The 234120-nt window shown below is 44.3% G+C and overlaps 4 protein-coding genes across 11 annotated transcripts; 1 reads left to right on the top strand and 3 right to left on the bottom strand.

Annotated features, from left to right (window-relative positions):
* The first annotated feature begins 3398 nt into the window (after positions 1–3398).
* Positions 3399–25830, top strand: Il17d (interleukin 17D). The gene is made up of 3 exons (XM_057786574.1): positions 3399–3604; positions 3986–4281; positions 23754–25830. The coding sequence occupies exons 1-3, from the start codon at positions 3590–3592 to the stop codon at positions 24070–24072; spliced, it is 630 nt and encodes a 209-aa protein (XP_057642557.1). The 5' UTR covers positions 3399–3589; the 3' UTR covers positions 24073–25830.
* Positions 25831–31242: 5412 nt separating this feature from the next.
* Positions 31243–44720, bottom strand: Eef1akmt1 (EEF1A lysine methyltransferase 1). 6 transcript variants are annotated; one of them, XM_057786631.1, is made up of 6 exons: positions 44651–44692; positions 42882–42988; positions 40726–40886; positions 35716–35798; positions 32193–32473; positions 31243–31534 (listed from the first exon to the last, which is right to left on the bottom strand). In XM_057786631.1, exons 3-6 carry the CDS (start codon positions 40867–40869, stop codon positions 31398–31400), a joined length of 645 nt encoding a protein of 214 aa, XP_057642614.1. In that variant the 5' UTR covers positions 40870–40886; positions 42882–42988; positions 44651–44692; the 3' UTR covers positions 31243–31397. The 6 variants fall into 6 exon arrangements, with proteins under 6 accessions (XP_057642614.1, XP_057642611.1, XP_057642615.1 ...); XM_057786628.1 differs by having other exon boundaries at positions 40726–40928; positions 44651–44688; XM_057786632.1 differs by having other exon boundaries at positions 42853–42988; positions 44651–44673.
* Positions 44721–51896: 7176 nt separating this feature from the next.
* Positions 51897–146888, bottom strand: Xpo4 (exportin 4). Of its 2 annotated transcripts, none has more exons than XM_057786165.1 (23): positions 146583–146888; positions 127052–127157; positions 121576–121717; positions 117295–117433; positions 106433–106549; positions 105573–105726; positions 93073–93185; positions 88173–88330; positions 87762–87936; positions 79303–79479; positions 78574–78716; positions 77971–78116; positions 76901–77078; positions 71763–71922; positions 71039–71208; positions 68771–68945; positions 65312–65605; positions 64400–64580; positions 62224–62342; positions 60867–60997; positions 60073–60190; positions 58821–58913; positions 51897–56632 (listed from the first exon to the last, which is right to left on the bottom strand). In XM_057786165.1, exons 1-23 carry the CDS (start codon positions 146649–146651, stop codon positions 56435–56437), a joined length of 3456 nt encoding a protein of 1151 aa, XP_057642148.1. In that variant the 5' UTR covers positions 146652–146888; the 3' UTR covers positions 51897–56434. The 2 variants fall into 2 exon arrangements, with proteins under 2 accessions (XP_057642148.1, XP_057642150.1); XM_057786167.1 differs by having other exon boundaries at positions 58821–58886.
* A 24879-nt stretch (positions 146889–171767) lies between these two features.
* Positions 171768–223630, bottom strand: Lats2 (large tumor suppressor kinase 2). 2 transcript variants are annotated; one of them, XM_057786404.1, is made up of 8 exons: positions 223395–223630; positions 211389–211913; positions 183309–183441; positions 180089–181383; positions 178022–178604; positions 177369–177551; positions 175387–175493; positions 171768–172939 (listed from the first exon to the last, which is right to left on the bottom strand). In XM_057786404.1, exons 2-8 carry the CDS (start codon positions 211710–211712, stop codon positions 172457–172459), a joined length of 3108 nt encoding a protein of 1035 aa, XP_057642387.1. In that variant the 5' UTR covers positions 211713–211913; positions 223395–223630; the 3' UTR covers positions 171768–172456. The 2 variants fall into 2 exon arrangements, with proteins under 2 accessions (XP_057642387.1, XP_057642388.1); XM_057786405.1 differs by lacking the exon at positions 223395–223630 and adding an exon at positions 212309–212349.
* Between the last annotated feature and the right edge of the window lie 10490 nt (positions 223631–234120).

The following is a 234120-nucleotide window of genomic DNA, read 5'->3' as shown; positions in this document are numbered from 1 at the left end:
CTGGATAAAGATCTCTCAGCTACTTCTCTACTTCTCCAGCACCATGTCTGCCTGCATGCCACCTGAAATTGTAAACCAGCCTCAATTAAATGTTTTCCTTTATAAGAGTTGCCATGGCCATGGTGTCTCTTCACAGCAATAGAACAGTGACTAAGACAGTACTGTAAGTACATCATGGCAGAAGCATGTGGCAGAACAGCCCATTCATCTGAGGGTAACCCATAACCACAGGAAGACATAGCCCCAGTGACCTGCCTTGAATACATGGACCTTGGGGGACACTTCTCCAAGCCATAAAAAAATGCTAATCTGCCAGGTGGTGGTGGCACACACCTTTAATCCCAGCACTTGGGAGGCAGAGGCAGGCAGATCTCTATGAGCTCGAGACCAGCCTGGTCTACAAGAGCTAGTTCCAGGGCAGGCTCCAAAGCTACAGAGAAACCCTGTCTCGGAAAACCAAAAAAAAAAAAAAAAAAAAAAAGAAAAAGAAAAAGAAAGAAAAGAAAAGAAAAGAAAATGCTAATCTGAGACAAATGCTAATCCCAACTTCTTTACATGAATTCCAGGGACTGAACTCAGGTCCTCTGCCATGTATAGCAAGCACTTTACTGACTGAATCATCTCCCCAGTCCAAGTTAATTTTTTTAAAGAGCTGGATTAGTGCAGGCAAGTACTGCAGAAGAAAACCACACCAAGGGATCATAAGAATGATAATAAAGATGAGCCAGGAAATGGCTAGAAAGGAGAAATAAAGGGCTGGAGAGATGGCTCAGTGGTTAAGAGCACTGGTTGCTCTTCCAAAGGTCCTGAGTTCAATTCGCAGCAACCACATGGTGGCTCACAACCATCTATAATGAGATCTGGCAGTCTCCTCTAGCATGTGGGCATACATGGAGGCAGAATGTTGTATACATAATAAATAAACAAATAAATAAATAAATAAATCTTTAAAAAAAAAAGAAAGGAGAAATAAAGAGTGACATGTCAATGAGGAATGGCATGGTTTGAAGACGGGTAAGTCTGAGAAGTGCAGAACAGAACATACATGGGTGCTGCAATCAGATACGGGGATGTGGTCAGCGATTCCTGATGAGGAGACCTTGGATGCAGCCACACAATTTGATAGCTGACACCAGACAAAGCAGGGAAAGACAAAAATTCAAGTGGGCACTCAGAACCAGGTGGTATTGTACAAGTTGATGGTGCAGGATTAAGCAGCAAAAACATCGCAAGACCCAGGTGCTAGACTCAGCCATGAATAAAAGGAGGAGCTACATGAGGGAGCATCAAAGAATATTTTTGCATATGCAACTTACTCAGACTCCAAGGACAACATGGAAGTAACCAATCACACATCAGCTTTGGAAGTTACAGTGGCAAATAATGACTCAAGACTCTCCAGCAGTTCCTAGCGTCCATCCTTCGTGCTGAGGATCAGGGTCCAGTTCCCAGCGTCCATCCTTCGTGCAAGGATCACGGTCCAGTTCCCAGCGTCCATCCTTCGTTCTGAGGATCAGGGTCCAGTTCCCAGAACCCTTACTGAGCAATGGCTAACACCAGTTCCAGGAGACATGGCTCTCTTGTAGCCTCTGTGGGCACGTCAAGGTTGGTGCACGCTGTCTTGCATCTTTGCTGGACTTGGGACAGCTGAGTGGAGTAAGGGATGATAAAGAAAATATCAAGCTAACTCTAGACAGCTACGCTAGTGGAGACAGGAGTACAGAACATCAAACACGCCACGTTACCTGAGGGGCACGGGGAGATTAACTGTACTTTGCACCTCTTTTTCCGTCAACATAGATGAATATAGACTTCATTTTTTAAATATTTATTTTCATGTTTATGAATGTTTTGTCTGTGCATCATCGTCTGTGTACCAGGTGTCCTCAGAGGTCAGAAGAGGGTATCGATCCCATGGAACTGGAGTTGCAGATGGCTGAGCGTCACCATTGGGTGCTTAGGAACCAAACACAAATCCTCTGCAAGAGCAGACAGTGCTCTTAACTGGATTAATCTTTAGAGTATTTGTTTAGATTTCTGTGCATGTGAAATGACGTGCATGTGGTGGCTGGACAACTCTGTGGAGTGGCAGAGAACCTGGCCCACCAGTGTTGCATGGTAAGCCCTGAGCCATCTCCCCAGCCCCAAGTTTGGACCAGTTATTAACTTGCATCTTGTCACAACGCGGAGACCTGGGAAGAACTCGTTATGATGTTACTCTGCGCCTGTTCGTAAGCTTTGTGCCACTGTCTAATCACAAATGAATCTGACGATCCGATCGGTGTGTTTTTGGGAACGAAGACCTTCCACAAACTGAAAACCGTTAAAGGAAAGCTGGGAGAGGGGAGAAGTTGTCCAGCGGTCAGACCCTGGAAGGGCCTTTGACGGCTGGCCCTGTGCCACTATGGATATGAAAAGATGCTTTAACAGGACTGGTGAGTCGTTCATGGAACGCTGGTAATGACAAACTCACCCCGGAAATACTCCTACACTGTTTTTCAAACAGAAAATAGGCAGTAGGAGTGCCGACGCCTTTATTCCCATGTCCTAGAAATGAGATAATGTTAACAAATTCATGTGCTAGTTGGAAAATGTTCCATAAACCCAGATGTGTTTCCTAAGAACTGTAAATTGTTTAAGCAGTCATGTTCGAAGGACTTTAGCTGCGAAGCAGTTACAAAGCATTTCAGTTTTAAAGCATCGAAGGTAAGTGTTTTATTGCGCAGCATAACTGAAATGCAGTCTACTGGTTTACAATTTGGTTCAAACCCAAAGCTGCAAGGCATTTTAGGGAATCAAAAATTATTTTGCAAACTTTCAAAAAGCTTTCGGCTGGTTTCAACCATTTGTTTTTATTTTCAAAGCGTCAGTGCTCAAAAGTAACCGTATTTATTAGCTTTGTAGAATGGACAAGGAGGTGAGCAAGCTCTCTTGAGATCATGAGATACAATATAGTCCTTCATTTGGGCTGATTTCCCTTAGTTAATTCACAGAACTTTAGGCTCATTTTACACGTCTGCTCACACAAAATCATGGTTGAGTTCTCCAACACTGTAAAACTAGACCAAGAGATGCCCACTTACAGCCGTGTGTCAGGTGGGGGAGGGTATTTATTACTCTGCCTTTAGCTGAATAAGAGGCACGGAGTCATTTTATGAGTATTAAGGGGGAAACAGTTTCCTCTCGCCTCACAGAACATTAGCCTTATTTTTTAATCTCTAATATAATTCTTCGAACTATGAAACCGCAGAAGTCGAGGTCCCAAAGAGGAGAGTCCTAGGTTTGAGTTCATTCATTTCCAAGTGGCCTGTCCAGCTCCTGGACCGCTTTTAACGCCTAGAGAAATCCGTTTCCTCTGAGCCAAAGTCGGCCTCCCGACTGCATCCCCGCCGCCCCACTGGTCCGTGCCGAGACGTCGAGGCCAGTCACCACCTCCTCCTCCAGCCAGGCGGACCGCGCCAGTCCACTTCGGTGGGGGCGACACCCAACCCGCAGGCCACACGCCCCGCGTGTGCGGCGCCTTTATTTACTTCGCTCAAGAGCCATCAGCCCCCCTCCTAACAAGTCTGGAAAGCATTTCGGCGACGCGATGCTGGGGACACTGGTGAGCGCCCTCGGGGGGACCGGCGACGGCATGGCCGAGGCCGGCAGGGCTGGGGCTGAGGGTCGGGGGGCGACGGTCGGGAGCGGTGTCTCACGGGCACTCGCAGCCCGCCGCGCAGCAGCCCGGCAGGCACACGCACACGTGCACGCGCGCCCCCCAGCCGCCCCCCGCGCGGGCTCCGGCTCTGGGTGGCGGCGGCGGCGGGGGCCGGGGGCGCGCGGGCCGGCGGCGGGCCGGGCCCCGGGGGCCGCGAGGGCGGCGGGCGGGCGGGGACGGCGCTCGGGGGCCGGCCCGCGCGGCGCCCATGCTCGGGTAGGGCCTCACGGTGTGCGGAGCGGCGGGCGGCTCCCGCGACGCTGAGCGCGGCCTGTCCCGCCGCAGGTCTGGATGCTCGCGGTCGGCTTCCTGCTGGCCCTGGCGCCGGGCCGCGCGGCGGGCGCGCTGAGGACCGGGAGGCGCCCGGCGCGGCCGCGGGAGTGCGCGGACCGGCCGGAGGAGCTCCTGGAGCAGCTGTACGGACGGCTGGCGGCCGGCGTGCTCAGCGCCTTCCACCACACGCTGCAGCTCGGGCCGCGCGAGCAGGCACGCAACGCCAGCTGCCCCGCCGGGGGCAGGCCCGCCGACCGCCGCTTCCGGCCGCCCACCAACCTGCGCAGCGTCTCGCCCTGGGCGTACAGGTGAGCGGGCCTGAGGGGCGGGGCGGGGCCTGCAGGAAGGTGGGTGGGGCAGGGTGGAGTCGCTGGGGCGGGGCCTAGGGGGCGGGGATCGAGGGCTGGGTCCTGATGGGGATCGGGTGGAGCTAGCGGGATGGGGCGGGGCCAACTGGAGGCTGAGGGGCGGGGTCTGAGGAGGAGGTGGGCAGATGGGATCACTAAATTGGGAGCGATTGGTCTCTACAGAGGTCTGTCACGTTCTTCAAAGAAATACTGTCATCTTGCCAGCTCTTCCTGCATTTGTTATTCAACAAATACCAATCGACCGCCTATTCTTTACCTGATACATCATGAGCGACCCTTTATTAATTCTGTAAGGGGCTTTGCACAGGAGGCCTGTGGGAGTGTGATTTGGAGGTGTTTGGGAACTGAGACCTAGGAGGCACACCCTCTGAAAGGATGTTTGGGGAACTGAACATGGAGTGACAAGAGAAGCTTCTGATGTGTGGTAGCTTGAAATGGAGGGAGGGAGGGAGGGAGGGAGGGAGAGAGAGAGAGAGAGAGAGAGAGAACATCTTTTTGCGAATGAAAGCGACTGTCAAGATGCGCGGAAGATAGGCCAGATTCTGAGGATGGCCTAATCCAGGGGTTGTGTCAAAAGAAGAGCACGCCAAAGGGAAGTGTGGGCTGTGTGAGAAGTGTGGTCACACTGGTCTGCGCAGACAATGGTAACTTTTCCTTGAACTCATGTCAGAAGGCAGAGGAGGGAGCCCTCACACGCCCTGAAGATGAGAAAGATCTGCATGATAGATAGGGATGGGGAAGGGGATGGGGGTGGGCTCTAGGGGAGGACAGTGTGGCCAGGAGAGAGGAAGGCTGTGGCGCCTACAGAACGTTACTAGCAAGGCTTTGCTGTTTGTTTGCCTCGTCGTGCTGGAGATGGAGAAATATCCCGCCGCTGAGTGTTGCGTGTTTTTGCTTTGTTTTGGGACAGGGTTTCTCTGTGTAGCCCTGGCTGTCCTGAAACTCTCTCTGTAGACCAGGCTGGTCTCAAACTCGTGGAGATCCTCCTGAGTGCTGGAATTACATGTCTCTTGATTACCAAGAGCATATTGTCACCACTCTTGTGTTCCGGAGAGGATGCTATTAGTCAGTTTGCCATTACTGTAACATATACCTGGGCCGACAAGTGACTTGGCAAATAAAGGTGGTTGCTGGCAAGGCTCAGGACCCAAATTTGATCCCTAGAACCCACACAGTAGGAAGAGGGAATAGATTCCAGCACGTGTCCTCTGACCTCCATGTACAAGGTTACCACCTCAAACACAGAATAAGTAAATAAAAGCAAACACCTGAGGTAATGAACTCAAAAGAAAAAAGGGTTGGCTTGGGTTTAGAGCTCTAGGTCCATGGTCAGTCAGGCCTATTGCTTTTAGGCTCTAGTGGGGTTCCAGATGGCCGTGGGTCAGGGCACGTGGCAGAGGAAAACCTCATGATGAGGAAGCAAAAAAGAGCAATGGGAAGGGGCCTCCAGCTGGGCCCCACCTGCCAAGCCTCCACAACCATCCAGTTGCAGCCCCCTGAGGAATAAGCCTTGGCCACCTTGAGGCACAAACTGTGGCAGGTTCCAGTGGGAGGTGTGGCTTGCTGCAGCACTTCCCTTTCCGCAGGTGACAGTGACGTGACAAAGAGAGAGAGTAGAGACAGTGTGACAAGGGTGTGGCCTATGTCCTGGGTCATCTGGGACTAATTTTTTTTTTTTTTTTTTTTTGATTTTTCTTTTTTTTTTTTTTTTTTTTTTTTTTTTGGTTTTTCGAGACAGGGTTTCTCTGTGGCTTTGGAGCCTGTCCTGGAACTAGCTCTTGTAGACCAGGCTGGTCTCGAACTCACAGAGATCCGCCTACCTCTGCCTCCCGAGTGCTGGGATTAAAGGCGTGCGCCACCACCGCCCGGCTGGGACTAATTTTGTCAGTTCCCTTGAACTACACTCCCCCCTATTGCCCAGCCCCTCAGGCTGCCCTAGGAAGCTGAAGTTTACACCCTCGCTTGGATGGCTGCTCTTCAGGCTAAGATCAGCTGTGGTCCATCCCTTCTCACTATTCCACCCACGTGGAAGTGGGCTCATATGGGGGCACCCATCCTAGCTCTTCAGGGAAGCAGTCCTGGAGTTAAGGCTGGCCTAAAGGCCACTCTGAGCTTAAATACATACAGGAAACACCCAGCAAGTCTCAAGTCCTCTGTAGTCATGTCTCCTATGGCCAAGGCTGTAGAGCATAGCCTGTGATAAGTGTTTGAAGAGGAAGTGTGGCGTTAAGCCTGGTGCATATTGAATCTTACTGCCTTCGAGAGGACCAGTTGGGAGTTCTTCACTCTAGCACCTATGGAAAGTTAGGGCAAGCTGTTCCTGCTGCAGGCCGACCCTGGTGTCTTCCATGGCCACAATCGAAAGCAGGGAAGGGGCAGGGAGGGAAGTGGCTGGTGAGCCCCCATACCTGGGGTAACTGGATCTGGTGGGGCTGCTCCCATCTGCCACTGGCCAGGACAGATAGCTTGCGGCCCCTTGTTCATCCTCTTCCACAGTATTTAGCAGCATTGGTGAGCTGACCTTGTGGTCATCCCCATTCTTCAGGTCGCTTACCCTGATTGGAAGGAAGCTAGGCTTTAGGGGACCATGCCGGGCCCTTGCTGTAGGTGCTGACAGTTGAAGCTGGCCCTGTTGCCTTGCCTCTCTGTGTGCTCCCCACATTGTCCTTCACCTCCTGAGTTGAGGAGGAGGATAGAAAAAGTGCAACCCAGAAAGTACAGAGCCTCATCTGTGAGAGGACCGGGGAAGGGACTTCTGAGAACGCTGGTGGCCTGAATGGACACGCTCCCCCCAAATTCCACCAGCTCAGGTGCCGGAGTGGCGCCAGCTACAGAGGTAGCACACTCAACCTTCTTCAGATCTGCAGATTCTGCATCCACAGAGCCAACAAGTCGCAGATCAAGAATATCTGAGAGAACTTGCCTCTTTCGAATACGCAATCTTTCTCTCATCGTTACTCCCTAAGCAGCACGGTGCGGCAGTGTACAGAGCATGGCTGTGTTAGGTGTGTAGCAATGACTGAAGCCTACAGGAGGGTATGCGTAGGTGCTGTGCAAATTCAACACCATTGTATATACAGGACCTGAGTGTCTGGGAGCTTGCTTTTCTCCTGGATTCCCAGAGCTGTTCCCTATGGCGATGGAGGACTGAAATGACCATGTTCTTATAGGCAAAGCAGAGTGCTAAGGAAGAAATAAGGAAGTGCAGAGTTAGAAATACCACAGCACAGGAGAGACCGCTGTAGGTGGAATCTGGGGTTAAAACAGGCACTGAACTATCAGCAGGCTTCTGTGTTTGGGGAATGGTGATCCTGGTTTCAGGACAGCTGGGTCTCCAGCTGGAAGAAAATATGGTTGGATCTCACTTCTCTGTGACAACAAATTCCAGATGATTCAAAGATTTAAGTGTAAAAAAATAAGGCCACAAAGAGGAAGAAAAACACGAGCAATTTTATTTATAATCTTGGTGTGGAGGAGGCTTGTTTAGCAGCTCACAGCCCCAGACATCATAAAAGATAAGATTAAGAAAATCAGTTATATAATTACATGCTGTGTTGTCTTGGCAAAACAGACTAGAGTACAGGGCAAGCCAGGGGAGAAATGTTTGCTACCGAGTCACAAAGGGCTTCTCTCCCAAAGAGCCAGAACCGGCTGGGCAATGGTGGCGCACGCCTTTAATCCCAGCACTCGGGAGGCAGAGGCAGGCGGATCTCTGTGAGTTCGAGACCAGCCTGGTCTACAAGAGCTAGTTCCAGGACAGGCTCCAAAGCCACAGAGAAACCCTGTCTCGAAAAACCAAAAAAAAAAAAAAACCAAAGAGCCAAAACCATAAACCGATAAAGCCAGTGACCTCAAGGGAAGATGGGCCAAGGTCAGGCACTCAGTGGAAGGGAAACCACGCGACCTGGCTCTCCCCAAGTGAAGAGCTGAATATTGCAATCTAGGGAACAAAACACATGTAGAAACCAAAGTGAGAAACTTGGTTTTTTTGCAGCCATCATCAGGCTGCTTTGATGAAGGTGGAGGAAGAAGGAAGCCCTGGTGCAGTGGAGGCGTGTGAATTGGGATGACTTGGGAAGGAAGAAACAGGGGATTGTAATTATTCAGAAGTATGTCTTGAGAGGGGGACTTGTTACCCAGGCTGGCTGATCTCCTGCTCCACCTCCTCAGTGGTGCACACCTGTGCCTGGCTCCGTATCACACTTTAGATACACCTGACCCATGATCGGACTTCTCAGCATCTCTCCTGCACACCCGTGTGTCCATGACTGCTGAATAGGATATTAGTTGTTGCCGAGCAACCAGGGTTGGAAAGTATCGCTGTGTCCACCAATAGACTGTGAGTTGCATAAAACAGAGCTCTGAAGAGGGAGGCAGCGTTTAGATCACAGAAGCAGATCAGTTGGCATTCCTCAAGGGAAAAGGTGCAACTAGCATGCAGTCGCTTTAGTGCCAGAAGAGAAGTTGACAGCATACATACATAATGATACTTTTCTTTCATTCTTTCTTTGAGTCAGGCTCTCAGTATGACGCTCCAACTAGCCTGGAACTCAGAGTGCTGGAACCAGACCTTAACGTGACCACACCCAGCTGCATTTTTTTTTTTTAAAGATATGGGTCTCATTATTTTGTTCAGGCTGGGCTCAAACTCCTGAGCTCAAATGATCCTCCTGCCTCAGCTTTCCGAGTATCTGGGCTGACAGACCTGTGCTAGTGTGCCTACTGGAGACGTTTTCTTTGTTAAGTGGGGAGAAGGGTTGGCTTCCAACCCTCAGGAAAAGGCAGACATTGCAGAAATGCAGCTTTAGCTTCCGAGACACACAGAGCCTTGGTGGGAGGGGCTCATTTGCTGGTCAAGGCTGGGGGCTCGTGGAAGGGGCGCTGTGGACATGGAGGTGGGCTTTTCAGAGCTCCTGTCACTGCATGGCTGGGCTGAGCTCTGAAGACGCCGCAGCTTGGACATTAAGAGACAGTTGCCTGGTAACAAATCCAAAATAGTAGACCTGGGATACCGGACACCGCTGACTTCATCCATCCGGCAGGGCCCAGCGCATTATTAGGAAAGCATCGTTCATCACCCAGAGCATAAAAATATTTTCTCTTTCACCTTGTAGCAATTACGTGTTTGTTTCTCCTTTGCTTACAAAAACAAAAATGCCAAAAATAAATCAACCTGATTGCTCAGGGAGATTTTTAAACAGCAGATTAATATATTCAGAGCTCTATTGCTGGGACGCTGGAGTTTATTAAAGTTTAAAGACACACCAGCTTGTGTGATGACACCCCAAAGATAAACACCTGCCAGTACTCCAAGCAATTTTAGCTTGTTTATTCTAGTAGTAGGCTAAAAAATTTATTTTCTCTAGGATATGAATAATGCAAAATCATTTATTTTTAGGCTTTATTTGTTTTTTTTATATATATATAACTTTCCTCCAGCCCCAAGACTCTAAGAGTCTACACCCAAATTTATTTCACAACAAACAATTTTGTTGGCTCTTGGTGACCAACAGCAAGTAGATGTACCACAGGCCTGTGGGCAGATGCCAGGACAACCCTTTAAGTCCTTTCTAATGTTCTTCGGTCTGTGCACTCTTCTGGCAACCCCCTGAGGTGAGTCCATCTGTCCCTGATTTTCCCTCTTTCCAAGGTAACTTCAGGTTCAAAATTCTGCCTTCCAGAGCTCTCCACAGGAAGAAGTCCCTCTTCCTGTAGCCAGCACTTGTGATGTGAGCACTGTCTCAAAAGCCCACCCTGTCCTGAGCACCCTGGCTGCCCCACACCAGACACTGGAGTGGCCTTGCCACCTCTTCAAACATCCTGGTGGAACAGGCCTGAGGGCAAAGGCTGGGGAGGACACACAGAGCCAGGCAGTGATGGCGCACGCCTTCAATCCTAGCACTCTGGAAGCAGAGGCAGGTGGATCTCTGAGTTCAAGGCCAACCTGGTCTGCAAATCAAGTTCCAGGAGAGTCAGGGCTACACAGAGAAATCCTATCTAAGAAAAACAAAACCCAGACACACAGGCCACCAGATGTCTGAAGGTGTAACTTTAGCAAGGGAGTAAGGGGTGACCTCAGCATCTGCCCACAGAGAACCTTCCGCTCTCAGAATGTACCAGTGCTGCGTATGTGGTCTCCAGTTACTCTGTTAGCGAGGAGGCAGGATCATCCCTGCCCAGTAATGACCTGAGTACTCCGAGTGGTACTGGGCTCTGAACAACTGTGGCCTGCTCTCCGTGTGTGAGGAGAAAAGGCCAGACTGCTAGACAGGATGGCTCATCTAAGCAGCGCTTTGCCCTGTGAGATGTCCGTTAGTTATGCCTTCTTCCCCCAAGCACCCTCGGGTCTTACTTACCCACCAGATGTTAGCGGGGGCTGTATGAGCCGACAAAGGAGCCAGGGAGCCACTGGCCTGAGTGCCGCCATGTGCACAGGTGTCATTCACATCAATTTCTGCCCAGCAAATCTTTTTAAAGAAAATTTAAAGCTCGGAGGCAGCAAGGTGGCGTGCACATACCTGCCATTCCCAGCGCTCAAGGGGCTGAGGCAGGAGGATCGTGTTTGAGAGACTCTTGGACTACATAGCATTACCCTGCTTCAAACATCAAATAAATGACCATTAGGGAAAAGTACAGAAATCAAGAGCACCGTTGCTTCCACCACCCTCACACTTGACTTCTTTTTCAGCGACTTCAATTTCCCAAAGTCAACTGAAAATACTAAGTGGAAAATTCCAGAAACCCATAAGTTTTTTTTTTTAAAGATTTATTTATTATGTATACAACATTCTGCCTCCATGTATGCCCGCATGCCAGAAGAGGGCACCAGATCTCATTATAGATGATTGTGAGCCATCACGTGGTTGCCAGGAATTGAACTCAGGACCTCTGGAAGAGCAGCCAATGCTCTTAACCACTGAGCCATCTCTCCAGTCCCACCCATAAGTTTTAAAATGCCAACAATCTCAGTAGTGTCATGAAACCCTGTCCTTCCTGAGACATTTGCTCCACACTCTGCCCTCTGCCCTCTCGACAGCCGCTCGCTAACCACCTTAGTTGTCGTAGGGACATCCAGGTATTGCCATGCTGTGTGCAGGTGACCCCTGCCCAGTCACCCTGTGATATGTCAGGATACCGTGCTCACTCTCTCATGTTGGATCATCTCTGAGAAGGGAGAGTAGAGTGCAGTGAGATTATTACAGTATTGACTGCTCTGTTTTATTTTAGCTACCCTAGAGTGCCAGATTTAGAAGTTAAACTCTAATATGCTATCTGAAGTTTAGACATGGGGAGGCACATTCCTAGGAAGGTATCTACTGGATAAGGCTTGAGGGAGAGTCTGCAGTTCACTGTTGGAGGGAACTACGCTCACATCAGTTATCCTTTAAAGACATTACTATTTGCCTTTTAAAGACACTCTCTCCCGCCTTTATACACTTTCAAATTTGTGCCAAGGCTCCAGTGCAAAGAGATCTGCAAACTGACTAGAGTCCCAAGCCTTGGGATCCATCTTTCCTTGCAGTTGTAACTCTGGCCAACAGGGGGCAGCACAAGGCAAGCATCCTGCCAGATGGTGGCCCAGGGACTCTCATCCCTTTGGAATTTGGGGTGGCAGTCCTTTCCTAAGTAAGTTTTTCCCTAGTGACCTCACTCTTTCCTACATCTCTGGTTCATACCGGTGGGTTACTAAAAAAGACCTTATGACAATGTCACAAACCTGTCTTCCAGGAAACTAGGATTCTGTTTTATCTCCTGTGCTGGGTGAGCCACGGTAGCACAGGCACTATGACCTCCTAACCAGCTCATCAGGATATTGCTCTGTTAAGAAAGAAAGGGGGAGCCGGGCGGTGGTGGTGCACGCCTTTAATCCCAGCACTTGGGAGGCAGAGGCAGGCGGATCTCTGTGAGTTCGAGACCAGCCTGGTCTACAAGAGCTAGTTCCAGGACAGGCTCCAAAGCCACAGAGAAACCCTGTCTCAAAAAACCAAAAAAAAAAAAAAAAAGAGCTAGTTCCAGGACAGGCTCCAAAACCACAGAGAAACCCTGTCTCGAAAAAAAAAAAAAGAAAGAAAGAAAGAAAGAAAGGGGGTTACTTGGGGAAAAGGACAGATGCCCATGCAGAAAGAACGCTGTCGGTCTGGCTGGAGTCTCCACAATATTGTCACAATGTTGTCCCTGTTGGTCACTGTGGAAAAGAAGGTACGATTTTTTGGTTTTCTCAAGCAGCTTAACTAAGAGATGTTGGCCTCTTCCAAATATATACATATGATGGACAAGTGACCTTGACTTTGTTCAAGTGCAGAGCTGACCTCCCCCAGTGGGCTTCTCAGAATCCAGCCAGCTCTGCTGCACCTGTCACCTGTCAGGGACAAAAATAAAGGCATTGTCATGGAGCATTGTTCCCGGATTACCGTCGGCTTTGATGGCTGCTGGCTCCCCGGCCGGGGCTTTACTTCAGCATGCAGGGTGCCGCCAGGGAGGGTGACAGTATTTCACTCTCCGGACACCTCTTTCAACGCTCCTCACCTGAACAAAATGTGTGCGCCCATGCCAACAGGAGGATTTGGGCAAATGTGAGCTGTCCCATACAGGCCACGAAGTGACATTCCTTCTGCTATCTGTGGGAAGGTGAAAGAGAGGGGACTCATCTCCCCAAATTACCAAATTGTCGAGGAGAAAATACCAGGAACTTTTGGAGTTGAAGAGACCAGGCTAGTTAGCGTGTGTGAGCGGCCCCTCCATGGTGACAGCTGCCTCGCTGGGCCAGGTGGGCTCCTCCCTCACACATCCCCATTGTTCCAAGGTCGGGGACATCAAAGATGGCTCCGGACCCACATTCTGCGGCTTCCCCTGGAGAGCCAGCAGTCCTGTGGGCCCAGGGAGTTTTTCCTTTGAAGAGCTGCTCCCCAGCTGCTCCCACTGTCAAATTTTCATGACAGAGTGAGAGCCTTCGAGAGATCTGAGCTGCCATTCTCATTCCGTCTTCTTCTTGTGCAAGACCCACTGCCTCCAGCCATGGCCTTCCAAATTCTTTCCTAATACTCTGTCCTCTGGCTTGGCCACTTGGTGAATAGGTTTTGTGGAGAATAAATGGATCCCCAGGTTGGAGCATCACTGTGTGCCCAGGGTGGGACTGGATGCTAAGTATCCACAGACCCGCTGCAGTTTCCATCATTGCAGTACCTTTGTTCCCGCCCCCTCCCCGCACGTGAGAGGGAAGGTGAGCAGGTGAGCCTGCCTGCTGCTAGTAGCCCCCTGGAGCTGCCTCAGCCTCAGCCTCAGCTCTGCCAAGTTCAGATGGCCGCAGCCAGAGCAGGATGGACCTCTAACTGTCCTTGGCCAGGTGAAGCCCTTGGGGATCTACGTCCTGGTCGGGACGCCGCTGTCCCTGACAAATTTTTCCATGTCCTCTTTGATGAGAAAGGCGCCGTGTTTTCTACTAGGGCGAGAGGAGGGTTTTTCAGTGCTTCTTGGCAGCAGACCCTGCAGCTCTTTGGCTCCCTGGGGCCTTAGCAAATGGAAGGAGGGTGGAGTTGATGGGCCTGCTGGCCACAGCTTCCCCTCCGGTGACCCCAGTTACTCCCTGCTTCCCCCATGGAGTCCACTGCTCCAGGCCTGGAGCCCTGGTCAGGAGTTCATATGCAGACTCCTATAGTGTGGAGAGTCCTGCCCACCCCAGCTGCAGGGAGGGCTAGCTCAAAGGGAAAATGGGAGATTACAAGGTTACAGATTCTCCCCCCACAAACACCTTTTCTATCTCCCAGTGCTGGGAGTGGCGCCTAAAGCGTCTCTCAGATGAGGCCAACACTGTATCGTGGAGAGACACCCAACCCTCAAACCCTCATTAATTTATTATTATTATTATTATTATTATTATTATTTGTTTGTTTGATAGAAGGCAGGGTCTTGTTACATAGCCCAGGCTGGCCTCAGACTTGTGGCAATCCTCCTGCATCAGCCATCCAAATGCTGGGATTACAAGTATGCATCATCGGGTCTGGCTTCATTACTTTTCTTAAATGTGGAGACCAAACAGCCTGAACAGGGCTGTCTGTGAGAATTATCTGGGAGGCTTTTTAAAAAATAGCAACGTCATGGCCCCATTCCAGAGCAATAATTCCAAATCTCCAGGGGTGAGGGAAGAAAGAGCTTTGCTATTTTTACAAAGCTCACTTGTGTGCCTCCAGTGAAGCACAACTAAGTCCCACGGCCATTCCATGGCAGTGCCAACTCGGGTTATAACGACCTTCTGTGTGAACTACCGTTAGCATAGAGGGCAGTCTGGGGTGCTTTGCTCAGACAGAAAAGGCACCATGAAAATGTGTCATCCAGGTGTCGTCACCGTGTCCGTGGTAACAGTGGCTAGCCATCCAGTGCCAGATGTGGCCAGACACTGCTTGATGCCGCCATATTTCTTCAAGATGCCCAAGTTCAGTGAGCCCAGAGCCACACTCTGAGGGTGGGCAAGTGTATCAGGCTTCCTCAGACCACCAGCCCCCAAAGCACGACAAAGTCAGTATTGATTATGAAAGCTTGGCCTTATCTTCTGCTTGTCCCACCAGCTCTTACAACTTAAACTAACCTGTTTCTCTTCATCTACCTTTTGCCTCAGGCCTTTTTTCCTCTCTTTTATTTTATGTCCTACTCTGTGGCTGGGTGGCTGGCAGCTGCCTGACTGCCAAGCCCGGGCATCTCCCTCTCTCCCTGGTTCTTTCCTTCTTTCCTTTCCTGAGCCTAGATTCCTCCTGCTGCCTATTCTCTCTGTCTGCCAGCCCCGCCTACCCCTCTACTGTCCAGCTATTGGCTCTTCAGCCTTTCATCAGACCAATCAGTTGCCTTAGGCATATTCTCTCTGTCTGCCAGCACCGCCTACCCCTCTACTGCCCAGCTATTGGCCCTTCAGCCTTTCGTCAGACCAATCAGGTGCTCTAGGCAGGCAAGGCAACAGATCTTTATATCATTGCACAAATGCGGCATAAACAAATGCAACACACCTTTACACAGTTAAAGTACTATTCCACAGCATACAAGACTGGAAATTATAATTCTGTTCTTCTAAGATATGTAAATTTTACTAGCACACTAATTATGCATGTTTGTGAGGCACCATGTAAGGTTTCAGTACATGACTACTTATATAATGAACAAGTCGTGATGATTGGCTCATCTCTCAGGAAACAGGGTTCCATACTTGGCGTATGGGAACTTATAGTTCCTGCCTCAGCCTTCTGAGTGCTACATTGACATGTGTGTGTCACGCACCACACTCTGCCAGAACCTTCATTTTAAACAAGAGCCATGCGTGGTTCTGATACAAGGACTCAATAAGCTCCATGATGGCCGTCTTGCCTGCACAGACAGGGCCTTCTCAGAGGAGTCTAGGCTTTTAGTGAAGGAAGCTGCTTATCCCTAGAGATCCCCAGGGATTGTCTACTGTCTTGATCTTCCCATTATCTCTTAATCACTTCCAGTCTGGTGGCAAGTCCACCCCCTCATTTTCCCTGGAATCTGTTCTGATGGTTCCTGGGCCTTTTCCTTCCCTGTGAGTCTTAGAATCAGTTAGCCAGGTTCTAAGCTGGGAAAGTCGGTTATAGACTAAAAGAATACACTGGCTGGAGGGAATTTTCCAAGACCTTTCCAAAACGCAAGCCTGGTCCTAAGGCCTCAGGAAGCTGGCGAAGTGACTTTCCTGTCACACTGTCCCCTTGAGCTAGCAGCCGACTTGCTCTGGGTCACTGGTCAGTGCCTAGACGGGACCAACGTTTTCTTTCCAGGACTCCTATCTGACCGTTCCCTGCCTTTTCTAGAAAGTCTGCTGGGCTGAACGTACTGGCTCTCAGTGCTGCTGACTCAGGCTGCTGAGGCCATCTTGTCCCCACTGACTCACAGGTGCTCTGGACTTCTGGTCAGGACCCCTTAGCCTGGTTCCTGGGCTTGGGGATTTTTTGGTTCCTGCGGGGAGAATCAGTAACCCTTGGGTTCTGCTGCTTTGAAATGGAAATATATTTTGGAAAGTGGCAAACTGTGCTGGTGGCTGCCCAGCTACCCTTGGCCCTCAGACGACACATCAGGTGGCAGATTCCGACTGGGAACATGTTCATTGTTCTCGGAGCCCCGCCCCCGCCTCCGGAACCGCCGGGAATTGTTTCCTACATGTCCAGGCCCCAGGGGAGCACTCTTTTTCTGTCCCTGCTGTCACTCACATTCCTCCAGGGGCTCAGCTTCCACCACTTCTAATCATCCCTGGAGGACTTGTCCTTTGTTCTTGGATTAAGCCCCGGCAGCTGTCACTCACCCCAGCCAAACTTCACACGGAGCCAGGGCCGCTCCTGAGATTCGTCAGTGGGGAAAACTTGATGTGTTCCGGGCAGGTCCCGAGCCAAGTTTGCGCAGAGCAGCGTTTTGCGGAGACAACGGAGGACTGGCCAGGGAGGCCAGGCAGGGTTTCTGCTGGGCTACGTTTCCATGTTTGGAAGAGAAAGGGTCCTTACGGAGGCCTTGCTTTTGTTCCAAGGAGCTGGTGATTCTTCAGATTAGGCAGGAAGCTGGGCATCCACAAACTCTGTGGTGCTGGTCACTCTATGTGAGTGTCCCTCCTGTGGATGGCACATCTGGTCTCCATGTTGAGCACCTTCCTGCGCAAGGGAACAATCCAGGTCTCAAAGACACATTTTAAAAATCCCTATTGCTCATTCCTCCGTTCTATCCCAGGTGGCAGGTAGAGATGGAGGATGTTAGGGTCTTGTCACCAGCCTTAGTCTGAAGGCTTCAAGGTGAAGTGGAAAGGTTTGGCCTGGGACCAACTGGAGTGCTGGGATGGGTATTTTTAGTTGGATGAGGCTTTAGCCACCAGGCGCCCAAGCAGTAACAGTTTGACCTACAAAATTAGCAAGAGAGGCACCTGAGAGACGGTCGCTCCTGAAGGACACCCAGGATGCTGGGCAGTGCCGGAACGGGTGGACGATGGTCTCAGGTCAAACAGCTGTGCCAAAGAGAAGGTCCTCATCTCTATAAGTCTTCTGGGAGTTCCCTTGGGTCCTCCAGGAGTCTCCTTGGATCCTGGGCGACCCAGCTTCTTTCCCAATCCAGGGAGCTGTGGGATTAAAGGCCGTGTCCTCTGCTCTGGCTCCAGGGCTGTTATATGCCCTGTGCCTCCCACCAGATCCCTCGCCTGCCGCCACACACGTGAGCCCACATGCTCACACACTCAACACACGCAAACATACATTCTCAGTCTCACACGTTCACACATTCAAACACGCTCATGCCCTTATGCATGACTGTGTACCACACATGCTCACACTTGAATCTCCACACACAGGTCCTCTGGAACATTCTCACATTCACAAACACGCTCTCACATCTCACACCCAACCTCTACCCATGCTTTTCTTCACACATACGTGCTTACACACAATCATTCTCTCCTACACATGCTCATTCCCCCTCCCCCCACGCCGACATCCCTGTTAACCTGCATACCTATCATCCAAACCCAGTGGTTCCAACCTTCCTAAGGCTGCAACCCTTTAATACAGTTCCTCATGCTGTGGTGACCCCAACCATAAAATTATTTTGTTGCTTCTTCATCGCTGTAATTTTGCTACTGTTTTGAATTATAATGTAAATATCTGATATGCAGGATGTTTGATATGCGACCTCCGAAGGGGTCATGACCCATGTGTTGAGACCACTGCTTCCGCCATTGTGACCTTTGCAACAGTTACCTCTTCTCTGGTCCTGGTGTGTGCTGCGACGTTCTGCTGCGGCTTAGAGAAGCCTGTACCGTAACCACATCTTCCAGGTCCCTGAGGAATTTTCCCAGACCCTCCACAGGACTTGGCTATGGTCTCAGTGCCTGGTGCCCATGGTCCTGCCTGTCCATAGGCCTTAGATACAGGATACATGCCTTTGCCAGAATGCTGGGGTACCCAGGACTGGCACCACCTCCATTCTCTGCAAACCGCCAGCAAGGGTGCTGCCAGGCAGACCCGCAGTGTCTCTCACCGCATCTCTCTGAGGCCTCAGTTTTCAGCCAGGCTCTCCCTCGCTCTCCCTCCCATCAGGGAGATTTAAAAACTGTAAAGGTTTTTTGGGGTTTTTTTTTTTTGTATTTTTTTTTCTTGTGGTGGTTTGAAAGAAAATGGCCCCCAAAGGGAGTGGGACTATTAGGAGATGTGACCATGTTGGATTCGGGGTGGTCTTGCTGGAGGAAGTGTGTCACTGTGGAGGCGGGCCTTGAGGGCTCATACATGCTCAGGCCACACCCAATGAGACAATTCACTTCCTGTTGCCTGTGGATCCAGATGTAGAACTCTCTCAGCTCCCTCTCCAGCACAATGTCTGCCGGCACACCATGTTTTCTGCCATGAAGATAATGGTCTAAACCTCTGAAACTGTGAGCCACCCAAATTAAATGTTTTCATTTATAAAAGTTGTGTTCATGGTGTCTCCCCACCGCAATTGAAACCCTATTTCTCTTTTGGCTCTTCATTTAAAAATAATTTCAAGCCTTGACATGAGGCTACACAACTTTAATCCCAGCACTCAAGAGGCAGAGGCAGTCAAATCTCTGTGAGTTGAGGATAGCCTGATCTACGAAGGGAATTCCAATATGACCAGGGCTACACGGTGAGACCTTGTCTCACAAAACAAAACAAAACAAAAGCTCAGTTAGCAAAAACTAACATGAAATTAGGGTAAAGAATTTCCATATACCCCTGACTTGGATGTTCAACACATCTGTTGATCAAGATCAGGAGATAAGGCTGGAGAGGTGGCTCAGCAATCAGGGACACTCACTCCTGGCAGAAGACCCAGGTTTGGTTCCAAGCGCCCACATGGCAGCTCACAACTGCCATAACTCTCACCAAGGGATATGATGCCTTCCTCTAACCTCTGTGAGTACCAGGCTAATGTGGTGCGCATATACACATGTCAGTCTAAACACATACATAAAGTAAAATCAATCTGAAAAAAAATTATAGACGATCTGGATGTTATTTAATCTTCAGGGTGCATGGGATGTATACAGCCCATACACTACAAGACCCAAAGTGACTGGCTAGTCACCAGAATGTCCCTCATTTGGGGTTGGTGGTTTTCTGTTTTACTGAGCATATAATAGATCACTGGAAGGGGCTCAAAGGGTCAGGGTGCACCAGAGTAAACCAGGTCTGCAGCTCCCATCCTTCTGCTCACAACCCTTTCGTACATGGCTTCCGTGTCTCCTGTAGGGATGCCGGCCTGGTGTTGTCTCTGTGTCTCCTGTAGGGATGCCGGCCTGGTGTTGTCTCTGTGTCTCCTGTAGGGATGCCGGCCTGGTGTTGTCTCCGTGTCTCCGGTAGGGATTCTGGGCTGGTGTTGTCTCTGTGTCTCCTGTAGGGATTCTGGGCTGATGTTGTCTCCGTGTCTCCTGTAGGGATTCTGAGCTGGTGTTGTCTCCGTGTCTCCTGTAGGGATTCTGGGCTGATGTTGTCTCCGTGTCTCCTGTAGGGATTCTGAGCTGGTGTTGTCTCCGTGTCTCCTGTAGGGATTCTGGCTTCCCAATCCTGTGTGTTCTTGGTTGCGTCTTCACAGTACACTGAGCAGCTTCTACTTTGGTTTGAAGTGTCCTCCCAGGGTCACGAGTTAGAATCTCAGTCTCTATGTGCTGAGGGTGCTCGGAGGCAGGCGCTTGGGAAGTGACTAGGTCATGGCACCCCTGAATTGACATTAATGGCTTTATAATAAGGAGAGATATGAGCTGGGGTCTGTCTTGCCAGCTGATATGCCCATCATGAGAGATATTCAAGAAGGCCATCCATGTTCTTGAACTTCCCAGACTCCAGGATCAACTGAGCTAAATGCTAAATAAACCTCTTTTTTTGGAGAGTGGTTGAAACCAGGTCATTCTATGTAGTCCACTCGGGCATTGGACGCCGATCTTCCTGCCTCAACCTCCTCAGTGCTGGGATGTACCACCATACCCAAGTAAATGTCTAGTCTTCATAAATTACCCAGTCTCGAGTATTATGTTTTTTTGTTTTTGTTTTGTTTTTTGTTTTTTGTTTTTTTTGGTTTTTCAAGACAGGGTTTCTCTGTGGTTTTGGAGCCTGTCCTGGAACTAGCTCTTGTAGACCAGGCTGGTCTCGAACTCACAGAGATCCGCCTGCCACTGCCTCCCGAGTGCTGGGATTAAAGGTGTGCGCCACCACAGCCCGGCTCGAGTATTATGTTATAGTTACAGCAAGTAGACTGAAACATCTGTATCCACACGTCTGATGAACTGGCTCCGCCCCTGTAAGTGTTTGAGCAGCCCCATTTCTAGGCTCTGCCTTTCTCAGCCTGCAGACTGTACAGACTCAGGTCTGAACTCAGACCCTGTACCTTTCCTTTTCAGACACTAGAGTCCCTGCTACCATTCTCCTTCACACACCCGTGAGCTAGCACATGTAATACAAATCATACCCCAAAATGCGGCTCCCACCTTTGACCAAGATCTCCCTCTTTTTACCCAGACACACTTTTGCCATGAAGTTGGGGAGATCTTTCTAAAGCGTCACTGGGTCGCTTTGCTCTGAAACCTGTCAGGGTCCTGGCCCGGGCATCACTCGCCACTCCGGCCTCTCAGCTTGTGCTTTACCCCCGACACACACCCAGCTCTCACTTTGACCCCCCACTCCGAATGCCCTTTGGACCCCTTTGATCCGGGCCAGTCATTTCCGTCTATTTGTGCTCTTTCTACCGCATGTCTCTGGTGTGCACAGAACTCAGATAGGAGTTGGATAAATGCTGAAAATAATTGGAGACATTATGCGTCTAGCTATTTAGGCCTCCTTTCCCTTCAAATGTTCGGTGAAAGGGAGTGTCAGGAGAGAGGGAGATAGGTCTATTCTGCTCCCAAACCCAATGGCAGGACTGAGCAAACAGTAATAACAAACTTTATTATTATTATTATTATGCATTAGTATTTTGCCTGTATGTTTATCTCTGTGAGGGTATCAGATCTTGGATTTACAGACAGTTGTGAGCTGCCATATGGGTGCTGGGAATTGAACCTGGGTCCTCTGGAAGAGCAGCCAGTGTTCTTAACCGCTGAGTCATCTCTCCAACCTTGAAACAAACTTTAAAAGCAGATTTTTCACTTTGTGTTTTCACTACTTTGTGTTGGCGGGAAGCACAAACAGACACAATCCATGTGTTGGCTTTAGAAGTGTCTGCCTTTATCCCTCCACCCAGTTATGAGCTTTCGCCCCGGCCAATTCTCTGGTTCCTAGAACAGCGTGAATGAGAGGGGAGTTGAAAGGTTCCATGCCCAGGAGACCTTCCTGGCCCCCAAATCTCACCTTCTTTCTGCAGACCAGTTCCCCTCCTTGACCTGGGCGCTCTGAATGTCCTGTCAAAGGGAGATATTTGTTGCAAGTGTCCTCACTGTATTAAGGATGGAGGAGAAAGCATGGCCCAGGGTTGGCACCATTCTCTGCAGGGATGTGGCCTGTGACCTCCCCTGCCCACCCAGGAACAGAAAGATCTCCAAGCCCATCCCTCTCCCTCTCTTCTGTTTTCTTCACTAGACTCAGGCCACTCTTTGGTGCACCCCATGCTAGCACATAGTAGGTCTTCAGGTGTGTCTGCTGCTGGACAGGTTAGTAAGGTCAGGGCTCAGATTTAATGGACATGAGGGTCTCTAGAGAGAGCAGGCCCATAAGAGAAAGTCTGTGTTCTAGATGCACAGATTATGGACACGGATGTAGGCATACAGAAGTTTCATGAGCAGTATCCTGGATTCTGCCCATGACCCTCTGCAGCTGCGTAGGTGACTGCTGGCTGTCCTGGGCTTGTTTTGTCTCCAAGTGAGCCACCTGATGTAGCTGACCTGTGACCTCCCCTAGGATTTGGCCACAGGCTGTCCTTGAGCTGTTTACATTTGGCCTCTGAATTGAAACTTGGAGATAAATCAAAGTGATGGAATTTAAGATTATTTTCGCTTTTCAAATACCCCAGCCAGCCCTCCTGGCAGCACTCTCGTCCCCTGCTGCTGCTTCAGCTCAGAGAGTGCAGCGTGGCCTTCTGCACAGGTGCGGCTGTCTGCAGGACCTGGGACCGGAATCATCCGGACTGTAGAGCCTGGCAGGCCTGGAGCTGGAATCGCAGAGATGGCTCCTCAGGGCTGACAGGACAGCCCAGGAGGATACTGTGGCCACCTGCGTGTGGTACCAGGAGAAGAGTTTTGGTTTTTTTTTTTTCTTTTTAAAAAATAATTTATCTATTTATATATACTTGGTGTTTTTTACTTTTGTTTGTGGATTTGTTTGCTTTTTTGAGACAGTTTCTTTGTGTGACAGTTCTGTCTGGCCTGGAACTCACTCTGTAGACCAGGCTGGCCTCACAAGAGCGTTTCCTGTGTCTCATGGTGTGGACCACCACCCAGCTGCACTTGTGTGCTGCACTTTTACCTGCATGTGTGTCTGTGTGAGGCTGTCAGGGTGTCCAGTTCACTGGAACTGGAGCTAACAGACAGTGTGAGTCACCATGTGGGTGCTGGGAATTGAACCTAGGTCCTCTGGAAGGGCAGTCAGTGCTCTAGACCGCTGAGCCATCTCTCCAGCTCTGACACAGGGCAATTTTTTTTTTTTTTTTTTTTTTTTGGTTTTTCGAGACAGGGTTTCTCTGTGGTTTTGGAGCCTGTCCTGGAACTAGCTCTGTAGACCAGGCTGGTCTTGAACTCACAGAGATCCGCCTGCCTCTGCACTTGGGAGTTAATCCCAGCACTTGGGAGGCAGAGGCAGGCGGATCTCTGTGAGTTCGAGACCAGCCTGGTCTACAAGAGCTAGTTCCAGGACAGGCTCCAAAACCACAGAGAAACCCTGTCTCGAAAAACCAAAAAAAAAAAAAAAAAAAAAAAAAAAAAAAAAAAAAGAACAACTTCAAAAAAAAAAAAAAAGCTGGGCGGTGGTGGCACACGCCTTTAATCCCAGCACTTGGGAGGCAGAGGCAGGCGGATCTCTGTGAGTTCGAGACCAGCCTGGTCTACAAGAGCTAGTTCCAGGACAGACTCCAAAACCACAGAGAAACCCTGTCTCAAAAAAAATAAAAAATAAAAAAAAATAAAAATAAAGGCGTGCGCCACCACCGCCCGGCCACAGGGCAGTTTTATAGGCATCAAGGATGCATCGAGCATCTCGAATATAACAGAGGTCAAGTGCCATGATAGAGCCACCTTTTCCAGGTCGGGGCTCACGGCATAGTGGTGTAACTGTCTGTTCCAGGTAGGCCTTCCTAGTATGCCAACTGCTGGATGCGTTGTGGGTCCCAGCCTTGCTCAAGTTTTCGTGTGTCCTGGCTTGCTAGGTAGCCCAAGCTGGCCTTGAACCCACGGTGATGCTTCTGATGCCTCTGCCGCAGCCCTCACTCTTTCGCTCTATCGGCAGGATTTCCTACGACCCTGCTCGCTTCCCGAGGTACCTGCCTGAAGCCTACTGCCTCTGCCGAGGCTGCCTGACCGGGCTCTTTGGTGAGGAGGACTTCCGCTACCGCAGCGCACCTGTCTACTCCCCGGCCGTAGTGTTGCGCCGCACCGCGGCCTGTGCGGGAGGCCGCTCGGTGTACGCCGAACACTACGTCACCATCCCGGTGGGCTGCACCTGCGTGCCCGAGCCGGACAAGTCCTCGGACAGCGCCAACTCCAGCATGGACAAGCCAGGAGCCAAGCTGCTCCTCGGGCCCAACGACAGGCCAGCTGGGCGCTGATGCCGGGGACTGCCCGCCACCACCCAGCTTCCTGCATCTGTCCTCCACGTCGTTACCCACCTGCGCCGCTGCCCACTTTTTCCCAAAGTACAGCTACACGAGCGTTAAATATATTTGTATTTTTCAAAGTAGACACTACATACCTAAGGCTATTTTGAATAGAGGCAGAAACTATTTTCATATTAGTAATTTAGAGCAAGCCTGTTATTTTTAAAACTTCCTCAACATACAAGGAAATCATAAGCATCCATTTTTCTCCAGTATGGTTCTTGAGCGCGTAAGCTGACCCTGTGCCCTGTCTCTGAGTTCAGCCTGTAGCCAGGGCTCGCCCGGGTGAAATGGATGCTCTAAGTCTGCACCGGAAGATCTCTTAGGTCCACAGAGAGAGAGGGATTTGAGGGGCCTCCTAGTTCCAGAAACCAAACTCTCCTCTGTGTCTGAGCGAATGGATGGTCTCAACTTTCTAGCAATTTAATTCTTTGGTGTGATTCTTCCACTTTTGAAAACCACTGGTCTCGATTCATGGAAGGAGGTGGAACGTGACATCTTAGCCGGTTCTCAGGGAGCTCCAAGCACACAAGGGCTCAGTTTTATGGGCTTTTGGATCAAGCCATGCCTATGGAGGAAAAAGGAAGGCCTAGTCTCCAGAGTACTCTGAGCTTTAAACTGTGAGCTAACTCCTTACTCTCATTTGAGTGGAAAGTCTGCCCCTGAGCACGTTTGTAAAAGTTCAAAAAAAAAAAAAAAATCACTAAAACAGTGGAAGCTGAAGCATGTGTTGGCTGTGTGCGGTTCATTTCTTCCAGATTTTGCTTAGGTGAACTTGTTTGGAGTGTTGGGAGGAGCCCAGGCTCTGGGACATTCTTATTGGATCTCTACCAGTGACCACACCCTCTCCCCACTCACTTCCAGGAAAACAGGCGTCAGGAGGTCCTTAGGACTGTGGGACCCATTTCACACACTTACCCTGCACCCGTTTGCCTGTCAAATGCTCCTTGGTGCCACCCTCTGGCAAACTTACCAACGACCCAAAACAGTGAGTCCCCCGACCTTCTGAAGTTGGAACCTTCAGAACCATGAGTCCAAGGACACCTCTTCCCTAATAATTCTTTCAGGCACTGTGCTCTAGCAGTAGGAAGCTGACGCAGTATCTCTTAGTATGTGCTCAGTTCCTATCACCACGCTCCCGGGCAACAGCTGAAGACAAGACACAATCTCTTTCTCAGACTAAGACGAGAGCTGCCGTGTGCCAGCTCCTTTGGGGCGGCTTCCCTCATCTGGGAAATGCTACAGCGCCATGTTAGCCGTAGTTCTGTGCTGTGTTAAAGTGTCTCAGCAAAACCAGCGTGAAGCAGAAAGCTTATTTGTGCTCAGGGCATCAGCACCAAGGAGGCAGAGGCAGGCGGATCTCTGTGAGTTCGAGGCCAGCCTGGTTTACAGAGTGAGTTCCAGGACAGCCGGGGCTTTGCTTTAAAGAAACCCTGACTTGAAAAACCAAAACCAACAACAAGAAGTATATGTAGAATTTGTGTTAGCCAAGGTTGGGGGTTGCTGGGATGATACGGTCTCCTGACCACCAAGGCCAGCAGAGGAGGGGCACGAAAGCAGTCCAGTTCAACATGACTATCCGGTGCTGGTTCAAACTTCTGGAGTCTGACCCTACGTAGTTTATTTTAGGCATCATAATTAAGCATAGCACAATTTGTTGGAAAGTTTCCTGGTGATAATTAACTCAGTCCTGTGTGCAACAAAGCACCAAATAAAGATCGGCCATGACTACATTGAAACTGTAAAGTACATGTGACGGGGTCTGTAGGCTGACTGTGTGCGACACTTTCCATAAAGACGGGGTCTGTACACTCTCTGGGAAAAACAAGCTCACATTAAGGGTCTGGGGGAGGATCTCATGTGGTCTCAGCCACACAGAAAGCACAAAGGTCAACAGGTTATCAACCACATTTGTTCCCAGGTGTTTGAAGAACAGCCCTGTGTGTTTAACATTCCAGGTTCCCAGAGCTTATCTGTGAGCACAAGGACGCTGTGCCTTCTTTGCGCCTGATGATTTGTTTTCGTGGGTTTTTTTTGTTTTGTTTTGTTTTGCTTGTTTGTTTGTTTTGTTGTGACAGGGTCTCCTGTAGCCCAGGCTGGCCTAGAATTTACTCAGCTGAAGATGACCTTGAACTCCTGAACTTTCTGCCACTCAAATGCTGGGATTATAGACCTCTGCCACCACACCAAATCATTGTTCATCTCCAGCCCCCTTTCGTTTTTTGAGACACCATCTCTCTCTAGCCCTAACTAACCTGGAACTCAGTGTAACCCAGGCTACCTCAAACTTCCCGTGGCCCCTCCAACTGCTGAGATTACAGGTGTGAGCCCAACACATGGCATATCAGTGTATTTTTTACTGTACACTTGTTTTGTAAAAATGTAATCATTTGGAACAGCAATCAGAAACCATTCTGATGAGGTGTATGGTGCATGCCTGTAACACCAGCTCTGGGAGCCTTAGCAGTGTCAAGTATTCAGGCCAATCTGGGCCACCTGTGGCTACTCTTGGTGGTCACCTTGACTATATCTGGAATTAACTGAACACCCAAGAAGCTAGTCAGGCCTGTGAATTTTTAGTCAATTGGATCATTTGAGGTAGAAGACCCAGATCTTTTGTGGTTAGACAGCCTACCTAACTCTGGGCCACACCTTCTGCTGGCAGCCTATATAAAGGTTATATAAAGGTCACGAGAGACAAGCTTTAGTTTTTTGCCTGCTTGCCCTCAATCTCACTGGTCAGTTCGTTTCGTCTGCCCTAAAGCAGAAGCATCCCTTCACTAGTCATAGAGCCCTGCTTCTTCAGGATTCATGTGGATGCCCAAGCGTAGCCGAGACGTCCAGCCTCGAGGACTGAAGAGTGACTGCATTCTTGGACTCTCTGCCAGGAGACAGTTCTGTTCCCAGAGAGCCTGGCTTATCAGATACACCAGGTGACACATCGTCTCCAAACAACAGTGCTCCAAACCAAACAACTTGGGGCTAATACCAGCAATTGCACGTTCAGGGGTCAATTACAAACTTTTAGTTTATTTTCTCATCAATGCAAAGGTAAAAACATAACACAATATTTTTTTCTTAAGATTTATTTAATATGTATCCAGTGTTCTACCTGAATGTATGCCTGTATACCAGAAGAAGGCACCAGATCTCATTGTAGATGGTTGTGAGCCACCATGTGGTTGCTAGGAATTGAACTCAGGGCCTCTGGAAGAGCAGCAAGAACCTCTGAACCATCTCTCCAGCCCCAATATGATGCTTCTTAGTAACTGGATCAAGCTCTGACTTTAGAAGTGAAGGGGACAGACAAGGGGACAATTTGTTCCTAAGTCCCCATGTGTTTCAGTTGCTCTTGCAGTGGGCTCCCCATCACTTCAGACACCCAGTTGGCATCCCACAAGGAACATTTAGATTCTCCCTCCTCGGGGATGGTTCTTTACAACCTCTGATGTCCTTTGAAGGGTGCATTCCTTGTCTCATCCACGGGACACTTAGTGTGGCTCATATTCAGGGGGTACAGTCCCTCACAGTCAGTAGAGCTCTCAGGCAGCAGGTCACATCTCCTGACAGGATGGGGAGCACACTATGTAGCTATCACTTTCATGGCTCACACCTGGTGACTCACTGATGCTAGCTAGGATGCAGGATCCACAACCTCCCAAAGCAGCACCACCAGCTGGGGACCAAGTGTTCAAACACATGAGCCTGTGGGAGACACTTCCCGTTCAAGCCACATATAAAGTGTGAACGGCTTATTGCCCTGAGCATCTGTGCTACTGCTGTGATGTGGGCAGAGGGAGAGGACAGAGCTGCCTCCTGGGCCAGCCTGCTCAAATTTAACCCAAGCACTTCTACTTGGTTAGACAGGAACGCACCCAACGAGTGTTCCAAGAGCCGAGAAACAGCTGCAGGCCTTTATGTGGTCATGTGTGAACACAGTTATCACCACTGAAGCAACAGCAAGAGTCCCAAAGCCATCAAGTAGGTTGGCTGCTTCTTAAAGGAGCCTGTTACAGGGCTGGGGACAGCTCAGCTGGTACAGCACTTGCCTTGCATGCAGGGGGCCCTGGCTTCAATCTCCAAAATGGGGGGAAAACCCCAAACCTTTGACATGGTTCTGTAGGCCTAATGGTTCTACGAGCTAAGTTGTGTCCCGTCTCTTTCCCAGAGTAGTTGCAGCCTACGGGACAGCTTCTTTCTGATTTCCACACTGTTGGCTGTCCACAGTTCCTAAGCTGACCGTTTCATTTCTACACATACTTTGTCAATGTCTGTTTCTGGCCTAAGGAATCTGTGGCAGATTGATCCACACGGAAACAATAAGGTAGGGACTGTTGTTTAAAAAGTGCCACGTGTACGGGTGTCTCACAAAAGCACTTAGAGCAACACTGTCCGGGACTGTGACGGCCAAGGTCTAAGGAGTAAGAAGGAATTCTCTCCTGGTCTACAAGCATGGACTCTTGTCCCTGGCCCTTGCCTCTGGATCGGCCGGGACAGGCTGGATTTTGCCTGTAGTAACAAGTCCATCTTCGCTGGTACTATCTTAGGGTCATTATTGCTGGGATGAAACATCATGACCAAAAGCAACTTGGTGAGAAAGGGTTTATTTGGCTTACACTGCCCGTTGCTCTTTATCATTGAAGAAAGTCAGGACAGGATCCCAAACAGGGCAGGAACGTGGAGGAAGGAAGGAGTTATTGCAGAGGCCATGGAGGGGAGCTGCTTACTGACTTGCTCCCCATGGCTTGTTCAGCCTCCTTTCTTATAGAACCCAGGACCACCAGCCTAGGATGGCACCACCCGCAATGGGCTGGGCCCTCCCCTATTGATTACTAATTAAGGAAATGCCCTACAGATTTGCCTAGAGCCTGATCTCATGGAGGCATTTTCTCAGTCGAGGCTCCTTTTTTTTTTTTTTTGGTTTTTTGAGACAGGGTTTCTTTTTTTTTTTTTTTTTTTTGGTTTTTCGAGACAGGGTTTCTCTGTGGCTTTGGAGCCTGTCCTGGAACTAGCTCTGTAGACCAGGCTGGTCTCGAACTCACAGAGATCCGCCTGCCTCTGCCTCCCGAGTGCTGGGATTAAAGGCGTGCGCCACCATCGCCCGGCGACAGGGTTTCTCTGTAGCTTTGGTGCCCGTCCCGGAACTAGCTCTTGTAGACCAGGCTGGCCTCGAACTCCCAGAGATCTGCCTGCCTCTGCCTCCCAAGTGCTGGGATTAAAGGCGTGCGCCACCACCACTGCCCGGCGAGGCTCCTTCTTCTGATGACTATACCTTGTCTCAAATTGGCATAAAAGTAGCCAGCACAGATGTCCAACCACCGGGATCATCCCCCCCTTGAGGTGCTGTCCAAGTCAAGGGCTAGCGACTTCCACTGGAGAATTCCTGCATGGTGGTAGGGGATGGAATGAGTGACTTGGGTTGGCCAACTGACAGTCTTCTGGTCAAAGCCAGCCATCGTTTCCCGGAGAGACAGGTGGATTTTTTTTTTAAATTTTGACATGATTGCAGGTCTCAAAAGTTACCAAGCCACCGGAGGAACCTTACTCTTGTTTCCTGTGAGGGTGTGGTACAGAAACTGCCGACTTGACTGCTCCACCGGGGAAAAGGTTTTTATTATGGGAAAAAGAGAGAAAATATGCAGAGGCCCCTGGACGAGTTCAGAGCAGAGAAAGGAAACAGACTGGACCTGGAAGGAAGGCAGAGGGAAGCAGGAGAGCAGGAGAGAATCGTGGAGCTGGCAAGATGCCGAGAAAAGACAGCAGGAAAGCAGACAGCATGGCCAGGGCTAGGGAGGGGAGAGAGCAGTGCAGACAGCGAAGGAGCCCAGTGAGCGAGCACCGTGCGAGTAGGAGACAGTGAGGGAGCTGGGGTGGACGGATCATGGGGGTGATAAGGACAAGTAGCCGGGGCAAAGACTCCTTTTGGGGATGGAAAGTTTCTGAGGAACGCTGGCCTTTATCTAACCACCAGAAATCCTTCTATGGTCCAGGTGAACTCATTTCTAGATAGGGAGGACCTGCCACCTCGCACCCTGACTGGAGCATGTTGGTAACTCAGGAAAATGGCAATGATCGCCCTTGGATGCCATTTGGAGTCAGCCAGATTCACGTGCACCATGCAGCTCCATGATACTGCTGCCACAGGAAAGGACAGCACATCCCTTTGTGGCCACACTCGGCCTTCTTGCCATGTCCCATCTGATCCCTGTCATCGCTATGCTGATCTCCATTCTCAAATATCATGACTGCAAACAGGCAGTGTGGGCTTTGGAGCCGGCTGTTCTCCTCAGCACGATGCCCCTCAAGACCTCTCCAAATGCTACCTATCCATGGTTTGGAGAGAGGGACTCAGGCTGGCCCCAAACTAATATCCTCCTGCCTCAACCTCCCCAGTGCTGGGATTGCAGGCAGGTGCCACCTACCTGACAGTTGTCCCTTGATTGCCGTGTGACTTCCAGGTTATAAATGGATGTAAATAGCCCTTAAGGATCCAGCACCCTCCCCCCAGCTCTGTTGCTTGGTTATGGAGTCTGGCTTGGACCGCCATCCCCTTTCACAGTCTGGAGTGAGGTGCTGAGCTGAGCTATGTGCTGGATGGACAGCAAGTGCTGTTTCATCAGGGCTGAAGAGCTGAAGAGGAGGTTGAACCCAGGAGCTGGAACACTGGTTACTTGGATCATCAGCTTGCTTCACGGAGGCAGGTTAGGTCTCCAAGCAGCTGCCAGAGCAGCGCTCCCAGTCCATTGGGCAGGCAAAAGCTGCCCGTTTTATAGAAACTTCTAGCAGAGACCAAGGTCCTGTGCCATTCAGGAGGCCTGTTCTATTTTCACAGATGTTGAACAATTAGACAGCTTTTAACATCTCCCCCTACTCTAAGTCCACAGACCTGGGTTTGTATAAGAATCTCAACCTCGGGGTGGAGAGATGGCTCAGCGGTTAAGAGCACTGCTTACCCTTCCTAAAGGTCCTGAGTTCAATTCCCAGCAACCACATGGTGGCTCATAACCATCTGTAATGAGGTATGGTGTCCTCTTCTGGCCTGCAGGGTACACACAGACAGAATATTGTGTACATAATAAATTTTAAATTTTTTTTTAAAAAAGAATCTCAACCTCATTATAGAAACAGCAATGAGAAGTTTTATTTTGAAAATTAAGCCAGGAGAGTCCCAGTCCAGAGCAGTATGAGGGGAAGGTCACGTTTCAACAGAAAGAGAATAAATTGGGAAATGGACGTGTTCCTTGGAGTCCTTTATTGTCACATGTTGCCATGTGAATTTAGGTTTCACAGTCCAGACCAGAATCATAGTTTGCGTAACAGCGGAACTCATTGGCCAAATTTCGGGAATGTTCTGGAATAAACTTGCACATTTTAACATCTAGGAGCTGAGCTGCCTGCTCTTCCATGATGGCTCCTGCAAAGAACAAACCAAGTGAGCTAAGAGTCAAATGCACCTCTACAGCTGGGTTCTAGATGGAAACCCCTAAGGAACTGGGAGACAACCCCACCCACTGCACACAGGATATAGTATTTTATTTATTTTATGTGCATTGGTGTTTTGCTTATATGTCTTTGTGAGGGTGTCAGAAGCCCTGGAACTGGAGTTACAGACAGGTGTGAGCTGCCATGTGGGTGCTAGGAATTGAACCCGGGTCCTCTGACAGAGCAGCCAGTGCTCTTAACTGCTGAGCCATCTCTCCAGTCCCAGGATAAAGTCTTTATATTCCTTTTTACTTCTTCTAACATGTTTGCAAAGTGCCTACTTTTTCCACTTCTCTTTATTGTATGCATGTGTGTGTTGTGTGCTGCAGAAATGTCCTATGTGTGTAGTATGTGTCTGTGTCCATGGTGGTGGCTACTAAAAAGAACAGCTAACGTGTCCCATGTACATGAGTCAGACCATGTTAAACACATCATATGTGTTACCTCACTCAATTCGCAACAGCACCCTGGGGCAAGGGAGGCAACTTAACTTGGTTGCGGTCATGTAGTTAAATGGCAGATTGGGAATTCAGTTCTGAGATCTCTGCCAACCTTTAGGGGCTCTTCCAGGATGTGATGGCAGAACCCACCTGTGCACAGCAGAACCTTGCCCCGAGTCAGGTACCGGATTGTTTCAGACGTCTTTCTGAGACATTCCTCAGACAGGTAAGGAGGATCCGCAACCACGATGTCAAAACTGTGCTCGGCAATTCTTGTGGGTAAGTCCAGTGGATTGTTGTAATCATAGAAGACAAATTCTTCCCCATATATGGCGAATCTTTTGTCATACTCAAAGATGTAGACAGAGATGCCCTCCCCATGCAGCTCCCGGAGCTTCTGGTACACACTGGGTGCACTCACGCATGCGATTCTGAAAGCAAGTGCATAAGCCGAGATGATGAACCGTGCAAAGAACTACTTTTTTGAAGTCTTTGTGCTCAGATTTCATTTTGTTTTTTCTGATTCTAGAAAAAAAAAAGTATTTTGATTTGATTCCACTTAAAACTCAGACACCATACGTAAGGCTCCAGTGTGTCTCTGACGCTTCACCACTTCAAGTCATGTAGTTCCAGTGTGTGAGGTTCGTTAGGACGGCAGTGCCTGCTCTGCAGACCGTTTCTGTCGGTTCACACAATTACTAGTGCATCGAGTACAGTGATTATTTTTCATATTAGATGAAATTACACCAATGATCTCAAGTTTTCTTTCAAATCTAAGTATTTGTTTTTTTTGTTTGTTTTGGTTGAGACAGGGTTTCTCTGTGGTTTTGGAGCCTGTCCTGGAACTAGCTCTTGTAGACCAGGCTGGTCTCGAACTCACAGAGATCCACCTGCCTCTGCCTCCCAAGTGCTGGGATTAAAGGCGAAATCTAAGTATTTGTAAACAGCATTTATACAGATGCTCAAAGTTCACTTTTCTTGGTGAGATCAACAAATACAGTGGGGTTGGAAAGATGGCTCAGCACTGGCTGCTCTTCCGGGGTCCTGAGTTCAGTTCCCAGCAACCACAGGGTGGCTCACAACCATCTGTAATGAGATCTGGTGTGGTGTGCAAGCATACATGCAGGTAGAACACTGTATACATAGTAAGTAAAATGTATTTTAAAAAAATACATCGGGCACAAAATGGGAAGACTAGAAACGCAGCCTACCACTGACAGCGCTCACTTGTGCCCCAGTCCCTTAGGTGTAAAGCGCTCTGAGAACCGAGTGGAGGGTTCACACCACAGCAGCTCCAGAGTGTAGGAACTCTAAAGACGTCTTTCTTGCTAACACAGAAAGCAGGATCTTCTTGAACAACGGAAGCTAAGAAGTCAACAGTGTAAAGAATGCTAACAACACTTAAAACTTTACAGCCTTTGCTTCTGAGGAACCTGGTGTTTAAAACGTCTAACTCCAGCCGGACATGGTGGATGTGAGTCTCCTTGTTCCTGATGGACTGAAAAGAGAAAAGAAAACCTGATGCTGTGTGTGTGTGTGGGGGGGGGGTCGGGGGGCAGAGACACCCGAGAGGCTGGGGTGGCGGATATAATGAAAACATGTCACACTGAATTCCCCAATAACTAGGAAAAAACTAACAAACAAACAAAAAAAACCCAAAACTAAAATAAAAGAAAATGTAGAATATAAAAGTAACTGCTCCCCAGCTGGGAAGTTGTGGTGTACACCTTTAAATCCCAGCAGTTGGGAGGCAGAAGCAGGTGGATCTCTTTGAGTTCAAAGCCAGCCTGGGTAACAGACCCGAGTTCCAGGTCAGCCAGGACTGTTACACAGAGAAACCCTGTCTTGAAAATAACAAAACAAAGTAGCTGCTCCCAGCGAGGTGAACACCAGAGTGCAGGAGAGAAGAGGAAGGGGCAGTGGGGAGGGCGCAGGTGCTGTGCTCACTGCACACGGCCTTTACCACAGCACAGCTCCTACAAACACCGAACTCACCTTCCAGAGGAAAATAAAGACTAAAAAGAAAGAAAGAAAGAAAAGTTGCTTCCAATTAATATTTAATGGTAACAATTACTGATTAGTGGGAAAATCCAACATAACAAACACAATATTATCACCAAATGTTATAGCTTCAACCTCACAGTTTTTTGTTTGCTTGCTGTTTGTTTTTCAAGACAGCATTTCTCTGCGTAGCCCTGGCTGTCCTGGCACTTGCTCTGTAGACCATGCTGGCCTCTAACTCAGAGATCTATCCAAGTGGTGGGATTAAAGGCGTCCAGCTGAGATTCATGTTTAGAACCTTGGTCTCCGGTTATTAAAAGGAGGCTGTGAGAGGAAGCTGGGTCACTGGGAACATGCTTGGCTTCCTAGCTACCTCACCGTCTATGCTGCTTCCCACAGGCCAGCTCACCATGACCAAACCTCCAAATGAGCCAGTATCTCAAGTGTTTATCAGCAGCTGAAAGCCAACAAGCTAAGAAAAAACAAACAAACAGCAGCATAAAATCCCAAGACAGAAAACAAGACTCACAGCTGAGGAAGACACACGGGACACACTCATTCACACGATTCACATGTATCCCCCATCAGACACACTCATTCACATGGATCCCCCCATAGGACACACTCATTCGCATGCACCCCACATAGGACACACTCATTCACATGGATCCCCCCATAGGACACACTCATTCACATGGATCCCCCCATAGGACACACTCATTCGCATGCACCCCCCATAGGACACACTTATTCACATGGATCCCCCATAGGACACTCACTCATTCACATGGATCCCCACATAGGACACACTCATTCACATGGATCCCCCATAAGACACACTCTTAACAGTGAGAATGGAGCAACATTTCCAAAAGTCAGAATTAGACACTCAGCAAAATGTTCAGAGAAAGAGGAATCAAAACAGTTTTCTGTGGAAGTCGCAGGGTAGAATCCACTTCGATGAGGCTGTAAACTCAGGACTAGAGCCCAGGACACAGCAGCATGCTGGCCAGGGAGCCCTCAGGAGCCCAGGACACAGCGGCATGCTGGCCAGGGGAGTCCTCAGGAGCACAGGTCACAGCGGCATGCTAGCCAGGGGAGTCCTCAGGAGGAGCTGGAGCAAAGCTAGAGGGGGGCCCTGGGGAAATGATGCTTTCCTAAGAGCTGAGCTATAGCTTGCTATAAAATACTTGCCCAGCATGTACAACACCCTGCACTGATCTCTAGTGCTGCAAAAGAGAGAGGCAAAGTAGAACTGAGAAATGTTACTGGGAAGCTGGTGTGGCGGCGGCTCACCTGGGAAATCTCAGCACTTAGGAAGACGGAGGCAGAGGATCAGGAGTTCAAGACCAGTCGCAACACATAAATAGTCTGAGGCTAGCCTGGGCTCTATGAGGCGCTGTGTCAGAGAGAGGATACAGTGAATAGATCCCCCCATGTTCCCAGGACTTAGTACTGGAAGCAGTTCTAGTGAGCCATGAACTGCAAACCATGTAACAATATTTACAAATTATAATTCAGACTTTTAAGAACTACCTCATTTAGGAAGGAAATTTAGAATATTTATACATTCACCTGTGCCTCCTAAGTGCCACACTTGTGCTTTCATGAATCCCTCAAGCTAATTTAAACAAAAAAAGAAAAAGAAAAAGAAACAAAATTTGAAACTCACCTGCCACCTTCTCCAGCAGCAGCGATGGCTTCCTGTGCAAGTCGCAAAGCAGTGTCCTGACTGTACCAAAACTGGCTCAGCTGCTGTGACAGGGACAGGACAAGAGTCTCAGGATCCACACCCACTTCTTTCCACTTCTACCTCCTAAGCCAGTATTCACTATTTACCTTGTCACTGGTCACTTTTCTCCTGAATTATTTAAAATCGGTACCATCCCTCAGTGTGTCAACAGAATCTACACACTGACTACCCGGGGCTGCTAATGCCACAGTGCTAAGGCCAACAACCAGCCAAGGTTCTCTGGATGGCACAACTTACCCCACCTGAACCGGATTAGACTTCAGAGTCAGCCACCATCAAAGAGAACCCCGGCCAGGGGACAGGGCGCACAGAGGACCCTGTGGTAGCCGGTTCCCACACTTCCCTTGTCCTCGTCTCTTCCATGTCTCCCAGGTTACCTGCTTCGTCCCTCACAGCTGGGTTTGCCTGTCGTTTGGATGTTTTGTTTCATACTGATGGGTGACTTTCCTTACATTTCTGGTGGTTACTACTTATATATTCATACTCATAAGTGAGGGATGATGTCAGTGTGAAGAAAGCAGTTTGGTTTGCCTCTGTGGTCAGCCCATTTCTCCCCCTCTCTCCCCTGGGAAGTCCTTGCTGTCCTGCAAACAGAGTCTCTGCCTGAAAACTCTATTTTAAAGCAGGGGCTTCATCTTAAGCCATGTAATAAGTGGGGCTGATCTCAGCTCCAGACGGGATGCAGGAGAGGAATTTGAACAGATACCCTGAAAATAGCCAATTAAGGAGGTAGGGAGGGCTGGAGAGATGGCTCAGAGGTTAAGAGCACTGGCTGTTCTTCCAGAGGTCCTGAGTTCAATTCCCAGCAACCACATGGTGGCTCACAACCATCTGTACTGATATCTGGCGCCCTCCTGTGGCGTGCAGGCATACATCGAGGCAGAATGTTGTATACATAATAAATAAATAAATCTTTAAAAAAAAAAAAAAAAAAAAGGAGGTAGGGAGCAGGGTCATAAAGTTTAACGAGGTCCAGAGTTCCTAGGAGGCATCCTGTCCTTGAAGATACCTTGTCAGTAATTTATGGCTCTTTCTTAGGTTTTCGCGCCCCAAATCTGCCCAATGGGTTCAGAAACCACCATACCCTTTGTCCTCCTTACCCAATCCCCAGACGACAGGATGTGAATGCCCCTGGTTTTTCCCTTTTAAGTCTCGCTGCTCCTCCCCTCACCTGCTGCGTTGGCAAGCTGAGGTGTAGTCCAAACTCCAGTTTGAATATTAAGAACCCTCTTGTGCTTTACATGGGAATCTGGTTCCAAGGAGCTTCTTTTTTGAGGATAACTAACTTGGGTGTAGCAGCCCCATCCCTCAGAAGCTGTCATCTTCGACTCTTGGATTTTCCTATCCATTCACCCCTGCCCCTAAACACCATGTTTAAATTCTGTCTGCAGAATGCTCTACTTACTGAGCCCACATTTTGCTGTTTCACACACACCTTCTCCTTCATCGTCTCCGTGCAGCTGTAATCCTCATTTTGGATAAGAGGAGCCAACACCGTTGAGCCACATAATATACTAAGAGTACATTATTCTCCAGTGTGGAAATTTATTTCCATCTGTTATTCATTTATTTAGAGACAGGGTCACACACATCCCACACTGGCTTTGAGCTCCCTATGTAGCCAAGAATGAGCTGGAAACTCTTGATCCTCCTGTCTCAAGGGCTAGGATTATAAGTGTGAGCTATGGTGCCCATTTTGTGAGGGACTAGGAATGAATCCAGTTTCATGAATGCTAAGCGTTCCACCAAATGAGCTGTGTCCAAGGCCTTTCTATTTATCCTCCATTCTCCAAACCCCTCTATTGGCCTTTGATCACAGCCGTCTTCCTGCTGGGTATTCCACCCCACCACTCAACTGCTCTTCCCCAGAGATCCTCCTGGAAGACCAATGTTGATCCGGTTTTCAGAAGGGCCACCTCCCTGACTTGGTGTTACTGTCCTAAGAAGCCCTCTCCTGCTGTGTGTCAGTCAGAACGCCATCTCCCTATGGCTCACGCTTCTTTTCTTGGTTTACTCGCGAGAGCAGACCTTTCTGCTGCAAGCTTGAAATGTATTACTTTGTCCTCACACTTGACTGACAGCTTAGCGGAACACAATTTCTATCAAAATAATGACAGAATTTTAGTTTTCAGGTTTTTTTCCTTCCCTTCCTCCCTCCCTCCTTTCAAAACAGTCTCACTATGCAGCCCTGGCTGGGTCTGGAACTCTCTCTCTCTCTCTCTCTCTCTCTCTCTCTCTCTCTCTCTCACACACACACACACACACACACAACTCAGAGATACATCTGCCTCACACACACACACACAACTCAGAGATACATCTGCCTCACACACACACACACACAACTCAGAGATACATCTGCCTCAGACACACACACACGCACACACGCACGCACACATGCACCAGTGCTGGGATTAAAGGTAGCCACCACCATAGCTAGCAATTATGTTTCCTATTTTTGTTGTTGTTTTTTTTAATCATGTTCTTTTATGTGTGGGGTGGTAGTGATGAGGCTAACCTCAGACTTGCTATGTAGCTGAGGATAACCCCAAGCTCCTGAACCTTCGGCTTCTGCCCTCCTGTGTGTGGTAACAGATGTGTACCACCTAGAGTTCTAGTTCCTTTCTTTTCTTTTCTTTTCTCTTTTCTCCTCCTCCTCCTCTTCTTCTTCTTCTTTTTTATTTTTTTATTTTTTTTTTGGTTTTTCGAGACAGGGTTCCTCTGTAGCTTTGGTGCCTGTCCCGGAACTAGCTCTTGTAGACCAGGCTGGCCTCAAACTCCCAGAGATCCACCTGCCTCTGCCTCCCGAGTGCTGGGATTAAAGGCCTTCTTTTTTAAATATATATTTTGAGACATATTTTCTCTGGCTGTCCTGGAACCTGATCTGTAGACCAGGCTGGTCTCAAACTCACAGAGATCTGCCTGTCTCTGCCTCCCGAATGCTGGGATTAAAGGTGGCTTTAAGTTCTGGCTTCTAATCAAGTTATTGACAGGGGCGATAAAGTTCTGATCCTGAGGTCTAGGGAGACCTGCTCTTCCAGGGGAAGGGTTCGGATAGTTGTTTGTGTGTATGCCCAGTGCTGGGATCACAAGCACGCATCACTCTCGCAGCTGATTGCCTGGGTGCTGAAGTTGAACACAGGTCCTCAGGCCTGCACAGTAAGTACTTCACTAGAAACATTTCCCCAGCCTCCTCCTGGGTCTTCTTTACCACCCACATGCAGAATTCTCTTGCCCTTCTTATGTCTCTGTGTGCATGTGTGTGTGTGTATTGCTAGGAATGGAACACAGAAATACATACGTGGAATACATGCTAGGTAGTAGTCTACCAATGAGCTATATTCCCAGTCCTTGTTTTTTTATTTTAGAAATGGAGGTCTCACAGTATAACCCAGGCCAGCCTTGATCTAATGATCCTCCTGCCTCAGCCTCCTGAGTGCTGAGAATAAAAAAATTCTCTGCCCTTAAATGAAAGTTCCCAGATTAAATAAGTAATAAGTAACAATATTAAGTAGTAAGTAATACCAATAAGCAATAATAATGATATTGTTTTTGTTCATACTTTTATATATTTTGTACAACAGCTATTACTTTTAGAGTCAGAAAAAAGTATACAAATATAATATTTTGAACATTAAGGAGAAAAAGACAGACCACCTAAAGACGAATAGTTCAAATTCATGCTCCTCATCCACAGAAGAGCAAGCTGAAAGGGGAAAATACAGAGAGAAGTTAGGTGTAGCGCAGCTGGAAGCCCAGCACTTAGAGGTAGAGGCAGAAGAGCAGGAGTTCAAGGCCACCCTTGAATAAAACAAATAAAAATACATAAAGAGCCAGGTGGTGTTGGAACACTTTTAATCCTAGCACTCAGGAGGCAGAGGCAGGTAGACCTGTGAGTTCGAGACCAGCCTGGTCTACAGAGCAAGTTCTAAGACAGTCAGAGCTACATAATAGAAAGCCCATTTTGAAAAACAATGAATAAACAAATAAACAAATAAATAAAACAAAAACAACAACAACCCAAAACAACAACTACAACAAAACTCACAAGGAAGGAAAATGATGAGAAGGAGGTGTCTGCGTAGGTAGAGCGCCTGGAGGACAGGAAGGAGCATTACCGTACCATAGTTTTAAGTGGGGATGGGGGATGGTCAGAAAATTTTACATAAAGATCTTAATGCAAAAAATTGGAAACCAAAGCAAAACCGTTCTCCACTAACCAAGCGACAGGGAAAGACAGTTGTTACTCTCAAATCAACAGAGACCAATGTGAGGCCTTCAAAACACTTCCACTCGAGGCTTCTCTCGGCAGCTTTAGTGGCTAATTCCCACTTCCTTCCTACATTATGTTTTTGAGACGGGGGCTTGGTATGTACCCCAGGCTATCCGTTAACTCACTATGTAGCCTAGGTGGACCTGAGGCCGCCTGATCTTCCTGCCTCTGCCTCCTGGGTGCTAGGATACAGGATGCACCAGTGCCCTGGTGTACCTACTTTTTAAACAGCTACAAAACACAGAATGCATAAAGCTAGAAAACAGCCTTAATAGTCTCTCATCAGTTTCCGTTATTAGTTAGCTTCAGCTACCCCTTTTATTGAAATGATGCATTTTTTTTTCCATCAGAACTGTTGGGTTCTATGAAAACCAATGGGTGTGTGCCTCTACCCAATTACAAAGCACAAGTAACTTACAACATGAAACACTATCTCACTACCTGCCAAACCCCTCCTCTGATCACCAGTGCTGCCAATCAGAGCCAGGCAAACCTGCACATACTGACCTAGGATGTCCGCTGTCGTTTCCTAGCCTTGCTCCCTATGGAGCTCTCAGCTGAATGGCAGGAGGCGGGAAAGGCAGGAAAACAATGACTGGGCAACGGCTGTGCCACACCCCACACCGCTACTCCCCAACACGGACGCATTCACTTACCCAGTTCTCCTCTATCACCCCAACATTGTATTTATCACCCCCTCCTGGGTTTGTGGACTGCTTCTGCTCAGCATAAAATTCCTGGAGAGCTGCTAAGGCATGGGAAGAAAGCTGGGGTGTATCATCATCTTCCGAATCGCTCATTTCCAACTGGCTGCGACCTGCAGAGCAGGAACATGTGTTGTACGGATTTCTTTCCTTGCCTACCAAGTAACAATGAGAACAATTAAACGCAACACAACTCAAACAGAAGTGAATTTCTTCCCCATCCAGACAAGGTTTCTTTATGTAGCCCTGGCTGTCCTGGAACTAGCTCTGTAGATCAGGCTGGCCTCGAACTCAGAGATCCTCTTGCCTCTGCCTCCCAAATGCTGGATTAAAGGTGCAAAGGTGTGTGCAACCACCACCTGGTGAGAAGAGAATTTTACACAGGAAGCATAGATATTCAAAACTTTGCAGGGCTGGGGGGCTGGCTTAGCAGTTGAAATCATTGGCTATGCTACCCTGACAACCCGAGGTCAGTATTTGGAATCCCTGTAAAAACAGCCAGACGAGGGGCTAGAGAGATGGCTCAGCAGTCAAGCATTGGCTGCTCTTTCAGAGGACCTGGTTCTATCCTTACACCCACATGGCAGCTCACACGTCAATAACTCCCAGTCCCAGAGGATCTGATGCCCGCTTCTGGCCTTTACTGGCACCAGGCACACATGTGGTGCATGGACATCCGTTAAGGCAAATACTCACATACATAAAATACAAATAAATAAAATCTAAAACAAACAAAAAACCAGGTGAGGTGGCTTGCCTATGATGACCCAGCCCCAGGGAGTAGAGACAGGAGATGGATGCAGCAAAGCTGAGAGGAGCCCTGAAATAAGGTAGGGTAGATAGTCAGGCCTAGGGGTGTTCGTTCGCCTTTAGTCCCAGCACTTGGGAGGCAGAGGCAGCTCTCTGAGGTTGGCCTGCTCTAGTCAGTTCCAGGCCAGCCAGGGTTACAAGATGTTGTCTTAAAAAAAGGCAGGACTCTGACCTCCACACGTGTGATGTGCCACACCTATGTGCCTGCCCACACCTATGTACCTGCCCACAACTATGTGCCTGCCCGCACCTATGTACCTGCCAGCACCTATGTGCCTGCCCGCACCTATGTGCCTGCCTGCACAAGTTCTCCCTCATACTCTTTTGTGCCCTTCTTTCCCGTGGTCTTTAAGGCTCTTCTACTTATGTCTGCCTTGTTATTCTTTCCACACGTTTCTAGTTTACCAAGGTTCTTGTATCCGTGGGGTTTCTAGTTTTTCAGCAAATGTGATAAAACCTTGGCCATGTGGGTTATGGGGATCAAACATGGGGCAACAGGCTTGTGCACAAGAAACTCTACCTACTGAACCACCTCACCAATTTTCATCTTTGACATTGCAGTTTTCATTCTCGATAAAGAGGTCAACTTCATATCTATAGTTAGTATGTCCAATCCTTTCCTTATCATTTTCTATTGTGCACGAGTGGTTTGCCTCCATGTATGTCTGTGCACATGAATGCCTTGTGCCCACGACCTTGAAAGACTTATGTAAACATAACCTAGATGTTCTTTAACTCCTTAAACTGAAGGTTATTCCCTCCTACATGAGGATCCCAAACTAAACGTGTCTGGGGTGCTGGCGTCAGTAAGAGGCTACTAAACAGGCACAAGCAGAAGCTGACAGTGATCTGTGGTTGGAGCAGACTCACTCCACAGTTGAGGCACGGCAGCAAACGCACACGGCCTCCACCACCAACACGTTAGGAAAGAGCAGGTCACACAGCAATAGACTCTCCTTAAACTCACGAGCCTAAGAAACTTTTTGTCATCCTTCATACATGGGCCTATAAATTAATCAAATCAAACATCCACTGATAGCATAAATTTCATTTGTTTCTTGATGTGTCTGGGCATTATCTGTCTAAGGCAGTGGTGGAAGACAGAAGTTTCTGTCATTACTAACTTTTTTTTTACCCCCCTTTCTTTCTTTCTTTCTTTCTTTCTTTCTTTCTTTCTTTCTTTCTTTCTTTTCCTTCTCTTTTCTTTTTTCTTTTTTTTTTTTTTGAAGACAGGGTTTCTCTAACAGTCCTGGCTGTCCTGGAACTCACTCTGTAGACCAGGCTGGCCTCAAACTCACAGAGATCCGCCTGCCTCTGTCTCCCAAGGGCTGTGATTAAAGGTGTGCGCCGTCACCACCAGCTGGGACTCTTGTAGAAAAACTTTGTTTCCACACACCAAATCTACCTATCAAAAAAAAAAAAAAATACCAATGCTGTATGTTTCCACAGAGCATTAGAGTACCTTTTGCAAAAAATTTAGGTCAAGACAGTGTAACCCAGCAGAAAGAGAGTTCACGGAGGATTCAACACAGAGGCACTGGTAAACCGCAGGGGGAAGTGTACCTATCTATCCTAGTCTGTGAATGGAAGAAAATGGCCAGTCTGGGTGCTCAAACATGCACCCAGGATAACTGAGATTTTTTTTTCAACTCAATTGTTTGTTTCTGACTATGAACTCTGTAGATAAAAGTCATTTTGCAATGTCAAAAGGTTGAATGTGCCTGGTAGATACTGTCTAAGTAATTTTCTTTTTTTTTGTTTTTTCGAGACAGGGTTTCTCTGTGGTTTTGGAGCCTGTCCTGGAACTAGCTCTTGTAGACCAGGCTGGTCTCGAACTCCCAGAGATCCGCCTGCCTCTGCCTCCCAAGTGCTGGGATTAAAGGCGTGCGCCACCACCGCCCGGCTGTAATTTTCATTTTATACAAAACAAAAACACTATGTGGGCCTGGAGAGATGGCTTGAGTTTAAGAGTACTGGCTGTTCTACCAAAGGGCAGAGGTTCGAGTTCCAGCATCCGCATGGCAGCTCACAACCTCCTGGTGATCCCATGCTTGCTTCTGACTCCAGCACATATGTGATTTACATACTCATGGAGCTCATACATATACACATAAATCATTTTTAAGAAGAAACTTAAAAAGTAAAAATTTCTGTGTGTGGGGGATTTGTGCAAGTGAATGCAGATGCTTGTGGAAGCCACTGGTCCTCTGCAGCTAGAACCACAGATGGTTTTTACCTTATAATTCTATTTTTGTGGGTTTTTTTGTTTGTTTGTTTGTTTTGTTTTTTGAGACAGGGTCTCTCTCTATAGGCCTGGTTATCCTAGAACTCGCTTCGTAGACCAGGCTGGTCCTCAACTCAGATCTGCCTGCGTCTAGAATTAAAAGAGCGTGCCACCATCGCCTGGCTATGAAAATCTTGTGCTTTGACTTTCAGACAAGGTTCCTTGCCTGAGACAAGTCCTTCTAAATAGTATTTAACCGATATAGTATTTATTTTTTTAAAGAAAGATTACTGGGTGTGGCGACAGCAGGAAGAAGCAAGATGGATCAAAGAGTGCCACAGCAGACCGGGCTACACTGTGAGACCATCTCAAACACAAACCCCACCGCAACCTGAGATACAACTTCCACCGAGGACGCGGGCCTTACACACACCGCCTAGTAAGTTAGGGTACCGCCCAGGGTCCAGCACGTGCCTCCCAAACCCTTCCCCCCGCAGTCTTCCGGCTTCCGGTCTGAGCACCAGCCCGACCTGACCACCTGCGGAATGTTAGGGTCTGTTTCCGGGACAAGGTGCCCAAGTCCATGGACCCTGCAGAGCCGAAACCACACTAGGAAAGTCTTAAAGGGTCAGCGTGGACAGCAAGTCCCGGTTCCATGGGCAGCAAGCCCCGCCCCGTGGCCCACAAGCCCCGCCCCTTGGGCAGCGAGTCCGCCCCGTGGACCGCAAGTCCCACCGCGGTCACCAGTGCCCGCACGCCGCCGCCACGGAGCCCACCCGAAACTGCCCAAACCCGCCTAAAGCCTTTAGTCCTCTGCCGCCCGGCTCCCCGTCCGCCACTCACCACGGACTCATGCGCAGTTGCCCCGATGCGCGGACGCCGTACGAGGGCGGGGGGGTTGGGTGGGAAACGGCCTCGTTGGCGCAGGCGCAATCCGGTCGGAGGCGGCCGTGTAGGTCTAGTCCCGCCCAATCAGGGTAGTCCGGCTCTTTCGCACTAGGTTTGTTTGTCCGGTCGGCTAACAACAGTTGAAACACTGACTGAAACAGTATAAAGTTTTCATAATATTAATGGAATTCAGGAAGTCTTCCAAACCCATTAGTCTTTCAGAGATTCCCGTGTTGGGTGCACAGATAGTATATGATATTTTACCAACTACATTACCTAGCTTGGTAGCTTGCGCGCAATAGACCTTAATTAAAACTAAGCCTCCCTCCCTTCCTTCGACAGCTATCAAATCACATGTAATTTGTTTTTCTTTCGCAAAGGTAGGCGAACTACACTATGTTCCTCTTTCCTCTCTTTGTTTACCCATTTCATCATCCGCTTGAGCAGCTTCACAACATTGTCGCATGTAGGAATCGCTCGGCTGCCAATGCCATCCAGTAAGCAGCTTGATAACGGGTGGGGTCAGTTTCTATATGCAGTTTCATCTGTGGAAACCCATATTTCACTTGGATTTCGATTGCTCTGAAAATATGACTGGTCTATTAAAGCAAGTAATTCAAACCAAGTGCAACTTAACCAAGCTGGTAAGAAATGAAAAACTATTAAAATGAAAATAAGCCCGGAAACCACCCACTTTTATGACTTTTATTTCCAAAAGTTGCTGGCCACTCGTGTAATACATAAAGGTTAATATTTTCCAGGTGAAACTCGTGTATTGTCACTTAGATGTTTTTTTATAAATCATACAGAGTAATATCAAAGGCAAACTAATCCTTATTGAAGTAAAGGTTAAAATGTTCAGTCAAATTACACATGAAAGATGTGATTCCAAATCAATTTCAATTCGGGAATTATTCCTCTAACACTCAGCATACCTTGAAAGAGCTAAAATAGAAATAGCTGGTCCTGTCATTAATCCCAGGGTTCAGAGGAAGCAGGCGAATCTATGTGGGTCTGAGGTCTGGGATACACAACAAGTTCTTAGAGAACAGGGCTACATGTTAAAAACCTGTCTCAAAAAAGAAAAAGAAAGTTTTCTCTGTGTAGCCCTGGGTGTCCTAGAATTCCTGTAGAACAGGTTGGCCCTGAACTCCCAGAAATCCATCCTCCTGCCTCTGCCGCGCAAGTGCTGGGATTAAATGCATGTGTCACCACTGACCTTATGAGTATTTATTATTATTATTTTATTATTATTGGGGGTGAGTGATCCTCCAACTTTGGCCTTTGAAGTAGAAAGGACTCACAATTCCACAATGTTTGGTCCTGTAATATAATGTATTGTCAGGCAGTGGTGGTGCACGCCTTTAATCCCAGCACTTTGGAGGCAGAGACAGGCAGATATCTGGGAGTTTGAGGCCAGCCTGGTCTATAGCTCAAGTTATAGATAACTAGGGCTGTTACACAGAGAAACCCTGTCTCAAAAAACCATAAATAGGCAGATAATTTAAGATCAGATAACTAAGATTTTAACATCATATAAATTGAAAATAATTAAAATTATTAATCAAGCCAAGTAACATTTCTTTGTTAATAGACTAGGTCATAAATTAGTGTTGGCAGGAAACTGAAGTCTGGGAATCACTTGTTGGATTTTCCCCCAGTGATAGCAGTAGCCGGTGCAACAGAAATGCTTGCTTTCAACAAAACTCTAAACAATTCAGATATAGCCAATGACAGCATCTTGAGGTAGGGCATTTAAGAGTTGATGAAACCTAAAGACTCATCCCTCATTGATGACATTATGTCCCTTCTAAATGGATGGACAGTGTTGCTCTCTCTTGCTTTTCTTTCTTTTTTTTTTTTTTTTTTGGTTTTTCGAGACAGGGTTTCTCTGTAGCTTTGGAGCCTGTCCTAGAACTCCCTTTGTAGACCAGGCTGGCCTCGAACTCACAGAGATCCGCCTGCCTCTGCCTCCCGAGTGCTGGGATTAAAGGCGTGTGCCACCACCGCCCGGCTTCTCTCTTGCTTTTCAACTTGTTATGTGAACAAACAAGAAAGCCCTCACCAGACCCATGCTTTCACCTTGGACGTCCTGGTCACCAGGACCAAGAGAAACCCTGTTGTTCTTTAAACTAGTCAACTGTAGCATCTTCTTGTATAGGACAAGCGGACTAAGACAGCTGGCTGGAAACAAGGTCATTTTGAAACATTAGACACAAGAGTGGTATGGCTAACGTCTTAACCCACCTGCAGTCTGGTGAACACACACACGGTATTTAACAACTCTTAAAGGTTAAGGCTTCGTTAGGATACATTTACCAAGTAAAGCGAATGTAGCCTTAGAAGTAATAAAATGGAACTTAATGAGCATCTCGTACTCTTTTATCTGTCATTGCTTTAAAGCTTCATTTTGGGAGGTGTGGTAGTTAAAATGTAATTGGCCCTACGAGGAAGTGTGGCCTTGCTGGAAGAAGTGTGTCACTGTGGGGCGGGCTTTACCCAGTGTCAGCCGATTCGCTGTTGCCTGCTCTTTCAACACATCTGCCTGCACACTGCCAAGCTTCCCATCACAACAGTCTGACCTTCTGCAACTAAGCAATCCACCACGATTAAATGTTTCCTTATAAGAGGTGCCATCATCATGATGTCTTTCCACAGCAATAGAAACCCTAAGACAGGAGGCTAGAGAAATGGTACAATGGGAATTGCTCTTGTAGAGGACAAATTCAGTTCTCAGCACCCATGCCTGTAGCTCCAGGGGATTTCATGTCCTTTTCTGTCTTCAGGACACCAGGCACAAACATGGTGCACATATATTCATGCAAGCATTCACACATAGACATTAAAAAAAAGTACCCTTAAGAAACTCACCACTAAGCCGGGCGATGTGGTGGCGCACGCCTTTAATCCCAGCACTCGGGAGGCAGAGGCAGACGGATCTCTGTGAGTTCGAGGCCAGCCTGGTCTACAGAGCTAGTTCCAGGACAGGCTCCAAAGCCACAGAGAAACCCTGTCTCGAAAAACAAAAACAAAAACAAAAAAAAAAAAAGAAACTCACCACTATGATAATACCTCATCCCTACTAAGTTCCACTGTTTATTTTGTGTGTGGGTGTCTTGTTCCCATGTATGGCTGCACTATAGGCATTCAATGCCCAGGAAGGCCAGATGACGTGGATCTCCTGGAACTGGAGTTATGGATGATTGCAAGCCACCATATGGGTGCTGGGGATCAAACTTGGATCTTCTGCATGAAAAAAATGCTCTTAACCATCTCTCCAGCCTGATGGGAGTCATGCGGCCTAGATTCAGACCAGTACATGAGTGCTTGTTCAACAGCTCTTCAGATGAGGCAAAAGCCCACAGGGAGTCTCACTCAGGAAGGACCAGGGGGCTTGGGAACAGCGCAGAGTCCTGCTGGGACCATGTGGCCCGAGTACTATTTCTCTCTTATAACACTGATTCTCCTGGCAGGTGAGTGCCATTTGTCAATCATGTATGGACAGATGTGACCATTCCTGGAAACCCCCTTTTTTTTTCTTGAATATTTTTCCCCTAAAATTCTTTGGGAGCTGATGTTCCTCAGGTGTCTTGTCTGGGGATGCCAGCTGTCACCGGGAGCTGTTCTGACTCAGGCTGACAGGATCGGAGGCAGATCAGCCCCATTTCTGTAAATATGTTTTGAACAGGATTGCTGTTCTTGAAAATGTGTGCCTGTGTCAATTACCTTTTAGTTCTGTAAAAACAGGATGTACTTGCAAAATGGCAAGTGTTATTTTGGTTTAAAGATGTTTTGATGTAAAAGTTGGGGAAAAAAACATATTTGACATCTTTGGTTTTGCTGAAGGTTAATGTTGGAGGATCAGAAAAACTTGTTAGTATGGAAAGACATGCTTGTTTTCAATATATAATAAAGATGGCTGGAGCTATTTGGAGCTGGCCACTTGTATGAAACTCACCTGGAGGTCGAACAGTTCATTTCTTCCTGCCGACACCCCTTCCCTGTCCCAGGACCTGAATCCAGACAGGACTGCAGCACCAGCCCCAATATCAGTTTTTTTCTTCATCACTTTCTGAAAACACCAGCGACTTTACCCAGTTGGTTCTTGTGCTTTATTAAAATCCACTCAACCCAGTGGAGCTCAGTAGGTTAACTTGTAGCTCAAATTTATGCCAAATGTACTATGTGGAATTTCACCATAACTTTCCTCTTCGATTTGACCAACTATGCCCTCTGTTTCCACTTAGTTTAATAGAAATGTGATTTTAGATAAGACAGAAGGCACAAGATTCCATCAGGAATCTCCCATTTAATATCAAAACAAACGCCAAACCAAACCAAACCAGTTCCATAAAGGAGTCAGTATGTCATGGTATTGGTCAAACCCAAACCACTCAATATAAGTTCCAATATATACTAGGAAGACCTGAATTCAATCCCACACAGAAAGCCTAGTGTGGCTGTGTGCATCTGTAACCCAGGCACCATTTCGGGGGGATGATAAGAGGGTCACTTCGGCTTTCTGGCTGCCAGCCTAAATCTAGATTCAGATCCAGATCCCTGTCTCAAGGGACTAAAACAGAAAGTGGTAAAGCAGGTCACCTACATCTTCCTCCTGACTTTATGTATAGCCCAGGTGTGCTCACAAGCTCAGGAGTGCACACCTGCACATACTCAGAGGCAATTTGTGCCCTACTTTGTGTGTATATGTGTATACATATATACATATATATACATACATATATACATATACATACATACATACAGGGTTTAAAACAGGACAAAGAACAAAGGTGTGAAGAAAAAAAAATCACACCCTTGAAAAGCCAGAGAGTTCAACTCCTGAATTCTTTACTATAATTTTGTCTCTATTTAATGATTTAATCAATTATCCTAAAATTATTTCTCAAGCTATGAGCTTATGAGAATACTGGATATCCTATGGATCTGGATAGTCCCATGTGGTGATGCTATTTTGCTTCTGGTTGTATGGATTTGTTTCCTTGTGAAATCACATGGGTGAAGCTGGGGCAGGATAGCACAGAGGTTAAGAACATACATGGCTCCCACATCATCAGCCCAGTTACCTGTAACCTGAACTCTAGGGGATTTCTTCCTGTTGTTGACCTGTACTTATCCATACAAACTCTCCATACACAGACCCACTCACTAAAAATAGATTAACGATGTATAATGCACATACCCAGTGTAGTGTCTACCTACTGTCTCACAGCCAACTAACAAGCACATTTCAGTTATAGCACCTGTGCTGGCTTAACATTTAAGAATGAACCATATAGCTCACAGATTTGAATGCTCGGCCACCAGGGGGGAAGTGCTATTTGAAAGGATTAGGACGTGCAGCTTTGTTGAATTATGTTACTGTGGTGGGCTTTGAGGTTTCAAACGGTCAAGTCAGGCCCAGTCTCTCTTCCCACTGCCTGTGGATCTGGATGTAGAATCCTCGCTACTTCTCCAGCACCATGTCTGCATGTGTGCTGCCATTGTAAACTGTAAAACTGGAGTAAACTGTAAAGCAGTCCCAATTAAATGCTCTCTTTTATTAGAAAGGCTGTGGTCATGGTGTCTCTTCCAGCAACAGAACACTAAGACAGAAGTCCTTACCAGAGTGGGGTGTTGCGATGACAGCTCTGACTTTGCTGTTTGTGGATAAAATGTGGACTTTGGATTAGGAAAGCAGTTGAACACCTTCAGTGGGCCTTAATGGGCTGAAGATGACAACAATGTAGATTACGATGGTCTTGTTCAAGATGTTTCAAGAACGCTAGTAAGTGGCCAAAAGATTATTCTTTTGATATTTTCGTGAAGAATGTGGCTGCTTTCTCTCCTTGCCAAAAAAATCTGCCTGAGGCTAAACTGAAGTTCTGAATTATTGGCTATGGCAAAGGAAATTCCAAGACAGCCTAGTATGGACTCTGCTGTGAGGCTATCACTGGTCACTCTAGTATGGACTCTGTTGTGAGGCTATCACTGGTCACTCTAGTATGGACTCTGTTGTGAGGCTATCATTGGTCACTCTTACACAGATCTATAATGCAAAGGAGCAAGCTGAGCAAGGAAAAATGCAAAATGCAGTTTTAGGAGAAAAGGAGCACCAGGAAATGTATGGAGCTAAGTCCAGTGCTCAAGAAGATTAAAAAGAAAAGCCTGATGCTAACTGGAGTAAAGGGAGTGGTGACTTGATCCTACTCAGATAAGCTTTCAACTCGTGGAAGGAATTAAAGAAAAGCTTAAAGGGTGAAGGAAATCATCAACGGAGGCCAAGTTCCTGCCCCAGCGGAGCAGGAACAACAGTTGGCACAATACTTTAGAGTCAAAACACCAGAAAGGGATTTTGTAATCTCCCTTCATGGCTAAGGAAAGCTGCAGAGGCCACGAATGTCAGGGTCATCCCTGATTGGAGGCTCGAGACCACTGTGTGAAGCTATGAAGGTGACCGACAGAGCTGTGGAAGACCTGCCAAGGAAAGCTGCTAATAGGGAAGAGAAGCAACCCGAGAGAGGTGTGCTGCAGTTAACAAAGCTGGAAGGGGCTGCAGGTCAGACACAGATGCAGAATCTGGAAGTTGCTCTACTAGCTTTCTGCCTTGCTTTGGTCCAGCGTTTGCTCACTGTGCTCCCTTCCCTTGCTTTCAGAAGGGTAATGTATGTCCTGTCCCATTGGATTTTGTAAGTATGTGATCTGTTTTTGATTTTTACAGGATATCATGGTTAGGAGAGCTCCAGGAGTCTTTAGACTCTTAAACACTGTTGGGATTGTTATAGACTATAGAAACTTCTGATTTGACTGCATTTTCCCTATATGATATTGCTACAAGCCTCTAGGGGCCCGGGAGTACAATGTCGTGGTTTGATTAAGAGCCACTGTGAAGCAGTGCTATTTTAAAGGATTAGGAGGTGTGGCTTTGTTGAAAGAAGGGTGTTGGGGGTGGGAAGATTGGCCCAGTGGTGTTTTCTTCCTGCTGCCTGTGGATCCGGATTTCAGTTACTTCTTCAGCACCATGTCTGTCTGTGTGCTGCCATGCCTCATACCATAATAATGGACTCACCCTCTAAAACTATAAGCAAGTCCCCAATTAAATGATTTCTTTTATAAGAAAGACTGTGGTCATAGTATCTCTTCAAAGCAACAGAACACTAATACAACACCCATGAACAAATCACACGTGGTCAAACCAAAATATAATAAAAATATTTAGTGAAAACACATATTTTAAAGCCCATTGAAGGATTTAAAAAATACAAATCAAGTTTTATCAATTTGATATTCAGGTTATAATTGGCTTAACACATAGCCTTGGTTTATTTCCTAAAATCATACTGCAGTATCTTTTCAAAAATTAAATGCCTTCATTAGTTATATTAATAGAGGTAAATATGTAGACAGTATACTCATCCCTGGGTTTCTTAAAAAAAATAAACTAAAAGTCTTAGTGTAAGTTTAAAACTTTAATATTTATAAATTTAAAAATGTTACACGTGCTGAATGATAGCAGTGTTGACATTCTGTGGTCACTAAACCACAGCTCACTGCATAGAGCTTCTTTTTGTACAGAGAATAAGATCACAATACCAGGGTTTGCCATTTGTCATGATTTCGTGGTAGACACCACACCAGGAAACCTGGGTTTAGAGCACACTTGAGGTCAGATTCCCCACCCCCACCCCCAGTAGGTACATAGTGCAGACACGGTAAATAACCTCAGGCTGGGAAATTAGCCTTCAGAGCACACCTGACAGCTCCAAAGAGCTAAGAGGCCTAAAAATGCAGACACAACAAGAAAGCCAAACCTTCCCACAGGTGAAGAGCAGGCCACAGGGGTACAGAGAGCTGCCTACTCCAGTCACACATCTCCCACTGGCCAGGAGGCATCACCTGTACAGTCTTTACAGAGACCTCCACACATCTACAGAACAGAAACACTTCTCCATCCATCTTCAAAACTAGCAAAATCAAAGTCCATTATTAATCTTCTACTTTGACCTGAACCAAATGTACTCTTTGGCTATATAAGTCATGGTTTCCCCTTATAACCAACCAGGAACACTTCACAATTCTTATGCCTAAGGGAAAGTGAAGTTAAACTTGAGCCATGGCCCTTTAAATCAACTTGTATTTAACAAGATGTCTAATTTGGACATTTTTCTAATTCCAGAAAGTTTTAAAGAAATGCAATGTTTCCAGAAAAAACCCACTTAAATTTTTAAGTAACTTAAAAATACTATTACAGCCTCAAATTATCTGTTATTCTGTGGGAAATTTTATAGAAAATTTATAATGTTAAAAACCTCATATCAAAATGAGTTCCTTATTCTTAGAAAAAAAAAAAACAAGAGACACCTCTGCACAACACTGCGGTTCCTTCAGACTCAAATGCTGAGTGTGGTACTGAGACCCTGTAGTGATCACTCACAAGACAGGGCCCAAGACAATCACCTCTACTAACAGAGACGGCAAACAAAATATACGTAAATACGTAACAAAGAAAAACATTTTCAGGGTACAATCAACACTACCTGTCCCCTAGGAGACTCTGACCTGAAATACTTGAAACTGACAGCTAGCGTCCTGTCAGGACTTGAGGGCTTCATACAAGTCTTGACAGAGAGGAGACAGGCGGCGACACAGTCCTGACCGCAGGAAGAGCGCTGAGTGATGCTGAGTGGGGAAGATTATAGATTTGTTTGGTTTTAAAGTGAAAACTGGGACAGAGTATCTGATTATCATTAGATATTTTTTCCATACAATTAATTTAAAGTTCTTTTTTTTTTTTTGGTTTTTCGAGACAGGGTTTCTCTGTGGTTTTGGAGCCTGTCCTGGAACTAGCTCTTGTAGACAAGGCTGGTCTTGAACTCACAGAGATCCGTCTGCCTCTGCCTCCCAAGTGCTGGGATTAATTTAAAGTTTTTAAGTTTGGGGAAAATCTCGACAGAATGTACATAAATTGTCATTTGTATCAGACAAAAACAATACAGTCACATTGACATAACAGTCTTCCCCCAGAATAATATTCAACTACTGTGTTAGAAAGGACACTGTCAAATACAACAACCCAGCACAAAGACATCAGTCAAACTACCCTCTGCAGAGGCCACAAGAGCACAGCTGAGGGGGTCACATCAGCACCACTGTTAGCATACAACCTCCCTGCCTGGTGACTCTGATGACTTAGTGATTGCGCCCTGGGGGAAAAAATGGTCAAAAAGTATAAGATGAGCCAAGGTGAACAATAGTATGGGGAAATACAGGTTAGAGGACACGCTATGAACAAATGAAATTTAACACAAAAGAGGAAAAGTCAAATATCTGACAGTGAGCGTCCTCTTAACATGTATTTTAAAAAGTGCACAAATGATTTAACAGTTTAAATTGGAAAACTAGTCCGTGACCATGAAATCCACGGCCTCAATACCCACTGGGTGAAGAGCATTAGGAAGTGGAACAGCAACAAAACCCAGAGGTTCACAAAGCACTTGTAAACAACAAAGCCAGGCAAAGGAAAAGACCAAACTAAACAAATACTCAATAAAGCAAACAAATGCAAACACACACCCTGAAAAATCTTGGTGGTACAAGTGGCATTCCCATTATCTGAAATATGGTGGCGTCATTCACTGTCAGTTGGCCATTAATCAATGTTCTGGTGATCATTTAAGAATTATTTGGTCCAATCTAAAATAAATCTTCCTTCAATTAAAAGTGGTGTAACAGAACTGGAGTATCATACTAGTATCCGGGCAATTTCATATAGTTCTGTCTGTATAGAAGCTATACTCAGATGCCTTCTTACTGCATCCTTCCCTACCCATCTCCACGTGAACTTAGGCCCATAGTTATAACTCGCACGGCACACACAAACCACACCCGCTGAGGAAACACAGACATCAAGAACAACACAAAACAGTGATTGCTGATGTAGAGCACTTCAAGTCAAGAGAAAAAGAATCTAAAAGCGCTCCTTTCCAAGAACCTGAAATACAGAGATGTGGAGAATGCTGTTTTCCTTCTTTGTAGTATTTAGAGATTTTTCTTCCTCCATGCTTACTGTTACTAAATGGTGATCAATATAGAAAAAAGGATTCTCAAAGTTATGGCCCTCAGCTCTGCATCCACTCACACCTACCATCACAGGGATGCTCTGTTTATAGAGAGCCATACAACGTCTCCAGAGCGTCAGATGCTAAGATGTGTGCGGTTCAGGTTTAGCAGAGAGACGTCAACAGCAGAGGAGCCTGCCCCTCCACGGCAGTCTCAGATACACCTGGGCAGAATCATCTTGTTGCCACTATACTCTATGACTGGTCCTGCAGTTTCCAAGGACTGCTGTTTATAAATGAGCTTTTATTTTCATAATTAAAACTGGCACACAAAATTAAGTGGAGCACGGTAGCAGTATAAAAATCCTGATTAGAAAAGCCAGAGGATCTAAAGTGAATTTTTCTTCTTTCTTTCTCTCTCTCTCTCTCTTTTTTTTTTTTAAAAAAAGGACAGATCATACTTTGTAACCCAGACTAGCCTGGCATACATGACTATGCCTGGCTAAAGATAAATTTTTAGTCTCTGAAACTGAACTAACGTGGCTCCTGTGACTTGAGGATAACAACCACTTTAGCATAATTATTGCCCCTAATGCCCCAATGTGCAATAGTCTGTGTGAAGTGGTAATTCACATCCATTAAAAAATTATTGCTTAAGCAAGCCATCCAGAGTAGATACAGGCTGTGTGGTTGGACAGAAACACAGAGAGGTAACCACACAGGGTTTCTCGTTTCATTTCACTAGGAAACACACATAAACACATAATCAAAGGGGCAGGAGGGTCATAGCAGCTAATACCCTAAGCCAACTCTTACGTGTCAAGACTAATTTCTCTCTAAAACAAATCTGGTTTGTCTTTTCCTCTTAAAATTAAGGCAATGAAATGGCTACAGTTCCTAAAGTTAACTTTACGAGACAGAAATATACACGCATTTCCCTCAAGTTCAGGCATCACCGTCTGATTAGAAACCTGCAATAATTACACGAGACCTGCAACGCTGAGGACGAAAGGGAAGGAAGGTGGGGAAGGGGGAAGATGAACAACGAAACTAACAGACACTCGCTGATGATTTTTCTTCCTGCATAATTATAATCACTGAAGGGAGGAAAAGTAGGAAAGCACAAAATCTCTTACGGGTTTTCACCATCTCTTGCACTGATTCAAAATGTTAAGGATAACAAAGGGGAAGAACTTATTAAAATGGAGACCCCAGAGCTAACAACCAGGTATTCTGAAGATGCACAGCAGGGCCCAAGAATCCACTCCTACAACCAGTTCCCCAAGAGATGAGGGGAATCTATGGACATTTTGAAAAATAATTCTGAAAACATACCACCTTTGGCTAGTCACCTATGCTTTGATAAAAGGGCAAAAGGCACTGAATAGGAATTTCATGGTGCCCATATCTGTTTGCACATATATGGAATTGCATTTTGAAATTTTAAATCACCATTCAGAATCTAGAAGACAAGTATATGGCAGATCATGGCTAACACCTAATAACAGAAGCTGATTTTAAGTTGACCTCTCCTGTTTCACCAAATTCCACATCGAAGTCTCAGGCTCTCCGAAATCCAAATGGTCAAATGAACTGAGGAATAGGCCAAGACTCAAGTCAACTTTCAGCAATTCAGTGCACTTTGCAGAAAGGATCTAAGTTAAGAGTATAGCTCTGCAGTTTATTTCACACAAAGGAGACCACCAACATTTGCCATAAATTCTTCTAAACTCTTTAGGAAGGCCATCTTCTGCTTCCGGTCCAGGGTAGGAGGAGTGCTGCTTGCAGTGAGCTTGTTGAAGGCATCTGCTAATCTCTGGTAAATGATTGGGTCCTGCTGACTTGACAGTAATGTCTCAACTAGTTCAGAATACTCAGCCTGCAAAGGAAACAAGATAGTCATAAGAATGCCTTCTGGGGATCCTAGCAGGGATTATGGGGTTGGTTCTAAGGCAGGGCAGACCACTCTTTTTCCAACATCAGTGATTACTGTTCTCACTTTATTTGTAGGTTAATTCATTTAATATGTAGGCTGCAATGAGATTGACACTACCAATGTTCACACTTTACAGATGTTCTGCCAGCTGAAGTAACACATTCAAACTTACACTTATAAAGCAACAGTATAGGCAATCTGGCTCCACGTGCTCCCAGCTTTGTGGTACTGCCTTTTCTATTTAGTTTGTATTTTGTACAAAAGCCCTATGTCTATATTGTGACGGTGAACAGTTCTCGTGCAGACACCTTGTCCACCCAGCTCCAAGGACAGCAGAGGCACAGCAGCACAAGTGTAGAGGTTTGAGAGCTCTCGCAAGGGGGAGGTAGAACACTTTGAAAGTCCCAAGCCAGCACTGTAGCCAGTGGCTTTGGATAAAGGGCAGGCATAATGTAGTGGTGGTATTTTTTATCTTTGGTATTCTCTCTCATAACATTAATATACAGGTAAGTGGGCAGAGGCTGGAGGGAAAGTCACCTAGGCCAGAAGTGCCGTGGAGAAAGCTGGTCTGCCATTAATTTCCATGAGCTCCTTGGGATATCACAACAATAAAATGATGAAATCAGACATCATATAGAGCAAAAGAGAAGCAGGGTACAGCTTCCCAAATTCCCACCCTCATCGTCTACAGCACTGAGCCAGGGCTACCTTAGCTGCCCTTTCCAAAGGACAGAAGGAAGCCAGTATAACTTCAAATCATTGCCCTATTGCCAAGAAATGATAGTGCTTCTGGGGTCAGGCAGCAAGAACCACACTAGTTGTTCCAAAGTGCCCACTCTGCTTTCTGTCTTTCCAGGGGACAAAAACATTTTTTACACTCATTTATGTGTATGTGTTGTCAGGGAACAACTTGCAGGAGTTGGTCTTCTCCTTTCACCATGCTTGTCTTATTTCTTATAAATGTTCTTACATTTGTTTATTTATTTGTGTGTGTAAACAACTTGCAGAGTTAGTTCTCTCCGTCCACCACATATATAGGACTCAAGGATTGAACTCAGGTTATCAGGCTTGGTGGCAAGTACCTAAAGTGGCCTCTGAGCCATCCTCCTGGGCTCCCTTGAGTGTCTCTAAAATGTACATAGTCTAAAAGCCATCAGACAAGGAAATCAGAATGTATTGCTTGCACACACGGGAAAGAAGTCCACTGTCTTAGTAAGCAACATGATGGAAGGGAGCACACACCTGAAAGGAAAATACCTTTTATTGGGGGGAGGGGTGTTAGATATTTATTTAGTGGGTTATGGAAGGGAAGAGAAAGAAAGAGGAGAGAGGGGGGAGAAAGGGGGGAGAGGGAGAGGGAGAGGGAGAGGGAGAGAGAGAGAGAGAGAGAATGTAGTGAGGCAAGCTTTCTTTGAAGGCCCAGTGTCTCTCACAGCCTGTGCTTCACATGGCACACAGCGTCTAGAAGAAGAGGGGCTTTATATGCGCGGGTCTGAAAACCCTACTGGTTTCAGGAAGGCCAAGCTTCTCCACCCAACCACTTGGCCATACAAAAAGGTGTAAGGTAATGGAAAATTAGGCATCACCCTTCCCCAACTTGTTCCTTTATGTACTTTATATATTAGATAGGCATTTTATCAGAATTAGGAGGCAGGTGAGCCTCTGTTACATTGATCCCACAAGAATAATGGTTTTAGATCTTAAAGGTTCAACAAAACTAGTAATTCATTGTTTTCACTAAACAAAGTAATACTCCATTCTTTAATACTCTCTGAAGGCAAACTCCCACTCCCAATCTGATATACCTCTCCATTTTTATAAAACCGGAATTCCTCAAAGACAGCAGTCACTCACTGTGTACATGCACCTGGCTCCTAGCACAGGTAAATTAAAGCCAAGCTTCTAGGTGGGAACTGCGACAAAGAATGGCTCATAACAGAGAAGGGAAAATAAATTCTTTTGATCTGACACAGATTGTCAGATAAATACAAAAATACAACTCTAGAGCTCATGAAAGAGCAGAAAACACTGAACCGGGGACAAGGAACTGGGTCTCTGAGTCCCGGTCCTGGAAACACAAAGAACTGGTGGACGAGGACCATCGTCGTCCACGAGAGAGGGGTGTCAGTACCTGGTGCAAACACACCAATGTGTAGAACGCCTCTCCTGCTGCAGTCGTCATCTCTGTGTTGTGCTTCTGCAATACCAGCATATCAAAAACCAGCTGAAATTACATAATACGATATCGCTATAAAATACAGGATAACTATTTAAAACTCTAGTCCCTCCCTGCCTGAAAAAGGGACAGCAATTATAGTCAATTTATTACATTAACCGATTAATTAGTAAATCACTTTTTAATCTAAAAAAAATTCTGTGGAATCTATATTTACAACATCGTTCAAGAACACAAAATAGAAGTAGAAGAGAACATGCTCCTAAAGAATTGGTCTTCACGGAAAAACCAGTGAACATAGCTGTGGTGCGCACACCTTTAACCCAGCACTCAGGAGGCAGGGGCAGGAGGATCTATGCGTTTGAGGTCAGCCTGGTCTACACAGAGAAACCCTGTCAAAACCAAAACCAAACCAAACCAAACCTACACATATGAATCAAGAATTTTATGAGTTGAGCCCGGCGGTGGTGGCGCACGCCTTTAATCCCAGCACTCGGGAGACAGAGGCAGGCGGATCTCTGGGAGTTCGAGGCCAGCCTGGTCTACAAGAGCTAGTTCCGGGACAAGCACCAAAAAAAAAAAAAAAAAAAGAATTTTATGAGTTGGGGACTGGAGAGATGGCTCAGAGGTTAAGAGCATTGCCTGCTCTTCCAAAGGTCCTGAGTTCAATTCCCAGCAACCACATGGTGGCTCACAACCATCTGTAATGATCTGTAATGAGGTCTGGTGCCCTCTTCTGACCTGTGGGCATACACACAGACAGAATATTGTATACATAATAAATAAATAAATAAATAAATAAATAAATAAATAAATAAATAAATAAATAAATAAAAGAAATTTAGGAGTCTGGAGAATGGCTCAATGGTGAAGTGCACTGGCTGCTCTTCCAGAGGCCCTGAGTTCAATTCCCAGCAACCACATGGTAGCTCACAACCATCTATAGTGGGATCTGGCACCCTCTTCTGGTGTGGATGAAGACAGGTCGCTCACATACATCAAACTCAAAACACACACACACACACACACAAAGCTCCCCTCTTTTTACTTTGAGATGAGGTCTTGCTAACATGCTCAGGTTGGCTTTGAACTCACTCTGTAACTGAGGCAACACTCCTTTATTAGCCCCAGTAGTTGGCATGGCAGGCAAGTACCACTTAGCTTGGTTAAGAAGATAGTTCGCCAACCTACTCACCAAACATCTTACCTTAAGGAAGTGCCGAGTTGCTAGAAAAAGTGGTGAATCCGTTTCTTGTGCTTTAGCACATTGTTCAGCCAATGGTGTTAAGGCCTCAAGGCAGAGCTGGCATACTTCTGAACTCATTCTGAACATAATGGTCAAAGAACAAACTAGAAGACATACCCGACTTTATAAAAGATAAAAAAAAAAAAAAAAAACAAAACACACCAAATGACAACTACATTATATACATGACTATTGTAGAAATGAATACAGATAGTGGGGGTAGACCAGATTGCAAAGTCTTAACTGAATTAGGAAAGACTCAAAAAGCTAGCCTTTCGAGTCTAAGTCTGGTGATACCTAGCTTGTTTCTGCAGATGATGACATTATAATGTCAGCAAGCTGAGACTAGAGAACCAACTGCAATACATCACATGACCTAATGAAGGAATGACGTGAAGACCAGGGCCCAGGTGCTACATATATGAAAGGGAAAGATCATGTAAATTCACAAGAGAAATAGAATCAGAGCTGGCCATGGTGGTGCAAAACTTCGAACCCAGCACTCAGGAGGCAGAGGTAGGCAAATCTTTGAGCTTGGGGTCAGCCTGGTCTACAGAGTGATTTCCAGGACAGCCAGGTCTGAAACTCTGTCTCAAGGGAAAAAGAGAGAAAGAAAAAGAGAAAGAAAGTTAAAGCAGCTTATAGAGGGGACATGTTTTTAAAGAAATAAAACAACTATAAAAGAAAATCAATCATTTAAAAAACTTTAAATAAGACGCCCCCTCCTTGAATAACAAAGTTCATGTAAAGGATACGAGGTCATTCCTAGTTCTAGAGAATACATCAGACTCTTAAACAGATCCTCAGGAAGCTGGGGTATTTTTTCAGGAAAAATCTCACAAATAAATGTGATCAATTTGTAGTATTGATTACAAAGGGTTGGAAACTGAAAAAGAAATATTAAATATTTTGATATTTAATAAAATAAAAAAACTAACAAACTTTTAAGTAGTACAATGATTTCTCTAGGATGTATTTAACATAAAAACACTAAGCCCTAAAGAAATGTAAATAAGTTACATGAAGGAAACTTTTCAGTAGCTGTTATCAAAAAAATACATAGTAGAAAGAATTATCTTCTGGAAGGCTAATAGGAAATATAGACAAGTTCTGATAGTCTATGTTGATCCTGAACAAATAAACAAGGCAGTCAAAAAACTAAATGATCCTTTGTTAACGTGTTAATTTCCACACAGTTTAGTATGTGAGAAAACATATTAAACTGTTAAAACTTGTGCATAATTAGAGTGGTCAGTTCTCTTCATCTTTCTACTTGGACAGTTCTGACGAACCGAGGGGAAAGTAGGCAGTCTAATTTAACCACAAAGAAAATGTGCACCGAATGTTTATGATGACTGACTCAATGGAACGGACAAACACTAAAAGCAAACCAGTGGACAAAGTTGAATAAACTCATCCTAAGAGTCGTCACAAAAACCCAAGGTTCATGGGTTGATAGTAACTGCCCAACAGACATTGCTCAGGGAGCAAACAAAGTACCTGGGGAGAGTCTAAGGAGGCACCCCTAACTAACACTTCTGATCGGCACCACTCAGATACTTGCTTGTGCTCCCTACAACACTATCTCTTTCCCACCCTTTATCACATACATAGGTGTGTGTACACGTGCATTGTGATACATTCATAGACACACACCCTTTTCTTCCTTCTCCAGTGGATCCTTGTTCTTGACCTTATCCTTCTGTGATAACTTAAAACAAAAGACTTCTCTCCTAGAGTACTTCTGGAAAGAGGAAAGGGCAACCTCAGTGGTCACCCACCTTTAATACCAACTGGTAGAACCAAGGCACAATACAGTCATAATGTGCAAAAAAATTTAAAAATTAATTTTGGTTTCTACCATACCAATTCTACATGGAAGGGCTTGGAAAATACCCACCACACCTGGCTTCTTTGGTTGACAATGAAGTTTAAGAACAAAATGACAAATTCTAAGAAAATTAAAACTGCTAGCAGAACTGTTTTCCTGATAACATGAGTCACTATCTGTACACAGAGGACTAGGGCATGTGCACTGAGAGAGAAGCACAATAAACTGCAGTAGAAATACAAAGCTGTTAACACTCTTTGTGTTCATATTATTTTAATTACCTTCAAAAGATCTTGTGACATTAAGGGCAGAATCAGGTTCACTCCATATAAAACAACATCAGCTGCTGACACAGATCTGCCTGCTGCTTGTCCTGGCTCGTGTCCTCTGAACACTTCATCTGCCAAAACAAAAAGCACACTGTACAGTCGTAACTTAAATCTCCAAAGCTCATATTCCTTTATAAAAACTCAAATATAGTCACGCTCAAAGACCCAAGAAATCCATTAACGGGTAACAGAGAAATCTGATAAGCCCAAGCCACGCCATCCTTTTGTATTATTTGTTGGAGAATCTGAGTACCAGATACAATAATAGTGGATAAGTAAGGGCAACAGACGTTCTAGAAATCAAAGTTAACACAGTTAATGCTTTGGTATTTCACTCCAGCACCTCTAGCTAATGAACTGTGAAACTAACAGGGCAGACAGTAAACAAGAAAAACAAACCAACAAAAGTCAACAGAGCAAGAACAATCTCAAAGACTGGACACAGTGACTATTGGGGCCTACTACAGTAACAGCTTGGAGAACCTTCAAAAAATCAAAGGGTATCTCTCACTATGAAGCCTGCATGACCTGAGGCAATGCTATATATGATACTTTCTCTTATAAAGCTACACTCTTATTTCAGGTTTGAAGGCAAAGTTAGCAGGGAGGTAAAGCTAACTAGTGAGGGAAGAGACATTTAAAAGATATGAAGGCAAGAGTAAGCAATTGAAGGCATTGGGCGTAAACAGCCCCTCACCCTCTTGTTTCTGAAGCAGCTGCATTTCTTCCTGCCTGTTTCTCTGAGAACAAACCTAGCAATGGCTTATGAAGGAAGTGGAGGCAAACTGCACAAATGTCTGAGCTTTACTGATTGACCAAGCTCTTGTCTGTAAGAACAAGAGCTTATCTTATGTACTGATTGCCAAGCATAGTGCTAGCAAGACACAAATATTCTAAAAGGTCTTTATTATCATACCCACTGATAGCAGAAAGGTGGAGATTAGCAGTCTATCCCCGTATTATGATACTGGAGAACTATGCTAGGTAGCCTATCATGTCTGGAATTCAGTACTTCTCACCCCAGTGGGATTTCACATGTTATATCTATAAAACATTGAGTTTGATGGGCAATCATCTCCAAGGGCATGAAAGAGCCAATGAAATATCATTCTAAAGCAGTGGTTCTCAACCTTCCTAATGCTGCAACCCCCCTTTAATACAGTTCCTCATGTTATGATGACCCCCAAACATAAAATTATTTCATTGCTACTTCATAGATGCAATACTGTTACTACTACAACTATCTGATATGCAGAATATCTACTGCAGGGGTCATGACCCACTTTTGGAGGAGGCTGCTTGTTGGTTCCCAGCTGCCTAGCCCAAAATAATCATACAGAAACTGTATTAATTAAATCACTGCTTGGCCCATTAGCTCTAGCTTCTTATTGGCTAACTCTTACATATTAATTTACCCATTTTTATTAATCTGTGCATCACCACGAGGCTGTGGCTTACCAGGAAAAGTTCCGGCATCTATCTCCTGTGGGGCTAGGTAGCTTCTCTCTGACTCTGCCCTTCTTTCTCCCAGCATTCAGTCCAGTCCTCCCTGCCTAGCTCTGCTCTGGCCCACCCTGCTCTGCAATAGGCTCAAAGCAATTTTTTACTCATTAATGGTAATCACAGCATACAGAGGGAACTCCCACAACACCCCACTGGTTGACAACCACTGCTCTAGAGAATAGGGTCCATAGACACACACAAGGATTTGAATGTGAGTTCAGACTTACTAGCTACATGCATGTATGCTGTCACTTCAGCAGTAAAGAGGGAATAGGAACGGCGCCTTCTGCACGGGATTACGAGAAAAGCAGCAGCTGGCGTTTATTAAGAACTGCACAACCGGGAGAAAGAGGCAGAAGCCATTTCTCTTTTAGATAAAAAGCATGTGTGGTAGCTGTAGAATAAACTGATTTTTATACAGAAGAAAAAAAGAAGTAGATAAAAAAAAGTTTACATTCATATTTAAGTAGACACGAGAAAGGTCTTCAGTTCCCCCTTCATTTCAACCAAAGGGATTTATTTCCATTTGTTCTCTAAGCTCAACTTCCTCATGGGGTTTTACTTCAAGAAAATAACCTGTAGTTTTAACAAAGACAGCAACAACAACCACTTCAAGAGACTTTACCTGTGTCACTGAAATCTATGAACTCCTTGGAGAGCAGGTTAGTGAGAAGCTCCATAATGAGAAGCAGGTCCTGGTACTGCTCTTCTTCCGCTGTAACATCTATCCTTTGCCGCCCTAGATTGTTCTTAGAATATACTTGCAACAAAGTAAGGCAGGCTTCATATAAATGCATAGCTTTGGACTGTAAGAAAATGAGGAGTGGTATTACCTGGTGGGATCTAGCAGATAAGCCCAAGTTCATATGTACTCTAAACTGCAATAGTAGCTCTATATAGCAATAATGAAGGGTTGAGAGTTGGAGAAGTACTCGCCAAACATGACCACCTGAGTGCAGCACCATCCCCAGTGGTGTATGCTGGGGATCCTAGTACCAGGGGGAGGAGACAAGAGGGCCTTGCTGGGTGTGCTTGGCTTGGTGAGCTATACAGTCAGTGAGTCCTTATCTCATCAGAAAGTAAGGTGGAGAAAAATAAAAGAAGATACCCACCATTGACCTCTGAGACAGACAGACAGACAGACAGACAGACACACACACACACACACACACAGAGTATTAACAATGATAAAAAGAGCTTTAATCTGAGCACTTGGGAGGCAGAGGAGGATGAAACTCTGTGAGTTTGAGGCCAGCCTTGGTAGAGAGACACTATCTCAAAAGCAAAACAAACAGCAACCCACAAAACAACAACAAAACCACCAAAGGCCAATAATAAAAGGATAATTATAGTAAGAGTACAGCAATATTTAATATATTAGCACCTCTCTAACAAAATTTGGAATAAGAACTTATATTCACCCCACACAACTTTCTATTCTGGAGAATACAAATATGCATTAAATGTGAAGCAAAAATGGAGTATCATTGCTTCAGAGACTTGTAATCCTGAAGGAAGAAAACTAAAAAGAGCTTACCTCTCCAAGATAGCATATCTGTTTATGTGCAACTTCAACAAAAACTTCTATAATGAGATTGACAGTTTCTGGAGTATTTTTGTAAACTTCCATTAACCCAATGCAATTGTTAAGGAAGTCCATTAAAAAATTAAAAAGAATGGCTACATTGTCGATCTGGGTGGCCTCAGCTATGCCACACAGGGCCTCCAGTGTGGCCGTGATCTCCTGCTTGACTTCCTCCTGCTGACACACCTGCTGAAAGTTCTCTTGGTTGATCACTCTCAGGAATCGCTGCTGCAGAGGCTGAAGAACCTGTGGAAGTACATCACAGCATGACCTTCCGAACATGCAGACTGAGTCCTGTAACTTGGATGAACATGTTTCCCAAAATGTTCTCGTTTGTTTTTTTTGAGACAGGGCTTCTTTGTGTAGCTCTGGCTATCCTAGAACTTACTCTGTAGACCACACTGGCCTTGAACTCAGAGATCCACCTGCCTCTACCTCTTGAGTGCCGGGACTAACGGCATGAACCACCAAACCTGACTCCCAAAATATTCTTTATTGGAACAGGATAAGCACACAAAACAAGAACTATTTGAACCACTAATTTCCCTACCCCATAAGTTTTTGAAACAATCTTGCTAGATAGCCCAGGCTGGTCTCGATTTCTCAGTGTTCCTGCCTGACTCCTAGGTGCTGCGATTACAGGTTTGAGGTACATTGTCCATTTTGAGAATCTTCATACCTTGTGCCATACACAAAAAAATGACACCAAAGTCACAGAATAGAGTTCTATGAATCTCATTCTTTGAAAAAATTTTTATTCTCTCATAATTTTTTTCTAGTTTTTACTGCACGTAAGTGTTAACATCTGGTATCCACTCTACTGAGGCAAGGTATCTAGAGGAATCCAGCTTGTCCCAGGGATACTCTCTTACACGTGCTGGGATTTGAAGCACAGCCAGCCTTTAATGTAGTGCCGGCCCTCTGAGCTCTGGTCCTCATGTCTGGGGACAGTGCTTTCTCCACTTAGTCATTTTACCAGGCCCTATTTGTTTTGTTTTCTGATAGCACCACTGTGCGTCCCTGGTTGGCCTCAAACTGGTGTCAATCCTCTTGCCTCTGCTTCAGAAGAAATAAGATTACAGGTGTGTGTGTGTGTGAGTGTGCATGTGCACACGTGCATATGTACCACACTAGTTCATTCTTTAAATTCTGCCACTTCTCTCCACATTTTTCCAGGTGACTTGCCAAAGAATTATAAAGATGGGGGGGTATACACCTCAGAACTCCACAGTAGGGAATCAACAAACTTTTCTCTAAAGGCCAGAAAGCACGTACTGCACACTCTGCACTTCAGTGGACTCATATAAAGTCTGAGCACTAACTCAGTGACGGCTCACCCACAGACTAGCAGCCATGTTTGTTCTGTGAGTCAATTTGTCAGTTTCTAATGTAATGTAGTTAAAAGGCCTTGGACTGTCCGTTTTTTCCTTTTACTTCCCTTTCCTTAAAATTCTTGGTATATAAAACATAATTTCAGATAATCAGTTCTGCTCTGAGTGTTTTTAGGGCTTAAGAAATGGCTTAGGCCAGGCGGTGGTGGCGCACGCCTTTAATCCCAGCACTTGGGAGGCAGAGGCAGGCGGATCTCTGGGAGTTCGAGACCAGCCTGGTCTACAAGAGCTAGTTCCAGGACAGGCTCCAAAACCACAGAGAAACCCTGTCTCGAAAAAACAAAACAAAACAAAACAAAAAAAAAAAAAAAAAGGCTTAGTTGGTAAAGTACTTGTCAAATATGGTGGTTTGAGTGAGAATGGTCCCCATAGGCTCATACATTTAAATGCTTGATTCCTAGTTGGTGGAACTGTTTGGTAAGGATTAGGAGTTGTAGCCTTGCTGGAGGATGTGTGCCATCCCACACTATTCCTACTCTGTCTTTCTCTGCCTCATGGTTGCTGTCTCAACATGTAAACTATTGCTCCAGTGCCATGCTCCCCACCATGATGGTCATGGACTCATCCTCTGAAACTGTGTACAATCACCCAATTAAATGCTTTCTTTTATAAGTTGCCTTGGTTATGGTCTGTTTTTACAGCAAAAGAACACAAAAGTAACCAAGTCACCATATAAAGTACAAGGACCCGAGTTCAAACCCCAGTAATGATGTATAAAATATCTATAATTCCAGTGTGGGGAGACAGAGACAAGATGCCCAGAGTTTGCTGGCCAGATAGTCTAGCTGAAAACAGTTTCAGACACAGTGAGAGACCTACCTCAAACATATAGAGCAACTGAGAAAGATGACTGCAGTCAACCTCTGGCTACATGGGTACACTTATATGTGGAAGACATGTACACATTCATGCAAGTGCTCACAGAACCAAAGGCATTAGATCTCCTAGACCTGGAGTTACAGGAAGCTGTGAGCCACCCAAAGTGGATGCTGGGAGCCAAACTTGTGTCCTTAGGAAGTAGTGCATGTTCTTAATTACCAAAACATTGCTATGGACCCAGGGATGAAAAATAAAAAACTCAGCCTGTTTTACCTTAGCAGAGAGAGAGAGAGAGAGAGAGAGTCAGAGAGAGAGAGAGAGAGAGAGAGAGAGAGAATGAGAATACTTTAGAAAAGAGGGGAGTGGGGGTGAGAGAGAGAACACTGTAGAAAAGGACCAGAAGCCGGACCTCTCTATATACACTTGATTCAAGTTATAAATATTACAGAAAGTGCCGACGCTATGGGTTGAATTAGAACTTCAGAAAGTGACCTCAATTGGACAAATTGAGATGCAATAAATTAGGATTCAGTCATACTGAAAAGTGAGCCCCTACTCCAAAATGGTATCTTATGCTCTGAGAAAACTGGAATGCAGAGTACAGAGAACTTGCAACAAAAGAAGTGTCAAAGGTTGTCACTAACTACCAGAAGCCACATTCGTGCAGACCTTAGAAACAATGCACACCTTCCTTGGACACTTAGGCAGACTCCTAAATAAATGCAAGACAGAATCTGTTGCTTAGGTCACTGTGGTAAGAGAAGTGCCAGAAAACAAATACACTGCAATTTGCATCTCCTTTTCAAGGCGAAGAATGCCTGTGGTTTTTCATGTCAACTTCTTTCTTTCAGTTTTTTGGGGAGAGGCTGACTAACCTAAGGCCTTGACATGCTAAAGCTAGTGCTCTATATCTGAGATACCCACCATGCTTTTCATATTCTGATAAAGATACACCAATTCACGCTCTCATCTAGGTTGGGGAAAATGTACCTGAGTCCCAGAAAACATCAGTAATACTCAATGTGTCAAACAAGCATGGCTGGGTAAGCCCTGAGACAGTAGTTATCAAGTAATAAGCTTCAAACGGTTGATGAGGAGGAAGAACACAAGGTAAGTTATTGTGAGGTGTTTATGTCTCCAGACCATTTTCTAACATCTGCAGGGTGACAGAAGAATCAAAAGTGAAGAGATTTTTTTTTACCTCTGTCCAATACTGCTGCTTTGTTTCTGTGTCCATATGTGCAAAACCTCCCAAGACCAGAGCCTTCATCAGTGTCCTCTGTACTGGGCTTGACAAGAAATTAAGAGGTGGGCTTCGGCTTGCAAACTGCTTTGCTAGGTTCCACCAGTTTTCACACTGAATTACTAAGTTTGCCCTACAAATAGAAATAAAGCATTAGGTGTGTTTTGTTCACACACACACACAAAAAGAAGATAAGAACCAGACAGGGCTGGAGAGCTGGCTCAAAGGTTAAGTAAGAATGATTATTGCAAAGGACCTGTGCTCAGTTCCCAGCACACACGTGGTGGTGCATAGCCACCTGTAATTCCAGTTTCTGGGATCTAATGATCTTTCCAGGTATGTGTAGATACGTGTTGCACATGAACTCACGCAGGCAAAAAACACATTTAAAAGAGGCGAACATTTAATTTTAAAATCTGCTAAGGCAAACGCTGCTGTGTTACTCAGGTTGGCCACATTATTGCAATCTTTCTACCTCAGCCTCCTAAGCACTGAGAATATAGTATGACTGCATGAGATTCCTAAAAACGTTTTATTTGTGTGTAAGTATGTGTGTCTGTATGTGGGATGTGTACAGGTGCCGAAAGTACCAGAAGATGACACTGGGTCCTCTGGAGCTGGAGCTACAGACAGTTGTGAGTCACCCAGTGTGGGTGCTGGGAACCAAATCTTGAGTCCTTTGGAAGACACTGGGCGCTCTTAACTGCTGAACTGTTTCTCCAGCCCCTGGATGTAATTTTAAAGAACAGCATCACAAGTGCACATGGACTCTGCAGCTACACTGGTTTTTATTTCAATTCCAATAATTGCTCAAGAACATAGAATTTTTTACTTAAGTGTGTTTATCATCAGTTTTCTGACTGCAAAATGAGAATGGCTGTATAACCATTTCTTTGCGAAGAGGTTCAGAAAACTTCTAAGAGTAAGAAGCTCCCAGCTTCTATCTGTGGTGATCAACTGCTGCTGAGCAGTTGCTCTGTGCTCTGGATGCCCCCAATTGTGCAAGTGGTGAACTTTCACAAGAGTCACCCACGGGAAGAGTGTGTTTTTTGGTGATGCAGATGATCTGCAAACAACCCCTCCCCCACACTCCTATAGGTGACTCTAATAAATTCACTGCTTCAACAACCTGGACTAGTTCCTTAGTCTGTTGGTGTCCTCTCTATTTGGAAGAGGTAGAGTCAGGTTCTCTGGGGACAGCAAGGTGACAGGTACAGTCAGCTCTGAATCTCATGCTTAAATGAGATCTGATGTGGGTGTCCTACTGTATATGTGTTGCTTTAACTGGTTGATGAATAAAGCTGTTTTGGCCAATGGCTTAGCAGAGTGAAGCCAGGTGGGATATCCAGAGTTAAAGAGAAAGTGGGCAAAGTCAGGGAGATGCCACGTAGCAGGGTATGTAGCCGCCAAAGGAGAAGGACACACTGGAACCCTAGGACCCTTATCAGTAAGCCACAGCCTTCTGCTGATACACAGATTAATAGAAATGAGTCAATTTAAGATTTCAGAGTTAGTTAATAAGAAACCTGAGCTAATACACCAAGCAGTGTTGCAATTAATATAGTTTCTGTGTGATTATTTGGGTCTGGGTGGCTGGGAACAAAGAGCAGTCTCTGTCCACGGAGATCTTTTATGTGCAATGCTCACATGGGAATTACTGAGTCAGGCCGGGGCGGCACATGCCTTCAATCCCAGCATGGAAGGCAGAGGTAGGTCGATCTCTGAGTTGAGGCCAGCCTGGTTCAGGACAGCTAGGGCTACACAAAGAAACCATGTCTCAAAGAAAAAACTAAAAAAGTGTGAGTGTGTGTGTGTATGCACACACATGTGTGCATGTGGGGGACTGAAAAATATCAAATGAGAATATTAATACATGAAAGTAGGTTTTTATTTTATGTGTTTGAGCGTTTTGCCTGCACATATGTCTGAGAAAATTGTGTGTGCCTGGTATCCAAACAGGCCAGACAAAGGCATCTTTGGAACTGGAGTCATATTCAGTTGAGAGCTACCGCTTGTGTACTGGGATCGAATCAGGATCCTCTGGAAGAGCCGCCAATGCAGTTCTCCATTACATGGGTAAGCTGCCATTTGCATCTGTAACAACACTGTGATGAGGTTTTAAAAGCACTACTCTGGAAATGTAGATTCTAACCGGGCTTAGATATTGCTACAATTTGCTAGCCACTAAAGAGCAAACTGAAATCTGTGTTCCACCTAACTCCTTACCTTTCTCTTCTTTCGACCAATGTGACAAGGAGCTGTACAGTGTCATTTGCAAGGTCTTGCTCACTACTCCAGACTGATAGATTGCTGATGACCTTCTGTAAGAGGTAGCCAATAATCCACTGGGAACCCTCTGTATCTGCTCCAAAGGCTGTGCTCAATGGCAAACTTATCTTAAGAGAAGAGATACATTTTCTAAGGTCAGAATGAGTAGCTAAAAAGCAAATCTACACCAAAACTACCATCAAAGCCTGAGGGGGTGCTCACTTCATATCACTTTTATCATTTTTCATTTGAATCCAAAAGATAATCCCCAACCCATCCAAGCTTTTCAGCTAATTTTTCTGTCAGTGCAAGTCTCATAGGAATTATTAACAAGCTGACATTTAAAATAAACAAACATACAGATCTCAGACAATATATAAACATATTAATCCAATGGTGGTGCATCTTAACACATCAATGGAACCAAATCAACGCTCTAAGAAAAGTAATATAACAGCATTTCAGTCCCAAGTCTCCCCCAGCTCTTTATTTTTAAGACAGAGGTTCTCTGTGAGTCCTGAAACACTGTAGAGACCAGGCTGGCCTTGAACTCCAAGATCCACCTGCCTCTCCACCGAACCCTGATAAAAGTTCCGTTCTTATAAGTAAAACAAAAATCTTCTTACCTCTAAACTTGCCATCATCATAAACCCAAAAAGAGTTACCAGTTTTACATCCTCACCTGATCATACAGTTTTTCATCTACCAGGAGATAAGTCTTGGCCCAGCGTTTTAGAAACCAAACAATATCTTTGCCCATTTGAGGGCTTAGTAGATGAGTGAGATCTGCTCTTATTGCTCGAGATTCAACTTCTGAGACTCTTAGCACTGCAGACAACAGCCTGTGGGGGGAAAACAGAAGTTGCTAACCCTATTTTTTTTTCTCCATAAAAATCTTTTGTTTCTTTATGCCAGGCTATGTGTAAAAATTCCCAATAGAGTTAAAGATAAAATACCCACACTATTTCTGGTCTTCCAGAGTCAAAAAAGAAGAGAGATGGGAAACACTGTCTGCTCGGGCTATAACTGCAGATGTAAATCTCAGCATCACTGTCTAGAGAGTGGCTCCCAGCTCAAAATGGAGGAACACACAGAATTAAATGTTCATAGTCTAAGCCCACGTTTCAGCACTCTTCCAGTAGGCGGGTTAAATGTTTGTATCACAAAAGACAAGTCCTGTTATGCTTTAAGATATGAGAATAGATTTATTAGAATGTCATAAGTACTGAGCCTTGTCTACAAATCTCATGGCCCAGCATACTGTCTCATAATCTTTATTCCTAATGGTATCTTAAAATTAGCCTTCCCAGAACAATTACATAAGTACACATATGGGAATGGGGAAGTAACATACCAGAAATTGTATATTTCAACTTGACTTTAGCCAAAAGACAAGGAAGCACAGGTTGTAATAAATATCAAGGCCTAGACTAAGATGTTAATAACTACAGTTTGGCCTCTGCTCTCAAGAGGGCTGAAATCCTGTGTAAGCAAACTGGTGGACGTGTGCATTCTTTATTGATCCTCTGACCTCTCACCAAGAAGTACTCAGTGCTATTGTCCACCCTGCCCTTTTGAAAGAGCTCCCTTCCTTGGCTGCCTGGGCATCACTTCCCACATCCCCCTCATCTATCTGTTTACTGTTCCCAGTCTTTGTTAAAGATTCTTCTCTGGACCTTCTTAAATCAGGAAAGTTTCCACCTAAAAACCTCCTCCCCCGCTCACTATTTACATGTTTCTCATAAACCAGTACTCAAACTTTCTAAATTTTAGAACAAAATTTGTGAACAAAAATAACAGAAATCCTAAATAACCTCATGTTATCAATAATAATGTATTGATAAATTTCCCTTAAGATTAAAAAATTTTAAATATAATTTAAAGCCTAATAAAATTCGAAATCAAATGGTTATATTAGTACTTTAAAAGTATGTACTGCAGCCGGGCGATGATGGCGCACGCCTTTAATCCCAGCACTCGGGAGGCAGAGGCAGGCGGATCTCTGTGAGTTCGAGACCAGCCTGGTCTACAAGAGCTAGTTCCAGGACAGGCTCCAAAGCCACAGAGAAACCCTGTCTCGAAAAATCAAAAAAAAAAAAAAAAAAAAAAAAAAAAAAAGTATGTACTGCAACTCAATCTTTGCAGTGTTGAATGTCACTACTGTTTATTCAAAAGAAATAAAATTCCTTTATTTGAACTTTATTTCCCCAAAGAAAATTATTTACCAATTACATGCTTTTCTTTGATACAAACATTTATATATTATACGTCACATGAATTTCCAAAGATAATAAAACTATAGGTATGTTGTCTCCTACTATTGTAATACTTAGCATGCAGAAGAACAAAATGTAACACATTTAAATTATGAGACAATTTCCTCCAGTGCCAGGCTCCAATTCAGAAGTTTGTACAGGCTGGGCAAGTGGTCTACCACTGAGCTACAGTCTCAGCCTTATTTTGAGTATTTCTTGGGGATAATACAGAAGGGTTTTATGTATCCTACTTAGTTTATCTACTTGTGAATAAATATTACTTATTGCCAGAATGAGTCAAAGTTGAGCCAAAGTTGGTTCTTTTCTCATTTTAAGAGATGTAAACACTGGAGAGAAAAACAAAACAAAACAAAATGCTCCCATTAAAAAACAGAAGTTATTTTTCCAACACCAAGGTTATCCACTATTTGAATTACTTACAAGTCATATGACAAAACTCAAGATCATCCCAGCTGACCCAGTACTGGGTCCCCTTTCGGTGTTATGTGATGCAATGAACTGCATCCTGGCTACATAGCCATCACCAACAGGAATTTGGAACTGCCCTTTTCCTTGGTACTCTATGGGCACCCATACACTGCAAGTCCATAAAGAGAGTGAGCTCAAGTTTCTTTCATCTAGTGAAGAAAGGTGAAAGGGTACAAGCAGCAGAGGTCAGGCAGCCCTACGGAGTCTTCCCTTCTCTACGCCATGCCCAGAAATCAGCAGTAGCCTGGAGAGCTCTCTCAGAAACCCTTCTCAAAACTCAAGGGCCAGTTTCCATCTTCTTCCCAAGACTGAAAAGCAACTGCTTCCCACAGTGCCCCTGTCATGTTTAACTCCACCTTCCACAAGACAGCAACTCTACACTACAGTTTACTTCCTTCCTGCAAATGCACCTTGCCTCACCTATGAGAACCAAGGCCTCTCCAACCCAGTCCGTCACACAGGTACACAAGCTCTTTTCTCCAGCCTCTTTCCTCTCACTGCCTGACACTTTGTCTCTCCCACGCCACCCTGATGTACTCTTAAATCCCATCAAAAGCTGGAATTGAAGAAATGACTGAGCCAAATACTTTTTAATTGTTAATATTTCTTGATCAGTACCTGAGTCAAGCATCCTGTCACGAATACTTTATATACCAGGCAGCACTCAGTTTCCCAAATTGGTCCTGTATTACATTTGCATCCCATAAATCGGAAGTTATCATGATGAGCTAGCCCTTAACTTAGTCTTATAAGGAACACTGCCCTAATGCAGTCTGAACATTGCCATATCTCTCTTTGATAACCATGACTAGACCCGGAGGCAGTCTCCCCACTTCCAATACGCACTCTAATCATAGTAATCAGGGAATGTGCTGTGATGTGTGACTTATCCCCCATTCAGACCTTACGATAGTACCCCCATCTTCTGCAGCACAAAGGTGTCTTACAAGATGTATAGACTGTACCTCTTTCCCTCCTTACTTATTTCCGCAAGTCATCTCTTACAAAACCCACTCCACTCTAGCATCTTGGCTGCTGTGCAAGGACACCAGGATTGACTGGTCTTTGCGTTAGCTATTTTACTTTATTTTTGCTCTGCCTACAATGCTCTTATCCTGGGCACCTTCAAGACTCCCTGACCAACCTCAATCCTTGCTCAGAAATCATCTAAACAAAGGCCACGTGGATCACACTGCTTAGGATTATATCAGCCCCTGCAGGAGTCTGAGCTTCAGCTGTCGCGCCCTACTTGGCTTTTCACCCACAACGCTTTCTGTCCTCCAACACATCCCATCACTTGTTGAGTTGCTCTCCCTTACTAAGAACTCTAAAAGCGGAGGGGACTTTGCTTGTTTTGTTCAAGAATGTATCCCATTGGCCCACAAAGTGTTCAACCTATGAAGATACTTGATTCATTCTTAAATGACAGTTTCTTCAGAAATATGGACTACATTTTTAGTGAAGCAAAGGTTGTTTCTCCCATATATCAAATCAATTTTACACTAACTCTTTAGATTTAAAAAAAAAAAAAACTAGCTATTACATTTTCTTTCTTTCCTTCCCCCCCCAGCCCCACCCCTTTCTGAAACAGAGTTTCTCCATGTAACAGCCCTGGCTGTCCTGGAACTAGCTCTTGTAGCCAGGCTGGCCTCCAACTCACAGGCCTACCTTTGCCTCCTTAGACCTGAGATTAAAGGCATACACCACCACCACCCGGTTTATATATATATATTTTTAACACTCCTCAAATTTGTGCTCTCAAATATGAAAATGATTTGCTCCCACAGATACCTGGGATGTGTAGAAACTGAAAAAGCATTTTTATATTTATTTATTTATTTATTATTTATACAATATTCTGTCTGTGCGTATGTCTGCACGCCAGAAGAGGGCACCAGACCTCTTTACAGATGGTTGTGAGCCACCATGTGGTTGCCGGGAATTGAACTCAGGACCTTTGGAAGAGCAGGCAATGCTCTTAACCACTGAGCCATCTCTCCGGCCCCCTGAAAAAGCATTTTTAATACAAGGAAAATGTTTCTAACGGCACTTACTGCAAGAATTAGGACAAAGCAGCCACGGCAGAGCTCTGAAATGAACAGTCCTAGAAATAACATTCACCAGGCTATGTACCAAACAAAATAAAATCTAATCACAACCGTAACCTCAAAAGAAAGAAACCTTTGCTTAAGAATTCCGATATTTAGGGCAAACAAGAGAATGTACCAATAAAGGAAATAAGGCCCCAAACATTTCCTTGGTATCATCTTATTATTCGAACTTTAAAGAAAACAGAAAACCGTATCTTCTATTGCAGAGCTTTAAATGCCCACACATGTTTGCATTAAAAAACAAAAGTGGGACAAAACCGTGAATAACTGCAAAAACCAACTGATGCCGTTGTCATCCCTACAATCTCTACCAGCAACTAAGACTCAAAGACAATGAAAGAAAATGTAAAACCATTTCCAAATCTATTTCTAAGACTACGATTAATTCAGATTTACCCTCTTTAATTTCATCATCAATAATTGATGGAAAACATTGTCATTACTAATAGGAAGACAAAGTGAATCCTCTCAGAGGCACTCTTGCTGTCCTGTAAATGCTGGGGACCGGACGGGCTCTCAAGTTTCACATATTTAGGGTAACTTTTTCTATAATACAATAATGACAGTTTTAAGAAGCCACGAACACAGTTTCCATATGCATAATCAAAGTATACTTGCTAAGGCTCATCTAGTTTCTAGGAACTGTTTTTCCCTCCTGAAGGGTGCCTATACAAACATCATTACTGCTTATTGATAGACACTGTGCTCTTAGTAAATTAGAGTGAATGCCACTTCCAAGTGTCGTATTCAGAATCATTTTACATTTGTTCTTTTCAGTACTAGATAGCCCTGACGATTCCTGCCAGCATGCCCTTGCCTTCCTTATGTCTCGAGGCTTCTCCAAGTTCTCATTTCTTTCATGTATCCAGTTTGCAGCGTGCCTACCCCTCCAGTCATCTACCCATCAACTCAGAGTTTATGAGACAGCATAAATTACAAGAGCGCAGCTATAGAGTTCATATTACCTAATCACAGAATCTGTTCTGCTGTACCCTGGGATGGAAGAAGCCTTTTCTCCTGGAGATCCCAAAATTTGAAGTGTTGTATTAATGTCAACTTCAGATGAATGCTTAATGGAATATTCCATTATTTCTGGAGGTATTAGCGGAGTCTCTCCCTGAGTATCATCAGCTAAGAGGTAGCCTTCAGTTTAAAAAAAATTAAAAATGAACACTTAACAAATCTATTTACCAAATGCACTATAAATGCTTTCAGTTTTGATTTATATACATCACATAAGTTGATGTAAAAGTAAATTATGTTAACTTGTTAATTTCAAGATGAGGTGCAGAAACTGTCAATTTCTCAGAAAATGAAAACCCTCAAAAATACAGCAAAGGTAAAGGACAAATGTTTTAGTCATCAATCTCATAATGCATGGTGACATGTAGGCTTTGAAAACTTGAGTAATTTATTCTGTCAAATTAATGGGAATTCTGCTATTGTATCAGGAATCTATTCATACTTAACTATTTAAAAGTCAAGTCTTTTTCCCCTTGATTACAATATAGAAACACTAATTAGGTCTAGTGGTCAAGGAAAAGACCCTAAAAGTCAAACTGCCTAGATTTGCATTCTGGCTCTAAAAATTAACCGCAGTATGACCATTTCTTATACTTTCAGCTTCTCCATGTTAGTTGGGGATGATGATGATGATGATGATTAGCACCACTCAGCAATACTAATTCAGTGGGCTACAATGAGATCCAAAGGAAACATTTGTCATACAACAGGCCCTGAATATGACAGCCAGTGGTTTTTAAAATATATCTATATCCATTGCTATGTCAGCAGCAGCTGTATCTAAGTTTCATTTAACACTATGTATGAACTATATATATTTTATTATTGTTTGAGATTGGGTCTCCCTAGTAGCCCAAGCTGGTCTCAAATTCACAACCCTCCTATCTCAATCTCCCAAGTATGCTGAAATTACACATCCAGCTATAAACTATTATTCTTAATATATGAGGCTTCTTTTAGGGTTTAAATGGTTTCACTGGAAACTACATTTAAGAAGAAAGAAGTAACTAACCTGTAACTAAAATAAGCCAGTGAATATCTTCGTAGAGATCATCAAGCATTTTGTGGTCGATGGTGTTCGATCCAGGGGAAGCAAGTAACTGTTGCTGATGTCGTTGTAACTGACCATGGAGTCTTGTTACCCTTTCTTCTAATAAACTAAAAGAGGAAAGAAACAATAGCTTCATAAAGTTCAGGATAGGAAGCCTTAGGAAAATTGATGACTTCCATATAACCAAATAACATAAACTAAGATGTTTGCACAAAATATACCCATTCAAAAAATATTACGGTACACAACTGTTCAAGTGCACTAGAGGATTGTAATCTCTATTTTATGACACAGAATTAAAATAATACTTTACAAGCAAACAATGTTTATGAAAGGCATCTGAAACTGGTTATTCCAAGTCACTTCTCATGCCATATTTTCCATAATTCCTATCATCTATGTTGTAGTGCCTGAGCTGCAAATTTACTGCCAAAGAATGCAGTTATGACACGCTTTTGTCCACTGGATCCAGTGTGCTGAACACAGGGTGGGGGATGTTTAAAGCTCTCTAGGTCACTGTGAACAGAGAGCACTTCTCTATGGGGTTTCCGGGACTGTGTGTACCTTGTCAGAAGAGGCATACAGTGTTCGGCAGCAATTCTTCCTAGCATGCCTACACTGGCTAATTGATCAGAAAACTGGTCTCGATCATCTTCTTGAAGCTCACTTATTTCTTCTTCCTCACGAGAGGCCACACCATTGGCAGTCTATTTGGTGGAAGGAGGAGAAACAATGAGGAAATGCAGCACCATGTTCCACAAGGCATGTGTCTGTGGCCCTGTCACGTGGCTTTAGGAGGAGCTGGACAGAGCCAACATGCATTTCCAGCTTTCTAGGACACCTTTCTAACCACGACAGCAGCCCCGGTATCCATCAAAAGGATGAGGACAGCACTGAAGAGAAGGAAAGAAAAAAATCCTCCCCTGTGTCCACGGTAACATAGCTAGCTACAAAACCTACACTTCACCCCGTATACTGGGGATTTCCATTTTTCATTAAAACAATTTGGCATCTTAAGATTCCCTAGACCTTTGAATATAGCATGTTATTAATATAGGATGTATTTAATATAAAAGATGTTACCAGGAACCTGGCAATACAGAAGTAACTAACTGGAAACATAAAAAGGTGATTATACTAATAGCTCATATTTAAAGAACCCAGTAGATAAAACTAAGAAACTTTTCTCTCAGCAAATCTTTGAGGAAACTTATCCAAAATTTCTAGTATTTTCTATTGTCTAATATGATAGGGCCTATGGAGATTTTCCACTCCACCTGTCTTAAAACTTACCAAATTCCTTGTGCCATCTGGAGCAGCAAGGTGGCACTGAATATAGGAATTGAAAACTTGAACTGCATGCTGAGTAAAAAACCCTTTATGGAAATGCTTGTCATCTTGTACCAAAGTTAGCCAGGACTCCAGCAATTTATCATATGCTTCCATGTATACCATGTCATCCTTATCAAGCTAAAAGAAAAGAGCATTCATAAAACAAACGGGCAGTGCAAGAGTTATATAGCTATGCACAGAAACAATTTAAAAATCATGCTAGAAGAAAAGTATCTCTAAGTATCAAGCATTTATTAAGTTTTCTAAAATTTTACTAAATTACAAAAGAAATAATTATTTGGCAATATGAAATTAACATTTAATTTAAAAGACTGATCAGTGCTTTAAGAAAAATGTATTTTCTAAATAAAAGTAATATTGACTACTTGAAAAGCTAAGAAAATTGCATATACACCACACATATAAAAATAAATACTTCTTCTGCATATGTTTTTCCAGTACTGAGATAGAATCCTGAGCCTCATGTATACCAGGCAAGTACTCCACCACTGTGCTACAAACTTCAAGCCCAACATTTTCAAGTAACTTCAAAAATCAGTAAAAACAAACTGACCTAATCAGATAGCTAAGAATTATATGGGGAAACCGTCACAGAAGTTCCTTAACAAGGAAGAATTTATTTTAATAAAAAAGGACAGTTAATTCCACATACTAGGAGAGAATATAGTAAAAAAACAAACAACAACAACAAAAACAATGGCCACTGACTCAGCTCATACTATCAGAAACTGTAAAAGATATCCCAGCACTAGAGTTAGCTAAGTACTTTAAGACTATAAAGATGAAGCAGGCCTGATGGAGCACACCTTTAATCCTGGCACCAGAAGGCAGAAGCAGGTGGATCTCTGTAAGTTCTTCTTTTCATTAAAGTTGTTTACTACCAAGGAGAATATGTAATAAACTAGAAAACGGAATAAGCAGGCAAAACAAACAAACAAACAAACAAAAAAAAAAACCAAGAAGAAGCCAGACCTTTCCTCACCCATCCAGCTGAGCCTCTGCCCTCCGGGGGCACACACACAACCATCCCACAGATTCGTCCACTTGTTAAGATCACCATGCTACACAGACTGCCAAGGTCTTAACTAGTTCAGACAGTTATTAATTTTCATTTCCCGTTTTTTCTTGTTCATGAATAGCTACTATTTCTCAGTTACACTTTCAGACCAAAACTACACTACTGAGACAAAGAATTTTTCAAGAAATAGACACACAAATAACAGACTACAGAGTTATTTGTAGTATAAAATCCCTCCCTAGATTGATCTAATATTCTGCTAAAGGACACTGTACTTAAAAAGCTGCAATGACCAGGAGGCGTGGATAAGTTGGAACCATAGCAGAAGATGCCAATGCAACTGAGAAGACACTGCCCCTGCATACGGAGTGGGATGGAAGGAAGGAACGTATCGAGATGGCTCAGGCAATCAGGCTTCCCTCTTATTTTCAGCAAAAAGCCACTGTAATACATGCAACGAAAGCACATGATACCAAACCGTTTTGTTGTTGTTGTTTTAAAGAAAACCACATTGTCTGGCAGTGTCTCAGGTAAATATGATCAAAGTATGTTAAAGACGTGTAAAAACTGTTCTGTTTTGTTAGTATATACTACTTTTAAAAAGTCAGAAAAAACAAAACAAATGAACAACAACAAACCAGTACTAAAAAGTCAAAGCACAATATTGGTTATAAACAATGGGAAAGGGAGTTCTGTTCCTTCTACATTTCATCAAATGCTGAGAGCTAAGCACGGGAATCCTGAAGTGAACAGGATACGTTCTTCCCATAGAAACAACTGCGGCTTGCTTGTATACTTAACAAGGCATGTGCTCTGCAGACATCATTTGTCAGGTCTTAACAGTTTATCTTGCCAAAATAAACATGTCTAACAGGACTAAGGAGGAGCATCCCCTGAACTAGACTCACAAAGAGAAATGCAGGACATTCTTAAAAATCAACTATCATTTTTCTAAGTGCATATTTAAGGTAAGCATCAAAATGTAAAAGTAGTTTTTAAAAGTTAAAGCCTCACATGCATATTATTAAAGGAATTCTTCACAATGCCTTTATTAAGCGCTGATATTAGAATGATCTCAAACAGAATGCATAAGTCCCTTACACATTGGATGGTGATTTAAAATAAAGACAGATCTTCTTGAAAAAAGAAAAACAAAAAAGTAACTCATCAGGCAAAGTGTGAGAAATCTGGTTGATAACAATTGGCAACTGGATCTTCCAGTCTAATCCCAGAGAAGTGAAACCTAAGCTAGCGCTTTTTCATAATACCTTGGCTCTGCTCCATGGCCACTCTGGCCCAAACCCAGGAGCCCGGCCAGCAGCCTGGCTGGCAGCATGTGGACAGATGACTAAGAAGACCAATCTAGACACTATGTGCTCATGCTCTGAGCATTGTAGGCCTACTGCCAGAGGCTTTCGAGAGGGGCTTAGAGCTTATGGGACCTACTTGACCCCACTTTACTCTACTTGAATATGAAGGGGGAGTAGAAATGAAAACATGATTATCAGTACTTCTCTCTGCCTATAAGTAGCCTGAAGGTGTAGAGAAGCATGGATATGAAGTGCTTCAAACACAGAAAAATGTACATTTATGCTTTGACAATTTTGAATATATAATTCCAAAAATAATGAAATGTTCTCTCAAATGAATGTCTGGAAAGAATTCTTTTGGTACAGAAAATCTGCTCTGGCCCATGCCTGACAATGAATGTAATTTCAGAGATTGAAGCTCAGTAGTATTACATGATTCCAAGTAGAGGACATTCTGAGATGAAGATTACAGGGACAAGAATAAGAGTAGTAGGGCTGGACACAGTGGTACACATGTTTAAATCCCACTACTTGGGAGGCAGAGGCAGAGAAAATAGTTGGGGAGAGAAAAGTAGAGTGGAGAGAGGAAAGAGGGTGAGGAGGAGAGAGGAAAGAGGAGACAAGAAGAGGGGAAGAACAAAGATCGCTCAGGGGTCTCCACAGCCTGGTGTAGAAGGATAAACAGGTGAAGCACAGAGGATTTTTACAGCAGTCAAGTGACTTTTACCCACTAAGTCACCTCACTAGTCCCTTATTTCTATTTTAGATGTTGTATTAAAAAAGAGCAACTGGAGCTAGATGGTGGTGGTGCATGCCTTTAAACCCTGCATTCAGGAGGCAGAATTAGGTTGGTCTCTGTGAGTTCTAAGACAGCCTGGTCAACGTAGTGAGTTCCAGGACAGCCAGAACCTACATTTAGACCCTGTCCATAAAAAATAAACAAACAAACAAACAAACAAATAAATAAGGCATTTACGCCAGCAGAAATAAGCTCTATGGAACGCATGTCTGGGCTCACAACAACCATGTGTCAATGCAGATGCACCAATAATAATACATATACCACCATGTTCTAGGCTTGATGGGGCAGATTGATGGTAAGGAGAGAAGTGTATGAGGTCATTCTATATTTTCACTGTGAACTTAGAGGTACATTAAATACAGTCTTTATATCGCTACCTATTTATTTATCCACTAAATAAATTTATTTATTTATTTATTTATTTATTTATTTATTTATTTATTTATTATGTATGCAATATTCGGTCTGTGTGTATGTCTGCAGGCCAGAAGAGGGCACCAGACCTCATTACAGATGGTTGTGAGCCACCATGTGGTTGCCAGTAATTGAACTCAGGACCTTTGGAAGAGCAGGCAATGCTCTTAACCACTGAGCCATCTCTCCAGCCCCCACTACCTATTTATATAAATCTAGTATAAGCTATTTTGAAAGTATACAAATAGACATCATACTAAGGTAGTTACAAATTTGCTTATAATCGGCAAACAACTCCAAATCTATCCCTAATAGTAATGACACTATCCACAACCCACACCCCTGTGCTTTTCCCCACAGAGAGTAAATAACCAACACGGCAGATCCAAATTTCCCCCATGAAATCAGAAAGCACTTTCTTCTTTTTTGAGAGAGGGTCTCTCTATGAAGCGCTGTAAGCTGTCCTGGATCTTAAGTAAACCAGGCAGGCCTAGATTTCAGAGACCCTCTGCCCCTGAGTTCTGGATACTGGTGTTTGCCTGGCTAGAAAGCACTTTCTACTGAATATCAAACGTCCTTTACTTCCTTTATTCACCCCAACCCATTTTCAAAGTAATAAACTGTGAACTCAAGGCCTCAGGCATGATGGGCAAGTGCTCATACACTGAGCTACATTACCACCCTGACTAAACAGTCTATTGCTGTGAAGAGGCACCGTGACCAACTCCTTCCAGTTTCAGAGGTTTGGACCATCGTCATGGCGGGGAGCATGACAACACGCAGGCAGACATGATGCTACAGAAACAGCTCAGAGTTCTACATCTGGACCCACAGACAGCAGGAAGAGATAGCCACTGGGCCTGGCTTGTGCTTTTTAAAACCCCACCGTCCACCCCTAGTGACATGCCTCTTAATCCCTCTGAAGTAGTGGCATTTAATGACTATGCTCGTCAACACAAGAGCCTATGGGGCCATTCTTACGCAAGTAACCACACAGTCCCAGGCTATTTTCCTAAGTATGGTCACGTACATAAAAACATGCAATGAAATTGATGTGAACAATTAATTTCACATAGAATTTTATATTTAAGGATAACTTCTAAGGTGTCCTTAGACTTACTAAACCCCAGAATTTCCTATTCCAGCCTATAAGAACTTTGAGAAAGGAAAAAGTCAATTACCACAGAAGACAGTAAGATAAAGTGCCAGGTACACCAGTTGGGAAATCATTAGCAGCATCTACTTGTAGACACGATGAGAAGATCATTTGGCAGAAGCAAGTTATATAACAAAGCCAAACCACGGGAGCAGGAGGGGAACAGGGAACCATACCCGCCCACAGATAAATATAAGTGAGAAAGGGGCTCCATCCACATACTATTTCTAAGTCCTGATAATCTCACCCTCACCATCTTGCTGCCTTAACCTTCTGAGTGCTGAGATTACCAACATGAGCCATCGTGCCAAACTTGGTATACTGTGTCTTAATTTGGGTGGGTGATACAGGGTTGTTCCCTCTGTACTATCTTTATATTTAAACATGAAATGTATACTTCATATGAGTAAAATATTTCACAGTGTTTAAAACATAGGTACTAGCACACCCCCATTTACAATGACACACCAAACAGTATTTGCATCACACAGTATAACACTAACGAACACATCAATAGAAAAAAAAGACTCATAGAACCATATTTTTTATGTCATTAATCTGTTGTATTTAGATTCTTTTCTAGTCTGTATCACGTAAGTTAAATATGGCAACAATAACTGTTTTTTTAAGACAGAGGGGTTAGAGAGATGGCTCAGCAGTTAAGAGCACTGGCTGCTTTCAATACCAATACCCACATGGCAGTTCACAACTGTCTGTAACTCTAGTTCCCAGAGATCTGACACCTCACACATACATACATACATGCAGACAAAACACCAATGCACATAAAAGAAATAAAACATTTTAAAATAGAACAATACCATATTAAAAAAACATTGAGATGGTAAATAAGCTTTACTCTAAATGCCACAATACTTGCACAATAATACATTCTTGCAAGACTTAAAATGCCTATTTAAAACATTAAAATTGACTCATATCCAAGCCAAAAGTCACTGCATTGTAAGATCTGTGATCCAAGTTGAGTTAAACAAAACAAGCAATTCTTTTTTGTTATTGGTTTTTTTGTTGTTGTTGCTGCTGTTCCAAGATAGGGATTTTCTGTGTAGCACTAGTTGTCCTGGAATCATTCCTCCTGACTGTAGGATTAAAGACAGGCACCACCATACCCAGCTTTGCAAGGAATTCTTAAAATACTTTTAAATAATAATCTGTATCTAATATACAATAGCTAAGTTTTTTTCTAAATATTCTTACAGAGCCAAAATTATCATTATATTTGGGAAGAGGTATTCTTCCAACATGCAAAGCATAAAAAATATCCCTGTATTTCAAGTCCACTTTCCCTACAATTCTGTAGGCTGAAGAAATGTAAGCACGATGAGTGTTGTCAGTGTGTGCCTTCTTAGTTATCAGAGTCACAGAGTGTGGACGCTGCAGAGATTTCTCAGTCATCCACAACAGAAGGTCAAGCTACAGCACACAGCTAGATGCACCAGCCCCATCTCCTAGAGTATTGCTGCTCTCTGCTCCCTATTTTAAAGGGGACTTTTTAAAAAGTCCCTTTTTGAGACTCACTCTCATTGAGTAAAGGCTGGCCTCACACAGGCATTTTTCCCTCAGAAAGAAGACAGGTATAGTAGAATACAGTCTGTTACCTCAAGAGGTAGAGGCAGGAAACACAGAATGAGACCCTATGCTACATATCCAGACTCTCTCAAAATTCATCCCGTCCCACCACAAAACAGACAGACAAACCAGGAGAAAAAAAGCATCACAAAAAAAAAAAAAAACCCGTCACCCTGATTTTGCCAAGAAGAAAACATACTAAACGAAGTTGAAAAAGTAACCCAAAGGTCATCCTAAGCAGTCTGTGTTTATGATCACTCAGCGTGTGACCGCTGTCCCCTCCAAATGTGTCATCATTCCACACCATGTGAACTCCTAAGCTGTTTATTTAAATGCTCAATTTTTCCAAAATTTCCTTAAAATATGATTTGATTTCCAGCTCAGAACAACTATGCACTGTGTACCAGCACTACAACTCCCTGGTAGTCAGAAGAACAAAGGTGACAGAAGTCAGAGCCCTCTGGTAATCCTACATCAGCCTGTCCTGGCTGGGTTTGCTCTCGACCTTCGGTTATTAGTTGAAGAATCTCCAGGATGTACAAGATGACCAAACATGAAGATTTAACTGCCATTTTGGGAGATCTGTTTAGCAATCATGCAAGTCACATGACAGGGCCATACTCCAACCTTCCCAGGCCTCCCAAATATACCCTCCACAATTGATGCCGAGCTTCAGCTTTTCTCTTTCTGTCCTATAGAACTGGTAGTCAGCTGCCTTTAAAAATAACCATTAAATACAAACAGTTAAACTGAGAGAATTAAAAGACACAAACAGCCACTTTCTTCAATGAAACCTATTAGGTGCATCCTAACTTTAAGCACAGCATGTCTTTGCAGGAGGAAAGCTGATAAAGTGGATCTGTCATCTTAGATTCCTACTCTCCTACACCCAATTTTGACAGAAAGCCTCTTGCTCAAAATAAATAAATCTCAAAGATAAAAATTTCAAGCCAAAAATATTTCATATTTTCTAGCCAGTCTGCTAAATGTAAGAACCCTCTTCGAGAAGCTGAAGGTAGCTGTATGTCTAAACAGACGACTAACATGCTAAATCCTGACTCCATCTCACTCCACAGAGAAAAACCAGGAGAAAACAATGAAGTCTGTCGCATGAAACCACATTTCAGTCCGAGCCTGTCAAAGAGCTTTGACTAACACTGAGACACTTAACTTCAACATGGATTTTCATATTTAGAATAGAAATTACCATCCTGAAAAATGCAAAATCTCACTTCTACTCATCTAATATATAATTTTCCATCACAAACCTCTCATTAAATCTTAAAAGAGCCTAATTACATAAACACAATCATTCCCAGATTCCTTGAATACGTTGGAAGCTTTACAAACTGCCAAACATTGCCACAGTAAGATGTAAACTCAGAATTAAACATGAAATTCTAAGAGGCATCCATACAAAGTATTTTCTCTTTTAAAATTGTTTTTTTTAAAACCTCCTTTCAATTTATAACAAGAAAAATCAATTCCAACCATCAAGTCACTACCTTGTACAAATAAGTCAACTATTTACAGTGATTACTCAAGTTATTAGTAACAATTACAAAGCAGCCGTGTTGTCAAGGGGTTTTAGTGTGTATTTCCTTAAGTTAAAAATAAAAACTGGAAAGCACCTGAAAATTTGTACTTGTCCCAAAAAATCATTCACATTATTACCAGTCTTAATTTGAATGTAAATTAGGGCTTACCAAATTCAATTTTAAATAGTACACATCACATACTTTCCAAATAAGTCCTAAATAAAAATAACATAGATAAAATTTAATTTACACATAATTACATCCAACCATGAAGTTATTTAGCAATATTTGGTATACTTGTTAAACACTGTTAAACATGAGCTAATCAGTATAATTTAACAAAAACATTTCATTCTAATTATCTCAAAATTATAATTTCCAAGACTAATTTAAATCTACAGAAATTTAGGTCATGTTTCCATATACACTGCCACTAATTTACATATAAAATGTAACTTTCACAGTAGCTACTAGTACTCAATAACAATAAATGTCATGAGACAATGTTCTACAGGTAGCACAAATTTCCTATGACAAGCACACACAGACAGCTCTTAGCACAATCACTCACCACTTCTTCTAACGCAGCACTTCGCCCAAAAGAACAAGTGAGATGTGTGAGGCAGTTAACAAAGGAGGAGAAAAGTTCGCTGGGGATGGCAGTTAAGACATTCCGAGGGAACACAGTTATCAGATTGCTGATAATGCTGGAGATTCCCACAGCTTCAGAATCTTCTATTTCAATTCTACAAACCAAATCACGAGGGTTATTTAGCAGTACAAGATAAGCTCTATTTCCAAACACAAAAATATTATCATCATTCACTTGTAAAGGCATGTGCCTGTATTAATTTCAAATAGACATACAATTCTACTTCAAAACACAGAACAAAAAAAGCCTTAGTTTCTTTTTTCCTCCATATGAAATACCAGAGGAAAAGGGAAGGTTCCCTCTTCCGTTCAAAAGAATGAGCATACCTACCCATTGATAGTGTTCAGCAATCCCTCAATGAAGTGTGCTAGATAATCAACCTGGGATCCTTCATCGGGAAAGATGGGTCCGTGTAGAGAAGCTAACTGGGCAAGGCACTGCAGAGAATCCTGTGCCATATCTGAATCTTCTCTGATTTTTCGGTGTACCTGTTAGAAAGAATCACTAATCCATAAAAACAAAATCTTCTTTTGTAGGGGTCACGTGCAAACCACGTCAAATGAGATAAGAGAAAAATTCACTGTAGCAGGACATTTCTAAAAAACTAACTCCTTAGTTAAATGAAACCTGAAAATCGTCCTTCAGTCCAACCGACATTATAGGTCATGACTTTAAACATATTAATAAATTTTTACTTGAGGGCTACCTGCATTTTAAAAATTGAACTATCTCCAGCATATTATGACAAGGAGAGAAAACAGATGCTAGCCAGTCAGACATACTGCTTCTGCTAAAAACAGCAACGACGACAGTCATCTGTATTATGCTAACTATGCCTCGCCACAGCTTCTTGCTAAAGTTAGCAGACAAGTTCAACCCAGTATATAGATGCTGCCTTAGCAAAAGCAAACACTTGCACACTTTGAAAACCAACAAGTGTACCTATCACCCATCCTAAATATCACCTACATGACATGGAGCAGATGCTTAAATTCTGAGACCATTTGATCTTTTTGAATTTCATTTTATCCCACACCACTGCTATTGATACTACATGTTAAAATAAAATTTGTATTTAATACATAAGTCCACTTAAGTGGCAACTAGACCTTACTTCAATGATGTAATACTGATACCTACTACAGTGTTTTATCTAAAGTTCTCAGAATATTGCTTCTTAACTTCCGTATTATTAAATTTTCAGACATTAAAGATTTCATTTCTATGTTCTGATAGTAAAATGGAACAGAAAATGCCAGGAAGAAATTATAAAGCAGCTATTCATCTTCATGCACGATACTGACTAGCCATTTGCTATTTCTCACTAGCATTTAACAGAAGTGCTCAAGCCCTCCTCTTTCTTTTATGAAGCATTGTACTCTATATTTGTTTCAGGTTATGTTGGTTTTGATTCTATCAATCATTTATAAATTACTTGACACCAGGATGTCCTTGTTTTTTTTTTTAATGCAATCACTAGTACAGTATGGGACACAGTGAACAGAGTAAATCCTTGTTAACTGATTCCACTGATCTTAGCCTCTTAGCTTCTTAGGATCAAGTAAAGAAATTTAAACCAGTATAACAGCTCTAAAACAGTTAAAGTTTAAATTAAGCTGGGAGGTGGTGGCGCACGCCTTTAATCCCAGCACTCGGGAGGCAGAGGCAGGCGGATCTCTGTGAGTTCGAGACCAGCCTGGTCTACAGAGCTAGTTCCAGGACAGGCTCCAAAGCCACAGAGAAACCCTGTCTCGAAAAACAAAACAAAAAAAATATATAAAAAAATAAATAAATAAACAGCAGTGTAAATAAATATCAAGGAAGAATCTTTTTTGCCGGGCGGTGGTGGCGCACGCCTTTAATCCCAGCACTTGGGAGGCAGAGGCAGGTGAATCTCTGTGAGTTTGAGACCAGCCTGGTCTACAAGAGCTAGTTCCAGAACAGGCTCCAAAGCTACAGAGAAACCCTGTCTCGAAAAACCAAAAAAAAAAAAAAAAAAAAATACAGTTAAATGACTTACTTGATTGTTTATTTTTAATTTAGGGCTCCTCACTACAATGACAGAGTTGAATATGACCATATTATATACTGAACCTAAAATATTTACTGTGATCCCTGATAATATAAAGAAAGAGTTTGCCAATCCCTGGACTGAAACAAAAAACACTTCAACCTATATTCCAATGTAATTTAAGCTTTACCAAATATAACACACAAAACTGTATGCACATCTTGGTTGTATACTCTTGAATACATTCTTTTAAGCTCTTTATCTTAAAAGCACAATTCTGTGCTGTCATCCTTTGACTCTTAACCCGGTAATCAAAATTCACTGAGATGCCTAGGGCCAGATTCTACCAACAGCAGAAACACTGCAGGATGGGACAAGAGAAACTTGTTACATAATTTGCTCCACACAGGAATCAGATGACCATTCATTCCTGGACAAGAGATGACAACACAAAAGAAAAAAATGTGCTTAATGAGAGCGCTAGCGTTGGCAATCTCAAAACAAAACAAATCAAAAAGCTGTCCTGGGAACAAGGATTAATTTGTTTTCTGAAATAGGAGTCATATAAAACTCATGTTAAACAAGTAATTCTTGTGATATATAGATTCATGGTCTACTGATTTTAGCACGAGAAAGCATTCCCTTCATAATTGAACATGTATTTCAATCTAAACGGTATCATACAATTAAAAACAGATTACCACCTCTGCAGAGAAAGGAGTCGAGGGGAGGAGAGATGGACACCCATGGAGGCAAACAGAGAGACCATTCACCAAATAAGCATTAAAGGCACAAGTTAGCAAGAAAGACAGACCTCTGCTAAAGAAGATCTGTCAGATGCCAGTGTGCCTTTCACATTGAAACACCCAGGAAACATGCAGATTATGAGGTTTGGAGAGTGTGGAGTGTTCTGTGCTAAATGCAAACTGAAAAATCATAGGTGAAGTGGTGCCTGATATGCTATGTGTGGAAAAGATAGCAAAGCAGAGAGCTATGAATGGCAATATTCAGAGAGCAAACCACCAGAATCCTAATCAGAAAAGTTCTCCCAGAAGAGTAAGAAGAAAAGAAAAACTAACAATTTTGTAAACTTCTGAAGAGCAGAATGCAATCAAAATCACTTAAATTTCAGACACGGTCAATAAATTTAAGTCTCACTCCCGTATATTTATTTACAGAAATCTAGCATAATAATGATATCTAATGAAAAAAAGAGATTAAATTTGGTAATTAATCCGTAAGTGAAGCTAAATTTAGCAAAACTCAAATTAAGATTAAGTCATGTTTTATGCCACAAATTAAAATTGTTTATAAATTGCTTAAATACAAATAGCTACACTCATAAACTACTAAAATGACAGAGTAGCAAAGGGTTAACTTTTGAATTCAAAGTTATTTGTATGTGGTAGTTCACAGCTGACAGGAACAGCTGTCTGGTTTGTCTAGACAGCTGTTCAGACCAAGTCGAGTTGTTTGCAGCATTGCCAGCAAGTTTTTCACCTTTTCACAAACTGCTGGAGTGGGACCTACTTTCTGTCGAGCAAATAAAAAGAACTGAACTTGGACTCATATCAAAACAATTCCTGCCAGATGAGGCATCCCACAAAGTCCTTAAAATTTTATTGCAAGTCCTGTTTGATCTTGCTCATGTTTTTAGCTGATTTAAAAAGAAAAACAGAAGATGACTAGTGCTCAGAATAAACATTTCCATAGAAAACATCTTTTATGAAGGGTAGAAAGGAGCCTTGGTGTAACATACAAGACCCTGAGTGCAATCTCCAGAACCCCAAAACAAGCCACTATCGTAGAAAGCAATTTTTTTAGTATGCCTAAGGATGGACACTCTTTAGACATTTTAAAATATGTAACACAGTGCTAAAATATTTTAAATGGTTCAATCACAAAAGGATAATTCATACTTCAAAATGCATGAAATGATAAGAAACTATAATAATTCAGACTGAACAAAACTGCCTTATTCTTTTTTTTCTAATTGGCGTTTACCTAGACTGTACTGGTTTTTATTTTAAGTCACTGATCTAACTACATACCTGTTTTGTAACTGCAAATTAGCTCCCAACACACACATATATGTACTCCCAAACTCACTGGCACGTGTGGGAATATACTGCTTGCTTCTTGAAGCAAGTTGACACTAAGAGGCCTGTTTATAGTTATAATTGAAATATTTAAGATAAATTGCTCTTAAATATTAACTTAGTTCAGGTCTTGTAATTATGAGTATAGTCCACTAGGGGAGCAGTTTTCAAAATGTAGCCCAGGGAACCCTCACTGTCTAAGCCACTGCAGACAGTGTCCACAAGTGCACTAACACGGTTCTGCTCTTTCTTGTGCACTGCATACGTGCACACAGAGGCCTTTTCCTGAGATCACATGATTTAAGATACCAACTGAATGAAATATGAAACAGGAAAATCTGGTTGTCTTTTATTAAATCAGATGAGTAAAAATACAAAGCAAACAAAACCAAAACCCAGTTTGGTTTTCATTATATTTGCTTTTAAAGTATTTGTTCATTAAGCCGGGCGGTGGTGGCGCACGCCTTTAATCCCAGCACTCGGGAGGCAGAGGCAGGCGGATCTCTGTGAGTTCGAGACCAGCCTGGTCTACAAGAGCTAGTTCCAGGACAGGCTCCAAAACCACAGAGAAACCCTGTCTCGAAAAACCAAAAAAAAAAAAAAAAAAAGTATTTGTTCATTGAAGTTATTTTATATGATGATGTAATAGTTTCTTGTTGGTATTTTTAGTGAAATAAAATATTTTTTAAAGTTTTCAGTATGAATTTTCAGTTTATTTTTTATTACAACAACACGTTATAGTTTAGTCAAAGACCAAAATTCATGCCATTATCATCTTTTGCTTCTATCAGTTTGATTTTGTAATATGATAATAGCTATATTATATAACAATAGTTATATAACCCACACAAATAAAAGCTAGTAGGGAATTCTAAATTTTAAGAGTGTAAAGGAGTCCTGTATTTACAAAGTCTAAGAAGGGATCTAAGCCCTTCAAAATGAGATAGTATTTGTACATTAATTAGCAAGATTTGTCATATAATTTCTCCTTCACCAGGTGTGTTAATGAGAAGAAAAATCAAAAGGGAAAAAAAGAAATCTGTCGTGTTTTACTTAAGAAAATCAAAGGCATTTCCTCTTCCCGTGTCCCCTCTTACCAGAGAAAAAGACTAGGACTTACTGTGAAGAAAAGTTCCATGACTCTGCTGTCCAGAAGAGTCTCCCGCCAGGACTCCGTTGGCTTCAACAGCACATTTTGTGAGGATTCGAACATAGCTATATAATGTCGGCCCAGTTATCTTGTGTCAAGGTCAACAACAATAACATTCTTACTTTGTCTAAACTATAAGTATACCCTAAATATAACAGCAGCCAGCCAGAAAGAATGCAATGGAAACAGTTTAAGCCTCTTCACATATGCTACATAATTCATGCATGAAGCTAAGGAATAAAAGGCATTAAGTGCTAAAAAAAAGAATGCTATAGGAATGTAAGATAACCGTTTTAGTCATTATGTGTACCATGCCACGGGGATACAGAATTCTTGACAATCAGAGATCTTAATAGAGGCAACAGAAGAAAAAAACATGACTTAAAAACAGACACCAGAAACTAAACAAAAAGAATCAATGTCTTCAAATTTGCCCCATCACTTCCCCCAATATCTTAAATAGTTAAAATCATATATACAAAATGTATCTCACATAGACAATAGGGAAAATCAGGAGTTTTCCAAAAGAAGTATGTTTACTAGAAAACAGGAAAAGAACATGAAAGAGATGCTGGCCGGTGGTGGCGCACGCCTTTAATCCCAGCACTCAGGAGGCAGAGGCAGGCGGATCTCTGGGAGTTCGAGGCCAGCCTGGTCTACAATAGCTAGTTCCAGGACAGGCACCAAAGCTACAGAGAAACCCTGTCTCGAAAAACCAAAAAAAAAAAAGAACATGAAAGAGTAACCATGCCTCATACTGGGGGGAAAAAAAATAACACCACCACCCTGAGAGCACAGTAGCCCAATATCAAGTCAAAACAAAGAATTAAGTGGCTGACAGAAAATGGATGTTTATTTAAAATTCCCATAGTCTTTTTTATTTATTTATTTATTAAAGATTTCTGCCTTCTCCCATTTCCCTCTCCCTCCCCCATCAAGTCCCCCTCCCTCATCATCCCTAAGAGTAATTCCCATAGTCTTGAGGGAAGCAAAGAGGCCTGGATCCCCAGAACTCACTAGATAGCCAGCTAGCCTACTTGGTAAGCTCCACACCAGTGAGAGACCCCATCTCAAAAACAATGATAGCCCCCAAGGAATGACTTCTGAAGTTGTCCTCCGTCCTCTACACAAACATACACACATACACATGTGCACCAATATACATGACCATACACACACACACAGAATAAACAAAATTTCCCAGACTCAAATAGTATATAAGATGTTGAGGTATTCAATATCAAATATGCTTCAAATAGAATAAATTTTCTGTAAATAACTTAACCATCATATATATACATTTGTAGGTGTTGATGAACGTAATTCACTCAACGGCATGGCCATAGTAACTGAAGCTTTCAGAAATGAGAGGCCACCTGCAATGGAGAGGGTAACTTCTGCCCCTTCCATTGGAAACAAAGTCTGAACTTGGCAAAATTCTCATTCATGAGAAATCTTGACATAGGCATCTAAGATGACACTATGCATAAATTCAGGCATAAATTTAAATGCTATCATTTCCTAAAACCCAACTCATTAATTTTAGGGAGAAATTATTTGCAGAAAAAAATTGAAGGCCCTAACAAGGCTTTGGTAACCATTTTTCAAAAGACGGGTAGAACATGCCTTTAATCCCAGCAGAGGCCAGAGGATCTGAGTTCAAAGTCAGCCTGGTCTACAGAGAGTTTCAGGACTGCCAGGGCTACACAGAGAAACCCTGTCTTGAAAAATAAAACAAAACAAGAATGTTTTTTGGTTTTTGTTGTCTGTTTGGTTGGTTGGTTTTTTTGGCCTGAAGCGGGTGGAGAGGGCATTGAGTTGTCTTAAGAAAGAAAGTCACTGCTTCTTTCTGAAGTCATTCCCAAACTCCTGCAACTCTAGCAAAAGCGAAACCCTGAACAGGCTCATTTAGCCTTTCCCTCTTCCTTTATCTGCCCCCTTGTGGGCAGAAAGAATGAAACCCCAAGGAAGGTAAGCCTGAAATGTGCAAAGAAAAGGCAGCTGAGAACTAAGAGTCCTCAAGATGAAGTGAATTCATTTCCTAGCAGGCACCAGACTACATCAACACAGCACACGGGCTGAATGGCTGATTACCTTTAGAAAAACAAATTGAAAGATTTACTGATGACATTATCATGTATTCAAAGAGTCTGCCAGCTATTCTCTTTATAAGTCTTTGAAATTCACAGCAAAGCAGGTAAGGGATCTTTCGTCTTCGGTACAGATAGAACATCTGGGAAAAGAAACAAAGGCTCTATATCTCAAAACAGAAAACCAATCCATTTATCTTTTTCTAGCTTTAGTTTCATTTTATTAAAGGTAAATTTTTATTACGTGAAAGGTCAGTATGAAATACAATTATTAACCATAATATGACCTGAAATGGTGTGATGTGTATAGCATAGAGATTTACATGACACTGCGATGGGAACATGTACACGCGGATCTAGATCATATCAAAATAATGTAAAGAACTAAGAAAATTCAATTTTTATTTATAATTCTCAAATATTGTTGTAGTTGAAGATATTTCAAATGCTATTTCAACCCTCAAGTAATAATTAATGTAGAATATGGCCCTTTTTTTGTTATTTTTTTGGGTGGGGGATTCGAGACAGGGTTTGTCTGTAGCTTTGGAGCCTGTCCTGGAACTTGCTCTAGTAGACCAGGCTGGCCTTGAACTCACAGAGATCCACCTGCGTCTCCCGAGTGCTGGGATTAAAGGTGTACACCACCACCGCCTGGCTAGAATAAAAAGAAAAAAGAAAAACAGATAAATATCACCACGGTCAGAACTCAGAATCTAATCTAACTGAGCTGAGGTGCTAAAACACAATCTTCTAACCTGAGTCATCTTAGTCCCTTGGGAAACCAGCCAGCTGCATGTAAATTCTACTGTAGCCTAGAGCAGAATCAACATTCCCTGCCCCTCTCCACAAAAATCCTCTCAAATGTTTGACAGAGGGAAGCTCACAAAGTTCTGAGAAATGAAAAGCACATTCACACCACCTGCCCTATTCTGTAACTACAGGACCAAGTCAAGCACACACCAGGCCAAGAGCCAGAGGACAAGCTTAGTCACCCCTGCTAATGACTCTCACCAGCTAATCCTATTAAGTCTTCTGTGTCAACTTCTTGAACAGACTGCTCTCAGAAAATACATTTATCTCAACTACAGGGCAGGGTTGTAGTTTGGAAATACTGTGAAAATATATGGGTACTTATATCTGCAAAGAAGTTCTTAGGTATTTACTAACACCTTCAGTAAGGGTATCATATTGTGATAATGAAAGAAAGAAAGAAAGAAAGAAAGAAAGAAAGAAAGAAAGAAAGAAAGAAAGAAAGAAAGAAAGAAAGAAAGAAAAAATGCGGGGATGTGATTCAGTTGGCGATTATTCTGCATGCACACAGACTTGGTTTCAACCGCCAATACTCCATAAACTGGGAGCACATGCCTATAATCCCAGCTGTAGGCAGACACAGTACTGATGAAGACACAGGACATGGAAGAGCCAGTATATTCTTGTACATTCCAAGGGTAACACAAAATGGTCCAGCTGCTATAGGAAACAATGCAGCAGATGCTCAAAATAATGAAGCTAGAGTTCCTACAGAACCTGGATCAAGATTGCTAACAAACCAGGAGGGGCACACCTGTGACCCAGCACATAGGAGTAAGTACAGAAAGATTAGGAGTTTAAGGCCATCCTTGGCTACACAAGACCCCATATTGAAAAGAAACCAAAATAGCAAAAACATCAGAATAATCACATCAAAGACCCAATGCCTTAGACCACAGGAAATGGCAAAGCTTTCTCCCCTGGTTCAAGTGTATTGATAGTATTGATAATGTGCAGAAAATATCCAGACTAGTTTCCCCTAAATCCCCACAGCCTGAAGACTGTCCTCTACTGAGACTGTTCTTATAAGATAAGCTAAACCTACTTCCTCAATTCAGCAGTATACCATAAATCCTGCCTCCATGTTTACTCATAGGCAATATATCCCTGCCTCCTTGGTCAACTGCTGTGCTGAGCTTCCTAGGTGCTGTGGTCACTCTATCAGAAAGCCTAGTCCACCTGCTTTCAACTTGTCTGTGTATTCTTTTCTTCATTCCCTCACTGGCCCAGCCAGGCAAACTCCTGAAACCATGCAGAGACACAGCAACCCTAAGGGAACTTTAGAACCAGAGTCTAAGCAAATGTTCAAATAACTTTAACACACTGACCCAACTGAATGACATTTCCATTACTTTCATTTGGTCAAGCTCTGCACATCTGGGTACTGATGACAAGGACGCTGCTTTGGAGGCTGGCCCAGAGATTTCTTTGTCATCAAACTCTTCTTCGTTCCACTGATACACCGACTACCTTCATGCATTAGAAAGCAGGGCTAGCCATCAAAGCTGGTGGGAGATGAAAGAGCATAGTTCACTGTCTTAATTACTTTCCTATTGGGTGAAGAAACACCATGACCAAGGAAACTTATTTTAAAAAAAAAAAGTGTTTAATTAGGAGTTAGGGCAGTAGCTGAGTCTACATCTTATTCACAAGTATGAAGCAGAAAAAGCTAACTAGGAATAGTATGGATTTTTGAAACTTCAAAGCCCATCCCCCACTGACAAACCACCTTCACCAACGCCACACCTCCACCTCCTAAACCTTACCAAATTTCTATCAACTAGGGATCAAGCATTTAAGAATGTGAGGCTGGGCGGGGCGGTGGTGGCGCACGCCTTTAATCCCAGCACTCGGGAGGCAGAGGCAGGTGGATTTCTGGGAGTTCGAGGCCAGCCTGGTCTACAAGAGCTAGTTCCAGGACAGGCACCAAAGCTACTGAGAAACCCTGTCTCCAAAAACAAAAACAAAAACAAAACAAAACAAAAAAAAGAATGTGAGGCTGGGGGTGGGGGGGGCGGGAGGGAGTGGCAGTGGCTTTGCATTTTCGTTCAAACAACCACGTTTGCTCTTTCAAGGAATTAAAAAACAAATAAAAAACAGCTCAAGCTGAGATGAAGGACCACACTGTTGACCCTCATTCCAGGGCTGACCCTAATCACTGAAGCTCTCTCTCAGTGGGAACATGTGACTTTTATCTAAAACACACACACAACAATACCAAGAGCACTGCCAGAAGACCATTTAAAACTGCCTTTGTATGTTCAACCGAATGGACCAGTAATTTTTCATTGGTGACAACAGCTTTGTACAGAAAATTTCCCAGTGGTTCTCTGTGGGTTTGAGGCCAGCCTGGTCTACACAGCAAGTTCCAGACCAGCTAGGACTACACAAAGACTCTTGTTTTGAAAGAAAGAAAGAAACAAACAAACAAACAAACAAGAAAATACCAACAACAGAACCCAAAGGGTTAAACTCCCATGGTCATGATATGCTTTCTAAAAACAATGACTCTGCTGTCTGAGTTAAAATGCACAGAGGTCTCCAAGGATTCATTTTAGGAATCAATAAACCCAAACTTTGCACGTGCACACAGTCCTGATTTCATGACTCGCTTGTCACTCAAACTTAGAGCGGGGAAGACATACATAACCCAGAGGCAGCTCTAGTCCCACCACCATCACTGTCCAAATTGTTCACACCATACCCTAAGCTGCAAAGCACACTCCATGACTGCCTTGCTGTGGCATTCACAGAGAACGACTGAACCAAAATAACATAGGCTGTTCAGGGAATTAAGAACACAGCAGACAGAATTCCTTACAGGTGTTAAATAATTTTAAATAAATCATTTTCTACTGAAAAGTATTATAGTTATAGCATTTAAATCAGATTTGCCCAAACTGATGCCTCAAGTTCCCAATGACACCCAAGCTTCAGCTTCTAAGACACCTCTGGCCTAAGTTTCTAAGTAGTTAAGCTGAGACTGAAAGCAAGTTCATTAGACTTTAAAAATTACTCATTCCATCCCTCTTGCTCTTGCACAAACTACACAAAGCTCTGAGTGGGAAAGAAAGAGAACATAAACTGGCTTTGGGTCCACCTTCCTTTCTCTGCCTCTGAGCACTTTCTCTGTTCCTGTGCTGCAAACGCCCCTCTACAGCAATGACATAGAAGCACTGGGTCTAGAACCCAGGGGAGAACAGGGCACAGCATGGACAGGAGGAAAGGCGGGCAGGAACAACACGTCCAAGAGCTACAAAACTAATCAGAATCTCCTGAACAATAGTACAGGTTACAGTTAGTAAAATTAACTGTGCCCAAAGACTAAAGAGTCTGCTTGTCAATGACTCCTTCCTCCCAATGGCCCAAGGTCAGAAATTCTCTTTCTTTTCGGGTAGCTTTTTTGTTATGTGGAAACACACCTGGAAAGGATAATGCAAATATAATTCCAAATACTGATTACTCATTTTACATGCTTTCTTTCCAACGTGTCCTATCAGACAGCAACAGAAACATTAGTTGGTATAAAACTAATTACTCAGGGAGGACAGAAGAAAATACTTCACAACTCTGCGCTCCATCTGTATTTAAATATTCTATCAGATGCTGATTTTCACATGGTGTTCCTCCACTTTCGAACAGATTTAGGGCAGATCCAACCAAATTTAATAAGACCCTGATTCACGAAGGCACCCCACACCACCAAGTGGCTTCCTACTTTCCTCATTACCTCAGCTGGGCCTGGGCTGTCTCAGCATCTGTGTCGGGCCTAGCACTGCAGCGTCACACCTTTCCCAGATCTTTTTCCGTCTCTCCAATACTTCTTCCAGTCTGGCGGCAGTATAGCTGATATGTTCTGAGGATTATCTACACTCACCTTACTTCTTCACTCTCTAGACACAATCCGTCTCTAAGGTACAGCTTTGCCCTTCTCCCGCAAACAGATTCCCACAGGTTCAATTAACTGTGACAGATTTGAGGCGCATCTGAAAACAATCTCCCAGTTACCCTTGGGAACAGGTGCTGACTACCTTTACTTGACACACTCAGCTTTGCTTCTCCATGCACTCAGCTGGTCTTCTCAGTCTCCTCGGCTTCTTTCTGTTTTCCAAGACCATGGCTTTCTGTAGCTCTTTGAAATTAAGGAAGTGGGATCAGTCCTGCAATGTCCCACATAGCAGTAATGACTCCCCAAATTGCATCTTCACTCCAAACCATCCCCGACAATACAATTCTACTAATGGGCACGTGAAGGAGTGTACCTAATCAGTAAAGCAGCATGATAAACCTTGGCACGCCAGATATTTTTAAAGGCTTCACAGAGACATAATTCACATACTATACAACTTGTTCAGTGACTTAGTAGTTTTACTATCTTCACAGTTGTGTATCATGAACACATCTAATTTTAGAGCAGACTCATCACCCAGAAGAAAGTCTGGTATGCTTTGCACTCATCTCCTGTGTCTTCCCAAACACCACCGCTCTAGGTGACCACTGTGAGCTGCCTCCAATTTGCTCATTCTGAACATCACATATAAATGTGATCAGGTATTCAAGTACTCTCTAAATGGTTTCTTTCACAACAGACTCTTTCTTAGTACGTTTTCAAAGTTTTCCTGTTTTAGCATGTATAAGTACTTCATTTTTTTAAACTAACAAATAATATCCATTTTATGGATATACCACATTTTATTTATTCACTTATCAGCTGACGGACCTTGGATTTGTTTCCACGTTATGGAGCTGCTGGGAACACTCACATGCATTTATGTTTAGAGGACTACTCACACTTGGGGCCTGATAATTGCTGTTGTAGGGCTTCCTATGTACTCTTCGGAGTTTACCAGTGTCTTTGGTCTCTTCCATGAACTGCCAATAAAACTACAACTGTGGCTTGCTCACCCTACCATGTATGTATTTAGTATGTGGTAATAAATACATAGGAGGCAGGGTGAACAAGCATATTTGTTTTTATAAACCAGTGGTTCCAAGAAATAGTTTCTCCCGCACTGATCCATCAGTACTCCAAACTGAAGACTAGCTAGACTTGGCTTCAGAGTTACAGAGACACCAGCATTCACTGACTAATCAAATATCATCCTGGTCTCTTCCACTTTGTAGTCAATAATCACCTGCTGGACACCTGGATACTCACATGTATATGAATAATGGTGACTCATCACCTCAAACTACACATGAAAAGTTACTCAAGGTGAATCAAAAAGCACAGAAGTCATAGACTATAAACCCATGTTACCATGGATCAGATTGTTTCTGATTAAATGGAACATCATCAAAACTATAAATTTTTGTGCTTTGAAGAATACCACAAAAAGTAATGACTATAACCACACGTGCTGGCTTACTAGTTTGTTTCTCATGCCTTGCTAAGTTTGATTTCTTCAACAATCTAGGACCAACTACCTAGAGATGGCACTGCCTAGAGGCCAATCTGATGGGGCATTTTCTCAGTTGAGGGTCCTTCTTCTCAAATGAGCCTTGTGTCAAACTGACAAAGAACTTTTTTGCAGTGCTGGAGACTGAACCCAGGGCCTTGCACATGTTAAACAAGAACTCTACCACTGGGCTAAGTCCCTTGTACCTTCACAATAAGAAAATACACAATAATATGCAGAGGTAAATGAATATAATTTCTATCCCTAGTCCCAGATGATTTTTTTAAATGTGTGTTTATATATTACTTACATCTATATGTGAAAATTACCTACTCGAAGGAGTACTCAGAGCAGTAGTCCAGCCCACCAATATATGGAACTACACCAATCACTCACTGGTCACATAAACATTCACTCATAAGTATGAAGTAGAAAAATATTCTCAAGACCTAGGCATGGTGGTACATACAAGAACTTTCGAAACTGAGGCAGGAGAATTGAGCATTTGATGCTACTGTCTCCAGATTTGTTTTTTGTTTTTTTTTTTAAGATTTATTTATTTATTATGCTAACTACAGATGGTTGAGAACCACCATGTGGTTGCTGGGAATTGAATTCAGGACCTCTGAAAGAGCAGTCAGTTCACTTAACCTCTGAGCCAGCATTCCAGCCCCTCCAGATTTGTTTTTTAAGGACTTATTTATTAATTATGTATACAGGGTTCTTTCTGCATGTATGCCTTCAAGCCAGAAGAGGGCACCAGATCTCATTACAGATGGTTGTGAGCCACCATGTGGTTGTTGGGAATTGAACTCAGGAACTCTGGAAGAGCAGTCAGAGCTCTCAACCTCTGAGACTTCTCTCCAGCCCTCCAGATTTTTTTTTAAAAGCATCATTTATGTATACGTGTATCTGTGCATGTGTGTATGGGTATCCGTGGAAGCCAGAGGAGGGTATTAGGTCCCCTGGAGATAGACAGGCTGTTATGAACTGTCCAACATCAGTGCTGGGAAACAAACTTGAAACCTCTGGAAGAGTAACAAGCATTTTTACCAGCTTAGCCATCTTTTCAGATCCGGCCCCTCTCTTCCGGATACCGAAGGCAGGTCTCAAACTCACTACGTGGTAGAGGATAACCTTGAACTTCTGATTCCCTAGACTCTATCTCCTGAAGGCTGAGATTTCAGGATGCACACTTCACCCTCAAGACCTTTAGAGGAATTACTTTCTTTGGTAACACTGCAGTAGCTTTTGTCCAATGCTTTATCTACAGACGCCATAAAATATTTTGAGTGTGTATCTTTCAGACAAACTTTGTTTTCAAACTCTTAGAGAACTGTTTTTCTTTTCAAAACAGTAACTCTCTGCCAACTATATTTTCCTCTAAAACAGACACTTTAGAACTGGCTATGATATATGCAGTGTAATTTTTGTTGATTTCACTACATACATAATTAATGTTTTAATAGCTCCATATGGACTGGTAATTTAAAATCTGTTCCAAGTTTTTTCAACGTTTTATTATGTTAGTTCTCTTGAAACTTGGTCTTGCTATGTGACTCTAGCTGGCCTTGAACCGATAGTAATCCACCCTCTTCAGTCTCTCAAGTGAATTCTGTGACTACAGATCTGTATTACCATAAATGACCTTACCACCCCCACCCCCAAGATGGTTTCTCTGTGTAGTGCTCGCTGCACTGGAAGTAGCTCTGTAGACCAGGCTGGCCTCAAACTCAAGATTCGCCTGCCTGTGCCTCCAGAATGCTGGGATCAAAAGCATGTGCCACCACCCAGCTCGATATATATTATTTTATGTACATTGGAGTTTTGCCTGCATGTATGCCTGTACACCAAGTGAGTGCCTGGTGTTCAAGGAGGCAAGAAGAGGGCATCAGATCTCTTGAAATGTGTTAGATGGTTGTGTGCTGAGAACTAAACCCTGGTCCTCATGAAGATGCTAAGTCATCTTTTTACCCTGATTTTTTTTTAATCCTCTCTCATACAATACACCCTGACTGAAGTTACTCCTCCCTCCCACACCGCCCATATCCCCCAGATCCACTCCTCCTATTTCTCTTCAGAAAAGAGAAGACCTCCCAGGGGCATAAACTGAACATGGCATAACAAGTTACAATAAGATCACACAGCTTTAATTCTAGCACTTAGGAGGCAGAGGCAGGTGGATCTCTGTGAGTTAGAGGCCAGTCTGGTCTACAGAGCTAGTTCCAGGACTGTCAGAACTACACAAAGAAACCTTATCTTGAAAAACCAAAACAGGCCGGGCGGTGGTGGCGCACGCCTTTAATCCCAGCACTTGGGAGGCAGAGGCAGGCGGATCTCTGTGAGTTCGAGACCAGCCTGGTCTACAAGAGCTAGTTCCAGGACAGGCTCCAAAACCACAGAGAAACCCTGTCTCGAAAAACCAAAAAAAAAAAAAAAAAAAAAAAAAAAAAAAACAACAACAAATTACAATAAGAGTAGGAAGAAACCCTCATATCAGGGATGGGTGAGGCAACCCAGTAGGAGGGAAAGGATATGGAGGAAAGGCAAAAGAGTCAGAGACACCTCTACTCCCACTGTTAGGAGTCCCACAAAAACAACAACCAGAACATATTTGCAGAGTACCTAACACAAGCCCATGCAAGCTCAGTGATTGCCCCTTCAGTTGTTGCTGTTGCTTTTTTGTTTGCTTTGTTTTAATTAAAAAACAAAACAAAACCAACAACAAAATAAAACAAAAACTAGGACAGGGACTTGTCTAATCTCTCTTTACAACAAGATCGTGCTACACTGATATTTAAACTGTAATAACAGACTTTTTTAATAAAGTCTGCCAAACCATCCTTTAAAAACAAATAAGGGACTGGAGAGATGGCTCAGTGCTCTCCCAGAGGCCCCAGGTTCAATTCCCAGCACCCACATGGCAGCTCAAAACTGTCTGTATAACTCCCAATTCCAGGGAATCTGACCCCTTCATACCAAATGCACATAAAATCAAATAAATATTTTAAAAAGAAATTTATAGATTAAATATAGAAAGTTGATTAATGGGTGAAAGATAAAGGATAGGCATAAAAGGAGAATACAGTTAACTTGATAGCAAGCTTCATTCATTCCATTGTGACTGCCCTTGGCAAAGAAGCCGGGAGAATTCCTGGTTTAACGAGTCAGTGGCTCACTTTATCTCATACCACCTGCCTCTCACAGTTAGTTTTCTAGTAGGTAAATATAGTAACTTGAAACTCAAAGCTTACCAGGCACCTTAAGTCTCCCAGTTTTACAGGTCTCAAACCTATGCACACAAATGCAGCAGGTCCTGACTGTGCTGGAACAAAACGAGCCTCATCCGAAAGCTCTGACCGGACTCTCCGTCTCTGATCTTAGAAACAAACTCTCAAAGCCCCAGGAAAGGACTGATTAAAGACGTCTAGAACAGGTTATATTTAATTTTCTACAGCGGGCACAAGTGTGTCAGATCGAAAGGAGCACGACATGCGGAGTTAACTGTAGGACTACTTCACACAAAGATGCTAAGGGCCGCATAACAGCAGCTGACTGAGTGTGTTAACTACACTGTTTCATTAAATCTAGTCAATAGCCAACATCTTCTCTTTCTGCTCGGAAAAACTAATATTAAAAAAGGTTCAGTAATTTGCTGGAGATCAACTAAGGCTTGAACCCAGGTCTGCCTGAATGAACAATGCTACAAGCAGGCACTACAGTAACCTAAGGCACAACGAGACGCCCGGCAGCAGATGCTCTGGACCGAAAGCCTATCACTAACTTAATACATACACATAAACAATTCATAAAGACAAAACAAGACCCTTCCTAAGTAAAGAAAGCCAGTCACAAAATCTAATTTAATCACGTCCAAGAAGAAAATGTCTCTACTGCTGAATAAATATGCATTTTGCACATTTTGGCTTTTCCTTCCTCAGTCAACAACAGCCTTATTAGACATCAAATGTTTTCATATACTCAACCCTCTTCAAAAAAGCAACAAATACAACTTTACATGTTCTACATAGTCTACTGTACTATGGTATAATAAAATTCCATTTCTCCAAAAAGAAGAAAAAAGCTAAGAGTATAAAAAGGACTGAGGTTTATGATTAAGTCTTCTACAAAGTCACCACAAACACAGCCCTTCCCGCTACGAAAAGGATATAGTTTGGAGGGAGAAAATTCCAGCTCAGGACTTGGTTGGCTAGTGCAAGATACCGCTGAAACACTGAAGACATCTGAGCACTGAGGTTCTCCCGCCTGCTGAACTCCTGCAGAACTCCAACCGTTAACATGAAGATCTGGCGAAGGTCTTCTTCCTATGCTCAATAAATCACACAAAGTTTTGTATGACACTTAATCAAAACACAATCCTTTTTAGAATCATAAAACAAATAAGAACCTTAAGGTTTCCATTAGATTGCTCTACTTCTTTAAAAATGTTTTCCATCTTGAGGCCTCTAACCAAAATTTACATCAGTGTGCTTCCAAGAGGTACCATTGACTGTAATATAAATGCTCCTCCATGCAGGAAAGCCTGTGAAGGTGAATGTAACTGTAGAGCTGGGAGAGTCAGTTGCTATAGTGCAGAGCCTTAGGACTCAAGCCAGTGCCTTCACATAACTTTACTCCAGAGCCAAACAATACACGCGAGAGACAAAGAGCCCTCACCATCTGCAATAACATTTTAAATACACGACCCTCTTTGACATTGTGCCAGTTCTATTTTTAAGGCTGGCAGAATCCTATCAATTGAAATAGTTATAGCTAAATACGATAAAATGATAAGCTAAGGATATTTATTATAATATTTTCTTTTTGCTGTTTAAAGATGAGACCTGAACAATAAACTCACCAATTATAGTAATCAAACCCTCCTATTTACTATATCCTATATTGAAATCTCAACACAAGTCTTCAGGCATAAGCTATCAAACATTCAAAACAAATTTTCTTGCCATTAGGAAAAAACTGGGCAAAAAGTAGACCGTCTAATAATTAAAACATAAAACAAAAAACCAGTACCTGAAAGACTCGTTTGCAGTTACCATGGAATTCCATACTCAGTCCAATGTTGCTAGTTTTACTTGAACTTGAGAACTCACTCAACAGTGCAGTTAGAATAGAACAGGCGAGAGTTTGCTAAATTCAACAAGAAATAACTGTAAGGCATGATTTTTTTCAAAGCTTTGTTTCAACAGATTTTGCTCAAATATATTCTCTGTATGTTGTCTGAGCTTTAGAGCTTCCAACTGCCAAGCAGAGACCTGGGTGAGACTAAGAAGACTTGCTCTCTTTGCAAAGTGATGTGGTAAATGCTAACAGTGCACCTCAACTCAAGTCAGTACATATCAGTGCAGGACTGGAGCTCAGGACACGACTCACTCAATCCTAGAGTTCAACTGACATTTTACATAATTGTTAAATAATTAAATAATTGTTGAATGCCCTGTTTCATCTAACTTACACAACAACCCGTACATTCCTTTTATACCTGAAAGGACCATGACTTGAAGAGGGTAGGTGATTACCAGAGGCCACCAACATTCAGACTCGGGTATCCCACTCTATGTTGTGATGAATGTAAAAGCATTCTCAAACAGATGAAAAGTAACATTGACTTTAGTCTCCAAAATATCAAACAGTACCTCAAAACTTTTTAAATCAAAGAAAGAAACTTTTCTTTTTCACTGGATCCACCAGATAGAATACCTCTCATTAATCTTATTCACAGATTATTTAGAGCCAAGGTAATAAGGATGGAGATAAGAATATGGATTATTTTGGCACATTTCCAGGGGTTAAACTGAAATATGCACACTACCTCTGAACACCCGAAAGATTAAAGTCAAGATGATACTATTTCTGCAAGCTTATACAACAGCTGAACACAGTGGGACCCACCCCACCAACTGCAACATCTTTGTTCAGAAATGCTTCTGATGTTAGTACCTTGACCTTACAGATGCTTTGCTTGACAAATCTTAGCAAAGAGATATAAAGTTAAAATTCCTAAAGACTGTAAGGCTGATATTTGCTTAAGGTAAGTGACAGTTACACAGAAAAAAAAAAAATACTACTTTTTAAAAAAGCACTTAAAATTTTCCTTTAAAACTGTTTTTCAAATTTTTAAAGGAAGTAGTTACTGTTTACCTCTTAATATCAGTGAAAATAAGCACAAGTATGTAACTTCATGCAGGCTGGAGAGTTCAGAAGTTATCTATCAAAGGTGCTTTCTCAAATGATGAAAGTTCTCTGGATACTCTTAGCTCAGTCTTTGTGCACACATGTACACGGGGTTTTTGTTGTTAATAATTGGCTGTACTGAGAGTTGAACCTGGGTCATTGTGGTCATATGGCAAGTGTGTTCCTCATCAGAAATGAACTTAGTCCTGTCCCCCCACACACTCAGCTTATTTCAAAATATACACTACTTTAATACAAAAGTTCTTTCAGCTCTAAATCTTCAAGAAAAAATATGTGCCTGTTTAAATACCAATGTGGACTAAGGAAGATGACTTGAGAAATCAGATACAAGCCCCTCATAATGAGAAAATTATCTCTGTCTTACTGCTCAAAGAGATTTCAGACAGTTATCAAGTAAAATAATCTTCACTTTAAAATGACTTCCTTTTAAATGGTTCAAGTGCCAGGTGTCAGCTGAGCATAGAGGCATCATAGTCCATAGTTCTTCAAATCCTCAGTATTTGGAGGCTGTGGCAAAGGGATCACTTGAAGCCATGACACTGCCTCAGACACACTCCACAGAAAGCTACCACTGTGTCACAAATACAGTCAAATAAAATTGATCATCTGCAAATGTGATCAGATGTATAAATACACATATACACATTTGTGTGCACATGAGAGATTCGGTGGGGGGAAATATACTAAATAAAACAATAGACAAAATTAAATTAAATTAATAAAGCTTGTAGGAAAATATTAACTCACTAGACCTAATAACTTCTAAGACTCTATAATTCTAAAGACAATATTTAGTAGACTATATTTTTGTAACTTAGTATTTCATTCATCCTTTCTAAATAAGACCTTATTGTCTATAATATTATCGAGTTAAAATATTTGAAAAAAATATCTTCTTAAAATAAGAAAATTAACTTCGGAATCTCAAGTAAGCCATCAGTCACGGAACACAACTCACATATGAACTTACGTGAAAACACAGAAGCTTGCTAAATGCAAACTGCCATCATTCTTACTAAGAATGCTCTAAAATACCTTTCCTCAAGAAATTTACAACTTAATGCAAGCTGGTTTCTGGTACTTTCACAAAGTGGTATATAGTTTCAAACTATGATCATATTCAGATTATTAGTACAATGCCTAATTGATTATTAAAACATATATCACAATAAAGATTTGCTTTTATATGAAATAAATATTTCCTAAGCTCATATTCATAATCAAATGAATGGAGGAAAAAAACCAGGGCAAAGCTAATAAGAACCTTGCTGGGTGACTGAGGGTTCCCACAAGTACGCTACACAGTATAGCTCAGCAGCCGGGGAGCCAAGAGGCTGGCTACATCAATAAACACAGCCACCCCACAAGCAAGCTCACATTTAGGATGCAGACATTAACCCTTAAAGGCAAGTGAGCATATAGTCTCATTCTCCTATCCCACTTCCAGTATTCAGAGTAGATTACATTAACTAAGGAAAAATGAGACAAGAACTCCTAAGAGTGGAAGGGGATCCTACAGAGAAACACTCCTTTAGCCCTTATTCTCAATACATGAACATCAGGAACAAAATGTATTCTCATCACAGGTTCAGCTTTCAAAATTATTTTTTCAGTCTATGAAAATGATACAGTATGATATCAATCTTAGAAAAACTAGAAGGTTAAAAAAGTTCAAAGAAGATAAAATTACCTACAATCTTTTTGTCTGAATTATTATTGAAACAGTTATTTATAGCTCTTTTAATTTCTTAGTGTTTATACCCGTATTAGTTATAGAATAGCTAACAATCTATAAACTTTGTACTCCTTTTTCCATTTTAATTTTATAACAAGAAATGGTTAAGTGCAAACTTTTGTATTTCACTACATCGCTTAGAAACACAGGAAATCCATGAAAACAATTCTACAATACAGAGAAAGCAAAGCCACTGTGAGCCCTACCTAAAATCATCACTTTCCAAAGAACCGAATTCAGCAATATTTTCAAATACTACAAACACCTAAGAATTCAATCTCTCATTAATTTGAAAATCTTGTATGGATACGAGATTAACATCATGAGCTCTAATTATACTACTACTCTAACTAAAGGCTGCCAAATGAATAAACTCATTCCTTGGAGAAAGTGAACTGATTATAAAGGAACAAAGCAAAGCACTCTGCTATATATCAACAATAGTTCTTCCTATTCACAAGACAACTAAGAATACCATAAATGTGTAAGATTCTCCGTTCCTATGTTTACTCACTTTCAGTACTTAACTGACAATTTAACCCCCTTACAATGACACTTTGTCCTCACTCATTATACCATAATGCAAAGCAAAAAGCAGTGCCAATAGAGAATTTCCCGGTCAGAAGTAAGAACTAACCCTGCCTGGGAGAGAGCACCAACTTTGGGTCTCACTTACCACTGGAGAAGGTTCCTGTCTGCTTGCTGCAGGCATTCGGTGCTCAAGAGACACAGTGCAGTGCCTTTTACTCTCCCTCCAACGACCAGCACTGTCAAGTGTTATCCCTGCCCTGGCAGTCACGGCCAGATAGCATTCTATACTATAGACAATGACTCTGATACTTAAGAGGGTCAAAAACAAAAGCTGTCGTTGGAATTTCAGTGAAATCTGATGAAAACCGAGAAACAGGAGATTTTCATAACAAAGAGGGATCTGACTGAAACTACAAGCACAATTCACAGTTTTAAGAGGTTATCACAAGAATGTTTCATTTATCTAAGATCATAAAGAATAAATTCATATCTGTTACTTTCTAAATTCAATAAGTTTGTATCTTGTTAGTTTCTAAATTCAACAAAAACATTTTAAAAACTTACACTTTGTACATTTTTCTAAAAGAAGTTCTTTTATATCAGTTATATGTCAATAAGTAACTACTTGGGAAACCACTCAAGAAAAAAGGCCTTAGGTCCTTTGACAAAAGGATGTCAGCTCTCCTTGCTTGATGATTATGTCTACTTCACAGGTTCCCTCAAGTGCCCTTTGTGATAGTTTACAGTTCACTGCTGCCGGCAACATAACAACCACCAGCAGACAGTTTACTGGTCATTCTCATTTGTTAATTTAGAAAGAAAGTAACAAAATCTATTGTGCTGGTGTCCAAGATACATTATAAATAAAAATACTCTGTAGGAATCCTTAGGGATACAAGATGCCTACTGTGTAGACCAGAGAAACAGAAATATGTAAATTCAAACATTCTGTTTTTCATTTAACTGTAGGCAAGGCATTTCATTATCATGCTAATAAAGTCTCATCTCTAATCCAGTTATGGTGGGTTCAAATGCAATGATAAATTGTTAAGTGTTGGGGGCTGTGAACCCAGACTCTGAATTTCCTGTAAACAACTTGTCCAGCTGCTCTGAGCAAAACAACTTATTTTTCCTGTGTTTGTAGCTACTCTGAGCATGAGACCCTCAGGAGTTCCTAATGGCAGTGGTTTCTGGTGGGTTTGCCTAGGGTGCGGCTATCAGTTAAGGATCCATATATAAGTGGCTCTGGTATACAATAAAGGGGCATTCTATTTTTTTAAGATTTATTTATCATGTATACAGTGTTCTGCCTACATGTATGCTTGCACACCAGAAGAAGGCTCTAGATCTCATTATAGATGGTTGTGAACACACGTGGTTGCTGGGAATTGAACTCAGGACCTCTGGAAGAACAGCCAGTGCTCTTAACCTCTGAGTCATCTCTCCAGCCCCTAAAGGGGCGTTCTTGTTTCAAGGATGACCCGTGTCTCTGTGTGTTTAAATCTCCAGGCCCTTGCATGGCTCGTGGATGGTCCTGTAGTGCAGCCACAGCACTACAGGCATAATACCGTAGTATACACAGTAGTACAGAAAGTACTATGTAAATGCAGCAATTAGAATAAGGTAGAGTGAAAGTAGTATTTTTATAATTATCATTAAATTGGGCTGTTTTGGTCCTACCTCTTAACTACCATCTAGTTCTGTCAAATTAGAATGCAAGATAAATTATCACTTAGGAATAAGAAGAGGACTGTTAAATACTGCTTGAATCAATGAATCCTCGGTTACTTTAACTATTGACACAGGAAGAGGAAGAAAATAAATGAATGTTTCCTAATATTTTCATAAAAGATTAATTTTTATGCGTATGAGTGCTTGCGTTTAGGAATGTAACCAGAAGAAGGCATCACACTCTTGGAATAGGAATTACAGACAGTAATTCTGTAGGTGCTGGGAACCAAACTCAGATCCTCTACAGGAATAGTAAGGGCTATTAACTACCGAGTAATCCTTCTTAAATTCTACTCCCATTTTTGTTGTTTATAAATTTAGAACAATAAAGCAAATAAAAAACAGTGCAAGAAAGTCTCAATCTTATGACTCATGAGCTGAGAATGCAGTTCAGCTAGGAGAATGCTTGCCTAGGATGCATGAAGCTCTACTTTTGATTGCAGCCATTGCATAAAACCGAGTGTTGGTGTAATTCTGGTACTTGGGAGATGGAGAAGTCCAAGATATCCATGGCTACATCCCACTTTTTTGGCTCAAGCTGAGATACATGACACCCGCTCTCAAATTCAAAAGTTTACTTACTGGGTGACAATTTAAAAAACTCTGTCTCATATTAAAATTCTTACAATAGCACTCATACTTCTCTTCAAAGTCATTCATTTCATGCTGATGGAAAAAAAAACCCTCAGAGACAGCTTGCCTTCCTCGTTCACAAGCACAAGACCCCAGCTGACAAAATAGAATGCTCTTGTTCAGAGGGAGGATTGTCTCTTATAATAGCCTGGCTCTTGCCCCAGGATCTTTATTACCAAGAATAAACTGTATGAAAGGTACCATACTATATAGCAGACCTCCAGCTGCTCTTCTAAGAAAACATCAATGAGACTTTGCGATAAGGGAGATTAACTAGGCTATCACATCCAAGGGCAGCCCTGGGTAGACAAGTGAATTTCTCACCCACTTCTGCTCAACATGAAAAACAGGAAGAAAGGAGGCTTAAATGCTGCATTAACCATCTTTCAAAATGATTTAACATAGGCTTAGCTTATTATGTCTAAAGGAAATAAAGCAACCATGAAACAGATTAAAATTATAGTTTCTATGTCAGCCTCAAAAATAACTTAAGCAAAACAAAAGAAAAAAAAAATATATATATATATATAAACCTAAGCTACCTTTTTATTTTAGGAAAGAGAACTTCCCTAGCTCTCTCAAACTAGTTTTGACAGTAGGCCTGACAGTTCCCAACTGAGATGAAATAAACACAGTACCCATCACAATCACGGAAGACAGCCTGCTCACAAAGATAAGCATGAAATGACATAGTTCTCAATTGCACCAACAACATACCATGGCACATAGAAAGCTATACCATCTGTGAGAAAAGGTTTTATGTCCTACTCTGGTTTGTTTCTGTTTTGTCTTATTATTTTTAGATAACTTTTTTTTTTCTTTTATTTCTTTCCTTTTTTTTGAGACAGGGGTTTTCTGTGTAGCCCTGGCTGTCCTGGAACTTACTTTGTAAACCAGGCTGGCCTGAAGTGCTGGGATTTAAGGCATGAGCCACCACCACCAGTCCAGATAACTGTATTCTAATGATAAAGAAAGGGTGTAGATTTGAGTGCCTGGGAAAGATATGGGAGGAATTGACGAAAGAAATATAATCAGGATATATTGTATTTAAAAAAAAAACAAAAGAAAACAAAACTAGGCCAGCCTGGTCTACAAGAGCTACTTCCGGGACGGGCACCAAAGCTACAGAGAAACCCTGTCTCGAAAAACCAAAAAAAAAAAAAAAAAAACTATCTTCAATAAAAGAGTAGTTTTTTAAAAAGGTTTTATGAAGGTTGAAGATCTATATCTTTACAGTGATAAAGTAAGGCACTATGCTCAAATGTCCACTCCCAATGTTCTGCATGCTTATGAAGCTTCCTATAAAATGACTTGCAAGAGACCACATAATTCTTTAAAGCATTTAAAGGAAAGCTAAGCTGTGGGCTATTGTATATATACAATAATTAGCTTTCACCAGCAGATATGGTTGTCTGTTGTGGAATATTTCTTTACACTGTATAAATATGTGTTGCTATGATTTGCTTGGTTTAATAAACAAGCTGACTGGCCAATAACTGAACAGGATAAAGTTAGGTGGAAAAGGAGAATGATGGGATGAGGAAGGAGAGAGTCAGAGGAGTCACCAGCAGACACAGAGGGAAGAAGAGATGAATGTGCCATGCTAATAAAGGTACCATCACATGGCAGAATGTAAATAAAGAATATGGGCTAACTGAAAATGTAAGAGCTAGTTAGTAATTAAGCCTGAGCTATTGCCCGAGCATCTGTAATTAATATTAAGCCTCAGAGTGGCTATTTGGGACCAGGCAGGTGGGACAGGAGAATCCCAACACTTAGAATAGTTATACAGGGTGAATTATTAGAGCTTATGCTTCCAAGGTTCTGCAAAGAAAGGTTGGGAGGCTGCTAAGAACATGGTACCAACAGTTGCTGCATGAGCAGCCTCTGAGATGATATTAGGACACCTGGTTTACATACTAAGGAACTAATGCCCAGAGAATTTACAGTGTTTATTTGTTCCGGTTAAGTAGGTAGTACTTGACAGAGCTGTAACTAAGTATTAATTAAAAAGAAAAAAAAATCAGTGCTCTACAGTTGCTAATTGTCCCCAATCCCCCATGTAAATACATTCATGAGACTAGTACAGGAAGATAGATAAGCAACACCAATATTTTGAAAGAAAGCAGTCAAGCTATAGTTTCTGGCCAGTGGAGGTTCATGGAGCTTACATTCTAGAAATGACAAGAGGGAACTGAGTTATCTGACTTAATAGCTCCTCAGGTCAACTCTTTCTTAATCTATAGAAAACCATCAAATAGGACCAGCTGAATGGCTCAAGAGATAAAGGTACTTGCCACCAAACCTGGCATGAGTTCTATTCTTGAAACTCATGGTTGAAGGAGATAACTGACTCCAAAAGATGTCCTTTAACCACCCAAATGCTATGGCAAACACATGTATACACAATAGCAAATGGAAGGTTTTAAGGGAAAAAGAAAGACATCAAATGATTTCTATATTGGCACCTCTTCATATATCAGATAAAACTACCATACAAAGGTTTCTGGCTATTGATTGTTTCAGCATGCTACTTTCCTACCAAAGCTCTACTTCTTCCTCTGAAGGCTATTCATATCTCTGAGACTATAATGAAGCCTTAAATTCTTGGACCGTTCCCACAAATTCTTCATCATCCAAGAGAAAGATACATGAGAACATTTCACTAGTCTGCAATCTCATTTTCTGGACCTACCGAAGGGGCCGGTTTCACACCTCTCTGCAAGGACAAGTACAAATGGCAATGTGTGCTTTTCACTCAATACATAAACATAGAGAATTTTTTTGTTTGTTTTTCAAAACAAAGTTTCTCTGTGTAGCCTTAGCTCTCCTGAAACTCACTCTGTAGACCAGGCCGTCCAGAAATTCAAAGATCTGCCAGCCTCTGCAAAACAGAGATCCAGCTGCGGAGAAACCCTGTCTCGAAAAATCAAAAAAAAACAAAACAAACAACAACAACAACAAAAAAAAAAAACAGAGATCCACCTGCCTCTGGCTCCTAAATGTTGAGATTAAAGAGCTGTGCCACCACCACCCGGCTGCTTTTTGCTTATTTGTTTGAATATAGAGGGTTTTTTTTTTGTTGTTTTTTAAATTTAATGTTTCAATGTGGCTAGCGATCTCATTTTATCCTATCATTGAAAATGGTTCTACATACTGAAATGCTAATAATTTAGAATTCCTTGGTCCTGTTATTTAGAAATTTTACTTTAAAAAGAAAACCTTGTTGCACATGCCTTCAATTCTAGGGCACTGGAAACTAAAGAAAAAGTTCAAGGACAGTCTGTTATTGTGTTACTGACTAGTCTGGAGCTCACTGTATAAGAGACTGTCTCAAAAACTCTATGTATGAGGTACGGGGAGAGGGCAGATATGTATGTGTGAGGTATGGGACAGGGTATATATATGTGGGGGGGTGTCTATTTTGACAATTTAAAGAATATCAAGGATATTAAATTTATCCAAATGTATGTACTGTGGATATAGCAAAATGTTTTCTAACCACACTGTCTGTTCTATCGCTTGTAGAACATAGTTATTTTGGTGGCTCAAACAAGTCTAACTATCAAGCTGCCATGAACTACTTTTTGTGCTACATCAAATCTATGTAAGGAAAAAGAAGAAAACTCAGTCCCCATCAGGAACTAGGAAAGGCAGGACAAGTTACCTATGCTGTATTCTCCCAGTGCCAAGAGACAAGCAGGAGGGCAAGGGTAAGCTGCAGACCCCTGCACTAAAGCCCCAGCTGGAAGAACCAACAAACTAGCCCAGGAAGCCTTATTCACAGTCTCAGTGTCACAGTTCTGGTCTAACCCTGTCCACTGCAGCAAGCCAGACTATCAAAATGCAACAAGATATCCCAAAGCAAAAACTAAAGGGGGGGGGGGGGGGGTGCAGCAATTTAACCCAGAACATCCAGGGTAGTAAGCACCTGCACCTGGCTGCACTTAGAATCACTGCCATGAAAGGGAACACTACAAGTTCATGCAAGTTATCTGACCATCATTCTACAACTGTTCTAACACTAGCACAGATCTACATCAGAAACAGAGATAGCCTATACATGAGGGAGGCGTGTGGTTCAGTAGCACTGCACTTGCCTGTCAAGGGTCTGGGCTCAAGTCCCAACATGACAAATAAACAAGTGCCATACCTCTTACTGAAGAGTCCATATAGCCTCACACAGATAGTTCTCAAGTAATTCAAGAAAATAAATTGTGAATAGTTAAAAAAAAAAAAAAAACTACCAAGAATATTTAACGTCTGATACTTAAGAATCAGAACCCCACTTATAGAGGGATCGATCTAGAAGGATCAATCAGAGCTGGTCTGTAATACCAACTTCTGCTTCTCCAGCCACCGGCAAAATTACTACAGACATTCCTGAAATGTGGACAGGAGGGGAACTCATGCTCCCTGAAGTAATTTGGTCAAGAACAACAGCCTGACATCTGCTCACCTGTCAGAACCATCTGAAGTCATGGTGTAGTTAATGATTTTTATTATGCCAGATACCACTTATTTTTAACTCAACCAGGTCTGTAATTATTGGTACTTTCCAATGCTTATTAAAGCTGAGGGTGGGGAAATGTTCAATAGAAATGATGGAGAATAATGAAAACCCAAGTGCAGTGGCACATGCCTTCAATCCCAGTTCAGAAGGTAGATCTCTGAATCCCAGGCCAGCCAGGGTTACATGCTAAGCCCAAGTCTCCCCACCCACAGAAAAAAGAATATCATGATATATTCATTCATCATGCTTTACAATTAGTTAAAATGATTATGAGTACAGTAGCAACATATAAAAACATAGACTCAAACAAAAAGGCTAAATATATTTTATCTGTATTATACACACATATTTAAAAATCAGAAGAAATGCCTATTCGAAAGTTTATTAATTTAAAAAAAAAAAAAAGAAATGCCTAAACAAATAAAACTGCTTGGCACAGTAGTTTGTATGCTTTTGTTTTATACTACTATTGCCAAAATGCTACTGTGATAGGCAAAATGAAAAAATTTTATAGATACAAGCAGTTAGCATACTTACCACAGTGGGATTGCCACTACTTATCAATTGGCTGACTTCATGAAAAATGCTTTTGCAGTCAATTGACTTATCTAATGATCCTCGTTTTACAATTACTGCTACTGCTAATAGAATCTGTTCCCGAACATACTTTTGGAGGCTGCAAAACATAAAAAGTGTGAAAACATTTACCTATATCTACTATTAAGATAGGTGGCACCTCTGAGTGACATTACAAACATCCATTCCCAGACAAGGCATTCTGTAAAAGCCTATTGATCACAAGGGCACGGAGACTTAAATGCCTCTTCGGAACCCCTTCTTAAAGGTCAGCCTACAGAAACAGCAACCTTATAATGTAACCTCTCAAATGTCACAAAGATGTGCCCTTGCACGCTTGGGACAAGTCACATCCCTTACCATAGGCAACAAGACCAATCCCATATTTCCTGAAAGAGTCCCAATGTCCTATTGTCCTGATTAAATATTAATAATGCTTACCTTTTCCTTTCAAATGTGTTTCAGTTTGGACTTAAGTTATACATACAATTCATGCACTTTTAAAATTTGCGACAGCCAAGTGTCTTCTCTGCTCTCTGCTCTCACCCTTCCCATACACTCAGTACAGCAGGCATATGGAACTCCTCAGTTCCTGGCTCCACACTCTTATACTACCAGGCCTATGAGCGTCTATTCCCTCTGCCAAAACCATGGTGCCACTTCCTACAGAAAGTTATCACTAAAGGCTCAAGGCACCAGCATGTGGCATGACTTACCTGTTACAACTGAACTCTATCCTGAAGATCACCACCCCACTTCTAAGCACACTAGTCTATGTAAAACTCAGAATTTACCATATAAGGCATTTATTGAACATTTAATTTCAAGCATGTGTCCCTACATCAAGACTAAAGTCAAAATATTCCTACAAAATACAGATTTGGGCCCGGGGTGGTAGCATATGCCTTTAATATCGGTATTCAGAAGGCAGAGGCTATTGAACCTCTGAATGCCAGCCTAGTCTACATAGCAAGTTCCAGGCCAGGCAGGACATCATAGTAAGACCCTGCCTAAAATAGGAGGGAGGGGGAGACCTCTACTGACAAGAATTTGAAAATTAAAACATTTACTGAGCTTTATGCAGGGGTTTTATTAAATTAACATGTTCAAAAAACACTGTTAACTCCATTAATTATCAGAAAGTTAGCAAGAAATATTAGTCACATATATCAGGCAAGGTCACAAAATCAACGTAGCAGAACAGGAATGCACATTTCTTTCTTGACTGTTATGTTACCTGTCCCTTGGAAAGGAGGCACAGGTAACAAACCTGTACATGTAGTAGTGAGGACCTAAATACATAATCCCTGTGTACACTAGACTATACAACATAAGCTATCTGTATAATCCTACCTATATAGTACACCAAATTTGCTACTTGACTTTAATCCACACCAGCAAGTGGATTAGATAAATTAGATTCTATAAAATAAGAATGTCAATGTCATTAAAGACCAAAAAAAGGGAGCAGAATTACTCTGACTTTAAAGGGATGTAACAGGAGTTGGAGAGCTGGTTTAGTGGTTAAGAGTACTCGTTGATCTTGCAAAGCACTGAGGTTTGGTTCCCAGAACCTATTAGTAGCTCAAAACCACCTATAACTCCAGCCCTCTTCTGAACTTTTGGGGCACCAGGCATACACATGGTGTGCATATACACATACAGAAAAAATACCCATACAAAGCAGCTGGAGAGATGGCTCAGCAGCCAAGAGCATGTTCCCGGCACACACACGGTGGCCCACTACCATCTATAACTCCAATTCTAGGAGATCTGACACCTTCTTCTGACTTAGGGAACATGGGTTCAGTTCCCAGCACACACATGGTGGCCCACTACCATCTATAATCCCAATTCTAGGGGATCTGACACCTTCTTCTGACCTTCACAGGCACACATGTGGTACACAGACACATATGTAGGCAAAAAACTCATACATAATAAAATAAATACATCTAATAAAAATTAAACTACTCATGCACATAAAATAACTTTTTAATTAAAAAAAGGTATAATAACTGAACATAACATCTAACTTGTAATCAAACCCTGGACTAAAAGACAACATATTTTATGTTAGAAAGAAAACATTAACAGAGACAAAGAGACAGACTGCATATTAACAAGAAAAATGACCTATGATGGAAAGATATACCATGGAAAGATTAGTAAAATAATTGAGGAACTCAGAATATGCAATCAGAATGATATTAAGTAATGATATAAACAGGACAATTAGGTCTAGACTATTGACAGTGTGGTCTCAGGAAAGACACACTCAAGTATTTAAGATGAAAACATTGTAGTGTGCATGGCAGTTTGCTCAAATGTGACAAGATGTTAACTGAGTTGCCAGGCAGTGGTGGCACACGTTTTTAATCCCAGCTCAAGAGGCAGAGGCAAGGCCTGTGAGTTCCAGGCCAGCCTAGTCTACAGAGTGGGTTCCAGGACAGCAGGGGCTACAAGAGAAACCCTGTCTTGAAAAACAAAAATGAAAACAAGTTAACTGAGCTTCTACCAGGAAAGGGGTTTGTGTGTTCACTGTGCTGCTGTGTCATCTTTGCCAAAAAAAAAGTTTTAAAAAGTCCTCAAAATAGTGTAGGGAGGAGGCAGTGCTTACCTATCATACACAAGATCTTGGGTTCCACCTCCTGATACCATACACTAACACACACACAGTTGGGGGGAATCAAGTGAACTTTTTCAACACAGAACCTTTCGTAATCAACTCTAAAATAGTCTCTAAACTAATCAAAATGATTTGAGAATGGAATTAATCTGGATAGCAGAAGAAAGCCCATATATAAACATCAAGGAACATCTCTCCCACATCACATCTCCCCAGCTCCCAGAGTTCTGGGTTTCATGGAGCGGAGTGGGAAAGGCTGCCAAGGAGGTTGAACGTTCTACTGAGACCCCGACTACTTAGGACAGACACTGTGACAGCAGTTGACTTAACCACGTGGAAAGTGCCATCAAGTCACTGTTCGATGAAAGTAAAAACAGAACAAAAACCCAGAGAAATAAAGAGGCTTTATGACAGTACCTAGACCCAGGAGCAGGGTGTCACGAAGACTGCTGTCAGACACAGGGTCTAAGTACTAAAGCTACCAGTGGCATACAACTGTTTTCCCTTCAGGTTTAGTAATACTCTCATACTGTGGGCCAGTCTAGCTCTGGACCTTGCAGTGATCCTTCTGCCTTCAAAATCAGAGATGTGATGTGCCCCTCCTAGTTTAAAACAAAACAGAAAACCTGAGCTACCTACATACTCAGCCCCTAATTCTTTAAACTCTTGCTACAAACATAGACTTTATGTTTAGTTCCTTTTATTATATAAATATAAACGCAAGATTTTTCTCAACTTCTTTTTAACCATATGAATACACTATCAAATTTTATTTCAAATTATTTTGCCAGGGTAAAGATCAAAACAACCATCATTATCATTAAAATATAACAAAAATGTGTCTATTCCATACAAGAACGCACAAGCTTGTAAAAATGTTTAAACATTAACGAAAATTCATTTTACCTCTCCTAAAATCTGATCTTTTTCAAAGTAAACAAAGAATTTAGTGCTTTTTCTTCTAAAATATTTTCTATGCACACACATGTACCATTTGGCTTGTTGATGGCTTAATTTTTTCCCTCTTCCTCTTGGGGATACGCAGCTACATCTTATATTACTTAGCCCATGCTAAGCTTCATAAACATATTAAAAGAAATAAAACATCCTACCACACACCTAAGAACAAGTCAAGGTAAGTTCTGACAGAGTCAAAAGTAAAGTTGTATTTATAATCAAATTCTTCAAAATTCAACAATAAAGCTATTTTCGTTAGTATCAGAAACTTAAGAAAAGTTATGATTTCATCAAGTATGAAAGCAAACTACAATCATATGTATGAATTTTCTTTTTTTTTTCCCAAAGATTTATTTTTTATGTATTCAGTGTTCTGCCTGCATGTATCCCTGCAAGCCAGAAGAGGGCACCAAATCTCATTACAGATGGTGGTGAGCACATGTAAGGTTGCTGGGAATTGAACTCAGGACCTTTGGAAGAGCAGGCAAAGCTCTTAACCACTGAGCCATCTCTCCAGCCCCATATATGACTTTTCAAACCACAAGCCCTAGGATAGAGCCTGCCCATAAACACCATCAATAAGAAGAAGGGATCTCTAAAAGGACAGATCAGAGGCTGAACAAGGGTGTTTTAGCAGTGCCGCCCCAAGTACTTACTGAGGCCTTTGCAAGACATAGGTTAGGAGGAATGTTCTCAGCGACTCAATACTGCCTTTTTCCAAGAGAACCCATTCTCGGACAACTGCTTCCATTATGGCTGTGGCAGCTTGAAAAAGGACATAGTCCACTTTACTCGTTTCTGGGAAGAAAATTAAAATTTCTCTTTAAACAGTAATTCATATGATCTTGTGTATTTTGCATTTATTAATTTTAAGACAGAACTTTTCAGACAAGGAATAAGATGGTTACCTGTTCTGTTTTTAATCCAGTGACCTTGCTCTAGCACCACAAAGAGGTTAGTTCCTCTCAGAAGACACCTCAGGCAGGTGGCAGCTAATCACCGATCACAATTTTCACAAACTTTCCTCACCTCTCTTCAACTGTTACTTCCAAAGCATGAAGAACTAAAAAATAACACAGCTTTAAAAGGTAAAAATAAAAATATGAAGCAATCAGAAAGTGTACTAAGAGATTCTCACCCTGTGCAAAACTGGGGTGTTTTATTTGAAAAATATCTTATTAAACTGGTCTTTGAACATTACTATTTATGATGAGTCATGCTGCCAAAATACTGCAGCTTTTAAGTAAGCCTTCAGCAGGATGGCCCACCTCAATAGCAAGTTCAGAAATAAACAGCCACGTGGAAGGTCTTTGTCTCAAATGGTAAAGTACAATGAGCCACATTTACACAAGGTGAGAAGTTCTCCTTACTTTTCTGATTGCAGTACTCATCAAACTGAGTAATCCCGAGGCTACACTTAGAAAGACCCAGCTACCTGGCAAACTCGGAGAAGCTGAGCTAAAACCTGAACCAGAGAAAAAATAGAAAATTAACACACCTTGGAAATATTTTATACTAATTGTCTATTTTTTCTCTTAATGTATACTGCTACAGTTTTCAAACAGCATTATTAAAAGGGAGAAACAGTCAAAATGAAGTCAAGAAAAAGTAGAAATTCTCTGAAGGTCTACAAAATAACCATGTGAAACTCTTAAGTCTGAATAGACTTCAGATTATGTACCAAGATCACTGGGTATGAGTATCTGAAAGCCACAAGAAATAAACTCTAGGCCTAGAATGGTGCCTTCTAGAACTCAAGACAGAAGTACAGACATGCACTGTTTTCTTTCTAACTCAAACTCGGGTCATTAAAAATGTTACTAGTGTTCCTAACACATTAACTATGAAATTCCAGGAGGAAAGGTGCACCCTGACTGAGAGTATGTCACTGTACACAGGACTTCTAAATACAGCAAAAGTAGAAAGAACCAATCAGGGCCTTTTGTTTCTACATTTTGATTAGTCTGTGCTACCGTAACATAAACTGATTGAAATGGTGATTAGAAGTCACAAAAATTTAGAAACTTTAAAATACAATAAATGATTTAATTTTAAAAAAATGAATAGTTTTGAAAATGCGATCTCATTACTAAAAAAAAAAAAAGAATTTAACTTTCCAAGAATGAGGGTGGAGTGGTAGATTTTATTCTAAGAGTCAAACAATTTTAGCCAGAAACAGGTTATATCTATCTCCCTTAAGAAGAAATATGACTGTGTCTGGTGAAGGTAAGTTAAAGAATCTCACTATAGATTTCTCTGAGAGGATGATGGTTTGTCTTCATGTCCATCTACAATGAAATCCTTAACTACAGATATGAAGAAGGTAAAATATGAAGGCTTCACAGAATGTTAGGAACAGCAAAGATCATCGTCTTCAACTGCTGTTTATTACAGATACAGAAACTGATGTCCCAATGGAGAGGAAATGTGAGGTCACATTGACTCCCTAAGTAACACTAATCCATCCTAAGCACATGCCACCAAAGGCAAGACCAAATAGGCACTTTTGTCAGTCACGAGCCCTGAAACACCCTTATTTTAAACTACATATGCCTCTACCCTAGTCTTTTTTTCTGTCCTACACAAGAATGACATTGGGAAGTTTTCAAGAGACCCTTGTTAACTTTTCTTCAACATCTACCTCTACATGGCAGGAAATGAGGGTCTAATTTATTAAGAAACTGTCTCTAAAGAATGGAGAAATGGGTTGGGGGCCTGCAGGCATACAGACAGAACACTGTATACATAATAAATAAATATTTTAAAAAAAAAAGAATGGAGAAATACTGGAAGAGAAAGTAAAGTTCTAAATTGAAAAGTAGGACTTTTTCAAAGAGTATTGCAGTTTCTGATAAACACTATTATTAGCTACCCAAAGAGTATATTTACACATAGCATAAACGTGTAAGAGGAGCTAGAGCGCTCTGCACGCTAGCTAGTACTCACTAGCAGAGCTTCTTCATACACGCAAGCCTCGGTCTCACTGTTCCATGAAGATGACTGACACTGCAAGGTCTTCCCGCTGAGCTGACAACTCAGCTAGAATGTCTGTCTCCCTGGAGGAAGAGCTGCTGCTGGCTACAACAGCGCTGCAATCGCCTGCTTGGGGCTGCTTTCTAGAACGTCTTCTTTGCTACCGCAGTAACTTCAACAGTTATGGACTAGGAATCATTTGGGGGTGAGCATTCAAGACACGGTTTCTCTGTGTAGCCTTGGCTGTCCTGGAACTCAAACTCACAGAGATCCATCCGCCTGCCTCTGTCTTCCAACTGCTGGGATTAAAGGCGTGTGCCACCACCGCCCAGCTTATAATAAATTATATTTCATCTCAAACATGACAGCACCCTTTGGAGAAAAACTGAAAGTGAACTGAGTAATAAAGGGAAACTAATCAAAGAGTGTTCTCAAAACTAAAGTAAATCTACTACAGACGATCAGCGCTGCAGTCTGAAATCATACGGCTGTAACTGACATGCCAGCTCTCCGAGCATAATGACACCTACACCTACCAAAGAGTAGTGAAGTCTCAGTGGAAAGACAAAATTGGCAGTGTTACCAAAGACAATTTTCCAAATACAGAGAAGTCACGTTTCCTAGCCCTATTGGATATTCTGGTTTGTTTCACTGTGTGCGGGCTGCCTAAGATAAGCGAATGGAATCCAATTCTCCCTGAGAAGGCAAAGAAGTGCTACAGAGGTGACTTCAGGAGTAGTAAGCCATTCTTCACATTTCTTGGTTATTTATTTAGCAAGAATTAAACTCAGGCTTGTTTGTTCTTAAAAGAAATATTTAACCCTAAAAAACTAGTAGGTTCCTGAGTGCCAAAGATTTCTTAGGTGAAATAATCTAAAAGTTCACTTGTGGGGAAATACCCAAGCATGCAGTATGCACACACATGCATACACACAGAGGCAGAGGCATAGATACACACAGAGGGGCGCACACACATGTGCAAAGAAAGCAAAAACTAAAAGGGAAACAAAAGGGTAAAAGAAAGAAATGAGGAAAAATGAGAAACACATAAAACTGAAGCCAGCAGTAAAGGAAGAGTTTTAAGAGGACAGAGAAGGGAAGCATCAAAGAGAAAAATCTCCCCTTTATCAGAATATATTTCCCGACATTCTACAAAATGACATCTAATCCCTAAGTAAGAATGTGAAAATTCTGAGTTGTGATTGACTGCCACTTGTATGAGAAGTCTTCTTAGAGGAATTTGCCCTTCTGTGCTGGTGGCAACTGAGTAAGGGGTTTAAAAAAGATTTTTGGTGAAGTTTAGATGCAAACATTATGTAATCAAGGGCTTTGCAATACATTAATGATAGACACTGAAACCCAAGCTGACTTTGAAAACACGACTAGAATTAAGCACAACTAGAAATAATGATACTGTTCTTTCCAGTGTGTCCAGACACGCTGAGCCCTTATGAAAGCTACCATACATCATAAATACACATGCTCTGAAACAAGAGTGCTATAAGAAAATAAGTGCTAACAAAATGCTTATAACTTAGTCACCAATGACAGCTGCAATCAACAGAAAGTCAGATGACACACTGGGGAACCCTAGACGAGGCAGGTGAAGTATCTAACGTGAACTTCAAATTCCAATTACTTTAGGTTAATAGTTTAACACAATGGTCTCTCACACCTGTTGATTTGGAATAATTTCAAGGTAAGATGAGGTCTTAACTCCTTTAAACTCTTTAGGCTAATGTCTTAGTTATTTTTATTTAGCATTAATTAAATATACCGTACAAGTAAAAGAACACATTTCTTAGTAACAGAAACAAATCCATTCAAGTATAAAACTTGACCACTGGTAAGCCCATGTATGGCCTCACTGCATTGAAAAGACACCTGTTACAACTATTGCTCTAAAGGTAAGATTTGAATCAAACAGCTACCTTCCTACTGTTGCTAGCTTCTGTCAGACAAAACAGCCATGTATTTTAGATGGTCTTCTTCAAAAAACAAAAACCCTAGTAAATAAAGTAATGTGACTATGTTTACTTTATTGTTCACACATGTTTATTTTATATGACAACATGGGCATCTCCCAAGCCCTTAAGAAGCCATGCCCATGAAGGCAAATGGTGTCATTATTCTCACTGCACAGATGACAGAGGCCCAGAGAGGCTGACCTCTTCAAGTATGACAATGTGCAACACGCACCACTGGCAGCCAGATCTCATAATTCAACAGAACTCTTCCACTACGACCCAAGACCTCTCATTTCATAAGCCCTAATATGTAAAACAGTTTAGAAGAGATGACCATCATCATAGTTTATTTCTGTATGGAAACCAGAGTACTGGTAACAGACAAACCCTACCAAAATCACAAGAATAAACAAACAGATGCTTTAGATCCTATCAAGTCATCAATTTTGTAGCAATAAATGGACTCAAAATTTTTAAGAAGTTTAAGTATATGAGCAATATGAAAGATACTTCCCACTAAGCAAAAAGGCCAACATAAAATATAAAATAAAAACAATGTTGGGCCATGGTGGCACATGACTTTAATCCCAGCACTTGGGAGGCAGAGGCAAATGGATCTCTGTGAGTTCCAGGCCAGCCTGGTCTACAGAGTGAGTTCCAGAACAGCCAGAGCTACACAGAGAAACCCTGCCTTGAAAAACTCAAACAAGTAAATAAATAGATAACTAAGTAAATAAAAACAATGAATGAAATCTCCCTTTTTATTATTATCAAAAAATATAGAAGAGGCAAATGGCAATATCAGATACAGCTCTTACAAAGTGCCATCTTTGACAAGAGACCTACCATCCCTAGAGTTGTTTGAAAGAGACCATTTCCATATTATGTGTCAGACAGAACTCATAAAGTAAGTTGACAAAACTTATAAATCACCACTTTATTTATTATATCGATAACTTTCCCAGAAGTGACTAATATGGCTATAAGGAAGCTGAGTTTAAACCAGTTTTTAAAAAGAACAACTGGAAAACAACTAAGAGAGAACATACATAACTACCCCCAAACCTAATAGAAAACCATTAGTGAAAGGGACTAACTGCACAAAGGGACTAAAAGGGATTTATAACAACCAGCATTCAAGACAAAAAAAAACGGTCGATTATGCCAAAATATTTTTAAAGAGAAAACTTACCCAAAATATGCCTGCAAACTGCAAATGGTGATTTGGATTTCCTAAAGGATAGGAGTATGTGCTCTGCGTGCTGGCGTTGTTCATTACTGACCATGGAAGGTGGGGCCTTTAGAATAAAAACAAAGACAGAGCAACCAAATGAGAAAGCCTGTACAACACTGATCCATTCGCCCACTGTGGAGAAAAACTTTTCACTTTGAGGAGTGGGGAAGAGGGAAACTTTTTTTTTGCTTTAAGTTTTTAAGGAACTACAGTACAGAACTTCAAAACAAATATATAAAAATACAGTTCCAGGAAGAAACAAAGAAGCAAGATTTGTCTCTGAAACTATTTAAAGCTGCCTAAATCTAGAAAAGGAACTACTTTAAAAGATAGGTAATATCCTCATCCTTTGCTTCAAAATCTACCATTCAGACTAATTTAACTAACTTCAAATGCCAAAACTTTTCAGTACTGAGGAAACTGAATCAAAGTTACGAAAAATCTGCAATGTTACCTGGAATTCATGGACCACTATAAATTCTCTGAATACTAAATTCAATCAGCCAAAAAGCAAGATATCTACTTTACCAAAACAACTTCTGAAGTCTGCCTAGACTTTTAAATTCCACTTTGGTGCAATAGCCTGTTTTCCAAAGCTGTTTCCCTGCTAAAGCATACTTATCCAAAATACATATTCCACGGTTGAATTATCTTCTGATATAACTGGAGGGAAGGGGAAGATATTGGAAATAACATTTATTGTTCTACAATTTACCTGGATCATATTAAGAAAGGCTATCGTTCTGGGTGTGGTGTCACACACCTTGAAGAGAGGCAGAGGAAGGTAGATAGATCTAAGTTTGAGGCCAGACTGGGCTATAGAGAAAGCTCCAGGCCAGCCAAGGACACATGTGGGCATAGTGAGACAACATCTTTAAAAAAAAAAAAAAGGAAAGGAAGGAAGGAAGGAAAAGAGTAAATAAACAATGTAACATATTATGCATTATCGTCTCTCTGAACACTGTACACTCCTGCCCTGTGAATGCCTGGACTAGTTAAAGCCAGTGCACATTATTCCTAAGGTTACAGCACCCTCTACAGTTCTCCAGAAAAAACAAAACTTTCTATTACAAAACTGAGTTTAATTGGATTTAGTAACGAAATATTGGGAGCAACTAGCTACATTACAAGTTCTGTCCTTTCGCCTGCAAACTCTGTTCTCACCAAGAGAACAGAATGAGCTGTATTTCAAGGTTTCCATCATTAACACTGCATTTAGTCAATACCACCCACTCACAGCTGTGTGTACAAATCAACACTAGATTACCTGGGGAGTCTGGATCATTTTTCCTCTCATGATCCTTATGCTAGCTATTTTATAAATAAAAACTCCTTCTATAGCTAATGGGGCTAAACTACTCCGCTACTCACTTTTATAAAAAGTAAAGGTATGAAGATGTTAATGTATAGTATAAAATGTAACCACCTATTTGGATATTATATACACAATAAAATCACCAGGTCAACATATGTGGCAGGACAGAATATACTTTAGATTCCTAAATCCAGAGCTATAATATCTTTATTGAAAGAAAGCTGTTGTTCTGTATGCTTGTTGCCCCAGGTAGGCTGAGGCAGAAAAATCACTTGAGCACAAGAGTTCAAGAGCAACTGGTGATGTAAGAATGTAAAGTACTGAGATGGAGAGATGGCTCAGAGGTTAAGAGCACTGGCTGCTCTTCCAGAGGTCCTGAGTTCAATTCCCAGCAACCACATGTGGCTCACAACCATGTATGAGACCTGGTGCCCTCTTCTGGTGGGCAGGCATACATGCAGACAGAACATTGCATACATAAATAATAATAATAATCATAATCAAGAATGTAAAGTACTGCAGTTTTACACCCACTGTTTGAAAACTTTATTGTACACTCATGTACAGATGATTAAGTGAAGTTTTAAAATGTACTTTTTTAAAAGATTTATTTATTAATTATGTATACAGTGTTCTGTCTACATGCATCCCTGCCCGCCAGAAGAGGGCACCAGATTGCATAACAGATGGTTGTAAGCCATCATGTGGTTGCTAGAAATTGAACTCAGAACCTCTGGAAGAACAGTCAGTGCTTTTAACCTCTGAGCCATCTCTCCAGCCCTTAAGTGAAGTTTTAAAGTGTAACTGATGAATCAGTATTTGATCAACCACTGTCTTTATATTTTATTAAACTGTATATTTCTAATCACATTTTTTAAAGCTGAGAGAACGGGTTGGATGTTTATTCTCCTGAAGGTATTTTTAAAATAAAGCTTCACCATAGCCTGTAAACTTGGTACATACATGTAGTTTTTGATATTTTTTTGTTGCATTTGAAAATCTTGTATATGGTAAAATGGTTTTATACAAAATACTAAATGATAGAAATTATATAATTTACAATCATGTAAATAAAAATATTAAACAGTAAAAAAAAGAATATGTAGACTCAACAACTATAAAAGTCCTTTAATCAAATCCAAATGAATCAAAGACCTCAACATAAAGCCAGCCACACTGAACCTTATAGAAGAGCAAGAGGGAAGTACACTTGAACGCACTGTCACAGGGAACCACTTCCTAAATAGAATGCCAGCAGCACAGACACTGAGTGAAACAATTAATAAATGGGACCTCCTGAACTGAAAAGCTTCTGTAAAGCAAAGGACACGGTCAATAAGACAAAACGACAGCCTACAGAATGGGAAAAGATCTTCACTAACTCCACATCAGACAGAGGTCTGATCTCCAAAATATACAAAGAACTAAAGAAATTGGATACCAAAAGATCACATAATCCAATTAAAAAATGGAGTACAGACCTAAACAGAGAACTCTCAACAGAGGAATCTAAAATGGCTGAAAGACAAGGAAATGTTCAACATCCTTAGTCATCAGAGAAATGCAAATCAAAACAACTCTGAGATTCCATCTTACACCTGTAAGAATGGCCATGATCAAAAACATTGATGACAACTTATGCTGGAGAGGTTGTGGGGAAAAGGGAACACTTCTGCATTGCTGGTGGGAGTGCAAGCTGGTACAACCCCCTTTGGATGTCAGTCTGGCGATTTCTCAGAAAATTAGGAAACAACCTTCCTCAAGACACAGTAATACCACTTTTGGGTACATATCCAAAGGATGCTTAATTGTGCCACTAGGACATGTGCTCAACTATGTTCATAGCAGCTTTGTTTGTCATAGCCAGAACCTGGAAACAACCTAAATGCCCCTCGATCGAAGAGCGGATAAGGAAAACGTGGTACATTTATACAATGGAGTACCACACAGCAGAAAAAAATAATTTTGCAGTAAAATGGATGGAACTAGAAAACATTATTTTGAGTGAGGTAACCCAGATACAGAAAGACAATTATGACATGTACTCACTCATAGGTGGTTTTTAAACAAGGCAAACAAAGAAAGCCAGCCTACAAACCACAATCCCAGAGACCTTAGAAAACAATGAGGACACTAACAGAGACTTACATAGATCTAATCTACATGGGAAGTAGAAAGTAGAAAAAGACAAGATCTCTTGAGTAAATTGGGAGCATGGTGACCTTGGGGGAGGGTTAAAGGGAGGAGGGGAGAGACCTGGAGGGGAGCATAGAAAAATGTAGAGCTCAATAAATATCAATAAAAAAAATTTTTTAAAAAGTCCTTTAAGGGGCTGGAGAGATGGCTCAGAGGTTAAGAGCATTGCCTGCTCTTCCAAAGGTCCTGAGTTCAATTCACAGCAACCACATGGTGGATTACAACCATCTGTAATGAGGTCTGGTGCCCTCTTCTGGCCTTCAGGCATACACACAGACAGAATATTGTATACATAATAAATAAATATTTTTAAAAAGTCCTTTAAAACAACTTCCAAACAGTAAATTATTTCCACCAGTAAATTCCAAGAAGTCTGTGGAGATGGATCCCTGGTTAAGAGCACTTGTGGGACCAAACGCTCACAAACCCAATACAAAAGACTGATGTTTCTGTCCCCAGCTTCACCATCCTACCAGCACAGACAAGCAGATCTGTTCACAAAATCTGGTAAAAAGCGACAGTGACTCAAGTCAGAAGAACCCAAAACTGGATATCTGGAGATTATTTACCGATCCAGGGGTTAAATAACATGCTTAGTTTTTAGTAGGCTGAATATATATGGGGTTCAAAGACTTTGAGCAGCATCTGTTCAGAATGTATTTGACAAGGACTATATGCTTAGCACCATGCCAGAGCTAGTAATGCACCTACATGATTCTACAAGACAAGACAGGAATTAACCAATCACAGAGTTCATAAACCCTGCATCCACCAGTTTGTTCTAATTGCTTCTACTGCCGTGCTGCTAAGCCTTTCTTCGGAACAGTCACCATTCCAATCCCCATTGTAAAGACCTCCAGTTCTTTCCCTAGGAAGCCATGACTGTTCTAAACTATCAGTAATAGTCATAAAATTATAATCATTATAAAACTGTCTGGTAGAATGCTAAATTTTACATATTAGCTCATTAGTTCCAGGAATATCCTCGAAAGAGTTATCTCCCATCCCAGCACTTGGCAGGCAGAGGCAGGCGGATCTCTGTGAGTTCGAGACCAGCCTGGTCTACAGAGCTAGTTCCAGGACAGGCTCCAAAACCACAGAGAAACCCTGTCTTGAAAAACCAAAAAAAAAAAAAAAAGTTATCTCCCTCTTTTAAATGGAGAAATCAAGATTTGGAAATTGTTAAATTCCCAAGAGAGCCAAGTCAATAAGAATGTGACTTCAAGTACACATCAGTGCTTATCCTAGAGGTAAACTGAGGAGTTCTGCCTCTCTTAACTAGCAGAAAATACTAACTAACATTCTGGCTTCCTATACATATTATTATGTACAATTCATGAAAAACGGAAGACGGGACATTGAAGTCAGACTGAATAATCAGGTACTATTTGTAGACAGAAAACCATACTATGAGAGTAGAAGAGAAAACATGGTGTGAAGTTATACTATAAAGATCTAATTAACACTTTCTTAGCTTTTTTTTTTTTTTTTTTTTTGGTTTTTCGAGACAGGGTTTCTCTGTAGCTTTGGTGCCTGTCCTGGAACTAGCTCTTGTAGACCAGGCTGGTCTCGAACTCACAGAGATCCGCCTGCCTCTGCCTCCCAAGTGCTGGGATTAAAGGCGTGCGCCACCACCACCCGGCTTTCTTAGCTTTTTTAATAGATGGTTTCATGCTCTAATTACAAAATGACAGATATGTCACCCAAACACACAAATATTAGTAGCCTTTGACTCAATAAGTGAAGATTTCAATGAGAATTTGATCAACTTTCATTTTCTTGAACTGTTCCTATCTAAATTTAAAACTACTCATAAAGGATAATATGTTTTGATACTTTACATCTATTCTATTATCCTAGCATCCAGGAGTCAGAGGCAGATGACTCTTTTGAGTTCTAGGCCAGCCTGGCCTACATAGAGAGACCTCATTTCCCAGCACTAGGGAGGCAGACAGATCTTTGTGTTTGGGGCCAGCCTGATAGTGAGTCCCCTCTCAAAAATATAACAAACAAAACCAACAAAACCCAAACAATTAAATAATAATAAACTTACTTATCCGTGTTTCACAGTGCTCCATAAGAAGTTCTCCAGATGGCCCTGATTAATGCCTCAAGCGCCTCAGTCCTTACTTCAAAACTGTCCTTCCTACCAACTATGTCTTCCTCTCAGAACACCCTTCTCAGACACATTTTCTTCCAGAAGTGATCTTATTCTTACTCTCAAAGTTTAAAAAATAAATAAAGTGACTATATACCAAGAGCCAAGCTGGGCAATACATGAGACGTATCTAAACACCTCCCAGGATGCTGAACTCTCCATGTATCCACCTTTGCTAAGACTCTTCATTTTCTACCACCTTCTCCAATGCACTGCGAAATATTCCTACAACTTTGTCTTGACTTGTGTACCCCCTTTCCACACAGCCTTACACATTTTTCTCATCTTTCCTCCTCCATCTTATCTTAATCTTTTCCTGATTGCAGACAGTTCTACACTATCTCCTAACTTCTTTACACAACTTAAACCCCACTTTAATGACAAGAAAGGGACATACAATCAGAGAAGCCTGGCTTCCAATCCCCTCTCGGCAGCATAGTCCAAGGGAAATCTCAAGGATAGATACTTATCTGCCTTTCAGGGGTTCCTGATGGCAATGAGAAGTCAAGGACCTAAGCCCTACTACACAGTAAGCATGCAGTTCTCTAGAAATTAACAATAATGCAACCCTGTTAAAATCTCAGCAGTCCTCATCCATGAAAAGGGCTAAAAGCTTGCCAAACCAGACACAGACACTTAAGAAAGAATGGCTATTAATCCCAGCACTCGGGAGGCAGAGGCAGGCGGATCTCTGTGAGTTCGAGGCCAGCCTGGTCTACAAGAGCTAGTTCCAGGACAGGAACCAAAAACTACGGAGAAACCCTGTCTCGAAAAATCAAAAAAGAAGCCAGGCGGTGGTGGCGCGCACACCTTTAATCCCAGCACTCGGGAGGCAGAGGCAGGCGGATCTCTGTGAGTTCGAGACCAGCCTGGTCTACAAGAGCTAGTTCCAGGACAGGCTCCAAAACCACAGAGAAACCCTGTCTCGAAAAACCAAAAAAAAAAAAAAAAAAAAAAAAAAAAAAAAAAATCAAAAAAGAATGGCTAAAATTCAAAACCAGCATTAGAGCAAAGACTTTAACACACGCACCCCATTCTGAAGCAAAAGAAAACCATGCAGAGAGAATCCCCAGGAACAGACCATGACCTAAGTAAGACACATCGGTGAGGAAAGCAGACTGGCCAGGCTGCCAGTGCAGTTACAACTAGATAATCTACACATTTCGTACAAAGTAATAAATTCACTTTGTACATAGAAGAATTTAAGATTTAAAATTGAAACAATAAAATGTTAGGGAAGAAAACACAGGTTTGTCAGGGCAGTAAAAAAACTTCTTAATAAATAGCAAGTACAAATCCTTTTTCAAAATTAATAAATTCAACTATCACAATTACTCTTCTAAATTTTTTTTTTTTTTTTTTTTTTTTTGGTTTTTCGAGACAGGGTTTCTCTGTGGTTTTGGAGCCTGTCCTGGAACTAGCTCTTGTAGACCAGGCTGGTCTCGAATTCACAGAGATCCGCCTGCCTCTGCCTCCCAAGTGCTGGGATTAAAGGCGTGCGCCACCACCACCCGGCTTACTCTTCTAAATATTAAAGTCACCGTAAGTAAAGTAAAATATCAGTCACTCTTTAGAAGAAAGAGACTGCATTAAAATTAACACAGGACTATTTAGCAAAAACTGAAACTCTAACAAAAGAGTAAAATACACATAACAAAAACTAACACTTTGTAATTAATTCTTTTAGTTGTTTTTTAAAAGGATCAGTGAGATAGCCACCAAGTCTGACAACCTGAGTTTGATTCCCCAGGACCCACGTGATGGAAGATAATCATCTCCTGCAAGTTGTCCTCTGACCTCCACATATACTCCCTGGTAAGAGTATCACACACACACACACACACACACTAAATAATTAAGATTTGTAACAACACTTTAACAAGATGACACCTATGCCCTCCACATCTGAGCATTTTCTTCCACTGCAAGTCAATCCTGACTTTAGTTATAGAGCAATGCACCTGCTGAGTTTCTCTCTTCAGTAGGAGCAGCTATAAGATTCATTCCAGCCAATATGAGATTAACAAACTTTTGGATGGAATTTTCTAGAGGTGATTCAGGTGCAAATACATCTTTTACTTCTCCCTTGAAATGGCATGCCTTGTGTAGCTCTGCTCACTTCCTAAAGTCATAAACTAGAAGATGGAAGCCCCTCCCCCACTCTAAGAGATTAGGAAGACAGCAAGACAAAAATCTGGAGCACTTGCTGGCATCTAGAATCACTCACCACAGCAACACTGATGCTAACTCCAGACTTTACGGAAAAGAAAAATAAAGCTATCTTCAGCTCACTCCTTCCACAAAGTGAGTCCCAGAGACCGAGCTCAGCTGGTGACTTGGTGGCGAGTGCCTTTACCCACTGAGTCTCCTTGTCAGTCCAAAGCTATCCTTCTGAAGACACAGTTCTTTGAGGACCTTCTGTTCTACATTGTCAAATCCAACCCAAGTAAATCAAAGTGTAATAGAAAAATGGCTAGTAATTGTGCTAGACAACTTAGAGTAGAAAGTAAAACCAACTAATAAACACAAAAAATACTCAAAATCAGGTATAGCAGTACACACCTGTAATACCAGCACTCAGAACACTGAAGCAGGAATAGAGTGAGTTTAAGGCCAGCCTGAATGACAGTGTGATCATGTCCTATCTCAGTGTTTTGCAAACTACTCTGGGCAGGACATGGCTCTTGTCCTCTTGAAATCAGAGCACCTATAATTACCTGCACAAGACCTTCAGAAGACAAGACCCACTATTATTTCCCTTGTGGAAGGACTTGGCAGGTCTATAAGGCAACTCGCAAGTAACATACATGGAGTGTACAAGGATCCCACCCCATAGCTCACCTTGCCCCTCCTCAAGTATACAGAAACCACTAGCAGTTGCTAAACTTGTCCATGCTCCTGTAGCAGATTCTCACTCATGCTTCTATAGGTGGCTCCAATTAAACTCAATGGTTCACGAAGGTACACTTGGATGGAATAATTTTTTTCTTTTCTTTTTTTTTCTTTTGGTTTTTCGAGACAAGGTTTCTCTGTAGTTTTGGTGCCTGTCCTGGAACTAGCTCTTGTAGACCAAGCTGGCCTCAAACTCACAGAGATCCACCTGCCTCTGCCTCCCGAGTGCTGGGATTAAAGGCGTGCACCACCACCGCCCAGCTGGAATAATTTCTTTGGTCTGTCTTTCGGGACCTATCCAACATGAGCAGAAATCTACCTTCTTTGAAAAAGTTAACCCAATACTCAGCCTCCTAAATGCTGAGATTTTAGGCATTCACTTCCACACACAGTTGATAAGTAACTTTAAAGATATTGTACCTTTGTAGAAGAAACATAAGCTAGGGAATAATGTTAAAGGGAGCTTCAATTATATTTTTCAGAAGACTAAACAAAACACACTAAGATTTGCTATGTAGAAATTGGACACATTCAGGTGATAGTGGCACATGCCTTTAATCCCAGCACTTGGGAGGCAGGCAAATCTCAGTGAGTTCAGGGCTAGCCTGGTCTACAAAGCAAGTTCCAGAACAGCCAGGGCTACACAGAGAAACCCTGTCTTGAAAAACAAAAAACAAAACAAACAAATAAACAAAAAACTAAAAACAACCAGAAATTGGGCATGTGGATATGTCAGAGAATCTACACGCTTTTCAGTTAACTTGTATTTCACTCCCCATCAAACAGCTAACTGCATTTTTTTTTTTTTTTTTTTTTTGGTTTTTCAAGACAGGGTTTCTCTGTGGTTTTGGATCCTGTCCTGGAACTAGCTCTGTAGACCAGGCTGGTCTCGAACTCACAGAGATCCGCCTGCCTCTGCCTCCCAAGTGCTGGGATTAAAGGCGTGCGCCACCACCGCCCGGCAACTAACTGCATATTTTAAGCAACTCTCTGGCTAAAACCACATAAAAACAATAGAGTACCAGTAGGTCAAAAACAAATGCATCTCACATTATACAACCAATTAAAGAATGGGGACACTGAGCGGTGGTGGTGCACACTTTTAATCCCAGCACTCAGGAAACAGACGGATAGATCTCTGTTGAGTTCGATGTCAGCCTGGTCTACAGAGTAACTTCTAGGACAGGTTCCAGAGAAACCCTGTCTCAAATTACAAAAAACAAAACAGAAAGAAAGAAAGAAAGAAAGAAAGAAAGAAAGAAAGAAAGAAAGAAAGAAAGAAAGAAAGAAAGAAAGGAGGGAAGGAGGGAGGGAGGGAGGGAGGGAGGGAGGGAGGGAGGGAGGGAGGGAGGGAGGGAGGGAGGGAGGGAGGGAAGAGAAGGAAGGAAGGAAGGAAGGAAGGAAGGAAGGAAGGAAGGAAGGAAGGAAGGAAGGAAGGAAGGAAGGAAGGAAGGGGGGGCTACAGAAATGGTCTTAGGATCAGAGTTCACTTCCCAGCACCCATAACAACTGCCTGCAACTCAGAGGATCTGATGCCCTCTTCTAGACTGCACAAGCAACTGCACACATGCATGCATCCATAGGCACCTGCACACGTGCATACATTCACACAAACAATAAATAAAAGAATAAAAATATCTTTCTCACTCTCTTTTAACAAAGTAAGCACTCTTATCCAGTCTGACATAATTACTTCAGTGTCAAAAATACAGGGCAACCTGTTTTGCTAAAATGGTATCGAAGAGGCTGCAGAAAGGACCTAGTCAGTAAAGCGCTGAGTTCCATTTCCAGCACCTACACAAAAGCTGCATGTGGTGGGGCACATTTGTAAACCTCCGCTTGGGAGGCAGGGAGAGTCAGCTGTCTGGACAGTCAGCAGAGTCTAATCATCCCCTGGTCCTGACAAGAGACCCTATCTCAAATAACACGTGCATGGTCGGGCATGGTAGTGCACAACTTTAATCCCTGCACTGGGGATGCAAAGGCATGTGGATCTCTTCACACTCCACACCAGTCAAGGCTACACAGTGAGATCCTGCCTCAAAATAAATAAATATAACAAGTGGATACACAAATGTGATAACATATTTTCAGCTTTGAAACTCAAAATAAGATATGTTAAAGATAGATGTCTCAAAATGAAGCTATGCTAAAAACAGATGTATATTAAACAATGATTTTTCTTTAAAAAATCATTTTTAAAAATGATGTTAATCATTTAATCATATTAAAAAAAAATCAATGTTTGATCATTATGTGCTGTGGGATAACCTCTGTGTATGCTGTGAATATGTTTTATTACAACTGGTTAATAAAGAAGTTTCTTTGGCCTATGGCAGAGCAAAATATAGCTTGGCAGGAAATCCAGATATACAGGGAGAAAGAAGGCAGAGTTGGGGAGATGCCAGAAGCCGCCAGAGCAAAACGATGTACTAGAGAACAGGTAACACCAAAAAAATCACATGGCAATACACAGATTATTAGAAATGGGTTAATTTATATGTAGAGCTAACCAATAAGAAGCCTGAGCCATGGGCCAAGCCATTATACTTAATATTAAGCCTGAGAGTAGTTATTTATTCGGGAACTGGTGAGCTGGAGAGAAACCTCCAGTTACAACTGTTTTGTTTGTTCGTTCATTTGTTTTTTTAGATGAGGTCTTATAATGTAGCCCTGGCTGGTCTGGAGCTCACTATTTAAACCAGGCGAGGTTTAAACACACAACTCACTTGCCTCTGCCTCTCAAGTGCTGAGATTAAAAGTATACACACCATAACCAGCCTATGTGATCACTCTAATTGTTTTATAAGTCTAAAGATGAAATTTATATTCATAAAGCAACAGATTATGTCCATCTTCTCTTTAGCAATGTGTGTACTACTGATATTTTATAAAGTACTATGTTTTGAAGATGCAAGACCAAGAAAAGGAGCCAGAATAAGAATATATGGCCTGTTAAAAAATGGATATCTAGAATCCATTACTAGTGCATCTGGACGGGATGCCAACTAGAAGAAATAAATCAGCATATTTCAAATAGGGATCAGTAATTTACAAAACAGAAGATGAATGCAGAGATACACAAAGACATGTGTTGTATAACACATAGCCATTATGTAGGGTGCAAAGGAAGTCCTGAGTGAATTTTATGTGTTTTGACATGGGCACAGACTGTTGCAGACCAATTAGCCCATGGAAAACCGACAAAGCCATTTACCCATATGGGTCAGTCTAAAGAGAAATAGTAAAGCCTTTCTTGGAAGTCCAAGTATAGCTTATGAACAATGTGTGCCAAAACTAGACGCTATAGCTTCCTCCTCCCGGATATTTACAGCCTGATATTGCATATGTACAGAGACCTCCTACCCAAACTAGCCAGCCCCTCCCCCTGTGTGATACCTAATAAACACGCTGAGGTCCAGTTTGAAGTGTTAGGAGAGTGGAAACATTAGAGAACCCCACTTTACCCTAGCTTCAATGTACACGTGTCTGTGTGTCTGTCCTTAATCCCCTCACTTCCTCTAGCCAGGGTTTTAGGACCCAAGTCCTATTGGATGTGACACACTAGCACATGTGTGTACCACTGCAAATGTCAACAGCTTCTTATGGCCACACTGGAGAGCAAAGTAAGTGCTGGCAGCTCACAGTACTTGAGAGTTAAGTCGATAAGTATTTACTTAGTACTCCAAGACTGTCTTGATTTTATATGCTTTGGTGTGAGGTTATACGATACATTAAGGTACAAAAACCAGCTGTAATTTGTAAAGCACTTACTATGTGCCAGACATTATACTAAACATTTTTTTTTTTTTTTTTTTTCGAGACAGGGTTTCTCTGTGGTTTTGGAGCCTGTCCTGGAACTAGCTCTTGTAGACCAGGCTGGTCTCGAATATACTAAACATTTTTAACATAAATTACTTAAACTTTTATAACTCTCAAGGCATCCTATTTTAATTTTTCTTACCTTTATTTATTTGTATAGGTGTGTGTGTGTGCCTCAGCACACTAACTTACAGGAGTTGGTTCTTGCCTTCTACCATGTGGGTCTCAGGAATCAAACTAACATCACCAGGCTTGATGGCAAGAACATTTAGTTGCTGTGCTGACCCCTAATTCTGTTTTATTCTTTTTACGACTTCATTGTCCTAATTTATTTAATTTTGTAAGATTTATTTAATGATGTATAGGAGGGGTCTCTGTGCGTATGCATGTGAGTGCAGGTGCCCTTGGAAGCCAGAGGCAATAGGATCCCCTAGTGCTGGAGTTAAGGGAGATTGTCAGTCACCTAGCGTGGTGTTAGAACCTGAAATTATGTCCTCTTTAAGGGCAGTACCTGTTAGCCACTCAGCTGTGTCTCCAGTCCCATTCATTACTCTATTTTAGAGGACACTGACATTAACTGACTTGTTAAATATCACACACACCATCATTGTTGGAGTAAAAAAAAAAAACGGATATTCCAGACCTTTTACTATTCCATGATTTCAATAACTTCCACATGTGCCTACACACACATCACACACACAACTTTTCTATGACTCCACCTGGTAAGTAAAAGCAAATAATTTTGTTAAACATGACTATATTACAGATTACAATAGTTTTGATTAATCTGAAGATGAATGTTGAGAAAATAAAGTCTAAGCCTGTTTGGGAAAGTAGTCCTCAGCTTCCCCAAACACATATACAGTCATTTCACTCTCATCAGTTATTTTGGCATTAAAAAAATTAAGATTGGGCTGGAGAGATGCCTCAGAGGTTAAAAGAACTGACTGCTGTTCTGGAGGTCCTGACTTCAATTCCCAGCAACCACATGATGATTCACACCCATCTATAATGAGATCTGGTGCTCAGAACCCTATATACATAATAAATAAATTTTTAAAAAATTAAGATTAATATACTCCCCACCCCAATCTTGGTCAGATTCTCACTCACCACATCTGTTGACAGTCTCACAACACCCACAACTCACAAGACCCACCAATGGGCAAACTCAAGGTAATTATGGTGGTAAAAGGACTTAGTATATATAGGCCATAGGATCCCACTCCCTTCTGCATTTAGTCATTCATTTTCTTCATTCAACATAGTACTAAAGCAACTACTCTATGACAAGCCTCGTGCCAGATGCTAGTATAACTGTCAAGGGAAAGCAAGCAGGTTCCCCAAACTTAACATATATATATATATAGGTTTTTCGAGACGGGGTTTCTCTGTGGCTTTGGAGCCTGTCCTGGAACTCGCTCTTGTAGACCAGGCTGGTCTCGAACTCACAGAGATCCGCCTGCCTCTGCCTCCCGAGTGCTGGGATTAAAGGCGTGCGCCAAGCCGAGGCAGAGGCAGGCGGATCTCTGTGAGTTCGAGACCAGCCTGGTCTACAGAGCGAGTTCCAGGACAGGCTCCAAAGCCACAGAGAAACCCTGTCTCGAAAAAACCAAAAAAAAAATAAAATAAAATAAAGGCGTGCGTCACCACCGCCCGGCCAAACTTAACATATATTAAGAGTCTAACAGCATTCGTCAAGTAACACGTAGGCAGTTCTGAATGTAGGGGTATAGAGCAGATGAACCTCACCTTCCAGTTGACAAAGGAAGGCTTCCCTGAAAAGTGAAGAACACTCTTCAGGAAGAAGAAATTGTCTATGAAACGCCTTGTGTTAGGATGAAAAATAGAAGAATAAAAAAAAAACCCGCGCCGGACGGTGGTGGCGCACGCCTTTAATCCCAGCACTCGGGAGGCAGAGGCAGGTGGATCTCTGGGAGTTCGAGGCCAGCCTGGTCTACAAGAGCTAGTTCCAGGAAGGCACCAAAGCTACAGAGAAACCCTGTCTCAAAAAACCAAAAAAAAAAAAAAAAAAAACCCGCAGTGGCCAGAGAGACGTGCAGTAGGAGAAGTGCACTACGAAGCCTGGCAAGGAGGACCTTACCCAAAGCCTGCTGTTAGCCTTTGCAAGAAAAACAGTCTGCTCAAACCTGAGAAATCGGTCTCTGGACTCTACCACGGCACTGCCTGCCTTCCTCTACTGGACAGTCTGCTCAAATACAGCAGTCCCTCAGATGACTAGCAAATGCCGTGCGCGGAGGCTAGAGGCCGACTGCCTCCCTCTACTGCTTTCCACCTTGTCTTTTTGAGACAAGGTCTCTTTTTGGATCCAGAGCTTACCAAATGGCTAAGCTGGCTGACCAGCAAGCTCCAGAATCTGTTTGTCTCTCTTCCCACTTCTGCATCTGACTTCAGAGGATTTGAATAGAGGTCCTCATGCTTGCCCAGCATGCACTTCACCAACTAAGCCATCTCCCTTCCACATTTTATAATAAATATTTAACAAGAAAGTGCTTTGTATTTTACAACTTTTTTTTTTGTTTTTTGTTTTTCGAGACAGGGTTTCTCTGTGGTTTTGGAGCCTGTCCTGGAACTCGCTCTGTAGACCAGGCTGGTCTCGAACTCACAGAGATCCGCCTGCCTCTGCCTCCCGAGTGCTGGGATTAAAGGCGTGCGCCACCACCGCCCGGCTGTATTTTACAACTTTTATCAGCACTTCCAAGCTCCTTTTATTCAACATTTTCATTTGCAATGGGCCCTGCAAATTATGTAGGCAGCCCTAGTAAAAAAAAAAAAAGACAGTTAGCTCAACGACTTTGCTGAGCTTTCAGACCTAAAGGTCTCAGCCACTGAAGACCAGGGAACAGAATGAAGTAGTGCCTATTTAATCAGGACTTCTCTAGGCAAAGCAATGGAATCTGCAATTTTAACAGTCATCCAAGACTGATTATACACATTCTAAACTCTGAAAGGCTCTACTCTGAAATATTGTTATTTTAGAGCCAACTTGACTTCCCACAATTACAAGTGAATAGAGAAAAATCCCCATCTCTCTTCTATTAACTATTTCTCATTTGAAAGGCATTTTCTCTTTGTTGATAAAATTATGCTAAACTAGCACAATTACACAAATCTGTGAAAATAGAATAACCTGACCTTCAAAAGCAAAACTACAAATCCAGCCTTAGTGTGAGCTATGACACACTTACAGTTTTCTTTAAGGTAAAAGACATGATTTGGAATTACACAATATATATGTATATGTGTGTATCTGAACATTACCTGGTCCCCCCAAAATACATACAATTGCCAACTAAAAAAATTAATTCTGAGCCAGGTAGTGGTGGAACACACCTTAAATCCCAGCACTTGGGAGGCAGAGACAGGCAGATCTTTGTGAGTTCGAGCCCAGCCTGGTCTACAGAGTGAGTTCCAGGACAGGGTCCAAAGCTACAGAGAAAGCTTGACTTGAAAAAAAAAAAAAAACAAAACAAACAAACAAACAAAAATAGTTCCAGGGGGGTGGGGAGATGGCTCAGTGGTTAAGAGCATTGCCTGCTCTTCCAAAGGTCCTGAGTTCAATTCCCAGCAACCACATGGTGGCTCACAACCATCTGTAATGAGATCTGCTGCCGTCTTCTGGCCTGCAGGCATACACACAGACAGAATATCGTATACTAAATAAATAAATAAATAAATAAATAAATAAATAAATAAATAAATGTTCCAGGACAAGCTCCAAAGCTACATAGAGAAATTCTGTCTCAAAAAAAAAAAAAAAAAAAAAAAAAAGATAAAAAGGAAAAGCCACAGACTGTGTGTTGTAAAAGTCAGTGGAAAAGGTCAAAGCTTATTTAAACTGTTATGCAGAATTACATAAGAGAGAATGGGTCCTATAATTTGTGAGTCATAAAATATGTATATTCAACATCAAATTTTCACTACATTTAAGTAACCTGATTAAATTTGACATCAGGAAAACACTAAATGAAGAGAATGTTAGCATAGAGTATGGTTGGATTTACTCTCTAAAATATCTACCATCCTCTGGGGAAAAAAATGTTAAATTCCTCAAGATAAAGGCAACACCCTATACTGAGGGACTCTTACGTGAGCCAAATTAGGGTGCATGATGTGAAATTCCCAACAAATCAATAAAATTGTGCTTTAAAAAAAAAAAAGGTCAACAACCTAAAACTTTCTAAAAAAATTAATTTGGGAAGCATATTTAAATACTTCTCCAGGCATACATTTAATCCCAGCACTCAGGAGGCTGAGGCAGGGAGATAGAAAATTCAAGGTCAGTGTGGACTACACAGCAAGTTCCAGGACAGGCGCCGTCTCAAAACCAAATCGTGTTTTCCAGCGTATGTGGTGGTCCCAAGCACTTGGTGGCAAAAGCAGGCCAGCCTGATCTACACAGGGAGTTCCAGGCCAGTCAATGCTACAAAATGAGACCCTACCTCAAAACAACAAAAACCAACCTTTTTCCCATTTCCACCACGTTTTCAGAATCGATAACTTTACTTGTACACAGATGGCTAATTTACAACAACCCTTCATCATTCTAGCTCATCTACCTTCAAATTTACTTTCCAGCAGGTAACTTCTTAGTCGTGAATTAAGCAGTATTTACAGAAAACATCTATTAGCACCTTTCAGACAAAAATCATTCCTTATGCCAGATAATACCTTAACTTTTTTTTACATTTATTTTGTGCGTACTCACAAAGCTTTCACCCAGTGACCCACCTCACCAGCTCTCTTTACCTGTCACCCTGGAGGTCCAATACTTTACGTTCAGTACTTTATTCCATAACCTTAAAAGGCCTGATTACAAATGTACCACTACAGAAACTTCCCATCAAAAAAGAACATGTAACAGGATAATTAATATGCTGGTTTTCAGAAAGAACATGTTGAATAAAAAATTCAAAGGAATAAAGCTCATGCCTGTGATAACCAGCACTCTGAGGCTGATGCAGGACCACCAGAAGGTCAAGGCCAGCACGGGCTACCTACATAATGAGTTCTAACCTAACCTATGCTACAGAGTAAAGAGTTCAGAATTCTGAAATGGGGGTGTCTGGTGAACTGAGTTATGATCAGTCTCATCACTAATTTGCTTTGAATATCAGTTTCTCTCAACAGTGCAAAGCTGCTACAGGGATTCATAAGATAGGACCCAAACTCTAGCAATCGATGGAATATTAGTACCATTTTCTTACCCACATATAAACATTGTGATAAAAACCAGCCTTACCAGGACAGAAAAAGGATAAATTGCCAAGCACAAATACTACATTCCATGAGGCCAATGACGTACACCATCAAGTAACCTATCAACTTAAATACTAGAGCACTGCTGTGTTGTTTAATCTAATAAAAAAAAATACCCCTCCAGCACTTGGGAGGCAGAGGCAGGCGGATCTCTGTGAGTTCGAGACCAGCCTGGTCTACAAGAGCTAGTTCCAGGACAGGCTCCAAAACCACAGAGAAACCCTGTCTCGAAAAACAAACAAACAAACAAAAAAATACCCCTAACTCCTCAGAAATTTTCAGGTATTGTGGGGACGCTATATTTGGAGATTTTAGTAAACTTTTATTAAGCTTAAGTTTTTAATCCCAAATCTTTTAAGGATTTATTTATGAGTTTTTATCTGCATGGCCTGTAGATGTCAGAAGATGTCATTGGATCCCCTGGAAGCAGAGTCAAGGATGGTTGTAAGTCACCACGTGTGCTCAGGCCCAGGTCCTTGAGGAAGCCACAAGTGCTCTAACTCCTGAGCCATCTCTCCAGCCCCTCCTCTCACCTTCCAAAAGCTAAAGCATCTGATACTGTATATGGAGACAAAACTTGACGGATGGTACTAATAACAACGCTAGAATTGGTTCAAGCATTATTTTTAAACGTTTTAACATAATTTATTTTTTAATTATGTGTTTATTTCCATGTGTGGGTATGTGCATGTTAGTGCAAGTGCCCTGGAACTGGAGTTACAAGTGAATGGAACCACCTGACATAGGTGCGGGGAACCCACTCAGGTCCTCCGGAAGAGCATCATGTGCTCCACTGAGCCAGCTCTCCAGGCCCTAGCTAAAATTTTCCTAAACATGATGCTCAACACAACTAAGCTAAAAGAGTCCGGGTACCAAAAAAAAAAAAAAAAAAAAAAAAATCGGGCTGCATTCAATTCTTAGAAAGTCTAAATCATTTTAAGTTTTAAAAAAAGGACCTACAAATTTCAAAAATAATAATCTACAAACGCAGTTGTAATAATTTACAAAAAGAAAAATAAAAGAAATCAAGCTGAGTCAGCAAACGTAAGGCACAGTTTACTGAGTAATCGAACGAAGTTTATCCTTACTTTTGCTCCCTGTGTGGAATAGTGTTTATAATCCTGACTCGTCCTGCTCAAAACACCCTCATCAAACTATGTGAGACTTACGTTACCGAGTACCACAGAGTCAGCTTTCCAATACTCGAAACGCACACGGAGCTCGGTCCTGGACCAAGTTTGGCCCCAACGACCTTGGTCCTAAAGACTGGCCTCCCTCCTTCCTGCCGCTCCGCTCGGTCCACGTGCGGGCTGCGGTTACCCAGAGCTGCCTGCAAGTCAGGCAAAGAGCTAGGGGACCCGATGCACGAGGGAACGAGGGTTGCAAACAGCACCCAGGCTGTGCCATCCCTCCCCTAACAGGATCAACTACTCAGCGTCATGCACACAGTCCCAAGACTGTACCCTGACCCAACTCCTACGGGGCTCACCCCAAGCTCCCTCCCGTGCCTTGCTCTGCTACCCAGTCTGCTCAGCGCGGGATATACAGGGCGAAGCAGGAGGCACAGGAAACTCTCCATCCTACACCACTACACTCCAATGCCAGGCAGAAGACAGGGCGGCCAGGGAAGAGGAGAAGCTCTAGAAAGTAAGGGACCGAGACAGGAGGAAAGTAGGATGGAGAATCCTGCGCCACGCCACCACCACTTCAGGGTTCATCCCAAGGCCCTTCCCGGCCGCCAGGCCAGCGGACAGCAGGCCTGCCGCGGTCGAGCCAGCCGGAGTCCCACGGATCCTGCGGTTCTCGGGGCCCGGCGTTCTCACCATCAGAACTTTGGCCGCGTTCTCCAGCTGAGCGATCACTTCTGGGGGCCCCAGCGCAGCCGCCATCATGGTCTCTCTTCAATGACGCGCCATGCGCTGCATTATGGGAGCAGGCGCCGCGGCCGGCCAATCGCCGCCGCGACCCCGGCGCCTCTCGCGCCTCCGGGGCCGTCGCAGCCGCCGTCGGCGTCGCGCCCTCAGCGGTCTGACGGGACCGCCGAGTCCTGAGCAGCTGCCAGGAGAGAGAGGCGTGAGCCGGGTCGCGGCGGTGGGGTGAGGGCGGCGGCAGCCGGCACCGGACGAGGCCGGGCGGTTTGCTCTGTCAGCCGCGGCCGGGCATCCCGCGCTGCTCTGGGCTCTGCGCATGCGTGGTTCCCGGCGTGCGGCCCCCGCGGTCTCGAACTCTCGCCGCGCAGCCCATTAGGTGCGGGGCAAGGTACGGGTGTCCAGCCGGTGCGGTGCCCATCTTGTCTCTGGCATGGAGCAGCATCTCTTAGCTTTGGGAGCGCTCTACTGCTGCTTTCCTAAAGGTGCACCTACACCCAAAACTCAAGCGTTTCCTGCTCCTACTGTGAGGAAGGGGCATCCGACGATAAAATGCTTGGTTCTTTTCTTTCTGTCTTTCTTTCTCCTTTTCTTCTTTCTTTTTTTCCTCCGAGACAGGGTTTCTCTGTGTGTAGCTTTGGATATCCTGGAACTTGCTCTGTAAACCAGCCTGGCCTCGAACTCACAGAGACCTGCCTGCCTCTGTCTCCTGAGTGCTGGGATCAAAGGCTCTTTTTTTTTTTTTTTTTTTTTTTTTTGGTTTGTTTTCCTGAATCCACTAAGAGCTCGCAGCCACCAGCATTGTGCTTCAGGAGTTGATAATAGCAGTGCTAAGTATAGGTTCAGTGATGAAAGGCGCTTTACAGTGACTGCAGTGCGGTGCCCGTTCTTTAGGGCCTTTGTTGTTGTCGTTGTTGCTGTTTGTCTTAATTTTTCTTTTTTTTTTTTTTTTTTTTGTTTTTCGAGACAGGGTTTCTCTGTGGCTTTGGAGCCTGTCCTGGAACTAGCTCTGTAGACCAGACTGGTCTCGAACTCATAGAGATCCGCCTGCCTCTGCCTCCCGAGTGCTGGGATTAAAGGCGTGCACCACCATCGCCCGGCAATTTTTCTTTTCTAAGTCTGTGTCCAGGCACGTGCACCTGACATTAGCTGGTTCAGTGTTCAAAGGGCTGCCTGGGTGAAGTACTTGCATTGTTTTGAGCTGACTTCTCCCGGCTTTTTCCTGAACCCGCTACCAAGTGCCTTTTTTACCTTCTGGGGCTACATCCATTTGTGAGTTCCTTCTGTTGAAGCTTTTTGGTTTTCCCTGAGACTTTGCCTGTGTGTGTCTGCAAAAGAATTGTATTTTCTAATCATTTATTTCTTACTATGTTATGTGCCTTGGTGTTTTGGTTGCATGTATGTCTGTGTGAAGGTGTCAAATCCCCTGGAACTAGAGTTACAGGCAGTTGTGAGCTACTCTGTGGGTGCTAGTAACTAAACCCAGGTCCTCTGGAAGAGCAGCACCACTGAACCATCTCTCCACCCCCACCACACACACACCTTATTTTGAGACTGGCTTTCTCTATGTAACCCTGGCTGTCCAGGAACTTATTGTGTAGACCCGACCAGCCTCCTGTGCCTCCCCAGCACTGGGATTAAAGGCGTGTGTCACCATGCTCAGCCAGATTTTTTTTTTTTTTTGAGAAAGTAAATTAATGAGATGTTTTATTGCTTGAGAAATAAAAGAAGTGCCTTTGACTTCATTACCAGATGTTAAAGTTAGCCAAGATGCCATTCATGACTGCTTTTCCTGTAAGAATTGTGTGAACCTGGGCCAGCCTGAAGGCTCAATATATTATTGATTTTATATATATAAAAATTCTGTTTTACTCAGAGATCCATCTTACACCTGTAAGAATGGCCAAGATCAAAAACACTGATGACGGGCTGGAGAGATGGCTCAGAGGTTAAGAGCATTGCCTGCTCTACCAAAGGTCCTGAGTTCAATTCCCAGCAACCACATGGTGGCTTACAACCATCTGTAATGGGGTCTGGTGCCCTCTTCTGGCCTGCAGGCATAGACACAGACAGAATATTGTATACATAATAAATAAATAAATAAATAAATAAATAAATAAATAAATAAATAAATATAAAAAACCACTGATGACAACTTATGCTGTAGAGGTTGTGGGGAAAAGGGAAAACTCCTACATTGCTGGTGGGAGTGCAAGTTGGTACAACCCCTTTGGATGTCAGTGTGGCGATTTCTCAGAAAATTAGGAAGCAACCTTCCTCAAGACTCAGTAACACCACTTTTGGGTATATATCCAAAGGATGCTCAATCATGCCACAAGGACATGTGCTCAACTATGTTCGTAGCAGCTTTGTTTGTCCTAGCCAGAACCTGGAAACAACCTTTGACCGGAGAGTGGATAAGGAAAATGTGGTATGTTTCCACAATGGAATACTACACAGCAGAAAAAAATAACAACCTCTTGAATTTTTCAGGAAAATGGATGGAGCTAGAAAACATTATTCTAGCCGGGCGGTGGTGGCGCACGCCTTTAATCCCAGCACTTGGGAGGCAGAGGCAGGCGGATCTCTGTGAGTTCGAGACCAGCCTGGTCTACAAGAGCTAGTTCCAGGACAGGCTCCAAAAACCACAGAGAAACCCTGTCTCGAAAAACCAAAAAAAAAAAGAAAAAAAGAAAACATTATTCTGAAAAAAGAAAGAAAACATTATTCTGAGTGAGGTAACCCAGACACAGAAAGACAATTATCACATGTAGTCACTCATAAGTGGTTTTTAAACATAAAGCAAAGAAAACCAGCCTACAAACCACAATCCCAGAGAATTTAGACAACAATGAGGACACTAAGAGAGACATACATAGATCTAATCTACATGGGAAGTAGAAAAAGACAAGATCTGAGTAAACTGGGAGCATGGGGACCTTGGGGGAGGACTGAAGGGGAAGGGAGAAGTAGAGAGGGGAGTAGAGAAAAATGTAGAGCTCGATAAAAATCATTAAAAAAAAATTCTGTTTTATGTGTGTAGGAATTCTGCCTATATTTATGTCTGTGTCCCTTGTGCATGGGTAGTGTCTATGGAGGTGTCAGAAGGTGGTGTCAGATCTCCTGAAACTGAAGTTATGGACAATCATGAGCCACCATGTAGATGCTGGGAATCTAACCCAAGTCCTCTGAAAGAGCAGCTAGTGCTGTTAACCACCAGTTCATCTCTTCAGCCCTGTCCCCTGAGACTAATTAGTGCTGCTTGTTGGAATACTGACTGATGTCGTTGACATGTTCTTGACAGGAGATCATAGCTGCATTGAGTTCCTGGGTGCAATGACCACGTCATGTCCATCAAAGGGCATCTCACAGCATTCCTCCTGATCCTCTGACTCTTCCTTTCTTTCTTCCCCCCCTTCCTGGATGATTCTTAGTCCTTGGGGACAAGGGTTGACATAGATGTCCCATTTAGAACTGAAACCTCAGTAGACACTTATTCTCAACACTTTAACCAGTGTGGAGTCTATACTAAATGCTGATGAGTAGAGAGATAATCTTCTTTGGTCAAGGTGGAGGGTAGCACTAATACATGGGTAAAAGCGTAAGTATGTCATTTAGCAAAACAATGGCTGTAGGTTCTTCCCTAGACCCTGTGACCTCCCAAGCCATTGGGATTTGACCAACTATAAATATTTTTAAAAGAATTTAAGCTGGGCCGTGGTGGTGCACGCCTTTAATCCCAGCACTCGAGAGGCAGAGGCAGGCGGATCTCTGTGAGTTCGAGACCAGCCTGGTCTACAAGAGCTAGTTCCAGGACAGGTTCCAAAACCACAGAGAAACCCTGTCTCGAAAAAAAAAAAAAAAAAAAAAAAACAATATATATATGGACTGGAGAGACATGTTTGATTGCCTGCACTCACATGATGGCTCACAACTGCTCATAACTCCAGTCCCAGGGGATCAAATAAACGTACGTACATGGTGCACAGACATGCATGCAACCAAGCACTCAGACACAAACAATTTTCAACAATTTGTTATCAATACTAAATATTCCAGTTTGAGAGTGATACTATGATAATGTTTCAAAACCAGCACATCGGAGATGCTGCTCTTTCCTTCATTTAATTTTCACAGCCCTGTGAGAAGAGTGGTGTTGTTGGGGGTGGGGTTTTTTTTGTTTGTTTGTTTGTTTTTGTTTTTTTTTTTTTGTTTTTTGGTTTTTCGAGACAGGGTTTCTCTGTGGCTTTGGAGCCTGTCCTGGAACTAGCTCTGTAGACCAGGCTGGTCTCGAACTCACAGAGATCCGCCTGCCTCTGCCTCCCGAGTGCTGGGATTAAAGGCGTGCGCCACCATCGCCCGGCTAAGAGTGCTGTTGTTAAGCCTGAATCACGGGGGAGAAGCTGATATACACAGCAGTTCAGTACCATTCCTAAGAAATGCTGGGACTGTGTTGTTTTTTTTTTTAAAGATTTATTTATTGATTATGTATACAGCATCTGTCTGCATGTATTCCAGCACAGAAGAGGATACCACCAGATCTCATTATAGATGGTTGTGAGCCACCATGTGGTTGCTGGGAATTGAACTCAGTACCTCTGGAAGAACAGTCAGCGCTCTTAACCTCTGAGCCATCTCTCAGCCCCTGGGACTGTGTTTTAAAGTAACATGAAGTATCTTTTCCAATTAGGGTGAAATGACACAGGAAATTAATGGCATAAGGAAAACTAGAAAAATCTACAAATATGTAGAAATTAAACAGTACACACATAAGCAACCAAATAAATGTTCAAGAAGAAATCAGGGAACCTGGAAAATATTCTGAGAGATAACACCATGTGCCAAAGTTACAGTATACGTATAGTAAAGGTGCTTACCACTAAACCTGACAACCTGAGTCATCCCCCAGGCCCCACATGGTAGCAGGAGAGGAGCAACCCCACAAACTGCCCTCTGACACTGCAGATGCTCCATAATACACCCCACCCACGCTAAATAAATGTAATTTTTAGAAGAGGAAAATGTGTATTTATAAGCATTTTCTTAAAACAAGAACTGAATGCCATGCAGTGGTGGCACACACCTTTAATCCCAGCACTCGGGAGACAGGCAGGCAGGTCTCTGAGTTTGGCCTGGTCTACAGAGCGAGTTCCAGGACAGTCAGGACTACACAGAGAAACCCTGTCTCAAAAAATGAAAAAATCTCCCCACCCCAAAAGAAGAAGAGCTGAGTCTAGTGGTACATGCCTTCATTCTTCCCATCAGGGAATGAAGGCAAGAAGACCTTAAGTTGAAGAAAAAAAAAAAAAAGAAAGAAGGGAAAAAAGAAAGAGTAGGCTGGCTACTTGAACTAGAGGGATGGAGAGATGCTCATTAGTTACGAGTGTATTGATCTAGAGAACCCAGTTCAATTACCAGTACTTAAACCCAGGTTCACAACCATCCGTAAGTCCACCTCCAGGAAATTTTCTCTGAGGGCTCCTGCACTTGTGTGCTTATACATGTGATCAAAAATAAAATAAATCCAGCTGGGGGGTGCGCCTTTAATTCCAACACTTGGGAGGCAGAGACAGGTGCATCTCTGTGAGTTCGAGGTCAGTCTGGTCTACAAGAACTAGTTCCAGGACAGGCTCCAAAGCTACAGAGAAACCCTGTCTCGAAAAACCAAAAATAAAATAAAATAAAATAAATTCAGCTGGGTGGTGGTGATGCACGCCTTTAATCCCAGCACTTGGGAGGCAGAGGCACACAGATCTCTGTGAGTTTGAGGTCAGTCTGGTCTACAGAGCGAGTTCCAGGACAAGCTCTAAAGCTACACAGAAACCCTGTCTCAAAAAACAAAAATAAATAAATAAATAAATAAATAAATAAATGTATAGATAAATCCCTTTTAAAAAAGAACTTAAAGTAGGGGAAAAAAGAACAACACTAAAACTGCAAGAATGAAGAAAAAGATTAAGGAGAGCTGGGCCAGCTGGCTCAGTGAGTAAAGGTGCTTGCCACCAAATCTGATGACCTGTGTTCAAACCCCGGGTCAACATAGCAGCAGGAGAGAAGCTGCTACCAAGTTATCTTCTAACCACACATACACACACATATATAACATACGCACACACATACATACACACACATGCACATACACATGAAATAAACATAGTTTTTAAAGCAGAAATAAAGGACTAAAAACAGTATAAAGTCAAAAAAACTAAGCATTGTTTTCTGAAAATATCCACAAAATTAACAAACCTTTAGGTTTGCTTTTTTTAAAAAAAGTACAATCATAAATAAATTGGTACATTATAACTGATTTTACAGAGAAAGAGTATAGGGAAAGGGAATATTGTAAATAATTGTATGTCAGCAGACTGAATAAGCTAGGTGAAATTTAAATCATAGAAATGCACAATCTACCATGACTGGATCATAAAGACATTGGAAATCAGAGTAGACTTAGAACAAGAGAGGAGCTTGGCTTGGTGATCAGAATTCCCAGCAACATTGAAACCACACACAAAAGCCCAGAATCACATGACTACATCGATAAGTTCTGTTAAAGAGTTTTTTGTGTTCGTGTTCTGTAGACTGGGTTAACCTCGAACTTGGAGACCTGCCACCTCTCCCACTGAGTACAGGGATGAAAGGTGTGAGCTGCTACTGTACCGTCTATAAATGTTTCAAGGCTGTGGAGCCTTGCCAGCTTCTCCACTTTGTCTGGGGGTCCAAGTACGCTCTGAAATGAAATGCCCTTCTCTCTCGTGACAGTTCCCTGTGGCCACAGAAGCCTAGCAATGCTCAACACTACCTAGTCTAAGACTTTGAACCACCAAAACTATAAGCTAGTGTTTCTTTTTCTTCTTCCCACCAGTAGCCTACACAAAGCTGACTTATAAAAGTGTCTTTACGGGACTGGGGAGTGTACCACAGTCTTGTCAACTTGGTGCTCAAAGACCTCCAGAAGTCGGGCGGTGGTGGCGCACGCCTTTAATCCCAGCACTTGGGAGGCAGAGGCAGGCGGATCTCTGTGAGTTCGAGACCAGCCTGGTCTACAAGAGCTAGTTCCAGGACAGGCTCCAAAACCACAGAGAAACCCTGTCTCGAAAAACCAAAAAAAAAAAAAAAAAAAGATGAATAAAAGGCCGGGCGGTGGTGGCGCACGCCTTTAATCCCAGCACTTGGGAGGCAGAGGCAGGCGGATCTCTGTGAGTTCGAGACCAGCCTGGTCTACAAGAGCTAGTTCCAGGACAGGCTCCAAAGCCACAGAGAAATCCTGTCTCGAAAAACCAAAAAAAAAAAAAAAAAAAAAAAAAAAAAAAAGACCTCCAGAGCCGGGAGACTCTCACTCAAGTCTCGCGATAACATGACCCCCCAGGAACTCATGAAAGACCGTCCTTGCTGCGATCACAGGAGGTTTATTGACAGGACAGGAACCAGTGCACTGGGGCCAAAACTCGTTTCCCACGCAGAGATAGAGAGTTCGACCCCAAGTAGCTGGGAGAAGGGGTATTTAAGGGAAGAAAGCATAAAATTTTGAAAATACCAGTGATAATCACAAGCGGGTAACTCCCTGTTTCTCAAGATTATAATCTAACTTTATCTTCAGCTAGTTCCTGAAACAGTCACTGAACTGGCTAATCTAGATTTTTGATTCTTCTCTCCCTGCTTAGATTTTTGGCTCTATTTTTTCTGCTAGATTTTTGGCTCTATTTTTTCTACTAGAGGGGTCTGGATTTATCCGGGTCTTTCAGTGCTAACTAGAGACAGCTGGGAAGAGGAACTGCCTCCATCAGATTGTCCTAGGGGCGTGGCTATGGTACATTTTCTTTTCTCTCTTTTTCTTTTTTTACTGATTTTTCGAGACAAAGGTTTCTCTGTGTAGCCCTGGCTGTCCTGCAACTCACTCTGTAGACCAGGCTGGCCTCGAACTCACAGAGAACTGTCTGCCTCTGCCTCTGCCTTCCGAGTGCTAGGATTAAAGTGTGTGCCACCACCACCCAGAGGGCCATTTTCTTGATTAATGATTTAAATGGGAGGGCCCAGCCCCCAGCCCCTTGTGGTGGTGCCACCCTTGGGCAGAGTCATGGGCTTTATAAGAAAACAAGCTGAGGGCTGGAGAGATAGCTCAGTGGTTAAGAGCATTGCCTGCTCTTCCAAAGGTCCTGAGTTCAATTCCTAGCAACCACATGATGGCTCACAACCATCTGTAATGAGGTCTGGTGCCCTCTTCTGGCCTGCAGACATACAGACAGACAGAATATTGTATACTTAACAAATAAATAAATAAATATTTAAAAAAGAAAAGAAAAAAAAAAAAGAAAACAAGCTGAGCAAGCCGTGCAGAACTAAAGAATGAGCGGCCTTTCTCCACCTTCCCCTTTTCAATTCCTCCTCCAGGCTTCTGCCTCAAGCTCCTTCCCTGGCTTCTCAATGATGGACCATAAGCTGAAATAAACCCTTTCTTCCTCAAGGTCATGGTTTTTCTCACAGCAACAGAGAAGCAACCTAGAACGAACTAGCTAAGTCCATAAAGTGCTTGTCTTGCAACCATGTGGATCTGAATTCAATCCCTAAATAGAAAGAATAAAATAAAAATAGGGGGCTGAAGAGGTGTCTCAGTGGCTAAGAGCACTTAACTGCTCCAGTAGAGGACGCAGGTTCAGGTCACAGCAGCTATGGTGGCTGACCACCACCACCTATAACTAGTTCCAGGAAACCCAATGCCATTTCTGACTTCCATGGGCTCCTGCATGCACAGAGTGTACATACATCCACTCAGGCACACATTACACATAAATAAAGGGAAAATAATTTTTTGAAAAGTTGGTTTGCGCCAGGCGGTGGTGGCGCACGCCTTTAATCCCAGCACTCGGGAGGCAGAGGCAGGCGGATCTCTGTGAGTTCGAGACCAGCCTGGTCTACAAGAGCTAGTTCCAGGACAGGCTCCAAAACCACAGAGAAACCCTGTCTCGAAAAAAACCAAAAAAAAAAAACATAAAAGTTGGTTTGTAAACAGCCGGGCGGTGGTGGCGCACGCCTTTAATCCCAGCACTTGGGAGGCAGAGGCAGGTGGATCTCTGTGAGTTCGAGACCAGCCTGGTCTACAGAGCTAGTTCCAGGACAGGCTCCAAAGCTACAGAGAAACCCTGTCTCGAAAAACCAAAAAAAAAAAAAAAAAAAAAAAAAAAAAAAGTTGGTTTGTGTGTGCTTGTAACCCCAGTATGAAGAAGACAAAGACAGACGGATCCCTGCAGTTCCCTGGCCGGCCAGCCTAGCCCAGTTAGGAGTTCCAAGTCAGTGAAAGACAAAAAAAAAAAAGATACTATCTGAGAAATGACAGTACCATGATAGCCTCACCCCAATTCCTGCCCCATCTCTCTACTCCTGGTGTGTGGATGAAATGTGACCAGCCAGAGTCTTACTCCCGGCACCATGCTTTCTTTGACTGTCCCATGCCTTTCCCACCATCATGGACGCTATCCTTCTGGAACATGAGCCAAAATAAACTCTTTTCTTCTCTAACTTGCTTTTTGTCATGATGTTTAAGCACAGCGACAGGAAAATAACTAACACAGGTGAAAAACCCAGGAAATTTCAATTTGATGGTGGTGTGGTGCGTGTTTAAAGTGCACAGTGCTATTTCGTGGAGTGTTGATCAAAGATGGGCCTGCTGGGTCTGAAAATGGCTGAGAAACACTTGGTAGTGCTGGACCTGAGTGGGGGGGTGCCTCTGTGCTGAGCTGAAAAGGGACTGTTGAACAATGGGTGCAGAGGGATGCTGGGGTCCAGAAACCAGACGCTTGACCGCAGTGGACAGAAAGGAGGAATTACGGATGAGAATTAACTAATGGGCTGACAGCTCCTTTTCAAAGATGTCAGAGCCCACGATGTTCTCTAGTGGTCAACACTGCTTGCAGCAATGAATAGGAACCCTCCAACGGGAGTGTTGGGAGCAGAAATCCTACTGACTTAATCCAGGCTTTAGGAATGGGTATGGCCAAGTGAAATACAGTTAACCCCAAGAACTCTGGGGCCACAGGAATCAGCAGCTTCCGCTTGCCCTTCTCCAACACACACAACTTGGTGGTGCTAAAGCCAGTGAGGTCTGAGAACTTCCCCTTTCAACTATCCAGTCTTCTTATCTCTTCCTGTTCACTAATTTTCACTTTTGTATACATGCCTCACAATGCCTTTGCACACTTCTCAGGTTTTGGGACCCTGTTTGCGTTCCCCTCAGCTTACTATAGGGCATTTGTACTTTGTAATTTACTGTGATTTAATAACAGTAGGTACCCTGGTGGGGTTGGCATCAAGGGACTCCACAACGTCACACCAAGCAACAGAGCCCACCTGAGAGGTTTATTGGAGGGTAGGGTGGAGAACTGAGCGAGAGCAGAATTAAAAAGAGGGAGAGAAGGCCCTTGCTTTTTCTAAGGGAGTATTCGCGCACACAAAGAGTGCACAAGATGTCCCATGTTGGTGGCTGACAATGATATGTCCTTCTGTGGCCCCTGAGGGCAGGCTGGTGGAAATGTCTGAATGCCAGCAGCATTCTTCACCTCTCCAGCTGCACCTCAGCCCCCCACTTCTTCCCATATCTTTTGATGTGGGAGTCTTCTGTTTTGTGTTGATTTCATTGGTTAAATAAAGAAACTGCCTTGGCCCTTTAATAGGACAGAAAATTAGGTAGGCGGAGTAAACAGAACAGAATGCTGGGAGAAAGAAGCCGAGTCAGGCAATCACCATGATTCTCCCACTCCAGACAGACGTAGGTTAAGAATTTTCCTGGTAAGCCACCTTGTGGTGTTACACAGATTATTAGAAATGGGTTAATCGAGATATAAGAGTTAGCCAATAAGAGGCTGGAACTAATGGGCCAGGCAGTGTTTAAAAGGATACGGTTTCTGTGTAATTATTTTGGGTAAAGCTAGCCGGGTGGCGGGAATCAGCTCCGCTGCCCCATACTACAATCTTTTTTTTTTTTTTTTTTTTTTGGTTCTTCGAGACAGGGTTTCTCTGTGGTTTTGGAACCTGTCCTGGAACGAGCTCTTGTAGACCAGGCTGGTCTCGAACTCACAGAGATCCGCCTGCCTCTGCCTCCCGAGTGCTGGGATTAAAGGCGTGCACCACCACCGCCCGGCTCCATACTACAATCTTTTCTTTCTCTCACCCTATTCCCTCCTCCTTTTACTTCTTCATTATAACCTTCCACAGCTTAATCTCTAAAAACAGTGACCTCTTCCCGGGCAGTGGTGGTGCAAGCCTTTAATCCCAGCACTTGGGAGGCAGAGGCAGGCGGATCTCTGTGAGTTCGAGGCCAGCCTGGTCTACAAGAGCTAGTTCCAGGACAGGCTCCAAAGCTGTCTCAAAAAATCTAAATAAATAAATAAATAAATAAATAAAAACAGTGACCCCTAACAAGAGCCCGACTTTTCCTCTCCAAGGTACTATATCCCATCTGGATATTTTTTTTCTTTTTTTAATAACATAATTATTAATCCTTTGGGAATTTCACATCATGCACCCAAATCTCACTCACTTCCCAGTCCCTTGTACCCTCCCTTCACCCCGGCAACATCCTCCCCCAAATCAATTAAAGCCAAACCAAACACAAAAACTCACCTCCCTCCTCCATCTTTCCGACACCTCTCCATCCACCCTAGTGGCACTGGGTGCTGTGGTTGGTGTGTCCCACAGTGTACCCTTCTGTCCAATCAGAACCACCCATAACACGTTCCTTGCCGTGAGTTCAAGGCCTCTGGTACAGCTTCATCATTGGACTCCCACTGAAGCTCCTCTCAGCTACCCTGCTGTTGCCCTGGGTCATGGGGACCCTGCAGTTAGTCTTCCACAGAACCAGTCCCTTCATGAACTCCAGCAGGTAATAGACAGGGTACATGTTAGGGTGTCCCAACCCAAGGTCCAAGATGTGGGTCTAGGTGGTAACTGAGCTGGTGGGTCCGAGCCACTGGAACTGCCCCCTCAGGCAAGGGGCAGAGCCAGCTCTCCAAGACCCATGCCATTGAGGCTAGATTTCCCATGCCAGTGATGCGTGATGAAGTGTGGGGCCGGCCCAATTTGCAAAGGGGAGGAGGGGAGAGCGGTAAGAGAGAGGAATCCAACTCTACATGGGGGCGGGGCCAATTTTGCTGTAGTGTCCAGCAAGGGGTAGGGCCAGTTATCACAAGGGCCAATGAGGAGTGGGGTGGGCTTAGCACGGTCCTCAGATTTCAACACGCATGATTTCTGTGAACCTCTATGGCAACACAGGCCATGGACATCATCCCAGACTCCAGCAGCCACAGGAGCACAGACTCAGGCTTGGCCCTCAGTAGCAGCTTGGGTCCATACGTCACCAAGGCCCGGATGGTGATCATAGACCACCCAGATCAGTATGGCCCTGTCAGCAGCAAGGCTCCCGGACACCAACATGGTCTCAGGTGGCTGTCCAGACCCAGGGCATGTGCACAACCCTCAGCGGTAACAGGAGCCACAGGACTGGGATATTTTTTCTATTCAGAGTTTATCCAGCTATAATCTGAGTATTCTCCATACGCTCCTTGTTGGTTTCTCCTACAGCAGTTACTGAAATCAAGGGAGCCACTATTATTGTAAGGTTCTGCATAGTTCTTGTGCTGAATACTCAAATACTTGAAGAAACTTGAGATTTAATTTATAAACCTTTGCAGTGCTTGGCCACCGTCTCAGTCACTGTCCTACTGCTTTGAAGAGGCAGCACCATGGCCAAGGCAACTCAGAAAGGGAAGCACGGAATTGAGGGCTTGCTTATAGTTTCAGAGGTGAGTCCATTAGCATCCCTGTGGGGAGCATGACAGCAGGCAGGCAGGCGTGGTACACCCTGCTCCGCAGACAACAAAGAAATAGGAACTCAAAGCCCATCCACAGTGACGCACTTCCTCCAGCACAGCAGATGGCCTCCTAATCCTTAGTTCCACTTCCTGGGGGCTAAGCATTCAAATATGTGAGCCTATGGGAGTCGTTTTCATTCAGATTACCACAGACTCAAATCCAGGGCCTCGCATAAGCAGGCATTTTACCCTAGAGCTCTGTCCTCACCATTGCAGGCTCTCTGCCTCTAGAGAAGATGCATATCTTACTTTTCTCCCAACAAAGCTCAAGTCCCACTTTGGGGGTTGTTTTGTTGATCTTTTATCTTGCCTGGGATCAAGTCCAAGGTCTTATGAATGCCCTAGGCAAGTGCTGTGTCCCTGAGCTACATCCCAAACCCTCAAGGCTTCTTATCAAAGAGTATTCCAAGCAACTTTTCCTGCTCTGTCCTGTCTCAGAGTTCTGTCGTTGTGATGAAACACCACAACCAAATGCAACTTGGGAAGGGAAGAATTTATTTGGCTTACACTTCCACCTCACAGTTCATCATTGAAGATGGGGCAGGAACCTGGAGGTGGGAGCTGATGCAAAGGCCGTGGAGGAGTGCTGCTTACTGGCTCGCTCCTCCTGGTTTGCTCAGCCTACATTCTTTTATAGTGCCCAAGACCGCCAGCCCATGATTGATATCACGCACAATGGGCTTGGCCCTCCCACATTGATCACCAATTAAGAAAATGTCTTAACAATGTGGACACTAAGAGACTTACATAGATCTAATCTACATGGGAAGTAGAAAGTAGAAAAAGACAAGATGTCCTGAGTAAATTGAGAGCATGGGGACCTTGGGGGAAGATTGAAGGGGGAGGGGAGAGACAGGAAAGGGAGCAGAGAAAAATATAGAGCTCAATAAATATCAATAAAAAGAAGAAAAAAACAAAAAAAATAAGGAAACGTCTTGCAGGCGTACAGCCTACTCTTTGGAAGCATTTTTTTTTCAATTGAGAGTCCCTCTTCCTGAACGACTTTAACTTGTGTCAAGTCTACATAATCAGGACAGTCCTTATATTTATTCAAAATAAGAGCTGTATTTGAAGCAATGACAAATTTTTTCCTATGGTGCTAATTCTTTCTCCAAAGTTCCAAATTCTCAGTCTAGAGGTTAAACGGTGCAAAAATTAAGTTAAAAAAATAATAATGACCTAAAGTGTGTAACCAAACCAGATAATCCTCTCTGCTTTAATATATATTATATATATACATATGATTTGTTTACCTATTATATATACAGTATTCCTCCTGCATGTATGCCTGCAGATCAGAAGAGGGCACCAGACCTCATTATAGATGGTTGTGAGGCCACCATGTGGTTGCTGAGAATTGAACTCAAGACCTCTGGAAGAGCATCCAGTGCTCTTAACCTCTGAGCCATCTCTCCAGTCCCTGCTTTATTCTTTTGACATTATGAAAACTTGCAATCAACTTCTGTACACACTTCACCCCCTGTAGCTTTGGCAAACATTCCAGCTTCAATCTGAGTCATTCAGTATCTACAAAATGGTGCAGGTTATGCTCCAGAATAACATTGCCCACTATCGTTTCGTTGCTTTAACATGAAGTAAATGCAAATGGATGCTCATAGCAGTTTAAGCACAGTAAAATACTGTCATTTAAGAGTGTCTAGCTATTCTGCTATGTTTTCACCTTGGAGGAAAGGTAGCACCTAATGAAAATGTGAACATAATAGAAAGTTGCAAACTATGTCACATTTCTAAGTGACTGAGTAGCGTTAACACTGCCTTCCTAGGAAAACACAGACAGAAAAAAGAAATCCCTGGGAAAAGAGCTGCAGTTTTCAGGCAGCTTGCTCAACTGCCTTTGTCTCCACGGAAACAATGTGCCAAGAAATTTGATGGAACACAGATCCACCCTTACGAAAGCGTAGCAACATCTCCCTCTGCTGTTTGAATTTCACTGGCGTAGGTTGTTATATCTCAACTCATTAATTTTTTCTCTTTTGATTAGCTTGGCTAAGGGTTTACCATCTTATTATCTTGTCAAATAACCGATCTTTTGTGTAATTGATTGTACACGTGCTGGATGCATGCCAAGGAGAGGAACAGCAGGGTCATATGGCAGCTCTGTCTTCACAGTTCTGAAATCTACAGCCTGGCTCCCACAGCGTGTCTATGACTCTGCATCCCGCCAACGGTGAGCACAGACTCCTTTCTCTGCACAGCCTCTCCAGCATTTGTTGTCAGTTATTGACGGCAGCCGTTCTGAGCGGGCTGAGGTGCTGTCTCAAAGTAGCTTTCATCTGCATTTCCCTGATGGCTAGGGATTTGGAACACTTTTAAAATCATCTATTGGGTCGGGCGGGGTGGCGCACGCCTTTAATCCCAGCACTTGGGAGGCAGAGGCAGGCGGATCTTTGTGAGTTCGAGACCAGCCTGGTCTACAAGAGCTAGTTCCAGGACAGGCTCTAAAGCCACAGAGAAACCCTGTCTCAAAATATTAAGAAAAAAAAATCATCTATTGGCAATTTGTGCTTCTCACTTTTTTTTTTTTTTTAAAAAAAAAGTAATTGTTAAGTTCACGTGTCCATTTGATGATTGGCGGTTTTACTTCCTGGTATTTAATTACTGTAAGTCTTTGTGAACTCAGGATATTAGTCACCTTGTAGGTGAAGAAGGGGCTCTCCTACCCTGTGTGGTGTTTGCTATGTGATAGCGCCCTCTGCTGTACAGAAACAGTTTATTTTCATGTTGTCCAGTCTGCTGATATTTGGGGCAACTCCTGTGCTGTTGTTCTCTTTAGCAAGTTCTTGCCTACCCCAATATATTGAAGGTAGAGAGAATAAGTAGGAGAAAAGCTCAAGGAGCAAGAGAGCAAGGAGAGGAGGATGCTAGGAACCAGCCACGGAGTAGGACTTAAAGCAAGATTACAGAAGTAAGAAAAGGAAAAAAGCCCAGAGGCCAAAGGTAGATGGGAGAATTTAAATTAAGGAAAGCTGGCTAGAAATAAACCAAGCTAAGGCCAGGCATATATAAGTAATAAAAAGCCTCCATGTGATTTATTTGGTAGCTAGGTGGTAGGCCTCCAAAAGACCAAAGAGCCAAAAGAGCAATAAAAACAACCAACTACAACTCCCCCCCCACACAAGGGGTCATGACCCACAAGGTCTAGTTATTTTCTATGATTTTCTTTTCTAATATCTTGAAATTTTCTGTATAGAGGTCTTTAACTTTTAGGGGAGGCAGGTTTCGGCCCAGTGATTTCTGTGTAGCTTTGCTGTCCTGGAACTCGCTCCACAGACCAGGCTGGCATCAAACTCAGAGATCCAGCTGCTTCTGCCTCCCAAGTGCTGGGATTAAAAGCGTGCGCCACTAACGACGTCTGACTGAGGTCTTTAACTCCTTTGGTTAGATAACTAAATACTTATTCTAGGGGGACTTATGGGAATGTGTTGTTTTTCCGAATTTCTCGGGGAGCATACTGTTGGTATAAATGAAGGCTACTTTTCTAATGAGAGACAGAAAGGAAGTGGATCTGGATGAGAAGGGAGGTGGGGAGGAACCGAAAGGAGAGGAGGGAGGGGAAACTAATCAGGCTATACTGTATGAAAAAACATGCTATATTCTTTTTTAAAATGTATTTTTTTTATTTTATGCACATTGGTATTTTGCTATGGGTGTTAGGTCCCCTGGAACTGGAATTAAAGACAGTTGTGAGCTGCCATGTGGGTGCTGGGAATTGAACTCAGGTACCCTGGAAGAATAACCAGTGCTCTTAACACTGAGCCATCTCTCCAGCCCCCTCTATTTTCAATAAAAGGGAAAAATTAAAATGTTAGAAAAATAACTTTTTTAAAAAGTGGGCAGTTTAGTAGCTGGGCAGTGATGGCGCACACCTTTAATCCCAGCACTCGGGAGGCAGAGGCAGGCGGATCTCTGTGAGTTCGAGACCAGCCTGGTCTACAAGAGCTAGTTCCAGGACAGGGACCAAAGCTACCCTATCCCCCCATCTCCTCCTCAGAGAGGGTAAGGCTTCCCATGGGGAGCCAACAGTGACCGGCACATCACTTTGGGGCAGGACCAAGGTCCTCCCCCACATAGCTAGGCTAAGCAAGGTATCCCTCCTAAGAAAATGGACTCCAAAAAACCAGTTCAAGCACTAGGAATAAATCCTGGTCCTGCTGCCAGTGGCTGTTTTTGTAGGTATCCCCATCATGGGTCTTGACTCCTTTGTTCATATTATTGCTCCCCACTCTCTTCAACTGGACTCTGGGAACTCCACCCATTGCTTAGTAGACTGCCTCTGCTTCCATCAGTTGCTGGATGAAGGTTCTATGGTGACAGTTGAGGTAGTCATCAATCTGACTACAGGGCAAGGCCAGCTCAGACCCCCTCTCCACTGTTGCTCAGGGTCTTAGCTGGGGCCATCCTTGTGGATTCCTGGGAATTCCCTAGTGCCAGGTTTCTCATAGCCCCTTAATCAAGATCTCTCTCCTTGCTCTCCCTCTCTGTTCTCTTCTCTCATCTCAACCTTCCTGTTCCCTCCCCCTCCTCTTCCACCCTCCCTTCTCTCCCCCGAATCCCCAGCTCCCAATTTTCTCAGGAGATCTTGTCTATTTTCCCTCCATTTTTTTTTTTTTTTGAGACATGGTTTCCCTATGTAGCCCTGGCTGGCTGTCCTGGAACTCACTCTGTAGACCAGGCTGGCCTTGAACTCACAGAGACCTGCCTGCCTCTGCTCCCTCTGCCTCCTGAATGCTGGGATTAAAGGCACCACCACACCTTACTTCTTCCACGTCTTGTAAAGTGTTGGTGAGATTATTTTGTTTACTTTGTAAAATCTTTATTTTCAGTTTCATTTGTTTCAGTTTTCTGTAGTGATTCTATCTCTTTCTTTCTTTCTTTCTTTTTTTTTTTTTTTTTTTTTTTTTTGGTTTTTCGAGACAGGGTAACTTTGGTGCCTGTCTTGGAACTAGCTCTTGTAGACCAGGCTGGCCTCGAACTCCCAGAGATCCGCCTGCCTCTGCTTCCCGAGTGCTGGGATTAAAGGCGTGCGCCACCACCGCCCGGCTCTATCTCTTTCTTAAATTCAACTTTCATGTCTTGAATTGTTTTATTTCATTCAACGGTTTGCATTTATGCCACCGAAACATTCACATCCTCTTAAGGTCCTCGAACATACTCGTGGCTGCTATTTGGAAGTTCTTGTCTTGTGTTTCAGCTCTATTGCATTTCTTAGGGCCTGCTGGCCTAGGGCTATTGGCTTCTGGTGAAGGCATAGTGCCTTGACTGTTCTTGGGCATCCGGACTCATATTTGAAGTGTTTCTGATATCAATACCTGGTGGTGTCTTTGTTGGGTGCGTGTTCCATTCTCTCGTTGCTGTTGCCCTCTGGATCCTGGCCATTGTGCTGTGTGGGCCTCCGCGGGTTGGTGGGCAACAGAAGGGAATGTAGATGGCCAAGGAGGAAAGACTGAGAGGGGCTTTCGGAAAAGAGCTGAGTTCTGTAGGAAATGCAGGTGGAGTGGGAGAAGAGGCTCCTGCAAGCGGGCTACTCCAGGACAGAGAGTAAGTCTGGAGAGAGCCCAATGGAGACAGCAGAAGTTGCCTACCGAGTCCCAGCCTGCTGGAGCCCCAAGGTCCCTGGTAGAAAGTGTTTCTGGAGATTGGCAGCTGACACAGAGGGATGGAGATGGGTTAGAAGGAAAGGCTGAGAGGGTCTGTCAGGAAGAGCTGAACTGGGTCCCAACCAAAAGGTAGAATTCTCAGGAAATGGAGGTAGGATGGGACCGGGCTTCTCCAAGCACACTGCCACACAACTTAGACCGGTTCTGGAGACGCCGCAGTAGAAGACCAGAAGGATTCATGGCTGGATTCCAGAGTTTGGTCTGCCAGGATACGGTGTTCTGGCAGACTTATGCGAGAGTCTAATCACCTGTCAAATGGAGGTAGAAAAAGAAACTGTGTGGAACCCGACTATTGCTTTAGTCTGAAGTGCAGGTTTTGCAACCACATAAACAGTACTCTAGCAGACCGAGAGCCATGGCCCTCAACAGACAAGACAAAAATACTGTTTGGGCGGTGGTGGCGCATGCCTTTAATCCCAGCACTCAGGAGGCAGAGGCAGATGGATCTCTGTAAGTTTGAGGCCAGCCTGCTCTACAGAGTGAGTTTCAGGACAGCCAAAGCTGTAGCAGACCTTGTCTCGAAAAAAAAGAAAAAAAAAAAGAAAAAAGAAAGAAAAAAGAAAGAAAATAAAAAAACAGAAAAAAAGAAAAAGAAAGAAGGCAGGCAAGAAAGAAGGAAAGAGGAGAAAGAAGGGTGTCTAGAAGTAGGTATAATCAAATCCCCATAATAAATTCTCTGTATTTACTTATTTACTTTTGATGCTTTTATGTTTGTTTGTTTGTTTGGGTTTTGTTTTTTTGTTTTTTTGTTTTTTTTTTTTTTGAGACAGGGTTTCTCTGTAGCTTTGAGGCCTGTCCTGGAACTCCCTTTGTAGACCAGGCTGGCCTCGAACTCCCACAGATCGGCCTGCCTTTGCCTCCCGAGTGCTGGGATTAAAGGCGTGCGCCACCACCACCCGGCTTGTTTGTTTGTTTTTGAGACAGGATTTCTCTGTGTAACCATGGCTGCCCTGGAACTCATTTTGTAGAGCAGACTGGCCTCCAACTCAGATCCATCTGCCTCTGACTCCCAAGTGCTATTGGCCTTTGAGATAGGATCTCACACCGTAGTCCAGGTTGCCCAGGAACGCTGTAAGCCCGGGCCGCTCTTGAACTTGCAGCGATCTCCTGCCTCTGCTTTCTGAGCAGTGAGACTGCAGGTGTGAGCCACAAGTTCCACTAAAGCCCACCGTTTCTAACTGCCATATGCTAATGAACATGTCTGAAACGAAAAGGAAGCCACAGTACTAAGTGGAAAGATCTTGGCAGTCTGAATTATTCAGCCTGAAGCAAGTTTTCAAACCTGACGCAGCTGCCTCCTCACATAGCCTTGGCCACCAGGTGGCTCCCACTCGCAGCGATGTCTAGAAGGATCCAGGCAGAAAGCTGATTTCCTGGTCCAAGTCGCTAGAACTCAAGAGGCCCCCCACTTCCCACCCTGGCTCTCTTCCCCAGAAGAAAAGAGCTGACTGAATAAGGAAGATGAAGGCCAGGTAAAGTGAAGTTAAAACAGAGTGCAGGATGCCTGGGAAGTCAGCTTAGCAAGTTACCGATACACAAGCATAAGCACCTCCATTTGGGTCCCTGCATCCATGTAAAAAGTCAGGCAGCCTGGCATGTGCCAATGGTCCCGGCACTTGATGGGGGAGGGTAGAGACAGAGGATCCCCACAGTTTGCTGGCAAGCAGCAGACTCGGTGAGAGACCCTGACTCCAAACCTCAAATGGAGAAAGACTGAGGACAGAGGTGAAGCTCCTGGTTTGCTTGATACTTTAAGGAAGAATAGATGGGAAGAAAGAGCAGGGGGAGGATCTCTGTGGGATCACGGCCAGCTTGGTCTACACAACAGCTTCGAGGTCAGTCAGAGCTAGCAGTGAGATCCAATGTCAAAAAACAAAACAAAAAGAAAGAAAGAAGGAAGGAAAGAAGAAAGGAAATAGGTGGAGACAGGTGTGGCAGTGCACACTTAGGAGGCAGAGGTAGGCAAATTCAGTGTGAATTCAAGGCCAGTCTGATCGACATCGTGAGTTTCAGGTCAGGATACAGAGTAGGACCCTGTTTCAAAACAAATACCAAAGCAGAATATGGAAACAATGACAAAAAAAGTGGCAGAGGGATAGTTATATACCATTGAGGGTCTGGAAATAAACCTCTGAATCTATGGCCTATTTATTTATTTTAATACTTGAGATGGAACTAGATTCCTTGAATATGCAATATCCCAGCCTGGTAAATTGATTTTCTGGGTTTTGTTGTTTATGTTTTAGATTTATGTTTATTTTCTGAGTGTTTTGCCTGTGTGTATGTACAGCATCATATGCATACATGAGATCTGGTGTCCTCTTCTGGCATGCAAGCATACATGGAAGGAATGTTGTATACATAATAAATTAAAAAAATAAAAATGCTTTATTACTTATTATATGTACAGTATTCTGCCTGCGTGTACATTGAGGGTATTGGATCTCATTACTGATGGCTGTGAGCCACCATGTGGTTGCTGGGAATTGAACTCAGGACCTTTGGAAGAGCAGTCAGTGCTCTTAACCTCTGAGTCATCTCTCCAGCCCCTGTAATACCCTTTATAATATATCTGGGTAGCACCGCTGAAGCCAAAGATAGGTTATGGAACTCCAATTATTTATTTTAGACTAGGTCCCACTGTGTATCTCCAACTGACCCTGAACTCACAAAGATCCACCTACCTCTACCTCCTAAACATAGGATTAAAGGTATGTACCAGCAAGCCCGGCATGGGACTCTGATTCAGAGTGCTTAGTTAGGTCAGGTGACATAACACAGGGCTTCTGACTGGCTGAAGTGGAGGCACTCGTGGGGACAGATCCCACAACCTATGGGTCCAGGTAGACTAGAAAACTGGCTACTTTGTGGGGATACAGGATTGCTGGAGGGAGACAGCCCTACCTTCTGAGGTCACAGGAATCTCCTGCGCTGACAGACTGGGGATGAGAACAGAGGAAAAAGTCACTTAGGCTTTCCTGACACGCAGGTTTAAGTCTAAGAACTCTGGAAGGTGTCCAGGAGATCCACCGAACAAGATACAGGCATGAGAAACACAGAATAGCAGAGCATGTCTAAAAACTGAAGGGTATGGGTGGTGAGGTTGACAGCTGAGTATTCAGTACCATGCAGAGGCGTGAAGCCAATGATCTGTCAAGGAACATCTTCATGACACTTAAAGAGAGCATCCTAGAGGCTTCTAAGAGCAAAGGAACCACCAGGCCTGAGGAGCAGAACCCAGTGGCACACACCCGTAGTCATGAGACTTGTCTGAGCCAGAGGTAGGAGGACCATGGGTTTTTAGGCCAGTTACACAGTGTTTACCGAAAGCAGGGAAAAAGGGGTGACGGACAGAGGCTGTCTGTTCAATTTTCACTTTAGGATTTTATACTCAAGCGCATTTTCAGTCTGGTAGAAAAGGGGGCATTTTCATCATACAAATATTTTTCCAGGCACAAATCATAAAAGAAGGTCTGGCATCTGGCAAAAATAAGATCCAGCCCAGGAAGAGAGACAAAGAACCCCAGAGATGACAGCTATTTGTCAGGGTTGGAAAGCAACCTCATCCAGGCTGGAGGAGGATGAGACTCCTGGAAAACAGCCTAGCCCTGGACAGATGCTCCTGAGAGACTGAAATAGGAAACGGGGGTGGGTGGGGTGAGCTGGAGGGTGGGTCCTTCACCCCCATAAAAGAGGAAAAACCTCAAACAAAACCAAACCCTCTGAAGACTTAGACAGTAATGCAAATTAGAAAAATAAGTTAACAACTCTAAAAGGGAAAAATAAATATAACCAAGATACATTATTTGGTTCAAAGACTATTTACATATGTTCCTAATATTACTTATATTGAAAACTCATCATCTAAAGAATACGACAGAAATAGATTGAGAAACAGAGGTTAAAGTACAGAATATTAAGAAATGACTATAATACACAGCTAATAATAGAAAATATTTAAAGTAAGTAAATCAAAATAAATCTTTAAAAACATGTAAAGGTTTTTAAAGAATGGTTGTTGTTTTTTTTTTTTTGGTTTTTTCGAGACAGGGTTTCTCTGTGGTTTTGGAGCCTGTCCTGGAACTAGCTCTTGTAGACCAGGCTGGTCTCGAACTCACAGAGATCCGCCTGCCTCTGCCTCCCAAGTGCTGGGATTAAAGGCGTGCGCCACCACCGCCCGGCCTAAAAGAATGGCTGTTTGGAGAGAAGTAGCAAGAGATGGAAAGATGACTTTTCCTTTTTCTTTTTGGTTCATTTTGGTTTTTCGAGACAGAATTTCTCTGTGTAGCTCTGGCTGTCCTGGAACTCACTCTGTAGACCAGACTGGCCTTGAACTCACAGAGATCCTCCTGCCTCTGCCTCTTGAGTGCTGGGATTAAAGACGAGTGCCACCACCATCCAGCCAGTGCTGCACACTTTTAATACCAGAATTTTTGAGAGGCAGAGGCAGGCAAATCTCTTTGAATTTGAAACCAGCCTGGTCTACACATAGAGAGTTCATGGACAGTCAAGACTGCATGATGAGACTCTATAACAAGACGAACTATCCCAGAAACTGAAGGCCAGTATGAGGGCTGTTTCTAAAACCTTGATGCAATGCTATGCAGTACCAATAAAGAATGATGAGTTGGGCCGGGCAGTGGTGGCACACGCCTTTAATCCCAGCACTTGGGAGGCAGAGGCAGGCGGATCTTTGTGAGTTCGAGGCCAGCTTGGTCTACAAGAGCTAGTTCTAGGACAGGTTCCGTAGCTACAGAAAAACCCTGTCTCGAAAAACCAAAAAAAAAAAGAATGATGAGTTGGGATCTAGCTTAGTGTAGTGCTTGCCTGGCATGCATGAGGCCTTGGGTTCAATCTCAGCATGATGAAAAGGCACAGTATTCTTGAATGTTTCTCCGTATAGTGCATTTCTCCCAGGATGCACAACTATGATCACTTGTGGTCTGTAGGGGAATGAAATGACTTTTAAAACCATAGTCAAAAGAAAGACTACCCCAGAGTAAACCAGACATCAGCCACTTCCAACATAAGGCTGTGAGCTCGCTATCATCGCTCACCAGTGTGACTATTGAACAGGGTGGGGATTCTGGCTTATGGATGCAGAGGTCTCAATTTGTGGTCAGCCTGTTCCAAGTGAGGGCCTGAGGTGAGGCTGATGGCTCAGCGAACAACCCACCCTACTGAGGACAGAAAGCAGAGAGCTAGGAAGGGGCCGGGGCACAGCACGCACGGCAGGCTCTCAAGGGGCCGGGGCACAACATGCATCTCTGGGGTCTTCCTGGGGAAAGAGTACTTTCTACCACTTCCCAACCGTGAAAGATTAAACCCTGGCTCAAGGCAGAGCCCCTACCTTCCAGCTGCTTCTAACAGCACCAACAGCTTGAGGGGTACACCTAAACCCTAGCCGTGTTGCTCCTCTATCTGACTTGATCCCCATTCTACAGATGACTGTTTACAGACGTCACATAATCTTAGGTTGATTTGCATTCTCTCTCTCTGGCCTCTGTTGTCAGAAACCTGGCGGCAGGTAAACCAGTAGGAAAACGGGGGAGGCTTCAGAATGCTTATTACGAAAGGCCTTACAGGTTCCAACAAAACACCACCAATGAGACACTTGGGTTTAAAGTTTTAATAATAAATTGTGCCAGTAGAAGCTTTCAAAGGCAATGATATATCAATAAATAATAGTTAAATCGAGTTCCTGAGAAAGAACCTACCACATGAAACTACATCAGAGCGTTGTTATTGTAAATGACACGGCGTTACTATAAACTACATGAGAGCATTGTAAATGACACAGCGTTACTATAAACTAGCGAGAAGACTGTAAGTCACAATACAAGCACAGCAGACTTCAGAATTCGCCATTCATACAAATGTAAACCACGACACGGGAATGTTTCTTAGACATAGGTAAATTTGTAAGTGTTTCTGCCTAGATACATACTAAGTAATGGATACATTATGCTAAGACCCTCGAGGAAAACATGTGGAATAGTATAATGAAAATGTGATGCATTCTTCTTTTAAAAAGCAAAAGAAATTGAATGTATTCAAATATAAATCACTTTAAAGAGGAACCATACTAATTTGAAATAGGAATATTTTGTGTTTATCTATAGTTATATATACACCTATATGTCTAAGAAAGAATGTATGGCTTGTTTTTATACTTCAATGTCACTCTGAAGAATCTTTTTCTTTTTACAAAGTTAAAAAATGCGTTGATTAAGCCATATTAAGATTTGACACCTCAACATATGAAAGAAACACAGTCTCACGGTTAACACCTTGGCTGACTGAGGTAACAGGAAACAACACTTACCTCGCCTGTTGGTGTGGGAACCCGTTAGTGAAAAAATTAAGTAGTAGGCCCCTGCCACACCTTCCACATACCAAGACTGACAGCGTACTGGACTAGAGAAATGGACAGAGTGATGTGATTATGTCCAATGTTTTGGCAGAGCTGAATTAATCCCTTTTGATGTGTTTTATATATGACAAACGTTTACATTTGCCTCCAAAGAACCCAGTCATATGCAAGACACGTTAAAGAAAAGAAAAATCACACTTCAGTTACACATATGCATTTCTTTAACAATAAGGGCTACAATCACCACCCACACAATACATTATCAGCACACTTTCTAGAATACCTCATTTAAAACATATTCACAGGACCTGCTGTGAATGGCAAGATATGGTAATTTTATATCAGGAACCCTGCCCGTGCAGCGCTTCCCACAATCAGACACTGGAGTCACCACCTTCTCTCTGCTCACTCTTCCTAGTATAATATGCAAAGGAAAAAGCACAAAAGCAGCTTTGAAACGTTACATCACAATTCTGAAATGTGGGGATATAAACAAAGCACTGTGTAGATGAACGGTTTCCGTGACCCGGAGCGGAGCCCGGTCTTGTTCTCACTTATTGCACAGACTTCTCATCACATGTTCTTTCTAAATGCGGACAAGTGCTATCAGATAAAAACACAAATGGAAGGAACAGCAGCATGATTTGTCAAAGTTAATCCTTATAATTCAGTAAGAAAAATGGGTGTCCATAAAATAAGTGCTCTTTCCATATTGTACTGGAGTTTTAAAAATATTGTTTTGACGCAGTGAAGGTCCTCAGAGGACCAATTCGAAGTCATGGTGACCCTCCCTGTTGCCCATTAACCAAAACTAGAAACGAAGGATCCCTAACTTGAGTTTGTCTTTAAAAAAACTCTTGTTTTGTGTTTTCTTGACAAAGATCCAAGTTTCACAAGACGTGTGGCCACTGGCACTCACACGTACACTGGCTGGCAGCTCTCGGCGGCACCCTCCAGTTCTGCATCCCCCTCATCTGTGCTCTCGGCTGGCTCTGACGGCTTCGGGCACCGGAAAGGGTAGCCGTTGTCGTCGAAGAACCTGCGGAAGGTGAACTCGTAGAAGGCATGCTCGGGGTGCTTGCTGTTGGGGGAAGCCAGCGTGTCCCAGGCCTTGGTGCTCTCCCCGCTGGCCTCGTGCCAGGGGCTTTCTTCATCCACCGGGTCAAAATTGGAGGTGTCCATGGGGTGGCTGATGGTGGGGACGTATGGTGCGGGCTGCTTCCGTATGTCGCGGGAGAAGTCGATGGAGCTGAAGAATGGGTGTGCCTTGAGGTCGTCGGCCCCATCCCTGCCCAGGCGGTTGTCAGCTGAGCAGCACAGCTTGATGATAAGGTCGCGCGCCTCGGCGCTCAGCTTCACCTGCGCCGGGATGTGTAGCGTGTTCTCCCAGTTGATCACCTGTGGGGAGCAGAGCTGGGGTTAGAGCTTCCGCAACCCAGGACTGCACGGCTGCAGCCTGGGACAGCTAAGGGCTGAGCCTGTCACAAAAATCTTCAGCTATGGCAACAGGTTTCTGTTGGGCCACCACAGCGCTCACTTGGTGTTTACGGAGGCTGGTCTCCGGGATTTCTCTTTCCTTTGAGGTAACTGACAGCAGCCAGCCTTGGCCTCATCTGGGTGGTCATTAAGTGAGTCTGCCATGAAGCCCTGCGTCCTTCCACACACTGTGGAGAAAAACCTAATGCTGTCTGCATTGTTCAGGCTCAGGCCCGGAGTGGGCCTGGGCAGTGGAGCTGTGGCTGCTGGGGAGGCCTGATCTGCAGCAAGTGTTTTAGGGGGACCAGAACTATGAGATGTGACCCAGGTCTTCTTGAATATGATACCAAGCCACCAGCAGGAAAGAAACAGTATGCTGGATTTCATAAAAATCACAAACTTTTGTGTCATGTATGATGGTACGCATCTAGCAATCTCAGCATTTCAGAAACAGGGCAGGCCAGCTGCAGGCTCAAGGCCAGGCTGGTGTATACAGTGAGTTCTGGGTCAGTCCGGGGTATGAGACTGGGGCCTCATTAGCTGAACTTACTAAGAATGAAGGGGACAGCCGTAATGTAGACTGTGTCTGAAAAGCACACATGTGTAAAGGACTTAATATCTAGGATACATAGAGAAAGAACTACACCAACATAATCTGAACTTTAAAATCGGGTTAAAGACTATGGGCCATTTCCATAAAAATACATGGGTGGTGAATGAACACAGGAACGTATGCTTGATACCACTGACCACGGAATCCCACACAAAAACCTTACCCCCCCATGAAGATGGCTGTTCTTCCAAAAAGGGGGTTGGGCTGGGTGTGGTAGTGCATGCCTGCAATCCCAGCACTCAGGAGGCTAAGGCAGGTGGACACTAATAAGTGGTGGCAAGGATGTAGAGAAGATGAAGCCTGGGCACACTACTGGAGGGAAATGTCAAACAGATGTTACCAAGCACGGGTGGTTCAAATGTGTAATCTCAGAGCTGAAGGAACTGGAAACTGAGACAGGAGGATGACTCAAGTTGAAGGTAGTTTGGTCTATATATAGTAAGACTGTTTCAAAATAAATAGATAAAAGGATGGAAGAATGAATACATAAATAACAGTTTGGCAGTTCTACGAGGGAAATAGAATGATTGTGAGGACTTGAAAGAGAGGCGATGCACCTGTGCGCACTGAAGCACTAGCCTCAGTAGCCGAGAGGCAGGAGACACCCAGACACCTGCCAACCGGTGAACGGAAAATAAAAACACAGGACACACACTAATTCAGTCTTAAAGGAAATCTATACATGCACAAACAGGGATGAACTTTAGTATATCATGCTAAGTGGAACAGGCAGTTAAAATAAGACAAGGAAGTGTAGAGCTCCATATCTGTGAGGTTCCTACAAATGGCCGGGGAAAGGGGATGGGAGAAGTTATTTAATGGGTACAAAGTTTCTGTGTGAGACAGAATATCCAGAGCCCTGTGTGAACACACTCAAGGTTAACAAATCACACACTTCAAAGTTGTTGAATGCGAACCCCATGGCATACCTATTGCCACTAAAAAAAGGTCTGGGTTAGTGTCCTGTAGGCAAATCAGTGAGTGGTTCAGCAGTTCAACTGGTAAGCAGGAAATGCCAAAACCAATCGCGTTGTTCAGAGTCTCTCTCTCTCTTTCTCTCTCGACAGGATTTTGTTGTGTAGCCTTGGCTGTCCTAGAACTCCCTTTATAGATCATGCTGGCCTTGAACTCAGATCCACCAGCCTCTGGCTCCCCAGGGATCAGAGGCCTGCACCACCACTTCTTACCCCCCCCCCGTAGACCAGTGTCTTCCACCCCACCATGGTCTAATCAGGACGTAAGCACACTAGAACTGTGCTTCTGTAAGTCCACTAAAGAGTTCAGATTTTCAGCTTAACTCTGAATTCTGTAAGTGGCTGTGAACCTAAAATGAATTATTAAATGATTAACTGACAGGTACGTTTTTTTTCAGCGAGTACTGGGAATATACACAACTAGCCATGGTGACACAGTATCCAAATAAGCACACTGGCTTCTCTACCACAGGGCTGCTCCACAGCCGCCACTTGGACTTCACTGTGTGTGGTTCCTGCTTGGGAACACCAAGAGGGCAGACAGATAGGTAACAACGGCCTAAAGAAAATTACAGGTATACAAAGACATTAAAACTCAGGTCTAGCTCTGTTGTTTTAATATAAAAAATTCAAAGTATTGTAAGAATAAGAGAGTTTTTTCTTTGGAAAATCCACTAAAATGACTGTCACTTCTATTCTAGTCAGAAGAGGAGGCCCAAGGCGGACCAGGGCTGTGGAAAGCACAAGGCTCTGCGTCACCCAGGCACACACTCCTTGCTTACCTTCAGCTGGGTTTCCGTGGGGGTAGGTGCCAAGAAAGGGGGCTGTCCAACCAACATCTCAAAAAGAATCACTCCGACACTCCACCAGTCACAGAGCTGTGTGTACCCTGAAAGACAGCATTTCCTTAGTCCCTCAGCGCAGGCTCCCCTCGGCGTGGGCATCCAAGTGGGCTGGCTCAGAGGTGGCACTATGCTAATAATAGGAGAGATCTGTGGAAATGGACGCCTTTAGGCAGGGGGCACAGGCTGCAGCTACAGTGGGTTCACACAAAAGGGCAAGAGACACGGGCCACGGACACTGGGATTTCTTTATTTTTACTCACTGGTCTTCATAAACACAGGATGCTTTTAGAGTAAGGAGACAAGACAGTCATTAAATATTTTTATAACTTGAGTGTGTGCGTGCATGTGTATGTGTCTGTGTGAGCACGCGTGTGCATACCTCTGTGTATAGGGCACACTATGGTATATGTTTTGAGGTCAGAGGACACCTTGTGGGAGTCCATTCCTTCTTTCCACCATGGGGGTCTCAGGGATGGAACTAGGCTTGGCAGTGCTTTACCCCCTGGTATGGGGCAGGTGTAGAAAGCAGGACAGCATCCTAGAGAATTACATAACTCTGCTGAGGATGATGCTGAAGAGCAGGTTCAGCTATCTCTCATGTTTTCCCACATCTCATTCAAGCCAGGTTTGCTAGAAGGCTCTGGAGCAGGAACAGCCAGTAGGGGTTTTGGACTCTACCTTCATCTACCTCCTGGCACTGATGGCTGCTACAGAACACAGAACAGTACTCACAGCTGGAGTGTGGCATCTCTCCTGGGCACAGAGATACCTCTGTGTATAGGGCTGAATGGATCAACAGCCTATATCAGCACCATACTGAAGGAAAATCTCATCCTGCACCCAGTCAGACTAGGTCTAAAGGTACAATGTGAACAGAAAGACTGTGTCTGGATTAGCTGCAAGGTCAAGCTGACAGCCCACTGTCTAAATGGACCACAAAAGACACACTCAGGGTTCCTCCAGTTCTGAAGCAAACACTGTATCCAGACTATCTATCCAGGAAATCAATTTCACCAACTAGTAATCTGATGCCCATAAAGGTTTTTGTTTTTTTTTTTTTTAAAGATTTATTTATTTTTATTATGTATACAACATTCTGCCTCGATGTATGCCCGCACGCCTGAGGAGGGCGCCAAATCTCAGCACAGATGGTTGTGAGCCACCATGTGGTCGCTGGGAATTGAACTCAGGACCTCTGGAAGAGCAGCCAGTGCTCTTAACCTCTGAGCCATCTCTCCAGCCCCCCATAAAGGTTTGCATATTATCACCTCCTAGGAGTTTTGCCTAACATTGAGAATTCATTTGTGTGCCGGACATGGAGTAATCCAGCCTGGACAAGGGAGAGATCAGTTAGAGCTTGAAAATGGTGGGCTAGGGAGGGCAGTGGCCCTAAGACCCCCAACAGTTTCATCTGCTGACTGCATTTATTAATTTATTTTTATGTGTCTGCATGTATGTGTGCAGCATGTGTATGCAGTGCCTGTGGAGATCAGAAGAGGGCACTGGATTCCCCTGGGACTACTATTAGCTGCGAGCAACCACAGAGGGGCTGGGAATTGAACCTGTGTCTTCTCAAAGAGCAGTCCATGCTCTTACCAGTGAGTCATCTGTCCAGCCCCAGCCGGCCCTGAGAAAGTCAGTAAGTTGGAGAGTCATTCCCTTGGACCTGAGGTGGAAAACCCACAGCCCATATTCCTCAGTTAGAGGGTGAGGGAATACATCATTTTAATCCTGGTGAAAGCAAAGGCCCCTCCAGATGAGAGGTAAGATGATGGAGCTTTGTTGCTAGGGAAACCATCAAGCTCCCAGGCGTTCCTAAGCACAAAAATACGACAGGAATATTTAAGAGTCCTGGACACCTACTGCTGAAGCTCTTACAAGGCCAGGCAGTGAGCTGGGAAGGGAGCAGGCTGGCATACCTTTGCGGAGAAGCACCTCGGGTGCGATGTAGTTTGGTGTTCCAACCAGAGAGTGAGCCAGACACCGCTGGTGCTGCTTCTGTGCTCTCTGCTCCAGGGTCTTTAGTCTGTCTCCACAACGACAGTTGGAAACATCGTCCCAGAGGTCACCGGGCTCCATGCTGTCCTGTCTGATGTGGTTCCCTTTACCAGGGGAAAAGGTGTAGTGACAGAAAAGAGCAGAAAAGAACATCATTTCTGAGTCAGCACTGCAGCCAGTCCACAGCTTAGACAGAAAACATAACTCTGGCCATGTCAGCAGACTTCTCCCACTGACAAACCCAGGCCTGCTGCATGCCAGGAAGATCTCTCTCACTGAACTACTACTCCAGAAGCTTTGAGATTTATTTTCCAAGGTTTCTCTTAATAGGGCAGTGTGGAGGAAAGAACCCTTCAATGGTCAAAATCTATTGTAAGAAAGTCCACTAACAAAGAAAACACCCTCACAGATATCATACCGCTCCCTTAGGAAGGGAAGATGCCACTCCGGACCACAGTAAATACACCAATAGGTAATTTTGAAATGAGTAGGTAGCATAAAGACTATGCAACTTCCTGGTAGGGCTGTCCCCATGTGGGTGCGGGTGGTGCACACAGTGGGCCTGAAGCAGTACCTTTCTGGTAGTACTTGGAATTGTGAGTCCACCTGAATCCGGTGCAGAGGCCAAAATCTGTCAGCTTAATGTGGCCATCCAGGTCGATTAAGATGTTGTCGGGCTTAATGTCCCTGTGGATGAAGCCCATCTTGTGGACACTCTCAATGGCCAGAGTCAGTTCTGCGATGTAGAATCGGGCCAGGTGCTCAGGGAAGACCTCCATCCGGATGAGCAGGCTCATCATGTCCCCACCAGGGATGTAGTCCATCACGAAGTAGAGGCTGTCCTTGTCCTGGAAGGAGTAGTACAGCTTCACCACCCACTCGTTGTCAGCCTCAGCCAGGATGTCCCTCTCGGCTTTGACGTGGGCCACCTGGTTCCGGTTCAGGACGTCTTTCTTTCTCAGAGTCTTCATGGCGTACAGGGCGTGAGTGTCCACCTTACAGGCAAGGCACACTTCTCCAAAGGCGCCAATGCCCAGAGTTTTGATTTTCACAAACATGGACTTGTCCATCTTGGCCCTCTTGAGTCTGTTGTAGTTGGACTCCTTCTGGTAGAGGATCTTCCTCATCTGCTCCTGCTCAGCCTCGCAGAGTCCAGCCTGCACACGGGAAAACCAGAGAGTGGTGTTAGAAGGACCCACAGCAGCCAAGTGGGGGGCAGGGCCACCCCAAAACAGCGAGGACTCCTCAAAATGACAAGTCTACCAGACTACAGGCAAGACACCAACCAGCTTTGATCTGTGAACCTGAATATGGACATCTACCTCTGCATGCAACATTCATCCACAGGCATGCAGATATGGAATCAAAGAAAAGTCCTTCTCTACATGATTTTGGGTTCCTAAAAACCAGGGAAAACCACTACCATGACTACGACTGAGAAAATATCTGTGGAAAACATTCCTGGAATCCACTGACTATTATCATTATCTATCCCTGGAATTCATTAACTATTTCAGTAGCTTAAAGAAAATGGGAAAACACAAAACCAGTAATGAATCTGGACCAAAAGGAAATGAGAACACAAATTTAAGTTTTAGAATTTGAAATGACTGGTTTGTGCAATGTAAACTTAATATCTCTTTTATTTACTTATTTTATTTTATTTTTTTTTTTGGTTTTTCGAGACAGGGTTTCTCTGTGATTTTGGAGCCTGTCCTGGAACTAGCTCTTGTAGACCAGGCTGGTCTCGAACTCACAGTGATCCGCCTGCCTCTGCCTCCCGAGTGCTGGGATTAAAGGCGTGTGCCACCACCGCCCGGCCTTTTTTTTGGTTTTTTGAGACAGTTTCTCTGTGTAACAGCCTCAGTTGTTCTGGAACTAGCTCTGTAGACCGGGCTGGTCTCGAACTCACAGAGATCCGCCTGCCTCTGCCTCCCGAGTGCTGGGATTAAATGCCTGCGCCACTGCCGCCAGGCATTTACTATCACATTTAAATTTAAAATAATGTCATAAAATTCAGAGGTTCCCAGTTCAGTCCCCAGCACCCACGTGGTGGCTCTCCATGTAATTCTAGTCTATAATTTTAGTTCCAGAGGATCAAAAGTCCTCTTCTGACCTTCAGTGGCACAAGCATGGTATAGAGATATATATGTAAGCAAAACACTCACATGAAAAGAAAATCTAAAACAATACAACACACATACACAAACACACACACTATCTCCTGGGCATCTGAAGCTGCAGCAGGACTGGGAGACCCAGTTCTATGGGGGGGGTTACAGGTGTACACGTGGTCTCAAAGAAACAACCCCCAAAACACTATGATCCAAATTAGAAAAATGGACCAGCAATATTGTATTTCTCTCTAAAATATCTAACTTAGAAAACTTTTTAAACATTCTTTTTAAATGCTAATAGCAGGTGATCTTTGATGTGCTTTCCTCAGAAGTAAGGACAACCACATCAATCCATTTGCTGACTGACTTGCAGCCAGGGTCCTCAGAAGGGAGGCCACACATTGTGGCTTCTCCAAGTGTCTGGCTCATGCAGGGGTCTATGGGAGGGACGTGTGATGACGGTGCATAGCTGCTACAGTGGACAGGGGAGCTCGGAACAGAGTAAGGAGGAAGAGGGAAATTACTTTGGCCATTTCCTGCTCCAGCTGCAGCCTCCGGCTGACCTTCTGCTGGTAGGTTTTGATGACATTCTCTACATGTTGTTCCATGAAGAACTTGAAGGCATAGGGGGAATAGCTCTTGATGCGGGACTCTCTCTTCTCTTCATCCTTGCTATTTTTGCGGACGGGCACCGGGGATGTCTGGATCTGCTTTTTGTCCCTGCTCGCTTTGTCTCCCTTGGTACCCTTGTGGCTCTTGTCACTCCTGTCCTGCTCGGCGCCCCCACGCAGACTCTGCTCGACACCGGCACATAGGCTATCCACGTCCAGGTTGTATTGCTCGGCCTTGCTGGGTAGCAGCAGGTGCTTGGGGTAAGGTGGCGGCGGGCACCTGCGCTCAGAGCCACCATAGTCCACGTCCAATGGGTGCTGGCCTGTGCTGCCTTCCTTGGTCTCCAGGCTCTCGGAGGAAGGTGCTGAGGGTGCAGGTACCCAGGCAGGGTGAGAGGGACCCACGGCTGTCTGGGGCTCGGGTCGCAGTACACGCACACTCTTTACAGGGTGCAGGATGTGCGCAGCCGTCACTGCGGTGACCGTGTTGGGGGCGGGCAGCGAAGGCTCGGGCTGTGGGCTGCTGAAGGAGTTGGTCCTGCTGGGCCCTGTCCGAAAGGCCACGTGCTGCCGGGTGGCCTCTAGACCCTGCTTCTGCAGCGAGTCGCGGCGAGTCAGTGGGGCTGCAGACCAGGGTCCTGGGGAGCCCAGCTCATACAGGTCGGCATTGAGGCTGTTCCTGGATGGCGTCAGAACTGCCTGTGTGGGGCTATCGCCAGCGAAGGTGGGGCCCCGGGCACCCAACACATGCAGTGGGTGGGCCCCGGGAGCCACAGTGGCTGGCTTGTGGTGCGCAGTGGTATACAGCCCAGTGTGGGCAGGGAAGGCGAGACTGGCAGGAGGGCCACCCTGGGCTTTGGCTAGGCCAGAATAGGCATCTGGTGGTGTCTTGCTCTGGAAGGAGGGGCTGCGCTGCACCCCGTATCCCGGCTGCTCCGCTAGAAGATGAGCACGACCATAGTGTGTGCCCGGGAAATGTGCGCCAGCCTCCGCCGCTGTGCTGTAGCCTTTGGGAGGGTGCTGGTGACCAGGGGTGCTGTGCGGGCTGACCCCCGGGAAGAGGAAGTCTAAATATTGCCGTGGCATCTCCTCCAGCCCAGCAGGGCCCTCATAGTTTGCACCTCCCAGCTGGTGGTAGGATGGGAATGCTTCCCCTGCACCCTCGAAACTGGGCCGCCGTGTTACCGGGGTGGGCACCACGCCCTTTCCTGCAGAGCAAAGAATGAAAAGTCAGTTTAAAAGCACATAGGGCCGGTGGGCTGCTACTCACAGGTTGGTCCTCACACTAGCCCCAGCTTTGGGCAAATGTATAAAGTCTACTGAGAGTCCCGGCGGGGTGAGTCCTGTCTCAGCAGAAACTGCTCTCTCTAAGGCGCAGGCAAGGTAGGGGGGAGATGGATGATGGCACTGAAGGCCAAAGAGCATCTGCTAAGTCATGTGTCGGAGGGGTCAGGCTCCAGCCATGCTAGGGAGCAACCTGGGCAGTCAACTCTGTTTTCTCCATGACGTGCAGTTATTTGGGGAGCCAAGTTTACTCACTGTCATGGTTTCGAAAGGGCAGAACTATACCCACTGTCCAAATAATCATTTGCCTATTTCCCAAATTAAAGATTTGCTGGGTTTCTGTCTTCATTAAGGATAAACAAGGTAATATATACCCAGCATAACTAAGAGCAAAACCATGAAGAGGAGATGGAGAGATAGGAAGAGTGCAGGAGACCCAAGTTTGGTTCCCAGCACCCTTATCAGGTAGCTTCCAGCCTTTGAGAATTCTGTCCTGGAACGATATTGCAGTCAAGTGTGCACACACGCTGTTGTGCTTTGCTGTCCCTTTAAGGAACAAGCCACACCCACTCCCATTACCTCTGACCTGCCTGTGCCATCTTCCCCTTCCCTCTCCTGTTTTTTCAGCGTGGCCGCGTTCTCTCTGGCTTTTTCCCTCTTTCTCTGACTCTCTCTCTCTCTCTCTCTCTCTCTCTCTCTCTCTCTCTCTCCCCTCCTTCCCTCTCTCCCCTTTCAAAAAATGCTTTTATGGCTACTTTCTGTGTCCATGGGTCTGCTCACAACCGCCGCGCATTGGGAACTCTGCGGGACCCACCGGAGCTTGCTGCTCCGTGAGCCGGCCGGGTGCCACCACAGGCCGCAGGGTGCGTGCCCTCCCGCTGGTGGGAAACTGTCGCCACTTATCGCTGGCTCTGCCAGCCCGCCTCGGGAAACATTTTAAGAATAAGACACGCACACACACACACCATTAAAAATAAAAATCTTTTAAAAACAACCCACAAAGTGTCCCCCTCTCTACAAATACCAGGCGCGCATATGGCTGCTGCTGCTTCCTTACTCCTGGCTTTTCCATTTTGAAAATCTTTCCTCATTTAAAGTGGATACCTGGACAAGACAAAGGCCCCTTTCACTTTCCTACGTGGACTCCTCTGCTCTGCCCCACCTGGCAGAGGACCCTGACGCCCAAAGGTTGTGTCTTAACCACTCGCACTGCTCTCCAGGGCAGACCCCAGAATGCCAAGACCCAAGAAAGAGGGCCAGCCAGAGCTGGTGAGCGAAATTCCTTTTCTCAAGAAACCAGAACTGTATATCCCCTAACAACACAAACACTTCGAAAGCCCCTGAGATGTCCTCATTAAGGCTGTTCCTGAGGTCTTTACCGAGCAGGGATTACACACATCCTTTATCACACTCCAGGAACCACAGCCCATCCACTCCATCTCTGGAGAGGAGCACCCCGGCAGCCGGGGAAGCAGAGCGGGCAGCCCTTCCGGAGCTGACACACTGCTCGCAGCTGCAGCCCTGAGAGCTGCCTGCTACCAGAGGTGAGAAAAGTGTGCTTGGAGTTGGAAAAGCCTTCCTTTTCGAAGACCCTCCCTAGGTCCAGTAAAAGGTTTTAAAAAGTTGAACTACCCCTCCCCCCGCCCCCGCTTAAAGATTGGAAAAATTCAACAGACACATAAACCCTCTAGGTAGTAACATAGGCGGCCATGAAGAGGGGTCAGAGGGTCAGGTGAGGTTAAATTCCAGGACTGATCCGCAACCCCAGGTCAACTTTCAGGAACAGGTCTGACTCCCTGTAGGCTCCACTCTCAGGCCACAGTGATTTCCAGTTCACAGTCACCCTCACCTGGGGAGGTCTGCTTGATGACCCGGACAATCTGCTCATTCCTGGGGTCCAGGTAGCCCATCTTACTGATGTACTCCAAGGCTGCTTCAATACTCCTACTGCCTGTTTGCTTGAGAGCTCTGCCAGCCATCTCCTAGGAAGAAAGAAAGCAAGGGATATCACCGATGTCATCACCACCACCACCACCACCAAGCCCTGGTGACTCCTCTCTGTGGCTGCTGGGACCCTGCCACGTGCTGCAGAAGACCTGGAGCACACATGGTGGTTGCAACCATCTGTCTACACCACACCATGTACCATTAAGAGCCTGGATCGAGCACGTGCAGGGCCTCTGATGGTGGGGCTAGAATGAAGTACGCTGGCATTAGGAAAATGACCTTGATCCCAGCTGCTCAGCTCTACGCTGACTCTGGAACAGCGGAAATGCACTGGGTGGGAACAGGGAGAAACTGCTGAGGCCATTTACAAGATGCTTACTGAAGGGCTCCTGCTGACAATGTCCTCTGTCATCTATAGCAGTAAGGAGTAGAGCAGCAGTCTTTGTGAAGCCCCTAGAGCTCTGTCTGCACAGGACATGTCCCTTAAAAGTGTTTGTAGGCCGGCTGCTGGTGACACACGCCTTTAATCTCAGCACTCAGGAGACAGAACTCTGAGTTCGAGACCAGCCTGGTTTATAGAGCAAGTTCCAGGACATACACAGTCTCAAGACAAAGCTGGGGCAACTGTGGGGTGCAGTCTTCAGGTACTCTGGGGTAGAGATGAAGGAAGCAGAAGGGGGCAGAGCCAGGGCAGCTAAGCCCCTGAGTCTTTAGGACTGGAAAGACAGCTCAGCAGGCAGGGGCAGCAGTAGAGGCTTTGGGGGCTGTGAGAGGGTAACGAGCTCTGTAAGAGGGAAATGTGGGAAGAAGGCACTGAAAGGGGGCAGGATGGCAGCAGGGGACACACAGAGGTGTTCAGCAGGAGGCAGACTTGCTGGGGAGTAGAGAAATATTGGGGGGTGGGCAGTGCCCTTGCCGTTCCTGGCACCTGATCATTTATCCCAGTCTGCTTCCGGGGAGAAATCAGGTATGGTGATGCACTAGATAAGCACGTCTCTTATAAGTCTGAAGCTAGCCTGCTCCACAATGCAAGTTCCAGGACAGCCAGAATTACACGAGAAAACCTGTCTTAGGGGGAGAAACCTGTGAGTAATCTGGCAGGGTCTAAATCGCCACCACACACAGCTTCATCCACCCACTTCACACGGTGCCTAGAACAAACCAAGTACTTAATACTAACCATGTGGTCATCAACATTAAATCCTGTTCTCTGTCCTTGGCTGTGTGACAGCTGAGTGGTAAAACAAAAGGCAGCGCGGGGGGGGGGGGGGGAGGCTGGACTCATGGACTCGCTGTAAAGTCACTGGCCAGATCTGGGATTCTACAAGACTGCAGGGATGAGCCTAGATGGAGGTCTGTGGGGCCACTACAGAGAGGAGAGGCGGAAGCGAGAGCTCAAGAAGCAGGCTGGCCAGTGTTCAACATCTGCAATTGCAGGGGAGGCAGCAGAGCTCAGACATGAAGCACTATCCGGCTCACCTGGAGCTGGTGATGACATCTCACCTTCCCGACTTCATGGCTAAGCTATGTGATGAGGTCATGTCTACACAACTCTCAAGGACTCGGAGCAAGGCTGCCCTAAGACTGCGTCTCAGCACACCACTGGAAGTCTTTTGTTCCCACTAAAAATGTGCCAAGTGGAGCTGTCCCTAACCACAGGCCTTTAGCAATAAGGGATCAGCTGCTTTGTGTGAACTGGCTGTGTCTCTTGCAGGGTGGGCTATCTGCCTAAATTCCTTACTTTCAGGACCTGCCAAAAGCAGGGAAGTGGCAGCAGGAGACAGAGCTTGTCACCTGTATATGAGGTCAAGTTCCACGAGCTTACTGTGCTTCGGATCTAGGGACCTGGCCAGGAGTCTAGTGAAACCTCAGGGCAAGACTTGGAATGGCAGGCATGTTTGAAATCAGGAACCCAAGTGGCATCCATGAGCCATGTTTATAAATAAAACCTTCACTTCTGCCCTTTGCATTGTCTGTCCATCTCCACATGGTTAGCAAATCCATACTTTCTGCACACCAACTCTCAAATGTGCTCCTGCACATATTCCAAATCACTGTGGCTCTTGTTTCGTTTTGTGGTGCTGGGGATGGGACCCAGGGCCTCACATAGGCCGGCAATGCTCCACCACTGAGCTCCACCCCCCCCCCACTTGTGTGTTAAGAGCTAAAGGAAGCTCAGAATCTAAGTCCACCATGAGCGTAGGTCTCAGCAAGCAAGGGCAATACATATTAAACTATGACGGAGTGCGGCAGGGGTCTCCAGAGGATCCAGTGTGGCTGAACTCCAGCAGAGGAACCTGGCCTCTCCTCCTTTCCCAGAGCACTAAGCCAGTGTTCTGACCACTCCAAAAAGCCGTGCTGAGCTCAGAGACGGCTACTCGGTGCGTATGTGCACACCCTTCACAAGTCTACCTGCTCTGACTCTGAGCACGTGTTTCCTCATCCGGGCAGCGGAGCTACCTAGGGCTGCACTAGGGATGGAAGGAGAAGATCTCCATGTCAGCTGCAATACTTCCCTTAAGTGTCTCTGGTAGAAGATAGAAAGATGATATTTGTCCATTTTAAGAGCACCTGGAATCAAATACCTCTAATATTTCTTATTTTATTCTTTTAACCACAATTACCTAAAACAATGTGCTGAGCTCCTTTCACCAGCCCTGAATACCCACCTCTGGTTTTCTCTAGATTACAAGCCCAGGTTAGGCTCATGGAAATGGCCAGGTCTTCCCTCTTGGTCCATATGGGGATATCAACAGCATGTTCAGAGAATGTCCACCATAGCTCCACCCGCCCCACCTCCATGATTAGTGTCTGGACACTGCAGAGACTGCACACTGAGAGCAGCTAAACCTGCTTCTTTGGACCAGCCGTACACTGTAAACCCCGCCTCCTTGTTTATCTAGCCGTGTAACCACGTCTGCTCAGCTGTATGCAGCAATTCTGCTTCTGTTCAACCATATAATAGACACCACGGTTATCTCCACCTGAGAGTCCAGATCCCCCACGCCAGCTTTTCTGTTTTTCTGTGCCTGTCTGTCTGTCATTTCTTCATTCTCTTGCCCCGCAGCTCAGTCGGGTCAAGTCCCCGGCTGCTGTGCTCCATTCCTAGGCACAGCTGCCCTCTTGATGCCCTGCCAGAGTCGCTCATGTGAGGGGACCTGCCCAGCTTCTTTTCTGCTGCAGCTGCATCGTCACTCACTGTCCTCACTGTCCAAGCTAGGAAGCCCTGCCTTGTCCGCCTGGCTACCCACATGACAAGAACCAACCAGCTGGGAGGCCCCCGTCATACTAGAAATGCCAGTGACTTCACTCTCTGTGGCTTGGGGGCTGCTGTGGGAGTGAATCTGTTCTTACAGGTTCACCCAGCTCCCAGGCAGGCAGAGGCTGGACTTCCAGCTGCTATACAGCTGAATGGTTCTAACATCCCTAGTGACTACGAGTTATTTCAATTCAGTGACAATTTATTATGTATGGAGGAAAGAATTTCCTACGCAGATCCTCTCCCACCCCTTCCTGGTGAGGAAGCATTTTTCAAACGTTAGCAAAGCCGTATCCCATGCTTTAACAGTCCAACAATGAGGTTTGGCTGGGAATGGAAACGGAGTGCTCCGGCCTTGCTAGTCTTCCAGCGCTTGCATCGGTCTGCAGCTGCCTGTTTCTGAGCCTCTCACAGAACCTGTGATTTTCGCCCATGGTTGGGAGAGTGGCTGGGTCCGCAGACCACAGTGACTGTTACTTATTTCAAAGTCTGAAGGATTCCATTTCTTGGAGAACAAGAGTGCAAGGGAAGAATGAGTGGCTGCCCCGGCCGGGGTGGAATGGAGGAAGCCTGAGAGGCTCAGGCAGTGGTCGAGGCCTCCGGCTTCACCCACTGTCCTTCTCAGGCTGACTCTGCCTTTCTCTAAGTGGCTTCCAGGAACCTTCTGGAAGCACAGTGAAACACAGTGTTTCGGAATATCCCACTGACATTTGTGAGCCCTAATCAGAAACATGGCCCGGGGTGACCCATGTGAGACCATTTCCACTGCCTTTGTACTTTCTGGAGAGAGCCTGGAGGGCTCAGCATGGGCCCTGAGAACATGCTCGAGCAAAGCCAGAAAATGGAAGCAGCCTGCGCGGTTTCAATGGGTGGACACGAAAGGGGCTATGGCTTCACACGTGTGGTGCGGTCCGGCACATGTAGCGCGTTGGTGCAGACAGCTTCCAAGTCTGCTGGGGAAGCTGCGGCTTGCTCATTGTACCATTCTCTTTAGCCCTGGGGCTGTATGCTAACCACGGCTGAGGAAAATATATTTTCAAAGGTATCTTATATGTGGGGAATGAGGAAGAAATTTGTTCTAAATCTAAACCAGCAAGAAAATGGTCAGCCTTGCCAGTGATGAAGAACAGTAGTAAGACAGCATCTTCTATCTCGTCAGCACCAAAATAAGATTAGTAATTACTCAAGAAAAAAAAAAGGACTGGTATAGATTCACAACCATGGTTCTGAAGCTGTAGAAATCATAAAACCACTGGCAAGCAAAAATAAACAAATAAATAAACAAATAAGAATAAAAAATTTGGAGCTAGAGAAATGGCTCAGCGCTTAAGAGCACTTGTTGCTCCTGCAGAGGACCCAGCGCCCACACGATGGCTCACAACCATTAGTAACTCCAGTTCCAGGGGACCCACACCCTTTGATACCACACGTGGTATACAGACATACATGCAGGCAAAACATGCATGCACATAAAATAAATCTGCAAAAAAATGAATAAAAGATTATCATGCTAGTGAGCTGTCTCAGGAAGAGAAGGCATAGGCCATGGAGACTGACGCCCTGTGTTAGCAGGAGAAACTGAGCTTCCGCAGGCTGTTTCCACACATGTACATCCCTGCCAAACAATACACCAGATAAATGTAATTAATTTAAAAATTGATACTTTTCTTCTCAAAATTTACTTTTAGGCTAATTTAAATGAGCCAGTTAAATAGCCTCTCTCTGTAGATAGAGTCTATCTACAGAGTCGTAGGAGAGGAGCTAGGTAGAACGAGCCTGAATTTCTAAAAACGGAGAAGGCTGATTAGTGCACTCCCGGAGTACACACAGCACAGGCTGGTTAGTGCACTCTCGGAGTACACACAGCACAGAGTGGTTAGTGCACTCCTGGGTACACACAGCACAGAGTGGTTAGTGCACTCCCGGAGTACACACAGCACAGGCTGGTTAGTGTACTCCTAGAGTACACACAGCACAGGCTGGTTAGTGCACTCCCGGGTACACACAGCACAGGGTGGTTAGTGCACTCTCGGAGTACACACAGCACAGGGTGGTTAGTGTACTCCTGGGTACACACAGCACAGGATTGAGAAGCCCTCTCAATCACAATTCTATCAACAGACACTTGCAGAATACCAAGGTGAACAGAGCTGGGAACACTCCCTGTCTCCTGGTAACAACCAAGCAGGCTCGTGAACAAACCTTAATTAGGGCATGAGGAATAAATTTGCCTCAATTTGTTTTCATTTTGAATTAATGGCTTCTTTTTTGGTTAAAGACAAGAACATTTATTTACTTCAAGTCTCACTGTGATAAAACTGCCTGTGCTATTTTATTTCCTAATTATGGATGGGCAGATCACAAAAATTCTCCAGATTAAAACTGAATCCGAGCAGTGAGACAAGCAGCTACAAAGTTCCTTTCCACTCTATAAACTCCAAGATTGAGAGATGCCTGACAAAACAAAACACAACTCTGCCACCACAAACACAAGAACGTGGGGTGTAAGGTTTTAGTCAATGTAACCCATCCACAACCCCCACGAGCTTTTACACAGCTGCATGCATACTTGATGGTTTGTGAGCCCACATTTCTGTTCTTGTGTCCCTGGCTATGTGAGCGACCAAACATGAGCGCCAGCAAGTCCTCCCCACCCCCGCTCTGTCTGCACAAGCTGAGGCTCTTCTATTTGCCCCAAACAATAGCCTGGTATGAAGCAGTTCTACGCCAGTTCTGGGTTTCGCCCTTGTGAAGCCTGGCCGTTTCCGCTTCCTCTCCTTGGGACCATATTGCTAGACACCCAGTTGACCCAGCCAGCCTGCTGCCGCTCTGACCCATGAGTGAAGCTATTGTGCACGTCCAGCCCCAGCTGGGCAGTTGGGACCGGGCTACATGGAAGCGAGCAGAAGTGCCCAGCAGGGCCAAGCCAACCTAGGGTCATAAGCAAGGACAAGTCACTCCTGCTTTTAAGCCACAGGATGGCTTAAAAAACTGACAATTACTGCCTCTTCTGTACATCACCGGGAGACACACCCACCTGTTGATCTTAAATTTCAAATGATCTGATCTCCTAAATTTTACCTGGATAAACTTAAACTTGCTCTTCAGGTTAAAATATTTTTATCTGCCAGGCAGTGGTGGCACACACTTTTAAATCCAGCATTGGGAGGCAGAGGCAGGTGGGTCTTTGTGAGTTCGAGGTCAGCCTGGTCTACAGAGTGAGTTCCAGCACAGCCAGAAATACACAGCAAGACTCCATCTCAAAGCAAACAAATAACCCAAAAGATTAAAATATCTTCTTAAACAGTAAATCTATACTATTAACAGACTATTACCATGGAATGAGATAATAATTCAATGCTGGCTGCTGATGCAATTAGCGATGTTAGAAACTAAGTTTCATTTCCACTTATTCCACTCTAGTTTTCTGTAACTCCACCCGCAAACAGTGCTGAAGTATTTACAGTCTGTGTATTTATGGGCTCTAAAATGTTTAACAGAGTTAATATTTACCTCAAAGTCATCATTCTAGTTTTTTCTTAAAGGTATGCCAAACTCCATTATTAATGTCCAATCTCTTTGTGGAATAAAAAAGCACTTCAATCTTTCAAAACTAAAAACCAACAGAAGGACCACGCAGCGGTAGTGCATGCCTTTAATCTCAGCACTCAGGAGGCAGAGACAGGTGAATATCTCTCTGTGGGTTTGAGGCCAGTCTGGACTACAGAGTGAGTTCTAGGACAGCCAGGGCTACACTGGCTACACAGACAAACCCTGTCTCAGAAAACAAAAGAAAACGAAACCAGAAACAACAGAAGATAGAAAAGGCACTTACAAAATCACTCATGGATGGACGTGGACATATAAACAGCCAGCTACTCCAGGCGTAGAAAAGCAGCCCCTCCACCAGCTGCAGGCAGGACCTTGGCTCTAACAACTTCAGGTGACACCAACTCACCTGAGAGGACTACATAGAGCCTCCCCCAGCAGGAGCAACCAACTCACCTGAGAGGACTACACTAGAGCCTCCCCCAGCAGGACCAACCATCCTCCCGATCCTTCTAAACAAGACATCTCTACTTCTAAGGAGGACATTTGTATGGTCAGAGAGATGGATAAGTGGCCTTTTAGATAACAGGCCTGGTCCAGTGAGATGGCTCAGCTAGGGCACAGACTTGAAGAGCAGAGTTCATATCCCACGTGCATCAGGGCAGACCAGCTCCCGAGAGTTGTCCTGACTGCAACATGTGCCTGACCACGGCATATAAACACAAAATAGAAAAATTAATTAAAGGGGCCTTAAATTGATGTGATGCATGTGTGGGAACCAAGATACAAAGAACCTTCCTACAAAACAATGAAGAGGATCAGTCATGTGTAGTTCTGGCTGCAGCTTTCTCCATGGCAACTGCCACCAATATCTGAATTAGTGCCTCTAGGTCTTCATCTGATGTACACTGAAGGCTCTCGGGGGGGAAGAAGGACATATGTGCAGGGACAGGGATCCTATGCGGCGACATCAGAAGAGACTCTCCTGACAGTCCTGCATTATTTGTATGTTAGGGAAATAAAGGCAAAAGTGCCATTAGCATATCCTGCCCATGGCACACAGACAAGCAAGGCTTTGCCGCTGCGGGAGAGGGCCCTGTACCTGTGCCCTCTCCTCTGCTGTATCACACGCTATGTTAACTTCCCTTAGCTGCCATTCCTTGTCCACCTGTGAGTGACCAACCATCCTTGAGACATGAGGTAAATCCCTTTGGATGTGCAAACAGACCCCTAACTTCCACCACCCAAAGGCTCAGAATGTCATCAGATGGCATGAGGCCAATGGCTGGAGATCTTCCTGCCCCGTCTACCTGATGTTTCCACCGATCAACTTAGAAGGTGCCTTGGCTTATGACTGTCTTTATTCTGTTACTATAAAACTTCATGACACCATTACCAAGTTGGAACATGTATTTAGGGTAATCATCATCACTCTGATTCTGGCTCTAGAATAAATGTGTCCTAATCCCTTTGAAGTGAGAGCTGTGTTTCTGCACCCTCAACTAAAACAGACAACCCAACTGCTCTGTGGAGAGCTACCTGAGAGGGCAGGGATGGGCAGCTGTACTGACCACTGCATCCAGCCGCCATGGCCAGTCTCCACCCTGAGCTGCAGGTTCAGAGGGTTCTCCTGAGACTCCTGTAGGGGCTCCAGGAGGGTCTTGCCAGTCCCAACCAACCTCTTTGCCTAGTTCCAGCTGCTCCAGACACTGGGATCTCACTGGTTGGCAGACCCCTCAGAATGACTCAAGACCAAGACATGCTTAGAACCAGGAAATGAGCATGGTCCTTACTCCTCCTTACTCTAAATTGTGGCTATATATCTTTCAAAACCAAGAGACCAACTCTTGGTATGAGTAGCCATTTCCAAAGACAGGCAAAGTCTGAATTTTCAAAACCTAAAACCTAAACAGGGGCTGGAGTTTAATGACAGAATGCCTGTCTTAGTATGACCTTGGCCCCAATCCCAGGACCTTAGCAGACAAAACCCAAACACAAATAGTCGAAGAAACTGAATGTCAGTAAACACAGAGCTTCATTCCATAAAACACAAGCGATGTCTCAAACCCAATACATTGGCGAACATTCAGGATGCCCAAGAGTGGCAAGGCTAGGGACCTGCACAGACACAATGGACAAACGAGAACTGGGCTAAACACACAGGCCAAAGTAAAAAACACTCAAAATCGCACAGTCCCAAGGTAACACACCCACCCTCATGGTGACTATTCCACATCAGCAGAGACTTCTGTCCGCAATGAAAACTAGGTTATCTAAATGTCCCCCAACATGACAACGAAAAGGGCAGTGGTGCGGGTGTCCCCAAACACCGTCCACCAGCTAAACTGAGTTGGCATCACCCATCAACAAGGCTAAACTTCAACCACACAATGAAGACAGCAGATCACAAGATCCTACTGTACAAATCAGACACAGTTTGTCTTCGGAAGAACAAACCTGAGCACAGTTGGGTAAACGGCCCAGGTGAGGGGGCAGCACACGGGAAGGGCATGACAAGCATGGCCCTGGGCACATGCAGCAGAAGCACTTGTCTGTAGGTTTGCAAGAAAAACGGCTCAGTGGTGACGAGCACGGCTGCTCCTGCAGAGGACCTGGGTTCGATTCCCAGCACCCATTCGGAAGCTCACAATTATCTGTAACTTAGTTCCAGGGAATCTGATGCCTATTTTGACCTCTGAAGGCACACATGTGATACAATAAATACAAAACAAACAAACAAATATCTCTGAAGCAGGGCTGGGGAGATACTTCCTGCCTTGCCAGCAGTAGGACCTGAATTAGATCCTAGTACCCCTTCAAGTAAAGCAAGGTGTGAACACATAGACTTGTAATAGGAATGACTAAGTTGTCCTCTGACTTCTACTTACTTACATAGGTCTGTGTACATATACACGTATACACACACACACACACACACAGTATCTGAAATATACACGAGAAGATGTTATATTACTCTTATTGCTTCCATAAACACTGGCGTCATCAGTCACCACCTTGTCCACCTGTGAGCGACCCCATCATCAGTCACCATCAATTGGGCCCTGCAGTGACAGTAAAAACTTTGGCTGTGGGTTCCAAGCTACTGTTCTCCAGTGTTGTTCCTTGTGCTGTAAGCTCTTTGGGCCATTGTTCTAGGAAGCAGTGGGAAGGAGGAGGGTGCCAGCCTCTACAGTGTGGCTCTGCTGAGTTCACCACTGCAGGTCAGCTCCACGAAGTAAGCAGATGCTGATCCCCAACTCAGAATCATGGAGGACGTTACCATTGGGCCTTTTCCTCTGTCACCCTCTCCTCCAAGGAGTTCTACAGAAAATGCTCCTGCAAGCTGTTCCAGCTTCCCACTACAAGACCTTTTTCTTCTCACAAATGATGTATAAGGACTTAGCGTGTGAATAAATGTTGCTGTGATTGGTTTAATAAACAACTCGATTAGCCTATAGCAAGGCAGGATAAAGTCAGGCAGGACCATCAAACTGAGGATGCTGGGATAAAGAAGGGTGAAGTCAAGGCAGGGCAGCTGCCAAGGAAGCAGGACATGCAAAAAATGAGGCAACAAGCCATGAGCCCCGTGGCAAAGCACAGATAAGAAATATGTGCTAATCTAAATGTAAGAGTTAGGTAGCAATGAGCCTGAGCTACCGGCCCAGCATTTTTAATTCATGTTAAGTCTCCGAGTCAATTATTTGGAAAGCGGCTGCTGGTTGTTTGGGAACAGGTAGTTGGGACAGAAAAACTCTGCCTACAGACTTATCTTAGATACAATTCAAAACAGCTACTTGAACTCTTGAGTTTGGCTTAATGGATAAAAAACTGCCAATATCCCAAACATCTCTGATAAGCAACAGTCTGTAATTTTTTTTCAAGAGAATACACTACTCTGGTTTTGTTTTTTAATGTGTTAAGGGATAAAACTGAGTGGCAACCATTTATAGCTATTGCTAAATAAACGCTGACGTCAACAGCAATGAGACACAGATGGTGACCTGCTGCAGAGCGAGTTCAGACAGAAGCAGCCTTTCGGGTACAGGGGTGAGGAGATGGCCTGCTCCACAAGCACGAGGCCCGGGGTTCGGATTTTCAGCACCCACATAAGGCAGGTGTGGTCACAGGGCTAAGGATGTGGAGAGAGGCAGATGCCAAGTGTTTACTGCCTGAACCAGTAAGCCTCAGGTTCAGTGAACAGTAAAAATAATAATAAGAAGAAGCTGGAGGAAAACAAGCATTCCAAATAGGAACGCCACAATCACTGTACTTTAAGAACTTTCCAACACAAAGCTAGAACACACAGTGCATACAAAATGATTCTACTTTTTGGTTTTCGAGACAGGGTTTCTCTGTGGTTTTGGAGCCTGTCCTGGAACTAGCTCTTGTAGACCAGGCTGGTCTCGAACTCACAGAGATCCGCCTGCCTCTGCCTCCCAAGTGCTGGGATTAAAGGCGTGCGCCACCACCGCCCGGCTGATTCTACTTTTTGTAAAACTAAAAAATATCAACATGACAGTGGTGGTTCCCTGCCGCAGTGGCTGTGTGACAGTTAATACATACGTGCACACTGGTGAAGTGTGGAGCAGGCCAGGCCCCAGGAGGCTCTCAGCCTCTCCACAGGGCCCAGTCAGTGAGTGTCTACTTTGGCTCAGTCGGAATCTGAGTCCTACATCTCCTACTGGCCCTTCTCAAGGGCTCTGAGGCTCGTGAAATCTGCACTGTCACTTTGCTGCACTGGATCCTACTAAGGTGTAACTTCTCCTAACGGGGCATTGTGGAGTTTTGCTTTATTTGTTTTGGTGTGTGTGTGTGTAGAGGACAGGGAGTGACACTGGCTGTCTTCCTCTATTGCTGTCCACCTTATTTTCACAGGCCTGGAGCTGGCTAATTCAGCTAGACTGGCTGGCCAGGAATCCTGTTTCTGCTTCTTTGGTGCTGGGATTACAAGTATCCACCGCCATGCCTGGTCTTTCACACGAGTGCCCGAGATCTGAACTCAAGCCCTCAGGCATGCTTAGCAAGCACTTCACTGACTGATCCATTTCCAGCTCTAAGACGGCTATTTTTTTAAAAGATTTTGTTTATTTATTACGTATACAGTATTCTGTCCACATGTTTGCCTGCAGGCCAGAAGAGGGCGCCAGATCTCATTACAGATGGTTGCGAGCCACCATGTATGTGATTGCTGGGAATTGAACTCAGGACCTCTGGAAGAGCAGTCAGGGCTCTTAACCTCTGAGCCATCTCTCCAGCCCAAGACTGCTATTTTCAACGAAGCTACTACACTCACATTACAGGGCAGGCTGAGGGGTGCATGCTGTGCTCCATGGGTCCTGCAGTCACAGCAATGCTCTCAGTGTGCAGCCAGGGCAGGCTGAGGTGTGCATGCCATGCTCCTGGGTTCTGCAGAATGGCTAAAACTGTCTGCCTGGAAAATAAACACTGTCAAATTCACTTTGCCAGAAAACTATGATTCCACAGCCAGCATGGCTTCTTGTTGTCTGAAAGTCCACCTGAGCAATTAAACAGGCATCACAGTGTAAACTGAGACTGCTTGTGCATTTCCCAACTGCTCAGACCTGAATAATCACACAGAAACTATACTAATTACAACACTGTTTGGCCAATGACGTTAGTGTACTCCTAGCTAGCTCTTCCATCTTGAATTAACCCATTTCTGCTAATCTGTGTATTGCCACGAGGCGCGGCCTACCAGTAAGGTACTGGCAGTACCATCTTTCTCTTTTGGCAGCTACACGGCATTTCTCTAACTCCGCCTACTCTCTCTCAATATTTCTGTTCGGATTTCCTGCCTGGCTTTGCTCTGCTAAGCCATTAGCCAAAACAGCTTTATTCATTAACTAATGGTAATAAAACATATTCACAGCATACAGGGGGGAATCCCACATCATCATAGTGCCAAGGAAAGGAAGGACAATATGCTGAAAAGAAAGAGAAAAGGGAAAAAAGGGAAAGACTGTTTGCTTGCTGAGTGGTTACATTCATACATGCAACCAAACTAGAGCTCCTTCCTCAGAAATGTACAAATAACAGTAACACTATTCTCCACCTCCAACAGCCTACACTATTCTAAGATCTTTAAGAATATTAAGCTGGTTTTAGAAAAAGGTGCAGACAGCACACGCTGCCTGGTGGATGAAGCTGGACCATAAGCTCCAAGAGGGTTCCTCAGGTCCCGTCATGGGAACCAGAGTCATGAAAGCAACTAGTAACATGCACTATGGCATTCTAGGTTAAAAGCAGACAGCTCTCTCAGCTGTCTGTGTGGACAACCGGACAGCTCTCTCAGCTGTCTGTGTGGACAACCGGACAGCTCTCTCAGTTGTCTGTATCTGATATACTCTTATATCAGAAATTGGGACCTATGGATTCAACTAGCCTTGATCAAGAAGGTCCAAAAACTTGGGGTACTGGCACACACCCTTAATCCCAGCATTCAAGAGGCAGAGGCAAGCAGATCTCTGTTGAATTAGAGGCTATCCTGGTCTACATAGTGGATGCTAAAAATGTGGACACTACATAGTGAGGTCCTGTCTCAAATAACTAAATAATTGAGCCAGATGTGGTGGTCCACTGGGGAGGCAGAGGCAGGTAAATATCAGTGAGTTCCAGGTCAGCCTGGTCTATAAAATTCCAGGACTGTTGCACAGAGAAAACCTGTCTTGAAAAACCACAAACACACACACACGGTATCCCAAACATATACTGAAGAAAAGACAGCTGGAAAACTGAATATCCACACGCAGAAGAATGAAACTAGACCTACCCTCTGCTCTGTTTAAAAAAGGAAAAAATTAGATCAAAGACCTTAATGGAAGAGTTCAGAAGTGCTAGGATAAAACAGTTTAAGATATAGACACAGGCAAGGATTTTTTGAAAAGACTCTGATAGGCCAGGATAACTGAAAAACTTGAAGAGTGAGATTTTGTGGAATTAAAAGGTTCCTGCATAGCAAAGTAAGTATGAGAGTAAAGAGAAAGCTTAACGGGTGGTGGTGGGGAAATAGTTAGTTAGCTATACATTTGACAGGAACTTAATTTCCAAAATCTATAAAGAAATAAAAACAAAACAAAACGGGCTGGAGAGATGGCTCAGTGGTTAAGAGCATTGACTGTTCTTCCAGAGGTCCTGAGTTCAATTCCCAGCAACCACATGGTGGCTCACAACCATCTGTAGTGAGATCTGGTGCCCTCTTCTGGCCTGCAGGAATACATGGAGGCAGAATGTTGTATACATAATAAATAAAGCAATAAAATCTTAAAAAACAAAACAAAACAAAAAACCCCTAAACACCTGGAAAACCGAATCAATCAAGGAATGGACTGGAAGTTCTCTGAAGTACAGACAGCAGAGACCTATAAAGAAGGTTCTCCATCGCAGTCACCGAAACACTGCACAGGCTACTCCAGCCCCTCCACCCCACACAGAACGGGTGTCGTGATGGAAACAAATGGCCAGCACTGGTGAGGATGTCGAGGAGAACGGGGCTGCTGTGATGTAGCCTGATGCGGCTCCTATGGGCGTATGGGTGGAAATTCCTCAGGAAAGCCAGAAACAGAAGTATTGTGACTCAGCCCTACATTCCTGGGTTCCCCCCAGGAACCGAGGTCACAGACAACAAGCAGACCTGTGCTCACTGAGGCACTACTCACAACAGTCAAACTGCGGAACCAGTCTGACTGCCCATCAATAAATAGACAAAGGTAAACACAGCGGAGTTTTACTAGGCCATACAGAAGAACAAAGTCGTATTTGTTTAAAAAAAACAAAAGTGGATGCAATCAGAGATCACCCCACAAGGCAAAATTAGCCAAGTTCAGAAAGATGTTTTTTCCCATCGGCAGAACCTAGCCTTAATACTATGTGAACACAAAGGGTGAAGAGGGCTCCATGCCTGAGGTTCACGTGTGAAGACAGAGTTTGAGTTCCCGGAGCTGTGCAAAGCTGGAATAGCATGAGCGTCCATGACCCCAGGGCTGCTACCTGGGAGATGGGAGGGGGGCACAGAAGCCCCAGACACCTGCGTGCATCTGGATTATGTGTCCCGAGGGAAAATGAGGATTACGACCTCTGTACACACACATGCCCACACTGCCTAAAATCACAAACACTACACATGTGCACTACACACTGTGCAGACACCCCCTCCACAAACACACATATATACAGATTATATAGTGAAAATTTAAAAATACAAATCTAAGACATGTAAGTAGGAGGAATTGGGGCATCAGGAGGAAGAAAGACAGGATAATGGAGGGAGTGTTCAAAGTACAGGATACACACACAAAAATGTCATCATGGAACCTGCTCTTTGTACAATGAACATGCTAACTGAAGAGACGGCCTGGAGTTTCTTCTTGTTATTTACTAACAGAATGTGACAGCTGCCCAGTGCTGAGGACGCGGCTCAGTGACTGAACCCCAGCCTAATGCCCAAGATCCTGGGTGCAATCCCGGGACTATAAACCAAGTATTCCTAAAGCGTTTGCATTCACACTGGACTTTAAGCCACTCAGAGATGGCCTGAGTCTGAGGAGGACTGCAGTTCATGAAGAAGAGACCTGAGTAACCTCAGATTTCAGTACCCATGGGTCCTGGAGCCGAGCCCCGGAGGAGACTTTGTAATGGTTCTACTCATGAACCGACCAGCTCAAGATTTACCCCACCGCTTGAAAAACAGGCGTGAGGGCCACGACTCACTGACAACTTCCCTTAGGATGACTCATTTCTGGCGTATGCATTTAATCCCAGCACTTGAGAGGCTGGGGCAGGCAGATCTCTGTCAGTTCAAGGCCAGCCTGGGCTACCTAATTACTTTCAAAACGAGACGGCTCAGTGGTTAAGGGCACTGGCGGCTCTGGAGGACCTGGATTCGATTCGGAGCACCCACATGGTGACTCACAGCCATCTGAACTTGAGTTCCAGGGGATCTGATGCCCTCTTCTGGCCTCCATAGTACTGCACACATATGCAGGCAAAACACCATACATATAAAATAAAAATAAAGTTTAAAAAGGAGGTGTTGGAAAGTGCCCCTTCAGTGAAGTGGCTAAGCCACCTCAGTGTCAGCTGTGTGGACTGCTCTCCTTGGCTCCAATTACACAGAAGATGTACACTTTGTTTTGCCTTGGAAAGAGGTTTTGGTTGTGGGGGGATTAACAAATATGTAAATTGGTAGAGAGACCTCTAAAACCCAGGCATTCTCTGAGAGGCAAGTATAAAAATACTCAGAATTCAACAGAATGTAAGCATTTACTAAAAACAAAACAAAACAACCGCCTTTCTGCTCTGGAGCAGAGAGCTGTAGCCATAGCAACTGTCATGTGTGGGTGCTGAGGTCAGTGTGCAATACCACAGAATTTACTCTAGTCCAGCTGCGGGACGAGAGGAGGCTCTGACACTGAGGGAAGCTGTGCCCAAGGCAGAGTAAGTGCTGAGAGGAGGAGAGAAGGTGAAATAGGTCAGCTGAGGCCACCTGGGCTGTGACAGTGTGGCTCACGGAGACCATGATTCTGATTCATGATTCTCACTGGATTCTGATATTCTTTACCCAGATGTCCAAAAAGAAGTCATCGCACACAGATGCTCTCAGAGTCCCTTCATTCTGCAATTGGCACAGGGTTGAAATGCAGGAATTGAAAGACTTGAGCCTAAATCCTAGGCCAGCCATCTTTTATGCTGCCAAGGGAAGGAGGTTCCTTAATCCCTATGTGAACTTTTTGTGAGTCTGTGTGTGTGTGTGTGTGTGTGTGTGTCTGTGCGCATGCGTACAAGAGCACAAGTGGAGGTCAGAGCACAACTTGTAGAAGCCAGTTTTCTCCTACCATGTGAGTCCTGGGAATCAAACTGAGGTCGCTAGGCTTGGCCACAAGCGCTGTTCCCTACTGAGCCATCTCATAGTCCCCTCGTCAGACACCCTAAGATCAAAGCCCATGCCGCTATAGAGTGGACCACAAGTGACTGTTTACTATTGTGACAGACGTAAGACATCAAAACATGAACCGCGCAAAGGAAATTATTTTGTGTTTTTTCTGTTGTGAGTCTAGCCTTTAAGGACAGCCATCTCTCCAGCCCAAAACTACTTATTTTTGTATTTTAAGTTGAAATTTTTATTTTTATTTATTTATTTATTTATTTTTGTAGCACTGGTTTTGAATTCACAGAGATTCACTTGCCTCTGGCTCTCAAGTTTTTGTTTTTTGAGATAGGACTGTCACTGTACAATTCAGGGTGACCTCAGACTTCAAAGGGCTGGGATTACAGATATGTTCCACTGTGCCTATCTTGGATGAACATTTTTAATCTCTCAAACAAAGGTGACGATTTCCCTGTGTGATGAAAGTAGTGGGTTTGGAGACGAGGCCTCACGGCGTGGCCCAGGCTGACCCCTGCACACCAGTGCTTTACCCAGGAGCCTTCTCTCCAGCCCCACCGTCTGTGCCTGTCACTTAGAGAGCAGTGTACTCAAGTGTTCATGATGGACATCATGGCAGGATTTGCTTTTAAACTACCCAGCTACCACACCCCAGCTGAAGTTCTGCTTCTATCTAGAGACAGATAAAACAAGCAGCAGAGGGTATGCCAGCTTCACGTGCTGTTGACTGTCTGAAAATCTGTAAAACAAGAAGTACAAATTCACACAACCAAGTAAAAACAGTGCCTCTGGGTGAGGAGCTGATGGCTCAGTTTCCTATGTGAGAATGTTACACTGTAGTTAAGAGGAGGGGACAGCTCCCTCCACCCCTTGAACTCAGCTGCACAGTACCATAGCTCAACTGTGGACAAACTGGATGGAGGTGGTAATCCCTTCTAATCCCTAGTAGAGGGAATCTACTGGGATTCCAAGCACAGCACCCACACAAACAGGAATCCAGAAAACCGAGAGGCCAGCCTGCACTGAATGAATCAAATGGTCGCAGGCACTATGGGCAGTGGGGGTGTTGGCTATGTGGCTCAGGACAGTGGGGATGTGACTATGTGGCTCGAGTAGTGATGTGGCTCGGGATGACAATGAGGAAAGCCAGAAAGGAGAAGGTCACAGAGCATGGGGACAGGGAAGCAGGATACCTGAACCTGTAATAGGTTGGAAGGAGTAAGGGACACGGGCACCAAACGACGAGCTGGAGGCCACAGATGCGGGTACCAAACAAGATGCAGGAGGCCACATCTGGAAGCTTGCCAGAAGAGTCACTGTGTCAAGGCAACGGCCCGAGAGAACTCCACGTTCAGCAGATGGGCAGTGAAAACACACGCTGCAAAGGCACTTTGACATAAGCAGGCGCGCTGTGGAAAGCCCCACTAACACAATGACTAGCGCTACAAACACTGCCAAACCCAAGTAGGATATTCAGACACTAGGAAGAACGCCCAGGACTTCCCTGGGTCAGCGAGTGGATAAGGGGGCAAAAAGGACTTACAGGAAGGGAGAAGCACTAGAGAGGGAAGAGCCTCCTCTCTGGGGAAAGACCCTGAAACCATCAATGGCATCTCAAAGAGAGGTGGGCCTCTGCTTCTGATTCTCTGCTCTCTCTCCTAGGACACCCGAGGCAGAGCTGTGAATATGGCCAACCAGAAGCCATCCTACCAAGACTCACTGGCTCATTCCAGTCACGGGGAAGGCTGCCGCTGCTTGCCAGAACATTTCCAAAGTAAAACAGAAAACCAGGAAGCAACAGCAAGGCTAAACGAAGGCTGGAGTCAAAGTCAGAGGTGGCGGAGTTACACAGCCTTCCTTGAAGCCATCTCTAAGACACCCCGAGAGTGAGAGCCGACCAGGTTCAATCTGTTTTATTCTGCCACATTCTTGGGACTCCTAGATGTCAAATGTCACCAGTCAAGGCTCTTTTGCTGAATAAAAGTTTTTATAAACCAAATGAAATTATGTCAAATTTACACTGAATGCTGACTTGCTGGCTGGGGCAAAATTTGCGGTTAATTATCTATTCTTGTACAAAACAACTTTTATGTCTAACACATGACTAATAATTTTTTTTTTTTGGGGGGTTTTTTTCGAGACAGGGTTTCTCTGTGGCTTTGGAGCCTGTCATGGAACTAGCTCTTGTAGACCAGGCTAGTCTCGAACTCACAGAGATCCGCCTGCCTCTGCCTCCCAAGTGCTGGGATTAAAGGCGTGCGCCACCACCGCCCGGCGACTAATAATTTTTTAATATCATAGCCAGTCAAATGAATGTCCATCCAACCCAGAGGTCTCTGGGTTTGGGGAAATATTATCTATGTGATTCCATGGAAAAGGTGATCAGAACCCCAAAAGCTGGTCAAAGGACAATGACCCTGCGATTTAATAAAATATGGCAGATGGCATTAGGTGGTGCCACCACCTCCTAACATGTTCTAGCCACGTGCCAGTCACCAAGCATGCAGGCATCCTTTCTATTCCACAGATAGCTCATGATGCAGGGGTATTCACCTCAATAATCTACACAAGCTTCTCTGGTGAAACTGCCAGATGCGGCTGCATCATAGATCCTAACAAAAGCCAGTTTTCTTTCTTCCTGACGGACAGCACAGTTTTGCTAGTGGTCTTGTACTGGTTGACAGGCCTGTTGCCAAGGCTCTTTGGCTCCCAGGTCCTGGCCTGGGAGGAGCACTAGGAGAAACAGCAAGGGGAGTGGAAGTTCCCGTTGCTCCACCTACTCCTGGGCATGATCCTGGATGAAAAAATGCCACCGGTGAAGAATGGACAAGACACACGAGTCCCCTATGTCAGCCACATTCCTCCTGCTCACTGCAGCTGCCCTTATCTATCTCCAGGCAGTGAGCCCCAGGGCGGGGGCGTATTGCCAGCCTTGACATGGCAAGCACACTCAGGAGGTGCTTTACAGTTGTCTGCCTGACACCTGGGCATCATTGAGCACCTTGCCCCTGACAGTGAGGCTGGTGCTACATAGCCCAGCAAAGATGTAAGGAACTTAAACAAATGCATGTACATCTGAGCACTAAGTGCATGCAGTGCCTGAGAAGGCCAGGAGAGGGAGTCAGATCCCCTAGAACTAGAGTTACAGAGGGTTATGAGCTGTCAGTGTGGGTGCTGAGAATCAAATCCAGTGCTCTTAAGTGCATCATCTCTCTAGTCCCTCCTCTACTCTATATCCACAAAATGCTTTGTTGGAAACCCAAACTGTCTTTAAAAGTCCCCAACAGTTGTGCAAACTCAAGGCTGAACTCAGAGCCTCACCCCCAAGACCCCTCCTGTTACGTTGCTATGATTCTTAACCTGAGATACATCTGTGTTACAGTTGGGAGCCCAAGCTGACAACTACACAGCTGTTGGTGAATAGTATTCTAAGGTGTGTGACTTTTGTTTACGCTGCACTTGTTTAACTCCGAGAAGCTGTGTTACTGTGCCTGTCTAAAACACCCGATGGTTTACTAAAGAGCTGACATGAGGCAGGAGCAAGGGTAGGCGGGGCTGGCAGGCAGAGTGTAAAGAGAAGGAGAAACCTGGGAGCAAGGTGAAGAGGGGACGCCAGGGGCCAGCCACCCAGCCAGCATGGAGGAGTGAAAGTAAGAAGAGGAAAAAGCCCAGAGGCAAAAGGTAGTTGGGAAAATTTAAAAAACGCTGGCAAGAAACAAGCTAAAGCCGGGTATTCATAACTAAGAATAAGCCTCCACGTGTGATTTATTTGGGAGCTGGGTGGTAGGCCCCCCAAAAGAATAAAATACCATTAACAACACATAATTGTGTCAGAGAACTGCAGGGTGAGAAAACAGGCTTTACGTAAGATCTATTTGTAATCGCCAGCAATCTTCCCATTAGGGCACACACAGAAGATGCTTGCCCCGGACCGAGGGCTGGGATCAGGCCAAAGGCCGCGAAAGCAGACAGAGGTCAGGCGCTCAGCTCCCAGAAGGCTATGAGGACAAACACCCTGCACACGAGCAGCTGCAGTGGGGAGGGGAAGCATGGCTCCAGGGTGCCTGCTGCTTGTCTCCCCCATCTGCCTGACCGCTGCCAGCTCTCTTGCAAATTTAGATTTAGTGGGGTTCCAAAGTCAGCAAAGACTTGAGAATTAGAGAGGAAATCACCCTTAAGTGTGGTCTGAATACAAGCAGGTCACTTCTAACAATGTAACAACTGCAGGCAATTTAAAGCTAGGACCGTTCCCACTTTCTGTTGTCTGCACACATGCACTACCAGGAGCAAACATGACGGAACAACTACCCCAGTGCTTTCTTGGTCAAGGTGAGCAAGGATGGATGCCTAAGCACAATTTACTAACTCATCATAGGTAAAACTATAAAAATGCTATTACACTCATAATTCTACTTCTAAAATTTACATTAAAAAAATCAGTGCCTTTTGTTTGTTTGCTTGTTTGTTTTGAGACAGAGTTTTGCTGCATAGCGGTGGCTGTCCTGGAACTCGCCACCACCGTCGGACTCAGTTCGGCTCTTTATGATAAAATAAAGGACTACAATGCAGGCCTTAAAAGCAATGTTTTAAAATGGTACTAAATGACATGAACATTTTCATGCTGAAATGTAAGTTCCTTGGCTTGCTGTAGGCATCTCTGTGCTTGCTTGGCTTGGAGTTTCCCGGAAAGGGGCGGCTAGAACAAGGCTGTTCTTCCTGGGCTACAAGTGAGGCCTCCAGTGCTCTCGATAGATGCTAGGAAGGAACGGCAGGCTAATGAGGGAACAGAGGAATCTAATTTAAACTGGAGGATGGGAAAGGGTCACTCTAGTCACTGAAGACAGGCTGGGGAGGAGAGGACAGCACCAGGAAGTCTGAGGACAGAATCCCCAGGACAGGGGCAGGACAGAAGGGACAGGGGTAGCCTGAGGCTACAGGTACTCAGAGCCTTCCCAGGATGGTGGGAATGTTTCTGGGAATGAGAAGACCCTTGGGTGCTAAGGGAGCTTAGCAAACCACTACATGCACTGTGAACCTACTTTGCTGTACAAAAACAAAAAACAAAACAAAAAAACAGCCGGGCGGTGGTGGCGCACACCTTTAATCCCAGCACTCGGGAGGCAGAGGCAGGTGGATCTCTGTGAGTTCGAGACCAGCCTGGTCTACAAGAGCTAGTTCCAGGACAGGCTCCAAAACCACAGAGAAACCCTGTCTCGAAAAACCAAAAAAAAAAAAAAAAAAAACCACAAAAAAACAAAGGGGGGCATATATAGTACACCCATCCACTGTTAACCAATCACAGAATACACACGTCTTTAAATTAGGAAAACACTGCCCAGTTAAAAAACCCAGAAGTAAAGAGTGGTTGGACCTGTGTCCATTAAATTACAAGCGATCTGCTTACAGCTACAGCACGCTGGGATGGGAGAACCGCAGGTAGTCTGTTCTTGTCTTCACACTTCTCCCTGTTTGCTAGGCTTCCACAAAGGAGCTCACTTAGTAGTCAGGGAGAGGACTGCACAGCAGGGCCGACAGAGAGGAAACTCCTGGACCTCCTCAGTCATTTTATTTACTCACTTACTGGGCTTTCTAGGCACAAACTCTGCCACTGAACTACTCTTAAATACTTTTAAAATATCCTTACCCAAAAAGTATGTGGTTTACCTTCTGGCAGGGCCAAATTTGTCTTGAAAGCCATTGGAAGGAGGTGCGGAGGCAAACAGCTGTCCCACCCAAAGACCTCCGTAAGCTTTTCCTGTACCAGCGCTGCACTCTATAACAAGGCTTCCTCCTTCCCCGCTTATTAGTATTTCGCGTTGAAAAGTGGATCCCTTTCCAGAAAAAAGGAAAAAGGAGGAAATATCTGAGATCTAAATCCACTGTCCTTCCACTGGCCAATACCTGTACTTCAGAGACTCACAGGAGGCAGAGCCCGTCACACAGCCAAGAACAGCTTAGCCTTCTTCACACCCGCCTCACTGCTTTGGGACAGCGACTCCCTATGTAGCCCAGGGAGGACTCAAACTCAGAGCCAGCTTACAGGTGTGCACACCACATCCAGCTCTCTATGGTTCTTTTCATATTAACCAGATAAACTTTATAAGGAAGATTTGCTTTGTGTATTATCGATTATCCCTTATCTGGTGTGGGGGGTGGTGGCAGAGGCTTTTGTCTAGACTAGTACGTGAATCGCATCTGCTTGGCAAATATTAAGCAGCAGCTGGGAGGCCTGTGGGAGAATTCTTAGAAGACCAGCCCAGGCCTGAGAGGAGGGAAGTCAGACAGCAGTACTCACAGCCTGCCAACACAGGCCTCACGAATCAAGTGCACTGGAGTCGGAAACAAGTTACTGTGGAGGGCTAAACAGGAACAGCTCCAGTCCACGTGGGCGCTTCAGGAAAAGCCTGCTGCTAAAGCAAAACAAGCTTGGCAGATACTAGGATCCCTCTAGAAAGCTACAAAATGGCACCTTGAAAGCCCCCAAATAAACAGACAGGAAGTCTGTTCTGGAGGAGAATGGGCAGCTGGGAGTGTGCTGAGGACCACAGCTGCAGCTGGAGCGCTGGAGGTGCCAGCACTCGCAAGGGCTGTGCACTCAACCAGCAAAATGCCAGAAGAGGAGGCGATAATAACCCATACCCTCAGTGGATACAAGGGAACAAGATGGAAAAGTCACAGCACATGGAAAACAGACTGTGAAAAGCCAGCAGCCATCCAACACTGAGCCTAGTGACAGACACTGTCCAGAACAGGCAGCCACCACTCAGGGAGTCAGGCACTCCAGACCTGCACTGGCAGGCACTCTGCAGGTAGGGCTCTCTCTCTGACTCCCCTCAGCTAACTGTAGCTTAGAACAGGGACTAGAGCCCACGTCACACGGCTGCTGTACGGCTGTAACAAAGGACAAGCTTGGAGCACCTGCTGCCAAGAGCACTCCCTCCTAAGTGAGCTCTGGGACACATAGCCTCTGCCTCTGCCCCTTCAGGTGCTGCCAACGACTCGTGTGACTGCTGGGGAATTTCACATCCTTCCCTTGATGGCTTAAAAATGTCACAAACTGGGGCTGGAGAGATGTCTCAGAGGTTAAGAGCATTGCCTGCTCTTCCAAAGGTCCTGAGTTCAATTCCCAGCAACCACATGGTGGCTCACAACCATCTGTAATGGGGTCTGGTGCCCTCTTCTGGCCTGCAGGCATACACACAGACAGAATATTGTATACATAATAAATAAAATAAATATCTTAAAAAAAATGTCACAAACTGACTTTCTTTGCTCATTTTCCACAGCATCCCACTCACCCCCTGTGGGCCTGCTGTCAGGAAGCCACTGGGAGAAGTCACATCCTGGCCACTGCCTATGTTCCCATCCCTCCGTAAAGAAAGTCTGTTTGTTTACACTCTCTCTACCCTGGTCCCATTAAAAATCTGAATTACTAGAGCACATGCGGGGTTGGGTTAGGAAAATCACAGCTGACACAGAAATCCAGGACCAAGGAACTGTTAAGGACTCGGAGTCTGGGTGGAGGAGGGGGGGATCACTCCTTAAGGAAGGCAAAGCCATTTTGCATCTGAAAGAAACTTCTTATCTAATTCTTTCTCTAGGGTATACAACCTGAGGAAGGTGCAATAGACAGGAGCCACGTGTCTGCACAGCCCTCAAGACCTCAGGCTCCACAACACCCCGGGGCTCCCTGAGAACAGGAAGCCAAGTAATACCCCTCCATCTCTGGATGCAGAAGCTGTCTACCAACCCAGCAACACCCCTGCACCTTAGCCGTGCCACCTATCAACACTCTGTACCCCTTGCAGGCACTCCATCTGTCACCCCGCAACACCCCTACAATCCATACACTACCATACAGGTTCTCCGCCTGTCACCCAGCAACACCCCTTCATCACATACACTACCATACAGGTGCTCCGCCTGTCACCCAGCAACACCCCTTCATCCCATACACTACCATATAGGTGTTCCGCCTGTCACCCAGCAATACCCCTACATCTGCACCATATGGAAGCTCCTGTTACCAAGCAACACCTCTGTACCCCTGTGTATATGTTCTGCCTGTCACTCAACAACTCTGCAACCCTCCTCACCATGCAGGTGCTCCACACGACAATCCTCAACATCCACCTGGTTGTCACCCACTACAGCTTAGGGAGATAATGGGACAGAGATATGTACCCACATGAACCAAGGCTGCAGAGTGTCACAATGGAATTGGACCCTTACCTTCCTAGAACAGTAACCTACTTATCTCAGAAGGCTTTGTTAAGTTGGGAGCGTAGCCTCCAGCCCCTGGCATCCATCTCAGCACTCCTGGACTGGGAGTTGCTTTGGTCTGGACTCCAAATCCCAGCATGTCAGGACCACTCCCACAGGGTATTTAAGGGGCCTCCCAGAGGAGAAATACATGGTTTTCGGATCTGCGTGGGTTCCCTGCTGTCCTGTCTCCCCGTCATGCGCTCGGCCACCCAAGAGCGTCATTCTTAATAAAACGATGGGCATTTTGATTCGGTTTGATTTGACCTAATTAGATTTCTTGTGCCGGCGGAGCTGTCTCTTAATATTTTTACTTAACAGGCTTCACATCATCTTTTACAAAAGTTGGTCAGATTATGTAAGCAGTACATCATTTGGCAAACACATTACATTGAAAATACCCTAACGTCTTTCACTTTTTCCTGATACTTCCATTTTAAGAGGTTTGATTACAAAAGTACCCATGCATGCTAGATGGGTATAATTAATGTATGAAAATTAATGGGACACGGGCTGGAGAGATGGCTCAGCGGTTAAGATTATTGCCTGCTCTTCCAAAGGTCCTGAGTTCAATTCCCGGCAACCACATAGTGGCTCACAACCATCTGTAATGAGGTCTGGTGCCCTCTTCTGACCTGCAGGCATACACACAGACAGAATATTGTATACATAATAAATAAATATTAAAAACAATTAATGGGGCTGTAAGTTTATAAACTGTGCACATTTAAGATGTAAATTTATTTTAACATTTAAAAGAAAATGCCCATTTCAAGCAGTCAAGTAAAAATTTTCAACTAGTCATAGTACAAATAATATAGAAAAACACATGTGTGTGCGCACAGGCAATAAGCTATTACTTGTACAGTTAAATGCAGTAGAGCAAAAGGGAAAGGAGGGAGGGAGGGAGGGAGGGAGGGAGGGAGGGAGGGAGGGAGGGAGGGAGAGAGGGAGGGCGGGCATAAGAAGAACGGGCCACCACCAGGGAAACAGGTGCCATGGCCACTCAGTTGGGTTTCAGAAAACAAAGCCAGCACTTTTAGTCAAATTAGGGAAGAACAAATTTGCATCTAAACAATGTATCTGATGTGACAGGGACAAAAAAGAATGCCCCTCACCTGGTACAGCAGATTCTAACAAGAGTGTCAATCCACCCATGCATGGCTCCAGGGAACTGTCAGTCTTCCCTCCTGTTTGTGTTCACATAATGACTTTCCCACCAGAATCCTCAGAAAGCAAATGCACTCACTCCTGAGGTGGAGGGGAAGTGGGGAGGGCGCAGCTGTTTTAAGTTTTAAAGTAACACTAGACAGCAAACTGAATTATTTCGGGAGCATTAATATGGTAAAAGGGAGGCCTTTCTGCTACAATGAACATAAATTGGATGTTGATGGGCCCTCTGCAAGCATCACGAGCCTTACTTCCCTGTATTTGTTGTTCATGTATTAGAGAAGCAACCAGTTCATTCCTGGCTCTGCAATTAACACTAATGGGCTTTACTTTAGTCAGGATCCCACCTGTACTTTGGATTATTTGACTTTTTTCTCTTACTTTTGATATATAACTCCAAAAACACCAAGCTCTGATTGCCTCCTTTGTTTGCAAGTGATTTACATTAGATCTTAAAATTTGCTGTTGGCCTGAAAGCCCCCATTCAACCTCACAGGCTGTTTCCCTGGGCTTCCTCCCCTACTCTGTTAGGAAACAGCACTTGGCAGCGCACCTAACTGAGTACTCTCACAAGGAGACAGGCAGGGCAGCTGCTCTCAGCCTCCACTGCTAGCGCAGGCGACGCTACTCAGGAAGCTGTGCTGCACAGACCAAACTAATCCAGCACAGCCCAAGTGTCAGAGAGGACAAGACATAAAGGTGAGGTGTTTCACAAACACATCATCCCAGTAATCAATTCTCTAAGATCTGCATCATCAAACTACAAGAGGACTGACATTTCTTGTGGAAGTAAAGAGTGACATGGTTAGCCTATGCTATGACTGTGACCCAGTCATTAAATTATTTCTAAGAAACTAAAAGCATTTAAGCCATCTGTGTTCTTTGAGCAAATCTTACTAATTGTCTAAGGCAGCAAGAAGACTTCACTTATTTCTAGTTCACACAACTGTGACTTTTACAGTGGTACATGGAAGTAAATTATGGGCTTTTACAAGTCATTCCACAACACAATTACATGTCTGCTAATTACATTTTACTTGGTTGGACACTAGCTCCCTTTCTATGGTCCTGTCCCTCAACCTGGATTTCAGTCAGATACACAGACTTTGAGGAGATCCTAACCATGCAGCTCTGAGTTGATGCTGTCATGTAACATGCTCTCTGCTCCCTCAGTGCAGACTCTGACTCTATGCAACCCCATGTTGACGACTGCCACACTGTCTGGCATAGTTTCTGCCTTTCTGAGCATGGTCATGGCTTCTGGAACAGTACGCACGTTCTTTTAAAAAGGAAAGGACAGCTGACTATGGCGGCACACTCCTACAATCCCAGTACTCGGGAAGTGCGGCCGGAGGACCAAGGCCAGCACGATAAATGAGACTTTGTCTCAAAACAAATAAGTCAAATAAATCAGAACAAACACAGGTATAAATTTGTCAGAGTAAAATTTTTAAGAAAACAAAAATAATTAACATTAGTAAATACATGTTAAATAGCACTCCTACAGGAAGGAAATAAATGTACAAAGCAAAAACAAGGTAAGAGAAGTCAGGCTCTTCCCCAGAGAAACTCAAAATAATCCCAAGCAGGTCAAGGCAAGACTAAGAATAGAACGGGAAGACGGCGTGGCCCAGTAGGGAAGCATGAGCTTAGAGTGCACAGGCCCTGGCTCCATACATGCACACAACCACGACACAAGGAACAACTTCAACAAGAAAAAGCACCTAAGATCGTCTCTTGGAGATAAGGTGCCCATCAGCTCAGGACACAGAAAAGGGCTGTGCGTTAAACAGGTGAAAGTTTGCACAGAACTGCTGAAGAGTGCTGGCGCCTGAACCCACCTGGTCACACCCGGCGTTCACCAACTCCTGAAGCATCTGCCGGTTTACTTCTGCTGTGGCCGAAGTGCCCGATTCATTGGCAAAAGGCAGTAGGGAATATCGGATTTCCCTGAGCGCTTTTTGGTAAGGTCCAAACTTGGGGGTGGCTCTCATCTGCTGCTGCCTGGAGGCATCTTTGCTCCCCAGGGAAGTGTCACTGTTTGGTCCCACAGGCAGCCCCTGGGTGGAAGACGTGGATGGCTGCTTTAGCCCCTCCCGGATCTCTTGCAGTCGCTGCCGGCTATTTCCAGAGTAAGTTGTGGCAGGAAAAGTCTTTGGCCTCATCGTCAGTCCAGTTTCCTTTTACCATAAATACAATCTTCTCAAAGTGTCTTATTATTTAAAAAGAGAACGGGCAATAGCATCAGTTAATTGTAAACATTTTCAGAACAGCTTCCTTTCAAACATCTTCTGTCCTTCAATTCCTGTAGTTCCTAAAGAGAATGTAAAATTTTCCAGAGTTTTCATTTTGAAGATCATCATTCCCTGAAAAAGAAAACAGGACAAAAACATTCGTTTGTGGATTTCACATCCTGTTAAAGTTGCTTTGCAGAAATGCACGGTGATTTTGGAGATATTCTACCCAGAGAGTAAAGAAGCAGCGCATTGCCTTCAGAAGTGTCAGTACGATCTTTCTTGCTCTAGAGCCGCCCCAAGAAAGCTCCTTTAACAGGAAGCCTACAGCTGAGTGCACCCCCACAAACACCACGCGGGGCAACACTGTAGTCTCAACAACTGCCAGCTCACTGTCATGTAATTCTGGACACAGCTTGAGGATTTGGGGTTAAACATACTAAGTACATTTCTGGCTTGTCCCTAATATCAATCAATTCCTGATCCACACCCCTGTTCCCGTGGCTCTCCCCAACATCTTCACCCACCTGTGGCTGTGATCCTTCACATTTTTTGAAAAATTTCCTGATGAAACCCTCTCCAATATTCTGAAAAATAAGGTCAAAACTCATCATATTGAAGGGATCTTCCACTGCAGTTCAAAGCGGTTTGCCCTCAGTACCTTGAGTATGCTTTATGCTGAGAGATGGCTCAGAGGACCAGGGTTCACTTCCCACCACCCACAGGGTAGGACACAACCACTGTAACTCCAGTTCAGGGGATCTGATGCCCTCTTCAGGCACCAGCCACAAATGTGGCGCACATACATACATGCAGGCAAAACACTCATACGTGTGAAATGGACGTGAGAGAGAGCCAGAGAGTCCCTCTTAGCAAAGTCGTGCTCAGGAGTGGGAGACCATCCTCAGGATGTGCACTGGGACTTGTCCCTGGCCTGGCTAACATGTGGTCTGCTCCTCTCGACGCTAGTCAGCAGCCCCAGCTACTAGCTGATCCAGGATCACAAGGGAGAAGCATGACACTCTGCAGCATTCTGAGCTGTGAGGGTCTGTGGGTTGAAGGTATCTCCCGCTTACAGTATTTCCAACTTATGATGCATCTGTCAAAAGGTAACCCAATCACACACCAAGAGGCACTGGCACCCACCACAGCGAAGCCTCGACCCTCTCACAACTGTCTTCACCTGCAGGGAACCCTTACCTGTTGTCTTTTGCCCTCCCCCAACTCCCTCTCACTCTACAGAGCCCAGTAAGTTGACTTCAAAGGATAAACTTTTGAGTTTCAATAAACAAGGTTAAAACTGCCTCCTGAAAGAACAGCCTCTAAAGAATCGGGGCTTCTAGCTTCAGTAGGTAACCCCACAACCACAAACAAGACCCTGTTCATAGACACCTTTATGTGTGGTAGAAATAAGAATAGTATTATTCAATACTCACTACAGGCCAGAGACTGTCACAAGTTTTACTTGAATTAACTCATGTTACATAACCACATACAGCAGGAAATACTAGAAATAACATTAAAATGACTGCTTTGTATGGGGACAGCAGTCTTTACTGCCACAACTGTCCACATTATTGGAAGAACTGAGGAGAATTCACAAAAAGAACCAGACTAAATTCTCAACGTGGAATCTCTATTTAAATACAAGGTTCCTAGTACCCTGAGTCACTGAAATAGTTGTATAAGGCAATAAAGAGAGTGGGCTATGAAATCCAGAGAGCTGAGCCCCTGGCCCAGGCTGGCTAAGGCCCAGGAGCCTAGAACTCTGCTGGACTGATGTAAAACAGGGCATATTGCAAGCACATACATTTCCAGGGACTTCCTGGTCTGGGCATCTGTTTTGAAAGACCTAGATCTCTAAAACCATAAGCTCACATTTCAACAAACCCGGAGGGCTCCTGAGTGCCCGCAGAGCACGTGCGGAGGGCCCTGGAGAGACTCGAAAGGCTGGGAACTCGAAAGGATACTGCTTTTCGCCCAGAAATCACACAGACATGTGGTGTCTAAGCTTTAATTTTCTTCCATTTCTTTGAAAATACCTATGATAAACACTTGACAAAGGGCACTCAGGGGAGAAAGGTCTGCTTGGATCCAGGTTACAGCCCATCATTAAATGACACCTGTCAAACGCAGAGAGAAAATGCAAGCTTTCCTGCTCTCTTACTCTGTACTCCGACAGCCCAGGATCCCCCAGAATGGTGGGGCTCACATGAGTGAGTCTTCTTCAGTGGAATACAATACAATCAAAACTGTCTCCACAGACACGCCCACAGGCCAAACTGAACAAGCAATCCCAATAAAACTCTTTCCCATGTGACTATGTTATGTCGAGTTGACAATTAATCTCACAGTGCCCTATCTTTATAAGGCATGGACTTGACACAGGGCGTTTATGCTACCCTCTACTCTATATCTAGCCTATCCACTCTGCAAACAGGGAAGGAAGTGTCTTTTTTAAAAAAGATTTAAAAAATTTACCTTCTCCGCATAAATGTTTGCCTTTATGTATGTGTGTGCACCCGATGCATGCCTAGTTCCCGGAACTGGAGTGAGCGAGACCCATGTAGGTATTAAGGATGGGACCCTCATCCTCTAACCCCTGAGACATTTCCCCAGTCCCTGGGGGCATCTTTTTTGAGAGAAGGCCTTGCTCTATAGCAAATATAGGAACTCACAGTCCTGTTGCCTCAGCCTCCCCACAGCTTATTCCTACTAAGCTTCAGGCAGCGACAGAATGAGCAGGAACCTCACCTTCAGCAGATCACAGTGAACTGGGGCAGAGGGTAAGGTAAGCGAGGACTGAGAGAAAGAGAAGCCCAAAGGAGAGGAATCCAACACAGGACGGGAGGATGGAGGGGAAAGTCAAAGAAGCAGGAAGATAAGGAGTCTGACTGGGGGTTGGGGTGGAATTCCAGCTGGAGGGAAGAACGCAGGCTCCTCTACAGGGGCTTAGGACAGTGAGGCTGGGGCTTTCCTGGAGACTGGGGACAAACCAGAGGATTCTCTTGAAGTGCCTTTAGCAAATGTCATTCTGGTCTCGGTGCACAAGCCAGGCTAGGAGCAGGGTCCTGGCCAGGAATCTGGGAACTGATTGAGAGATGTGGAACAGGGAAGGGCTTCCGGACCTAGTCACACCAAGCCAGAGGTCTGGGCTTAAAGGCATAGGTAGCTATCGTCAGAGTCCCAGGTATTTAACCAGCCATTCACACATGCCATAGGGTCATCAGGACAGAGAGTAGATGTCCCTCCTGGAACTTTCCTTTAGGAAGGTATAGTCTGTACAGTCAGACTTCACGACAAAGGACCCTAGTAGACACAGAAAACGAGAGCCCTTTCACACATCTAGCCAGGGCGAGGGCTGTGCAGAAAACAGCCATACAAACTTCTGTTAAACGAGAGCAAGCCACATTTCCTGCCCATCCCAGAGCGACAAGGCTGGGTCACGGTAACAAAGAAAGCCCTGGTGGGCTCAGGCCTTCCAAGTTTCCCTGGGATTTGTTCTGAAACAGAGGCTGCTCCCAGGAAAAAAAGGACTGGGAACCACGGGCAATCTTTTCCTAGCACACGATCATTAGGCTGACAGCATTCACAAGGAGCTCAGATGCTCAGAAACTATACCAGTCACATCAGACGGCACACCATCCCCCACCCCCGCCACGCCCAGATCGGAGGCACCCATTTTCTTGACTTCTAATACCTAGGATCAGTCTGACCAGCTTTTGTACTTTCTACCATGTGGTTATGCAGCCTCTGGCTTCTGTTTCACCACTCTGGGCACGACGCTTGCTCACTCATTCATGCCACAAACGGCGGCAGCCCTCACCCATCGTTTTACGGTGCTGGTGCCTCTCAGGTCACACTGGACCAGCTCAGGGCCTGTAGCAAGAGGCAGGGGTAGGGGGTCTGCTCTAAGCCCTTGCTTCCCACATCAGACTTGCTACGGTTCCTGGGAGGCCATGGTAGCTGATGTGACATCTGTGAGGAAAGAAGATGACGTGTTTCATTTCTACTGTGCAGCAGTTCTTGCCCCAGGACATTTCCCAAGGCTGGCAGGCACAGCCCTGACCACAGACAGCCAACTCTGATGTCTCCTGTCATAACCTGGTATAGAGTGGGACAGGAAGAGTCTAAACCAAAGGGATGGCAGAAACTGGGCCAACTTCCAGACATGGGAAAAACTGAAATGGTCTCAGCAGCACAGGTCACAGAAGAGGCAGTCACGTGTGCTATGCAGAAAACGTTTACACCACCAATGACGGTGACTGCTGCCGCCTGCGTCCTCTGAAGTGGCCCAGAGTCTCCAAGTACGCTGAACATGCACTCGAATGGTGGCTGTACTTGTGGTATGAGGCCCACCCTCATACTGTAGGACTTCTGACAGTCGACAAACTGAACTTCCATACAAGAGGTGCCTCTCACTGCTTAAGAATGAGATTCAGACTGTGCAGCTTAAACTTCAAGACAGAAGACAGACAAAATAACCAATTATTTAAGCACAAATGTGTTAATGAAAAATTGACAAAAACCAAGAATTCTAGGGCTCTAACACAGGCTGAAAGAAGTGGCCCAGTCTAATAGCACTGAGAGGTAGCACCCATCAGACCTGGTGATGCTCACAGGAAGGGTTGAAGTAGTGTATTACAGCGATATACACCTAAGGGTTCAGAATGAGCAGGTATAACATTTTACTCAGATCAGGAGACAAGAAGCAGCCAAAACTCAGCATGGTAACTGAAGACACCAAGCTGAATACGAAAGCAGAATGTCCATGTGTCTGTCTCCTCTGTCAGTCAGGGTGTGAGGATGGCCTGGGAAACTGAAAAGATTCTGTGTGTGAAAGAGAAAAGCACAAGGGAAGAAGCCAGTCCAGCTGCGTCCCAAGCCAACTGAGACATGGACCTGAAGCCAAGCACTAGGTTGCACAGGTCTGAGCAGTAGCTTAGCTTCAGGAAGTGACCACAGCCCAACAGGCAGGTCGGAGTTGACTCTTAGGTCCCATCCAACTTAAAAGCACCAGGTCTTTCCTTGCATCTGAATGGCACAGGCCTATATGCCACTGAGAAGAGACAATCCCGATACCTGCTGGCTCACTCCCCTGGACTGCAGGCAGGGTGTCCCTGGCTCAGCAACCTAAGGGACCACAACTGCACTTCTACACCTACTCCAGTCTGCAAACGATCTGAGAGATGGGCAGGTGCATTTTTGTCTGCTCACCCCTCTGCTACCCGACACGCGGCCATATACACCCAGGATGCCCTGTTCAGAAGCAGTCCCCTAGAGCCTCAGCAGGTGCTGGAGAGCAGGAAGCACTGGGCTGAGCAAGAATGCTCCATCCACAGGGAGCCCTTTCTCTAAGCATAACTCCAATGGCCAAAACAAATGTGCCTGAGTGGGGTCAGGCATGGTGGTACACCCCTTTAATCCCAGCGATAGAGGCAAGTGGATCTCTGTGAGTCTGGGGCCAGCCTAGTTTACACAGCAAGTTCCAGGCCAGCCATTACATACTGAGACCCTGTCTCAACAAACCAACCAACCAACCAAGCAAAAAAAAAAAAAAAAAAAAAGTGGCTGGGGGAAGCTCTCACAAAACTGTCATAAATCATCACATGTCCATGATGCTGTGGAACAGTCTTTGTACACTGTAAATATGTATTGCTCTCATTGTTGATTTTGGGGCAGAAAATGCTGGGAAGAAGGAGGGCAGAGTCAGAGGGTTACCAGCAAGGCAGAAAGGAAGCAGGACATGCAGGAGAGGTAAAAAGCCATGAGCCATGGGGCAGGATACAGATTAATACGAATGGATTAATTTAAGTTGTAAGAGCTAGCTAGAAATAAGCCTGAGTTATTGGCCGAGCACTTACAATTAATATTGAATCTCTTGTGGTTATTTGGGAGCAACTCCTGGAACATAGAAAAAACAACCTACATGTCCATGTCCTAGTACTCAGCCATCAGAAGGAAGTCCCATTACAGGCCACACTGTAGATGATCTTAGAAATATCACGCTGGCATTGAGTTGAGTGAAATTAACTGCTCAGAAAATGAAATACCAGAGTGTGTGTGGGGGGGTGGGGGATGGCATACACCTTTGATCCCAGCACTGGGGAGGTAGAGGCAGGCAGATCTCTGAGTTCGAGGTCAGACTGGTCTACATACGGAGCAAATTCCAGGACAGCCAGGGCTACACAGAGAAATCTTTCTTGGGAGAAAAAAACAAACAAAAAACCACGGAATACTGTACCATTCCGTATATGTTGCATACCTAGAGGGGCAAGTCCAGAGACAGAACAGAGATTAATCAGAAGCAAGAGGACAGAAGTGACTGCCTGATGGGTCCAGGAGAAAGTTTTAGGTATAGACAAGTGTTGCTTGTTGCAAGAACAAGAATATATTTAATGTCATGAAACTAAACTGTACATCCTCGTAAATAGTTACACACATACACACACGTTTCTCTTTCTAAATCATAGTTCCTAGATGAAGACGTGGCCCTAGTCACTGGTTCCCAAGAGTGGGGCAAAGTCCCACTCAGGCTGGAGTCTAAACTCTATGAGTGGCTCACATACCATCCCAGCCCCTCTGTCACTCTAATACAGACACTGAAACACCAAGGGAGCGTGTCCATACAGCATCCTCACATGTGGGAGCGTGTCCACACAGCATCCTCACATGTTCCACAAACACTCCAAGCACAAAGTCAGCCAGGGAACTGGAGGTGTGGGCAGCACCCACCTAGCAAGCAGGGGCTCTGAGTTCCAGCCACAACTACTCCAACTGCACAACCCACCCTCCCCAAACAAACAAACAACCCACAAAGTTGGGCGTGAAGACAGGAACAGCAAGTTTAGTCTTTGGCTACCTAGTCAATTTGCAGCTAGCCTGGGCTACTGAGACCTTGTCTCAAAAGAAAACTGTTAACTAGAGCTAAGAAATACCAAGTGGTGGTGGCCTGGACCAGCAGCAGGGTCCAGGGTTTTGCTCTTTTGCTCTGCCTCCCCTTTTCAGGCTCACAAAGCACGGGTAAGCAGAGGACTTCAGTGATACCCATGAAGCTACCATCGGTTTTCTTAAGAGTTCTGATTTTTCTCCCCATCTCTCCCCACTTCTGTGGGAAGTGTTGGTCCCAGAACACCCCAAAAACACTGTCTTTTTAAGAGGTAGACAGCATCCACCAGTGCCCCAGGTCCGTGACGGAATCATCTAAAAAGAAGAAGGCTTTCGGTAACATTAAAAAGATAATTCTTTTTTCAGCTTGGAGACTCTGCATTTTAAGGTTTAATTTGAAGACAGTTGGTTTTACAGCCAAATCTTGAACTTTTAAAAGAATTTTTTCATGGAAACATTCATCAGTCAAATGAAGACTACAGCTGGGGATGGGCTGCACTGAATTCCCACGCCATTCTAACAAGACCTGGTAGATGGGAGTTATTCCTTCGTCAATACCTTTATAGATATGGCCCTAAGGAATATTAAATAAAGTAAATCTATTTTTTATTTGTTTGGCATTAACACCTGATTTAAATGTATTTTAAAGGAAACTGAGTAAGACACTAAAACTGAAAACCTGAAACAATTTAGTCAACTCACACCCGCGACCCCAGCATTTAGTCAGCTCACACCCGCGACCCCAGCATTTAGTCAACTCACACCCGCGACCCCAGCATTTAGTCAACTCACACCCGTGATCCCAGCATTTAGTCAACTCACACCCGTGATCCCAGCATTTAGTCAGCTCACACCCGCGACCCCAGCATTTAGTCAACTCACACCCGCGATCCTAGCATTTAGGAGCCAGGACAAGAAGACTGTTGAAGGTTCCAGGCCAGCCTGGCCTACCTGGTGAATTCCAGGCTAGCCACAGCTTCCCAAAGAGACCCTATCTCAAAGAAAAGCAAAACAGAGACCCCCAAACAAACATAAAACCTGTAACAACTCACAAGACAAAAGCACTTCACTGCAAAACTGAGCCCATTAACAGACCTTCTGCCTAGCTGGGCCGACCAGCAACCGAGTGCGGCATTTTAAGCATTCCTTCCATGCTTCCTCCCAAACCCAGTTCAGCCCTCGGCCTGATCCCGGAGAATGCTAGCAGATGTCCAAGGATTCTTACTCTCTCTTCTCCTGCTTCCCAATCCAACCCAGGCTGCATACACACACCAACCAGCAACCACCGAACCAGCCAAAACCTGTACCTGGTAGGATAGTGCTAACGACACACACTGGCTCTAATTTAGAGGTTTTATTTTAATTATAAAATTGTTTTACCTTTGTATGTACGTGTGTGAATATCACAGCACACCTGTGGAGATCAGGAACAGCTAACAGAAGTCAGCTCTTTCCTTCCTTCTACAATGTAGGTTCTGGGGACTCAAACTCAGGTCACAGGCTTGGGGCGGTGTGTCAGCCTTGTTTGTAACACGGTCTGGCCTCAAACTCAATCCAGCTGTCTTAGTGCTCCTACATTGGAAAGGCAAACATACGCCACCCCGCTATCAGTTCTCTTCATTTGCTCATATGGTTTAGGGGTTTGGGGGAGTGAGTATTTTAAAACACTATTTCTTAGACTAAAACCTCCAGTTATTATTTAAACCACATTCCCACTATAAGCAACTAGCAAAGACGAAACTAAATCAAGTGGACAGGTCAGGCCTTGAGCCAGACACTAAATGTCAGCCTCACATACCACCCCAGTCCCATGCAGGCCGGAAGGCCACAGGCTGAAACTGTCCCTGCTCTAAGGAGGGCAGCAACTGTCTTCCTAGAGGTTCAGGAAAACACCGTTTTCCCACTCTCCAATAACCAGCACACAGCCTTGGGCGCCTGTGCAGTGGCCAGAGTAGCCAAATGCATGCTCCTCCCTGCAGAATTCCTAAGAATGAGTAGCTAAAGCGGACAAGGCAGGTCACTCCTAGCAAGGCTGCACATCTCTGGGCAAGCTGTGCTTCCTCTGCATCCACCCCTCTCAAGTTCCCCCGTATTCTCCACTTGGGAGTCAGAATGAATATCCCATTGGAGAATCACAGTGGTGATCAACCCAGCTAAAGAGCCGTGTGTGTGTGTGTGTGTGTGTGTGTGTGTGTGTGTCTGCCTGTTGATGCAAGAGTCTTCCAGGCGGAAGACCACTTAGAGAAAACCCTCGCGAGTGAGGAAGAGCTGAAGGGCTCTGGCTGCTGGAGGAGTGTGGAGCTAATAATTTTGGAGTCTCCAACTTCCATGTAAAGGCTTGAACATACGAGTTAAGAATGTATCCAGGGAGACAGACAATGCTGGGGAGGGGGCAGGTGCTGTCTGGGAGACTTTTAATATTTAAGAAAATAAATCAGAAGAGCCAGGAGGTTGGGTGGAGTTCATTAGTAATGGAAAGCGCTAGCCCTCAGCGTTCTGGCTCCAGATAACTGCTGGAGGCAGGGAGCTTCCTGCTCTAAACCCAGGCCTACTTCAGTCAAAAGCAACTTCCACTCTTCAAGGTCTGACTTGGAGATCTGTGCGGTCTGCAATGGTATCTTAGCAATCAGGGCCAACAAGGAAAGCAATGAAATAAAATGGCTTTCCTTCTTCAGCCAGAAAAATCCCATGTATGCCAAAAATTGGCACATAAACAAAAAGTACTTATTAACTTTACAAAAAAAAAAAACTAAACCCACCCCACTCTTACAATTAAGTCGACTAAGTCTAGACATTAACCAACATAAAGTATTTGCCAAGTGAATGGCAAGCATTAAGCAATGCCAAATTTACTTCCTAATTTTAGCATCACCACCAATTATCTTGATTTCCAACATTACTGTTTTATTATACCTTCAAGATGAGACAATAAATCAAGCACCATTCGGCTTCAAAGCATTGAGCTGAGCAGCACTCAGGGACATGAGCAACCCAAGCAGATCCTTAAACAATCAGGGCGCCCCTTAGAGGGTGGCACAGAAATGAACGACGGAAGGAACAGCCCTCTAGCACTGGAAGAGGTACTTCTCGGCATGCCAGCTGCTTCAGGGGAATCAGCAATCCACGGGCGGTTTAGAAGGACGGAGATTTCTGGGAATTCCTACAGCTTCCACAAAGCTGACCTCTGAGGACTACTTTAAAGTCTACCCATTTGCAGAACTGACTTAGTCAAGACAATGTAAACACATTGCCTTCATCAGCTGCAGTCCTTCGAGCATACTATTTTTAAATAGTATAGAATACTGACTGGAAGTTTCATATTACAAGCACGAAATAGAAAACGTTGTGTTGGTCTGGATTTCCCAACACAAACATAACACCCTCACTCCACGTTACCCTCCCCGCTCCCCGCCCCCCAAAGCTCCCCAAAGCTTTCGTGTACACGCTTAGGGTGGATTTACCAGTTCCACTCTCCAGTGGGCTTTAAGTGCACAGGGCAGGCTATTTACAACACAGCATTTAAAATAACAAGGCATTTTATTGTAACGTGTTCCCCGCCCACCACTGAAAGTCCCTCCCACCAAAGCTGTGATTTGCTAAGAAAAGAAATACCGACAGACAGCTCCAATTTACACTTAATACTATTCCAACGAGATGGAGAGGCTGAAGAATGTAACTCTTGGCTCAAAACTTCGGGGATTCTGGTAACTGTTCTAGGAATTGCACTGTTGGTACCATTCGCAGCTGACACTTGAAATGCGGTAAAAGTTCAACAATTTCAAAGGAACCCATGATAGATTTGTTCCACAGTCTTCTCTAGACCGGGATAACAAGACAATATTTTACAAGAGGCCGAATACTGTAATGTCTTGTTAATTACAGTTAAAACAGGCTTCCTAAGCAGCGTCTACATTCCTGTACTGGGAGATTTTTGTTAACGCCTTATTACAACAGTTGCCAAAGGGGGGGGGGGTCATAAAAAGTGGCTTAATCTCCAGATTTAGCCCTCAAAAATGGTGAGCATCATTTAACTAAGGGTTAAACTAAAAATACGGCGCAAGATTTCCCACAAACCCCTAAATAAACAGCCACATTACAAGCACGCAAAAAAAGTTTAAAGAAGTAAAAGTCCTCCCTCAAACTTTTTGTCAACAAAATCTGCACGTCCCGTTCTCTCCCGTTCCCTCGCAGGCGTTTGTTTTCACCCGGTAGCGGAGGTCGCCCCGGGTGAGACCCGGACCCCGCAGGCGGCGGCTCATGTGTGGGTGACCTGGGCTGGGGACCAGCGCTACGAACTGAGGCCGCAGAGTGGCGGAGGGGAGGAGCAGCCGAGGCCGGCCGGGGAGAAGTCGGCTCCGGGGAGGCGTTACGCAACGGCCCCGCACCGGACGGCGCGGCCGGGGACGGGACACCGGGCGGGGATTGCGCCGCCGAGGGCCCGGGGAGGGACGGCGCGCAAGGCCGCGAGCGCGCGTGGTGGACGGCGCGGCGCTCCGGAGGCCCAGGCTGGGCGGGGTCGGCGCCGCGGGACGCGGGGTCTCGGCCTCCGGACGCCGCCGCACAGCACAACAAAGCCGTCCCACCGCCTCCACCCACTGCCCCGCACCCGCCCGGTACCGGCCCGGTGGACTCTCCGCGGCCCGCAGGGCGACTCGACCGCGGGACCGGGCGGGACCGCGCGGGCGGAGCCCCGTCCGGACAAACTTCCCGGCCGCGGCCCCTCACCTCCGGGAGCGCTCTACACCCTCGGCGGCATCCTGGCCCGCGGCTCCGGGACCTCGCGCGCCGGGAGACCGGGCGCCGGTGGCGGCAGTGGTTGCTGACCCCGTAGGGTCGGGGGAGCCCGGAGAAGCGGTGGCGGCGCTGGCGGCGGCGGCTCCATCTTCCCGGGGCGCTCACGCCGCGGTTCCGACGCGCAGACCCGAGCGGGACATTCGCTACATTGTTGGCATTCCACGGGCGTCACGTGACCCCTCCTCCCGCGTCACTCCCGGCCGCATACCAGCCCGGGCGGGGCGCCCGCGGCCTCGTTCCCCGCCGCCCGCCCGCTCCGCCCCGCCGGCCGCTTCCTGCGCCGCCCGGCCCGGCCGCCGCCACCTGCCCTGCGCGCGGTTCGCCTCGGAAGTCGCCGGTTCTCCCAAGCTCCTCGTACCAGTCGGCTAAAAAAAAAAAAAAAAAAAGTTCACGGGCTCCGGTGCCAGCCACGAAAAGTAGAGCCGGCTCTTGAGACCGGGGCACCGAATAAAAAACCGGGACGCCTGACAATAGGACCCAGTTTAACCAACTCTCTCCCCGGGCACGCATTCTGGAAAGTGCCTTATGGTTTTATAGAACAGAACAGTACGAACCAACCAGAGAGACAGGCGCTTACACTTCGGCCACTCCTTTAGCCTCCATTTGGGGATTTGGTCCAGGGACAGATGCTGAGAAGAAATAACAGCGTGGAAGCCAAGTCCTCCATCTCCTATTGGCTCTCTAACATCACACTTCCCACCACCTACGGTCTGTGGTAAGTGATGGTGAGGACTAATGGCTTTTAAAAGTCAACCTGGTTTCCTCTTTAATGAACAATCGTGACATTTGAAGTTTCAATTCCGGAAGAAACAATAACGAAGATCATTTGTTCCAGCTTTTATTTTATTTTTGTACTGGGAAAGGAACTCAGACCGTCTCTCCTGTACTAAATTCAGGCTGTATTATCAGCGGAACTCTTGTCCTGATTGCTTAAACCACTCGCCAAACATTTAGCCCTGAACTGCCCCCTCTTCCCCAAATCCCTTGTCTTCCAGAGAATCTCCTCAGTTCTCATTTCTCCACCCTTTGAACTTTAATAATTAGCATTCAATTTCTTTTATCAGTCTGACCCTGTGTGCTTACACTGACATCTTGCAGGGTGATGGAAACCCAATGCATCGCCAACAATTTAGTCTGTGGAAGAGGAACCCACTGACACTCACCTGTGTACATCTCCCCCCACGGCAAGCACACTGGCAGCCCTCACTGTGTGTTTAAAGTTCTTGCCTCTTGCCCTTTAAAGAAACTTTGATCATGCCAACTGTTAGTGGTGCACAATTATAAGCCCAGCCCTAGGAGGCAGAGGCAGGTGCATCTCTGAGTTCGAGGCCAGCCTGATCAACAGTGTGAGTTCCAAGACAACCATGGCTACTCAGAGAAACCAGTCTTGAAAAACAAGAAAGACAACAAAACAAAAGAAAGAAAAACTTTACTCAAATAAAAAATGCTATAAAATGGTGTCATGGTTTAGATTGTAAGCCCCTCAAAAGTACACGTATTCAGGGGGTCATGGTGGCACACGCCTTTATTCTGAACAACTTGAGTGTGCAGCAGCAGAGAAGGAAAATTCACGTGGCGGTATACATATGGGCGCGAAGGAACTGACTTTGTTTCTGCCAAAGGATAAAGGACTGCAGATAGAATTCAGAACCAATGTGGAACAAAGAAAAGCAATTTGCAGAACTGTGTATGTTATGATACCATATTCATAAATACACAGAGCCTTTGGAACCTATACTAAAATCTTCGGTGAATGTAAAGTCTTACACACCAAATTCATGACAACACTGGCCTATATAGAGGGAATGGAAATTGGACTGAGGAGAGAAAAATCTTCAACCTAATCTATAGTGCTTGATTGGTTTAATCAAAAAGATGACAGTAGGGGCTGGAGAGATGGCTCAGTGGTTAAGAGCATTGGGCTGCTCTTCCAGAGAACCTGGGTTCGATTCCCAGCACCCACTGTCTGTGATCTAGCACTCTTGCTCAGACTACACATGCAGGAGGAAATGTCAATGCACATTAAAAATGTTTTTATTTATTTATTTATCTATTTATTTAAGATTTCGGCCTTCTCCTGGCCACCACCTCCCATTTCCCTCCCCCTCCCCCATCAAGTCCCCCTCCCTCATCATCCCTAAGAGTAATCCGGGTTCCCTGCCCTGTGGGAAGTCCAAGGACCACCCACCTCCATCCAGGTCTAGTAAGGTGAGCATCCAAACTGCCTAGGCTCCCACAAAGCCAGTACATGCAGTAGGATCAAAAACCCATTGCCATTGTTCTTGAGTTCTCAGTAGACCTCATTGTCCATTATGTTCAGCAAGTCCAGTTTTATCCCATACTTTTTCAGACCCAGGCCAGCTGGCCTTGGTGAGTTCCTGATAGAACATCCCCATTGTCTCAGTGTGTGGGTGCACCCCTCGCGGTCCTGAGTTCCTTGCTCGTGCTCTGTCTCCTGCTCTTGATTTGGACCTTGAGATTTCAGTCCGGTGCTCCAATGTGGGTCTTTGTCTCTGTCTCTTAAAAATGTTTTTAAAGATGAAGGTAAATTGTTAACATTTAAAAATGTTTTTCCCTTTAGATTTGTGTGTGTGTTTCTTGACTGTAGGCACGTGCATCCTGCCTGTGCCTGGTGCCCATGGGGGCAGGAAGGGGCACTGAGTCCCCTGGAAGTTTTTTTTTGTTTTTTTTGTTTTGTTTTTTTGTTTTTCGAGACAGGGTTTCTCTGTAGTTTTGGAGCCTGTCCTGGAACTAGCTCTTGTAGACCAGGCTGGTCTCCAACTCACAGAGATCCACCTGCCTCCCGAGTGCTGGGATTAAAGGCATGCACCATCACTGCCCGGCTCACCTTGAAGTTTTAAAATGTTTTTAAATGCATGTATTTGAAACTAGAGACAAATTGAAAACAGATGTCGAAGACAGCCAATCGAATCAGGCGTTGTGGTGCATGCTCATAGTCTAGCACTCATGAGGTGGATGCAGGAGGATCAGAGGTTTAAGGTCATCCTAAGCTACATAGTGAATTCTAGTCCAGCTTTAAGGCCAGAGACCCTACCTTTAAAATAATAATAATAAATATAATAATAATAATAAACTATAGTCTCTGAATATAGCGATTCTAGGTGATTTTTGTCATAACTCTTGATACATCTATAATAGGGTAGCCCACAACAACAACAAAAAATTTTAAATTAGTGAACTGTGTCCACTCACATGATGTATGTAGCTGAGGAGAGAAAGATAACACAGGGTCAGCTGAGCACAACATCATTCGTGACAAAATGACCATGTATAGGCGGATACATTATTTGTTCTGTGTTGTAGCCTTCTCCCTCCCAGTGATGCCCTGGTGTTTCCGAGTTATCTAATCTCCAAAGTAACCTGTTATTAACCCTTTCTGATAGAAAATGACCTTGAAGAGCAGAGAGCCAAGTAATTTGCCCAGGATCAAAGAGCTGAGATTTGAATCTAGATAGCGCTAACTGCGGAGCTTAGGAGCCCTGAATTACTAGGCTCTCTCGAGGTAATCACAAGACGTCATGATTACAACGTGCTTATAAATATGGAAACAAGTCAAATTAATCCCTTTATGCATTTAGTGTTGCTGGTTTGTTGTTGCATCGCTAGAGGTGGCAGCCAGGGCCTCCCAGGCGCTAGGCAGACCCTCCCACTGTCACTAAGCTATACCCTGAGCAGTGCCTGAAGACAGGAGGTGTCAGGAGGAGAGGAGCACAAGAGCCCAGGTCTCTAGCATCAGTCAGAGCAGAGGGCTGTCATAGACCTGGCTAACACTGGAAGCCTGCTCGCCACGGAGGCTCCTAAGGTAAGGATACGATAGTTTAGGTGTCTGTCCAAGCAGAATATCCTCTAAGACTCACACCCTGCTTACGCTGTCTCTGAGTGATAATTTACTCAGCCCCTTTGTACGCAGAGCGCAGGCTCTGGTCTTCAGTTTATGCTTGTCCCTTATACGTTGCCAGTGTGACTGAGACTCGTGACATCTGCCTCACTGAAAAAATGGTTGTCTCTGGACAGTCATAAAAACATAGAGCAAGATGAGATCACAAAAGACCCGGATGACTGAGAAGAAGGCATGCCACACTGATTCTTTCCAGTTGGGGGTTGGTTTAGCCCATATGTTTTGTCTCATTAGCCAGACCACAGCTTCCTCCACAACCATAGACTGCACAGAATGTCTTCACTGACAAGCAAAGCAGATATACTTTAAAGCCATCTTTAGTTTGCCAGATATCAGCGCCTGAAGCATTAACCATTTCTAGTCAAATGTGGGGGTGCAAACCCGAATCCCATCACTTAGGGATTGAGGAAGGAAGACTGAGAGTTCCAGGCCAGCGTGGACTACGTGGAGTCCTGTGTGCTGGGCTGGGTATGAATGAGCGGAGTGGACCTGTTCACCGAGACAGCTAGGGAACACTCCTCCATTGTTCTTTGGCTATTTCGGTTCTAAAAACAGAGAACTTTGAGAAAAGAGTTAACCATGTCACTTTTGTTACTTAGGTGTATGGGATTTTTTGTTTTGTTTTGTTTTGTTTTGTTTTTTTAGAGAAGGCAAAATAACCACAACAAAAATTACCATCTTAACCCAGGACCTTTCAAGCACTCTACCTCCGAAGCACATTCCTAGCCCTTAACCATATTTAAGTATTTTGCTCAACAATGAAACGGTTTGAATGTCAGAGCTAAATCCCTAGAATATCAGCTGTCTCACTTACGGTGCAGTGTTAAAGTTGGGGAGGTGAACTCTTCCCTGATTTTAAATTATTTCTAGTCACTTCTAGCTATTGTAGAAGAGAAACCCTCCTAGAAAAATGTTCACAAACTCGTGCAGAGGAGCCGGGCTGTGGTGCTTCACACCTTTAATCCCAGCACTCGGGAGGCAGAGACCGGCAGATCTCTTGAGTTTGAGGCCAGTCTGGTCTACAGAGTGAGTTCCAGGACAGCCAGGGCTCCACAGAGAAACCCTGTCTCAAAAACAGGAACAAAAATAAAGAAAAACAGCAGCTACACAAGCTTCCTATGTCTGGCTGGAACAGTTCAGGAACCAGGGCCGTGGTGGTGGCCCCTGCAAATCCCTGAGACCTGCTCTTCCAGATGCCTGCAGTGATGCTAAGGCATTTTCATTCTCCGAATAGCCTCTCTGCTTCTCAGATGAGTAATAAAGTATGCGGTTGCATCAGCCAGCATTGCTCAATACTCTGAGATTTGTTCCCAGGAAAGTTCAAAGCAGCAACTTCTGCTTTTACACAATTTCTTTTAAGGATTCATGTTAGTCAGGGAATTGGTCGACATTCTCCCATACACCCCCCCTTGTGCTCTCCTGGTTCTGCTTGACTGTACTTGAGGATTCTTCATTATGTTTATGGTTTATGGTTGGCTGCAACGTCCGTCACATGCAGAGATGAACAGAATGCTGCTATGTCTGTATCTGGAAATGTTCCACTGAAAGGTGCTACTTTACTTCTGTATGTTCTGAAACTTCCATTAAAAAGTGTAAAACGGGGGAGGGGGGCATACATTTAATCCCAGCTCTAGGTAGATGGATCTCCGTGAGTTCAAGGCCACCTTAGTCTATAGAATGAGTTCCAAGTCAGCCAGACCTACATAGAGAGATCCTGTCTAAATAATAACAAAAACATAAAACACATAAAGCAGGGACTAGAGAGATGGTGCAGTGGTTAGCATAGACTGCTCTTCCTGATGACCCGCCTACCTGGCAGCTCACAGCTGTCTGTGACTTCAGTTTCAGGGGATCTGATACCAACTTCTGGTCTCTGCAGGCACCAAGACACAAAAGAGGCACACAGACATACATAAGAGAAAACTTTTTTGTTTTGTTTTTTTTGAGACAGGGTTTCTCTGTAGCTTTAGAGGCTGTCCTAGAAAGAGATCTTATAGACCAGGCTGGCCTCAAACTCACAGAGATCCACCTGCCTCTTCCTCCCAAGTACTGGGATTAAAGGTGCGTGCCACCACCCAGCGAGAAAATATTTTTTAAAAAATGAATTGAAAAGACTTGAAACAGGCCTGGTATGGTGGAGCACATCGTTAATTTCAGCACCTGGGAGGCAGGGGCAGGGAGATCAATGTGAGTTCCAGGCCAGCCTGGCCTGCATAGGGAGAGAAATTGTCCTAGAAACAAAGACTAAAACATAATGAGCCGGTGCCTCTGGTCCACTCTGCTCCCAAACTTCTGGGTCCGAACCAGGTGTTGCTGCCTAGTCTCCCAGTCACTGGGTCTATGCCCTAGGAGGCTCAGGCGGCTCATTAAAAACCTTTGTTTGGCCGGGCGGTGGTGGCGCACGCCTTTAATCCCAGCACTTGGGAGGCAGAGGCAGGCGGATCTCTGTGAGTTCGAGACCAGCCTGGTCTACAGAGCTAGTTCCAGGAAAGGCTCTAAAGCTACAGAGAAACCCTGTCTCGAAAAACCAAAAAAAATAAAAAAAATAAAAAAAAAATAAAAACCTTTGTTTGTTTATTCATTTATTTTTGAGATTGGGTCTCACGTAGCTGATGATGACCCTGGACTCTTGATCCCCTGCCTCTGCTAACTGCTATATGGTGTGCTGCCACACCTGCTAAAAATTTGAGTGGACTGTTTTGTAGCAAGTGTGGGTAAACTTTATGAAGAGTAAGCCTTTGTCTTATCACAGCTAATTTCTGTAACAAAACGAACATTTCAGAGTTCTTGTGGGAGCATCCAGCCTGTCTAATGATTTACAATAAATCATTAATTGTATAACTGATGGTAAAGGAAATGTTTTTGTGATCTCTTTTTAAGTTTGACTTTAAAATGAACTGTGAAATGGTGTTTGGGTTGTTAGCAGTTATGTTAACAACAAGCTATTTCCATTAATCTACCAGGTACCGGATGAGAAACAGAAAAATGAAGTGTGTTATCATTAGATGCTCGATAAATCTGGCCAAAAGAAAGCCTGAGAGATGGCGATAAGTTGATTCCTCACGCAAAAGCGGGCGCAGGCTGGTGAGGCCCCGGCTGCCGGGGCTGCAGATTGTGTTAGGTCATCCCTTATGGAAGGCCCAGGAGAGTTGGAACTGGGCGAATGCCCCAGTGCCAATCCCTTGTAGAAGGACAGAGGTGAGAGGGAGTACCAGCTTGAAATATGCTTGGTAGAAAGGGAAAGCGGCTGAACAGTCGGGAGGGAGGCTGGTATTTGAGGCATGCAGAGAATGGACTGGTCAGAAAGAGGGAGGATGTTAGAGAGCAGCAGGGATACCAAGTAAACAAACGAGGAGAAGAGATGACAGAACTCTGTGATTAGGTACGGCCAAATCTAAAGCCATCATGGTAGTAGCGAGTGTCTGTGGTCCCTAGCTAGCCAAGTGGGGGCAGGGTCCGTCTCTTGAGCCCAGAAATTCAAGGTCTGCTTGGCCGATGACCCTGAATAAAAGAGCAGACCACAACCACCGCCATCAGCTACGAAGCTGGGTATGGTGGACACACCTGTGATGCTGGCACTTGGAAAGCGGAGGCAGGAGAATCGGGAGTTCATGGTCAGCCTTAACTACATTGTGAGTGCAAGGCCAGCCTGGCCTACAAGACAGCCTGCCTCAGAAACACAAAACAAAGCACAAAACAAACAAATTTAAAAACCCCATCTCTGCCGGGTGGTGGTGGCGCACGCCTTTAATCCCAGCACTTGGGAGGCAGAGGCAGGTGGATCTCTGTGAGTTCGAGACCAGCCTGGTCTACAAGAGCTAGTTCCAGGACAGGCTCCAAAACCACAGAGAAACCCTGTCTCGAAAAACAAAAGCAAATAAAAAAACCCCATCTCTTGAAGCAACAAGAAAGGAACAGGGGACCGCAGTGCCCTCCTGTGTCTTTTACCAGCGGTTAGAAGTCAACCAGCCTCCTCTGCATGTCTGCCAGGATGTGCTGCTGCTGTAGGTCACAACCAACAGGACCACTTGAATGGAACCTCTCAAGCTCCCTGTGGTAACCTGGTTTCCTCAGATATTTTGCCATAGTAACAGAAAGCTGACCAACATGTTTAAGGATGGGGTTAGGATTTGTGTCAGTGTGGTAGCTTCCACAGAATATAATCCCTTATCTAGTGCCCAGAGGCCACTTAACCAATCTATGTCATATAATAGAAAAGACAGACAGAAGCCCTGCTAAAGACAAAAACAAAATAATCACAGCACTTGCACCCTTCGTGTATCTTCTGAAACTAGAATAGCTGCCTCTCTTTGTCCCTTCCCCACTTCCGTATCTTGGTTGTGAGTTTAGCTAGCCTTTAACAGCTGAGCCATCTCTCCTGCCCTTCTTCCTTATTGCTTTTTCCTATTTTTCTTGCAGACAATTTTACTGTATAGCTCAGACTGACAAGCTTGTGATTCTTCTGCACCAGTCTCCCCAGGGCTTGGATTATAGGCATACAAATCCATCAAGTATTTGAATATGGTCAACAGGAAATAGAATTCTTAGCATATAATTGATTTTAATCAGTTATATTTCATGCCTTTCCAAAGAAGAGGACCTTAGAACCTAGGAATCAGTAGCGGGTGTAACAGTACTTTCTAATCAGAACCGCCAGTCCATAAATAACGACACAGAAACTTATTGATTATGAAAGCTTAGCCTTTGGCTTAGGCTAGCTCTTGTAACTTAAATTAACCCATTTATATTAATCTACATTCTATCAAGAGGCGTTACCTCTCTTCCATCTTGCTCCTCCTGTTTCCTCTTCATGTCTCCTGGCATCCCCTCTGGAGCTTAGCTTCTCCTCTCTCTCTCCCTCCCTGGAAGTCCCACCTATCTCTCCTGCCTAGCTATTGGCCATACAGCTTTTTATTACACCAATCACAGCAGTACATCTTTATACAGTGTAAACAAATATTCCACAACAAAAAAAAGGTACTTTTATCTGCAAATGGCTGACCCAAGGTGTTATTTTTTTTTTTTTTTTTTTTTTTGGTTTTTCGAGACAGGGTTTCTCTGTGGTTTTGGAGCCTGTCCTGGAACTAGCTCTTGTAGACCAGGCTGGTCTCGAACACACAGAGATCCGCCTGCCTCTGCCTCCCGAGTGCTGGGATTAAAGGCGTGCGCCACCACCGCCCGGCCCAAGGTGTTATTTTTATAAGAAATAAATTCAACCCAGCAAGGCTTGGCCTCCTCATGAGTGCCCAAGTCTGTGTGCTTGTTTATGGCATTGGGGATTGAATTTAGAGACTCCTGCATCCGAGGCTCACTCTGCTGCTGAGCTGGATCTCTGTATCTTCCCTATCCCCATCTGTTTTTGCCTTGTTATTTGGAGGCAGGGTCTCCCAGCATCTCCCAGCTGGCCTCGTCCTTGTGACATCCTCCCTCCTTCCTGAGCGGCTGGCATTACCAGCAGGCCCAGCTCCAGGATTACAAGGCTGTACTTCCTGATAGAACTGGGGACGGGGAAGAGTATGAGGTGATAGAATTGTGTTTAGACTTAAAAAGGGAAAAATAATTTAAATTTAAAACTCGAACTTCCCCGGGGTTCAGAAGCACACTCATAGCCATGTATTCCAAGGAGATGTCTGATGGTAATCAGATGGGCAGGACCATTACAGGCGCTTACCCTGCCATCGGGACTGAAATCAAGCCGTCTTCAAACACTGGCTGTGACTTTCCCTTTGACAATGGAAGCATGACACTAGGAGACCCCACGATTTTAGGACACAAAGGATCTTCTGTTGCGTTTGTGTGTGTACACGTGTGTGTACATGTGTGGTCACAGTGGACATCTGAGGGCAACTTGTGCTGACTGGTTCTCTCCTATCACGTGGACACTCAGGTTGTCAGGGTTGGCACCAGGCACCTTTAGCCTATCAGCTGTTATTTGTTTGTTTAGGGCATGTGTGTTCCTGCTTGTCTGTACGTAATGACGTGTGTATTCTGGTGCCCTTGAAGGCCAGAAGGAGGGTTCGGGATCCCCTGAAGCTGGCTGGAGTCCCTGGTGATTCTGATGTGCGTGCTGGAAACCACAGGAAGGCCTCAAACTCACTAGCTGAAAATGACCTTGAACTTCTGATCCTCCTGCCTCTACCTCCTGAGTGCTAAGTTCACTCTTGGTTTCAAAAGAAAATATTTTAAGGTTAAAATTATATTTAAAGTAACAGCAACGGGCTGGCTCCGTGAATAAGACCACACGCTCTTACAGAGGACCCAGGTTCAGTTCCCAGCATTCATATCAGGCAGCTCAGAGCCACCTGCAGCTGCTGTTGCAGGAGATCTGCAGTCCTCTCCCGGCCTCTCCAAATGCACACAGCCCCCCAACACACATAGTTAAAAATAAAAATGCAGCCCAACTCCGAGTTAAACCCGCAGACTAGGTCTGTCTGGAAAGACGGGCATGATGGCGTAGGTCTTAGCAGGGTCTTGCTTCTCGGCCTCTTTTCAGGTAGCTCACTTAGCAGAGAGGACAAGATCCCCCTGATGACTGCAGCTACTCAGACATAAATGCAGTTTACCTATGAAAATCCAGAGAAAATGCAGCTAAAGTCTGGCTTTGCCGGGAGTTGGGGCCCATGAGGACCTCAGGTTCAAGGTTAACCTGAGCTATGTAGAGAGATTATTTCCAAAGATAGATGAACAAAAAAAATCTGAGAAGAGGCATGTCAGAAAACAAAAATCTGAACATTTTCA

Source organism: Chionomys nivalis, chromosome 12 (genome assembly GCF_950005125.1).
Source record: "Chionomys nivalis chromosome 12, mChiNiv1.1, whole genome shotgun sequence".
Lineage (NCBI taxonomy): Eukaryota > Metazoa > Chordata > Mammalia > Rodentia > Cricetidae > Chionomys > Chionomys nivalis.
The sequence above is the reverse complement of the archived record's forward strand: the minus strand, read 5'-3'. Positions and strand labels throughout refer to the sequence as shown.

What these genes read in the sequence shown, in the direction of transcription:
- Il17d (XM_057786574.1), top strand. An exon ending in GTCTCGCCCTGGGCGTACAG is followed by an intron (nt 4,282 to 23,753) that starts GTGAGCGGGCCT and finishes CTCTATCGGCAG; the next exon opens with GATTTCCTACGACCCTGCTC.
- Eef1akmt1 (XM_057786627.1), bottom strand. Translation starts at nt 40,869, where the DNA reads ATGAGCGATTCGGAAGATGATGATACACCCCAGCTTTCTTCCCATGCC. An exon ending in GCTGCTGGAGAAGGTGGCAG is followed by an intron (nt 32,474 to 35,715) that starts GTGAGTTTCAAA and finishes ACTTGCTTTCAG; the next exon opens with AATCGCATGCGTGAGTGCAC. An exon ending in CAAGGTTCTGCTGTGCACAG is followed by an intron (nt 31,535 to 32,192) that starts GTGGGTTCTGCC and finishes TGTTCTTTGCAG; the next exon opens with GAGCCATCATGGAAGAGCAG.
- Xpo4 (XM_057786165.1), bottom strand. Translation starts at nt 146,651, where the DNA reads ATGATGGCGGCTGCGCTGGGGCCCCCAGAAGTGATCGCTCAGCTGGAG. An exon ending in TCATGGAACTTTTCTTCACA is followed by an intron (nt 88,331 to 93,072) that starts GTAAGTCCTAGT and finishes TCTTTCTAACAG; the next exon opens with GTACACCGAAAAATCAGAGA. An exon ending in ATGAAAAACTGTATGATCAG is followed by an intron (nt 71,209 to 71,762) that starts GTGAGGATGTAA and finishes TCTTCTCTTAAG; the next exon opens with ATAAGTTTGCCATTGAGCAC.
- Lats2 (XM_057786404.1), bottom strand. Translation starts at nt 211,712, where the DNA reads ATGAGGCCAAAGACTTTTCCTGCCACAACTTACTCTGGAAATAGCCGG. An exon ending in TGAACGCCGGGTGTGACCAG is followed by an intron (nt 183,442 to 211,388) that starts GTGGGTTCAGGC and finishes CTTTCTTCCTAG; the next exon opens with GAGATGGCTGGCAGAGCTCT. An exon ending in TTCCAAGTACTACCAGAAAG is followed by an intron (nt 177,552 to 178,021) that starts GTACTGCTTCAG and finishes CCCCTGGTAAAG; the next exon opens with GGAACCACATCAGACAGGAC.